Source organism: Bubalus bubalis, chromosome X, assembly GCF_019923935.1.
Source record: "Bubalus bubalis isolate 160015118507 breed Murrah chromosome X, NDDB_SH_1, whole genome shotgun sequence".
Classification (NCBI taxonomy): domain Eukaryota; kingdom Metazoa; phylum Chordata; class Mammalia; order Artiodactyla; family Bovidae; genus Bubalus; species Bubalus bubalis.
In genome coordinates, this window is record NC_059181.1 from 107,717,914 (window position 1) to 108,006,271 (window position 288,358).

At 39.2% G+C, this 288,358-nt stretch overlaps 1 protein-coding gene and 1 pseudogene across 3 annotated transcripts; both read left to right on the forward strand.

Moving 5' to 3' along the window:
• Positions 1-3,302: 3,302 nt before the first annotated feature.
• Positions 3,303-240,887, forward strand: GABRA3 (gamma-aminobutyric acid type A receptor subunit alpha3). 3 transcript variants are annotated; one of them, XM_006059662.4, is made up of 10 exons: positions 3,303-3,514; positions 100,525-100,690; positions 116,163-116,284; positions 146,018-146,085; positions 161,399-161,619; positions 184,671-184,753; positions 197,784-197,927; positions 219,334-219,486; positions 225,011-225,222; positions 238,579-240,887. In XM_006059662.4, the coding sequence occupies exons 2-10, from the start codon at positions 100,539-100,541 to the stop codon at positions 238,912-238,914; spliced, it is 1,491 nt and encodes a 496-aa protein (XP_006059724.1). In that variant the 5' UTR covers positions 3,303-3,514; positions 100,525-100,538; the 3' UTR covers positions 238,915-240,887. The 3 variants fall into 3 exon arrangements, with proteins under 3 accessions (XP_006059724.1, XP_044792717.1, XP_044792716.1); XM_044936782.2 differs by lacking the exon at positions 238,579-240,887 and adding an exon at positions 228,822-229,347; XM_044936781.2 differs by lacking the exon at positions 3,303-3,514 and adding an exon at positions 30,673-30,787.
• LOC123465374 lies at positions 31,328-36,994 on the forward strand (annotated as a pseudogene).
• Positions 240,888-288,358: the final 47,471 nt, after the last annotated feature.

Below are 288,358 nucleotides of genomic sequence, written 5' to 3' on the forward strand. Positions count from 1 at the left end.
GAAAAGGGAAATACCTGGAGTAACAGGTAAGTTTGGCCTTGGACTACAAAATGAATCAGGGCAAAGGATGTGTTTTGTCAAAAAGAACACACTGGTCATAGCAAACATCCTCTTCCAACAACACAAGAGACGACTCTACACATGGATGTCACCAGATGTTCAAAATATCGAAGTAATCAGTAAAACTTCTTGAGATGATGTCATCCTAGATTTAAGGATTTAAGATTTAAAGATTTAAGGATTTAAAACCTGAGATGCTGTCTTTATAAGGGAAAAGGCAGGGAAATTTGGTTACACAGAGGCACAGAGGAGAAGACAATTTGAAGACTGAGGCAGAGATTGGAGTGATGCTTCTATAAGGCAAAGAATTCCAGGAGCCACCAGAAGCTGGAAGAGTCATGGAAAGATTCCCCTCTAGAGTCTTTAGGGCAAGTGTGACCCTGCCAATACCTTAATGTCAGACTTGTGGTCTCCAGAATTGTGAGACAATAAACTTTTGTTGTTTTAAGCCACCAAATTTATGGTAATTTGTTATGGCAACCCCATGAAATAATACAGCAACCTTATGTCAGCTTCTAGTATTTCTTCTTGCCATTTCACTAATCCTCTAAATCCAATGAGCATTTATGCAAACAAATACACACCTGTGCAGGAGGAATTGTACATAGCTATGTGCCCACATATACACTTGCTTTATAGTGGTCTTGGTGTTGTCACTGATTCACTATGACATTGTGTGAGCTATATTTTTTTTTTTTCTGTAGGCAAGTTTCTCTTTCTGCAAAATGAGATGGTTATCTGTTTTTAAATTAATTTATATTGGAGTATAGTTGCTTTACAGTTTTGTGTTAGCTTCTGCTGTACAGCAAAGTAAATCAGCTATGCTGCTGCTGCTGCTAAGTCGCTTCAGTCGTGTCCGACTCTGTGCGACCCCATAGTCGGCAGCCCACCAGGCTCCCCCGTCCCTGGGATTCTCCAGGCAAGAATACTGGAGTGGGTTGCCATTTCCTTCTCCAAAGAATGAAAGTGAAAAGTGAAAGTGAAGTTGCTCAGTCATGTCCAACCCTGAGCGACCCCATGGACTGCAGCCTACCAGGCTCCTCCTTCCATGGGGTTTTCCAGGCAAGAGTACTGGAGTGGGGTGCCATTGCATATACATATATCCCCTGTTTTTGGATTTCTCTCACATTTAGGTCATCACAGAGCATTGAATAGAGTGCCCTGTTCTATATAGTAGGGTCTTGTTAGTTATCTATTTTATACATACTAGTGTATATATGTCAATTCCAATCTCCCAATTTGTCCACCCCCTTTCTCCTTAGTATCCATACATTTGTCCTGTATGTCTATGTCTCTATTTCTGTTTTGCAAATATCATCTACACCATTTTTTCTAGATTCCACATATATGTATTAATATATGATATTTGTTTTTCTCTTTCTTACTTCACTCTGTATGAATTTTTAGGTCTGGCCACATCTCTGCAAATTGCACAGTTCAAAAAATATACACACCCCAGTGTTCATTGCAGCACTATGTGCAACAGCCAGGACGTGGAAGCAACCTAGATGTCCATCAAGAGATGAATGGATAAAGAAGATGTGGTGTGTATACACACACACACACAATGGAATACTACTCAGTCACAAAAAGGAATGAGATGGTTATCTCTATGGGTCCTTACAGTTCAGTGACTGAGCCTGTAGATTCCTCTATATAAACTCAGTAAATGGGTATATGCATGTAGTCAGAGTATAGCACATGTACCTCAATGAACAGAAGTAGAGAGTTTTAGGAATTTTTTGGAGGGAGTGGACCCAATAGGATAGTGGTTCAGATAGAAATAGTACACTATTATTATTATTACAATACACTATTATTAAATTATTATTATTAAATAGTACACTATTATTATTATAGTGGGAAGAATTTTAAATGCCTTCCATGTCCCAGTCTATATATATGTATGTGTGTGTGTGTGTGTGTGTGTATATATATCAGTACACTTAACATACACAATAAAACATATGTTCAATCAGATGCCCTAAAGGACCATTTTGACTCTCTGACTAAATTGGTTAAAAAAATCACATATGAGGGGCTGAACTCTTTGATAGGAGCATTTCATATTTATGTTGCCCCTGAAATGCTCAAAAGGGAATGCTTTGTCAGTGTGATCTGAGGTCCCATTTGTGGACTCACTTTTGGAAAAACTTTTAAATTTGGTAGTCTATATTTCACTCTCCACAGGTCAACTCCTTCATCTGAGATTTTCCTGTCTTAGAGCCTAGATTGTTAGGTGTGAAAGGGTCTTTCAAAATCATGTCCATCCATCACCATTCATTTTGCCATCGAGGATAATGAGGGTCAGACTTGTCAAAGATAATAATCAAGTAATTTTCAGAGGCAGAAGTCAAAGCTAAGTTCCTTTATTTTACTCTCAGTCTAGGTCTTTTCCTACCCCCTGTTGCATTATTACTATAATCTGTCCAGTTTTTTTCCCCCAATGGGAATATTATTCTTTTATACTTTGAGTTAATTAATCTCCCTCCTTCCTTTCTTTCTCCTTGTGCAAACTTACATGTAGGCTTACAAACTTACATACACCAATATTCCCTTTAGAGGTTTTTGAAAGGAAAGCTTTGTGGTTCTGCTGCTTGACTGTTTTGCCTGGAGGTAAGCTCCAGCTGACAGTTCTGTATTGGGTCTACACTTCTACTTGGTTGGAGGTGGGGGTGGCAGATCAATGTGGCTGAACCCTTTCTTAGTGGAGTGGGAATGGCAACCTCTTTGATGTAGTATTATTATTTTTTTTTTTTAGCTCATTATTGTCCTCAGAGATGTAATGTGAACAGACAGATTTGTCCAACCTTTATATGGAGCCTGGGCTAAGGCGCGCCCATAGGGATGAAAGAGAGACAGACCATTTATCTTCCGTCTAGGAGCAGCTAGCTAGTAAGCATCACACATCAAGTATGGTAATCCATACTTCCTTTATCCTCCTATTCGCTCTTATCCTTTATGCTCTCTTTCCTTTCCCTTTGCTTCCTTTGCTCTTCCCCTTCTCTCAGAGCTTCCCTGTTTCTCTGCTGAATAGCTTAAAGAATCAAATACTACTTTAGTCTTTCCTAAAACAACCACAGATGCAAACCTTTGCAGCGCTGTATTCTGAGCCCCAGCACAGCCGCGTGCTCAGCACCAAGCAGTGGTGAATCCAAAACCAGCAAAGGGGGAGGGGAAGTGGGAAGGGAGGTGGGGGGGGAGAGAGAAGAGAAGGGAGCGAGAGAGGGGGAGAGAGAGAGGAAGGAAGGGAGGGTGAGAGAGAGAGAGAGACGGAGAGCGTGAGCGCGCGCAAGCTAGCGAGCAAACCAGAGAGACAGACGGGAGAGGGACCAGGGAGAGACCCAGAAAAACAGAAGAGGAAGCCGAGCTCTGTGAGGGCTCAACCTCCAACTTGTTTCAGTTCGTTCATCCTTCTCTTCTCTCCGCTTCGGGGAAGCGACTGTGGCGCTTGGTAAGAAACATAGCTTTCCCTCCTTCCCCCTCCCCCAAGCTCAGGTCTCCTTAAGCGATAGCATCTCTCCCCCGTACGGAGAGTCTCCTTGGGTTGGCCAGCGAGGCGAGACATGCTCTGCAGCTGTGATGCTATCCTGGGTTTCCCAGTGGGGCTGGTGGAAGCCCAGAGTCGGCATCTGGGCAGGGAGGCACAGGGGTAAAACCTGATTTGAGGAAGAGGGGTTTGCGATGTGGTTGGTGTATGCGCTATTTGCTTCATTGTCAGTGAATTGTTTTGTTCCTTTTAGGAAGCAGGTCAGCATTGACCTTGCAAATTGCTTGAGGGGCCGGCAGCTGCTGCAGAAAGACACCGAGTGGCCCCCAGCCAGAGCAGAAAGCACTGTCATGACCCCCCAGACAGCCCTAAGCACAGGGATGGGGTAATGGCTGGAGCTTCCTTGCTCCTTTAACTCTTTCTCTGCAGCTGCTTCTCCTTGCTGGAAATGAGAAAGGAGAATACACTGTAGTCCCTTTCCCCTCTCCCTATTACCTCCCCCAGATGCAAGTGAGTAGAAAGTTGTAAATAACTGTTTCCTTTGAAAGCAGGTGGAGACCTCCCCCCTTCCCTTAAGAGGCTCTTTGGGCCTGAGTTCCTTCACAAACTTGGGAGGTTTCCCTTGCTTCTCTGTGGAAAGCCCCATTGCCTGCCCACTCCCCATTCCAGGTGTTAAGCTGATAGGCTAGACCCAGGATTCGGATATCCCACCCCATCAACTGGCAGGCTTGGTATTAGGTCCAGCTCTGTCCTTGGGAGGGAAGAAACACCTGATGGTTTGTCTGGAAATGAATTTCCAGTTTGCTGCTCCTCTGGCTGTGGCTGCGGGTGGCTTAGGCAGGAGGACTGGGGGAGGGGTGGCTGTTGGATTTAGAGAGTGCAGGGTGAAGAGCTGATTGGTGTGAATGGTATGATTTATTGAGGGTCAGTAGGTTCTGGGTGTCTGTAGCTATGCAAGGGTTGGCTAAAGCTCTTGTAGTATATCCTCTCTGAATTGGTCGGGGTGAAGATCTGGTTGCTTGATGGGGGCTCTTTGAGTTGGCGACACAGCTGTACCCGTGGTAGTAATTATAACACCTGCAATGCCAATTGCTGACACTGTTGAGTGCTTACAATGTTTCAAATCTTCGGCTGTGACTTTAATATGTATTATTCTTACATTAACCATATGAAGCAAGATACTATCATTTTTCTTAGTGATGGGGAAACTGAGGCACAGAGAGGTTTAGCAATTAAATGCCCTGACTGGGAATTAGAACACAGGCAACCTGGTTCCAGAATGTACGGTCTTGACCACTAAGCACCGCTGCCTCCCTGGGGAGAATTTTCCACCCTCGTCTGTTAGGCAAGTGTAGGTATACTAGAAAGGGTGCTGCCTGGCAATTCTTTTTTGGAAAGTAGTAGAGTCCTTTGTCATTGAAGGCAATGGCAACCCACTCCAGTACTCTTGGTTAGAAAATCCCACTGACGGAGGAGCCTGGTAGGCTGCAGTCCACGGGGTCGCTAAGAGTCGGACATGACTGAGCGACTTCAGTTTCATTTTTCACTTTCATGCAGTGGAGAAGGAAATGGCAACCCACGCCAGTGTTCTTGCCTGGAGAATCCCAGGGAGGGGGGAGCCTGGTGGGCTGCCGTCTGTGGGGTCACACAGAGTCGGACATGACTGAAGTGACTTAGCGGCAGCAGAGTCCTTTGTGTAAACTAACAGGAATTTAGAGTGGGGCATAGTGTCTAGCTATTGTGGAGCCAAGCCTCATCTGGATTTCCTAGAGGGGCTGCCCAAAAGACTTTCCTTGGACAGCCTGCTTTCCTTTGAAAAGAATGCCAGGAAAGACTTCATTTTTCCATTGTCATGGCCTCATCCATCTAACATCCAGCTAAAGACTCCTTTTAGGACCAGCTATCGCTCTTTTCTTCTGAGAGCTTCGAGTCACCTTGTTCTGAAAATTGTAGAGTACTAAAACCTTGGAACTGGAAGGATCCCTAAAGGTTATTAAGCTTTACTTCTCCACCCAGTACTTGAATTTGTCCTAAGCATCCAATTCTTTGACTAATTTCTATTTGAACTCCCTGGAGTGACAGAGAGCTCATTAGGTGGCTCCTTCTATACTGTCAGAAAGTAATCCCTGTTATAAGCCAATGTCTATCTCCCTGTAACGTCTCTTCATTGGTTCTTTGGGACTTTCTAGAACAAATTTGCTTCTTAATAATAGTGCCTTAGATAGTTGAAGACAGCTGTATCTCTCCCCTCAAGCCTTGAATCTGACAGGACCACAAGGAAGGGATCATCATGTGCCTCATTTGGGGGACTAGACTTTTATGAATATGGCCTATTATCCCATTCTCTTGTTTGTCAGCCACAGACTGATCATACTGAGTTTTGTAAAGCAGCCTTAATATTGTATGTTCTCTTCCTTGGAAAAGCTTGCTATCTGGTATCAAGTGGACTGATGGGAACAAAGACAGTCTCTGTTCTTTTCCAAAAACCAGAAATCAGTGCTATTTCTTCTGAAGCCCCAGAATGTCCATATAGCAGGCAGAGAATAAGCATGTGGGAAGATTTGGGAAGAAAGAGTTAACCATAATTATAAAGGAAACATTTGGAATCTTGTGATTCAAGATTCATAGTATATAAAAGATAGAAGAATAAATTGTTATATCAGTGTCTCAGGAACAATGACATCACTGAGGGGATGGTACAGAGGGGGACTGGGTGGAATAGGAGTGAGCATGTGGTGTGTTAGAGTGGAAAACTGACCTGGTTGTTAGGAAAGTTGAGTTCTATTGCTAGCTCTGAAAAAATTGCCAGTTACGTTAGACACATGATTTCCTCTGCATGGATCTCAGCTTCTCTGAGGGGTTTTGAGCTCTGCAATTCTCTGTCTGAAGTAAATTGTAAAGTCTCAGGGTTCTAAGGGACTTCAGAAATCATCTAGGCCAGTTCTTCTCAAACTTGAACGTGCAAAAGAATCCCCTGAGGATCTTGTTAAAATGTTAATTACGATTCCGAGGGTCTGGGGTGGGAACCTGAGTTTTGCATTTTTAACAAGCTGACAGGTAATCCTTAAACTGCTGTTCCAGTGCTTTTCAAACTATCTAGGTGAAGAACCAGTTTTTTAAAATTTCCCAATCCACCACAGATAGTTTCTTTAGTAAAATACATTGAGTATGAATTACTAGAAAAATAAAAGCCATGCAAAATATAAGCCATCATTTTATTGTTAGATTCAACAGACATAAAATTAATTTTTTTCAAGTTGAGTTGCTACATTTTGTAAGTACATATTCTCAATTTCTGCATGTGCGTGCTTCTCAATTTTTATACTTAGGTCATTGCTGTCTGGTAATAATAGTTTGTAGATAAGCAATGATCCTTGGACCACACTTTGAGCAGCACTGTTCTAGGCTACCTGCCCATCTATCTAATTTAAGAGGCTCAGATTGGGCCCAGTTATAGTTTCTAAATAATCCCTGCCAAATGATCTTTCACCCTCAGGTTAGTATCTCCTTTGATGGAAAATTTAATATCCTCTCAAAGTAGCATTAGTTGGGTGTTGTGACTGCAATAACGGGTTTTTAAAAGCTTCTATAAATTCCACTCTTAGATTATATATTTCAAGCTAGTAGGGGGCTGTATCAGTCCAGTTTATTGTAACGTCAGACACTATCATAGTATATGGCATAAAGTAGGTGCTTGTTAAATTAAAGGAACAGACAAGTTGGTGCTAGCGATGACTTTTGGGGCCATATGTTCATTTTAAAAAAGGTAATTTTGTTTTCTTTCCAGCATTTTGAGGGGCAATATTCATCCTATTTTTACAAATTTCTTATGTTGAATTAGAAGGCAAGCTCACCTGTCCCAGATAGCTACCAGGCATCTTAATTTTACTTTGAAGGAATTATAGGAAGATAAGAAAATATTTTTCTACATTCTAGGTCCCAAATTTTTACCTTTAACCCAGTCATTCATCAGTTCAGTCATTCAACAGCTATTTTTTCAGTGATATGGTTAAGCACCGTGCAGATGTTAGAAAGGTAAGCTACACAGACATGGTACTTGCTTATTTGGAGCTTATAGTCTGATGGGGAAGAGGTAATAAATCAGATAATCACACAACTGTGTTATTTCAGTCAGCAACACATGTTTTAAAGGAAAAGTATGTGTGGAGTAGGGCTAGGAAGGTATATAACAGAGGAAATCTGATCTAGTTTGGGGTTTAAGAAAACCTTCCTTGAAGAAGTAATATTAAGGCTGAATAAAGACTTGCGGGTGGGGTGATGGTGATAGAAGGGGTGGAGTAGTTTTCTAGATGAAGGGAAGAGCACGCATGAGGATCCTAGGATGAGAGAAGCATAGTGACTTTGGGAAATTGAGCAAACTCTGGGATGGCTGGAGTGGGACACTGTAAGGATTTTGGCCTTTATTCCAGAAACAAAGGGACTGATTGAAGGCTTTCAAGCAAGGAGGCTGATATGACCTTAACTGAATCTATTCAGTATAAGATTATTACGAGCACATTATGGACCAAAGAAAATGTGGGAGACACAGACTGATTTAGGAATAGTCTCTGCCCTCCAAGATGACACAGTCGAATAGGAAAGAGAAGAAATACACAAACAACTATGATACTATGAGAATGAGAGCCACACTCATAAAAGAAGGAAAGGGCTTGCAGCCAAGGAGATCAAAAACAGCTTCCTGGAAGTAGCATTTGAACTGGGTTTTGAAAATTGGACAAACTGTGGAGAGAGTTTGGGGGATGGGAAAGGTGTTCTAGGCAGAGGCCAGAAAAATGTATTGGGAACAGTGAATTCAGTTGCATTGGAGTATGGTAAGTATGTGATAAATGTTTTGTGAGGTACTTGGAGGGCTTCACTATAAATAATATTGAATGCTAGCTTGGAAACTTAGGACTTTGCTCTTTATGTAGTAGAGAGTCAATTCCCTTATTTTATGGATGAGCAATCTGATCCTTGGAGGTGGAGTGACTTGATTTGAGTGAGGTCACACAGGTGGTACTATTGCTATAGCCCACCAAGAAGTACTGGGCACAGTTGGAAAAAAAATATGGGATTGGAGCTCTGGAAAGAACTTATCTGGAGAGAGGGATTTGAGAGTTATTGATAAAGAAGCAATACTTGAAGTAGAAAAAAAAAAGGATCTAAGAATTTCTTTGGAGAATGCTTATCTTAGGATGTGTGCATGCTAAGTCGCTTCAGTCGTGTTCGACTCTTTGCGACCCTGTGGACTGTAGCCCACCAGGCTCCTCTATCCTTGGGATTCTTCAGGCAAGAATACTGGAGTGGGTTGCCATGCCCTCCTCCAGGGGATCTTCCCAACCTAGAGACTGAACCTATGTTTCTCATGTCTCCTGTATTGGCAGGCGTGCTCTGTACCGCCAGTGCCACTTGGGAAGCCCAAAGTGTTAGCTGCTCTGACCTGTCTGACTCTTTTCGACCCCATGGACTATATAGCCCACCAGGCTTATCTGTCCAAGGAATTGTCAAGGCAAGAAAAACTGGAGTAGGTAGCCATTCCCTTCTGCAGGGGATCTTCCTGACCCCAGGGATTAAAACCAGGTCTCCCACATTGTGAGCAGATTCTTTACCATGTGAGCCATCAGGGAAGGGAAAACAAATATGAGTTTGTATGAAAGCTATGAAGAAGGAGACATCAGACATGTAGAAGGAAAATTAGGGGAGTATAGTATTGTGAATGGAGAAGGCACTGGTAACCCACTCCAGTACTCTTGCCTGGAGAATCCCATGGACGGAGGAGCCTGGTAGGCTGCAGTCCATCAGGTTGCTAAGAGTCGGACATGACTGAGCAACTTCACTTTCACTTTTCACTTTCATGCATTGGAGAAGGAAATGGCAACCCACTCCAGTGTTCTTGCCTGGAGAATCCCAGGGATGGGGGGAGCCTGGTGGCTGCCGTCTATGGGGTCACACAGAGTCAGACATGACTGAAGCGACTTAGCAGCAGCAGCAGTATTGTGAAAGAGCCAAGAGCTTATCCACTGACTGAACAAATATTTTGTGACTACATAAGATTGACTAAGCATGTCCCATATAATAGTGACCAAAATAGACATGGTTGTTGTCACTTTGGGGCTCATGGTTTAGATGTGGAGATAGCCTTTATTCTACAAGCTACTGAACTATATAATTGTATTTTGCCATTAGTGTATAGAGGAAAATGTACTGCTTTAAGAAGGAAGGTGTGGTCAACATGTTAGACTTTTCACAGAAGTTGAATGTACTGAGACACGATACCCTGCTTCTAACAGTCCTCCCCCATTTTGATGCTCACAGTGCTTCCTAACAGTTAAGACTGGGTGATGTGTATCCATTTTGCAGATGTTCAACTGATGATAGTGCTGTAAGGAAAGATTACATGTCGTGTTGCACAGCTGAAACTGTCAATGAGCCAGGACTCTTTCCAGACCTCCCAACTTTCCCCATTCTATAAATTAGAGAAAGAGGCACTTGATTTTAAAAATGATGAATAATTAGATATTAAAGATCTATCTTAAATAGGATTTTGGATAGCCTACTCCTAGGTTCTAGTCCTGGCATAGAGGCTTAGTTTCTTGTGACAAATCACCTGTCTTATTTGAGCTTCTAACGGTAAAATGAAGAGGGTTGGATTAGACCTGGATGATTTATAAAGACTCCCAACTGTAAGGTTCTGTGGTTCATGCTCTATTCTGTACTATATTCTAATGGTCCTGTGCAGGTAGTTCAGGCCCAGTTATTTATTTAAGGAACACAGGATTTTATATGGAATTCTGAAGGTTGCTAACTTTGGTGGAATAATTCACAGGGTCTGAAAGAGATTGCAGCAAGACCCTTTTCTTGTTCCATTTATGAGATTGCTGAAATCATGACTGTCTTGTTAGCTAAGGACAGAACTGATTGTATTCTAAAATCTGTAGTAAATATGGGTGTTGGATGATATTTCTACTATTTCTGGTTTGAAATAAACTAAGAGTACTGAAAAAAATGGTACAGTATACTGTGAAATAGAGGCAAGATGATTAGCTCATGTTCTTAAATGCTCTCTCTTCCTAGGGGGAACATATATGATAAAGGGAAATATTGGTTGGTAATAGAAAAACACCTTTTATATTTCAAACATGGCTTTTAAAATATTGACATTTATACACAGTATGTCTCCTCACCATACACAGAAGGAAGAATAAAAATCTCCAGGAAGTATATTTTGAAGGGTGCTTTTTCTCTTTAGAAAATGATTTCTTAAAAGAAATCAAGTATTACACAGATTTTTTTGAAGGGAAGGGGAGGTGGATGGGAATGGATTATGTAAGTGATCATAGCATAAAATAACTTTTTAAAATAGTACAAGAGAAGCTCATATGACATATATTTTGAGTATCTTCTACTTGAGATACTTCAATTTTCAGTATCATACTTAACACACAGTGTCCAAATCTGGAAATCTGGACTCTGTACTCAAGGCATGGCTGACAAGTGCCATCGTTAAAAACATTTTGCACATTTATTAATCTACCTTGAGGCTATAAAATCTGCCTTTAAACAGATTTTTTCCAGATATAAAAGTAAAACAGCCTCAGAAAATTTGGAAAATGGAGAGAAGCTAATACAAATCACCTCTGAATACCTAGCCCAAAGATAACTTGTTCTACTTCCTTCCAGATGTTTCCATGTTTACATGATTGAGATCATACCTTATATTCTATTTTATATGTGGTTTCTCCATTGGTATCATATTGTGAGCATTTCCCATGTGATTCAGCAGCCTTCAAACAATTCTAACAGCCACTGTACATAATTTTCAGTTGTAAAATTTATACCCAAATTATTTAAGAGATCCTATATTGGTCATTTAAATTATTTTCACTTGTAAGTTATCATAAATAGCCTTGCAATGTATATACCCTTATGCATAAATCTTTGCTTCTTTGAACCTTGCCCCATTCAGGTTTTTATTCAATGTCACCTTGATGAGGTCTTCTGTAACAACTGTAACATAAAAATGAAAACTCTTCTCCCTTAAACTTACTTTTTTCCTTTCTTGCCTTATTTTTTCTCTCTGGTCTGTATTATCACCTAACAGACTAGATATTTTATTTATTTGTTACCTGAATCCTTGTATTAAAAGGTAAGCCTGTCAAGTACAGGGATTTTTTTTTTCTATTTTGTTTGTTTTATGGGTTTTTATGAAGGCATTACTGTGCCTAAGTTCAGTTCAGTTGCTCAGTTGTGTCTGAGTCTTTGTGCCTAAGGATATTATTGTGCCTAAGGATATTACATTTTCAAAGGTTCTTGACATAAGATGGCCAATTTCTGCTAGTAATCCTATGCCAGTGCTGGGTATTGTTATTCTTTTTTTTAAATTGGAGGCTAATTACTTTACAATATTGTGGTGGTTTTTGCCATACATTCACATGTTTAAATTCTTTGCCAATCTGATAGAGGCAAAACAGTATCCTACAATTTTAATATGTTTCTTTTATTATAGTTAGCATGGATACTTTCTTGTGTTTCCTGGTCACTTTTGTTTCCTTCCTGTAAGCATGTATTGATGACCTATATGCATTTTTATTTTGAGAACTTAAGTGTTTTTTATTCACTTGTGGGGACAATGTGTGCATTTAGTAGACATTAGATCTTTCTTCAGGCAATGGCAGCCCACTCCAGTACTCTTGCCTGGAAATCCCATGGACAGAGGAGCCTGGAAGGCTGCAGTCCATGGGGTTGCTGAGGGTCGGACACGACTGAGCGACTTCACTTTCACTTTTCACTTTCATGCACTGGAGAAGGAAATGGCAACCCACTCCAGTGTTCTTGCCTGGAGAATCCCAGGGACAGGGGAGCCTGGTGGGCTGCCATCTATGGGGTCACACAGAGTCGGACACAACTGAAGCGACTTAGCAGCAGCAGTAGCAGCAGATCTTTCTTTTCTGGTATATGTGGAATGTATTTTCCAGATTGTGTTTTAATTTAACTTTAATGTACAAATTAGCTTTTATGTAATTATTTATGCCTCTGTCTCTTTTCATTTGTATTTTTTTTCTGATAAGTTAATATTTAAGAAGTTTTTCCTTATCCAAAATGGGATAAGTGTTTGAATGGATTGTGTTTTCATTTTTATTGCTTATGTTTAATTGTTTAATCCCCCTGGAATTTATTGTGGTGTGTGGTACTTTTCAAAATTGTTTTCCTCTTCAGTGGTTTCACAGTACCAAATATTGAATAAATCATTCTTTCCCACCATTCTGTGATACCATATTATATATTATAGTACAAATTATTATATTTAGTAGGTTCTCTTTGGGTTTCTTTTTCTGTTTTCCATTTCTTCTAGCTTGTCTCTTCTTGATCTAGTTGCAAAGTTTAAATCTTACTGCAGTTGCAGTTTTTATTACCTCAGCTCTTCTACTTAATTTGTATAACTATATAGAGTGTATAGGGGCTTCCCGAGTGGCTCAGTGGGTAAAGAATCCACTTGCAATGCAGGAGATGCAGGTTTGATCCCTGGATTCAAAAGATTCCCTGCAGGAGGACACAGCAACCCACTCCAGTATTCTTGCCTGAAGAATCCCATGGACAGAGGAGCCTGGCGGGCTACAGTCTATAGTGTCATACAGAGTCAGACATGATTGAAGCAGTTTAGCATGCATGCATAGAGAGTATATAATAGCAGTAACATCTATTTTATGTTTTTAATTTTATGAACTGGATCTCTCTATCATTATTTCTAATAATTGATTATGGCTGGCATACAGAGAAAATGTTATTTATAATTTTAACTTTCATTCCTTCCACTTAACTCAAATTTATTATTATAAATTTTTTACATGTTTATTTTCTTCTATTTTTTAACTTTGACGAATTTAAAATATTGACAAGGAGACTCAGAAGTATGTAAAACAATGAGCAAATAACCACATATATGCTTGCTCAGAATGAAAACAAGTGTTATTAGCATTTTGTTATTTCTTGTTCAGATATGTCTTAATGAAATAAAACATTGCAGATAAACTTTATCTTCCCTTTGAGTCTAGGCCCAGCTTCATTTTTTCCCATATCCTTTCAAAATATAACATGCAGAGCCAACCCACATTTGCTTAATTTTTGTTTGGTCACTTTCTACTTATATTCTGGATACTAATTATTTGTCAGTTATATATGTTGCATATATCTGCTTCTAATATGTCACCTTGGCTTTCTGTTTGTTTATAGGGTCCTTTTTAGTATAGAAATTTTAGATTTTCATTATAAATTTACGAATTTTTTCCTTCATGAATTGTTATTTTTGTGTCATATTTAAAAGTATTTTCTTATTCCATCAACATAAAAGACTTTCTCCAAATTTTCTTTAAAATTTAAAACATTTTGCTTTACTTTTTAAGAACATCTGGATTTTATTTTTACATGTGATGTGAAATATAGGTCGATTTTTTTCTATGTCAAATATCATTTGTTAATTTATACACAACTGATTTACAATGTAAAGTCCATCATATAACCTAATTTCCATAGATGCTTGCATCTATTTCTGGCCTGTCTATATGCTCTATTAATCCATTTGTGTACACTTGTGTTGTTTTAATTATGAATGCTTTATATCAATCTTGATTATTTTGTAAGGTCAAGTTATATTTCATTCTCTGCAGTTACCCATACCCACACCATTTTTATTGTTCTTTCTGAGTTGTCTTGATTATTTTGGGCCCTTTATTCCCTTTAACTTAATTTTTAAAATAAGATTGTCAAATTCCAATAAAATCATGCTGATTTTTCTTGCAATTTTATTGAATATGTAGAATGAATTCGAGCAGAATTGGCATATTTTTGATAAAGAGATTTACTACTTATGAATAGTGTATCCCGATATTATTTAAATTCTATTTTTATAATCTTTGATAGAGATTTATAGTTTTATTAACAATACTCTTATGTATAAGATATATTCCTGCTGCTGCTGCTGCTGCTAAGTCGCTTCAGTCGTGTCTGACTCTGTGCGACCCCATAGACAGCAGCCCGCTAGGCTGCCCCGTCCCTGGGATTCTCCAGGCAAGAACACTGGAGTGGGTTGCCATTTCCTTCTCCGATGCATGAAAGTGAAAAGTGAAAGTGAAGTCACTCAGTCGTGTCCGACTCTTAGCAACCCAATGGACTGCAGCCTACCAGGCTCCTCCGTCCATGGGATTTTCCAGGCAAGGGTACTGGAGTAGGATGCCATTGCCTTCTCCGAAGATATATTCCTAGGCATCTTCAATTTTTTACTCAAATTTATTAAGACACACTTCTCATGAAATAAAATGTACCCTTGAGAATACATATTTCAAAATTTCGACAGATGTATATGATCATATAACCATGACCACCACTGCAATAAAGATACAGAAAATTTCCCTCCCCTCAAAAAGGTCACTTGTGCCTGTTTGCAGTCAGTTATCTGGGAAAGAATTTATCTGTCTTTATAGTTTTGCTTCTTCTGTAATATATAAATGGAGTCATATAGTATGTAGCCTTTTGTATTTGGCTTCTTTCATTTAGCACATGTTTTTATGATTCATCTCTGTAATTGTATGTATGAGCAGTTTGTTCTTTACTATTGTTTTATTAAAATGTTTATTTATTTGGCTGTGCCAGGTCTTAGTTGTGGCATGTGGGATCTAGTTCCCTGACCAAGGATCTAACCTGGGCCCCCTGCATTGGGAGCACAGAGTCTTAGCCACTGGACTACCAGGGAAGCCCCTATTTATTATTGTTGAGTAGTGTATTTATTCATTAGTTGATGGACGTTTGGGTGTTTTCCACTTTTTTGCTATTATAAGTATTTCTGTTATAAATTTTCTTATACAGGTTTTTGTTTGCACATATATTTGCATTGAAATTCTCTATGAGGATAATTTCTGGGTTATATAGCAATTGAATACTGTTATAAGAAGCTGTCAAACTGTTCTCCAAAGTAGCTATACCATTTTGTATTCCTACTAGCAGCATATCAGAGTCCTAGTTGCTCAACATCCCCACCTACACTTGGCATTTTCAGTGTTTTTTTAATTATTAAACTTAAGTGTTAGAGAAGTTTTAGATATACAAAAAACTGAAGAGAATGTATGGAGAGTTACTTTATCTGTTCCCCCTCAGTTTCCTCTACTACTGACATTTTGCATTAATGTAGCACATTTGTTAAAACTGATGAACTAATATTGATATAATCATGAAATAAGTCCATAGTTCTGAATTTGGGTTCATTCTTTGTGTCCTACAGTTATATGAGTTTTAACAAGTGTATGCCATGTGTTCATCATCACAGTATACAGAATATTTTACCACCCTACATATACTCTGTGTTCTACCTATCCCTCTCTCTCTCCTGAACCCCTAGCAACCACACTTATCTTTTTACTGTCTCTTTACTGTTGCTTTTTCCAGAATGTCATACAGTTGGAATCTTACAGTATGTAGCCTTTTCAGACTGGCTTCTTTCACTTAGTAATGTGTATTTAAGGATCTTCCATGTATTTTCAAGGTTTTATAGCTCATTTCTTTTTATTGACAAATAATAGTCCATTGGCCAGATGTACCACAGTCTTTTATTCCCATTTACTATAGAAGGACATTGTGGTTGCTTCCAAGTTTTGGCAATTATGAATGAAGCTGCTATAAACATTCATGTGTAGGTTTTTGTGCACATAATGTTTTCAACTCATTTGGGTAAATACTAAGGCACACAATTGCTGGATCACATGGTTAGACTATGTTTAGCTTTGTAGGAAACTGCCAAAGTGTCTTCCAACGTGGCTGCACCATTTTGCATTCCCACCAGCAATGAGTGAGTGTTCTTGTCGCTCCATATTATCATCAGCAATTGTTGTCAGTGTTTTGGAATTTAGTTGCTCTAATAGATTTGTAGTGTCATCTCATTGTTGTTTTACTTTGCAATTCCCTAATGACATATGAGTTGGATGTCTTTTCATATGCTTATTTGCTATTCATATATTATATAGTCTTTGCCCAGGTGTCTTTTCAGATCTTTTGCCTATTTTTAACTGAGTTACTTATTTTCTTATTTTAGAATTTTAAGAGTTCTTAGAATATTTTGGGCACAAATTCTTTCTCATATATATGTCTTTGCAAACATTTTCTCCCAGTCTATCTTGTGTTTCCATTCCCTTAACAGTGCCTTTCTCAAAGCAAGCATTTTTTATTTTAATGAAATCCAATTTATCATTTTTTTTTCTTTCATGGATTGTGCTTTTGGTATGAAATCTAAAAATTCATCACCAAGAACAAGGTCACCTATATTTTCTCCTATTTTATCTTCTAGAAGTTTTATACTTTTGCATTTTACATTTATGTGTGTGATCCATATTGGTATAAAGTCTGGGTCTAGATTCATTTTTGTATTTGTGGATATCCAGTTGCCCAGCAACATTTATTGAAAAGAGTTTTCTTTTTCCAATGAATTGCCTTTGCTCCTTTGTCGAAGATCACTTGACTATATTTGTGGATCTATTTCTGGGCTTTCTATTCTTTTCCATTGATCTATTTGTGTATTCTTTCACCAATACCAAACTCTCTTGATTACAATAACTTTATAGTAATTCTTGCCATGGTGTAGTATCAGTCCTTTAGTTGTATTCCTCTTCTTCAGTATTGCTTGATTATTCTGGGTCTTTTGCCTTTCCATATAAACTTTAGAATTAGTTTATTGAGATCCACAAAAATCTTGGTGGGATTTTGATGGTGCTGTGTGTGCTTAGTCTCTCAGTGTGTCCGACTCTTTGCAACCCATGGACTGTAGCTTGCCAGGCCCCTCCGTCCATGGGGATTCTCCAGGCAAAAATACTGGAATGGGTTGCCATGCCCTACTCCAGGAAATCTTCCCAACCCAGAGATTGAACCCAGGTCTCCCACATTGCAGGAGGATTCTTTACCATCTGAAGGGACATCCAGTAGTTTTGATTGGAATTGTGCCAAATCTGTAGATCAAGTTGGCGAGAACAGAATCTAATAGTATTATATCTTCATATCCATGAATATGAAACATCTCTCCATTAATTTAGATCTTCTTGATTCTTTCATCAAAGTTTTGTAGTTTCCTCTTATAGATCTTACATATTTTTTTTTTAAGTTATGTGTATTTCATCTTTTGGTACTAATTTAAATAGTGCTGTTTTTAATTTCAAATTTCAGTTGTTCATTGCTGGTATATAAGAAAGTAATTGACTTCTGTTTATTAACTTTTTATTTTGGCTCATTTTCTTTTAGCCTAGAGTGAATGTGTAGTGGTAGCTCACTGTGGTTTAATTTGCAGAACTCTGTGACTCATGATGGGCTTCTCAGGTGGTGCTAGTGGTAAAGAACCTGTCTGCCAATGCAGGAGATGTAAGAGACGTGGGTTCAATTCCTATGTTGGGGAGATCCCCTGGAAGAGAGCATGGCAACCCACTCTAGTATTGTTGCCTGGAGAATCCCATGGACAGAGGAGACTGGAGGGCTACAGTCCTTAGGGTTGCAAAGAGTTGGACATGACTGAGCGACAGCACAGCACATGACTATAATACTGAACATGTTCATGTGCTTATTGGCCATCTCTGTATGTTCTTTGGAGAAATGTCCATGAAAATCGGGATGTTTGTACTCCTATTATTGAATTGTGTGTGTATATATATGTGTATGTATGTGTATATATATATATATATATAAAATTCTTTAAAAATATGTTTTGAAAATATTTTCTCCTGTTATGTGACCTTTTAAATTTTTCTATGTAGGCTTTCTATATGACTTTGACTTTTTGTATTCTGAGAAGTCTTCACCTTAACTAGATTCATAATGATCCTTTCATTTGTTTTCTTCCAGAATTTTATCGTTTAAGTTCTTTGATTTATGTCTTTGATACATATTTAAATGACTTTTGTTTTTGGCGCAGGGGTAAAGTTTGTTTTTGTAGTTTTCAGGATATAGGTTTGAATATATTTTATTAACTTTGTTCTAAGTATTATATTTTTATCATATATAAATGATATAACATTTTAAACTTTTTTAGTATTTATTTAACTGTAGTTGATTTACAATATTGTGTTGGTTTCAGATACACAGCTTCAAATTCTTTTCTATTATAGGCTTTATTACAAGATACTGAATATAGTTCCATGTGCTGTATAGTAAATCTTTGGTGTTTATCTGTTTTATACATTGTGGTGTGTATCTGTTAATCCCATATGCCTAATTTATCCCCCTCTCCCCTTTCCCCTTTGGTAGCCCTAAGTTTGTTTTCTATGCCTGTGAGCCTGTTTATGTTTGTAAATAACTTCTTTAGTATCATAGTTTAGATTCTACATGTATTCATGTATCATTCATTTTGATATTTGGCAAAACTAATACAGTTATGTAAAGTTTAAAAATAAAATAAAATTAAAAAAAAAAGATTCTACATGTAAGTGATATACTATGATATTTGTCTTTCTCTATCTGACTTATTTCACTTAGGATGATAATCTCTAGATTCATCCATGTTGCTGCAAATGGCATTATTTCATTCTTTTTTATGGCTGAGTAGCGTTCCAATGTGTATATATATACTACATATTCTTTATCCATTCATTTATTGATGGAAATTTAGGTTGCTTCCATGTCTTGGCTATTGTAAATATTGCTGCTATGAACACTGGGGTGAATTAGAGTTTTCTCTAGATATATGCCAAGGAGTGGGATTGTGGAATCTAATGGTAGCTCTGTTTTTAGTTTTTAGGGACCCTCCATATTGTTTTCCATAGTGGCTGCACCAATTTACATTCCCACCAACAGTGTAGGAAGATCCCTTTTCTCTACACCCTCTGCAGCATTTCTTCTTTGCAGACTTTTGATGATGGCTCCACATTCTCACCCATGTCAGGGGATACCTCATTGTAGTTTTGATTTGCATTTCTCTAATAAGAAGCAATGTGGGACATCTTTTCATATGACTGTTAGCTATCTGTATATCTTCTTTGGAGAAAGGTCTCTTTAGGTTTCCTGCCCAGTTTTTGATTGTTGTTTGTTTTGTTTGTTTGATATTGAGTTGTATGTGCTGTTGTATATTTTGGAAATTAAGCCCTTGTTGGTCTCATCATTTGCAAATATTTTCTCCTAGTCCATAGATCGTCTTTTTGTTTTCTCTATGGTTTATTTTGCTCTGCAAAATAAATTATAAATTTGGTTAGCTCCCATTTGTTTATTTTTGCTTTTATTTCTTTTGCCTTGGGAAACTGACCTAAGAAAATATTGCTATGATTTATGTCCAAGAATGTTTTGCCTATGTCTTCTTCAAGAAGTTTTATGGTGTTATGTCTTATATTTAAATTTTTAAGCCATTTTGAGTTTATTTCTGTGTGTAGTCTGACAGTGTTCTAACTTCATTGATTTACATGTGGCTGTCCAGCTTTCCCAATATCACTTGCTGAAGAGACTGTCTTTTCTCCATTTTATATTCTTGCCTCCTTTGTTGAAGGTTGACCATAGGTATTTGGGCTTATTTCTGGGTTTTCTATTCTGTTCCATTAATCTGTATGTCTATTTTTGCACCAGTACCATGCTATAGTATTATCTAAAGTCTGGGAGGTTTATGCCTCCCACTTTGTTCTTTTTCCTCAGAATTATTTTGACAATTCTGGGTCTTTTGTGTTTCCATATAAATTTTATAATTATTTGTTCTAACTCTGTGAAAAATGTCATGGGTAATTTGATATTTAATATTATCCTTGATAATATTAAATCTATAGATTGCTTTGGGTAGTATGGCCATTTTAACAACATTAGCTCTCCTAAACCAAGATCATCGGATATCTTTTCATGTTTTTTTGTATCATCTTCAATTTCCTTTCTGTGTTTTGTAGTTCTCAGCATATAGGTCTTTCTCATCCTTGGTTAAATTCCTCCCTAGGTATTTTTTTTTGACATGATTTTAAATATGATCATTAGTTTTAACTTTCTCTTTCTGATTTCATTGTTAGTGTAAATAAATGCAACAGATTTACATATATCAATCTTGTTTCCTGCTAACTTACTGAATTAATTTATTAGTTCTAATAGCTTTTGTGTGGAGTGTTTCGGGGTTTCTGGACTTCCCTGGTGGCTCAGACAGTAAAGAATCTGCCTGCAATGCAGGAGACCCAGGTTCAGTCCCTGGGTTGGGAAGATCCCCTGGAGAAGGAAATGGTTACCCACTCCAGTATACTTGCCTGGAGAATTCCATGGACAGAGGAGCCTCGCAGGCTACAATCCATGGGGTCACAAAGAGTCAGTGTATAGGATATCATGTCATCTGCATCCAAAGACAGTTTTACCTCTTCTGTTTCAATTTGGATACTATTTATTTCTTTTTCTTCTTTGATTCTTGTGGCTGACTTCCAATACTATGTTGAAAAGAAGTGATAAGAGTGGGCATCCTTATCTTATTCCAGAATTTAGCAAGTAGGCTTTCAGCTTTTCACTATTATACTGACTGTGGGTTTGTCATAAATGACTTTTATTATGTTGAGATATGTTTCCTGTATACTCATTTTGGTGAGAATTTTAATCATGAATGAATGTTGAATTTTGCCAAATGCTTTTTAAGCATCTATTGAGATAATCATGTGGTTTTTGTCTTTTCTTTTGTTAATGTGTATATCACATAGATTGATTTGGCTATGTTGAACCATTCTTATGACCCTAAAATGAATCCAACTTGATCATGGTATGTGATACTTTTTATGTATTGTTTGATTCAATTTGCTAGTATTTTGCTGACAATTTTTGTATCTATGTTCATCAAAGGTATTAACCTGTAAAATATTTTTTTGGTAGTGTCTGGTTTTGGTGTCAGGGTGATGGTGGCTTCATAGAATGTCTTTGGGAGTGTCCCTTCCTCTTCGATCTTTTGGAAGAGTTTGAGAAGGTTTGGAATGAGTTCTTCTTTGTATGTTTGGTAGAATTCCCCATGAGGCCATCTGATCCTTTTGTTTGCATGGAGTTATGTATTTATTATTTTTGTTTTAACAAATTCTATTTCACCTCCAGTGATAGATCTGTTTATCTGTTTCTTCTTGATTCAATTTTGGCAGGCTGTATGTTTGTGAAACTTGTCCATTTATTCTAGGCTGCCTATTGTGTTGTCATGTAACTGTTCCTAGTAATTTCTTAAGATTTTTTTTTTTGAATTTTTGTGGTATTGGTTTTATTTTCTCCACTTGGATTTCTTAATTTGTTTATTTGTGTCCTCCCTCTTTTCTTCTTGGTGAGCTTAGCCAGAGGTTTGCTGATCTTGTTTAACCTTGCAAGGAACCAGCTCTTGACTCAACTGATTTTTTCCTATTGTTTTAATTTTTAAAAATTTTTATTGGAGCATACTTGCTTTAAAATATTGTGTTAGTTTCTGCTGTACAGCAAAATGAATCAGTTATATGTATCCATATATCCCCTCTTTTGTAGATTTCCTTCCCATTTAGGTCAACACAGAGCACTGAATACAGTTCCCTGTGCTATACAATAGGTTCTCATTAGTTATCTATTTTATATACTGTTGTTCAGTCACTAAGTCATGTCTGACTCCATGAATTGCAGCACACCAGGCTTCTATGTTCTTCAGTGTCTCACAAGTTTGTTTAAAGTCATGTCCATTGAGACAGTGATACCATCCAACCATTTCATCCTCTGTAATCCCCTTCTCCTTTTGCCCTCAATATTTCCCAGCATCAGAGTCTTTTCCAATGAGTTAGCTCTTCTCATCAGGTGGCCAAAGTATTGGAGCTTCAGCTTCAGCATCAGTCCTTCCAATGAATGATCAAGGTTGATTTACTTTAGAATTGACTGGTTTATACATAGTAATGTATACATGTCAATCCCGGTCTTCTAATTCATCCCCCCTCCTTGGTATCCATACATCTCTGCATCTCTGCCTCGGTTTCTGCTTTGAAAGTAAGTTCATCTAGATTCCATATACAAGTGATATTATATTAGTTTTTCTATTTCTGACTTACTTTACTCTGTATGACACTCTCCAGGTCTATCTGTGCCTCAGCAAATAGAACGATTTTGTTCTTTTTAATGGCTGAGTAATATTCCATTGTATGTATGTACTACATCTTCTTTATCCATTCCTCTGTTGATGGGCATTTAGGTTGCTTTTATGTCCTAGATATTGTAACTATGTTGCAATGAATATTGGGGTGTATGAATCTTCTTGAATTATGGTTTTCTCTGGGTGTATGCCCAAGAGGGGGATTGCTGGGTCATATAGTAGTCCTATTTTTTGTTTTTTGAGGAACCTCCATACTGTTCTTCATAGTGGCTCTACCAATTTACATTCCCACCAGTATTATAGGAGGGTTCATTTTCCTCCACATCCTCGCCAACATTTATTGTTTATAGATTTTTTTTGATGATGACCATTCTGATTGGTGTGAGATGATACATCATTGCAGTTTTGATTTCTCTAATAATGTGTGATACTGAGCATCTTTTCATGTGTTTCTTCTTTGGAGAAATGTCTATTTAGGTCTTTCACTCATTTTTTCATTCAGTTTGTTGTGTTTTTTTTGGTATTGAGTTTCATAAGCTGTTTGTATGTTTTGGATATTAATATTGTTTTTTTTTAATTTCTATTCTATTTATTTCCTCTCTGATCTTTATTATTCTCTTCCTTCTGCTGAGCTGAGGTTTTGTTTGTTCTTTTTCTAATTCTTTTAAGTGGTAGATTAGGTTGTTATTTGAAGTTTTTTTCATTTTTTGAGGAAGTCCTATATCACTATGAACTCCCCTCTAAGGACCTCTTTTGCTGCATCCCATAAATTATATATGCTTATGTTTTTAATGTTTCTTGTCTCAAGGTATTTTAAAAAAAATTCCTCCTTGATTTCATCATTGACCTGTTGGGTTTTTAGTAGCATGTTGTTTAGTCTCCATGTAATTGTATATTTTTTTCTCATTTTTCTTTCTGTGGTTGATTTCTAGTTTCAGGCCACTGTGGTCAGAGAAGTTGTTTGAAATAATTTCCATTCTCTTAAATTTGTTAAGGCTTGTTTTGTTTCCTAGTATATATCAGTAGTGTGTTAAAATCTACTATTATTGTGTTCCCATCAATTTCTCCTCTTATGTCTGTTAGTATTTGTTTTATGTATTTGGGTGCTCCTATATTGGGAGAATATATGTTAATGATTATAATATCCTCTTCTTGTATTGATCCTTTTATCATCATATAGTGCATTTCTTTGTCTTTATGGGCTTTGTTTTAAAGTCTGTTTTGTCTGATATGAGTATTGCTATCTCCACTTTCATGTCATTTCCATTTACTTGAAATAATCTTTTTCCATTCCCTCACTTTAAATCTATGCCTGTATTTTTCCCTAAAGTGTTTCTTTTAGGCAACATACTGTAGGTTCATTTTTTTAAAATTATCATCCAGTCTGCCACTGTTTGTCTTTTGATTGGATCATTTAGTCCATTGACATTTAAAGTAATTACTGATATGTATGTATTTATGACTATTTTAAACTTTGTTTTCCAGTTGAATTTGTATTTCTTCTTTGTTCCTTTCTTCTTTTTATTTTTCCTTTTATGGTTTGATGACTTTCTTTTGTATTATACTTCAGTTCTTTCCTTACTGATTTTTGTGAGTCTATTATATGTGTTTGATTTGTGGTTACCCTGGTTATCAAGTATGTTAACCCATAACTATATCTACTTGCTTTAGACTGATAGTCATGTAAGCTTAAACACATTCTCAAAAATATACATTTTCTTATTCTCCTCCCCCACATTTTGTGATTTTGATGTCCTGTTTTAAATCTTTATGTTTATTCTTTTGCTGATAATTGTAATTATAATTGCTTTCACAATTTTTTGATTTTTTAAGCCCATGTGCTGAAACTCCAATACTTTGGCCACCTCATGTGAAGAGTTGACTCATTGGAAAAGACTCTGATGCTGGGAGGGATTGGGGGCAGGAGGAGAAGGGGACAACAGAGGATGAGATGGCTAGATGGCATCACCGACTCGATGGACATGAGTTTGAGTAAACTCTGGGAGTTGGTGATGGACAGGAGGCCTGGCGTGCTGTGATTCATGGAGTTGCAAAGAGTCGGACACGACTGGGTGACTGAACTGAACTGGCTTATTTAAGTAATCTTCAATCCTTTTATATATTTGCCTTTCCTGTTGTGATAGTCCTTTTCCTGTAGAGTCATACTTCTTTTCTATTTTGAAAAGGCCTTTCAATATTTCTTTTAGGATAGGTTTAGTATTGCTGTATTGTTTTAGTTTTTTGCTTGTCTGAGAAATTCTTTCTCCTTCTTTTCTAAATGATAATCATGCTGTGCAGTGTATCCTAGGTTGCAGGTTTTTCCATTTCAGGACTTTGAATATATCCTGCTACTCCCTTCTGGGCTGCAAAGTTTCTGCAGAGGAATCAGCTGGTAACCTTATGTTGTTGTCATTGTTTAGTAACTAAATCATGTCTGACTCTTGCAACCCCATGAACTGTGGCCCACCTGGCTCCTCTGTCCATGGGATTTTCCAGGCAAGAATACTGATGTGGGTTGCCATTTCCTTCTCTAGGGGATCTTCCTGACCCAGGGGTCGAACCTGTGTCTCTGGTGTTGGCAGGTGAATTCTTACCACTGAGCCACCAGGAAAGTACTAACAAACCTTATGGGGATTCCCTTTTAACTGATTGTTTTTCTTTCACTGCCTTTAGAATCCTCTCTTTATCTTGAACTTTGCCACTTTAATTTTGATATATCTCAGGGTTGGTCTGTTTGGGTTCATCTTGTTGGGGACCCTTGTACTTCCTATTCCTGGATATCTATTTCCTTTTTTAGGTTTGGGAAGTTTGCAGCCATAATTTCTTCAAATACATTTTTGATCCCCTCTTTCTTTACCTTCTGGTATCAGTACTAGTCCCTCATCCTGCTTGGCAGCAAGTCAACCCATGTACATTCTTCTAGGCAAATTCCAGGCCCCTGCACCTCCCTATACCTGGCTAACCTACTAGACAGTGAAGGAGGTTCCCAAGGTGAGCTAATCTTTCTTTTGTCATTCTTAGCTTTTTCTTAGGGGTGCAGGTCTCATCTTCATTTTCTTCATTTCCTTTTTTTTTCCTCCTTTAGTCCTGCCCAGTTATGTGAGGTTCTTTCTTGCAGCTTTAGTTGCATGAGATCTTCTGCCCACTTTCAGTTGGTATTCTGTGAGAACTGTTCCAGATTTAGATGTATTTTTGATGTACTTGTGAGGGGAGGTGAACTCCACGTTCTTCTACTCTGCCATCTTGAACTCCTCCCTGACAATTTTTCAACATTTATTGTTAGTATACATAAATACAGTTAATTTTTATATATTGACCTTGTATCGTATGACCTTAAAAGACTCAATTATTCTAGTAGCTTTTTTTTTTTTTTTTAAAAAAGAGTTTTGGGATTTTCTATGTAGATGATTATGTTACCTAGGAATAATGACAGTTTTATTTCCTCTTCTAATTTGTATATTTTTTCTTATTTTGTTTTGTTTTTGCTGTATTTGAACTGGATAGGACCTCTAGTAGAATGTTGAATTGAAATGGTCAGAGCAGAGCTCCTTGCCTTGCTCCTGATTTTATTGGGGGAAATATTCAGCCATTTACCATTCACTGTGAAGTCAGTTTTAGATTTTTCTTACATGCCATTTATAAATTTGAGAGAATTCTTTTCTATCAATAGTTTGCTGATGGATTTTATGATGAATATATGCTGGATTTTTTTCAAATGCCTCTTCTGTATCGATTTAAGTAATCATTTAAAGTTTGTTGATATGGTGAAAAGTGAAAGTGGCAGTCACTCAGTTGTATCCAACTCTTTGCAACCCCATGGACTGTAGCCTGCCAGGCTCCTCTGTCCATGGACTTCTCCAGGCAAGAATACTGGAGTGGGCTGCCATTCCCTTCTCCAGGGGATTTTCCCAACCCAGGGATCGAATCCAGATCTCCTGTATTGCAGGTGGATTCTTTACCATCAGAGCCACCAGGGAAGCTCTTAAAGCTATACCTACTCTTCCATTATTTTTAATCTATTGGCATAATGTTTTCCCCCTACTGCTCTAGTTATATTTTTGTTTTATCTTTTATCTATACTTTTGCCTCCTTGTTCATTCTTAATACTGTTGACTGGTGCCAGTTCTCTTATTGCTGCTGTTGCTGTTTAGTCTCTAAATGTGACCAACTCTTTGTGATTCCATGGACCGTAGCCTACCAGGCTCTTCCGTCCATGGGATTTCCCAGGTAAGAATACTAAAGTGTGTTACCATTTCCTTCTCCAGGGGATATTCCCAACCGAGGAATCGAACCCAAGTCTCCTGCATAGCAAGTAGATTCTTTACTGTCTGGGCCACCAGGGAAGCCCCAAGTGTTAGTTTTCTATTGCTGAATTATAAATTACCAAATACTTAATGGGTCAAAACAACACAAATTTATCTTCTTACAATTCTGGAGATTTTCCTGGGTTAAAATCAAGGTGTTTGCAAGGCTGTGTTCCTTTCTGGAGAGTCTGGGGAGTATTCATTTCCTTGAATTTTCCAGCTTCTGGAGGCCACTACGTTCCTTGGTTCATGGCCCCTTCCTTCTTCTTAAAGTCAGCAATGTCTTGTTTACATCGTATTACTCTGACCCTGACTCTTCTGCCTCCTGCTTCTACTTTTAAGAACCTTTGTGATTATATTGGGCCCACCCAGTTAGTCCAAATACTCTACGTATTTTAAGGACAGCTAATTAGCAACCTTAATTCCATCTGCTACCTTAATCCCACTTTGCCATGTAACCTAACACAGTCACAGGATGCACACATTTTTGTTTTGTTTTCCTTGGAATTATTATAGTTTAAAAATATGCTTATTTTCCATGTTGTCACCACCAATCCAAGTTCACACTGTCAGTTGTCTACATTTCTTCTCAGTAATTCAGACATATATGATGTGAGTATGCTACGTCACTTCAGCTGTGTCCAACTCTTAGTGACCCTATGGATGGTAGCCTGCCAGACTCTTCTGTCCGACCCTATGGATGGTAGCCTGCCAGACTCTTCTGTCCATGGGATTCTCGAGGCAAGAATACTGGAGTGGGTTGCCATGCCCTTCTCTAGGGGATCTTCCCCACCCAGGGATCAAACCCACATCTCTTATGTCTCCTGCATTGGCAGGTGGGTTCTTTACCACTAGCACCACTACTTTCTTTTTATTATCATCTTTAAATTGCTCCTTGACTTTTCTGTCCTACTACAGTCTAACTGGTTTCTCACTTGACTTTGTTTACAACTGTCATCCTGGAATAATTTATTTCCCTCAGAAGGTTATTCTACTCCCTTGTAGCTTCCAAAATCACTGTTAAGAAGTATGAATCCATCCTGATTGCGAACATTTATACTTTGTATCTCTTTCTCATATTCTTTCATCTCTAGTGTTCTGATGATGCTGTGTTTTCTTGTGGATCTATTTTTATCCACTGTGCCGAGAACTCCATTTGCTCTTCCATTCTGAGATTTTTTTTTTTGAATTATTGTATTGGTGAAGTACTTCCTGCCACCCCCCATCTCTATCTCTGTCTCTCCTTCCCTCCTACAATTTAAATGTTGGCTTTCCAAAACTGGTTTTTATAATTTCTTAACATTTTTTTGTCTTCTATCTTCTTGTCTAATAATGTCTATATATCAGAGGATATCTTCAACATTATCAACCAGTCCCTCTGTTGAGTGTTTTATTTCCTCTATCATGATTTTAATTTCTAATGTTTTTAAAAACTATTCATTGAATTTTCTTTTCTTACAGAAACTTGTTCTTTCTTTTTCCTGAATGCAAAATCTTATCTGCTATCTCCAGTGATATTAATGACATAATTTTTGTGCCTTTTATCTTTAGAGTCTTTTCTCTTGAAATTTATTTTAATTTTTAAAAAGCTTTTTATTTTGTATTGAGATATAGTTGATTAACAGTATTGTGACAGTTTCAGGTGGGCAGCAAAGGGTTTCAGCCATACATATATATGTATTCATTCTCTCCCAAATTCCCCTCCCATCAAGCCTGCCACATAACATTTAGCAATTTCTTGTGCTATACAATAGGCTTTTCTTGGTTGAAATTAATATTTAAAAATATTTGTTTTGTTGTTTATATTTTATGTCAGAGGCTTTCTTCATGGGTTTTCTGTTCCTTGATTGTTTCCTTCTATTTAAAAACTGGGAATGCTAAGTGAAGAGGTGGAGTATCTGCTGAGGTTGTTTTGTTGAGAATTATGATGTCAAAATTTTTCAGTCTTTTCTCTTGTACTGAGAAGATTCAACAGAAATTTATATTCTAAATGTCTTCCTTCAGTTCAGTTCAGTTCAGTTGCTCAATCGTGTCTGACTCTTTGCGACCCCATGGACTGCAGCATGCCAGGCTTCCCTGTCCATCACCAACTCACACAACCTACTCAAACTCATGTCCATCACGTCAGTGATGCCATCCAACCATCTCATCCTTTGTCATCCCCTTCTCCTCCTGCCTTCAATCTTTCCCAGCATCAGAGTCTTTTCGAATGAGTCAGTTCTTCGCATCAGGTGGCCAGAGTATTGGAGTTTCAGCTTCAACATCAGTCCTTCCAATGAATATTCAGGACTGATCTCCTTTAGGATTGACTGGCTGGATCTCCTTGCAGTCCAAGGGATTTTCAAGTCTTCTCCAACACCACAGTTCAAAAGCATCAATTCTTCGGTGCTCAACTTTCTTTATAGTCCAACTCTCACATCCACACATGACTACTGGAAAACCCATAGCTTTGACTAGACAGACCTTTGTTGGTAAAGTAATGTCTCTGCTTTTTAATATGCTGTCTAGGTTGGTCATAGCTTTTCTTCCAAGGAGCAAGCATCTTTTAATTTCATGGCTACAGTCACCATCTTCCTTGGAAGATGCAAATCTAATTTCTTATATTCTGGATGGCAAATAAGGTTGAAGGTATCTTGTGAAATGTTTTTTTGTCATATCTCCCTGTATCTTTGTCCTTGTTGGTTTGTGAATTAAAATTAATCCTTTTACTCCCACTGTTAAGGCCTCAGAACAAAGCAAGAGCAAGTGCTTATGTTTGGCTATTTTAATTGGAAGAACTCTTAGTATTTAAAAAATATTATAGTTTTATAAGTTCTTATGTATTTCTGTATAGTTTTTTCTTAATAGTTATTTATTTCCTTTCAAAGTCAGTAGGTGGTAAACTCTTTTAGTTTAGTATGCATGCAAGTGGCTTTCTTATGCCACCACTATTATACAATGGTTTAAATTTGTGTAAGATTTTATTTATTTACTTATTTATTTGCAATCATCATTATTCTATACTCAATACTTTCTACCTCTGGAATCATGCCATTAGTCTTGGCTGGAGTTTCTAAATCTGTTCTCTAGGTCTTTTAACTTCCCTTTTATTGTATCAATTTCTTTTGTCTCTTGGTGTTTCATTGTGAGTCTGTTTCTCAAATTTTTTCTTTGGCCATACCCAATCAAGAGCTTATGCTGTCTTTTGAGCTTTTATTTCAGAGTTTACAGCATTGATTTACAAGATTTCTATTTTTTTAATGTCTACCATTTTTGATTCACAACTTTTTAATAAACTCTTGTTCTTGCTTTTTATAACCTTAATCCTTCAGTTCTTTGTGGATGCTAGGCATTTATTTTCAAGTCCTTTTTCAAATTACATTATTTCTCTGAGACTGTAACCTCATATTTGTTGAATTTGTTTATTTATTTTCAAAATTGCTTTTGTAGTCTCAGAATTTTAACTTGTTACAAGTTTACCATAAATAGGGAAAAACATAGTTATTCTGTCTGCTTTTCTTATCCCTTTTAATTCTTGCTGGATTATGTTTTATTTGTTCAATCCCCAGTTCAGGACCAGTTCTTATGTTGGCAGCTTGAGCTATTGTTCCATGAGGATATCAAAGGTCTAATTTTCAAGCCAGTGGGTGGTGTGATGCAAGTCTTGGTTTGATAGCTATTTCTACTACTTCCTACCACTTTGGCAATACCCTAGTTGCCAAGCTGAGCTGCTACAGTCATCAGAGCATATGAAAAGTCACTCTGCATAGACAGGAAATCCCTGCCTCACCTCATGATTTCCTGTCATGACCTAACTTCACTATACTGCCACACATTCAATACTATTGGTTTATGTTACCCCCATAGGAGTTGAACTCCTGGATGCCTCTGTGTGTTTCCTAGTAGGTGAGTGACTTTATTCTCCTCTGTTGCTAAGTTTCTTTTTATTTTTTTGTTTCAGCTCTATGAACATGTTCCTCTTTTTCTCTTATTTACTATTTTAAGTGATTATGGCTATATTTTTATTTTAAAAGTATGTTTTGTAATTTAGCTGTCATTACTATATTTTATGTTTGGAGCTTAGACAGGATGTTTTTCCCATGTGAACCTACAGTGCTAACTTGACATGATGATCCCTTGGAATTTTTAGATGGCTTGTTGTTCAGTCGCCAAGTCGTGGCCAAGTTTTTGTGACCTCATGGACTGCAGCATTCCAGGTGTCCCTATCTTCCCTTCACTATCTCCTGGAGTTTGCTGAAACTTATTTTCATTTAGATGTATACTAATGTTTTTTGTTTTTCCCAAAAAAGTGACTACTCACTGTTTGAGACCATGGTTATAAAGAGTTTTCACTGATTAGTTTTCCATCCTTAATCTGTAATCATAGATTCTAACATTCATATATCAGTATATGGGTATCACTTTGAGTTGTGAAGCAATGGAGGCATGGATCCACTCAGGTTGGGTGAGGCAAGCAGATATTTTTGACTGTGAAGGCAGGAACATTGGACTTGCCTAAAACTGGGGCCCCAGCTGATAGTAAAGAAATTTCTGTAGGACAGATGGGCAGCAATGGTTACCTCAGCAGGAGAGAATTTTTGTGAAACTAGGTGGAAGAGAGACTAGGAATGTGAAAAAAGTCAGTCACCAGGTTCATGTTGGGAGAATGGCAATCCTTGTCTTGTTCCTGATCTTAGAGGAAATGCCTTCAGTTTTTCACCATTGTATGATGTTTACTGGTTGGTCATATATGGCCTTTATTATGTTGAGGTATGTTGCTTCTTTGCTGGCTTTCTGGAGAGTTCTTATCATAAATGGATGTTGAATTTTATCAAAAGCTTTCTCTGTTTCTATTGAGGGCAGTTGGTAAAAAATCTGCCTGAAATGCAGGAGATCCTGATTCGATTCCTGGGTCAGGAAGATCCCCTGGAGAAGGGATAGGCTACCCACTCCAGTATTCTTGGGCTTCCCTTGTGGCTCAGCTGACAAAGAATCCACCTGCAATGCAGGAGATCTGGGTTGGGAAGATCCCCTGGAGAAGGGAAAGGCTACCTACTCCAGTATTCTAGCCTGGAGAGTTCTGTGGATTGTATAGTCCATGGGGTTGCAAAGAGTCGGACATGACTGAGCAACTTTCACATTGAGGGCAGACTTGCTGCCCCACCCCACACCCACAACTGGCTAGGAGCATATCTAGCAGCTATGGGAGGAGACTGCACTGTAAAAACCCAAAGAACATCAGAAGTGACACATCAATGCTCACCGACTCATAGGCTCCAGCTGACGCCAGTTCCCTGCCCGCCCTGACTGATGTCTAGGTGACATCATTTAGCTGAAACAGACCTGGTGAGGCTGCTGTGGCAGGGGCCATACCCTGGATGCTTCCAGAGCAGCCAAATGAGCAGCCCTGGCAGCAGGGCTAGTGTGGCCATCTCTAGAGTGAAACAAGGCGGGGACCCATTGGAATCTACTGAGCATCATATCCATGTCTGGAGTGAACAAAGGCGGACCCAGAGAATCTGCCCAGTATCACTGGCTGTGCACTGCTGCATCTGGAGTGACCCTAGGGGGGGGTCCATTGGCATCTCCTGGGCATTAGCCCTGGTGTGGTGGAGTGTAAACTACCCTAAAAGTGAACCCAGGTGGTGGATCCATCCACAATCCAGCTGGCCATCACTTGCGCCCAGCAGGTGGTGGCAGTAGGAACCAGCCGGTGGCCTATAGCAGGCCAAAACAATTTCCTGGAAAATGGCATTGTGACCTTTTGGACAGAGATTTGAAGGTGGTGCTGGTGTGGATACTGGGGAATTGCTGGTGTCAAGTCGGGACATTTAACACCAGCAAATGTGGACATTTGACACCACCAGATTTTGGAGCGTCCCACTGCTAATACTCAAAAACCCTTAGCGAAATTTGGAATTCTAAAGAAGGCGGCTGCGCCATACTGCCCGTAGGTTACAGTTTCCAAATAGCTGAAGTGCTCTCTGAGTGGAATGCAGATCCACTAAAAGCTATGAAACTGTACAGTGGTGTCCCTTTGGATGGCTGCCCCAGGATCATTCAGCTTATTGCCTCACAGATTGACATGAAGCACAGATCTGTGCAGAGTGTAAATTAGATGGATAACTAGAAACCATGCTTTGAGAGGTTTCAGTGGCGGTAGTGGCACCAGTATTGCTGAATCCAAGCTCTTACTGTTCACCATTGCACAAGACAATGAATCGAGAGAAGAGCTGTTAGGGGAAGGAAGAGCTGCCTTATTTCAAAAGCCAGCAAACCAGGAAGATGGTTGACTAGTATCCCAAAGAACCATCCTGTGGGGGTTGGGTGCTTTTTTTTTTTTTTTTTTTAATAGATCAAGGAGGGAGAGGTGAGGCAGTAAAGTAGGAAAGATGATGAGCTGTTGTAAATATTTCCTAGTTCCAGCTAGACTTCAGAGAGGATGTGTTCATTTCTTCTTTTCTGTAGTCATTCACTGGTGTGCCTTGTCAGGATATTTCCTGTGAGCTTAAACAAAGGTATTTTAACTTAACACTCAAGCACGGGAGGCAGAAATGTTGGAGATGAGCCATTATGTATACTTTAAGTTATAGGCAATATCCTTTTAGTGATCAACTGGTAGTGAATGCAGTAAAACACAAAGGTTAAAGTAGAAGAAATGGATCCACTTTGGAGTCAGACCTGGGGTAGAGGCAGATGCATTGTTGGGAATTCAAAGCAGCAATTTTCTATAGAGAAGTTGGATGCCCAGCTGGGCACGTAAAATACAAGAATGGACACCAATTAATCAAACCAGCAAATCTGGGTGTGGTCCAGGACCCAGATGTCTTAGTGGTGCTCCCTGGTGGGAGGGGGTGGCAGACTGGGGCGATGTGGCCAATGATGGATTTATTTCTTTTATATTTTAAAATAGGGTTTAAAATTCACATAAAGTCTTCTTTTTCTGTACTTTTCTTTAATTCTGAAACAGACTTGTTTTGTACTGATTTATTTTTGGAGTAAATTTTTCTGGTTGCTGTTGTGGCAAAGGTGGTTTCACCTTTGCCATAACAGAATATGTGCTCAGTTGCTGCAGTCATATCCAACTCTTTTGTGACCCTATGGACTGTAGCCTGCCAGGCTCCTCTGTCTGTGGGATTTCCCAGTCAAGAATACTGGAGTGGGTTGCCATTTCCGCCTCCAGAGGATCTTCCTGACCCAGGGATTGAAGCGTCTCCTGCATTGGCAGGCAGATTCTTTACCACTGCACAAACCTAGGAGGCCAATAATACAATATAAATGTATGTAATGAAATTAACAATACATTAAAGGATCATAAACAATTATCAAGTGGGATTTATACCAGGGTTGCAAAGAGTTCAGAATAACTGAAAATGCCCAACATGGAGTCAGAAATAAATACTTGAATGGCACCCAGCAGAGGGCAATATGGAGAACAAGAAAATAAAAGGGAGAGGAGAGTATTGGCTTCAGATTTAAACTGACGGAGACATGGGAGTGATGCCTGAGCTGGGAGCAGGGCCAGCCCAAATGTTGCTGAGGGCGCAGAGGTGATCGCCCTGGGCATAGATGAAGAGCAGGTGGGTGATGCACCCATGAACATGTGAACCACACACAGTGCCATTAAGTCCAAGAGGAGAACCCCTTTGCTTGACGTGATCGTGCTGCCTGGACTAGTAGCCTGCGAGCCTGAGGGTGAAGAGGCTGATGCAGAATGCCTTGAAACAAATCATGAGGCCTTCATGAAAAGCAGTCCTGCCGAACGAAAATGGATGATTAAGTGATTAAAACTAGAGTTAAAATTAGAAGAAGCAAAACTAATTTTATTGAAAAAGTTATAGCAGAGTAAAATATAAAAGGAAACCAAGAACCAAACAGATATTTCTGCAAAGAACACATGCAGATGGCTAATAAACACATGAAAAGATACTCAACATCACTCATTATCAGAGAAATGCAAATCAAAACCACAATGAGGTACCATCTCACGCCGGCCAGTCAGAATGCCTGCCATCAAAAACTCTACAAACAATAAAGGCTGGAGAGGGTTTGGAGAAAAGGGAACCCTCTTACACTGTTTGTGAGAATGCAGACTGGTATAGCCACTCTGGAGAACAGTGTGGAGATTCCTTAAAATACTGGAAATAGAACTGCCATATTACCCAGCTATCCCACTGCTGGGCATACACACTGAGGAAACCAGAATTGAGAGAGACACGTGTACCCCAATATTCATCACAGCACTGTTTACAATAGTTAGGACATGGAAGCAACCTAGATGTCCATCAGCAGAAAATGGATAAGGAAGTTGTGGTGCATATACACAATGGAATATTACTCAGCTATAAAAAAGAACACATTTGAGTCAGTTCTAATGAGCTGGATGAACCTGGAGCCTATTACACAGAGTGAAGTAAGTCAGAAAGAGAAACACCAATACAGTATACTAACGCATATATATGAAATTTAGAAAGATGGTAACAACGACCCTATATGTAAGACAGCAAAAGAGACACAGACATAAAGAACAGACTTTTGGACTCTGTGGGAGAAGGCGAGGGTGGGATGATTTGAGAGAATAGCATTGAAACATGTATATTATCATATGTGAAATAGATCACGAGTCCAAGTTTGATGCATGAGACAGGGTGCTCAGGGCCATTGCACTGGGACGACCCTGAAGGATGGGATGGAGAGGGAGGTGGGAGGGGGTTTCAGAATAGGGGGACACAAGTGCACCTGTGGCTAATTCATGTTGATGTATGGCAAAACCACCACAATATTGTAAAGTAATTAGACTTCAATTAAAATAAATTAATTAATTAAAATAAAATAAAATGTTTACAAATATGGGGGAAAAAAAGGAGGTTCCACAGAGAGTTCCCTGACTACCCCTCCCCTACTTGTACAGGGGACCCAGATCATTCTTTCTGGCAAGCCACTGCTTCAGACCTCTTTGATTCAGATGCTGTGGTCGTGACAACCCAAGACCCCTGGGTCCACTGTGGGCACAGATGTCCTTGTAGTTAGGACCATAGGGCACCTGCTTGTCAGAAAGGTGACAGCAAATTCACAAGAAACAACATTCCAGGGTGGGCCACAGCGAGTCCTTGCTGGCTCCCCAGGCACCCATGCCCATTCAGGGACAGAGGATCCAGCAGGGCCTCTCTGTGTCTTCAACGTCCCTAACACTAGTCCGCTTGTCAATATCCCACAGCCCTCTTCACCATCCCTATACAACAGCCACCTCTGCTCAGGCCAACTGCACCCTCATCCGTGTACCTCCGTGGTCGCTTCTGCTGATTTTGCAGTCAGCCGGTAGGTGGCAGCCAAGCTTGCATGGGAGTAACCACTGCTTTAAGTCCCTCCTCCCTCCACCCCCCAAACGAACGTCCTGTCCCGCCCAGCGTGGCCAACAACGAATCCATCTAGGTGGTTGGCCTTGAGGAGGTGGTGCCCAACCTGCTGGAGATGCAAGCGGGCAGGTTGAGGTGCTGTCCTGTGTGCCCTGCTTATGTGAACACTCTAAGATGAACTTCTCGTGCCGCTGGTGGGAGGAGAAGGGCGGCGCCATCATGTATGAGGAATCCATGGCGTCCAACCGGAAGGCACTCAACTTGGAGCAGCACCCCAAAACCGCCTTCCATAAAGCCGTCTGTATTGTTTCACCCTGATTCCTTTCTTCAGGGGTCCCCAGCCTCCAGGCTATGGACAGGCACCTATTCCTGGCAAGGTAGGAACCCACACTGCACAGCAGGAGGTAAGCAGCCACGGGAAAGCTAAGCTTTTCCACCTGCATTTACAGCCACACCCTTCTCTCTCCCCTAACTCTCTAATTATAGCCTGAGCTCCGCCTTCTATCAAATCAGTGGGGACATAATAAATATAATATGAAATGTGCTTTCTGCTTGAATAATCCCACCCCCCTCCATGAAAAAATTGTCTTGCATGAAACCAAGCCCTGGTGCCAAAAACGTTGGTGACCACTGCTTTTCAATCCATTTTTCTCAATTTTGAGAAAGAAACTGTCTTGCTCTTCTGGAGTGGGTGTATCTATGCCATGTGTTTGCAAAAAGTATCTCATTGTCATAAGTGGCATTTTAGCTGCATTAATACCCCAACAGAAAATAGTAAATAGTCTTAGAACTCAGTCTCCTCTCTACTGTGGGAGCGATTTCCCTCTCCTTTCTGAATGCCTCTTCAGATATATCAATAAGTGGTATAGTCTCAGAAGTATTTGGGGATCCTGGGCCATAACCATGCTATAATGCTCCTAGTTATTTGCTGAGTGGCAGCTGGAAGCTGAAATTGATGAATATAAAGATAACCTTCCTCTGTTTTTGTGTCCAGTCTCCAGATTTCCCATTTTTAAATACAGGGAGGTTGGCCAAACAGTGTGCATTGCATATTCCTGTTTGTAAATCCTGCATCTTGGGGACAGACTACAAATCTTCCAATCCTTCATCTTTCTGCCTGCAGCCCCAGGGACCTCTACTGAGAGTAGCTCTTTGGATGAGAGGCAGGACACCACAGTCGACAAGGTGCATGTTTTTTAGTCTGAGTTCTGAGTTGGAAGGGGATATGACTTAGTGAACTCTTAGAATACTTGTTGTTCTTCAGTTGCTACATTGTGCTGACTCTTTGTGACCTCATGGACTGCAGCACAGTAGGTTTCCCTTTCCTTCACTATCTCCCAGAGTTTGCTCAAACTCATGTCCATTGAGTCATTGATGCCATCCAACTATCTTATCCTCTGTCTTCTCCTGCCTTCTATATTTCCCAGCATCAGGGTCTTTTCCAATGAGACAGTTCTTCGCATCACATGGCCAAAGTTTTGCAGCTTCAGCTTCAGCATCAGTCCTTCCAAAGACTATTCAGAGTTGATTTCCTTTAGGATTGTCTGGCTTGATCTCCTTGCTATCTAAGTGACTCTCAAGAGTCTCCTCCAGCACCACAGTTTGAAGGCATCAGTTCTTCAGTGTTCAGCCTTCTTTATGGTCCAACTCTTACATCCATACATGACTACTGGAAAAACCATAGCTTTGACTAGAAGGACCTTTGTTAGCAAAGTGATGTCTTTGCTGTCTAGGTTTGTCATAGCTTTCCTTCCAAGGAGCAAACATCTTTTAATTTCATGGCTGCAGTCACCATCTGCAGTGATTTTGGAGCCCAAGAAAATAAAGTCTGTCACTGCTTCCACTTTTTCCCCTTCTATTTACCATGAAATGATGGGACCAGATGCTGTGATCTTAGTTTTTTATGTTGAGCTTCAAGTCAGGTTTTTCACTCTCTTCTTTCACCCTCCTCAAGAGACTCTTTAGTTCCTCTTCACTTTCTGCCATTAGAGTGGTATCATCTGCATATCTGAAGTTGTTGATATTTCTCCTGGCAATCTTGATTCTAGCTCATAATTCATCTAGCCTGGCATTTTGCACGATGTATTCTGCATATAAGTTAAATAAGCAGGGTGACAATATATAGCATTGTACACCTTTCCCAATTTTGAACAAGTCTGTTATTCCATGTCCGGTTTTAACTGTTGCTTCTTAACTCACATACAGGTTTGGCAGGAAACAGGTAAAGTGATCTGGTACTCCCATCTCCTTAAGAATTTTCCACAGTTTTTTTGTGATCTACAGCATCAAAGGCTTTAGCATAGTCAGTGAAACAGAAGTAGATATTTTTCTGGAACTCCCTGGCTTTCTCTGTGATCCCATGAATCTTGACAATTTGATCTCTGGTTCCTCTGCCTTTTCGAAACCCAGCTTGTACATCTGGAAGTTCTCAGTTCACGTATTGCTGAAACCTAGCTTGAAGGATTTTGAGCATAACCTTGCTAGCATGTGAAATGAGTTCAAATGTATGGTAGTTTGAACATTTTTTGGCATTGCTCTTCTTTGGGATTGGAATAAAAACTGACAGCTTCCAAGGTTTAAACAAGGAAAGACATGATAAAATTTGCCTTTTCTAAGGTAATTCTGACAGCAGAGAATGAATTAGCTTTCAAGGAAGTCAAAAGTAGATATGGAGGGAGAATTAGGTGATAGAGAAATATCAGTGGGTCTCACTCCATGGCAGTTTCAGAGGGCATGGAGAAAAGTGAGTAGAGAGATATTTAGAAGATAAAAGAAATCAGTCCTGGGTGTTCACTGGAAAGACTGATGTTGAAGCTGAAATTCCAATACTTTGGCCATCTGATGTGAAGAGCTGACATTTGAAAAGACCCTGATGCTGGGAAAGATTGAGGGCAGGAGGAGAAGGGGACAACAGAGGATGAGATGGTTGGATGGCATCACCGACTCAATGGACATGAGTTTGGGTAAACTCCAGGAGTTGGTGATGGACAGAGAGGCCTGGTGTGCTGCAGTCCATGGGGTCGCAAAGAGTCAGACACGAATGAGCAGCTAAACTGAAGATCAGAGAGAACTGATCAAGAAGTAGGAAAGTATACCTCCCTCAGAGGGTTGTTATGCAGCTTAAATAATTTAATAAAAATACAGTGCTCACAACAGTGCTTGATATAAACCACGTTTATAAGAAGCACATTTTTCTCCCCATATTTTAATATTTCAGGACAAATCTTACCTATCAGTGATGTACTGTTATTTACTTGGTGGCACTTCTGTTTTCTTTGTTGTATGTAAAATATTGGTGTGCCAAAATCAATAGCATCTTAGATTGAATGAAATATAGTAATGTTTGCTGCTAACAATATTGTTTATTATTATTACTAATATTCTGAAAAAAGTCTAGGAGGAGCTAAGCTCAGGCACATAGATATATAACGAATACAAAACTGCCTAAAATAAGGGATATAATGGAGTGACAGAGTGTACAGAGAAAGTACAATCAATGAACATATACTTACCAGTTGGGAAAAACTGACTTTCATTATGGGAGTGCTTCTTGGAAGTGAGATGGAATCCTGTCCATTCCTTTCCTGTCCATTAGCTTTCCACAGGGCTTGGAACAGAGTAAAACTGAATGTAAAAACATTATTTAAAAATTATAAAAAAGAGCTGAGTGTGAAAGTGGGAAGAGTTGACTATGAAAGACTTGACTTCCTTTGGGAGTTAATCAGTTCACCTGTACTTGTGGACACACAGCAACCTAAGCAATTTGATGTTAGAGTGCTTCGTGTAAAGACTGAATATCTCTTAATCCCAGAAGATTAACCCTGTCTTCCCTGCAGCTTCCTTTACACACTAAGCCTACTGTAGTTTCTTAACAAGAATTTAATCCTCACAATCAGTAAAGTAACTGACTATATGACCAATTTCACTTTGATGAAAATATAAGGTCACACCTGCATCTGCATGACTCCAGAATCTTTCTCCTATACCATGCTATATCTTAAAATGCCAGTTCTTTAGTTAAAGGGTAAAATTTGATCTGTTTTTGAACATCCTTAAAGCTTTTCAATTACTCAACCACTATTTTTTGGTTGCTTATATGCCAGGCATTATGTAAGGAGCAGGAGATGAAGGAATGAACTAAATAGAACAAGGATCTTGTTCTTATGGAATTTATAATCTAGTAGGAGAAGATAGAGGAGACATAAAAGAGGTGAGTTCGATCCCTGGGTCAGGAAGAGCCCCTGGAAGAGGGCATGGCAACCCACTCCAGTATTCTTGCCTGGAGAATCCCATGGACAGAAAAGCATGGTGGGCTAGAGTCCATGGGGTCACAAAGAGTTGGACATGACTGAAGTGACAGCACACATGCACAGGAGAAGATAGACTATGCGATGTTAATTGCACAAATAAAGTAATTGAAAATTATGAGAAGTAATAGGAAGGAAACACAAAATTCTTTGATAGAGGAAAACAGAGGACACATAATTAGGTGGGACAACTCAAGATAGCCTTTCTAAGAAGACGGCAAGATAGGGGCATAGAGTAGGAATACAGAGATTTTAATGCAGGCAGATCTCCAACTGGGGAAATAAAATCAGAAACCAGGAGAGCAATTTAAAGGGCATTGCACTACACTGGAGAACCTGGCAATCACCACTTTAGCAAATTGATCAAACTTAACATCACAACATAAAAAATCATGTGTTCCCTGTTGTGATACATTAGAAAGGACACAAAATTGATTATGTGCTGTTCTTGCCAAAACCCCATAAACCCAGTATATTCATGAGAAAACATTAGACAAACTCAAACTGAGAAACATTCTACAAAATAACTGGTCTTTTTTCCTTCAAAAATGTCAATGTCATGAAAAATAAAGACAGTTTAGGAAATATTCCAGATTAAAGGAGAATAAAGAGATATGACAACTAAATGTGAATATGATACTAGATTGGATCCTATACTGGGAAAATAACTGTAAAGGACATTATTGGGACAATTGGTGGAATTTGAATATGGACTCTATATTAGATAATAGTATTTTATCAATGATAAATTTCCTCATTTTGATAATTCTATGTAAGTTGTAATGTGTGTGTATGCACGTACTCGGTCATGTCCGACTCTTTTGACCCCATGGACTCTAGCCCACCAGGCTTCTCTGTCCATGGGATTTTCCAGGCAAGAATACTGGAGTGGGTTGCCATTTCCTACTCCAGGGGATCTTCCTGACCCAGGGATCAAACCCACATCTCCTACATTAGCAGGCAGATTCTTTACCAATAGCGCCACCTGGGAAGCCCAATAAGTAGTAATATAAGAGTATGATACTGCTCTTTATGAAGCATGCAATGAAATATTTATAGAGGTCAGTTCAGTTCAGTTGCTCAGTCATGTCCGACTCTTTGCTGCCCCATGGACTGCAGCATGTCAGGCCTCCCTGTCCATCACCAACTCCCAGAGTTTACCCAAATTCGTGTCCATTGAGTCTGTGATGCCATGCAACCATCTTGTCTTCTGTTGTCCCCTTCTTCTCCCGCCTTCAATCTTTCCCAGCATCAGGGTCTTTTCAAATGAGTCAGTTCTTCTCATCAGGTGGCCAAAGTACTGGAGTTTCAGCTTCAACATCAGTCCTTCCAATTAACACTCAGGACTGATCTCCTTTAAGATGGACTGGTTGGATCTTGCAGTCAAAGGGATGGATTCTCAAGAGTCTTCTCCAACACCACAGTTCAAAAGCATCAGTTCTTCGGCACTCAGCTTTCTTTATAGTCCAACTCTCATATACCATACATGACTACTGGAAAAACCATAGTCTTAACTAGATGGACTTTCGTTGGCAAAGTAATGTCTCTGCTTTTTAATATGCTGTCTAAGTTGACCATAACTGTCCTGTCAAGGAGTAAGTGTCTTTGAATTTCATGGCTGCAGTCACCCTCTACAGTGATTTTGGAGCCTCCCCCCCAAAAAAGTCTGTCACTGTTTCCACTGTTTCCCCATCTGTTTGCCATGAAGTGATGGGACCAGATGCCATAATCTTCGTTTTCTGAATGTTGAGCTTTAAGCCAACTTTTTCACACTCCTCTTTCACTTTCATCAAGAGGCTCTTTAGTTCTTCTTCACTTTCTGCCATAAGGGTGGTATCACCTGCATATCTGAGAGTATTGGTATTTCTCCCAGCAATCTTGATTCCAGTGTGTGCTTCATCCAGCCCAGCGTTTCTCATGATGTACTCTGCATATAAGTTAAATAAGCAGGGTGACAATATACAGGCTTTACCTGGGGCCAACTATGGTGGAGGTAAGGAAGATAATGGCGACCTCCTTCAAAAAGTCCCATGCATATACTGCTACACTCAGTGCCCCCAACTCTGCAGCAGGCCACCACCAACCCACACCTCCGCTGGAGAGAGGTACAGGTTGGCAAATGTTTATAATTGATGACTCTGGATAACCAGTATGTTCTCTTCTTGGAAGTTATTGAAAATTTTAAGTTATTTCAAAGTAAAAAAGTAAAAACAAAGAAAACAGTTAAATAAAAGTGGAGTAAGGAGGTTGTGCCTGAGTAGTTTGTGATAGTTGTTGGGCAACAGCATGGGAGTGGAGCAATGGGAAGGTAGAATTTGACCCATTTGGGGCACCATTTAAAAGTAAAATGGGCAGAAATGGTTGATGGTGTACATATCATAGATAATATAGAAGGAACTGAGTAATTGGTATTGAAAGAGGCAGTAATGGCATAGAGTTCACATTTATAAAGTCATTTATGTGTTTTTCGACCATGGCCAAGTAACTGAACCTGTAAGACTCAGTTTCTAATGTATAAATTGGGGATAATGCTATGTATTCATGGAGATATGACAAGATTAAAATTACATTGGCAAAACATTTGTATGTTAGTATTCATTGAGTCTGGGGATGCTGCAAGGAAAAGCCTTTGACATTTTGCCATTAAGTGTGACATTTGCTGTAAATTTTTGGTTGATTTATCAGATTAAAGAAGTTTCTTTCCATTTCTAGTTTGCTAATGGTTTTAATTAGAAATGGCTATTGCATGAAAAGCATTTGATAAAATTCACCAATTGAAATGATAATATGAATTTTCTCTTTAATGCTATTATTTTGAATTATATTGATTTTTCAAATATTAAAGCTTTCATTCTTGAAAGGAATCCAACATAGTTACAACATATTATTCTTTTCATGTACTGTTGGATTTGGTTAAGTAATGTTTTATTTAAATATTTTACATGTATGTTTGTTAGAGGTATTGGCCTGTAAAGCCTTTTTATGTTCTGGTCAAATTTTGCTGTGAATGAAATTCTGATCTCAGAATACAATTTTATTCTATGGATTTGGCTGTATAAGGATGATATTATATCTTTGTTCAGTGTTTGGTAGAAAGTGATAGTGAAGTCATCAATGCCTTACTTTTTTAAAAATGTATATTTTGAAGTATATTTGATTTATAATGTGTTAGTTTTCAGTATACAGCAAAGTGATTCAGTTACATATCTATGTATCTCTATCTCAGATTCTTTTCCCACATAGGTTATTATAAAATATTGAGTATAGTTTCCTGTGCTATACAGTAGGTCTTTATTAGTTACCCATTTTATATATAGTAGTGTATATATGTCAACCCCAATCTCCCAATTTATCCCTCCCCCCACCTTTCCCCTTTGGTAACCATAGGTTTGTTTTCTGTTTGTGAGTCTATTTTGTAAATAACTTCATTTGAACTTTTTTTTTTTTTGATTCCACATGTAAGTGAAATCATATGTTATTTATCTTTGTCTCTAACTGATTTCATTTACTATGATAATCTCTAGGTCTATCCGTGTGGCTGCAAATGGTATTATTTCATTCTTTTTTATTGCTGAGTAATATCTTCTCACTCTATCCATTCATCTGTTGATGGACACATAGGGTTGCTTCCATGTCTTGGCTACTGTAAATAGTGCTGCAGTGAACATTGGGGTGCATGTATCTTTTCAAATTATGATTTTCTTCAGATATATGCCTAGGAGTGAGATTGCAGGATTGTATGGTAGCTCTATTTTTAGTTTTTTTGTGGAACCTCCATACTGTTCTCCCAGAGAAGGCAATGGCACCCCACTCCAGTACTCTTGCCTGGAAAATCCCATGAATGGAGGAGCCTGGTAGGCTTCAGTCCATGGGGTCACTAAAAGTCGGACATGACTGAGCGACTTCACTTTCACTTTTCACTTTCATACATTGGAGAAGGAAATGGCAACCCACTCCAGTGTTCTTGCCTGGAGAATCCCAGGGACGGGGGAGCCTGTTGGGCTGCTGTCTATGGGGTCGCACAGAGTCGAACACAACTGAAGCGACTTAGCAGCAGCAGCAGCAGCAGCAGCATACTGTTCTCCATAGTAGGCAGCACCAATTTACATTCCCACCAACAGGATAGGAGGGGTCACTTATCCACACTCTATCCATCATTTATAGTTTGTAGACTTTTTGATGATGGCCATTCTGACTGGTGTGAGTTGATACCTCATAGTAGTTTTGATTTGCATTTCTTTATTAATTAGTGATATTGAGCATCTTTTCATGTGCCTTTTGGTTATCTGTATGTCTTTGCAGAAATGTCTATTTAGGTCTTCTGCCCATTTATTATGATTTTTGTTTTTGAGCTTTATGAGCTGCTAGTATATTTTGGAGATTAATCCCCTGTTGGTTGCATCATTGCAAATATTTTCTCCCATTCAGTAGGTTGTTTTCCTTTGCTGTGCAAAAGTTTTTAAGTTTAATTAGGTCCCATTTGTTTATTTTTGTTTTTATTTCCATTACTCTAGGATGTGGATCCAAAAGTATATATTGCAGTGATTTATGTCAAAATGTTCTGCCTATGTTTTCCTGTAAGAGTTTTATAGTATCTGGTCTTACATTTAGGCCTTTAATCCATTTTGAGTTTGTTTTTTGCATAACATTTTGCATTACAGAATGTTCTAATTTCATTCTTTTACATCCTGTCCAATTTTCCCAGCACCACTTATTGAAGAAGCTGTCTTTTCTTTATGGTATATTTTTGCCTCCATTATATAGCTTTTTAAATGTTTTTTTTTAATTGAGATATAATTAACACATAATTTAAAGTGCATGATGCAGTGGTTTTATACATGAATATATTGTGAAATGGTTGCCAATGTAATACTCATTAACATATCCTTCACCTCACAAAATTACCATTTTGTTGTTTTGTTATTATGGTGAGAACATTAAAGCTCTCCTTTAAAGCAACTTTCAAGTGTACAATACAGTATTGTTAACTATAGACACTGTGCTGTACCTTAGATCTCAAAACTTTCTATAACTGAATCTTTACCCTTTGACAAACATCTCCTCAGTTCCCCTTCCTTAAGTTCCAGCCAAACACCATTCTACTATCTGTTTCTCTTAGTGCAATGATTTAGATTACACATATTAATCGTGTGTGTGTGTGTGTGTGTGTGTGTGTGTGTGTGCTCAGTTGTGTCTGACTCTTTTGCAACCCCATAGACTGTAGCCCGCCAGGCTCTTCTGTTCATGGAATTATCTAGGCAAGAATACTGGAGTGGGTTGCCATTTCCTACTCCAAGGGATCTTCCTGACCCAGGGATCAAACCCTTGTCTCCTGCATTTGCAGGTGGATTCTTTACCACTGAGTCAAGCGAAGTCATCCATAAATCATATCATATAGCATTTGTCTTTCTCTGTCTGAGTTATTTTACTTAGCTGATGTCTCTAAGGTCCACTCATGTTGTCACACTCCAGTACTCTTGCCTGGAAAACCCCATGGACGGAGGGGCCTTATAGGCTGCAGTCCATGGGGTCGCTAGGAGTTGGACATGATTGAACGACTTCACTTTCACTTTTCACTTTCATACATTGGAGAAGGAAATGGCAACCCACTCCAGTGTTCTTGCCTGGAGAATCCCTGGGACGGGGGAGCCTGGTGGGCTGCAGTCTATGGGGTTGCACAGAGTCAGACACGACTGAAGCGACTTAGCAGCAGCAGCAGCATGTTGTCACAAATGGCAGAATTTCCTTCATTTTTTTGCTGAATAATATCCCATTTTACGTATAAACCATATATTCTTTATCCATTCATCTGTTGATGGAAACTTAGGTAGTTTCCATGTCTTGACTATTGTGACCAATGCTGCAAATGAACATGGGAGTGCAGGTGTCTCTTCAAGAGTACTTTCATTTCCATTGGATATATGCAGAAATGAGATTGCTGGATCATATGGTAGTTCTATTTTTAAGTTTTTGAGGAACCCTCCATACTATCTTCCATAGTGGCAAAACAATTTACATTCTCACCAACAGTGCACAAAGCTTCACTTTTCTCCACATCCATGCCAACATTTGTCTCTCTTGTCTTTTTTGATATACTAACAGATGTGAGGTGATATCTCCTTGTGGTTTTGTTTTGCATTTCCTTAATGATTAGAGGTGCTGAACATCTCTTCATGTACCTTTTGGCCATTTGTGTTTTTTCATTGGAGAAATGTCTATTGAAGTCCTCTATTTTTTAATTTGATTTTTTTTTTTTTGCTATTGAGTTGTATGGGTTCCTTATATATTTAGGACATTAATTCCATGTCAGATACACAATTTGTAAATATTTTCTGCCATTGTACAATTTGCCTTTTTATTTTGTTGAATATTTCTTTTCATGTGCATAAGCTTTTTAATTTGCTGGAGCCCCACTTTTTCATTTTTGCTTTTGTTGCTTTGTGGTTTTGGTGACATTACAAAAAAAAAAAAAAAAGTCATTGCCAAGACTAATGTCAATAAGGTTTTAACCTTTATTTTTTTTTCTAGGAGTTTATCAGTTTCAAGCCTTATATTTAAATCCTTAATCCATTTTGAGTTAATTTTTGTAAGTGGTATTAAGATAGTGACTCAGTTTTTCTGCTTGTGATCGAACATTGTGGAGAGACTGAGCCTGGTCTTTCCTACTTTGCCATCTTGATGACATCCTTGAAAGGGTTTTAAGTTACAGGATCAATTTCTTTAATATTGTGTACTGTTCTGATTTTTTATTTTGATTTGAATCCATTTTGATAGCTTGAACCTTGCTATAAATTTGTACCATTTAATTATATTTTCAAATTAACAGCATAAAATTTTTGTAGTATCTTAATGATGTTTTCAACATCTGTAGGACCTATAGCTTACATCCTTTTTATTTATTTTTTTTTAATTTATTTATTTTAATTAGAGGCTAATTACTTTACAATATTGTATTGGTTTTGCCATACATCAACATGAATGGATACAGGATGCTTGGAGCTTACATCCTTTTTAAATTTCACATGTTATTTGTGCTTTCTGTTTTTTCTTCATTGGTCCTTCTAGAGGTTTATCCACTTTCTTATTTTTTTCAAAGAAACAATGTTTGGTTTTGTTGATCCCCTTCATTGTATATTGTTTATTGTTTCACTTATTTCTGGCCTTTCTAATTTAATTTTTTCTCCTTTCTTTGGGTTTAATTGGCTTTTCTTGTTTTAGCTTAGTAAGATGATGCTTAGCACAGTGATTTCCAACTTTCCTTCTTTGTTAATGTATGTTTTTAGGGTCACAAATGTTCCTCTAAGCATAACTTTAGCTGTAGTCCACAAATTTTTGTATATTATTTTCAGTATTATTCAGTTTGAAATATTGTCTAATTTTTAATGTGATTTTCCCATAGAACCAGGGTTATTTGAAAGTGTATTTCTTCCCCCACCCCATTTTTAACAGCTTTATTGAAGCTAAATTGGTATATAATAAATTACATATGTACAATTTGGTATGTTTCAGAATACTTATATACCCATGATTAAGATAATAAACAATAATAAATATAATGAACATGTTATATCTCCCAAAGTTTCCTCCTATTATCCCCTTCCTCTCCAAAACCTAAAATTAAGTGTATTTCTTATTTTTCAAATGATAGAGATTTCCTAATTGTCATTTAATTATTTATTTCTTGCTTAATTACACCGTGGTCAGAGAACATACTCTATAGAATTTTCAATTCCTTGAAACTTGTTGAGAGTTGCTTCTCAGTCTATAAAAGAGGTCAGGAAATTATGGTCCACATGCCAAGAATTGCTTATTAGACTATTTTTGTATGATCCTCAATTAAAAAATGTTTTTTATATATTTACAAGGTGGTTTAAAAGAAAAATATGTGATGATGATCTCATGAGGCTCACCAAGCCTAAAGTATTTATTATCAAACCCTTTACAGAAAGTTTGCTGACCTCCGGCCTAAAATACGTTCAGTGTATGCAAATATTCCATGTGTTTATGAAAAGAATATATATTCTGCAGTTGTTGAGTATAGTGTACCACATATGTCAGTTAGGTTCAATTTGTTAATGTTATTCAGATGTGGTGTATCCTTACTGATGTTTTTTTTTTTTTTTCTTCCATTCCATCAGTTACTGAGAAAGATGTATTAAAATATCCCAGTAAGATTTTGTATTTGTCTCTCATTGTGGTTTTGTGTAGCTTTTCTTCATCTGGTATCTTACTTCATATCTTTTGATGTAATACTGTTGCATACAGATTTAGAATTGTTATATCGTTCTGGTGAATAGAATCTTTTATCATTCTGAAGTGTGTCTTTATTGCTGCTTATGACTTTTGCCTTAATGTCTATTTTGTCTGATACTGATTTAGCCACACCAGCTTTCCTTTGATTAATTTTGTTTGGTGTATTTTTTTTAATTGTATTCTTTTTTTGTTGTTGTATTCTTTTTTTTAATCTGTTTTATTTATTTATTTATTTATTTATTTTACAATATTGTATTGGTTTTGCCATGCTACTGCTAAGTCGCTTCAGTCGTGTCTGACTCTGTGTGACCCCATACACGGCAGCCCACCAGGCTCCCCCGTCCCTGGGATTCTCCAGGAAGGAACACTGGAGTGGGTTGCCATTTCCTTCTCCAATGTATGGTTTTGCCATACATTGACATAAATCCACCATGGGTGTACATGTGTTCCCCATCCTGAACCCCCCTCCCACCTCCCTCCCCGTCCCATTCCTCTGGGTCATCCAAGTGCACCAGCTCCGAGCACCTTGTATCATGCATCAAACCTGGACTGGCGATTCGTTTCACATGTGATAATTTACATGTTTCAATGCCATTCTCCCATATTATCCCACCCTTGCCCTCTCCCACAAAGTCCAAAATACTGTTCTATACATCCGTGTCTCTTTTTCTGTCTCAGTGTATCTGTTTTCATTCTTTTATTTTCAACCTTTATGCATCCTTATATTTTATATGTGTATCTTATATGTAACAAAGTTTTTGTATATTCAGTATGATAATATTTGACCTTAATCAGAACATTTAATCAGTTTATATTTAAAATAATTAGTATATTTGATTATAAATACACATTATTATAGAATGTCTTCCATTTGTTCTGATTTTTTTAACAGTTTTCTAGGAAAATGGGTATTGAGTTTATGGGAATATGATGTCTTTGCCAGATAGACAACATGATGCATTGTGGGATCTCATGTGATTTGAGATTGGTAGATGTGAGCCTGATGTAAATATAGGGCTGAAGAAGTAGTTTGGACCTGACCATGCAGTTAATCTGTGCCTTGGTTAATAATTTTAAATTTCCTTAAGATTAATCTGAAGTCATTGAGGTATTTAAAGTGGTGAGAGAGCTACTGACAAAATGAGATTTTGAAATGCTAAATTTGGCTACAGTGTGTAGAATGGATGAGAAGGAGACAAAAGTAGATTGCAGTAAACCAGTTATTATGATCAGATTCAAGGTAGATGCTTAGCAAATATTTCTTGTGTGAAATGGTCAAGAATGAGTTTATGACAGCTTGCACTAGGGTTGTGGTGGAACATGTGAAGAGAAGCAAATGCTTCTGAAAGAGGTTTTTGTTGTTCAGTTGCTCCATTGAGGCCGACTCTTTGTGACCCCATGGACTGCAGCACGCTAGGCTTCCCTGTCCTTCAACTGTCTCCTGGTGTTTGTGCAAACTTATGCCCATTGAGTCAATGATGCCAGGCTTAGAATGTGTTGAAGAGGGAGATGTGAAAGATGACTTCTAGGTTTCTGATTCTGCAGTTGGATGGGTGATGGTACCATTCACTGAGATAAGGAATAATGGAAGAGTATTTGGTCCTGGAAAAATGCTGGGACCCAGAGAAAATGAATTCAGTTACATGGTTCAAAAATAAAATAATGATATACAAAATAAATTTTGCTCCTACCACAGTCTTTAGCAATCCTGTTTTCTTCCCCGAATCTTACAAGAGCTTACAGGCCATGGGGTCACAAGGAGTTGGACACAACTGAGCGACTGAACTGAACTTTTAAATTAATGTATTATTCTTCTATAGTTTTAAAAATGCAAACATCTTATTTTAGAGTGTATTTATCTGATTACTCTTGAGATTGAATATGTTTATATGCTTGCTATCCATTTGTAATATTCTGTTGTTAATTTTTTGTCCATATCCTTTGCACAATTTTGTATTTTGTGACATCTTTTACTTACTACTCAAATAGCTCCTTATGTGTTAGAAATGTTAATATTTTGTTTCCAAATCCAAGTCTGTTATTTATTTCTAACTTTATAGATGAAGTCTTTTTGTTATAGTGAACTTTAGTGTGTACTTAAAACTCTTTCTTTTCATGGCTTATGAGTTTTAGGCATTACTTAGCAAACTCTTCCCCACCTCAAGAGTACATTCATTGATTGTTAATTACATGTAGTAGCATTATATTCCATTGTGCACAATGAATTTTTTTCTAAATGGATTGCAATTAGTTCAGTGCAATTTATTGAATAGTCTATAATTTCCTCATTGGTCGTAAATTGTTCCTTCATCTTACTCTAAATTCCTATATATACATATGGATCTGTTTGGGAGACCCTCTGTTTAATTACAGTGATTCTTTTTTCTATTTTTACCTCAGTACTAAGTTTTAGTTTTTTAAATTTGCTTTTTGAATAAATAACTCTTATGCAAAGATCATAATTGAAAGAGTAAAAAGTGGTATACAGTGAAAAATAAGTCTCCTTCTCATTTTACCCAAACAGCCACCCAGTTTTCCTCCTAGGAGGCAGTTCCTTTTACCAGTGTTTTCGTGCATCAACCTATCAACATGAAAATATTCTAATACTACAATGTTTTATTTTGTTAGATTTATAGTATATTCTGTTCTTTGTTAGATCAAATGACCCTTAAACAGTTTTTTAGGTAGTTGCAAGCAATTTCTTATAAACCTTAAAATAAACTTGACAAGTTTTATTTTAAGAAAATGGTGCTGAGACTTACTGGGATTTCATCAAATTATGAATAAACTTGAGAAAATTGGTATCTTTCAGTTAACTAGCTCTCCTCAGCCAGAAACATTCTATGTTGCCATTTATTCAGATCTCTTCAGTAATTTTGTTTGAAGTACATATAAGATAAAATAAAATCATAAGTGCATTGCTGAATGAGTATTTTTCAAAGGTACAAACCTGTGTAACCACCATCTGGATCAGGAAATTAAAAAAAATAATAACATCTTGAATCATGCCTTTATGCCTTTTCTAAGTCACTGTCCACACTCCCCTCCCCAAAGACAACTAATATCTTGATTTTTTAAGCTACAGATTAGTTGCACCTGTTTGTGAACTTTATTCAAAGTTCAAAGTAAGTGGGATAATACAGTATAATATATATACTCCCTTGTATATGGCTTGTAGCACTCAATATAATGTTTTTGAGATTCATTTATGTTGTTATACTAGCTATAGTTCATTAATTTTCAGTGCTGTTTAGTAATCCATTCTATAAACCACAATTTATATTTCCATTCTACTGTTGATGATGGAAATTTTATGGTGTCTAATTTTATAGTATGAAAAATGTTTGGTAATATATTCATTTACAATTTGTTGTTGAACATATGTCTTCATTTCTATTGTTTGTATAACTAGGAATGGGATTGCTGGGTCATAGAGTATGCCTACATTCAACTTATTAGAAACTGCCCAGGAATTCTACAAAATGTTTGCAACAATTTAAATGTCTACCAGCAGTGTATAGGGGTTCCTGTGACTCTCCATTCTTTCCATCACTTAGTATTGTTAAGCTTTTAATATTTAGCCATCATAATATGCACATTTTAGAGACTTTTGGTAGTTTTAATTTGCATTTCTTAATACCTTATGAGCTTGATCATGGTTTCATATGCTGTTTGTACCTTTTGTATGTCTTAAATTTTTTTGAAAAACCTTTTTCAAATAATTTGTAAATTTGTCTAGTTTTAATCAATTTTATGTTATATTTTAATGAATTGTCCGTTCTTCTAAATTTTCACAATTATTGACATAAAGTATTTAAAAAATAACATCCTCTCATATTTTTGGTTTCTTTTGTATCTTTATTGATATACACATTTTCATTCCTAACATTTGGTATTTGTTTTCTCTTCTTCGTTATTCATCAGTCTTGCTAGCAGTCTTTGTTTTCATTTTATCTTTTTTTAAATTGAGGTATAATCGACACACAACATTATATGAGTTTAAGGTGTACAACATAATGATTCAACATTTGTGTATATTGCAAAACGATCACTACAATAAGTCTAGTTAACATTCATCAACACATAGTTACAGGTTTTTTGTTATTATGATGAGATCTTTTAAGATTTATTCTCTTAGCAGCATTCAAACATACAATACAGCATTACTAACTATAGTCACCATGCTGTACATTACACCCTTGTGACTTACTTGTTTTATAACCAGAAGTTTGTAACTTTTGACTACCTTCAACCATTTTGCCTACCCCCAACCTCTGCTACTAGAAGTCCCCAATCTGTTCTGTGTATCTGTGAGCTTGTTTGCTTGTTTTTTTAGATTCTATGTATAAGTAAAATCATATAGTATTTTTCTTTCCATGATTATTTCACTTAGCATAATGCCCTCAAGGTCTATCCTTGTGGTTGCATATGGCAACATTTCCTTCTTTTTATGGCTGAATAATGTTCCACTGAAGAAAAGCTATGACAAACCTAAACAGCATATTAAAAAGCAGAGACATTACTTTGCCAACAAAGATCTGTCTAGTCTAAGCTATGGTTTTTCCAGTAGTCATGTATGGATGTGAGATTTGGACTATAAAGAAAGCTGAGTGCTGAAGAATTGATGCTTTTGAACTGTGGTGTTGGAGAAGACTCTTGCGAGTCCCTTGGACTGCAAGGAGATACAACCAGTCCATCCTAAAGGAAATCAGTCCTGAATATTCATTGGAAGGACTGATGCTACAGCTGAAGCTCCAATAATTTGGCTACCTGATGTGAAGAACTGACTCATTGGAAAAGACCCTGATGCTGGGAATGATTGAAGGCAGGAGGAGAAGGGGATGAAAGAGGATGAGATGGTTGAATGGCATCACCAACTTGATGGACATGAGTTTGAGTAAGCTCTGGGAGTTGGTGATGGAGAGGGAAGCCTGGCATGCTGTAGTCCAAAGAGTGCTTTGAGACTCTTTGGGGTCTCAAAGAGTCAGCCACATGATTGAGCGACTGAGCTGAATATTCCATTGTATCTATATATATTACATTTCTTTGTATTAAAAACTTTTTTCAAATTTATTTATTTTAATTCAAGGCTAATTACTTTACAATATTGTAGTGATTTTGCCATACATTGGCATGAATCATCCATGGGTGTACATGTGTTCCGCATCGTGAGCCCCCTCCCACCTCCCTCCCCATCCCATCCCTCTGGGTCATCCCAGTGCACCAGCCCTGAGCACCGTGTCTCATGGATCGAACCTGGACTGGCAAGCTGTTTCACATATGATAATATACATGTTTCAGTGCTATTCTCTCAAATCATCCCACCCTTGCCTTCTCCCACAGAGTCCAAAAGACTGTTCTATATACATCTGTGTCTCTTTTGCTGTCTCGCATATAGGGTTAAAAATTTTATTATCTTTTTTTTTCAGACCATGCAGCAATGTCTTTTATTATGTACAGGTTTTTAAAATTATTTTTGAGTATCTCCCTACACAGGCAAAAAAAAATATTGTGTAGAATATTTGAACTTGTAAACCTTATCACTGCATAGAGAAGGCAAAATTATCCCTACAGCACGCTTAACCAGGAGGCCAGTTCATCTGCTGACCTCCAAGAACATGGAGATGAACATGATAGACAGACTGTCCCCCATCTGAACCTTCATTCACCACCATTTGAGAGCCCTTCTTCAGGCCCAGATCAGCAGCACATTTCTTGCCATCAAATGCCCAAGAAGACTTTTATCGTCATCATCTACTGCAGAAATCTGGGATATATCTTTCTTGGGTATCACCAGAAACTGTGTTGGTGCTTGAGGGAATATGTAATGGAAAGCAAGACACTGTAGCCAGCCAGGGAAAAGGTCGGGGGGCTTACTATTATCTTTTAATTGAAGTATAGTTGATAGTTCAGTTCAGCCGCTCAGTCGTCTCCAACTCTTTGCGACCCCATGGACTGCAGCACGCCAGGCGTCCCTGTCCATCACCAACTCCTGGAGCTTGCTCAAACTCATGTCCATTGAGTTGCTGATGCCATCCAACCATCTCATCCTCTGTCGTCCCCTTCTCCTCCTGCCTTCAATCTTGCCCAGCATCAGGGACTTTTCCAATGAGTCAGTTCTTTGCATGAGGTGGCCCAAGTATTGGAGTTTCAGTATCAGTCCTTCCAGTGAATATTCAGGACTGATTTCATTTAGGATGGACTGGTTGTATCTCCTTGCAGTCCAAGGGACTCTCAAGAGTCTTCTCCAACACCACAGTTCAAAAGCATCAATTCCTCAGCGCTCAGATTTCTTTATGGTCCAACTCACATCCATACATGATGACTGAAAAAAAGCCATAGCTTTGACTAGACAGAACTTTGTTGGCAAAGTAATGTCTCTGCTTTTTAATATGTTATTTAGGTTGGTCATAGCTTTTCTTCCAAGGAGCAAGCATCTTTTAATTTCATGGCTGCAGTCACCATCTGCAGTGATTTTGGAGCCCCCCAAAATAAAGTCTCTCACTGTTTCTATCGTTTCCTCATCTCTTTGCCATGAAGTGATGGGACCGAATGCCATGATCTTAGTTTTTGAATGTTGAGTTTTAAGCCAGCTTTTTCACTCTCTTCTTTGACTCTTATCAAGAGACTCTTTGGTTTCTCTTTGCTTTATACCATAAAGCTGGTATCATATGCATATCTGAGGTTATTGATATTTCTCCTGGAAATCTTGATTCCAGCTTGAGCTTCATCCAGCCCAGCATTTCGCATGATGTTCTCTGCATATAAGTTAAATAAACAGGGTGACAATATACAGCCTTGACATACTCCTTTCCTGATTTGGAACCAGTCTGTTGTTCCAAGTCTGGTTCTAACTGTTGCTTCTTGAACTGCACAGATTTCTCATATAATGCTATATAAGTTAGAGTTGTCCAATACAGTGATTCATAATTTTAAAGGTTATACTCCATTTACAGAACTTCTCTGGTGGCTCAGACGGTAAAACGTCTGCCTACAAGTGGGAGACCCGGGTTCAATCCCTGGATCAGGAAGATCCCCTGGAGAAGGAAATGGCAACCCACTGTAGCACTCTTGCCTGGAAAATCCCATGGATGGAGGAGTCTCGTAGGCTACAGTCCATGGGGTTGCAGAGAATCGGACATGACTGAGCGACTTCACTTTCACTATACTCTATTTATAGTTATTATGAATATTGGCTGTATTCCCTTTGTTGTACAATATTGAAAGGTTGTTGCTGAACCACAGAAGATGCTGGGATTTTTGGCCTCCAGAGGAGAAGAATTCAATCTGGGACCAGAGATGAGGCTTGATTGCTCAGAGCTTTTGTGTAATAGAGTTTTATTAAAGTATAAAAGGGATAGAGAAAGCTTCTGACATAGACATCAAAAGGGGGCAGAAAGAGTACGTCCTCACTAGTGTTAGCAATGGAGTTATATACTTTTTAATTGCTTACTACAGTGAATCAAAAGAATATCTGAAGGTTGTAAAGACTTTATTAGACCCACTCCCATAATTTACATTTTAAGATAACAGGATTAGCCAGAAAGTTTTTTTTTTTTCCAGAAACCGTCCTCAAGCAGGATACATTATTATTATGTAATCCTAAGGAATGTAGAAGGAAAAAAAGTTTGTCCTTTCTTCCTCCTTGAGAATTCCAGACCCCTGTCTCCTTGGGGACCCCCAGACTTCTTATCAACCTGCCTAGGAATTGACTCTCTCAATATATCTTTGTATCTTAGGTTAAATAATTTAAGTTAGTTAATCGTTTATTTACACTCTTACATATATCTTTATTGATTCCTGATGGCCTAAAATATCAGTTATAGTTATTACTTCCTAAAATCCAGTTATTACTTTTTTAAGTTCTAGAATATCTGTTCATTGTGTGATATTTTCCACTGTATCTATTTTCTTAGGTTAATCATATTATTTTATAGTCTGTGCTGGCATGTCCAGTATGTGGATTGCATCTGGGACTTTTTTTAGTTTGTGTTTTCTTTGGGAATTTTAGTTTATCTCATTCGTGATAATTTTTTGTTTGCATGCTGGGCATATTAAGTGAAAATGGAAAAGGCTTTGATTGATGCTATCTTTTAAAAAACTTTTTATTTTAAATAACAATCAACTCATGGGAAGATGCAAAAATAGTATATAGAGCCCTGTGAACCCTTTATATAGCTTCCACAAGTAGGAATTCTGGTATGATTACAGTATAATATTAACTAGACCACAGACCTCATGAACATTATTGTACTGCAATCATATAAGCATATTTTTGTGTGTGTGCATGTGTGTATGTATTTGTGTAGTTTTATGCAATTTAATCCCATGTGTAAATTTGTATAACTACCACCACCACAATCAAGATACAGAATTGTTCAGTCACCACAAACTCCTTCATGTTGCCTGTTTCTTATAGCACCCACTATTTCTGACCCCTTTCTCATTCCCTAGAAACCACTCCTCTCTCTATCTTTATAGTTTTGTCAGTTTGAAAATATAAAAATGTGTTTGTATACCATGTAACCTTTTGGGGATTGGCTTCTTGAAAATTAATGGACTTTATTTTTTAGTGAAGTTTTACATTTACAGGAAAATTGAGCAGAAAGTACAAGGAGTTTCTTTGTACCCTTTCCCCATCCCCTACTGATTTCCCCTATCATTGCCAGGTTAGTGTGGTACATTTCTTGCAATTGATAAATGAATATTGATACATTATTTTTAAAAATTTTATTATTTATATTTTGGACTGTGTTTGGGTCTTTGTTGCTGTGTGGGCTTTTTTCTAATTATTGCAAGTGGGGGTTACTCTCTCGTGGTACACAGGCTTCTCATTGTGGTAGCGTCTCTTGTTGTGGAGCACAGACTCTAGGTCAGTGGGCTTCAGTAGTTGCAGCACGTGGGCTCAGTAGTTGCGGTTCCTGGGCTCTAGAGCACAGGCTTACTATCTGTGGCACACGGGCTTAGTTGCTCCACAGCATGTGAGATCTTCCCAGATCAGGGGTCGAACAACCCGTTTCCTGCATTGGCAGGCAGATTCTTTATCACTTAGCTACCAGGGAACTCTTGATACATACTATTATTAACTAAAGCCCATAGTTTGCATTTGGGAGTTCTATGAGTTTTGACAAATGTATAATGTCATGTACTCACCATTAAAGTATCATGCAGAGTAGTTTCACTTCACTAAAAACTCTCTGCATTTCACTTATTCATCTCTCCCTTTCTCCTCCCTAAATCATTGGCAACCACTGATCTTTTTGGTCTTTGTATTTTTGCCTTTTCAAGAATATCATGTAATTGGAATCATACAGTATGTAGCTTTTTCAGACTGGCTTATTTTACTTTGCAGTATGCGTTTACAATTCGTCCATGGCTTGATAACTCATTTCTTTTCACTGAATAATGTTACATTGTATGGATGTACCATTATTTGTTTATCCACTCACTTGTTGATAGAAATCTTGGTTGCTTTCAATTTTTAGCAATTATGAGTAAAGTTGCTGTCAATATTCATGTGTGTGTTTTTGTGTCTACATACATTTCAACTCATATGGATGAATACTATGGAACACAAGTGTTGGATCATATGGTAAGACTATGTTTAGCTTTGTATGTGCCTATCAGACCATCTTCCAAGTGGCTGTACCGTTTTGCATTCTCATCAGAATGAGTGCTAGTTCCTTTTGCTCCACATCATTTTCAGTATTTGGTGTTGTCAACAGTTTGAATTTTAGCCGTGCTAACAGATGGTAGTGGTATTTTATTATCTTAATCTTCAACTTTCTAATGATAATATGATATTGAGAATCTTTTCATGTACTTATTTATCATCTATATATATTTTTTTGGTGAAAGACTGGCATTTTTACTACATATGATACATGTGAGATCCACCCAAGTCATTACATGATCAATAGTGTGCCTTTCTATTGCTGAGTAGTATTCTGTAGTATGGATGTACCAGAATTTGTTTAGCAGTTCACCAATTGAAAGACTTTTGTGTTGTCTCTAGTTTGGGGCTATTATGTAAAAAGATGCTGTGAACTACAAAATGCAAGTTTTTGTGTGTGCATAAAAATTTAGGAGATGTGATTGATATTTTTGTGGTATGTACATGTTTACTTTTTAAAGAAACTCCCCAACAGTTTTCCAAAACTACCCAACAGTTTTCCATAGTGCTTAAACTATTTTATGTTTCAACTAGAATTGTTTTTTTAATTTTGTTTTCTGTACTTTTTGGTGGTGTATGAAGTTTCTAGCATTGCAACTATTTTAAAAATCATGAATGGATGTTGGATTTTGTAAAATTCTTTTTCTGTGTCAATTGATATGATCATATGCTTTTGCTTCTTTAGCATGTCATTATGGTGGATTAAATTGACTGATATTCAAATGAACCAACTTTGTATAACCGGAATAAATCTTATTCTGTATTCATGAATGGTATCAACCTGTAGTTTTCTTCCTTCCTCCCTCCCTACCTTCCTCATTTGTTAGTTCATTTGTACTACCTTTGTCCTTTGTTTGATTTTGTAATTAGGACAATTCTGCTCTCATGAAATGAGCTTGTTACTTTTCCTCCTCTTCTAATTCTAGAAGAGAATTTGTCAAAATTGTGCCATATCTTCTTTAAATATTTGGTAAATTCTCTAGTGAAGCCATCTGGCTAAGATTTCTTTTTTCAAGGTTTTTTTGATGAAAAATCAACTGATGATCTTATTAAGGATCCTTTACATGAGATGAATCACTTCTCTTTTGATGCTTTCAAGATTCTCTTTTTCTCTTTCAGCAATTTGATTACAATGTGTTTTGGGGTGGATTGCTTTGAAATTAACCAACTTGGCTTTTGTCGAGGTTCCTGGATGTGTAGATTAATGTCTTTCTTTGTATTTGGGAAGATTTGGGCCATTATTTCTTTAAATGTTCTTTCTGCTCCTTGCTGTCTCTCCTTTTTCTCTGGGACATCTATTATGCAAATGTACCACAGGTCTCTTAGACTCATTTATCTATTTATTGCCATCTTTAAGTGTACGCTTCAGTGGCATTTAGTAAATTCACATTATTGTGCAACCATCACACTATCTAGGTCCAATATATCATGTCATCTCAGTAGGAAAGCCCATACCTAGGGCTTCTAATCTCCCTTTTCCCAGGCTCGTAACATCTGCTAATCTACTTTCTGTGCCTATGAATTTACCTATTCCTGATATTTCATATCAGTGAAACCATACAGAATGTGGCATTTGTGTTGGTTTCTTTTCATTTAGCATGACGTTTTTAAGATTCACCCATACTGTAGCATGTATCACTATTTTATTTTTATATATGGCAATTTCCTTGTATGACAAAGCTTCATTTTATTTCATTCATCTGTTTATAGATATTTGGTTTGTTTTCCTCTTTTGTCTATTGTGAATACTGCTGCTGTGACAATTCATGTAATTTTTAATTTAAACCTGGTTTTGAATTCTTCCAGTTTCCCAAGACTGTAATTGCTGAGTTTATACTAATTTTTTGCTTATTGTTTTCTACAGCAGCTGAATCTTTATGCATTCCCACCAACAGTATATGAGAGTTCCAATTTCCTCATATCCATACAAGCAATTGTTATTTTCTTTCTTTTTTTTTATTTATAGACATCTTAGTGGGTGGGTAAGAGATGTTTTCTTATGGTTTTGATTTGCATTTCCCTAATGACTATTTTTGTGTGTTGTTTGGTCATTTGTATATCTTCTTTGGAGAAATGGCTATTCAATTCCTTTGCTCATTTAAAAAAAATGGTAGAAAGCAGGAAACTTTATGTGATTTTTTTTTTTTACAGCATAAAGCTGTTCAATGAAATATAGTTTGCATTCCATAAAATACACCCTTTGACCATCTTTTAATTGGATGGCTTTTCTTTGTTATTGAGTTGTAAGACAGCTTTTTATATTTTGAGGATACTAGATTATTATCAGATGTATTATTAGCAGATATTTTCTCTCATTTGTAGACTGTCTCTTTATTCTCTTGACTGTGTCATTTGATGAATAAATGGTTTTAATTTTGATGGAGTCCATTTTTATCTATTTTCCTTTTGTTTCCTATGCTTTTTGTGTTTCAAAGAAACCATCACCTAATCTATGTTTGTGAAGAGTTACCACTATTTTTTCTTCTAAGGCTTTTATAGTTTTCAGTCAGTTCAGTTGCTCAGTTGTGTCTGACTCTTTGTGACCACATGGACTGCAGCATGTCAGGCCTCCCTGTCCATTACCAACTCCCGGAGTATAATCAAACTCATGTCCATTGAGTAGATGGTGCCATCCAACATCTCATCCTCTGTCATACCCTTCTCTTCCCGACTTCAATCTTTCCCAGCATCAGGGTTCTTCAAATGAATCAGTTGTTCACATCAGGCGGCCAAAGTATTGGAGTTTCAGCTTTAGCATCAGTCCTTCCAATGAATATTCAGGACTGATTTCCTTTAGGATGGACTGGTTGGATCTCCTTACAGCCCAAGGGACTCTGATGAGTCTTCTCCAACACCACAGTTCAAAAACATCAATTCTTTTGCACTCAGCTATGGTCCAACTCTCACATCCATACATGACTACTGGAAAAACAATAGCCTTGACTAGGCGGACCTTTGTTGGCAAAGTAATGTCTCTGCTTTTGAATATGCTGTCTAGGTTGATCATAACTTTTCTTCCAAGGAGTAAGCATCATTGAATTTCATGGCTGCAGTCACCATCTCCAGTGATTTTGGAGCCCCAAAAAATAAAGTCAGCCACTGTTTCCACTGTTTCCCCATCTATTTGCCATGAAGTGATGGGACCAGATGCCATGATCTTAGTTTTCTAAATGTTGAGCTTTAAGCCAACTTTTTCACTTTCCTCTTTCACTTTCATCAAGAGGCTCTTTAGTTGTTCTTCACTTTCTGCCGTAAGAGTGGTGTCATCTGCATATCTGAGGTTATTGATATTTTGTCTGGCAATCTTGATTCCAGCCCAGCGATTCTCATGATGTACTCTGCAGATAAGTTAAATAAGCAGGGTGACATTATGCAGCCTTGACGTACTCCTTCCCCTAATTGGAACCAGTCTGTTGTTTCATGTCCGGTTCTAAATGTTGCTTCCTTACCTGCATACAGATTTCTCAAGAAGCAGGTCAGGTGGTCTGGTATTCCCATCTCTTTCAGAATTTTCCAAAGTTTGTGGTGATCCACATAGTCAAGGGCTTTGGTATAGTCAATGAAGCAGAAATAGATGTTTTTCTGGAACTATCTTGCTTTTTCAATAATCCAACAGATGTTGGCAATTTGATCTCTGGTTCCTCTGCCTTTTCTAAAACCAGCTTGAACATCTGGAAGTTCACAGTTCGTGTACTGTTGAAGTCTGGCTGGGAGAATTTTGATCATTACTTTACTAGCATGTGAGATGAGTGCAACTGTGTGGTAGTTTGAGCATTCTTTGGCATTGCCTTTCTTTGGGATTGGAATGAAAACTGACCTTTTCCAGTCCTGTGGCCACTGCTTAGTTTTCCAAATTTTCTGGCATATTGAGTGCAGCACTTTCACAGCATCATCTTTTCGGATTTGAAATAGCTCAACTGGAATTCTATCCCCTCCACTAGCTTTTTCATAGTGATGCTTCCTAAGGCCCACTTGACTTCACATTCCAGATGTCTGGCTCTAGGTGAGTGATTATACCATTGTGATTATTTGCATTGTGAAGATCTTTTTTTGTATAGTTCTGTGTATTCTTGTCACCTCTTCTTAATATCTTCTGCTTCTGTTAGGTCCATACCATTTCTGTCCTTTATTGAGCCCATCTTTGCATGAAATATTCCCTTGGTATCTCTAATTTTCTTGAAGAGATCTCTAGTCTTTCCCATTTTATTGTTTTCCTCTATTTCTTTGCACTGACTGTCAAGGCTGTATATTTTCATCCTGTTTATTTAACTTATATGCAGAGTACATCATGAGAAATGCTGGGCTTGAAGAAGCAGAAGCTGGAATCAAGTTTGCCAGGAGAAATATCAATAACCTCAGATATGCAGATGACCTGACCCTTATGGCAGAAAGTGAAGAGGAACTAAAAAGCCTCTTGATGAAAGTGAAAGAGGAGAGTGAAGAAGTTGGCTTAAAGCTCAACATTTAGAAAACTAAGATCATGGCATCCAGTCCCATCACTTCATGGCAAATAGATGGGGAAACAGTGACAAACTTTATTTTTTGGGGCTCCAAAATCACTGCAGATGGTGACTGCAGCCATGAAATTAAAAGACGCTTACTCCTTGGAAGAAAAGTTATGACCAATCTAGATAGCATATTCAAAAGCAGAGGCATTACTTTGCCAACAAAGGTCTGTCTAGTCAAGGCTATGGTTTTTCCAGTGGTCATGTATGGATGTGAGAGTTGGACTGTGAAGAAAGCTGAGCACGGAAGAATTGATGCTTTTGAGCTGTGGTGTTGGAGAAGACTCTTGAGAGTCCCTTGGACTGCAAGGAGATCAAACCAGTCCATTCTAAAGGAGATCAGTCCTGGGTGTTCTTTGGAAGGACTGATGCTAAAGCTGAAACTCCAATACTTTGGCCACCTCATGCGAAAAGCTGACTCATTGGAAAAGACTCTAATGCTGGGAGGGATTGGGGGCAGGAGGAGAAGGGGACGACAGAGGATGAGATGGCTGGATGGCATCACCGACTCGATGGACATGAGTTTCGGTGAACTCCGGGAGTTGGTGATGGACAGAGAGGCCTGGCGTGCTGTGATTCATGGGGTCACAAAGAGTTGGACATGACTGAGCAACTGAACTGAACTGAACTGATCACTGAGGAAGGCTTTATTATCTCTCCTTGTTATTCTTTGGAACTCTGCATTCAGATTGGTATATCTTTCCTTTTCTCCTTTTCCTTTCACTTCTCTTCTTTTCACAGCAATTTGTAAGGCATCCTCAGACAGCCATTTTGCTTTTTTGCATCTTTTTCTTGGGAATGATCTTGATCCCTCTCTCCTGTACAATGTCATGAACCTCCGTCCATAGTTCATCAGGCACTCTGTCTATCAGATCTAATCCCTTGAATCTATGTGTCACTTCCACTGTATAATCATAAGGGATTTGATTTAGGTCATACCTGAATGGGCTAGTGGTTTTCCCTACTTTCTTCAATTTATGTCTGAATTTGGCAATAAGGAGTTCATGATCTGAGCCACAGTCAGTCACCGGTCTTGTTTTTGCTGACTCTATAGAGCTTCTCCATCTTTTGCTTCAAAGAATATAATCAATCTGATATCAGTATTGACCATTTAGTGATATCCATGTGCAGAGTTTTCTCTTGTGTTTTTGGAAGAGGGTGTTTTCTATGAACAGTGCAGTCGGTCTCTTGGTAAAACTCTATTAGCCTTTGCCCTGCTTCACTCTGTACTCCAAGGCCAAATTTGCCTGTTACTCCAGGTGTTTCTTGACTTCCTACTTTTGCATTCCAGTCTCCTCTATTGAAAAGGACATCTTTTTGGGGTGTTAGTTTAGAAGGTCTTGTAGGTCTTCATAGAACTGTTCAGCTTCTTCAGCATTACTGGTCGGTGCATAGACTTGGATACCTATGATAGCAATAGGTATCACCATTCAGTGATATTGAATGGTTTGCCTTGGAAATGAATAGAGATCATCCTGTCATTTTTGAGATTACATCCAAGTACTGCATTTCGGACTCTTGTTGACTATGACGGCTACTCCATTTCTTCTAAGGGATTCTTGCCCACAGTAGTAGATATAATGGTCATCTGAGTTAAATTCACCCATTTCAGTCCATTTTAGTTTGCTGTTTCCTAAAATAGTGCCGAGGTCCAGCCCCAGCTGATCCAGGGTATTCGCTCCAAGGAAATAGTTTATGGTTTTAGTTCTTTTATTTAGGTCTTTAATCCACTTTGGATTAATTTTTGTATATGATGAGTGGAAAGGATGCAACTTCCTTCTTTTCTATGTGGATATCCAGTTATTCTGGCATGACTGTGTTCAGTTTTCTTCAATTTTCTCTCTTTTCTCTTCAGACTAGAAAAATTTATTTGAACTATCTTCGAGTTTGATGACTCACTTTTTTTGCTGCTCAAATCTCGTGTTGAACCTCTCTAGTGAATTTTTCAGTACAGTTGTTATATTTTTCAACTTAAGAATTCATATTTTCTATTTATTGATACTTCTCTATTTGGTGACACATGGTTTTCCTGATTTTCTTTGGTGTTTTGAGCAGTTGATTTGAAGTCTCTGTCTAGTAAGTCCAATGTATAGGCCTTGTCAGGGACAGTTTCTATTAATTTCATGTTTTCCTGTGACCAAGTCATACTTTCTTGTATCTTTATATTCCTTGTAGTCTTTTTTTTTTTTTTTTGGTAAAGTGAACATTTTAAATATTATAATTTGTTAACTCTGAAGATCAAATTCTTGCCCCCTCCCCAGGATTTGTTTTTCTTGCTTTTTGCAGGGTTATGGTGTTTTGTTTCGTGGCTCTTATAAACAGTTTTCAAAAGACTGTATTCTTTTTCCTTATGGTCACTGAAACTTCTGTTTTCTTAGCTAGTCAGCTAGTAATTTCACAGAAATTTACTTAAAGAGTAACTGAAAACTGAGTAACTGAGCACTGAAAAATTAATGTTCTGGCTCTCCTGATTTTCCTGGATTTGGAGTTCAGACTCCTCACTCAGCTACTGCTGATGCCCTGACCCTAGCAAAGCGGATCATTGTATCAGACTGGATGGGAGTTCCAACTTTTTATTTGGTTTCCCCTGGCCAGCCAGTACTGCTGGTGGTGGAGTGTTTGTAGAGCTTGGCTAGGGTAGGGCAGGTATTGTCAGTAAGTTTTCTGTATTGTTAAGCTGTCCCTTTTCTAGTTCCCTGTCTAGAGAGAGCAGGTTTATGGGGTGGGGTGTTTTTTGTCTACTTCTATTGGTTGTTCTTGGTTGCAGGCTTTCCTGGTGCCTAGTTTGGAATAATTGGGAGGTAAAAAGAAAATGCAGGAACTCACTGCCATGTTGGTCTATAAGTCCCAAAGTCCATAGGCAGTCTGCCTTTTTCTTTACAACTTTCAGTGCCCTCCAGTGATTTTCTGTTGTACTAATGTTTAGTGTTTTAATTGTAATGACTTGGGAGAAACTAATCTATTTTTGTCTGGTCACAGAAATTCTGTTATATTTTTTTAGAGAGTATTTACTGTAGTATTTACTTTCTGGTAGACTATTAAAGTCAGAGAAGGCAATGGCACCCCACTCTAGTACTCTTGCCTGGAAAATCCCATGGATGGAGGAGCCTGGAAGGCTGCAGTCCATGGGGTCGCTGAGGGTCAGACATGACTGAGTGACTTCACTTTCACTTTTCACTTTCCTGCATTGGAGAAGGAAATGGCAACCCACTCCAGTGTTCTTGCCTGGAGAATCCTAGGGACAGGGGAGCCTGGTGGGCTGCCGTCTATGGGGTCGCACAGAGTCAGACATGACTGAAGTGACTTAGCAGTAGCAGCAGACTATTAAAGTGGAAGCAGATCACTTTAATCTGATCAGAGATTGAGATACTTCAAGAATAAGGTTTTTTGTTGTTATGGCTGGTCGTTTGTTTGCTTATTCATTTTGCTAAGGCTTTTTATGTTTGTGACTCACCCTTATTCTTTGTGTAGTTCTTCAGAATTCTAGTTGAAATTTGGGGGTTTTATCAGGAACTCTTCACCTTCTTAGACCTCAAACTCCAAGAAACTACTTAAAACTCTGCTTTGCTTGTCATCATTTTAGCATCCCTTTTCTGCTTGTATTCTCCAGTTCAGCCATTTAGAAATCAGTAATTACTTCCTCCAGGGGATCTTTCCAACCCAGGGATCAAACTCAGGTCTCCCGCATTGTAGGCGGATTCTTTAGAGTCTGAATTACCTCCATAGAAAAATTTGGCTCCAAATATCAGATCCAATTTCTCTGTTCTCCCTTTTCCTAAATCTTGTTTTTTAAATCTGAGTTACTTAAATCCGTTAACTTTGATTTTTGTCTCACCATCTCCATAAGACTGTGGAAAAGTTTCGTTCAGCTTCTTTATCTATCTCTTAGTAGCTACTTTCTGCCTAATTTTTAAATGTCTCTTAATTTTTTAGTTTCTCTCTTAACTATCAGTTAGCTAATTCCTACAGGGGCTAAGAAGTGTACTGTATCAGGTTCACCTCAGTGAGTTTTCCTTCATTCCAAGATCTTTGCCCCTTAAATTCTGTTTGCCTTGTTAGTGCTCAGATGGAATAACATGCACATATTTTACCCTAATTTTCTAGATTTTCTTGATGGGTGAGTTGATCTGTTGTATAAAGCTGTTTCTCACAGTCAAGAAATTCTTAGTAAATTTTTATACTTTTCCTGAAATAGATTTAAAAATATATTTTGTTATATGTATTTCTCAATTTTTATACTTTGCTGCCAGTATGAATGGTCCTTTTATCCAATTACATTTTCTAACTGGTTATTGCTGGTATTTATAAAAGATGTTGACTAAGTGTATTTGGATCTACTATTGGTCCATCTTATAGTAAACTTTTTATTTATTGCATTGCAAACTGATAGATTTTTCTCTTCTTCTCTGTTATTTATTCATCTTTTCCTTAGCTTAATTCATTGCTATGATTTTATAATAACATACTAAATAGTAATAATGTGAACAATCAATTTTATCTCCTTCCTCACTTTATTGAGAATTAATTTAATGTTTCATTATCAAGTATGGAGGTTTCTGTAGACATCATGTGAATATCTTTTGCTGAATTGGGATTTTTCTAAAAATATTCCTGCTTAAGACAAATTATTTCTTTTAACAGGTGTTAAGTATTAAGTCTTATAAATGTTATCCCATTTCTTCTTGAAATCTTTTTCAAATTTTCACTAAAATGCATCCTTCTTCTCCAATTTTATAGTTTGTTCTTTCTAAATAATAATTAATTTCTCATTCTTCAATTTGACAACAGCATAGTAGTTATAATGCTGTTTCAGTTATTTAGTTCTTCCTTAAAGTAAATGTTAGCTATTTTTTGTCTATCCCTTTGAGAACTTTTTGTCTTTCAAAAATATCTGTATTCCCATTCTTGGTACAGTATGTGTCCCATGCTACATAGTCAATTATTTTCATAGAATTAATAATCTCAATACTTTTGTCATATTTAACTGTCCATGTTCTTATTTTCCTTTGCTGTTACCTAAGAATTGGTCAGTTTGGGAGTTTCTGGTCCTAAGCAATGTTTAGACCTAGGGAAAGAAAAATAAACATGGTCCCAGTGCTGCTTATGCTCCTACTTTGTTCTCAGTTGATATTTCTCTGAATTGAATATTGGATCCAGAACTTTAATCATCATCTAGCTCAGCCCATTCATATTACAAATAAGGGAACTGAGGTCCAGTATAAGAAGTCAATTGCCCCAAAATCAGAGCTAATATGAAATTTATTCTATGAATTTATCTGTGTAGAAAAAAGAGATGACATCATACAGACATTATTTTACCTTTGCTCTGTGGTAATTGCTATGAATTCCCTACGGTCAGTCCTCTTCTTGACATGTAGAAAATGTGCAATGGGTAGATAAAGATCAACATGGGCTTAGGGCATCAGGACATTCTGCAGGAGAGAAAAAAGAGCTTTACTTTCACCAGCTTCTGGAATAGCAGATTCTGCCTTGGTTCACTATTTATATGGATATAGACAGTATTCCTTAGGGGGATACTGTACTATTTGTTTCTGGATTTGAACATATGAGAGTACCTTGGCCAGACTTTGTTTTTATTACCTGTAGTTGCTTTCTAGCTTTATGTATCATATTGGATTTATATCTGAGTTTCTTGCACTTTGAAATAAAGCTGAATTGTAGAACTTTGGGGAGGGGCTTGCAAGTGAGCTGAAGAAGCAGGAAGCAGAGAGGATTAATGGATTTTGCTGAAACCAGAACACTCTGGATTTAAGAACTACATGGTTTTTGCACTTTAGACAGCTGTATCAGATTTCTAAATCCCTAAGTGCTGGTTTATACATGGCCTTATCCAAATCTCTCTGTCCTGTAGTCTCCATTGCTCTATTTGAGTGGTTCCCAAGCAGACCCATTGTGAAATTATATTTCTTGTAAATACTCAGTATTCATTTCCAGAGCACGGGCCAACCCTGTGCTACATCAGAGGCATCAAATAACAGCTGGGCCAAAAAGTACTTCTCTCTAACCCAATAGTATAACTAAATTCTCACCATTATAGTAACTCCTTCAGGAAGTATTCACATTTTAAGTAAGCTGTGGAAATAACACTTAACCAGGAATCAGAAGTTTTGGATTTAGTCCCTCTCTGACACTTATTAGTTATTGGTTTGTGACCAATAAGTAGTAAAAACCTCTTTGTGTTTTAGATTCTTATTCATTATGTAGGTTGAAAAATTCTACCCTGCTTACCTGAAAGGATAGGGATAAAGTTAAAAGCTGATAATGAATGCATCATAAGTATACAGATAGAATTTACTATTCATTTGCAGTTATTTATTCATTGCCCATTATATGCTGTATGCAGTAATAAATGAAGTCTCTCATTTTATATATACCTTATATTAATAGTAGACTAGGAAATTGGCTTCTTGGAAGAATAATATAATATGACCAAAGTTTAGTTCACTCAAAACCAGCATTCAAACTTTTCTTGTATCTTCTGAGACTTGTAGAAGTTTCCCCTTTGCAGGATGCCTATATATTGGTGTATTATGGCTGTCTTCACAAGTGTCTTGGAGATAGTTTCCTACACCATGTTTCTTCACTTCTTTTTTATGTTCTTTACTGTGGTCATCTGATCCCCTTCCATGTTTGTTTGCTTGTGCACAGTGGTATTCTGAGCATACAGCATAATTGTATACTTTTATGCTTAGGGCCACCTACTCCTGCAACCATGGCCACTTGCTCGTGTACCATGACTGTCTAAACATGTCTTCATATATTTTGGCCACCTGATTATGAATTTCTGGTTTATTTAAAATATTTGTTATCATCCTTTACTTTTACCTAAGGACTATCTGCTCCAATACCATGCTTGTTTGCTTCAGCATTTTGGCTCTCTCTATGGAATTGTGGGCTTAGGTTCATATATGGTGATCGTTTCATTTTAATTTTCTGATTCTACACCTTTACTCTGGCCCGTCATTGCCTTCTGTTTTTTTTTCTTTTTTTTTAACCCATGATTACTGTTAACACACCTTATCTTTGACAAAGGAGGAAAGAATATACAATGGAGAAAAGAAAATCTCTTTAACCAGTGGTGCTGGGAAAACTGGTCAACCACTGGTAAAAGAAAAACTAGAACACTTTCTAACACCATACACAAAAATAAAGTCAACATGGATTAAAGATCTAAATGTAAGACCAGAAACTATAAAACTCCTAGAGGAAAACATAGGCAAAACACTCTCCAACATAAATCACAGCAGGATCCTCTATGACCCACCTCCCAGAGTAATGGACATAAAATAAAAAATAAACAAATGGGACCTAATTAAACTTAAAAGCTTTTGCACGATGAAGGAAACTATAAGCAAGGTGAAAAGACAGCCTTCAGAATGGGAGAAAATAATAGCAAACGAAGCAACTGACAAAGTATTAATCTCAAAAATATGCAAGCAACTCCTGTAGCTCAATTCCAGAAAAATAAACGACCCAATCAAAAAATGAGCCAAAAAACTAAACAGACATTTTTCCAAAGAAGACATACAGATGGCTAACAAACACATGAAAAGATGCTCAACATCACTCATTATCAGAGAAATGCAAATCAAAACCACAATGAGGTACCATCTCACGCCAGTCAGAACGGCTGCTATCAAAAAGTCTACAAACAATAAATGCTGGAGAGGGTGCAGACAGAAAGGAACCCTCTTACACTGTTGGCAGGAATGCAAACTAGTACAGTCACTATGGAGAACAGTGTGGAGATTCCTTAAAAAACTTGAAACAGAACTGACATACGACCCAGCAATCCCACTGCTGGGCATATACACCGAGGAAACCAGAAGGGAAAGAGACACGTGTACCCCAGTGTTCATCGCAGCACTGTTCATAATAGCCAGGACATGGAAGCAACCTAGATGTCCATCAGCAGACGAATGGATAAGAAAGCTGTGGCACATATACACAATGGAGTATTACTCACCCATTAGAAGGAATGCATTTGAATCAGTTCTAATGAGGTGGATGAAACTGGAGCCTATTATACAGAGTGAAGTAAGCCAGAAAGAAAAACACCAATACAGTGTACTAACGCATATATATGGAATTTAGAAAGATGGTAAGTATGACCCTATATGCAAGACAGCAAAAGAGACACAGATATAAAGAACAGTCTTTTGGACTCTGTGGGAGAAGGCGAGGGTGGGATGATTTGAGAGGGTAGCATTGAAACGTGTATTATCATATGTGAAGTGGATTGCCAGGTTCGATGCATGAGACGGTGCTCAGGGCTGGTGCACTGGGATGACCCAGAAGGATGGGATGGGGAGGGAGGTGGGAGGGGGGTTCTGGATGGGGAACACATGTGCACCCGTGACTGATTCATGTCGATGTTTGGCAAAAATCACTACCATATTGTAAAGCCTCCAATTAAAATAAATAAATTTAGAGGAAAAAAAAAAGCAGTGACTTTAATGTTCCTGAAGCATGGATATCAAGGCAAATAAATGGCATGTTTGATTGTATAACATTGTCAGCTGCTAATACATTATAGTCATTTGAGCATTCATTATAGCTACCTACTCCTGCACCATAGGCACATTCTTCTGTAACATGGTGATCAGAGCACACGTTGAGGTTTATGTGTCATGGCAATTCGAACTTAATCATTGTATGAGTTTCTATACTATGACTTGAGCAGATACTGTGATCCTCTTGGCATAAATCATAGGAAATGATCCTATGTTTAAGTTATATCTATGGTTTTCTTCCCCTGCAGTATGCCCACTCTGAGTCTCTATACTTTAGACATCCAAGCAAGCATTGTAGCCTTCTGTTCCTGAATCATTAGTATCTGCTCCTATTTAGTAGGAACTTATCCACACACATCTGACCCATGATCATGATGTCATTATCATAATTTTTAAGCATATGTCAGTTATGTTTGCCCATGCATCATGGTTATTTGAGCATTTACCATGGTCATCTCTTGATATCATGATTCTTTGAGTAGAGCCAGGGCCTATAACTTTCATGTTATCAGTTCAGTTCAGTTCAGTTGCTCAGTTGTGTCCGACTCTTTGTTACCCCATGGACGCCAAGCACGCCAGACTTCCCTCTCCTTCACCACCTCCCAGAGCTTGCTCAAACTCATGTCCATTGAGTCGATGATGCCATCCAACCATCTCATCCTCTGTTGTCCCCTTCTCCTCCCGCCTTCAATCTTTCCCAGCATCAGGGTCTTTTCCTATGAGTCAGTTCTTTGCATCAGGTGGCCAAAGTACTGGAGTTTCAGCTTCAGCATCAGTCCTTCCAATGAATTTCATGTTATATACAAGTTGCATTGTTTATAGTTTAAATTGGCATTCACTATTACACTGTATACTTACATAGGAGTGGTAGGTCACTGTCATGTGATTAATTATTCAACAATCTTTATTTTCTTGACATTATACATTATAGTTATATGTCAATGAAGTCTTCTCATATACAATGTTAACTACAGTCACAAGATACATACTTGTAAATGACTACCCTCTACTTCTGATAAGTGAGTGTTAGCACCCTATGCTCTGGCTATCTACTCATGGATCATGGCTGACTGATAATATTTGAATGTTTTATAAGTGTATTTTATTCAAGTGGTAAAACTACAGAGATGTTTATATACCATGCAGTTATTTAAGCATGCACTGTGACATTTCTTTTTGCAATAATGCTGCTTGTATTAGTTTTATAGGGCTACTGTAAGAAAGGATGGCAAACTCAGTAGCTTAAAACCCAAAGAAATTTATTTTCTCACAGTTTTGGAAGCTAGGAGTCCAAAATCAAGGTGTTGGAAGGGCTGTACTGCCTTTGAAGGCTCTATAAAAAGATCCACCCTTGCCTCTTCCAGTTTCTGGTAATTCCAAGTGTTCCTTGGCTTGTGAGGTCATCAGACCAATCCCTGTCTCCATCATCCAATGGCATTCTTTCCCTTTTCTTTCTGTGTCTAAATTTCCCCCTTCTAATAAAGACACCAGGGGGCGCTAGTGGTAGAGAACCTCCTGCCAACGCTGGAGACCTGAGACTCGGGTTCCATCCCTTTGTCGGGAAGAGCCCCTGGAGAGGGAATGGCAACCCACTCCAGTATTCTTGCCTGGAGAATTCCATGGACAGAGGCTGAAACCCATGCAATCGCAAAGAGTTGGACTCAACTTAGCGTCATTAGATTTAGGGTCCACTCTAATCCACTATGACCTAATCTTAACATGATTATAGCTTCAAAGCTCTTATTTCCAAATAAGGTCACACGTGCAGGCACCAGAAGTTAGAACTACAATGTCTCTTTTTTTTTGGGGGGGTGTACATAATTAAACCCATTACAGTATCTACACTTGAAGATGTTTGCTTTAAAAAAAAAAAACAAAAAACCTTTTCAATAATATTTATCATTAACTTAAAATACCCTAAAATTTTTAGACATAATGAAGCATTGAATGGAATTTTTTAAAGTACTGAAATTGATAGATTGCTGTGATCTTCCTGCTATAAGATATGATGTACCTACTAAAGTGAGAAAACAATATTTTAGAAAATATGGTGATTAAGAGAATGAAATTCTAATCACTATCAACTAATATTCAGCTGTTTCAACATTTGCTTTTGTACTATGGCTTTTTAATTAGGCATTAGGTCCATCTGGGTAAACACCATAGTTTGATAATCTTTTCATATACTACTGCTGTTTGGGCTAGATCTGTAATTGTCTACCTTCTATGTCATAATTATCACTTTGGGCAGCATTGTTACAAACTCAGGGGCTTCCCTGGTGGCTCAGTGGTGAAGATTCTGCCTGCAATGCAAGAGACTGGGTTTGATCCGTGGGTCAAGAAGATTCCCTGGAAAAGGAAATGGCAGCCCACTCCAGTATACTTCCCTGGAGAACCCCATGGACAGAGGAACCTGGCAGGCCACAGTCCATGTAGTTATTAACTCATGTATTAGTCACATCTGTCTCATATTTCAGCATTGCTCTTTACTCCTATACCATGTCCAACTACTCTTGTGTTTTGGATATTTTCTTGGGATATGTCCTATATCATCATTCATGCCTCATATTTTGGAACTATCAGAATATGCATTATGATCAAATACTCATACATAAGATGTGGCTGTTCATGTACAATAGGCATCTGAGCATATGGCCTGCAGTCTCATTTTGCAGCATTGTCATCTTATCCTTGACTATAAGAACTTGCTTCTATATTGTGATAGATATTGGATATATTGAGCTTGATCTGTAATTGTCTACCTTCTATGTCATAATTGTCACTTTGGGCAGCATTGTTACTAACTCAGGGGTTTCCCTGGTGGCTCAGTGGTAAAGAATCTGCCTGCAATTCAAGAGACTGGGTTTTGGATATATATTGGATATTGGATTGAGATATGCATCTGAATGAATTGGTCGATATTTACTTGCTCCTGTCCAACTGTTTGTATATTGTATGTGTGTATATGTATATGTGTGTGTATGTGTGTGTGTGTATATATATATATAGATATAGATATAGATATATGAGATGGATATTGCTCATCCATTATGAGTTTGTAAAAAAGAAGCATCATGATGACTTTTATAACATGGATATTAGCTCTTGGATTGTGGTCATTAGCTCCTGCATAACAGTTGTTTATTCCATATGTGCTGTCTGCTCCTATACTTTGTCTGCTAAGTGTATCACAGCTGTTAGTTCATATAATGACATAGTTTAAGTGTACAGTGGTATAAAACATGAATTCTGGCTAGTTATTCACCATGATTATTTAAAATTAGGCATTATGTCCATCTGAGTCTCCTTTTGTACCATTGTCATCTTCTCCCAGACTAAGATCATTCATTGCTTGCATTGTGACTTTTTTTATTATACACTGTATCTATTTGAGTAGGAATCATAGCATAGTTTATTTCTATATCATATGCATTTATACTTGTATCATACTTGACATCTTATGTCCTATAGGTATGTATGTATGCCTCATGTACTAAAGGCATGTAGGTGTGATTTGCTCTCAGACCAATGCCATACATTCTGATAATTAAAAACAACCATCTGAGTAGTTTTTCACTCTTTTGTCCTTTCCTGGTGTATCATATCAGTCCCCTCTTTCATATATGAATGGATTCATCCTTCATGATAGCCTAAACATGCTTAATGGATTTCTGTCCACCTAATGTTTGAAATTGCACTATGAATTTCCACTTAAATACTATGCTTGTGTGATAATGCACTATCATTTTCTACTCTTGTACTAAGAATACTTTGTACCATGTGTATTAGCTTGTGCAACTTGGTTTGCTATTGCAATGAATTCTCTCTCCTTTGTCATCATTGTCTACTCCTATAATGTGGGTATGAGCTCACGTTGCAGGATCTTCTGTGTGTGCATCGTGGTCAAATGCTCAGACTCCTTGGTGGCTGCTTATGCACCACGGATGTTTGAGCATGTGCTATGGTGTCTACTTTTGCAACATTGCCATCTGCTTCTGGAATAAAGCCATTCATTATTCTGTTTGTAATGTATCATGTCTGTCAGAAGAATCATGGAATACTGTCGTTCATTGTACTGTTTAAGAGAATGGATAGTGGAGCCAAAAGGACTGGATTTGAATCTTGAATTATCTACTTACAAGATATGAGATCTTGGGCTTACCAGTTTGCATCTCCATGTTTCATTTTCTGCAAGATTATAAAAAGAACTCCTCATAAGATTTTTGAGAATTATATGAGCTGTTATACATAAACATTTCAAACACTGCCTATCATGTAGTAAGATATATGTAGTGATGATAATGATGATGGTAATACTGTGTCCTTTGATTCTGTATGGTGATGCCAGCTCAAAATATGGGGTTCTCTAAGTTTGAATTATGGTAAACTGCTCATATGTTTGTGATAGTGTTTAAGAAACCATTATATGAGCATATGCCATGGGGCTTCCCTTTGAATCATTGCCGTCTGCACTGTCCTATTAGCTTTTGTATTACTGTTTCTTTTCTTCCATCATCACTATCTCCTCTAATATACTAGTTCCTCTGCCCCTATATTGTTGTCATCAACTCATTTTCTTGGAATGTCTGGGTGTACATCACAGTAAAATGCTCAAACATCATTGGTAGTTGTTCATGTACCATGATCTTCTTATATGTGCCATGTTATACCCTCTAGTACTATTCCCATATACTGCTGGCCTAAAAAATGTCTTTATGCCTTATGTTTCCTTTATTCATATGCTCAGTCCATTTGAGCATATTCCATGGCATGATTTTTGCTCCTGTGTCACATCCACATGTCTTTGTTTTATAGGTTTTTGCTCATGCACCATGGTTGTCTGAGCATGCAGCATGCTTGTCTGCTCATACCCCATGGTTCCTGAGCAGGAACCGTCACTGCTTACTGTTCTAGTAAGGGAAAGAGTGTCTTGTGTATTATGTATGTCAATTTGCATTTTATGGTAATTTGCTCCTATTTCGTGGTTCTCTATTCTTTGATCACTCCTGCCATTTCCTGTACCATGTCTGTATATTTCAAAATGATAGCTTGTAATCTCATACCATTGGTTTGAGTGTGCATCATAGTCAAATGCTCAACCACCTAGTGTGGCTGCTCATACACCTGATGGTTTAAGCTTGTACTGTGATTTCACATGTTTCATCATTGCTATTTGTTCCTAAACTAAAGGAATTTGTTGTATCTTTTAAATTACCAACCATATCCATTTCAGGAAGTATAGTGGCATCTCTGCCTGCTTCTGTATCTTCATTTTCAATCCATGTCATGAAGTTATGTAGGTAAGTATAGTAATCAAAAGCTCTCATACTAATTGTGGCTATTAATGCAACATGCTTCTCTAAATACTTGATGTCTAGTTTTTTTTTTTTTTACCTACTTGATATTTGCTGCTGCTGCTAAGTCACTTCAGTCGTGTCTGACTCTGTGCGACCCCATACATGGCAGCCCACCAGGCTCCCCCGTCCCTGGGATTCTCCAGGCAAGAACACTGGAGTGGGTTGCCATTTCCTTCTCCAATGCATGAAAAGTGAAAAATGGAAGTGAAGTCGCTCAGTCGTGTCTGACTCTTAGCGACCCCATGGACTGCAGCCCACCAGGCTCCTCCGTCCATGGGATTTTCCAGTACTGGAGTGGGGTGCCACATGCACAAAGCTATTCACTCCTATATCATGAATTTTTTGTAAGGCACAATATCTATCTAAATACCAGATATCATGAGCATTACAACATGGTTTTCTTCTCAGTAAACAAGTTTGTGTACCACATCCTGTCTCATAGCTCCTGTGTCTTGACTGCTATGACATATTGTAGTGATTTTGTTTACTTGTGTACATCATGATCAACTGATCAAACACAACTGATGACTTTCATAAACTATTGTTATCTGAGCATGTTCCATGGTTTCTATCTTGCCATCTGCTTCTGAAACAATCATTCATAATTGAGATGTTTTGGTCATGTACCATATCCATCTGTGATGTTTGCACACATAATTATTTTCTATTGTACCTTGTCTCTTGGCTCTAAATTGGTGTTGGCTCATTCTCCATAATAGTATGAATGTGCACAATGCATTTTACTACTATTTTACTGTGTTTGAAATTTTACTCCAATCTTCTGTTCATTTTTTATGTGTGTGAAAATGTATATCATCATCTGCTTTTTAATAATGGAAATTTCTGTACCATAAATATCATTTTGTACACCATGATTATTTGTTACTTCAATGTGTTTGCTTCCTCCTTCGTCTTTAGTATCTACTCCTATACACTGGATGTCAGCTCATGTTGCAGGACCTTCTGAGTGTGCATCGTAGTCAAATGCTCAGACTCCTGTGGTGGCTGCTCATGCACCACGGATGTTTGAGCATGTGCTACGGTGTCTACTTTTGCTACATTGCCGTCTCCTTCTGGACCAAAGCCATTTGTTCCTGCACTCTGTGTTTTTAATCTGTACCACGTTCATCTGAGGAAGCATGGCACCATCAGTGTATATGCAAAGTGCTGACTCTGAAGTTAAAATGCTTGTATTTAATTCCACTCCTGCTGTTTAGGTTTGGTGTCCTTGAGCAAGTCATTTCACCCCTTTGTGTCTGTCTGTTTTCTCAACTGCAAAGTAATAATAATAATACCTACTTTGTAGGATTGTTGTGAGGATCAAAGTGTTAAATGTAATATGCTTAGATTAGTGCCTGTCATGTGGTAAGGGAAAAATATATACTGATAATAACTACTGTGTCTCTTTGTTCTTTATGGTGATTGTCAGCTTGTATTCTGAGATTGTCTAGTCATGCCTCTCAGTCCCATGCTAAATTACTGGTGGTGGCTGTCCTTTTAACGTGGTCATCTGATGTTATGCCTTGATTTCTCCTTTTACAATAGTGGTTCCACTCTTATAACAAAGCCATTCATTGCTTTGTTTTGTTCTTCATTACACATCCATCACCTCTCCCCTAGCAAGAATAGCATAATAGTTGACTACTGTTTCTACCTGTACTTGTATTATGATTGATAACTCACATTTCAAGATATATTGGTGTGTATGTATCATGTTCAAGTACTGTAACACCTATACTTTTTTTGTATTGTGATCATCTGAGTATAAATCATGGTATGTCCCATCATTACCATCTGCTCCTGGACCAAGTAATTCATTTACATATTCTGGCTTCTTGATCATATATTCTGACTACCTATGCAATATCCACCATGTGATTGTTTTCTTTGTACCATCTGTCTTCTCTTACATATAGGCTTTGTCTCATTTTTCCATGGCAGTCTGGACATGCATAAGAAATTTATGTTCATATATAGTGTTTGAGGTTATACTATAGATTTATACTCATACACTGATTCTGTGAAAATTAAGTAATTGTCTACTTGTGAATTGAGAATATAATCCTCTGTATCATGAATAAGCTTATTAATTGTGACAGTATTGAGTTTGCTTATATCTCCATCATCTGGGATATCAGCTCATTTCTCAGAATCATTGAAGTATGCCTTGTGGTCAGATGTTCTGACTACCATGGTAGCTGTTCATGTACCAGATTTTTGATAATGGACTGTGTATCTACTTATGGAATAGGAGGTGGTATCTGTATCAGCAATATAGCCATTAATTCCTTTGCTCTGTGTGTGTGTCCTTTTGATCTCCTACCATGTCCATCAGAAGTAGCATAGCAATACTTATGTATAATGAGGTTAGACTGTTTGATGGACAAGTCACTTCCTATCTTTCTGCCTTAGTTTACTCAGTCCTAAAATAATGATTGTTATGAGAGTAAATTAACTATATGTAAATATAATATGCTTGTTATGTGAGTAAAATAGTTATTATAGGTAAAGTTCTTAGCTGCTGGCACACAAGAAGTACTAAGTATACTAGTACCATTTTCCTTTGTTTTCTATCATGAGTGGTAGGCTATGTTCTGAGATTATCTTGGTTTACATTACAGTCAAATGCTTAAGCACTGGTGGTATCTTTAAAACCCAAAAATGTACTCTGAACATTGGCTGTGATGTCATTTATTGGGTCATTGCTATCTGCTCCTGGACCACTCTATGTCATTATTTTATAATTTCATAAATATTGTTTAGTTAAGTATTGTTCTGTATGATTTTGCCACTTATCATTTCTGTTCCTATAACATACTTATATTGCATCACCATGTTATCTGATATGCTCACATACCATGGTTTTCTGCATATGACATAATCACATTTACTGGTGTAATGAGGTTGTATTTTCCCATGTTATAGAAATAAGTTTATGTAACTAATTTATTTCTTTTTATGGTTTCCCATTGTTACTGTCAGTTTCTCGATCATATCCTTTTGCTTTCAGCATGTATTTTAAACTTATTTGATTGTGCATTAAAAACTCCCATGAGCAAATGTACTCCAATCTCTTGCAACTACCTGCTGGTCTCCACTGACATGGACACTTAACATACACTCCAGCTGTGGCCACAGTATCACTCTCTAGCCTCAGTTCAGTTCAGTTCAGTTGCTCAATCATGTCCGACTCTTTGAGACCCCATGAATCACAGCTCGCCAAGCCTCCCTGTCCATCACCATCTCCCGGAGTTCACTCAAACTCACGTCCATCGAGTCGGTGATGCCATCCATCCATCTCATCCTCTGTCATCCCCTTTTCCTCCTGCCCCCAATCCCTCCCAGCATCAGAGTCTTTTCCAATGAGTCAACTCTTCGCATGAGGTGGCCAAAGTACTGGAGTTTCAGCTTTAGCATCATTCCTTCCAAAGAAATCCCAGGGCTGATCTCATTTAGAATGGACTGGTTGGACCTCCTTGCAGTCCAAGGGACTCTCAAGAGTCTTCTCCAACACCACAGTTCAAAAGCATCAATTCTTCGGCACTCAGCTTTCTTCACAGTCCAACTCTCACATCCATACATGACCACAGGAAAAACCATAGCCTTGACTAGACGGACCTTTGTTGGCAAAGTAATGTCTCTGCTTTTGAATATGCTATCTAGGTTGGTCATAACTTTCCTTCCAAGGAGTAAGCGTCTTTTAATTTCATGGCTGCAGTCACCATCTGCAGTGATTTTGGAGCCCCCAAAAATAAAGTCTGACACTGTTTCCACTGTTTCCCTATCTATTTGCCATGAAGTGATGGGACTGGATGCCATGATCTTAGTTTTCTGAATGTTGAGCTTTAAGCCAACTTTTTCACTCTCCACTTTCACTTTCATCAAGAGGCTTTTTAGTTCCTCTTCACTTTCTGCCATAAGGGTGGTGTCATCTGCATATCTGAGGTTATTGATATTTCTCCCGGCAATCTTGATTCCAACTGTGCTTCTTCCAGCCCAGGATTTAAGCCGGTTTTAGAAAAGGCAGAGGAACCAGAGATCAAATTGCCAACATCTGCTGGATCATCGAAAAGCAAGAGAGTTCCAGAAAAACATCTATTTCTAATTATTGACCATGCCAAAGCCTTTGATTGTGTGGATCACAATAAACTGTGGAAAATTCTGAAAGAGATGGGAATACCAGACCACCTGACCTGCCTCTTGAGAAATCAGTATGCAGGTCAGGAAGCAACAGTTAGAACTGGACATGGAACAACAGACTGGTTCCAAATAGGAAAAGGAATATGTCAAGGCTGTATATTGTCACTCTCTGGCCTAAATGTGCCCAAATCAGCCGCCACTTTTGTTCCCTCTTGCCTGGTTGGGGAACAGATGCCTGAGGGTGGCCCACAGGCAGACGTGGAGCCAAAACCAAAGCTGAGCCCCAGGGGCAGTGTGGCTAAAGAAGAGGAATGAAAACCACTCTGTGTAGCTGCACAAGCCATGGATTAAATATCCACACTTGGCCTGGTAAATCTTGGCGTCTGTGGGATATCTGAATACAAAATGAGTGTTCCCACAACAGAGACTGGTCTAGATTTAGCAGCAGTGGATTGTGGGGACAAGTACATGCAGGAGTTGGGCCAGGACAGACTCTAAGCTGCCCCACAGTGCCCACAGTGGATCCAAAGATGTACCTAGAGGAATTGGAGAGCCTCCTGGGGAGATATGGTATGGCTAAGGCTCACTGAGGGAGCCAGGACACTGATAGTGGAGGCCCCAGGAACATATCCTTATTACTAGTATTCTATTTCTGTTTGTTTCATTTTGTTCAGTTGTTGTTATCATTTTTATTTTAATTTTTTAATATTTTAATTTTTATTTTACTTTTTTTGTTTTCTTGTTTGTGTTCTTTGTTTTTTTTCAAATCATTTGTATGCATTTGTTTCATATTTTCTTCACTTTTTTTAGAATGCTTTTTGATTTGCTTTTTTCCCCTCATTCATGACTGTTAGTTTAGTCTTTATTGATTGTTTTTATTTTTGAGTTCTTTTTTCTCTTGTTTTTGGTTTTCTTATTTCTTTGTCTGTTTGTGTTTGGTTTTCTTTCTATCATTTTCTTGGTTTGGTTCTTGGATTTTTGTTTCTCTGTTTTCTTTTCCTTCTTTTTTCTTTTTTCTCTGGCCATGCTTATGGGCTTGTGGGCTCTTGGTTTTCAGGCCAGGGGTTGGGCCTGTGCCTCTGTGGTGGGAATACTGAGTCCAGGACCCTCTACCAGAGAATTTCCAGGCCCAGGGAGTATTAATCAGCATGTACTCCCCTGGAGTTATCCATTTCAACACTAAGACTTGGCTCCACCCAACTGCCTGCAGGCTCCAGAGCTGGACACCTCACACCAAACAAGCAGCAAGATAGGAACACAACCCCACCCATTTGCACACAGGCTACCTAAAGTCATACTCAGCTCATAAACCCCACAAAACACACCACCTGATATAGCCTGGTGCATCAAAGGGAAAAGACTCAGTTTGACCCACCAGAGCACAGGCAGTAGTCTCTCCTACCAGAAGCCTCTGCAAGTCAGTGGATCAACTTCACCCACTGGGAGCAGAGACCAGAAACAAGAGGAAATACAACCCTACAGCCTGGGGAAAGGAAACCATAAACACAGTATATTAGACAAAATGAGATGACAGAGAAATATGTTGCAGATGAAGAGGCAAGGTAAAAACCCACAAGACCAAATAAATGAAGAGGAAATAGGCAATCTACCAGAAAAAGAATTAAGAGTAATGGTAGTAAAGATGATCCAAGATCTCAGAAATAGAATGTAGGCACACATTGAGAGGATACAAGAAATATTTAACAAGGACCTAGGAAAACTAAAGAACAAATGAACACCGATGAACAGTATAGTAACTGAAATGAAAAATACACTGGAGGGAATCAAAAGGAGAATAAATGAGGCAGAAGAATGGATAATGAGCTGGAGGATAGAATGGTGGAAATAACTGTTGAAGAACAGAATAAAGATAAAAGAATGTGTGGGAGAGGGAGAGGGTGGGATGATTTGGGAGAATGGCATTGAAACATGTATAATATCATATATGAAACGAGTCGCCAGTCCAGGTTCGATGCATGATACTGGATGCTTGGGGCTGGTGCACTGGGACGACCCAGAGGGATGGTACGGGGAGGGAGGAGGGTTCAGGATGGGGAACACGTGTATACCTGTGGCGGATGCATGTTGATATATGGCAAAACCAATACAATATTGTAAAGTTAAAAAATAAAATTAAATTAAATTAAAAAAAAAAGATAAAAGAATGAAAAGAAAGGAGCACAGTCTCAGAGACCTCTGGGACAACATTATATGCACCTCGGTCCATAAGGCAAAAGCTGACAGCCATAAAAGGAGAAATAAACAGTAACACAATAATACTGGAGGACTTTAGCACCCCACTTACACCAATAGATAGATCATCCAGACAGAAAATTAATAAGGAAACACAAGCCTTAAATGACACATTAGACCAGATAGACTTAATTGATTTTTATAGAGCATTCCATTTGAAACCAGCAGAATACATTTTCATCTCAAGTGTACATGGAACATTCTCTAGGATAGATTACATCTTGGGTCACAAATCAAGCCTCAGCAAATTTAAGAAAATTGAAATTGTATCAAACATCTTTTTCAACCACAACGTTTTGAGGTTAGATATCAATTACAGGAAAAAAAAACTGTAAAAAAAACCACAAACTCATGGAGGCTAAACATTATGCTACTAAATAAGCAAGAGATACTGAAGAAATCATAGAAGAAATAAAAAATACCTAGAAACAAAGGACAGTGAAAACACGACCCAAAACCTATTGTTGTACAATTGTTCAGTCATGTCCCACTCTGTGACCCTATGGTCTGCAGGACGCCAGGCCTCCCTCTCCTTCACTGTCTCCCAAAGCTTGCTCAAACTCATGTCCATCGGAGTCGATGATGCCATCCAATCATCTTATCCTCTGTCACCCCCTTCTCCTCCTGACCTCAATCTTTCCCAACATTAGGATCTTTTCCAGTGCATCAGTTCTTCACATCAGGTGGCCAAAGTCTTAGAGGTTCAGCTTGAGCATCAGTCCTTCCAATGAATTTTCAGGGTTGATTTCCTTTAGGATTGACTGGTTTGATCTCCTTTCTGTCTAAGGGACTCTCAAGGGTCTTCTCCAACACCACAGTTTAAAAGCATCAGTTCTGCAGCACTCAACCTTCTTTATGGTCCAACTTTCACATCCATACATCACTACTGGAAAACCCATAGCTTTGACTATATGGACCTTTGTCAGCAACGTGATGTCCCTGCTTGTCCCTATAATGTTATCTAGGTTCATCATAGCTTTTCTTCCAAAGAGCAAGTGTCTTTTAATTTCATGGCTGCAGTCACCGTCTACAGTGATTTTGAAGCTCTAGAAAATAATGTCTGTCACTTTTTCCATTTTTTCCCCTTCTGTTTGCATGAAGTGATGAGACTGGATGCCATGATCTTTGTTTTTTGAATGTAGAGCCAGCCTTTTTACTCTCCTCTTTCACCTTCATCAAGAGACTCTTTAGTTCCTCTTCACTTTCTGCCATTAGGGTGATGTCATCTGCATATCTGAGGTTGTTGATATTTCTCCTGGCAATCTTGATTCCAGTGTGTGCTTCATCCAGCCATCATTTCACATGTTATAGTCTGCAAAGAAGTTAAATAAGCAAGGTGACCGTATACAGCCTTGATGTACTCCTTTCCCAATTTTGAACCAGTCCATTGTTCCATGTTTGGTTCTGTTTCTTCTTAACCTACATGCAGGTTTCTCAGGACACAGGTAAGGGAGTCTGGTATTCTCATCTCTTTAATAATTTTCCACAGTTTGTTATGATCCATACAGTCAAAGGCTTTAGCATAGTCAATGAAGCAGAAATAGGTGTTTTTCTGCAATTCCCTTGCTTTCTCTATGATCCAACGAATGTTAGTGTTTTGATTTCTGGTTCATTTGCATATATGTCTGATAATTCAAAATCTGAAGTATGTGAGGTTTGCTTTCTGTTCTCATTGTTTCTTTTTTACAATTCCTAGACTCTGTGTTCTTGGTTTTCTTTGTATGTATACTTATCAGTTCCTCTGAAAGATATTATTTGTGGTCATTTCACAAAACCAAATAGAAAGATATTATTTTCCAGAGATATTTGTGTTTGTTTTTGTAATTCTATTTTTTTTCCTCTAACTTTTCATTGGGCTATTGTTTTTATTTTATTTTCTTGAGATACTTTTCATTCTGTTTTGCTTAATTAAAGGTGTTGAAGAATATTGGTTTATGAATTTATCTATCTGTTCAGCTCTGGGCACATCCCTCTCAAGATAAAGTTTTATTCTATAATTTTACCTGTTTATTTTCCTTGAGATGGTGTTTGAAAAGAAGTAGTATTATGTGTTATGTAGAGAATAAATGTCAGTTTATGTTTATCAGTTGTATTAATTATGGTGTTTGAATTTGTTTTCATCTTTTTCAGCTTAATCTGTTGCAAACTGGTGTGTTAATTTACCTCAACAAGCCAATATCTTTTTTTTAATATATTTTATTTTATTTTTTAACTTTACAATATTTCTTGTTTTATGTATTCTGTAGTAGTGTTATTGAAAGTAGAAAGTATTAGGAATTGTTGCTTCTAGTAAGGATGGGAAAGAATACCATCTATATGCTTCAAAGAACAGTACAATACAAAATATGTCACCATATACATTTTTGGCTAATTCAGCCTTTAGGTTTCTAAGTTGTAGTATTGATGTGACATTGGCTTGTCTTTCCCAACAGCTTTTGGGTCTGTGTATTCTATTTTAAAGGATGGAACATGTGTTGTGTAATTTATCTTAATTCATTCTTAAAAGCAATATATATAATTAAATTTCCTTTAGACATTGAATTTTGTCTCTTTTCCATTAATTTTGACAATTATACTCCCCTTCCCTCACTGTTTTTTGTTGCTATCTACCTCTTTTAATGAGAAATTGAGAAGAGGTATTTTGAACCGTGTTATTAGTCCAGAGCCAGGGAACCCCAAATTTTAGAGGTATCCATTTAGAAGCCCCGGAGAAGGCAATGGCACCCCACTCTTGCCATTTTCTAGTACTCTTGCCTGGAAAATACCATGGACAGAGGAGCCTGGAAGGCTGAAGTCCATGGGGTCACTGAGGGTTGGACATGACTGAGCAACTTCACTTTCACTTTTCACTTTCATGCATTGGAGAAGGAAATGGCAACCCACTCCAGTGTTCTTGCCTGGAGAATCCCAGGGATGGGGGAGCCTGGTGGGCTGCCGTCTATAGGGTTGCACAGAGTCAGACACGACTGAAGTGACTTAGCATATAGAAGCCTGCAAAGGAGATGGATTAGAAATGGACACAGGTCTATAATAACTAGGATGGTAACATGGAATCCAAAGAATTTTAGAGGAGGAAGTTGTGGTCATTGCTATCAAAAAGAAAAAAAAAAAAGGAGACAAGGAAAAAAAAGAGAAAGAAAAGTTCAATCTAATGTATGCTAAGTATGGGTTATATTTTTAATACCACCATTACTGATGATCACTGACGTAGTAGTACATAGTTTCAGTGAAATGATCAGGGAAGAAGGTAGAATGTATTGTAGTTGATAAAAGAATGAATAGAAGGTGAGTTATGTGGGGTTAACAAATTACTTGAGCAATAAGCTTGATTGATGAAGAAAGGAAAGAAGGTAACTAGAAAGGAGCATATGAATAGAATCTTTTTTTTCAGATGGCAGAAGCTTGATTATGTTTATAGTCTAAGAGAAAGGAGTCATTAGAGAGGGGAAATCTAATATAGTCAAGTATGAGTAGGAAAACTGATGGAGGGGAAAGGAGCTGATGAGACCGGGAGCTTATATTACTGGATTATCCTTAAGGTGAACAGGTTAACCTTGTTTTATGAAATAAATAGAAGAGAAAGTAAGGGTAAATATAAAAGTGAATATATTAAAAACATTTATTTGGTTGCATCAAGTCTTAGTTATGGCACACAGAATCTTCATTGTGTCATGAAGGATCTTTTGTTACAGTGCAGGGACTTTCTAGTTGTGGTGCTCAGGCTTAGTTGCTTTGCAGCTTGTGGGATCTTAGTTTCCCAATGAGGGATCAAACTCATGTCCCTTGTATTGCAAGGTGAATTCTTAACCATTGGACCCCCAGAGATATTTCTTAAAGTAAATATTTTTGTAGGTTGGGTCAGGGTTAATGTTTCAAGTTAGGTTCCACAGAAGCAGACTCAGATTAGGATTCATATGAAAGTGGCTTATTAGGAAGTAGTCTCAGGAAAAACCAATGCAGAAGTGGAGAGTGGGGCAAGGAAGGTAAGGAGGCCAAGCAAGGATAATATGTCAAGCAAAGTATAATGGAGACAGTGTGGCTCACACCTCAGCGTTGTCCCCACCAGGGAGCTGCAGTATTTGTACCTCTGTACCTGTTAATCCTGGTTAAGGGCTACCCAGGTGTGGGGACTCAAATTCTCAGACACTTCTGATTCTCTGTTAGCACAGACAAAAGTGGGTTTCAGCAGCCCGGAGACAGCCATCAGACAAAGGAATGAAGATTCTGATGTTTGGAGAGAAGGCACAGCTGAGTCAATACAGAAGAAACCGATTAAGGAATACAAGGGTATATGAGTGGAAGCACTGTTAGAATGTGCTATGGATATTTTGTCTCTCCTGAGCATCTTGACTTTTTATTAAGAACCATTGTAAATTTCCTTGAATAGGCAAATTGAGATGAATGACAAAAGTTTAGAACAAATAGTTGAGAGAAATAGTGGAGAGTGCTCTTGCTGTTGTTCAGTCGCTAAGTCATAGGCACTCTTTGCGACCTCAGTGGAGAGTGTTGATTTATGACAAATCAAAAAATAGAATGGTTCTGGCATTGTTGTGGGGCTGTTTTGCATGACTGGAATTTTCTTCAGCAGCATTCTTTAGCCTAGGATAAAACAGATTTTTTGCTTGATTGATCCAAGAAAGTATTTCTGGGCAAATATTGTGGAAGGTCATGTATGCAAGGTTCTGGTGAAAGAGTAATTCAAGTGATTTACTCTTGGGTTCAGCCTTGAAATGAAAGGAAGTAGCACTTAAGCAAGTCCAAGGAAATAGGAGACAATAGAAGGATCAACTGAAAGAAACACTAATTTCAAAGAGCAAGTGGAATAGAAGTAATAGTTTAAAAACTAGAATAACAAAAACAGAAATTAAAGATACTGTGGTTTAAGCTTTTTCGTGCAATTATGGAGCAGTTACATAAAAGATACAGAAAATGTGGCTATGATATAGATTGCTAAAGTGGAATACATAGATATATTATCAACACCAACAATGAAATACTGAAGATGATGGAAGGACATAAAAAGTGTGAGTTGAGCACTGGTTTTGAGTGAATGTGAAGAGGCCTTAAGGAGGTCAATGTAAGAATAATGAGGGCAGAGAGTGATACAGATAAATGGTGAAAATCTCAAATGAAGAGTGTATGCACACAGGAGAGGAGTAGTTTCAAAGTGGCATTAAAGAGATGAGATAATTCTGATCCTGTCTCTCAGTTGCATAATGTGTGGGAATATGCACATGCTACACTTCAGAGGAAAGTTAATGAAGTAGTGTCTTTGACGTAAACCCAATTTATTTCAGGCAGAGAGAAGGAGACTTTTCTGTTAAGAGGCTGAGGACACAGGAACATTTGTTTCCCATAAAATGAAGGGTTGAAAGGCATGAGGGAAAGGTTTTAGAAGGGAATGTTAGTCTTGAGAATATATCTCTGAGAGCGAAAGGATCCCTGAGTAGTGTGGGCATGAACACCAGAAAGCATTCACTCTTTTTTTTTTCCAACAAATATTTTACTGAGTAGCTACCATATGCCAGGTACTGTTCTATGGCTCAGAAATAAAGTCCCCATTCTAATGAAACTTACATCTAGTGGGAGAAACAGAAAGTAAACAAGTAAATATTGTATATAATGTAATTTTAGGTAGTGCTATATAAGAAAAATGCTACTTAGGGGATAGAAAGAGATGAGGAAGGAGTATGCAGTTTTACATAAGAGTGATCAGGGAAAGTTTCTCTGAAGCAATGACACAGAACTAGAATCCTAAGGAAAGTAAAAGGGTGAACCAAAATGGTATTTGGAAGAAGAGCATTTATGACAGAGAGAAGAGCAAAGCCCTCTCAGGCAGGAGCATGCGGTATGTTTTCAGGGAACAGTAGGAAGATCAGTTTAACCTGATATGAGTGCTGGAGAGGGAAAGTAGAAAGAGGTGAGATTCAGGAGTAGCCAGTGGTCAAATCAAGTAGATACTTATAGGTCATGACAAGTACTTTGGATTCAATGAAAATCCACTGGAAAAACTTGAGAATGGAGTGATATAATATAACTTAAAGTTTTTGAAAACTCACTCTAACTGTTGTGCGGATAATGGAGTGTAGAGTACGGGAGAGGAAGGAGAGAAAGTTAGGCGGCCATTCATTGCCATCATGGTGATGCGAGATGATGGTTTAGATAAACTTGTGGGCATTGGAGGTACTGAGAAGTGGTTAGAGTCTGAATCTGTTTTGAAATCAATAGGTTAAGCGGAAAGTTTGTATGGAAGAGATAAATCAAGGTGTAGATATGGACTGGGTTTGGGTGGATTTGATATGAGTTATGTGAGGAAGAAGAATTCTTGGTTTAGTGTTTTCACTTCATTGATTCCCTTTTAGTCTGTTTTGTTCACTACTGTAGTCCCAGCACCTAGAACAATGCCTGGTAAGTAGATGAGGCTTCATAAATTCTGAATGAATGAATGAATAATAAGAGTGGTTTAGTTGGAGTGATAGGTGAAAGTACTTGATTGGTATAAGGGGAATAAAAAAATGAGAATTGAAGAGGTTGAGATAGTGATATCAAAAATTGTTGAAATGAGTTACATAAATGGAAGCAGAGAAATTAGGAAAGAGTTGGAGGCATATGTCAGGACAAGTGAGGGCTTTCTTTTTTTTTTTTATCATGGATGATAGTTACATCATTTTATATGCTGCAGGGAATGAGCCAGAAGATAGGGAAAAGCTAACAAGTGTGGGAGAGAGAAGAAAATCACTGAAGTAAAATCCTTGAGCAGGAGAAAGGGAATAGGATCCATGGCACATGCAGAAGGAATAGCATTAGATAAGACTAGACACCTCTGGTAACAAGGAAAGGATAGAGTATATGGCAGAGCTTTGGGTAGCTTTAATAATTGATATTATGAAGATAAAATCTTCTGATTGTTTCATTTTTACTGGAAAATATGAAGCAAAGCCATCTGTTGAGAATCTGGGAAAAGAGTTACTGGAGAATTAAGGAGAGAAGAGAAAGTAAAAAATGGTTGTTTCAGAGAGTGGGAGAATGAATTGGTTTGGCAAATGTTAAAGGATCACGGAACATTTGAAGTATGTTGAGAAAATTTAAAGACAGACCAGTCAGGCATAATTATGGATTTTTCTCCAGCTATATTTATCTGCTCAGTTGCAAAGAGATGAATTTAACCAGGGCTTATGTTTTTTTCAGGCAGTCACAACAGAGTTAGAGAGAGGCAAGTGCATGGAGAGTTCATTGCAGACAATGATTATAATGATTTTAATTATGGTGTGTGTGTGTGTGTGTGTGTGTGTGTGTGTGTGTGCTTACTTCTGTCTGACTGTTTGTGATCCCATAGACTATAGGCTGCCAGGCTTCTCTGTCCATGGGATTTTCCAGGCAAGAATGCTGGAGTGGGTTGCCATTTCCTCCTCCTGGGGATCTTCTCGACCCAGTGATTGAACACATGTCTCCTGAGCCTTCAGCATTGGCAGGCGGATTCTTTACCACTGAGCCACCATGTAATTCAAGGAGAGTAAGAAAGAAAGAAAGGGCACCAAGGTGATGATGGGCAATTTAAAGGTGGCAAGATCAAGTGATCAGAGATAGGAGGATAGAAGAGTTGACAGTATGAAAGTACTACATGAAAAATGTTGGAAACATATGATCAGATAGTTATTTGAAATCATAGATTTGTAATGAGAGGGTTTACATATGACCATGGGAATGAGTGGCTGGATTAGGGTGGAGCTGAGACTCATTGGAGGGCAAGAGATCAAGGAATCTATTTGTAGGTTCCAGTGACCAAGGATTACTCTGTCAAATATAATGCTAAATTGTGTACATGAATTATGCCATTTAATTCTCATAAAACTCCCATATGCCAGTATTATCATTCAGTTCAGTTTAGTCACATCTGACTCTTTGCAACCCCATGGACTGCAGCATGCCAGGCTTCCCTGTGCATCACCAACTCCCAGAGTTGCTCAAACTCATGTCCATTGAGTCAGTGATGCCATCCAACCAGCTCATCCTGTGTTGTCCCCTTCTTCTCCTGCCTTCAGTCTTTCCCAGCATCAAGGTCTTTTCAAATGAGTCAGTTCTTCACATCAGGTGGATAAAGCATTGGAGTTTCAGCTTTAGCATCATTCCTTCCAATGAATATTCAGGACTGATTTCCTTTAGGATGGATTGGTTTGATCTCCTTACAGTCCAAGGGACTCTCAAGAGTCTTCTGCAACACAATAGTTCAAAAGCATCAATTCTTTGGTGCTTAGATTTCTTTATAGTCCAGCTCTCACATCCATACATGACTACTGGCAAAACCACATCTTTTATTAGATGGACATTTGTTGGCAGAGTAATGAATCTGCTTTTTAATATGCTGTCTAGGTTAGAGATAGCTTTCCTTCCAAGGAGCAAGCATCTTTTAATTTCATGGCTGCAGTCACCATCTGAAGTGATTTTGAAGCCCCCCAAAATAAAGTCTCTGACTCTTTCCATTCTTTCCCCATCTATTTGCCATGAAGTGATGGGACTGGATGCTGAATGTTGAATTTTAAGTCTACTTTTTCACTCTTCTCTTTCACTTTCATCAAGAGGCCCCTTAGTTCTTTTTCTCTTTCTGCCATAAGGGTGGTGTCATCTGTGTATCTGAGGTTATTTATATTTCTCCTGGCAATCTTAATTCCAGCTTGTGCTTCATCCAGCCTGCAATTTTGCATGATGTACTCTGCATATAAGTTAAATAAGCAGTATGACAGTATACAGCCTTGACATACTCCTTTCCCGATTTGGAACCAGTCCATTGTTCCATGTCCAGTTCTAACTGTTGCTTCTTGACCTGCATACAGGTTTCTCAGGAGGCAGATAAGGTGGTCTGGTACTCCCATCTCTTTAAGAATTTTCCAGAGTCTGTTGTGATCCACACAGTCAAAGGCTTTAGCATAGTCAATGAAGCAGAAGTAGATGTTTTTCTGGAACTCTTGCTTTTTCAAAGATCGAACAGATGTTGGCAATTTGATCTCTGGTTCCTTTGCCTTTTCTAAGTCCAGCTTGAACATCTGGAAGTTCTTGGTTCACATACTGTTGAAATCTTGATTGGAGATTTTTGAGCACTACTTTGCTAGCGTGTGAGATGAGTGTAATTGTGCGGTAGTTTGAACAGTTTTTGGTTTGGTATTGCCTTTCTTTGGGATTGGAATGAAAACTGACCTTTTCCAGTCATGTGGCCACTGCTGAGTTTTTCAAATTTGCTGGCATATTGAGTGCAGCACTTTTACAGCATCAACTTTTAGGATTTGAAATAGCTCAACTGGAATTCCAACACCTCCACTAGCTTTGCTTATTGTGATGCTTCCTAAGGCCCACTTGACTTCATAATCCAGGATGTCTGGCTCTAGGTAAGTGATCACACCATCTTGGTTATCTGGGTCATCAAGATCTTTTTTGTGTAGTTCTTCTGTGTATTATTGCCACCTCCTCTACTTCAGTTATGTCCATACCATTTCTGTCCTTTATTGTGCCCATCTTTGCATGAAAATTATCATTTTTAACATTTTATAGATGAGAAATAATGTCAGATTTCTATGTGGTATGTCCAGGATTGGAACTAGGATGTTTCCTACTCCAGAACCTTTAATCCTGACAGTGTCTTGAGACAGAGTAGAGTTAGATGGCACCAAATGAAACTCCAGTGACAAATTGAGGGAAGAAAATGACAGACTTGGCTTTGTAGTATGTGGGTAGCAGCACTTGGGATACCTCTGTTCAGGTAAAGTTCTGGCAGATAGTGCCTGCTAGCATCCAAGCAGAGGAGTTGGTAGGCAGACTGTTAGTATCTAATAGATTCCAAGGACTGAGGTAAAGGAATTTGGGGAATTCTAATAGAAGAATGTATTGTATCAGTGTCTTGTACATACTAGGTGCTCAAATGTTTGTGATTAAATGAATTTATATTTGGACAGGATATAGCAGCAGAGTCACCCTGGTAGCAGGTTTTTAGCCAGGCATTTTATGTATGTTCTATGATTTAATTTTTAGAATTCTGATAGGATGAATATTATTATTACCAGTTTATGTTAAATAAGGAGGTCTTTAAAGCCTAACATGAGTGTATTTGGTAGTTCCAAGTCATCTCTTAATTTAGTGGGTTCCAAAGCCCAACTTATACCCTATCCTTTATACTCTCTTACATGATATGACTTTTTCAAAATAGCATTCATTAACTATTTATTAAGTATGCATTATTTCCAGGCAGTTTTCTATGCATTGAACATATATCTATAAATAAACCAAGCAAAATTCCTTGTTGCCATTGAGCTCATATTCTACTGGGGAAACAGCTGATAACAAAAAATATAAAATACATGCTAGAAGTGAACAATGCAAATAAATAAAAGAAAATAATAGAATGGGAAAGACTAGAGATCTCATCAAGAAAATTAGAGATACCAAGGAAGTATTTCATGCAAATATTTGCACAATTAAGGGCAGAAAAAATATGGACCTAACATAAGCAGAAAATATTAAGAAGAGGAGGCAACAATGTACAGAAGAAATATACAAAAAAGATCTTGGTGACCTTGATGGTCATAGATAACCATGATGGTGTGATCACTTCATGCCAAGAGAAGGGGAAACAATGGAAACAGTGACAGACTTTATTTTGGGGGGCTCCAAAATCACTGCAGATGGTTACTGCAGCCATTAAATTAAAAAACACTTTCTGTTTGGAAGAAAAGCTATGACAAACCTAGATCGTGTCTTAAAAAGCAGAGATACAACTTTACCTTCAAAGGTCCATCTAGTCAAAGCTGTGGTTTTTCCAGTAGTCATGTATGGATGTGAGAGTTGGGTCATAAAGAAGGCTGAGTGTTGAAGAATTGATGCTTTTGAACTCTGGTGCTGCAGAAGACTCTTGAGAGTCCCTTGGACTGCACAGAGATCAAACTAGTAAATCCTAAATGTAATTAACCCTGAATATTCATTGAAACTACTGATGATGAATCTGAAGCTCCAGTATTTGACCATCTGATGTGAAGAGCCAACTCATTGGAAAAGACCCTGATTCTTGGAAAGACAGAAGGCAGGAAGAAGAGGGGATGACAAAGGATGAGGTGATTGGATGGCATCACCGACTCATGGATATAAGTTTGAGCAAACTCCAGGTGATAGTGACGGACAGGGAAGCCTGGTGTGCTGCAGTCCATGGGGTTGCAAAGCGTTGGACATGACTGAGTGACTGAATAACAGCAGCAACAACAGTGCAAGAAGTGCAAAGGAGAAAAATTAAAGCTGGAAACTGCATAAGGAATATCTGGGGTGTATTCAGTTCAGTTCAGTTGCTCAGTTGTGTCCGACTCTCTGTGACCCCATGAATCACAGCACACCAGGCCTCCCTGTCCATCACCAACTCCCGGAGTTCACTGAGACTCACGTCCATCGAGTCAGTGATGCCATCTAGCCATCTCGTCCTCTGTCGTCCCCTTCTCCTCCTGCCCCCAATCCATCCCAGCATCAGAGTCTTTTCCAATGAGTCAACTCTTCGCATGAGGTGGCCAAAGTATTGGAGTTTCAGCTTTAGCATCATTCCTTCCAAAGAAATCCCAGGGTTGATCTCCTTCAGAATGGACTGGTTGGATCTCCTTGCAGTCCAAGGGACTCTCAAGAGTCTTCTCCAACACCACAGTTCAAAAGCATCAATTCTTCGGCACTCAGCTTTCTTCACAGTCCAACACTCACATCCATACATGACCACAGGAAAAACCATAGCCTTGACTAGATGAACCTTTGTTGGCAAAGTAATGTCTCTGCTTTTGAATATGCTATCTAGGTTGGTCATAACTTTCCTTCCAAGGAGTAAGTGTCTTTTAATTTCATGGCTGCAGTCACCATCTGCAGTGATTTTGGAGCCCCCCAAAATAAAGTCTGACACTACTTCCACTGTTTCCCCATCTATTTCCCATGAAGTGATGGGACTGGATGCCATGATCTTCGTTTTCTGAATGTTGAGCTTTAAGCCAACTTTTTCACTCTCCACTTTCACTTTATTCAAGAGGCTTTTTAGATAGAGTGCCTGATGAACTATGGAATGAGGTTCGTGACATTGTACAGGAGACAGGGATTAAGACCATCCCCATGGAAAAGAAATGCAAAAAAGCAAAATGGCTGTCTGGGGAGGCCTTACAAATAGCTGTGAAAAGAAGAGAAGCAAAAAGCAAAGGAGAAATGGAAAGATATAAGCATCTGAATGCAGAGTTCCAAAGAATAGCAAGAAGAGATAAGAAAGCCTTCCTCAGCGATCAATACAAAGAAATAGAGGAAAACAACAGAATGGGAAAAACTAGAGATCTCAAGAAAATTAGAGATACCAAGGGAACATTTCATGCAAAGATGGGCTCAATAAAGGACAGAAATGGCATGGACCTAACAGAAGCAGAAGATATTAAGAAGAGGTGGCAAGAATACACAGAAGAACTGTACAAAAAAGATCTTCACGACCCAGATAATCACAATGGTGTGATCACTGACCTAGAGCCAGACATCCTGGAATGTGAAGTCAAGTGGGCCTTAGAAAGCATCACTGGGGTGTGTAGAAGGATTTAATTTTTATTTTATTTTATTTTATTTTTAAACCTGAAACACTGTATTAGTTTTGCCAAACATCAAAACGAATCTGCCACAGGTATACATGTGCTTAGGGAGGGCCTCAGTGAGAGACATGATGTTTGAATAAATATCTGAAGTGAGGAAATGAACAAACTATCTGGAAACTGGATGGAAGAATACTCCAGGTACAGGCAGTATCATCTTCAAAGGCTCTAGAACTGAAGTATGCCAGGCATATCCAATGAGCTGCATGGAGGCCATATGGCTGAAATGGAGTGTGTAAGATAGGAGGGTAGCAGAGATTAGCTAGTTACTTGGGGATAAGATCATGTAGGTTCTTTTAGCTCATAATAAGGATTTTGAAATGGGAATCAATTGGAGGATTTTGAACAGATGAGAGGCATGATCTGACTTAACACTTTATCATTTCACTGTCTGCTATTTAAAGAACAGACCACAGGGGACCAAGAGCAGAGGCAGCAAGACCAGTTAAGAAGCTTTTACAATGATCTCAGCAAGAGATGATGAGCCAGAGTCATAGCAGCAGAGGTGATGACCAGTGGTTTTGTTCTGAATATGTTCCCTTTTGAGTGGAATGCCCATGAGACTTGTTTATGGATTGAGTGTGGGTGTGAGAGCAAAAGTGGAATCAAGAATAACATCAGAGTGTTAACTCTGAACAACTGGAAAGTGGAGTTACCATTATATGTGATGAAAAAGATGACAGGTGATCCAGGTCTGTGTGTGTGTGTGTGTGTGTGTGTGTGTGTGTAAGTAGATATCTGAACCTCAGATATGAACGTGTTAGGTTTAAGATGCTTCTCGGACATCAAAGTGCAGATATGGGTTACAGGAGAGTTGTAGGATGGAGATATTAATTTGTAAGTTATGAGCTAATGGAGATTTCCTCTTGTTAGTTCCTTGTAACTTCCTTTATCTCTGGAGAAGAGTAAATTGGTTGAATAACCATTTGCTAAATTTTGGCTGTGCAGTGCCATGTTATGGTGGCTTGGGCATGTGTCTTAATTGTGTGTTCCTGTTCCATGGATAATACATTCTATCACCAAGATTATCTGAGCCTGTACAAGGGCTGTTGCTTTTTGTATTATAGCCAATCTGCACCTACCAAAGGGATCTGCCATTGTGGCCATGGTTATCTGAATACACCCAATGGTTTTAAGTTCATATGTCATTGGTGTTTAATTTGCTGTACTTATATGAGCATACACCATGGTTGTCTAGTTTTGCAATGTGGACTGGCTTCTTTATACTAATTTGAAACAACTATTATTATGTTTTACATTCTACTCAACACTGGAGAAGGAAATGGCGACCCACTCAAGTATTCTTGCTGGGAAAATCCCATGGGCTTGCAAAGAGTTAGACATGACTGAAGCAACTGAGCATGAGCTTGCAACATACTTGTTTGAATATTCATGTCACTATATGATGTTCTTTTTCTATAATTTTCAGTGTATTTACCATGAATATGTGAATTATATTTGTTTGTTAACATGTTATAAATAATAATTTATTCACTGTGGTCATCATTACTTGAAAGATATCTATTCTTCATTGTGACCTCTTGCATCTATATCTTAACCTCTCTTACCCAGTGAAAAAAAGTACAGCATGTCTACCTACTCTTGGACCATGGCTTCTGTTCCTACCTCGTGGCAGTCTAGCATGACCATCTCCTCCTAAACCATGTCACTTAATTCCTGTATCATGGTTGCCATGATGCACACATTGTGTGTGCACATATCACAGTTAAGGACTAATATACCAAATGCTTCTTCACATTCATCATGGTTGTTTAAGTATATACCATAGGTGTCTCTAGCTTCATAGATGTTTTATTATGTTTGAAGGGTCTTTCTTTAAGTGTTATGGTTTTCAGTTTATGCACTGTGGTCACTTGAAAATTCAGCAAGGTTGGCAGAAGAATTTTAAACATCTGGCCTTCTGCTGTCCTTATCTGCATTTGTTTGATGATCATCTGAGGTTGATCATTTACATGGATTTACATCATTTACATGTACATGATCATGTACATGGATTTATGTTAATGGCTAATGTGCCATATTTCTCTGTACACGTATCAGAGTTGGGTCCTGTTTTACAGATATGTGCTATCTTGCTAAAGCTACCTGTTCCATGTTGTTTTTAATTAAAAAATTAATTCTGGTTAAAAACACATAAACAATCAACTATTTTAATGGTACAGTTTAATGTTACTAAGTATGTTCACATTTTTGTACAGTACTCTAGTGGCATTCTTTTGATCACATGCAATGTCTTAATGAAATATGTACCAAGGACGTCTTCTCTTGGTCAGTGTTTACTAGGCTTATTATGGTTTTCTGACATATACCCTGGCCAAATGGTTTTATATCATAAATGTTCACATGAATTATAATAATTTGTTTGCTAACAAGTGTCATGGTAGTTGGAGGGCACACATTATGTCCAACTTCTTTTATATGTTATGAATGTCTTCTCATGCATAATGGTTATTTAAACATGTATTAATATCTTAGTCATGAGTTCATATAACATTTTTGTCTTCTTATGCATCATAGTTTTCTCCTTCCAAATCATGAGCATTTGCTTCTGTGTCATTGGCATCTATGCTTAGTGTGAAGGTTTGCGGCTTGTTTGCCATGATCATTTGATCACAAACCATAGTTATATACTAGAATAGCATAGATGAGCACACACTACTGGTATCTTTGCTCATGCAGCATGGCCACCTTCTCCTAAATCCAGGATTGTTACTCAGATACTCATGTTTTTTGAGTATGCATCATAGTTCTGTCCTGTATTCCATGGATGATTTCTACAATTTGGACTTCATATCCTGTACCAACTCTCTTTTTTCCTGTAGAGTATTTATCAATCATGATTATCTGAGCATTAATCTTTCTCATGTGATTTTCAAACTTTGGGTCCTATGAAAGTTTGAACATATGTCAAAGTTATTGCCCATACTACAGGTGTTACTCTTGCCTTACAGTTGTCTCTTTATGCACCGTATTTTCTTCCTCATATGCTATGATTTTCTTAACTGTACTGTTTTTATTGATTATTGTAAAATAGCCATCAACTCTTATACAGCTCATGAATCATGATCATCACAGCACTTATTAGGTTGAGCATTAGAAATTGATGTTTTATGAAAGAAAAATTGTCAAATATTGGCACATTTATATGATGCAACTTAATACTCTGACTATTTCTATCTATGCTGTGGACATTTTCCCATGTCAGAAATCTGTCTTCTTGCATATCATAGTATTCTATGCCTGTACCAGATTTAAGAAGACAATCTAAAGCAGAACCTGAGTGACTGAGTGAAAGTTGCTCAGTCATGTCTCACTCTTTGTGATCCCATGGACTGTAGCCTGCAAGGCTCCTCTGCCCATGGAATTCTCCAGGCCAGAATACTGGAGTGGGTACCTGATCCCTTCTCCAGGGGATCTTCCCAACCTAGGGATCGAACTCAGGTCTCCCGCATTGCAGGCAGATTCTTTACCAGCTGAGCCACCAGGGAAGCCCCAATATAGAACCTAGTGGCTGCTTTGGGACAAGGAGGGTGAGGATCAATTTAGAAAGACTTTTTTCCTTCATCTTCTCATCAATCAGAATAGTTCTTCAGCATGTATCTGTTTTACATATTAGTCTCTTGTATAAGCTTTCCTTGGGAAAAATGTTCCATATCCTTCTATGCCTTCTGAAAATTAAACCACCTCTATGACTGAAAAAGAGTATGGTGCTGGGTCAGAATTAGGTCTTCTTCAGGTGGTCAATGTCACAGATTCTAAGGGGCCATAAGGATACAAGCAAGTGGCTCTTTACACTGTTTTCTTAACCCCATGTCCTGGGTAAACCTCCACCAAGCCAGGGTTCGTAAAACAGCCTTGCATATAGACAACTCTAAATCACATAATCAGTATAATCTGCTGACCATGGAGGGACCTCTGTACCAGGAGACTAGGCTTGGATTTCTTCTTTATGTTGTGGCCCTATTTTGGGCTGGCTTTGCCCTCAAATATTTCTTTATGGGAAAACATTGTGTCTCATCATTCAGCAGTTTCTCAATCTGATTCAGAGGAAACAGTCCCTCTACTCCAGGCCTTTTTATATTTTGAAAAACCATCTAACCATATCAAGATGAGAATCAATCCCAAAAATTCTATAAAGAGATTCCTAATATCCTAAGATTTTCTACAATATTGCATAATTACTCATGAAAAGACATTTGTGATAGTAAGAAATCAAACAGGATTGGGGGGAAATAAAGTGAAGATGAGAGATTATTTTAGGATCTTGGATTATAAGAGGTAACTGAGGCTGAGAGAAGTTCTGTGACTCACGTAGTCAGAGGAAGACAGGGAAAAAGATGAAATTGTAATCTAAGACTTCTGGTTACTGATTTAGAGTCTTCGCACTATGCCTTCTATTGGATGGGCTCTGGTATAATCAAAAGAAGGGTATGCCAGAAGTGAATTTTGGTGGCATTGGAGAAGGAGAACTGTCACAGTAAGCATTTAGTAACTGTATATTATGAAAATTAAATGGTTCTGAGTTGAAATAAAATCTTATTTTTTCATCTCTTCTTTCTCCTTCCCTTTGTCTTCTCTTCCTTTCCTCTTCCTCTGAATATGGAACTCACAGGTCTCTCCAAGTTGATGCCCAAGAAGATGATAATCACACAAATGAGTCAGTTCTACATGGCTGGCCTTGGGCTTCTCTTCCTGATTAATATTCTCCCTGGAACAACTGGCCAAGTGGAATCAAGACGACAAGAACCTGGGGACTTTGTGAAGCAGGATATTGGCGGGTAAGTACCTAAACTCCTAGAACAAAAGAAGACTGTGATAAATTATTGACTTGGGTCAAAGTATTATTTTTTTAATTGAAGTATGGTTGAGTTACAATATTGTGTTAGGTATAGAGCAAAGTGATTCAGTTATATGAATATTCTTTTTTCAGATTATTTTCTATTATAGATTGTTACAAGATATTGAATATTGTTCCCTGTGATATACCAATAAATTCTTGTCACTGTGTATCTGTTAATCCCATAGCCTTTTGTGCCTCCCCCATCCCTTTCCCCTTTGGTAAGCTTGAGTTTGTTTTCTGTCTGTGTGAGTTTGTTTCTCTTGTGTATCAGTTCAGTTCAGTCGCGACTGCGTCCGACTCTTTGCAACCACATGAATCGCAGCACGCCAGGCCTCCCTGTCCATCACCAACCCCTGGAGTTCACCCAAACTCATGTCCATCGAGTTGGTGATGCCATCCAGCCATCTCATCCTCTGTTATCCCCTTCTCCTCCTGCCCCAATCCCTCCCAGCATCAGGGTGTTTTCCAATGAGTCAACTCTTTGCATGAGGTGGTTGAAGTATTGGAGTTTCAGCTTTAGCATCAGTCCTTCCAATGAACACCCAGGACTGATCTCCTTTAGGATGGACTGGTTGGATCTCCTTCCAGTCCAAGGGACTCTCAAGAGTCTTCTCCACAGTTCAAAAACCACAGTTTGAACCACAGTTCAAAAGCATCAATTCTTCGGTGCTCAGCTTTCTTCACAGTCCAACTCTCACATCCATATAGAGAGTCATTTTATTTTTCGGATTCCACTTATAAGTGATACATAATATTTGTCTTTCTCTGACTTATTTTACTTAGTATGATATTCTCTAGATCCATTCACATTGCTGCAAGTGACAATATTTTATTCTTTTTATGGCTTAATAATATTCCATTGTATATACATACCACCTCTTTTTAAAATTTAATTCTTTATTGGAGTATAATTGCTTTACAGTGTTGTGTTGGTTTCTGCATACAACAACATGAATCAGTCATAAGTGTATGTATGTGTGTATGTGTATATATATATCTCCTTACCCTTTTCAATCTCCCTCCCAGTCCCCCCACATCCCACCCCTCTAGGTTATCATAGAGCACTGAACTGAGCTTGCTGTGCTATACAGCAGGTTCCCACTAGCTATCTATTTTATGCATGGTAGTGTATTATATATGTCAATCCCAATCTCCCAATTCATCCCACCCTCCCCTTCACCCCTTTTGTCCACAAGTCCATTCTCTATGTCTGTGTCTCTATTTCTGCTTTTCAAATAGGTTCATCTGTGTCATTTTTCCAGATTCCATATATATGCATTAATATGCAATATTTGTTTTTCACTTTCTGACTTACTGCAGTTTGCATAACAGACTCTAGGTTCATTCACCTCAGTTTAAGTGACATTCATTGCTTTTATGGCTGAGTAGTATTCAATTATCTTAGTGTACTCTAAGTCTTTCAATCTTCTATCAGCATTTTCAACGATGATCTCTGGGGCTGAGGGCTATAGAACTAGACTAATATGTCCTTAGAAACTTGGCCCGCAAGGCCCTTTTTACTCTTTATTCCAGTGTGGAAGAAAAAAAAAAGACTAATTCTATCTTATTAACTTCTCATGTATCTGATTTCATTGGGCATGATAGATATTCTAAATAAGATGAAAGTTCTAAATAAATGAAGCTTACCTCGTCAAATGTTAAAGGCTTTTTAATTTTAACTGCGAGTAAAGTTCTCTAAAAGATATATTACAAGTTATCTAATAATACTAAAGAAGGATTTTGAACAGAATAGTCCTTCTTCATGGTGACTTTCTGATCATCATAAAGAGTGTTCATTATGTTTATTCTATATCTGCTTTTTTCTTTTTGTGTCTCCATCCTCAGTGTTAGCTGTCACCTCTCCTGTTTATATTGGTTTGCTTATATCCTGTTGGTGCTTTGAAAGTCAGATAATCGAGCCTTTTGAAAACTATATTAAAGAGAAGGCCAAGATATCCTGCTTGGAAAAGCAGAGACAAGTGCTTATATTTAATACAGAGATAGTAAAAACTTTTTGGGGGACTTTACTTTCTTCCATGTCCAATACAATTCATGCTTTTGAGGAGATAAAACTACTAAAAGTCTGGCTCTGAATATTAGTGTTGGCATTATATTCGTATTCGCTGTAAATATAGAAACCAATAGAACATTAAAATGTATATGCTGGTAGCTCTAATACTCAACAGCTGCTGCTTTTTGTTTGCTTGTTTTCATACCTTATTAATGATGTTTCTGTGTGTTGAATAAAATCCATTTGTTGCATTATTTTATCCACCTTTAGTGGATTATTCAATTAAATCACATGGTTGGCTACCCAAGCAGCTTCAACAAACAACAGTGGTTTATTAACCAATACTTTGTTTAAATCATGTTCTAAATGCAATAGCTCTCTGTAGGCTTAAGCAAGGAAACAGGTTGCACACCTGGAGAATTTGGTTTAGTAACTTATATGCAGAGTACATCATGAGAAACGCTGGGCTGGAGGAAGCACAAGCTGGAATCAAGATTGCCAGGAGAAATATCAATAACCTCAGATATGCGGATGACACTACCCTTATGGCAGAAAGTGAAGAAGAACTAAAGAGCCTCTTGATGAAAGTGAAAGAGGAGAGGGAAAAAGTTGACTTAAAGCTCAACATTCAGAAAACTAAGATCATGGCATCCAGTCCCATCACTTCATGGCAAATAAATGGGGAAACAGTGGACACAGCGGCTGACTTTATTTTTCTGGGCTCCAAAATCATGGTGATTGCAGCCATGAAATTAAAAGACTCTTGCTCCTTGGAAGGAAAGTTATGACCAACCTAGACAGCATATTAAAAAGCAGAGACATTACTTTGCTAACAAAGGTCCGTCTAGTCAAGGCTGTGGTTTTTCCATTGGTCATGTATGGATGTGAAAGTTGGATTATAAAGAAGGCTGAGCACCGAAGAATTGATGCTTTTGAACTGTGGTGTTGGAGAAGACTCTTGAGAGTCCCTTGGACTGCAAGGAGATCCAACCAGTCCATCCTAAAGGAGATCAGTCCTGAGTATTCATTGGAGGGACTGATGTTGAAGCTGAAACTGCAATACTTTGGCCACCTGATGCGAAGAGCTGATTCATTGGAAAAGCCCCTGATACTGGGAAAGATTGAGGGAAGGAGGAGAAGGGGACGACAGAGGATGAGATGGTTGGATGGCATCACTGACTCGATGGACATGGGTTTGGGTGGACTCCGGAAGTTGGTGATGGACAGGGAGGCCTGGCGTGCTGCTGTTAATGGGGTCACAAAGAGTTGGACACGACTGAGTGACTGAACTGAATTGACTGAACTTGGGGATAGTGCCTAAAAATCTGCATTTCTATCAAGTGCCTACCTGATTCTGATATAAGGAATGTTTGGACAATACTCTGGGTACACAGTCCTTGTTTTCCAAGAGCTTACAGTGTATTTAAGAATATGGGCTTCAGAAATTTTAGAATAACAGACATGGGAAAACCCGTTGAGAGCATCTTATCTGATCCCTTATTTTGTGCATGACAAAATTGGCTTCCAACAAAGGACATTTACTTTTCTAAGACTTTACAGAAAATTAATCATAGAGATAGGTTAAAATGCCAGTCTATGGTTCCTAGTCCCATAATTTTTAAAGAAAAGCTGCAAGGAACAATTTCAGCTTCCTGTAATATATTTCTTATACTCTTGTTCCCTGGCTCAGTATTTTGACCATTAACAACTGAGAACTGTATGTGTGAAAAGTGTTACGTTGGACCGTTATGAAAATATCCTTCAGTTCAGTTCAGTCGCTCAGTCGTGTCCGACTTTTTGCGACCCCATGAATCGCAGCACGCCAGGCCTCCCTGTCCATCACCAACTCCTGGAGTTCACTCAGACTCACGTCCATCGAGTCAGTGATGCCATCCAGCCATCTCATCCTCTGTCGTCCCCTTCTTCTCTGCCCCCAATCCCTCCCAGCATCAGAGTCTTTTCCAATGAGTCAACTCTTCACATGAGGTGGCCAAAGTACTGGAGTTTAAGCTTCAGCATCATTCCTTCCAAAGAAATCCCAGGGCTGATCTCCTTCAGAATGGACTGGTTGGATCTCCTTGCAGTCCAAGGGACTACCAAGGATCTTCTCCAACACCACAGTTCAAAAGCATCAATTCTTCGGCGCTCAGCTTTCTTCACTACTCTGGGTCAAGATTGTTGAATATAAGCAATTTAATGATGGGTCAAGGTAAGTAGCAAGTAAATGCCAAATGGATCTTTTATCCCAGTCTGTATATCACGATTGCAGGGAGAAATATCAATAACCTCAGATATGCAGATGACACCACTCTAATGACAGAAAGCAAAGAGGAATTAAAAAGCCTATTGATGAAAAAAAAAAAAAGCCTATTGATGAAGGTGAAAGAGGAGAGTGAAAAAGTGGACTTAAAACTCAACAGTCCAAAAATGAAGATCATGGCATCCGGTCCCATCACATCATGGCAAATAGATGGGGAAACAATGGAAGCAGTGACAGACTTTGTTTTTTTGGGCTCCAAAATCACTGTGGACGGTGACTGCTGCCATGAAATTAAAAGGCCCTTGCTCCTTGGAAGAAAAGCAATGACAAACCCAGACAGTATACTAAAAGCAGAGACATTACTCTGCCAACAAAGGTCCGAATAGTCAAAGCTATGGTTTTTCCAGTAGTCATGTATGCATGTGAGAGCTGGACAATAAAAAAGGTTGAGCACCAAAGAATTGATGCCTTTGAACTGTGGTGCTGGAGAAGATTCTTGAGAGTCCCTTGGACAGCAAAGAGATCAAACCAGTTAATCCTTAAGGAAATCAACCCTGAATATTCATTCATTGGAAAGGCTGATGCTGAAGCTCCAATACTTTGGCCACCTGATGCGAAGAACTGACTCATTGGAAAAGACCCTGATGCTGGGAAAGATTGAAGGCAGGAGGAGAAGGGGGCAACAGAGGATAAGATGGTTGGATGGCATCACCGACTCAGTGGACATGAGTTTGAGCAAGCTCTAGGAGATAGTGAAGGACAGGGAAGCCTGGTGCGCTGCAGACCTTAGGATCACAAAGAGTCAGACATGACTGAACAACAACTATCCTTGTATGACTGTAATTTGTTGAAACCTGAGATGTGTATCAGTCAGGATCCCAAAGAAAACAGATAGAGAATTTCAATTAAGACTATTTGAGGAGAATATGTTTGCAAAGGGACTAATTGTGAAGGTATGATCTGGGTATAGGTACACTCCAAGGAATAGAGCAAGAACCTAAGGCCAGCAGCAGATATGTCATATAAAACTTTTTAAGAGTGCAGAGATCTTTAGTGGAGGAGCTTTCACAGAGAGAGAGAGCTAAGAGATTGCATACCCACACTTTCCCTTCTTCTTCCCTCTGATCTTCTGCCTACTTGAAGTCAGAGGCTGTGGCAGCCCTGCTGATATAGTTCATATAGGTTATCCTTATAAGAAAGTGAACAGGTTGAACACGAGTATATAATATATCTAGAAGAAGGAATGATAGACATTGGGCACAAGGCCTTACATTTACATGAACCCAAATCACCACTTTTTCTGCATCAAGATTCCATAGTAGTGGCAGTGGTGAGCAGATATTGTGAATTTAAGAGGAAATGGTTGAATTAATTATCTCCTTGTCATATTCATAGCCTGACTTGGTGCCACTGTTCCAAAGGTTCTTCTAAGTGTCTGCTTTCATCATGAAATCTATTTTCTCAGTTCTCTTAATCTCACCATAAACTGGCACCTGTGGCTACACATGTATTGGGTTGGCCAAAAAGTTTGTTTGGGTTTTTCCATATCATCTTACAAAAAAACCCAAATGAACTTTTTGGCCAACCCAATAAATACTAAGTTACTAAGAGAAACATTAAGGATTTGGTTTTTATTTTACTTTAACTCAGTGAATAATGTGAACAGGTAGGACACATGTTGAGTGGGTATGTGTCAAGCTAATTTTGATTGAAGTGCAAGTATGTAAAGTCCAGTCTCTTCTGTGTGTATATAATCTCTATTATGGCATCAATACATTAATACTCTTACCATTCAATCTCCAAATCTTAAAATTTAGGAACCAGATGTGGGACCTGAGAAGCCATAAGTCCTAAGCTCTTATCCTGACCAAGAATCATTCTTGCATTATGCTTTATGATTGACCTACCAGTTTGAATCCCTCCAGTAGTAAACTGCATTACTACCATGGGCATATAGCTCTAGGGATGGGAAAGTGCTTCCTATATCGAACAGAAGTCCACCTTCCTCTAATGCCTACCTGTTTTAGGCTTCTGTGACCCTTCCTATTTCATACTTCCTTCCTCTCAGAGCTACTCCATGCTTTCTTGTCTACAAGATAACTCTCATCACTTTCAATTTGTCTTCTCACATGATACAGTTTTCCAGACAGTGCTTAAAACTTGGTATTCTCCTTTGCTCTCTACATTTTTTTGAAACTTAGTTCAATACTTTATTTTTAGTTTTCATATTCTATCATGTTCCTTTAGAGCTTATACTTAAATAACTCTTACTATGTGCCAAGCACTATTCTAAGTGCTTTACATATGTTAATTCATATAATCCTTAAAACAGATCTGCTAACTAGGTGCTGCTATTATTCCTGTTTCAGAGATAAAATATGGAGACACTGAGAGGTCAAGTAACTTGCCAAAGCTCACACAGTTTAAAAGCGGCAGAGCCAGAACCGAAACCCAGTCTAGCTTCAGAGTACATGCTATTAATTGCTACAATGTATTGGTTTTCATGTGTTTGGTCACCTTTAAGTAAAAATTAGGAACATGTCCATATATTTTGTGTACATGAACGTTTACTTATGTATAGTAATCCCTCAACCTCTGAATATTTAATATCTCAGCCACATGACTACCTGGCCAGTGCTACAATTGGGCAAGTATAATTTTCTTATAGGACCTAGAGAAATAAGAAGTATCATTTTCCATTTTGAAGTAGAAATACAGAATTTGTAACACAGGGCAGAGCTGGACATTTGAAGCCAGGGTCAAGAATACTTGGTAAGTGATGCTCTGACTTCTTATTGTATCAGGTCAGGAGGCAACGGTGTCTCAGTATTACTGGTGGTAAAATGAATCTCTTGGTTAAGATGATGACTGTCAGGACTCTCCACTGCAAGGATACTAGCCACCAGGATTGATTGAGAGATTTGAGCTCATGACTACCTCATTGCTTTGGTCATGGCCATGGATGTGGGATGGAGAGTAAATAATAATAGTGTAGAAGAGAATATTCCTAGTACTGTAGTTTGCCTTCATTTGTATCATAATTCTTTTCTCCACATAGGCAGTGTTATAAATGGTTCTCAGGCTGGCCTATGAAAGTCTGCTTAATGAGAAATGTTGCTGAAATAGTGCTCGTGCATTGGCAATTACAATCATTCAGACAAATTACAAGAAATAAGGACTTGTGTAGCCTTGCCTGAAAGACTAATTGCCTTTTATGGCATTATTTCAAAGGAAGACTGGACCTTTATTTCTTTGCAAATTTAGAATACAACCCATTTTATGTTGAGGTATGTCTGCTTACGTTCACATATGAAATCATATCTCTAAGGTATAGTACCTTGGTATTTAATCATTCAGAACATACAGTAGTCAGATCTTCTTGTGTGTTTCTGTGAAGCTGTCGCTTTTAGTTACTAAGAAGGTAGAAAGGACTTGGTTTTTATTTTACTTTAATTCAGCAAACAGTGTGAATAGGCAGAGCACATAGTGAATGTGTGTGCCTTAAAATAATACTTCTTTAGTTTCAGAACAAATCTATACGTGCCATTTAAGAAAAGGACAGCTGTCTGAGATGGATTGTGCGTATTCTAGCCAAAAATACGTTTATTCTTTTTTCTTAAGTGGCTTCTGTAAAAACATTAGAATGTGTATTACTGAGTTCCAAGTATAAAGCTGGCATCCCTAGTGCTGAATTTTTAGCTTGACCCTTTCACTTATCAGAATGACTGGACCTGGACAATAAAAACATGAGGGGTATGGGAAAATGGTAAATAATCTGATATGGCTATGGTTTCTGGTCAGAAAAAGTACTAGAATTTGCAGCTGTAAAAGTATATGGGGAATGGAATGCAGAGTCACAGAAAACCACATGATCTGAACAGGAATTTTTAAAACATACTTTTTTTAAAAAATTGAGATATAATTTACACATATTGATAGCATTGTACTTAAGGTGTAAAATGTTATAGTTTGATACATTTATATATATTGCAATATTATATAGTAGAGTTAGCTAATGTCTCTATCATGTCACATAGTTTCTTAGTAACTTTGAAGTTTACAATATAGTATTGTTGACTATAGTCACTGTGTTGTATCTCACACCCCCAGAACTTATCTACAACTTGTAAGTTTGTAGCCTTAAACGAAATCTCCCCAATTCCTTACCACCCCAATCTCTGGTAACTACCATTCTAGTGTCTATTTGCACAAGTTCAGGGTTTTTTTGGTTCCATATAGAAATGATTTCACACAGTGCAAAAGGTGGCTTAAAACTCAACATTCAGAAAACTAAGATCATGGCACCCGGTCCCATGACTTCATGGTAAATAGATGGGGAAACAGTGGAGACAGTGACAGACTTTATTTCTGGGGGCTCCAAAATCACTGCAGATGGTGACTGCAGCAATGAGATTAAAAGACGCTTGCTCCTTGGAAGAAAAGTTATGACCAACCTAGACAGCACATTAAAAAGCAGAGACATTACTTTGCCAACAAAGGTCTGTGTAGTCAAAGCTATGGTTTTTCCAGTAGTCATGTGTGGATGTGAGAGTTGGACTATAAAGAAAGCTGAGCACTGAAGAATTGATGCTTTGTGGTGTTGGAGAAGACTCTTGAGAGTCCCTTGGACAGAAAGGAGATCCAACCAGTCAATCCTAAAGGAAATCAGTCCTGAATATTCATTGGAAGGACTGGTGCTGAAGCTAAAACTCCAATACTTTGGCCACCTGATGTGAAGAACTGACTCACTGGAAAAGTCCCTGATGCTGGGAAAGATTGAAGGCAGGAGGAAAAGGGGATGACAGAGTATGAGATGGTTGGATGGCATCACTGACTCAACGGACATGAGTTTGAGCAAGTTCTGGGAAATGGTGAAGGACCGGGAAGTGTGGCATGCTGCAGTCCATGGGGTCGCAAAGAGTTGGACATGGTTGAGGGGCTGAACTGAACTGACCTGGGACAGTTAATCCTCATTGTCCACTGAGTTGGACAATAATAGCTCTAGCAATTTACATTCTCACCAACAGCGCATGAGAGTTCCTGTTTCTTCACATCCTTGCCAACATTTGTTATCTCTTGTCTTTTTGATAAAAAGTCATTCTAAAAGGCGAGTTGATATTTCATTGTGGTTTTGATTTGCTTTTATCTGATGATTAGTGATGATGAACAACAACAACAATACTTGTTAGCAATTTGTTTGTGTCCTCTTTGGAAAAATGCCTACTCAGTTTCTTTGACCATTTTTTAATTGGACTATTTTTCCTTTTGCTATTGAGTTGTATGAGTTCCTTATATATTATAGAATCCAATATATATATTATATTTCTTTATATATTATGAATATATCTTGTTAATATTACTTTCTGCATAGTAACTTTGAATTTTCTTTATTTTTAAAATCTGTTCTCCCCCAGGAAATATACAGTATTAGAAAAAGATGCCAACCTTTTAATGAAGTAAATTTCTTCTATCTTTGGGTTGTTTTATGAACTGCATCAGCGACTCCACATCTGTGACTCTTTTGCTTCCCCTGGACATAAGCACATTAAGGTGCTTCCTCAATGTGGTTGAACTGATACTATTTACTTATCCTGAACTTAATCGCTCAGTGAGTTTAACTTTTCCCATAGCATAAAAGTGCATGTCTTTCAAAGGTGTCCGGAGAAGGCAATAGCAACCCACTCCAGTACTCTTGCCTGGAAAATCCCATAGATGGAGGAGCCTGGTGGGCTGCAGTCCATGGGGTCATGAAGAGGTGGACATGACTAAGCGACTTCCCTTTCACTTTTCACTTTCATGCATTGGAGAAGGAAATGGCAGCCCACTCCAGTGTTCTTGCCTGGAGAATCCCAGGGACGGAGGAGCCTGGTAGCCTGCCGTCTATGGGGTCACACAGAGTCAGACACGACTGAAGTGACTTAACAGCAGCAGCATTACATTTTCAGGAGTCTGGCGAAAAAGGAATGATCATCCTCAATGTATGTTGAGTTTTACCATTTACAAAGTAATTTTATGTTTATTATCTTCTTTACTTATTTCTTCCAACAGCATTATAAGTTGAGGACCTATCCCTATTTTACATGCAAGGAAATAGTTCACATGGTCAGTTAGTGGGAGTCAGGACTAAAACAGTTCATCTGACCCTAGTTCTTTGGATTTACCACTTTTCCATTTTTCAGTTCAGTTCAATTCAGTCGCTTAGTTGTGTCCGACTCTTTGGGACTCGATAAATGACTAAACTTGCCTAACCTATAGATAGTGTCTTAGTAACATCATTTTCATTTTTAATGATGCATTATTAATATATTTTGTCCAGTCAGTAATGATAGATATAAGGCAAAGCAAGCATGGTTATTGCATCAGTCTCATCAACTTAATAAGCATATGGCTTTAAACAATCCCTTTCTTTTGGTGTCTCAGGCCATCCATCTGTAAAGTGAAGGGAAATACTTACATGATCTCTAAAGTCCTCCATAATCCTGACATACCATAATGCTTTGTTGTTCCTCCAGACTATTTTGAATGGACCCAAACTATAGAATCTTCAGCTTGTTGCAGTCCAGTTATTTAAAAAGAGAGAGTTCTAACTTGGGTTCTAAATTAAACCAGCTTCCAGCTGCCCATGCAATAATTAGAGTACACTGGGAGAAAATTTTATTAGTAATCAAGTCAAGTAATCAAAATCATAGAGCAATCTATTGAAAATTATTTTGGAATGACATTAAGCATTGATTTTTGACTTAAAAATTTAAAAGTTATTAGTGGCTAATGCTGCTAACATATCAAAACAGAGTCAGCAGGGGGTAGAAATGCATCGTCAAGGAACTTATTATTTCAGTAAAAGAGGTAGCACAGTATATGGGCCTTATATTCAAGAATTCTGGACCGAAATTAAAAATGTTCAGGGGCTTTACAATTCCCATAAATAGACCCACCTGGAGTAGGTAATCTCTGAAGCCCTTTATAGCTTGTCTATGACTCTCTGATGTTTCTGCTTTTTACCCGCTTCCAGTAATCCAAAAAATGGCTTTTCATTCATTTCATAGACCTGTTTCCCAGAAATCAAATTAGGCTAACCAGGGTCAAGATTCCCCGCAGTGAGAGTTAAGGGAAAATGCGAAAGAGGTTTTCACAAAATCAATTAAGCTCCCACAGCCTCTCTCCCCACAGTCCATGCAAGATGGATTCAGAATATTGAAGATTAAGCCAAATGTAAGCTGAGACCTGACAGGGTGTCTGTATTTATCTCCTCAACATATTGATGTCAGTTTGTTAGCGTTGCACTATAGTTTCCTTCTTTTTTCCGCTTCCAAATAAGGTGTGTGTATCATTTCTGGTACTCTTTTCACTAAAACAGCCAATCATCTCTAGTCTCACTGGTTTCCAGTGCCTCTTGGCGAAAGCTTTCCTTATGGCTTTGGCGGATGAGGGTGCCTATATTTTGTCATTATTTGCATTTCCATACTGTATTTGAGTCCATGGGGTTGCAAAGAGTTGGACACAACTGAGTGACTTCACTTCACTTCAGTGTATTTGAGTGCATAAACTACTATCTTAAAGAAGACAAAACAAATTTTGAGCACTTTTAGATATTAAATATTAAATCTGCATACTTTAATACATTATTTAATATTAATACAACATATCTGTGAAGTTATTTTAGTTTTCAAAATGAGAAAGCTGTTAGAGAGGTGTTATGTAACTTGCTTATGGTCACTCAGCTAATAAATTCAAATTCATGTCTCCAGTCTAGTTAAACCTAATTCCCCTTTTCATTCCATGTGTATCTACTTTTATCATTTGATTCTCTCAGCAAACCGGTAAGCAAGGGAGAGATTACTTGCCTTATTTTACCTTTTTTTTCTGCTCTGTTTTTTTCTATAGGCACATAGTTGATGCTCGTTAAAGATACATTGAATGATTACGTAAATTGAGTTAGGTTTATGAATTAAGGAAATTGGTGTTCAAAATGGCTTTTGACAGTTTACCAGCTAGCGAGTGGCAGTGTAGAGTGAAAACTATTCAGTTTAGATGTTCCTACTATTCCGTGGGCTTCCCTAGTGGCTCAGATGGTAAACAATATGCCTGCAATGCAGGAGAACCAGGTTTGACCCCTGGGTTGGGAAGATCCCCTGGAGTAGGAAATGGCAACCCACTCTAATATTCTTGCCTGGAGAATTCCATGGACAGAGGAGCCTGGGGGGCTACAGTCCATGGGATCGCAAAAAAGTCAGACACAACTGAGCAAGTAACACATGCATACATACTATTCTGTAGATTTTTCTCTTTAAGGAAGATATATTGACTGCCTCTCAAGATTCCTCTCAACTGTTATGCTATGTCTTTTATTGCTCTGATTAACTAGATGCTGCTGCTAAGTCACTTCAGTCGTGTCCAACTCTGTGCGACCCCAAAGATGGCAGCCCACCAGGCTCCGCCGTCCCTGGGATTCTCCAGGCAAGAACACTGGAGTGGGTTGCCATTTCCTTCTCCAATGCATGAAAGTGAAAAGTGAAAGGGAAGTCGCTCAGTCGTGTCCAACCCTTAGCGACCCCATGGACTGAGGCCTACCAGGCTCCTCCATCCATGGGATTTTCCAGGCAAGAGTACTGGAGTGGGGTGCCATTGCCTTCTCTGAACTAGATGCTAGGAATAATTATTATATATCTATTAATGGCAACCTTCTGGATCCAAAGTAAGAATGGGTAAAACCAAGACCTACAGTGATACAGGCTTTAATGGACTACTCCAAATCACGAATACAGCTGGCACTTGTACATAGGATTTCTGACTTCTAGTTTATTACTTGATTCTACATCATGCTTCTTGACCCTGGGCAACAGCCATTTCCTTCACTATATCTTTCTTTCCACTAAACTACCCATGTCCTTTCTTTATTTCTAGTCTTGCCAAACCACGCCAAGCTTCTCATAAAAGCATGAAAGCATTTGTCACAGCTTTAGCCAGATTTTTTTTTAATTTTTAAATTGATTTATTTTAATTGAAGGCTAATTTGCTGTTGTTGTTCAGGATCTCAGTCTTGTCTGACTGCTTGTGACCCCATGGACTGTAGCACTCCAGGTTTCCCTGTCCTTTACCATCTCCCAGAGCTTGCTGAAACTCATATCCACTGAGTTGATGATGCCATCAGCCTGATCAATTGTACAGTGGTAAAGAGTCCACCTGCCAGTGCAGGAGACATGGGTTCCATCCCTTGGTCGGGAAGATCCTCTGGAGAAGGGAATGGCAACCCACTCTAGTATTCTTGCCTGGAGAATTCCATGGACAGAGGAGCCTGGCGGGCTATAGGCCACAGGGTCACAAAGAGTCAGACATGACTGAACATAGAACACCAGCACAAAGAACCTACTGCTTGGAAAGGCTTGCAAAAGGCATCCACACTGGATAAGCAGGAGATAGCTGAGGGTCTCCAGAAAATCAGAAATTTTTGATTATAGTTCTGTTTGACCCTCAGTAGCAATATGACTGTGGGAAAATTTGGTATCTTCTCTGAGCTTATTTCCCCATGTATAAAATGAGGGAGTTTAGGGAATCTCTTAAGAGTTCTGGTGGCTTTAACATTTAATGGAATGCTTTTGCTTTGTTGCTCTATCTCCACCGGGTGAGATATAGGTAGATTATATGCAATTCAAGGGTTTTTCTGGCTTTGTTGTTCTGTGAACATATTCTAGATTAGAAAGAGGGGTAATTTAAAATTTTCCTTTTTTGTTTTGGGGCCCTCTTGTTCCTCAAACAAAATTTGATAAATCAACTTTATGCCAGGTATTATTCCCAGACATCTGTCTAAGATTTCTACTGGTTTTTCTCTACTGCTGGGTTCAGTTCAGTCGCTCAGTCGTGTCCAGCTCTTTGTGACCCCATGAACCACATCACTCCAGGCCTCCCTGTCCATCACCAACTCTCAGAGTTTACTCAGACTCATGTTCATCGAGTCAGTGATGCCATCCAGCCATCTCATCCTCTGTCGTCCCCTTCTCCTCCTGCCCCCAATCCCTCCCAGCATCAGGGTCTTTTCCAATGAGTCAACTCTTCGTATGAGGTGGCCAAAGTATTGGAGTTTCAGCTTTAGCATCAGTCCTTCCAATGAACACCCAGGACTGATCTCCTTTAGAATGGACTGGTTGGATCTCCTTGCAGTCCAAGGGACTCTCAAGAGTCTTCTCCAACACCACAGTTCAAAAACATCAATTCTTTGGTGCTCAGCTTTCTTCACAGTCCAACTCTCACATCCATACATGACCACTGGAAAAACCATAGCCTGGACTAGATGGACCTTTGTTATCAAAGTAATGTCTTTGCTTTTTCATATGCTATCTAGGTTGGTCATAACTTTCCTTCCAAGGAGTAAGCATCTTTTAATTTCATGGCTGCAATCACCATCTGTGGTGATTTTGGAGCCCCCAAAAATAAAGTCTCTGACTGTTTCCACTTTTTCCCCATCTATTTCCCATGAAGTGATGGGACCAGATGCCATGATGTTAGTTTTATGAATGTTGAGCTTTAAGCCAACTTTTTCACTCTCCTCTTTCATTTTCATCAAGAGGCTTTTTAGTTCTTCTTCACTTTCTGCCATAAGGGTGGTGTCATCTGCCTTCTGTCATCTGTCACCTGCCTGGTCATATCTGAGGTTATTGATATTTCTCCCTGCAATCGTGATTCCAGCTTGTGCTTCTTCCAGCCCAGCGTTTCTCATGATGGATTCTGCATAGAAGTTAAATAAGCAGGGTGACAATATACAGCCTTGACGTACTCCTTTTCCTATTTGGAACCAGTCTGTTGTTCCATGTCCAGTTCTAACTGTTTCTTCCTGACCTGCATATAATTTCTCAAGAGGCAGGTCAGGTGGTCTGGTATTCCCATCTCTTTCAGAATTTTCCACAGTTTATTGTGATCCACACAGTCAAAGGCTTTGGCATAGTCAATAAAGCAGAAATAGATAGGGATGGACCATATGTTTGCTAAAGCTCATGCCAAAGTACTTGCTGGTTTGGGAGGTACAAAGCCATTTAACTGGCCCAATCTACTGATTGACATTTTCTCAAATTAAAGTGTTTAGACATGTAAATATTTGCTATTAATAACTATTATTTTGTGTCTTGTTTTCTTTCACTGCCTCAGACTCTCTCCAAAGCATGCTCCAGATATTCCTGATGACAGCACCGACAACATCACTATCTTCACCAGAATCTTGGATCGTCTTCTGGATGGCTATGACAATCGGCTGCGACCTGGGCTTGGAGGTCAGTTATTGTTTTAAGATCTTCTTGGGTATTTTCTTCTAAGAAGAGTCTAAAGGTACCTTTAATAGTGTTTTGATTAATGAGGTTAGTATCAAGTTGAGTTTCTTCCCTCTGAGTACTGGAAATGTGTCCTAATCCTTCATTTCAGTGGTTAGTCTCTCTGGTGTGGTTTTGGAAGGTTCTGAATTTCACTTAGGTAAATGCATATAGGGTGTTAAACCACATTTGGCCACACCCATTTCTGGTAATAAAATAGCAATCCCTGCCTGGATGGCAGATGTATCTCAGGAACAGCTGGGAAACATGTCTTTGTTCTAAAAACCCTGATCACACATCAGCCTGATATTCTGAAGAGGAGAAATCTGATGGCTAGATGGGATCTCATAAGGAAGTAAACATATTACAATACTTCATGGGCCATATTGAAAGGGCAAGTATTCAGATGTATATATATTTAAATTTTTCCTGAATCATTTGAAAATTAGATGCAGATATTATAACCCTTTATCCATAAATACTTTAGTGTGTACTTTCTCAGAACATAGAAGTTATTTTATAAAATTATAATGAAATTATAAATTCAAAAAATATAACCTGACATAATACTATTTTCTGATCTGTAGTCCATATTCAACTTTTGCCAAATCATCTACATTTATTATATGACAGTATTATAAGAAATCTCTTTCCTTCTCTTTAGTTAATTAGGCAACTATCAGCATGAACAGATGGATTCTTTTTTTAGTCAATGAATTGTAATCCATTAATATTATTATTTGTTATTATCTATTTTGATTAGAATTATTGCTCCTAATTTCCCATATTTGCTTAGTGAGAGCCTCTTCAAGCTGACTTTTGATGTATTTTCATTTTTGAGCACTTTTTGGCTCTATCACATCAGATCAGATCAGTCGCTCAGTCGTGTCTGACTCTTTGCGACCCCATGAATCGCAGCACGCCAGGCCTCCCTGTCCATCACCAACTCCCAGAGTTCACTGAGACTCACGTCCATCGAGTCAGTGATGCCATCCAGCCATCTCATCCTCTGTCGTCCCCTTCTCCTCCTGCCCCCAATCCCTCCCAGCATCAGAGTCTTTTCCAATGAGTCAACTCTTCGCATGAGGTGGCCAAAGTACTGGAGTTTCAGCTTTAGCATCACTCCTTCCAAAGAAATCCCAGGGCTGATCTCCTTCAGAATGGACTGGTTGGATCTCCTTGCAGTCCAAGGGACTCTCAAGAGTCTTCTCCAACACCACAGTTCAAAAGCATCAATTCTTCGGCGCTCAGCCTTCTTCACAGTCCAACTCTCACATCCATACATGACACAGGAAAAACCATAGTCTTGACTAGATGAACCTTTGTTGGCAAAGTAATATCTCTGCTTTTGAATATGCTATCTAAGTTGGTCATAACTTTCCTTCCAAGGAGTAAGCGTCTTTTAATTTCATGGCCGCAGTCACCATCTGTAGTGATTTTGGAGCCCAGAAAAATAAAGTCTGACACTGTTTCCACTGTTTCCCCATCTATTTCCCCATGAAGTGATGGGACCGGATGCCATGATCTTCATTTTCTGAATGTTGAGCTTTAAGCCAATTTTTTCACTCTCCACTTTCACTTTCATCAAGAGGCTTTTTAGTTCCTCTTCACTTTCTGCCATAAGGGTGGTGTCATCTGCCTATCTGAGGTTATTGATATTTCTCCCGGCAATCTTGATTCCAGCTTGTGTTTCTTCCAGTCCAGCTTTCTCATGATGGATTCTGCATAGAAGTTAAATAAGCAGGGTGACAATATACAGCCTTGACGAACTCCTTTTCCTATTTGGAACCAGTCTGTTGTTCCATGTCCATTTCTAACTGTTGCTTCCTGACCTGCATACAGATTTCTCAAGAGGCAGGTCAGGTGGTCTGGTATTCCCATCTCTTTCAGAATTTTCCACAGTTTATTGTGATCCACACAGTCAAAGGTTCTATAGCATAACCATATTCCATACTTAACTTGTACTCTCCCTTATTCAGCCTTACAGTCAATCATTTTTTCCAAGAAGAAATGGGATCTTTCTGTGTGGGAAATTATATTTAAAATCTAACTTCTATGTGCCAAGTATTTTCATTGCTATTGTGTTTCTTTGTTTCTAACATCTTTCAGCAGACAGAATTGAGAAAATAGAAAATAATATATATGTATATATACATACACACACATATATATACACACACCCATATATATGCATATTTATACATATAAAGGTAGGAGCTTCCCTTTTAGCTCAGTCAGTAAAGAATCTGCCTGCAATGCAGGAGACCCATGTTCGATTCCTGGGTTGGGAAGATCCCCTGAAGGGCGAAATGGCAACCCGCTCCAATATTGTTGCCTGGAGAATCCATGGACAGAGGAGCCTGGCAGTCTACAGTGCATGGTGTCACAAGTCAGACACGACTTAGTGACTAAACCACCACATATAGACACAATGTAGACATATATATGTATGTGCATGTGTAATGGGTTTATACTGATACCACTAATTCCAGTCTAAGTATTACTCATTGACTTACTAATTTGCTTAATTATACAATATACATAAAATAGTGTTGAAATCACTATACCTATACCACTGTAATAAATACACTTATTAAGTAAAGTTAAAGATAAATTTTCATGGTCTTTTTTTGGGTGTTGTTTGTTTTAGATGAAGGCTATATGGCTCTTGCTTTGGTATAAATAATAGATCGGAGCAGGGCAGTATTGGAGGAAGAAAAGGCTAGTCACAAATTGATTTGTTATCCAGAAGGAAGGTTGTGATTGTGGGGATGTAAGAATTTGGTGACTGATTAAATTATGGGATTAGGGAAAAAAGGAGGAGAAAATGATAGCAGACAAAATTCCCCTGTGAAGCTGTCAGGTTTTAGAATTTTTTCTGGAAGTTTTTGATTACTAATTCAACTTCAGTACTAGTGATCAGTCTATTCAGATTGTCAATTTCTTCCTGATTCAGTCTTGTAAGATTGTATGTTCCTAGAAATTTATGCTTTTCCTATGAGATGTCTAATTACTTGGTATATGACTGTTTCATAGTATTCTGTTATGATTTTTGTGTCTTTGAGATGTAATGTGCAATTTCTACCCTTTCATTTCTAGCTTTGTTCAATTGAGTCCTTTCTCTATTTTTCTTAATGAGCCTAATTAAAGGCATATCAATTTTATTTTTTTAAAATAACAGCTCTGTGTACGAGACAGCAAAAGAGACACTGATGTATAGAACAGTCTTATGGACTCTGTGGGAGAGGGAGAGGGTGGGAAGATTTGGGAGAATGGCATTGAAACATGTAAAATATCATGTATGAAAAGAGTTGCCAGTCCAGGTTCGATGCACGATACTGGATGCTTGGGGCTGGTGCACTGGGACGACCCAGAGGGATGGAATGGGGAGGGAGGAGGAGGAGGGTTCAGGATGGGGAACACATGTATACCTGTGGCGGATTCATTTTGATATTTGGCAAATCTAATACAGTTATGTAAAGTTTAAAAATAAAATAAATAAAAAAAAAATAAAATAAAATAACAGCTCTTGGTTTCATTGATCTTTTCTTTTTGGTCTCCCTTTAATTTATTTCCATTCTGATCTTTATTATTTCTTTCCTTTTGCTGACTTTGGCTTTATTCTTCCTTTTATAATTACTTTCTGTGGTAGGTTGCATTGTTTATTTGATATTTTTCTTCTTTCTTGAGGTAGGCCTGTATTGCTATAAGTTTCCCTCTTAGAACTGCTTTTGGTATGTTCCATGGATTTTGGAGTGATTTGTTTTTATTTTTACTTTTATCAAAGTATTTTCTCATTTCCTCTTTGATTTCTCTATTGACTGATCAGTTTTTTAGTAGCATGTTGTTTAGTGTCTACATGTTTGTGTTTTCCACATTTTTTTTTCTGTATTTGATTTCTAGTTTCATACCATTGTGGCCAGAAAAAAATACTTGATATAGTTTCTATCCTCTTACATTTGTTGAGACTTATTTTGTGGCATGTTATCTGTCCTGGTAATGTTCCCATTAATTGAAATAATATTCTGCTATTTTTAGATGGAAAGTCCTATATATATCTAAGTCCAGCTGGATTAATATGTCATTTAAGGTAACTGTTTCCTTATTGATTTTCTGTCTGTATGATCAGTCCATTGATGTAAATAGGGCGTTACTGTTATTGTATTATTGTCAATTTCTCCCTTTATATCTCTTAATATTTGGTTTATATATTTCAGTTCAGTTCAGTTCAGTCACTCAGTTGTGTCTGACTCTTTGCGACCCCATGAATTGCAGCACGCCAGGCCTCCCTGTCCATCACCAATTCTGCTTCTATATTAGGTGAATATATGTTAGCAAATATTACATTCTCTTTTTTAGTGACATCTTTATCATTATATTTTGCCCTTATTTGTGTTTTGTTATAGACTTTATTTTAAATCTACTTTGTCTAATATTAGTATTGTTACCCTAGATTTCTTTTTGTCTCCATTTGTATGCAATATAATTCTGTGTTCTCTTACTTTAAGTCTCTATTTGTCTTCTCTTATAGGGCAGCAAATAGATGGGTCTTGCCTTTATGTCCAGTTGGCCACTCTATGTCTTTGATTGGAGCGTTTAGTCCATTGACATTTAAAGTGTATATGTATATATGTACTTATTGCTATTTTGTTACTTATGTTCTGGTTGTTTCTGTAGTCCTTCTCTGTTCTTCTTATTTTAGTGTATTTTCTTGCAGTTTGTTGATTTTCTTTAGTGATTTGTTTATGTCCCTTTCTTTCTAGTTTTTGAGAATCTATAGGTTTTTAATTTGTGGTTACAGTGGAGTTTATATATGTTGACTTATATCTACATATTTTAAATTGATAATCATTTAAGTTCAAACACATTCTGAAAATCTATATTTTTTACTTCCTGCCGTATTATATGCTTTTGATGTTATATTTTACATCTTCATATTTTTCACTTAACTGTTTTTTTGTAATTATACTCAAGTTTACAACTTTTGGCTTTTAATCTTCATACTAGCTTATTTAAATGGTTGATCAATAACCTTTACTATGTATTTGCCTTTAGTGTTGTGATTTTCTGTCCTGTAAATTCTTACTTCTTGTAGCTTTACCTTTCCCACTTAAAGAATACCTTTTAACATTTCTTTTAATGTCAGTTTTTCTTTTAGAAGTTTAAATACATCATACCACTGCCTTCTGGTCTATAAAATTTCGGCAGAAAAATCAGCTGATAGCCTTATGGAGATTCAGTTGTATGTGACTCTTTGTTTTCCTCTTGCTGCCTTTAAAATTCTGTTTTTATATTCAACTTTTGCCATTTTGATTATGATATGTCTTTTGTGTGTGTTGGGTCCTTATTGTTTGGGACTCTGTGCATCCTTTACCTGGATATTTGTTTCGTCTTCAGGTTAAAGAAATTTTCAGTCATAATTTCACTAAATACATTTTTTCTTCTGGGAACCCTATAATGTACATGTTAGTATGCTTGATGTTGTCCCAGAGATGCCTTAAGCAATCCTCATTATTTTTTTTTTCTTTTTGCTGTTCTGGTTAGGTGATTTCCAATATTCTACCTACAAGGTCAATTATGCTTTCTTCTGCATCAGCTAATCTGCTGTTAATTCCTTCTAGTGTGTTTTTTCCTTTCAGTTATTGTATTTTTCAGCTCTGATTGGTTCTTTTTTATATTTTCTGGTCTTTGTTGAAATTCTCACTCAAGTTCAGTTAGCATTCTTATTACTATTGGTTTGAATTGGATCAGATAAATTATTTATCTCTGTTTCATTAGGGTTTTTTCAGGGGTTTTATTTTATTCTTTCATTTGAAACATACTCCACTATCTTATTTTGTTTAACTTTCTCTGTTTGTCTCTATGAAATTAGGTAAAATAGTTTCCAATCCTGGTCTTGAGTATGTATCCTTGTGTGGGAACATCCTTTGTAGTCTGTGTATGATCAGTGGCTTTGGTGTGAAAGGTGGGCATGTGGTGGCCACAGGTTGCATCTTCTCTTGGTGTGCTCTATCAGCTACAGTCTCTGTGGAAGGTAAGGCTGGATTTGGAGTGCCTGGAGCCAGAGCTGGATTTGAACTGGGGATCGTCCTAGGCTCAATAGTGGGAGTGGGGCTAGGACTCAAGAGGCTGGAGCATGAACTCTGAGAGAGTTGGGCTTCTCCCAAATGTGATAGTCTCTGTCTTTATTGAGGGTATGGCCAGGATATGAGGACTTAAGCCTGCACTTCTGAATTCATTCCACTTGTTCCGCAGTGTGTGCACCTTGGTTAGAGGCTTGGTTGAGCTAGGAAGTGTTGTAGCTCCACTACTGAGCTGCCTCCACTTCTTTCCAAGTGTGTTCATACATGTGTGTGTAGGGAGTGGTGGTCTCTGCCAAGGCCAGAGGCAGTCAAGAACTGAACTGTCTCTGTTCCCTCACTGGTGCCCACATGTGTACACACACATGCACATACACACACACACACCTGGCAATGGATGTCTACCTTACCCAGAGGCAGGATTGAGGCCTCAGCTGGCTCTGTTTCCTCTAGGCACGCATGTTCATAGGCAGTGACCATCTCTGCCTTAGCGAGGAGCAGTGCTGAAACAGGATGGGTTGGAGCAGGAGCCTGGTTCAGTTTGGGGTGTGTGCTGGGGCAGTCCTGGCTGGTCAACCAGAGAACAATTCAGTTTTCAGCTGATATGTCTGTGCTAGAACTGGGAGCAAGCAAGTTGGTTGCATGTGCTCCTCACAAGTGGAGTCTTGGGTTTCCTACAGTCCTCTAATAAGCCACGTTGTTCACCAAACCAGCTAAGTGGGCTCTTTTTCCATGTTAGTCCTCAGGGTTGAGGTGCCTAATATGTGGCTTGAACCACTTGCTCTCCAGGGAGAATCCTCAAGCCTGTGATTCCCCCCTGCTCTTTGGGGTCACCCATTGAGGGTGCAGGACCCAACCAACTTGCTTCTTTTCCCTATGTACCAGACTTGAGTATAGTTCTTTCTTTACAGCCTTGCTTGTAGAAGAGCCATTCTTCTAGTCTTGAACTCATTCTATGTGAGAGTTGCTCTATATGTAGTTATAGTTTTGATACATATCTGAGGGGAGCTGAGTTCGGGGTCTTCCTACTCCACCATCTTGATCCCCTAGAAAATCCATTTTTAAACTCAACTTTACAATAATAGCTCTTGTAATAGCTTGTGTTTCTATAAATAAGTATCTTTTATAGTCTTTTAATGGATCTGAGACCTACCTGTTACCACAGATTAGCTACTAGTATAGCACCTTCCTGCTCTACCTCTTCTCTCGACCATTTTTTTCCTGGGATCCTATTAGTATGGAGAAGTAGATAGCTACCAACCAGTGTAAAGAAGGCATGGGGCTTGATAGTTGGAATATATCCAAGGTCAGGACTGCAGAGATTTAATTCATTGTCTGACTTTTGCACCAGTTTATTACATAACATCCAAAAAGTGCCTTGTCTTATAGCACAGCATTTTTCAAACTTACCACTTGAAAAAAAAAAACTAATTAAAATAATACATAAATCATTTAAAGTTCACTTTTAAATAACCAGAACAATGTTTCCATTGTCATGGTGGTTATTTAGTACCTCCGGACAGTCACCACTGTCTCTGAAAACATGACAGGATGGAATAACTACAGGAGGTATTTAGGGAAGAACTTGGAGTATCGAGATATTCTTCTTTATGCCCCTCTAATGAGGGTATATAGACTTAGTTAGCATTAATTAAATAGTCAAGCCCTGGAGAGATTTCCCAATGGGATTTTTTGTCAGACCTTTCTTGCTTTTCTCTCACTGGAATCCTTTGGCTTTAGCTACAAATAGTCAGCAATGTGGAAGCCTTCACACGGAAATAGTGCTAGCTACAGACTGGGCGATAACGTGGTCCTATGCTTTGTCTCTTTTGTTTTTCCGCTTCCCTAGCAAGTTACTTGAAGGCAGAAACCATGTCCTGTTAATTGCTCCCTTCCCCTGGAGTGCTCAGCACAGAGCTTTGCCCATAGAAGAGGTATAGGAAAACCGTGATGGGATATAATTGACAGGTTCTCCTTGTGATGCCTTACACCTTGATTTTTGTCTCTGCTTTCTTTTCTGCTGATTCATATCTTTTGGTTTGGCACAAAGTTATTATACAAATAATTATTTTCTTCTGTGGCATCAACTTCTTATTCTGCCTCATTTGCCAAGAGTTGTAAACCAGCTTCTAGTACCTGACCCCTTGTTGCTTTCTGTCTTGAACACTTCATCATTTCACTGTGTGAACTGTGGAGGAAGACCTGATTTTCACTAGTTCCTATTCACTGTGCTCAACTTTCTTTAAGAGCTCTGTATACAATTGTGATCTCTCACTGCTTTTGTCTGATCTCGTTTGTCCTAGTGTCTTTCATTTGAATATCATCTTTTGATTTCATAACTCTTTTGCCTTCTTTCTCTTCTTTTAGTCATTAATCTCTTTGTTCCCTGCCTTGAGTGCTTAGCACTCATAATAGAGGCCTAAGTCTTAGTCTAGCAGAAATACCATCAGCAGTTTAGGAGCCCAGCAATGGCTTTATTCATATTATGTCCTTAGTCTAGCATGCACTCATAACTCTACCATTTAGGGTCTTGTTCTTTCTTCACAATCTAAATACCCTTTCCAGCGTGCAGTCTTCAGGCCTAGGCTAGGAGACCTAAATTTACAATTTTATTTTGGCTCATTCTAGATGAGTGACATTAGAAAAGTCACTTGACCTCTCTAAACCATCACGTCATACCTTTGGCTACAAAATAAAGGTAACCAGCACACATTATAGGAAACTTGACTCCTTCTAAATCCAATCCAGTAACAAATTCTGCCATCAAAACACCCCAAAATTTAACCAGTTCCCATCACCTCTATAGCTACCAGCTTGGTGTGAACCACCCTTATCTCTCACCTGAATTATTATATTGGCTTCCTTTTGTTTGTATGGCACCTGCTCAATGAGGCCTTTTTGGCAATTGTATTTAAAATTTTACATCCAAATTTCAGCTTTATTTTCCCTATAGCATCTATTGCATTACCATAGTTTACAAGTATTTTATCTGCTTCCCCCACCCTCGAATATAAGTTTTAGGAGTGTGGGGATTTTTTGACCCTGATTTGTTGCTAAATTGCCAGTTTCTGCTTAGTCCATAGTAAGTCCTCAGTATTTGCTTAATGAATGAATATTTGCCTTCCAGGTTTATTGTGAGAATCAAGTGAAATAAGATATACAAAAGTATTTTTATAAAATCTAACACCATAAATATATTATCATTTTTATTGTTTCCGTCAGTTGGAATTGACCACTGCTTATCTAAACCTCATGTCTTTAGTAGGATCTCTGTAGCATTTACTTCTTTGCCTTTGGCAAGGGGTTAGTTAGTTAGGTGCTTGTATCATGATTTTTTTTTTTTTTTTTGCATGGTATAATATTTTTGTGATTTACTCCTGTTTGTCTGTCTGGAAAAAGCAAGGGCCCAGTGTCTCAAACTCAGGCTGGAATTCTTGGTGTTAAAGCTAGGTGGTGAATGATTAACTTGCAGGCTGAAGAATGTGCAGATGAGAAATATCTGAAAGAAAATACTCAGAAGTGAAATTGGAAGTGAGAGCCCAAGTAGACAATCCAACTGGTGTAGAGACTATGCCAAGAGTAATAAACCAGTTACCAGGCAACAGGATGGAAATCATAAGAGGAGTGCAAGAAAAGTTGATTTGCTGGGTGAGAAAAGAAAGAAAAGTAGAATATACAACTTGGAGAGTTTTCTGAGGCATTGTTGCAAAACTACATAGATATATTACCTTTGGCCTTGCCTATGAGAGCTAGTCACAGTTTTGAGCTGGTTTAGACACCACCTTTCTGTAACCCTTGCCATAGGTGGAATAAGACCACTGTTTCACCGGGGACACTAAGTGGAAGGCTTGAACAGCCTTTGAAACATTCTGAAGGTAGGAGACATACCACTGTGATGGCTTTTTTGGATCTAATCTCCTGAACCAGGTATCAGAGTGGGCCAAGGTATTGTGTGTTCAACAACTCTTTAAAAAAAAAAAAATACTCCACTTTTCTGGATTATCCCAACTGATTCCCAAGAAAGAGATAGAATCTACAGAAAATAATGAAGTGTGGAAATGTCTATAAGCCAGCTGTAGAGTCAGAAGGCAACTAGATTGATGATTACTATAATCTTGAAAGACACAGGAGGAGTTAATGGTCATCTGGCTTTGAGTACTGAGCTGAAATTCAGGCTGGTAATTCATATCTGTTGAAAGGAGGATCAAGTGTCATCTTGTTTCCTCTCAAAGTCCAGTATTGGTCAATACACTTTGGTCAATATGCTCTTCATCCTAATCCCTAGTCCAGGAGACGTAATGAAGTTTCTTTTGGGAAACCTTGTTTGTTCAGAGAATGATCACCTACCAGAATGCCCCACTCATGGTAGTCGTTGAGAGGAAAGTTACTGTTTTTATGGAAAGGGGTATTTTGCCTGGAAGAGTGCAGCAATGTAACTTGATCTGTGGCAATACCACTGGGACATATAAAAAGTGTTGAAATTTTCAAAGACCCAGCTAATATACTCAAAACTCAGAGGGGAGTGTGGACAGAAATCAGGTAATTTGGTTGTCCATGGAGGTAGAAGAGAACTTTGGCAAACAGGCTAAGAGTAAGCAGCAATGGGTGATGTCTTAACCCATTGGAATAAAAAATTAAATCCAATAATTCTCACAGGATATTGAGGGTTAGATAAGGTTGCAATAATCTCTCAGGTCACATCGGTGCCATAGATAGTGATATAACATAAGGTGATTTTTCTGATTTGGGGACACCAAAAGTCCCTCCCTGAGAGCCCTACTAGTTGTTATAAATGAGATTTGACTTGATAGAATGACATTGTGAGTGAAATGCCTAGATATAGGCTTCCTCTTTTAGAATTTACATTGTTTAGCAGTTTTGCATACTGTGTTTCCAGGTACTGTCTCTTATATAAACCTGAATATTCAGGTGATTCCACTGTGCATTGCTATGCATCGTCTGCACGCTAGACTACTTTAAATAGACATGAAGGGTTAAAACCAAATTTTCTATGACTGCATAACAATCTGTCGCATCATCTTCAACATTCCAGGAGAGGCTGTCATGGAGATTGTTAGTGGAGAAAACTGAAAATTAAACCATCCATCAACAGTATTGATCAAACCCAAGAATTGCTGAGTGTATTTAATTGAATGTGGATGGAAAGCTCTCAGTTCAGAATTACTGACACCTTGTTCAACATCATGCAGAAACTGTGAAAGATAAAATGTGACTCAGAAATTCCATCTCAGCACTAACAGATATGTGTTCTGGTTGGCCCAGAGAAAATGCTGACATGAGTAGTTAAAAATAATTTAAATCAGGTATCCAAGGGAATTTGAGTTTGGAATGACAGACAGGAAGCTGTTCAAATATATTGTTGTATCTAGAAGCACTTAGTATGGCATTTATCAAGACTAGAAAACAGCTGGGGTGTTACACAGATTGTTATCAGCATACTCCTCTTGGTGAAGATCTACTGGGAAGACTGTCTTCCAATATCACTTTTCCTCATGCATAAGATGGCAAGTGCATTGAGGTCCAATTTGGTTAAGGACAGTTAGTTTACTGTGAGGTTTCTATAGGAAATGAGATTCCTGCAGTGTTGGCAGAAGTGGAGTTACCTGTGTATTAAGCATGGAGCCACCTACCAGGGAGGTACAAGGATATTGAACCCTGAGTCATAGATTGGGATATAGATCATTGGGGAGACTCTTGGTTTTGAGAGTGAAGAAGTATATTTGCTTGGCAGAAAGTTGAACTTAGGATGCCAGAATTACTGCTAAGTCTTATTTATGATGAGAATGGCAAAGTGAAAGGTAAGAAAAGTCAGGAAGCAGGTTTTCTGCCTTCAAATATTTTAACACCTCTTTTTAATGTTATATTGGTCTAGAATCCTTTGCAGTAGGATAATAGGCAGAGCTGGCCTAGCATGGGAACTTTAACAGCAGAAGCTCAAAGTGAAGTAGAGCCAAATATGTCTTCCAGTCCTGCAGCCAGAAAAGGCCAGGACCAATAATAAATATAGGCATCAAATGACAAATAATAGCAGTCTCCCAGCATTATTATTGTTTTATTTTGTCATTTCCTCATCCTCTAATGGGGATGGCTATCATCAGTGTCTACTAGGAGGTAGCCTTAGATCAGCTGGGGATCAGGGACAAGGTTTAGTCAAGGAAGTTGGTGTCCCTGAGTCTCCCATTGATTTTGTTGCTGTGTTCAATCACTAAGTTGTGTCCAACTCTGAAACCCCATAGGCTGCAGCATGCCAGGCTTCCCTGTCCTTCACTATCTCCAGGAATTTACTCATATTCATGTACTTTGAGTCAGTGGCCTCCTTGTCCTCCTTTGAGTCAGTGGCCCACTTCTCCTGCCCTCAATCTTTCCCAGCCTCAAGGTCTTTTTCAGTGAGTCAGTTCTTTGCATCAGGTGGCCAAAGTATTAGAGCTTCAGGTTCAGCATCAGTCCTTCCAATGAATATTCAGGACTGATTTCCTTTAGGATGGACCGGTTTGATCTCCTTGCAGTCCAAGGGACTCTCAAGAGTCTTCTCCAACACCACAGTTGAAAAGCATCAATTATTCGGTGCTCAGCTTTCTTTATAATCCAACTCTCATATCTGTACATGACTACTGGAAAAACCATAGCTTTGACTATATGGATCTTTGTCAGCAAAGTGATGTCTCTTTTTTTTATATGCTGTCTAGGTTTGTCATAGCTTTTCTTCCAAGGAGCCAGCATCTTTTAATTTTATGGCTGCAGCACCGTCTGCAGTAATTTTAGAGCCCAAGAAAATAAAATAAATAAAACCTGTCATTGTTTCCATTGTTTCCCCATCTATTTGCCATGAAGTGATGGAACCAGATGCCATGATCTTAGTTTTTTGAATGTTGAGTTTTAAGTCAGCTATTTCACTCTCCTCTTTCACCTTCATCAAGAGGCTCTTTAGTTCTTCTTTGCTTTCTGCCATAAGGGTGTTGTCATCTGCATATCTGAGGTTATTGATATTTCTCTTGGCAATCATGATTCCAGCTTGTGCTTCATCCAGCCTGGCATTTTGCATGATGTACTCTGCATATAAGTTAAATAAGCAGGATGCAATATACAGCCTTGCCTGTTGATTTTACCTAACTCAAAACTCCGTACTCAAGATCCTTTACTATGGGTGCCCTTTTACAACTTCCAAGTATTTTTTCACATCTAGCATCTGTTATTTAATTCTCACAATGGAATTGTGAAGGCAGATACAGATACTGATATCCCCATTTCACAGTGTAGAAACTAAGACTAGAATGATTAAGGTAACTTAGTCAACAAACAGTAGAGCCGGGGCCCAGTCTCAACGGTACTGGTTCTAAGTACGGGGCTGTTTGTTTCTCATCACTGCTGTGTTTGAGAGAAAGAGTGTAACAGGGTAAAAATGAACAGCACACCCTCACAGACCCAGTCTGAATCTGTGAATGTCAGGGTTTGGTGGGAGATAGTATGTTTAGTAGAATAGAAACTTACATTACCATATGTAAAATTGATAGCCAATGGGAATTTGTTGTTGTCTCAGGGAACTCAAACAGGGGCTCTGTATCAACCTAGAAGGGTGAGATGGGGAGGGAGATGGGAGGGAGATTCAGGAGGGAGGGGGCATATGTATACCTATGGCTGATTCATGTTGAAGTTTGACAGAAAACAACAAAATTCTGTAAAGCAATTATTCTTCAATGAAAAAATAAATTAATGAAAAAAAAAGTACTGAAAAAAGCTATAACAACTTCAAAGCTAAATATCAACTTAGAGGATGGTTCCTCATAAGAAAAATTAAAAAGAACAGATGATGGCTAATACTGATGGAAAAGGAAATATATGGAAGATTTCTGGTTTAACACCAAGATTAAGGAAGGACAGCTTGGCAGACTGTGTGTTTGGAAGATAAAATTCTTAGTGGGGTCAAAAGGATAGGAAAACTGTAACAAAGACATGGGAGGAAAAACTACTTACTTTGAGTTGCGAAGTGAAGGTATCTGACTCCAGGCAGAAAGCCTGGGTTCTGCTCCGCTTGGCCAGGACCATCACATTAATTTATTCCACAACAAAGGAAATATGACCACATCTCACTTGGAAAGTGTTAATCTACAGTGATTGCAAAGGAGTCCCTATAGGAGATTTCTGAGGGAAATAAATAATTTTATTTGCTGAAAGATGCCTATTACAATGCCATTAAGTGTACATAGGATCACATTTCAAACCCCAAGTGGACATACTTGTACATGTCTCTTTGTGCACATGGGTAGGAATTTCTCTTGAATATAGATCTGTCAGTGGAATAATTGGATTATAAGATATACACCTCTCAGTGCCAGCAAATATTGCCAAATAGCTCTCCTAAATGGTTGTACCAATTTTTACTACCCCCCTCCTCCCCGCAACACTGTATGAAACTTTTCTTTGTTTCAGTTCTTAACCTATACTCGGTACTCTCATGCTTTAAAAATTTTGCTGATAGCTGTAAAGTGGTATCTCTCTTTAATTTGCATTTCCCTCATTATCTGGTGATGTTGGATATCTTACATTCATTGGTTTTTCAGTTTCCTTCTTTCATGAATTATGTTTCCTATTTAAGTTAGTACACTTGTAATTGATGCTTATATGTGGTATGAGGTAGAGATGTACTTTTTGTGTATGGATAACTTGTAGTTTGGTACATTTTTCATTAGTAAATGTTTTTCTCACTGATATATAATGCCTGTCCTCCCATACATCAACTTTTCATGTATTCATAGGACAGTTTCCAGACATACTGTTCTGTTTCATTAGTTTTGATGTGTAGACTCAAAAATGGGGGTCTTTATGCTTTTTTAACTTTTGTTTAATTTTAATCAAATTTTATATTTTTAAAACTTAATATGCAACTTATATTCAGTATAAGTCACTCTTTGTGATATACTATCATGTAACTAATATCATGTAGCTCAGATACAAAATAGTTCCATCAACTGGAAGAATCCCCTTATAGCTCTTCTGACAGGTTACTAATGGTATCATATTGTGGTTGTAAATTGCATTTCCTGATTGCATATTTTCATGTGCTGATTTGCCACCAGTATATTTTCTTGGTTGAAATATCTGTTTAGATGCTTTGCAAAAATTTTTGGCTTGTTTTATCCCTTATTTCTGAATTTTGAAAGTTTTTTATGTATTCTGTGTACAAATCCTTTGTTAGAAATGTGAAATGAAAATATTTCTTCAGTTTTTGACTTGCCCTTTTATTCTTTAAGTAGCATCTTTGAAAAAGAGAAGTTTTAAATTTTGATAAGTCTAACACAATAATTTGTTCTTTTATAGTTTTTGACTTTTATGTCCTATCTAAAAAAAGATTTTGCATGACCCAAGTTCCTGGACATTTTCTATGTTTTTTCCTAGAAATTTTATAGTCTTAGGTTTTATAAGTAGGTCTAAGATTTATTTTGAGTTAAACTTTGTGTAAGGTGTGATGTAAGGATTTGAGGTCATGTTCAATGCAAAGAAATATAGGAAAACAACAGAATGGGAAAGACTAGAGATCTCTTAAAGAAAATTAGAGATACCAAGGGAACATTTCATGCAAAGATGGGCTTGATAAAGGACAGAAATGGTATGGACCTAACAGAAGCAGAACATATTAAGAAGAGGTGGCAAGAATACAAAGAAGAACTGTACAAAAAAGATCTTCATGACCCAGATAATCACAATGGTGTGATCACTCACCTAGAACCAGACATCCTGGAATATGAAGTCAAGTGGGCCTTAAGGAAGCATCACTATGAACAAAGCTAGTGGAGGTGATGGAATTCCAGTTGAACTATTTCAAATCCTGAAAGATGATGCTGTGAAAGTGCTGCAATCAATATGCCAGCACATTTGGAAAACTCAGCAGTGGCCACAGGACTGGAAAAGGTCAGTTTTCATTCCAATCCCAAAGAAAGGCAATGCCAAAGAATGCTCAAACTATCACACAATTGCACTCATCTCACATGCTAGTAAAGTAATGCTCAAAATTCTCCAAGCCAGGCTTCAGCAATATGTGAACCATGAACTTCCACATGTTCAAGATGGTTTTTGAAAAGGCAGAGGAGCCAGAGTTCAAATTGCCAACATCCGCTGGATCATCAAAAAAGCAAGAGAGTTCCAGAAAAACATCTTTATTGACTGCGTTTGACTGTGTGGATCACAATAAACTGTGGAAAATTCTGAAAGAGATGGGAATACCAGACCACCTGCCCTGCCTCTTGAGAAACCTATATGCAGGTCAGGAAGCAACAGTTAGAACTGGACATGGAACAACAGACTGGTTCCAAATAGGAAAAGGATTATGTCAAGACTGTATACTGTCACCCTGCTTATTTAACTTCTATGCAGAGTCCATCATGAGAAACGCTGGACTGGAAGAAGCACAAGCTGGAATCAAGATTGCCGGGAGAAATATCAATGACCTCAGATATGCAGATGACACCACCCTTATGGCAGAAAGTGAATAGGAACTAAAAAGCCTCTTGATGAAAGTGAAAGTGGAGAGTGAAAAAGTTGGCTTAAAGCTCAACATTCAGAAAACGAAGATCATGGCATCTGGTCCCATCACTTCATGGGAAATAGATGGGAAAACAGTGGAAACAGTGTCAGACTTTATTTTTCTGGGCTCCAAAATCACTGCAGATGGTGATTGCAGCCATGAAATTAAAAGACACTCCTTGGAAGGAAAGTTATTACTAACCTAGATAGCAGAGACATTACTTTGCCAACAAAGGTCTGTCTAGTCAGGGCTATGGTTTTTCCAGTGGTCATGTATGGATGTGAGAGTTGGACTGTGAAGAAAGCTGAGAGCCAAAGAATTGATGCTTTTGAACTGTGGTGTTGGAGATGACTCTTGAGAGTCCCTAGGACTGCAAGGAGATTAAACCAGTCTATCCTAAAGAAGATCAGTCCTGGGTGTTCATTGGAAGGACTGATGGTGAAGCTGAAACTCCAATACTTCGGCCACCTCATACGAAGAGCTGACTCATTAGAAAAGACCCTGAGGCTGGGAGGGATTGGGGGCAGAAAGAGAAGGGGACGACAGAGGATGAGATGGCTGGATGGTATCACCGACTTGATGCACATGAATTTGGATGAACTCTGGGAGTTGGTGATGGACAGGGAGGCCTGGAAGGCTGCGATTCATGGGGTTGCAAAGAGTTGGACAGGACTGAGTGACTGAACTGAACTGAACTGATCTGAGCCGATTTTTCTCGCACAACTTATTGAAAAGGCTGTATTTTCTACACTGCATTATAAACACTGTTGAGATTCAATTGACCGTATATGTCTGGCCATATTTTTTAACACAGTACTCTGTTCCATTGATTGATGTGTACTCTTTGACTGTTTTGATCAATGTATGTTTATAGTAACTCTTGAGACACTCAAATCCTATAATGGAGTCCTCCAAATTAAGAACACATTAAAAAAATTAGTTTTGGCAATTTTATTTAGCTCTGTTGCCTTTCCATATAAATTTTAGAATCAACTCATGAATTTCTTAAAAAATACCGTTAGATTTTATTTAGGACTGTATTTAATTTATAGGTTTGTGTAGGGAGAATTGACTCTGCCTTATCATCCACTTCTCATTTCTAGTGAGGTCTGAAATTTAGCCAGATGTGAAAGTTTAGGTTCTTCTCAAGCCTGAGTGTGTGTTAAGCCCTGGGCCTATGTGGGAACTTATCAATCCCTTGGTATATGCTGGAACTTTATAAAAATCTTTATTCACCCAAGTATCTCCTTTTCTAAACTTTTTCTTCTCAGACTTTTCAGTCTGTTGTTTGTCTCATCTGTTTACTCCTAGCTTCAGGCTGCTGCTGTCAATATTTGTGTCTTCAAATGCTTTTGGCTATGCCTCTCAGGAAGCCTCCACAGCTCTGGGAGTGCTCCCAGTTGGGTGAAACAAAGGTAAGCCATTGCACCCCTCTTTGAGGGAGCTGCCATTCAGGTCAAAACCCTTAAACACAATTTTTTGCGAATAAGATTTGTATTACTCCTTCAGGCAATGGAAACCTGTAACAGGTGTGTGGGCTGACATCTTTATGGCTGCAATAGCAGTTTTCTTCATCACATATTCCCTTGGTGGTTATAAGTTTTTTACTAGATTGTAGAGTTCTGTAAAAGTTGATTCTTACAGTTTTCCCAAGCTTATTAATTGTTTTTATGGAGAGACAAAACCCTGAAGTTCCTAACTCTGCCCGTCTTGGTGATATTACTCTTCTATTTTTCCTGATACTCATAGATTTTTTTGTCTTTTCTTTTTGGTTTTTGTAAAGTCTGGCTAGAGTTTTGTATATTTTTCAATTTTTTTCAAGGAACCAGTTTTTAATTTCACTGATTTTCTCAATCGTTTTTCTATTTTTGATTCGACTTGTTTCATTTTTAGTGTTTCTGTTTTTTATATATTTCTAGTTCTTGAGATGGAATCTTAGGTTTTGGATTTTTAGAGTCTTCTTTTTCCTGGAGATTCAGTGCTGTCAATTTCCCTTTTATGTATTTCTCTGTGAGCATCCCACAGGTTTGATGTGTTGTATTTTTATTTTTATTGAGTTCACTATATTTTGCAACATCACTTGTGACTTCTTTCTTGATCCATGGGTTATTCAGAAGATTGTTCTTTAATTTCCAAATGTTACCAGATATTTTTCTGTATTAATTACTATTTTTATTCTTTGATGGTCACTGATCATAGTCTATATGACTTCAATTCTTCTAAATTTGTTAAAGCTTGTTTTATGGGATATCTTGGTGAATGTTCCAATGTCCTTGAAAAAGATTGGGTATTCTTCTTTTGCAGGTAGAGTGTTCCATAAGTATCACTTAGGTGACATTAGTCGAAAATATTGTTTAGGTCTTCCATGTATTCACTGGTTTTGTCTGTACACATTCTATCATTTGCTGAAAGAGGGATGTTACAGTGTCCAACAATAATATAGGATTTGTATATTTCCTATTTGAATTCCATCAGTTTTTGTGTTTAGATTCATCATTTTATTATTTGTCCCCTCTGTTTTTCTGCTAATATATTTTCCTTTTTCTGATTTTTTGAAGTATTTGACTATCTTTATTTTATTGATTGCCTTTTTAGAAATATTTCTTTGTGAGATTCATTGGTTGCTATAGGGATTGCCATCTTCACGGCTGAGATTTGACACTCTTCTTAGAATTAATATTGTTCCACTTATAGTAAATTGTGTAGCCTTGTAACAGTATACATCCATTTCCCATCTAAATGACCTTTATGTTATGGATGTCTTAACTATTATATCAACAGCCCATTAAAAGCCACATGAGACAATGTTTGCATTTTTTTCCTTCAGCAGTCATAACTATTTTAAAGAGCTTAAAAATGAAAAATGTTTTTATATATATCCAGAACTTCCATTTATGTTGTTCTTACTTTATTCCTGATGATCTAATTTCCGCCTGGCATTATTTCCCTTAAATCTGAAGAATTTATGTAGAATTCCTATAGAACAAGTCTGCTGGTAGCAAATTCCCTTGTCTTTTTAAATCTGAGAATGTCTCCTGAAGCTTATTTTTACTGCATATAGAATTCTAAGGTTAACAGCTGTTTTCCATAAGCATATTAAAGATTCTGTTTCACTACTGTCTGTGAATTGATGATATATCTTCAGTCTTTCAAGTAATTATTCCCCTTCACAGACTGTGTTCTTTTCTAATAGCTTCCGTCAAGATTTTTCTTCATCTTTGGTATTTAGCAGTTTGATTATGATATGTCTAAGCAAGCTTTCCTTATTTTCCATTCTTTTCTGTTTGGAGTCTGTATAATAGTTTGTTTCTGTAAACTTGTGTGTTCTACCAAACTTGAAAAGTTTCTGAGCACTATTTCTTCAAGTATATTTTTTCTTTACTAGTTTGTTTCCCCACTCCCTCTTGAATTCAAGTGCTCTATGTGTTGGAGAGTATCACATTGTTCAGAGTACCCCTGAGGTTCTTTCCATATTTTTTTCAGACATTTTTGTTGCTGTTCTTCACATTGGATAATTTCTATCACTCAAATTCGCTAACTTTTTCCTTTGTCATCTCTGTTCTGCTATTGAGACCATACAGTGAATGTTTTTATTTTGGTGACTGCATTTTTTCACTTCTCAATTTTCAAATTGGTTATTTTTGTATTTCCTAATTTTTCTGTGAGAACTTCATCTTTCTGTTTATTTAAAATGTATTTTCATTAACCTCATGGAACTTAGTTACAATTGGAGTTAAAAATCTTTGACATTTTCAACATCTGAATTGTGTTATATTTCACCTTTGTTGTCTTTTCCCTTCAGAATTGGCAACATTTTTCTAGTTCTTTCTAAGTAAAATAATGCTGAATTCTATTCTAGACATTTTGACTCATATTATGTGGAGCCTCAGCCTTGTCATAATGCTTTGGAGAATGTTGATGTTTTGTTTGTTTGTTTTAGCAGAGAATCAACTTGGTTAAGCAGCAAGGTCTGCCTTGCTTTCTCTGGGTGGTGATACCCAGATCTTTACGTTTTCAAGATCTTTGCTATACTGCACTTGGTGTATCTCACACATGTTATCACTTAGGGGATAGTCCCAAGACTTGGGCTGTGGATTACATATTACTTCATAATTCAGTTATCAAAACCTTTGCTATATGGCTTTGAGTCTGTGCTATACTTGTGTAACTCAGGACTAGTGTGAAATTTTGTGTGAAATCATAGTGTACTTGTCAAAGCCTTTGCACATGCTGCCTTGGGTCTGTCCTAGGGGTATGTTGTTGTTGTTTAGTTGCTAAGTCCTGTCCAACTGTTTGCAACTCCATGGACTGCAGCATGCTAGGCTTCCCTGTCCTTTACCATCTCCCAGAGTTTGCTTAAATTCATACCCATTGAGTCAGTGATTCTATCCAACCATCTCATCCTCTGTTGCCCCCTTCTCCTGCCGTCAACCTTTTCCAGCATCAGGGTGGGAATTTTTCCAATGAGTTCACTCTTCCCGTCAGGTGGCCAAAATATTGGAACTTTAGCTTCAGCATCAGGCCTTCCAATGAATATTCAGGATTCGCTTCCTTTGTTCTTACCGGTAAACCTATGTTTTTTGAGGGAAGAATTATTGGATCTTCTTGTTTAACCCTCTGTACTTTGGGATTCCCCATACTCTCTGGTCTGCAGTTGCCTTTTCCCCTGATTCTCTGGTAGGACAGATGTTTTTTGTCAGGAGTTTTGGGTGTTTGTGCCACTATCCCACCATGTAGCTTTGCCTTTGAGGCAGAACTACAAGAGAAAAGAAGAAGAGAAAAAAACACAGGAAACATATTTCCCTGTGGGTTGCTTCTCCAAGTTTTGGTTTCCTTCCATAAACCACCTGTTCTTTTTCACTTTTCAGAGTGCTTAAATAGTTGCTTTTGTATTTTATCCAGAAATTTTATTTATAATCAGTGGGAAAGAAAAGCTGTAATGCTGTTACTCCACTATGCCAAAAACCAGTTTAACTTTGTTTGAATTGGTGTTTTTCACCCTCTTTTTCTTACTGTCTTGTGCTTGTATAGTATTGTACTTCCAGTTTCTCCTTTTGTACAAAGAAATATTTTAATTTCTTCACTCCACCTCTTCTTTTCAGACCAGAACTCTGGCTTCAATATTGTGTACATCTTTGATTTATTTCTGTTACATGACATTTTGATCTTTTATCTGAAACAATTATATCTTTTATGTTTTATGTCTCATTATTGTGTGTTTATTACCTGTGCCATCTTATCTGGAAGTTCCAAACAATAACAATGACAGTATAAGTCCCTCTGGTAGCCTCTTTTAATCGATTATGGCCAATGATTTTAGTGTTGGAATCGTAACAAAATCAATTCCATTTTTTACAGATAAAGAAACTAAGGTATAGTTAACTTGAGGTTGGACCAGGATTAACCCAAGTTTCCAGATTCCATTTACCATTTATTAATTTTATGCATAAGGTCAAAATCAGTAGGCCCTGGAAAAATATCAGAGTGTCCTTGTAACATTTTAGAATATTTCAGCTGTCTTAAAAATTATATTGCTTTTCCCCTGGTTTTCCACTTGTTCTGGCTTAAGGATGTGCCTCTAGAGTGGAGAACACATCATGTAGTCATTCTCCAACTTATTTCTTGGTCATTTTTTGGGCACTGCTTCTGCTTCCCTCTCTAAATTTCTCATAACTTTGCCCCAAGGAAATCCTACTGGCTCTTGGGAGTGGCCTGTATTTTCAGCAAAGGGTTATGAACCACTGAAGAGGCTGCTGTCTGATGGTTTTATTTGTTCCATACATGTTACAGAAGAGAGGACCAGTGGCAAAAGCAAGAAATAAGCACCAATGTAGTAAAGAAAGGGGTAGGAAAAAAATAATTAATATCCAGGGTTTGGCCCATGTAAAGAAAATACTCAAATGGTATTTTGACTTTTCTCAAAACTGGTTACAGTGCTCAGTGCTTCTAGTGGCATTAATATGGGTCTTATGGAAGGACATTCCTGCAGTATCTTTGCCCTCCAACCTTCCTAGTGATAGGGTTCTTGTTGTTCAGTCTCTCAGTCATGTCCGACACATTGCAACCCCATGGACTGCAGCATACCAGGCTTCCTTGTCCTTCAGTGTCTCCCAGAGTTTGCTCAAATTCATGTCCATTGAGTCAGTGATGCTATCTAACCATCTCATCCTCTGCCACTCTCTTCTCTTTTTGCCTTCAGTCTTTCCCAGCATCAGGGTGTTTTCCAGTGAGTCAACTCTCTGCCTCAGGTGGCCAAAGTATTGGAGCTTGAGCTTCAGCTTCAGCATCAATCTTTCCAATGAATATTCACGGTTGATTTCCTTTAGGATTGACTAGTTTGATATTTTTGCAGTCCAAGTGACTCTCAAGAGTCTTCCCTGTCACCACAACTTGAAAGCATCAATTCCTGGCACTTGGTCTTTATGGTTCAGCTCTCACATACATACATGACTCCTGGAAAAACCATAGCTTTGACTAGACAGACCTTTGTTGGCAAAGTGATGTCTCTGCTTTTTAATACACTATCTAGGTTTGTCATGGTTTTCTTTTCAAGGAGCAAGCGTCTTTTAATTTCATGGCTACAGTCACCGTTTGCAATGATTTTGGAGCCCAAGAAAATAAATAAATCTGTCAGTGTTTCCACTTTTTCCCCTTCTATTTGCCATAAAATGATGGGGCTGGATGCCATGAAGGCAATACTTGGATTTGTAGCTCCAGAGAAAATAAGAACAGTTGTGTGTTCTATATTACCTTTGTGAGTATCAAGATTCTAGCAATAGTAGAGTTAATGAGAACCCACAGTTGTTAAGTTGGTAGTGATTGTGGTCTCTTTTAAATCTTGTAGTATTTCTTACTGATGTTTTGTTATAAACATATGTTGCATGCAGCTAGCTATTAAGAGTTGCTGTACATTCCAAGTGTCAGACACTAGATGGAGTAGCATAAACGTAGTGCTAGACCTCTAGCCTACCAAATGTCAAAAGTTATGAGCTGTGCCCAAACACTCTGCAAAAGGGTTATTACTCAACTGCAGAGTTTAGATTAGAGCTTAGGATCTCTAACACAGACTTTTGTTATATCTGCTTCCCTAAACCATCTGTTTGTGATTCCTCTGAAGAGCTTATCAGTGATTAATGCTGTTGGGAGAGGGGTGTGTCACTGAGTACTTACAGTATCTCTGTCCCCAAGGATTATCAAAGAGAAATGAGAAGGCCATTAACAGAACAGAGCACTCCAACTCTCAGATCTCTGAGAGCCTGTCCATGTCACTGTAGCCCACTCCCTAAATCCATGTTGCTAGCAGACCTGCTAGTCACATGGGAACTCATTTCTAGTAGGTTAGTCTCTCCTCACAATGAAAAGCATGCACAAGATGAAGCAATTATTCTCTAAAATTTCCAGTGATACGGAAGTAAGAATACAGAAAAGTCAGGGCTTTGTTCTTTTAGTCAAAGTTCCAGTCCTTAAAACCTCACTATTCTCAGAAAGACTGTTACTGGAAAGAATTGAAAAGTCCATCATAGCCTATAATGAAATAAAGGGGGTATGGTTGGCTTTTGTTCATATTGTTCATTTTATAATCCTGTCTCTAATAGAATTGTGACAGTTTTATCATAAAACATTTCAGAGTGCCAGTTAAAAAAAAAAAAAGTAGACCCAAGGCAGAGGAAAGTGAATGGGAAAAGTGAGGGTGCTTAAAATCATGACATGGAAAAGAATAAAAAGATCAGACTTAGGGGTAGCATGATCAATTTTTTTTCAATCTCTGAAAGTCTTTAAGTCTCAAAAGAACCGGAAGCAGACTTTGTTGAATGGATCCAAAGAGCAGTACTAAGACAAATGTTTATATGTGTGCTGGAGTGGAGAAGCTAGAGTTGGGGAACCTACTCTGGTTTGTGCTCAAAGAAGAAAATCCACAGCTTAATGGGGATCTCTTTTAATTCAAACAAGGAAATACAGTTTATTGTGAGATGACAGTGGGTAAAGAATCACCTGCAATGCAGGAGACTCAGGAGACGTGGGTTCAATCTCTGGGTCAGGAAGATACCCTGGAGGAAATGTCAAGCCACTCCAGTATTCTTGCCTGGGAAATCACATAGACAGAGGAGTCTACTGGCTTACATTCCATGGGGTCTCAAAGAGGCAGGCACAACTGAGCGACTAAGCACACAGCACATACATGAGCCTCATAGTTAACATAAACATAGTGGTCACTTGCTATTTGGCTTATCTTTACTCTTTCAGATCAAAAGCAAGTTGGAATGACATTAGGAACTGGTTGATAAGTTCCCCACCAATGGGAGTCCTGCTGAGGGCTAAAGGCATGTGTGTTTATATAAATATAAATTTCAAGTTTATATTTTACTTCCAATTTATTTTATTGGAATTTTACTTGCAATACCACAGTAAATTTGCAAAAGGAAAAGAATTCTGTTCACCTTTAGTTTCAGAAGGTAATATTTGAAGGAAATTAGATCTTCAAAGTAATTTAAAAAGAGCCAAGGAACAGAAAATATTTGTTTAAAAATAAGAAAGAATTCCACTCATCTCCCAATTAAATAATTTCTTACATTTGAAAAATGAGAAGGCTGTCAACAGGGGCTAGACTATGAATTATAGCCCTCACCAATTTTAGTCTAATTCACTGGTCTTTTCATTTAATTAAATGAAATAGCAAACTTCTAATTATTCCTTCACACAGAGGAGCTGGAGTGGTGGGTGGATACTCTCTTCTTTGTCTGAAATTGAGGACCTTAGACTTCTGGGTGAGTTCTGTGTCCACCTGGCCTTATGGGTGGCTCATGTGGCCTCGCCTCTGGAATAGTATTAAGCTGCAGCAACAGCTAACATATAGTGAGCACTGGATTTGTTCTAAATACTGGCCTCAATACTGTCTCCTTAAATCCTCAGAGCAATTCTGAAATATGTGGTATCATTATCCTAATTTTCCAGATGAAGAAACTGGCATAAAAAAGTTAAGTGACATAAGGCACACAAAGAGTAAATGACAGAACCTAAATTCAGATGCAGTTAGTGATGCTTTTAATCACTGTACAATACTTCTGCAGGGTACTTCTGTGTGTTGGCACATATACTGCTCCAAAGCACCTAGATTTCCTAGTCAAAAGATGAGATTTAGTAATTGGGGCTTTGTGGTCCCTGTATGGGACACTGGAGAAATGTCAAATATCCATGTGTTTACCTGCTCTTAGAGTAGAGGGCTAGAGATCTAAGGATGGTAACATAAATTCAGAGCCCTCCGTCACTTGTGCTGCCATGATACAAGTGACAATCCCTATCTTCATACCCTACTCCTTGAGAGATTTCTGGCTTCTTTGGTGACAAGAGCATTACTTCTCTTTTTCTTTTAGCATTTTTCTCTTGCTTTGTCTTTCTTTAGTTCTGTTAGCTCTTGCCATCTCTTGCTGTCTGACTGTTTTAATTTCCCTTCTCACTCTTGTCATTCATCCTTTCTAATTCTGCTTTTCCCTCTAATCAGATTCTAATTACCTTCCTCCCTCCCCTCTCTTTTTCTTTCTTTCTTTCTCCCCACTTCTTTACCTCCCCTTCATTTAGTATCAATTCCCCTAATTCTCTTATCCACCAGATTCTTTCAAAATGGGACAGAAATAGAGTAAGAATGAATTTGTGTCCACTGTAATAGACCAAACTTCCTAAGTCTTTCCTTGCTTCCAAGTCAGAGAAAGTTCTGAAGCTTGGCTGAGACCTAATTCATTGGGAAAGCAGCCTCTTCTTAGCAATCAATGGGTGGAAAGGAGGTTACCAGTAACGGGGGGAATTGATGTTAGGTTGATGCTCATCATTTGCCAGGGAAAGCAGTAGAGGGGTGCACCCCTCACTGCCACTGTGATGAATCATCATAGTGGAGATAGTTCTGATCTTAAGATTAGATCAGTCACTAACTGGGGCCAGAAGTGAGTAGGCATTTACTTATCAGCCTCTATGACTAAGAGAGAAGGTCAGTCATGGGAGTGGGCTGTAGGTGAAGCAGAGACTGGTCCAGCAGGTGGATGTACAGAGAACAAGAGAACAGCCATCTTGGGTGGCCTGATCATACTGACCTACCTTCTTCAGGCAGCAGAATAAACTTGCCTTTTGCTACCACTGGACACTTTTAGTCACATGCTTTTTGCACTGTCAGAGTTCCTAGTCAGAGCAGAGAGAAAATTCAAATGTGTTTGGTAACAAACCTCCTGTACAAGAGAAAAGCCAAAAGGAAAAAAAAAAAAATCTTAAGGCATTCAGAAAGTCAGGGTCAGATCCAGAATGTAAGCAAGCCTTCCTATCCCAGCCCAAGACTCTTCTTTTCTACCTACAGTGACTCCACTGTCCTCTTGGAACTAAAGCAGTGTCCTGACTTTATCACTACTAATTGTCTTCTCCTTTTTCTTTTATAAGATTCCCTGGTGGCTCAGATGGTAAAGCATCTGCCTGCAATGCGGGAGACCCAGTTTCAATCCCTGGGTCGGGAAGATCCCCTGGAGAAGGAAATGGCAACCCACTCCAGTACTCATGCCTGGAAAATTCCATGGATGGAGAAGCCTGGCGGGCTACAGTCCATGGGGTCGCAAAGAGTTGGACATGACTGAGCAACTTCACTTTCTTTTCTTTTATAGTATGGGTGCCTGTTTTTAATCTGCGTAACTATCTTGTGTGCTAAGTTGCTTCAGATGTGTCCAACTCTTTGTGACCCTATGGACTGTAGCTCACCAGGCTCCTCTGTCCATGGGATTTCCCAGGCAAGAATACTGGAGTCCGTTGCCATGCCCTGCTCCAGGGGATCTCCCCAACCCAGGGATCAAACCAGCATCTTATATCTCCTGCATTGACAGGCAGGTTCTTTACCACTGAGCCACCTGGGAAGCCCACTTTTACAATTAAATTGGTTTAGAAAGTTGTTCTGTGTCTAACTATGTCCTGCCTAGAATATTGGATTCAACTATAATTGTGATCTCTTCCATTAATTAATTGTGTTTTATGTACTTTGGGGTAGGGCAGTGTTTCTACAGCCAGTGAATGTGGCAGTGTATCTGAAGGGACAAATCTTCAGGGGGTATGTTCTGAATTCTGAAGTATTGTCTCTTGTCCTTGAAGCACAGAAATAGGGGGAAGACTGTGCTCTAGATGAAAGTCCAAATACTTAAAATACAACTCTAGTTTGAGACATGTTATTTGCTGAATAAGCTTGGAAGTAAATTGTGTGTTTTGGTGAATTGACTATATCTTTGATGATTATTAAATGATACTCATAGTCTCTTTTGAAAATGGAATGTTTGTGGATGTGTGCAGTGTCCTTGAGTATAATATGTGCCTGTATAGGGGAACAATGTATTAAGCCTAAGGGATGGCTCTGGAAAATGGGACGTCAACAAGATATAAAGTACATCTGGGCTAGGACCCAGGACTGGATGGATATAGTAAACATGCTATAAATGGAGTTGCTTTGTCCATTACCTTTCCATGAGGTAGAAGAAATAGTGTAATATACAGCACAGGGACTATAACCAATATTTTATAATAACTTTAAATGGAATATAATCTATAAAATATTGAGTTGCAATATTGTACCCTTAAGATGAACATAATATTCTAAATCAACTATAGTTCAATTAGAAAAGGAAATATAAATTTTAAAATTAAGAAAATAGTGCCATTGACTGCAGTAACCAACCTGATTATCAAGTCCTATGTGGGCTTTATGTGTATTAGCTGTGCTACTGACATGCGCTCTGGGGTCAGGTATGCTGGGCTGGAGGGAACTTCAGGTGGCTCAGACAGTAAAGAACCTGCCTCCAATGCGGGAGATGCAGGTTCGATCCTTGGGTCGGGAAGGTCCCCTGGAAAAGGAAATGGCAACCCACTGCAGTATCCTTGCCTGGAGAATCCCATGGACAGAGGAGCTTGGTGGGCTACAGTCCATGGGGTTGCAAAGAGTCGAACACAACTGAGTGACTAACACTTTCACTTTCATGCTGGACTGGAGTGAGCCTTGCTTGAGTTAACTGTAATGATGAGGTGTTTGGTAGGGTCTCATTGACTTTGCAAAGCTGAAGAAGGCTATCCTGTGCTCTGTTTGAGGTATGTTGGAGTGGGTTGGCTGCAATGCAGTAAATGGGGCTGACAGAAGGAGGAAAAGGGAAACTTAGCAGTGCAGTCATTTCACTTCTCTGAGTATCATTTTGCAACTTGGCAAATATATATATGTGATAAGATGCATCCATTAATACCAAAAATGTTCAGTGAGCACTTTCTGAGTTAACAGGCTCCTTTTCTATCTACTGAGTACAAATGGGTAACAAAACAGGAACACTGCCCTTTAGGAGCTCTTGCGTTTTGTGGGAAGGCAGACAAGTAAACAGATAGTTACAATGGAAACATGCAAAGTGTATATCAGGGGCTATCGTCATCTCCAAATCTCAGTCACTTAACCCCACAGAAGTTTACTTCTCATTGATGCAAAATCTGTTGTAGGTCCAGGCAACTTTCCAGGGCACTTATCCTCCAAGTTCTGGATCAACATTCCAGACCATTTCAGTCTTATAGTAGCTCCATGATTACTATAGTAGTTTCCATGATTACCATGGCAGGGAGTGTCTTGCATTGGAAATTATTTGTTCCAAAGGAAGGGACACATATTTCTTCTTCCTATAACCAAAACCAGTCACATGTCCCCTCCCTACTTTAAGTGGGCTAGGAAGTGGCAGTACAATCATCCTATGTCCTGAACATCTGTAATGTACCACAGGTAAGGATAATCCCAGTGTGACATCCCAGCTTGTGTGAATGTTGGAGATCTCGAAAGGCTCTGGAGTTTGGGAATTCTGCTGTTACTCTCAATGGTATCTAAATGGATGGACTTTGTTCCTATACTGAGCACATTCTCTGTGAAGAAATAGTACAAATGAGAGTTTTTTGAGGGGTTTTCCTATGATTTTACCAAATATTCTTTCTTAGAAGTAGTAAGTTCGCTTTCTTTTGGAGAACAGCACTGGACTCTATGTGAGCTAAGGCAACAGGCTTTCCTAACACCCTGCTTTTCTACTTTCTTTCAACCAGATGCAGTGACTGAAGTGAAGACTGACATCTATGTGACCAGTTTTGGCCCTGTGTCAGACACTGACATGGTAAGTATGGTTTCTGCAAAGGTAAAAGTGAAAGATTATGCAACAGGTCAAAGTAAACAAATTGGGGTTTTCCTGTGGCAGGGCCTTGGAACTATATTCTGAGAAGTCTTGTCTCATGAATTCCTTACCCTCACCATCCTACATTTAACTAAATGCATCTTTTGCCCTGCTCTCCCCGCCTATTCACGTATCAAGCATATAACCCTCCATTAGGAGTACCATTCCCTTCTTTCTACAACATGTCTTTCAAAATTCAGCTTGGCTCCCTATTCTCAATTAAACTTTCTCTGACCCTCACCCTTTATATTTGGTCCACCACACACAAATTAGCACAAATAGGTCATATGAGAAGGGCAGGTGGTGGAGGACTCTCAGTCTAGCAACTGGTGGTATCATTTGAGAAGTCCACTCCTTGCAAACAAGCACTCACTGGGGAAGTGGACAGACCACAGCAATGCAAACCATTTGGGGGAAGAGTCAAACCTACTTCTAGACACTGGTTCTTCTATAGATGTGAGTAGGTGTAAGGAGGAGGAGAGCTTCAGAGCAGATTCAAGGAATAGGGCAGGGCACAGCAGAACTGGGCTTCCCAGGTGACTCAGTGGTAAAGAATCTGCCTTCCAATGGGAATGCAGGTTTGATCCCTGGGTTGGGAAAATCCCCATGGAGAAGGAAATGGCAATCCACTCCAGTCTTCTTGCCTGGAGAATCCCATGGACAGAGGAGCCTGGTGGACTGCAGTCCTTGGGGTTGCAAAGAGTTGGACATGACTGAGTGACTAAACAATGACTCTAGCAGAACTAGCAAGGGGATGATTCATGAGCCATCTACGAGGACTTCCCCTGCTCCTACCTTTCTCCCTTGCTGCCAAAGTAAAGAATGCAGTGGAGAGTTCAGACATGAGACCTTGTCATAATGGAGGACCTGATAAATACCTACTTCAGATTCTAAATATTAGATTTTTGAAAGATTATCATGATGCAAGACAAAGAAGCTATTATCTTCTCAGAATGTCTGAAGTTATTAGATGGTCCATAAAGTTTTGTTGAATGCGTGACTTTGGGTTGAAAAAAAAGTCTTAAAATTAGAAAAAAAATATGTTCAAAAATATGAAATGTCCCTGCTCACTATATAGATATTTTTCTTTATCTTCAGTGGGACTACTACTTAGCAGGGTCAAAGCTTGTTTAGATCTTTTGGGTAAACACAAATGGTTGTGTAGCGTCATGATAGATTTTCCTACAGGTAATGCAGAGCCATTATTTTAGAATGATTCATCTGGCAGTCTGTATAGGATGAACTACAAGGGGGAAAAGACTGGGAGCTGAGAAGTGGTTTAGGCATGTCTTTACTGGGGTCTTCCTTCAATCAGGCAAGGTGTAGGAGTCAACTGGAGAAACAAGCTAGTTCTCAGGAGAGGAAGTCATAAGTGGTTGTGAGGCCAGCCAGGGGGATAACCAAATTCTCCAGGCAGGTGCAGCTCTCTTTTTTATTGCTGGGAATTAGTGATTGATTAATATTTTCATAAGAAAGGAACTGTAGCTACTGTTTGAACACACACACACACATACTCACTTTCCCTTATGAATCTACATCCATAAATACATTGAGGCAAAATAAGAAAGTATATGCAGAATAAAAAAAAAAAAAAAAAAAACAGCTTACACACTACCCCAGGCACTCCACAGACACACACATACAAACAGATACCCCAATTCTGAGATACTACAGAAATATTCACATAGCCCCTGCCCAAACCAGCTTGTCTCCCTGCTCTTTTCCCACCCAAGAAGGCACACATGGGTATGCACAGGCTCTGGAGACACTTCAAACAATCCAGACGTTTTATCTTCTGAAGTTTCTTCTTCCACTTGTCTGTCCCCCGCACTGACCCATGATTAAGCAGAAATAACAGAATGGTCCTTTCCTGATAGAACAACCTTTGGTCAAATACATTTCAGGTTATTTTTAGCTGAACTTCCATCCTATCACAAGGCAGAATAGCTATGATCAATCTGGCTGGGAAACAAATTTCTGGTGTTTTAAAAATTTTCTTCCCGTACCACTTAATAGACTGGCAATTGTGGCAGGATCAGGGATGACTTCGGAAGAAACATCATATAGTCGTGTGACTTTAGTAATTAACTGAATCAAGAAAGCAAGCTCCCCTGAGCCCACATACTACTTGGAAAAGTAAATGAAAATTAGGGCTAGCTAGCTGGGTTCTTGACTTTCTTCCACTCAAACAGGGAGCTTTGGTGCCTAATTGTCTAAGGAAATAGAGACAGTCTTTTGTTCACAAAGCGGGAAAGTTGTGGTGGCAGTTTGAGCACTGAACCAGCACCAGCCATAGCCCTTTGTAGCCATTGCGCTCCTTGGTTAAACACTGACTCCCACAGACATTGATCCTGAGTTTGACAGCTCAATGAAGAGTCATGTCTGTTTTGTCAATCTCACTACCACCAATGCCTAACTTGGTGTTCGTCAGTTGGCAGACTCTCAACTATTTGTTAAATTTATGAATGAATGAGATGAAACAAATTAAATTTGAGGGGAAAATAATGACTGTGTTCCTCCACTTGGATGAAAGTTCTTCAAAGGCAGAACACATGTCAAAAACACTTATTTTTTATTTTATTTTATTTTGAAGTAAAGACTTCCCCAGAATTTTATTTTTAAATAGAGGAAAACAAACCTAACCCCAACATATAAATACTATTAAAAGACAATCATTTATGTTTATATCTAATTTCTTTTTTTAAAATTTATTTATGTTAATTGGAGGCTAATTACTTTACAATATTGTAGTGGTTTTTGCCATACATTGACATGAATCAGCCATGGGTGTACATGTTTTCCCCATCCTGAACCCCTCTCCCACCTCCCTCCTCATCCCGTCCCTCAGGGTCATCCCAGCACACCAGCCCTGAGCACCCTGTCTCATGCATTGAACCTGGACTGGCGATCTGTTTCACATATGATAATATACATGTTTCAATGCTATTCTCTCAAATCATCCCACCCTCGCCTTCTCCCACAGAGTTCAAAAGTCTGTTCTTTACATCTGTGTCTCTTTTGCTGTTTCACATATAGGGTCATTGTTACCATCTTTCTAAATTCCATATATATGCATTAATATACTTTACAAGCATTATGAATAAAAACATGTGTTGACCATTTGTAGCAAATGGAGCTGTATGATCACACAATACATAGTTTTTCAGCAGTAATATTAATCCTGTGTTGATAGTCTCCCAGAAAAGAAACAGAACAAAGGATATAATGTCAATTTGAATGAACTGAAGTCATGTGACTATGATTTTCTATTTTTAGGATATTTTAGACCATTTTCTCAGTCAATATATGGAAAGATGGCAGAGGTGGCAATGACAGGGAGGTTTAATGAAAAATGCAGTTTCATTTCCACTTGTCTCACAAGTTGAATCTGTCTATTCCTTACCAGTGAGCAGTGGTTCTTGACCAATGGTAGTTTTCCCTGGTCAAGATCCTCTGAATTAGAATGAAGAAAAAGTGGGATGCTGGTTTAACAATGGTAGGGTATTCAAATGGTCAGTGATTGGAAAGGAAAGTAGAAAGTTAACAGCAAATTTTAAAAATTTATTTATTTTTAATTGAAGGATAATTGCTTTACAGTATTGTGTTGGTTTCTGTCATACATCAACATGAATCAGCCATAGTTAGACATATGTCCCCTCCATCTTGGACCTCCCTCCCACCATCCACCCCATTCCAACAGCTAATATTTTTAAAGAGAGTAGCTATTAAATGTTCTCAACACACATACATGCATGCACACACATAAACAGTGACTACATGTAGTGATAGGTGTGTTAATTTGATTGTGGTAATCATTTCACAATGTATATATTAAATCATCATGTCATGGATCTTTAAAAATCACATCATATAACCAAAATATGCAATTTTTATTTGTCAATCATGCCTTAATAATCTGGGAGAAACTTCCTAGGCTATATAGTGGACAGCCAGGTAATGATGAAAGTAGACAATACACTAACAGAACTAACCACCTAGCTTAACCAAAATAAACTAATTTATTTAAAAAATGGAGGCATGGGAAATGAGGACCCATAAGATATATTATAATCTTAATTCTTTTTAACAGATTCAGGTGATATACATTTTAGTTGGACTTCTGCTTATGAAAGTCATGCAGTTATCAAAGTATCGAAAGACTGCATGGGAAAAAATGGTGTTAAATAAAAAGAAAGTCCACATAGGGACTTTTTTCCCGTGGTAGTGGACTTGAAATTATTGGACCTGTTTCTTCCCCAACACTGGAATAAAGTGGCTGTGTCCACTTCAAGTCCTCCCTTACTGGTGTCCTCATGCATAGAGTGAAGGGGAGCATTTTGAAAGCCTCATAAGCTGTCAGTTTCCTCTTATTCTATAGTATACCATATTCCCAGATGCAACATTAGAAAGGAGTTCATGTCTGTAGTGTTTTGCCTAGGAGTCCATGATCATGAATCTCCTGGACTACTCTTTTGTAGACAGGCAGAACACATAAACAATACTAGTAAGACTATTTCAGAAGCTAAATACAACTGAAAGAGGCATGTGGATTGTGGTTTTCTTAAACAGAGAATAGAGAGGAGGCAAAGAGCAAAGGGAGGACTGGATGGTCCCGAGACCCTGCTAAAGTTGATCCAGCCACACACGCCCTTTCTGGAAGCCTGCATTGATACACAGCACAGTGTTAGAGAGTTGAAGACATTCAAGCTTCAACACCAAGCCAGAAATTCTTCCCCTTGAGCTTTGTGTCATCTCTGAGCAGTGTAGGAAATGTATTAAGTACCTTTCCCAGGAGGCAGACTTAGGCTTATTATCTGGAAGATTTGATTTAAATGCCTCACAAAACAACAGAATTCATTTGTCAATTTGGAGGCAATCATCCTTGGAGAGTATACAAAGGCTCAATTTGCAAGGAAGGAATTGATTGCATTTCTAGAAGGTCAGGTCAAAATTGAATTACTTTTAGCCAAAGGTCATGCGATACTTATAGAGCAAATAATTACTATGTGATTTTCCCCAATAGTTTTGACTGTGTAGAGAATAACACATTAAAAAACTGGGTAACCATCACCCAGATTTTTTAAGCCTGGTGTGCTGTAATTCATGGAGTCGCAAAGAGTCGGGCACAACTGAATAACAACTTTTTTAAATCTTGAACCTTTTCCTATATTTCTTTTCATATTAGAAATATAATCTTTAAAGATATAAATAAATCCCCTGTGTATCCTCCTGATCCTATTTCTCTCCTTCCCTTCCTCCTCAGAGATAATAATAACCATGAATTTGCTTTTTTTTGCCATTCCAATGCATACTCTAGACCTATAACTGAGGATGTATTTGTTGTTCAGTCACTAAATTGTGTCCAACTCTTTGCAACCCCATGGACTACAGCATACCAGGGTCCTCTATCCTCCGCTATCTCCTGGAGTCTGCTCAAATTCCTGTCCATTGAGTTAGTGATGCTATCTAACCATCTCATCTTCTGCCGCCCCCTTCTCTTTCCCAGCATCAGGGTCTTTTCCAAAGAGTTGGCTCTTTGTATCAGGTGGCCAAAGTATTGGAGCTTCAGCATTAGTTCTTCCAATGAATATTCAGGGTTGATTTACTTTAGGATTGACTGGTTTGATCTCCTTGCTGTCCAAAGGACTCTCAAGAGTCTTTTCCAGCACTGCAGTTTGAAAGCACCAATTCTTCAGTGCTCAGCCTGCTTTATGGTCCAACTCTATATATATCATATGAAATAGCAATATTATAATGAATAAAATAATAGTGGTTTTCATGTTTTCAAACTATAATAATTAAAATGTGTCATAGCTTATCATTTTACAACGTATCTTTTACTGTACTGAAAGTTATTTTTGATGCTCTTAACCTAGTTCATTTAACTGCTATAGACTTTTAAAGCATATGAATATTTATTAATATTAATATATTCAATTCTCATGTCAATGTGCATTTAAACTGTTTCCAGCTTTTTTCTATTAAAAACAATTGTTTTTTGCTATTAAAAACAAATGTTCTTGTACACATCTTTTTGTGAACACGTTTGAGTTTCTGTAGGGTGTGTACCTACAGATAACATTTCTGATTTGCAGGGTTTGCAAACATTTCACATTTTTCAGATAGGGCCAAATAATTCTTGTGATGAGGTTGTACCAATTTCTTATCCTATTAGAAGTGTATGAGCTCCATTTCTCTGCACTTTTGATAATGATTCATATTGTTGCACTTTGTTTTTGCCATTCTGATGTATATGAAATGACATCTAATTGATATTATTTGCATATTTCTGATGAACTTTGAAGTTAAGCATCTTTTTATGTGTTTAGTAGCCAATGTATACCACTAAAGACAAGATACTTGTTACCACCTGAATTAGCAAAAGTAGAAACTCCATGTAGATCCTGTTTTCTCATGCTGTAACTTCTGAATTGAAGTTTCTTGTGGCATTTGTGTGCTTGGTGATAACTAGGGCATTTAGTCTGATTCTAACTACAAGAAAAGCTGGGAATTTTGAGTTTTGGCTCAATTTAGGAAGGCAGAACTTATAATATGGGAATTTCTATAAAATATCCTAGAAAGGCCAAACAAATGACTATGGGCAAAAATGAATATGGCAGATATGCACTCTGTTCTAGTTCTAATTTTCTAAAAAGTATGTGTTTAATTGAAAAATTTTCAACTTCTGTTTTGTCCCCTATTAGGATGATTGTTTGATTTTTTTTCTTTTAATCTGTTAACATGTCTAATTAAATTAACAGGTTTTTCTACTTATTAGGACATCTTTACATTCTCTGGAAGAATAAAACTTGATAATGATATTTAAAATATTTTATTTCTTTATTTATTTGACTGTGCTGGGTCTTTGTTGGGAGGGAGGTCAGAGAGGGAGGGGATATATATATATATATATATATATATATATATATATCTGATTTACTTTGTTGTACAGCAGAAACTAATACAACAGCAGAAAAATTCATGCAATATCAATTAGATGTCATTTCATATGAAGTATTGAATACAAGATTTCATTTTGTAAGTGTTTTCACTGTTTTTCAGTTCTAAGTATTTTCTAATATCATTTATGATTTCTTCTTTTGTTTTTTGGAAAATTTTTAGTGTTTTCTAATTTTCAAATGTAAAACTTTGTTATTAATTTCTAATTTAATGCCTCATATTAAAAGAAGATGGTGTATAGGATATGTAATCTTTTTTGTTTCTTTGATTTGCTTTATTACAGCATATGATCATCTATTTTTGGTGAAAAAGATATGTTAACTAATTGTTAAGTAGATAAGTATATGTGTATTCCTTAGTTCATGGTTATCAAAAGGATTCTTTACATGCTTTCATCATACAAATTATTGGCCTGATTGGTCTTCCATTTATTGAAAATCTATGGGTTTGTCATTTTCTCCTTGTAATTAAGTTTTTGCCTTACATATTTTGAATCCATGTTACCCATACATAAATTTTTTTTTTACCTGATACACATTTTTAGTATAATAGTTTGTCCTGAAGAAAAGTGTTTATCTTACCGTCCATGCTATTTGTATTTTATAGTTCTGTGACTTTATCTTGATCAAAATTTGCCCATATATGTTTCCATCACTTCATTTTCAACCTGTGTTTTTATGCGCCCTTAAGTTGTGACTCTTCTATATATAATACACAATAAATAACTACATTATTTGTTTATCATTAGATTATATTGCTTATTTCTATTGTCTTATATATTCTTTCCCCTCATGTTCTTATATGCTTTATTTTTTCTTTCCTTTCTGTGGGATTGAAGCATTTTTCTACATTCCCATTTGTTTTTCTCTTTTGTAAGTTTCACATTCTGTTTCTAGTATATCCTTGGTGATTACCTTGTTAATATATATACTTGACCTTAAATTTAATATCTCCACTCTTCTCCAAATAATACAAGAATATGTCAATCCACGTCTCTTTGCTTCCTCCCTCCATTTGGTTGCTGTCATTATTTATTCTACTTTGTTTTCATAGCCCTTATCATCATTTGTAGAGAGCCATTATTTGTTTAATTTACCCATAAGCTTGTCAGCACTTTTGGTCACCATTCCTTCTTGTGTCTTCCTGCTGGTTTCATTTTCAACCACATGAAAAATTATTTTAGCAGTTCCTTTCCTAAGGATTCATTCAATCATTTTTTAATTCAAAAATATTTATAGATTAGCTACTATAGATCAGGTAGGGTTTTAGGTGCTAGGGATATAGCAGTGAACTAAATAAAGTCTCTGTTCTTGTGCAGCATCCAGGCTAGTGGAATGAAAGAAAGAGCAAGCAAATGAAAGTACATTTTTTTCAGAGCTATCTGACAAAATAATGCATGAAAAAACATAATGCATAGTAAGGGGAAGAGGGATTACTCTTTATGATAGGATGGTCAAAGAATACTTCTCTGATATGGAGATTTCTGAAAGAGGCCTGAATTCTGTGAGTGACCCAGCCATGAGAAAAAATGTATTTTATTTACCTAAACTCATCTTTATTTTGAAACCACTCTTACATATTAATCTAGTTGGCTATACAATTCTTTTGACTTCTATTGTTGCTTTCAAGAAGTCTGCTATCAAATTGTCACCTCTTTATAGATAATATGCCTATTCTATTTTGTTGTTTTTAAGATCTCCTCTTTGGTATTTTTCAAATTCATTGTGTATTGGCTTGGATATATTTTATTATACTAAGCTCACAACTGATTAAGGTTTTTTTATTAATAAATTTATTCATTTTAATTGGAGGCTAACTACTTTACAATACTGTAGCGATTTTGCCATACATTGTCAGGAATCAGCCACGGGTGTACATGTGTTCCCCATCCTGAACCCCCCCCACCCACCTCCTTCCCCATCCCATCCCTCTGGGTCATCCCAGGGCACCAGCCCCGAGCACCCTGTCCCATGCATCGAACCTGGACTGGTGATCCATTTCACATATGATAATATACATGTTTCAAAGCTATTCTCCCAAATCTTCCCACCCTCACCCTCTCCCACAGAGTCCAAAAGACTGTTCTATACATGTGTGTCTCTTTTGCTGTCTTGCATACAGGGTTATCATTACCATCATTCTAAATTCCATATATATGCGTTAGTATACTGTATTGGTGTTTTTCTTTCTGGCTTACTTCACTCTGTATAATAGGCTCCAGGTTCATCCCCCTCATTAGAACTGATTCAAATGTATTCTTTTTAATGGCTGAGTAATACTCCATTATGTATATGTACCACAGCTTTCTTATCCATTCATCTGCTGATGGACATCTAGGTTGCTTCCATGTTCTGGCTATTATAAACAGTGCTGTGATGAACATTGGGGTACACGTGTCTCTTTCCCTTCTGGTGTCCTCAGTGTGTATGCCCAGCAGTGGGATTGCTGGGTCATATGACAGTTCTATTTCCAGTTTTTTAAGGAATCTCCACACTGTTCTCCATAGTGGCTGTACTAGTTTGCATTCCCACCAACAGTGTAAGAGGGTTCCCTTTTCTCCACACCCTCCCCAGCATTTATTGCTTTGTAGACTTTTTGATAGCAGCCATTCTGACTGGCGTGAAATGGTACCTCATTGTGATTTTGATTTGCATTTCTCTGATAATGAGTGATGTTGAGCATCTTTTCATGCATTTGTTAGCCATCTGTATGTCTTCTTTGGAGAAGTGTCTGTTTAATTCTTAGGTCCATTTTTTGATTGGGTCGTTTATTTTTCTGGAATTGAGCTGCAGGAGTTGCTTGTATATTTTTGAAATTAATTTTTTGTCAGTTGCTTCATTTGCTATTATTTTCTCCCATATATAGTTTCCTTCTTTGTGCAAAAGCTTTTAAGTTTAATTAGGTCCCATTTGTTTATTTTTGCTTTTATTTCCATTACTCTGTGAGCTGGGTCATAGAGGATCCTGCTGTGATTTATGTCGCAGAGTGTTTTGCCTACATTTTCCACTAGGAGTTTTATAGATTCTGGCCTTACATTTAGATCTTTAATCCATGTTGAGTTTATTTTTGTGTATGGTGTTAGAAAGTGTTCTAGTTTCATTCTTTTACAAGTGGTTGACCAGTTTTCCCAGCACCACTTGTTAAAGAGATTATCTTTTCTCTGTTGTATATTCTTGCCTCCTTTGTCAAAGATAAGGTATCCAAAGGTGCATAGATTTATCTCTGGGCTTTCTATTATGTTCCATTGATCTGTATTTCTGTCTTTGTGCCAGTACCATACTGTCTTGAAGAGTGTAGCTCTGTAATACAGCCGGAAGTCAGGCAGATTGATTCCTCCAGTTCCATTCTTCTTTCTCAACATTGCTTTGGCTATTTGAGGTTTTCTGTATTTTCATACAAATTGTGAAATTATTTGTTCTAGTTCTGTGAAATGGAGAAGGCAATGGCAACCCACTCCAGTACTCTTGCCTGGAGAATCCCATGGATGGAGGAGCCTGGTAGGCTACAGTCCATGGGGTCACAAAGAGTCGGACACGACTGAGCAACTTCACTTTCTTTCTTTCTTTGTTCTGTGAGCAACCCTAGCAGTGCCTCAGGTTAGGGCTTTTCGCAGGATAGTTCTCTCTCTCTTTCTTCTCTCTCTCTCTCTGGCTATCCCGCAGTTTGGGTTGCTATCTCAGGTTAGTTCCTTCATATTGCCCTCAGGGCATTCCAGCTGGTCCTTACCCTAAGCAGTGCAGCCGGCACCTCCCTGATCAGCCCCTACTTGCTGGTGGCGGCTGTGAGCACTGGGAGTTGCCGTTAGGCACGTGGTCTGTTGGTTTTTAATTATTTATGTATTTATTTTTCCTCCTGGTTATGTTGCCCTCTGAGATTCTAAGATTCCCCACAGACCCGCCAGTGAGAGTGTTTCCTGGTGTTTGGAAACTTCTCTTTTAAGACTCCCTTCCTGGGATACATCTCCTCCCTACCTCTTTTGTCTCTCTTTTTATCTTTTATATTTTGTCCTACCTCCTTTCAAAGACAGTGGGCTGCATTTCTGGGTGCCTGATGTCCTCTGCCAGCATTAAGAAGTTGTTTTGTGGAATTTTCTCAGTGTTCAAATGTTCTTTCGATGAATTTGTGGGGAGAAAGTGGTCTCCCTGTCCTATTCCTCCACCATCTTAAGACTGCCCCCTGATTAAGGTTCCTGAAACTAAGATACTTATACTAATATTTCAACAATTCTGAGAAACTTTCATCCATTAGTATTTTATTGTTCCTCATTTTCTCTATTCTCTAACTTTCAGTATAGTTCAGTTCAGTCACTCAATCGCATCTGACTCTTTGCGACCCCATGGACTGCAGCACGCCAGGCTTCCCTATCCATCACCAACTCCCAGAGTTTATCCAAACTCATGTCCATAATTTTAGAACTTTGTTAGAAATATACACTGAAAAAGTTTTCTTCACATGTATTTTCTAGTTCACTAATCTCTGTTCAATAATATCTAATCTTCTATATAACATATCCATTGACTTTTTATTTTTGTTTCACAGAACATTTACTTCAAATAGATGGCTACTCCATTTCTTCTGAGGGATTCCTGCCTGCAGTAGTAGATATAATGGTCATCTGAGTTAAATTCACCCATTCCAGTCCATTTCAGTTTGCTGATTCCTAGTATGTCAACATTCACTCTTGCCATATCTTGTTTGACCACTTCCAATTTGCCTTAATTCATGGACCTGACATTCCAGGTTCCTATGCAATATTGCTTTTTATAGCATTGGACCTTGCTTCTATCACCAGTCACATCCACAGCTGGGTATTGTTTTTGCTTTGGCTCCATCCCTTCATTCTTTCTGGAGTTATTTCTCCACTGATCTCCAGTAGCATATTGCACCTACTGACCTGGGGAGTTTCTCTTTCAGTATCCTATCATTTTGCCTTTTCATACTGTTCATGGGGTTCTCAAGGCAAGAATACTGAAGTGGTTTGCCATTTCCTTCTCCAGTGGACCACATTTTGTCAGATCTCTCCACCATGACCCGCCCATCTTGGGTTGCCCCACGGACATGGCTCAGTTTCATTGAGTTAGACAAGGCTGTTGTCCTAGTGTGATTAGATTGACTAGTTTTCTGTGAGTATGGTTTCAGTGTGTCTGCCCTCTGATGCCCTCTTGCAACACCTACCGTCTTACTTCGGTTTCTCTTACCTTGGGCGTGGGGTATCTCTTCACGGCTGCTCCAGCAAAGTGCAGCCAATGCTCCTTACCTTGGACGAGGGGTATCTCCTCACCGCCGCCCTTCCTGACCTTCAGCGTGGGATAGCTGATTCTTTACCAGCTGAGTCGCCAAAAAAGCCCAAGAATACTGGAGTGGGTAGCCTATTCCTTCTCCAGTGGATCTTTCTGACCCAGGAATTGAACCAGGTCTCCTGCATTGCAGGCAGATTCTTTACCCACTGAGCTATCAGGGAAGCCCTCATATGTGAGGTTCTTGAGGGGTGAGCTATATATCGTATTGGCTGACTCTTGCTTATGACCATTTCCTTAGGTGTTTTATTGTTGTGAATTACATACATTTTTTCAGCAAGCATTTATTTATGGCTATGCCCCTCTAGAGTATTTGCTTTTGTAAGTCAGTCTAGCGGTATCCCCATCCTGAGACCTATTTTTATGTTAATTTCTCAACTTGTAAGACCCAAACCAGGTGTACATTTAAATATTTAGCTCAGATTAAATTTGAAGTTGCTAAATCTCAGTAGAAATGCTTCCCCTTACCCCTTCTCTATTTCATAATTCATGCTTGGATAAGTTTCCTTTCTTCATTTTCATGCTGTGGATTGGTTTTGTCTGGTTCATTTTATTTAATTCACCCTTATGCTGAGGGGCTTCCCTTGTGCCTTAGCTGGTAGAGAATCCGCCTGCAATGCAAGAGACCTGGGTTTAATCCCTGGGTTGGGAAGATCCCCTGGGGAAGGGAAAGGCTACCCACTCCAGTATTCTGGCCTAGAAAATTGCAAGGACTATACTGTCCATGGGGTTGCAAAGAGTCAGACATGACTGAGCGACTTTCACTTCACTTCACTATGCTGAGGTCAGAGCCCTTCAGGGTGTTGGTTTTGTGTGGGAATCTAATTCCAGTTTTAAACCTAGCATAGTCCTGGCTTACACCTGTCATTCTGATATAATTATTGATAAAGCCTCCTCTCATTCTCAAAAATGGTCCAGTTTAGATAATAGATTATATAATATCTTAATCCTTAAGCAGGGGTGTTCTTAGTGTTCTGCTGCTGCTAAGTTGCTTCAGTCGTGTCCTGACTCTGTGCAACCCCATAGACGGCAGCCCACCAGGCTCCTCTGTCCCTGGGATTCTTCAGGCAAGAATACTGGAGTGGTTTGCCATTTTCTTCTCCAATGCATGCATGCATGCTAAGTCACTTCAGTCATGTCCGATTCTGTGCGACCCCATAGACGGCAGCCCACCAGGCTCCACTGTCCACAGGATTCTCTAGGCAAGAACACTGGAGTGGGTTGCTATTTCCTTCTCCTCTTAGCGTTCTAGAGAAGGAGAAAAGCCAGACTGGCTAATTTATGGAGGTACAAATGGTTGGAGAAGAGCTTAGAGAAAATAAGGGCCAGTTTATGAAGTACTTTCTAGGTAAGGAAAAGGTATTGGTATTTATTCCAAATATAATTAGAAGCCACTGAGGGGGCTTCCCTAGTGGCTCAGTGTTAAAGAATCCTGATATAATGCAGGAGACGCAGGTTTGATCCCTAGGTTGAGAAGATCCCCTGGAGAAGGAAATGGCAAGCCACTTCAGTATTCTTGCCTGGAAAATACCATGGACAGAAGAACCTGGCAGGCTACAGTCCAAGAAGTCACGAAAGAGTTGAATACGACTTAGTGACTCAACAACAACAACATATTTTAAGCAGCTGCTGACTGCCTTGTTTTACCTGACTACCTAGATGTGTCTCCTATCCCTTGTGTAGTTTAGTAGCCAGTCAAAGATTTGGGCAGAGTTTGTACTCAGAATTTCAGACTTACCCTTTGAATGGTTTTGGTTTTTTCTCAAGGCTTCCCCCTGAATTTTCAGTTCTTTGGTCAACTTTGAGCTCTTTCTTCTGAGGTATATTAAGCCAATAATTTTTCTGATTTCTGCCAAATACACAAACATCACCCACCACAGATTTGTCATCTTTCATTTACTGGAGGATTCCCTTATTGTTTCTGTCTGCCTTTTTCCCAGAGCCCCAGTTTTTTCATTTGTATGTAGTGGTCAGCCAGGGTTTGGGGCAAAGTATATACTGGGGTTTGAGTTCCCATCCCCTCAGTGACTCTCTTGCTTCCAGGATTCCTACCCCCTAAGATTCCAGATGCTTATCCACTTTGAGCCATTAAGGCTGTGATATTGGACATAGAAATTCTAGGTTTGGGAGATCACCTTTAGAAAAGAAAGCCACAAACCCAATTTTAACCTGTTGCTGTTGCTATCTTTCAAGAGTAAACTTTCTTCAAGTTTCTGTCTGCTTTCAGTCATTTCCCATTGGTTTCAAATTGTCTATCTATCTATATGTTTTGGTTCAAATTTTATGATTAATAACTACAAGAAGATATATCCAAATGATTTAGTCTGCTGTTACCAACATCAGTAATGTTTATTGTTCTTTGAATTTGTATTTAGATGAATGGCAATTTTGAAAATTTTCTCCATGTTTATTAACAATTTCTATCTGTTTCATGAATTTTTCTGTTCATGTCATTTACCCATTTTTCTATTTGTGTGTTTGTTTTTCCTTATCTGTAAAGGTGCTTGACTTATTGAAGATAAGATATTAACTCATTAGATACACTGTTAGTTTGAGAATCAAATGAAATGTGTTTTAAAATTTAAGGTTTTGGTTGTATGGCAGTTGTTATATTGGCTTTTGATGTTCATATGGGATCATTTAGTAGAAGAGACAAGGTTAGGAGTTTGCATTTATTAGAGATGCCACTGCATAGAGAAGGAAGCTCTTGCCTTTTCATAAGGCAAAGTCTTGTGTTCAGATTGTATGATGTGCAGGGCAGCATTGGCAGTGATCTTCCTAAGTGAAATCTTCTTGGACATATTATTTATGTACTTATTGATTACCATGACATTATTTCTCAATCATAGTCATTTGCCCTACTTGCCAGTAACTGCTGTCAATAGATTGCTGCTTCTCTGCATCAGAGGAAATACTGCAAAGTAGTTAATATTTGCTAAGGGCACTGTGGATCCTCACCAGAACTCTGCTGAAATGTTGTTCTCTCTTTTTGTCCTTAGGAGTACACCATTGATGTATTTTTTCGACAGACATGGCATGATGAAAGACTGAAATTTGATGGACCCATGAAGATCCTTCCACTGAATAATCTCCTGGCTAGTAAGATCTGGACCCCTGACACCTTCTTCCACAATGGCAAGAAATCAGTGGCCCATAACATGACCACACCTAACAAGCTGCTCAGACTGGTGGACAATGGAACCCTCCTCTACACAATGAGGTCAGAGAGTGCCCAGCTCATCTAAAGTATCATGGGGGTAGGACCAGGGTTGAAAGCAAACTTACAAATTAGAAATGCACATAGAGGCATACATTTCCTAACATAGCTACAGGCATGTGCACTTACAGACCTAATATTATATATACACATATAAATACAGAGTTGGCTAACAAGCACATGAAAAACTGCTCATCATCACTCACTAATTATCAGAGAAATGCAAATCAAAACCACAATGAGGTATCATCTCATACTGATCAGAATGGCTATCAAACACATGTATACCTGTGGCGGATTCATTTTGATATTTGGCAAAACTAATACAGTTATGTAAAGTTTAAAAATAAAATAAAATTTAAAAAAAAAGCCTATAAATTAATAAGTTCTGGAAAAGGTGTGGAGGAAAGAGAACCCTCCTACACTGTTGGTGGGTATGTATATAGGACAGCTACTATGGAGAGCTGTATGGAGGTTCCTTAAAAAACTGAACATAGAGCTACCATATGACCCAGCAATCCCACTCCTGGGCACATACCTGGACAAAACTATAATTTGAAAAGATACACGCACCCCTATGTTTATAGCAGCACTATTTACAATAGCCAAAACATGGAAACAACACAAGTGTCCATTAATAGATGATTGCTTTAAGAAGATGTGATACACACACACACACAGTGGAATATTACTCAGCCATAAAAATATAATGAAATACTGCCATTTGCAACAGCATGGATGGACCTAGAAAATATACTAAGTGAAGTAAGTCAGACAAAGATAAATATTATATACTATCACTTATATGTGGAATCTAAAAAATAATACAAATGAATCCTATACAAAACAGAAATAGACTCACAGACATAGAAAACAAACATGTTTACCAAAAAGGTTGAAATGGAGGTGAAAGGGATAAATAAGGAGTTTGTGTATGAGATTAACAGATACACACTACTATATATAAAGTAGATTAAAAAAAAACAAGGACTAATTGTTACCACATGGGAAACTATACTCAATACTTATAATAATGGAAAGTAATCTGAAATATATATATATATAACTGATCACTGTGCTGTACACCTGAAACTAACACAGTATTGCAAATCAACTCTATTTCAATAAAAAATAGAGAATTGTCCATATGAACATTTTCAGACACACAGAGATATACTTTCACAATGTATAAATGTTTATGTGTACTCAGAGACATGTAATACACAGGTGTATACATAGTCAAAGTGAAAGTGAAGTGAAAATGAAAGTTTTTCAGTCATGTCCAACTCTTTGCGACCCCATGGACTATAGCCCACCAGGCTCCTCAGTCCATGGAATTCTCCAGGCAAGATACTAGAGTGGGTTGTCATTCCCTTCTTCAGGGGATCTTTCCGACCCAAGGATTGAACCAGGGTCTACTGCACTGCAGGCAGATTCTTTACCATCTGAGCCACCAGGGAATCCCTATACAAAGTCAAGGGTACTTAAATACAGACTCACAACCACATACACAGGCATGAACACGGTGACAGAATAGCATCTAGGTTTAACTGCAGCAATAGTCTATCTGTATGGTGCAGAATGATGAGAATCAAGTGAGATGTTAGCTATTTTCTGAAACATACAATGTAATATATATAAATGCAAAATTATAGCAACATATATGTCATGCCACGTTGCATGGGAATGCTGAGAAATAAATGAATTTCCAAACAACTTGAGAATATATCTTTTTATAATATATATATTTCCACATATATATATGTGGAAATATATATATTTCATACTTTTCTACTCCTAAAGTATAAAAACTATAACAATTTTTATGTTTTTCATGACTCATTATTATCATTAGAGTTTTTAGGTAAGGAAATTTTGCTTTTAAAATGAATAACTTTATTTTTTTAATATAAATTTATTTATTTTAATTGGAGGTTAATTACTTTACAATATTCTATTGGTTTTGCCATACATCAACATGAATCCGCCACGGGTATACACGTGTTCCCCATCCTGAACCCCTCTCCCTCCTCCCTCCCCGTACCAAAACGAATAACTTTAAATGCCTTTCCAGTTCAGTCAGATTCTTTGCCCCAACACTGAAAAACTTTCTTGGTTCTTGTTTTTTGATTTTTCTAGTTGCTCTGCTGTCATTTGTCACTTCCTAGGGCTCTCTCCTACATTAACGAGTATCAATTTTAAGTAACTTAGTGAACATTTATTGAATGGGAAAAATATGATCTTTCAGTGCAGGCTCTGTGGTATTTTAAGTTTATGCATTTGTTATTATACACAATGAATCTCAAATAATACAAGCCTGATAAACATGTGATGAATATATGAAGTGTGCTTGCCTATATGGTATATGCTATTCTTTCTTTACTTTAAATTTACTATTTATTTTTTCTGAGAGACAAGAAGATGGACAAGGAAAAATAGATAGTAAGTGAATTGTTAAGAGAAAAGTTGAATTAATGAAGAAGAGCTGAGAGAGTAGAGGAGAGAATCATGGAGAAAAGGGAAGTGGATAGAAGTGGAAAGAATAATGTGGAGATGAGGTCAATAAAATTAACATATATATTTATTTTATTGGTGTACTCCAAGATCTTTTCTACACATACACATAAATCATTCAAGAACAAATGGGTAAAGAAAAGAGAGACTATGAGAGGAGCAAAATAGAATAGAAAAATTGGTTTAAAAAAAAGGAGAAGATAAAATTTAAAAGCTAGATATTAGAATATCCTAAAAGTAAAAGGAAAATTTGGAGAAAAGTGTGAAGTAAATGAGAAGAAAGAAAAGAAGACATAGAGAAGTAGAGCAAGAGACAGTGGAGGGAGCAAAATTTTTGATGGAAGATTAGTAGTATTCATTAATTCATTTATTTATTCACCAAACATATTTTGACCTCCTAATACATACATGGCCCTGGACTAGGTTCTGGGTATGCAAACATTGATGATAAGATTTTAAGACAGTAGGGAGATGCCTAGTAGATAATCACAAAAAAATTAAATGATAAACTTATGAGTAATTATGAAAGAAAAGGTCATCTAACTCATTTTTTTGGATCAACTTGAACAAAGAGTTGCTGGATGAGGTTAACACCCAAGTTCCTGATTATTAGTATTGACATTCAGTTTTGTTTTATTGCAAATGTAGTCAAGAAAATTGTAGGTGGAAAGTGGAGGAAAGGGAGGAGGGACATCCAGGCAGAGAAAACCAATTGAGCAGTTGGAGGAAATTCAATAATATATTATAAGCAAGAAAATGAGGTGGTCAGGTTTTTTAATGCTATATATGGTACCCTAGTTACTAAGCAAAGGATGCATTTTAAGGGAACAAGAGTGGAAATAGGGAAACTGGTTAGGAGACAGCTTAAACAGTTTAGATGAGGAGTGGTGAAACTCCAACTCAGAACAATGGATTAAAATGGAGAAAGGGAGGTACACTGAGGAAATAGTAACAACTACCAATGTCAGAATGAGAGCAAAGAGGAGGAGCCAAGGCAGAAGGGAGCCAAGGCAGAAGGTACCCAAGGAAAATGGTGAATGATGGTGTTACAAACTGGGGTACATGACATGAGATTTAGGAAAAGTTTAGATAGAATAAATCTGTGAGGTTAATTTTGGGCAAGATAAGCTTAAGACGATTGTAAATTATCCAGAGGCAGAAGTCTAATCAGTTCAGTTCAGTTCAGTTACTCAGTCGTGTCTGACTCTTTGTGACCCCATGAATCGCAGCACACCAGGCCTCCCTGTCCATCACCAACTCCTGGAGTTCACTCAGACTCATGTCCATCGAGTCAGTGATGCCATCCAGCCATCTCATCCTCTGTCATCCCCTTCTCCTCCTGCCCCCAATCCCTCCGAGCATCAGAGTCTTTTCCAATGAGTCAACTCTTTGCATGAGGTGGCCAAAGTACTGGAGTTTCAGCTTTAGCATCATTCCTTCCAAAGAAATCCCAGGGCTGATCTCCTTCAGAATGGACTGGTTGGATCTCCTTGCAGAAGTCTAATAGCAGTTGAATATTCAAGTCATAAGACCAGAAGAGAGACACAAGCAAGAGAGGTAAATTTTCGTATTGTCAATATGATGGTACAACCATGTACGTGCGTGTGATCACTTCAGGAAAGTATATTCAGTGAGAGGAAAATCATGCCAAGCATTCAATCATGTACCATTACTATCATTAAAGCAGAAGGGAAGAAAGAAGAACCTATGAAGGAGAACAAGAAGAAAAAGAAAGGAAGGTGTTAATAGAACTACTAGTGTGTAGTATCTTGAAAGTTAAGTGTGGTAGTCAATACTGCTACTTCCACTATTTCCAGTTCACTTCCCTCTGGATATGTGTTAGTATTTCACTTTCATAGAACCTTGGACAAATGACTGGCTTTGGCTAACCAAATGTGAGTGGAAATAACATGTGTGATTTCTGAGGAAGGATTGGAAACTTTATTTAAGGTGTACGTTTTAAAATTTTCATCTCTGTTCAAAAGTTTTGTGGTTAGTGGAAACTATTATAACTGCTTCCATATCAGTACACTTTGGAAACACTGTGATCACTCAGGAACTAGAATATTGTACTTTTTAATTCATTAAATTAAGTATCATTGACATTGTACGGGAGGCAGGGATCAAGACCATCCCCATGGAAAAGAAATGGAAAAAAGAAAAATGGCTGTCTGGGGAGGCCTTACAAATAGCTGTGAAAAGAAGAGAAGCCAAAAGCAAAGGAGAATAGGAAAGATATAAGCATCTGAATGCAGAGTTCCAAAGAATAGCAAGGAGAGATAAGAAAGCCTACCTCAGCGATCAATGCAAAGAAATAGAGGAAAACAACAGAATGGGAAAGACTAGAGATCTCTTCAAGAAAATTAGAGATACCAAGAGAACATTTCATGCAAAGATGGGCTCGATAAAGGACAGAAATGGTATGGACCTAACAGAAGCAGAAGATATTAAGAAGAGGTGGCAAGAATACACAGAAGAACTGTACAAAAAAGATCTTCACGACCCAGATAATCACGATGGTGTGATCACTCACCTAGAGCCAGACATCCTGGAATGTGAAGTCAAGTGGGCCTTAGAAAGCATCACTATGAACAAAGCTAGTGGAGGTGATGGAATTCCAGTTGAGCTATTTCAAATCCTTAAAGATGATGCTGTGAAAGTGCTGCACTCAATAAGCCAGCACATTTGGAAAACTCAGCAGTGGCCACAGCACTGAAAGAGGTCAGTTTTCATCCCAATGGCAAAGAAAGGCAATGCCAAAGAATGCTCAAACTACTGCACAATTGCACTCATCTCACACGGTAGTAAAGTAATGCTCAAAATTCTCCAAGCCAGTCTTCAGCAATACATGAACTATGAAATTCCAGATGTTCAAGCTGGTTTTAGAAAAGGCAGAGGGACCAGACATCAAATTGCCAGCATCCCCTGGATCATGGAAAAAGCAAGAGAGTTCCAGAAAAACATCTATTTCTGCTTTTTGACTATGCCAAAGCCTTTGACTCTGTGGATCACAATAAACTGTGGAAAATTCTGAAAGAGATGGGAATACCAGACCACCTGACCTGCCTCTTGAGAAACCTATATGCAGGTCAGGAAGCAACAGTTAGAACTGGACATGGAACAACAGACTGATTCCAAATAGGAAAAGAAGTGTGTCAGGGCTGTATATTGTCACCCTGCTTATTTAACTTCTATGCAGAGTACATCATGAGAAACGCTGGGCTGGAAGATTCCACAAGCTGGGATCAAGATTGCCTGGAGAAATATCAATAACCTCAGATATGCAGATGACACCACCCTTATGGCAGAAAGTGAATAGGAACTAAAAAGCCTCTTGATGAAAGTGAAAGTGGAGAGTGAAAAAGTTGGCTTAAAGCTCAACATTCAGAAAACGAAGATCATGGCATCTGGTCCCATCACTTCATGGGAAATAGATGGGGAAACATTGGAAACCATGTCAGACTTTATTTTGGGGGGCTCCAAAATCACTGGAGATGGTGATTGCAGCCCTGAAATTAAAAGACGCTTACTCCTTGGAAGGAAAGTTATGACTGACCTAGATAGCATATTCAAAAGCAGAGACATTACTTTGCCAATAAAGGTCCATCTAGTCAAGGCCATGGTTCACCCAGTGGTCACATATGGATGTGAGAGTTGGACTGTGAAGAAAGCTGAGTGCCGAAGAATTGATACTTTTGAACTGTGGTGTTGGAGAAGACTCTTGAGAGTCCCTTGTACTGCAAGAAGATCCAACCAGTCCATTCTAAAGGAGATCAGTCCTGGGTGTTTTTTGGAAGGAATGATGCTAAACTGAAACTCCAATACTTTGGCCACCTCATCGAAGGGTTAACTCATTGGAAAAGACTCTGATGCTGGGAGGGATTGGGGGCAGGAGGAAAAGGGGACGACAGAGGATGAGATGGCTGGATGGCATCACCGACTCAATGGACAAGAGTTTGAATTAACTCCAGGAGTTGGTGATGGACAGGGAGACCTGGTGTGCTGCAATTCATATGGTCACAAAGAGTCGGACACGACTGAGTGACTGAACTGAACTGAACTGAAATATCATTTTGTTCAATTAATTTGCAGCACTGGTGTTAAAGTTCATTTATCTTTTTAAAAAGTATAGTTGATTTATAATGTGTTAGTTTCAGGTGTGCAGCAAAGTGATTCATATATATATATATATATATATATATATATGTATAGATAGATAGATAGATTCAAATTCTTTGATACTATAGGCTGTTACAGGATATTGAATATCATTCCCTGTGCTGTTCAGTAGGTCTTTTTCTTTATCTATTTGAAAGTTTGGAAACTTTTAAGAGCCAGTACATGAGTTTCTATGTTCCTCTCCCCTGGCCATGGTGAGTAGCATTATGCCAGGTGATCTTGGATCTATTATTCTGTGTCCCTTATTAAAGATAACAGAAGAGAACATCCCTCCCCACAACCTGAGATAGATAAATAGTATGAATGAGAAATAAGACTTTGTTGTTTTAGGACACTGATATTTCATGATTAGTACTACATATTGATAAAATCCATTTTGACTAATAAATCAAAGGAGTAAAGAGTTTCAAAAAGATGAAGTGATCAATAATAATAACACAATAATAGCATAATAACTGCAATAGTTGCCATCAATATAGTGCGTACAATATGCCAGTGACTGTTATACTCATTGTACTTACTGTTATTCCAACATTACAAATAAGGAATCTGAGACACAGAGCTATTAAGAACATTTTCCAGTATCACCTAGGTAGTAAATGGTTGATTCGTCATACTTTGGCAGTTTGGTTGCAAGTTTATGCTCTTAACTATTACTTATACATCTATACAATATTGTTGGCTATTACAAAGATATCTAGTAATATAGAGAATTGAAAGTATGTATTAGGTTTGGTAACATGGAAGACATTGGTGTTCTTCACATACAGTGTTTCAGTGGAATGATTAGTGCAATGATGAGTTTTTAGGACTTGGCATAGAGGTAGTAAACATAGAAAATACTTTCTGGGAATGTGCTTGAAAATGAAAGGGATGCATATATAATTAATATATGCAGGAGTAAAGGAAATAGTTATTTTTTGAATGTAGAGACTGGCACATATTTGTGAGATAGCTGAAAGTGGCTACTAGAAAGTCAAAGATTGAAGATACAGTGGAAATACGGTTTTTCTGACATCAGGTTTCCAGAGAAAATTGTCAGGAGATGGTATCCAAACTTTAGTGAACATTTTCCTTGTAAAGAAGGAGGGATACCTCTTCTCGCACTTCATGAAAAGACATGAAATTAGACATAAATGTTGAAAAGGAGGTGGGGAGGACTGGACAGAGTAGAAATATGAGTAGTTATAATTTATGAAGGAGAATTTGAAGAGATAGAGAAAAGTGGAGAAATAGAAGAGAGATACACTTGTAATAAAGTGCATGAAAGAGTTTGAAGAGGAAATGGAGTGAAGTAGGTGTAAATAGAAGAGAGAATGTATGGAATGAGGTGGTTGGAGAGATTTAAAGATGATGAGATATGGATGGATAAAAGGCAGTAAGAAAATGGAAGAGAAGTTAGAGGGAAGAGTGATAGGCAAAAGGGAAATGAAAAGATACAGAGATTGAGACCAACAGAGGAGAAAGAAAACAGAAAGAATGAGGAGAACAGGATAGGGGAAAAGCTAAGTAACAAAAGGAAATTAGAGAATAAGTTTAAGTTTTGGAGGAGGAATAGAAAAGAGAAGAAAGGAGAAGGGAGGATGAGAATATGAAATATGAAGCAGGAATGGTGCTGATTAAGGAGGGCAGAAGGAGAAGCAGACCAAGAGATTACTCACCTGAAAATAGAGTTGGATGAATAGAAAAAGATGGCCATTAGATCTTTAATTTTAATCTGAATTGGACAAAAAAGTGGAGTTTAATAAGACAGGAGTCTATGCAGAATGGCCTTGTGCTTGTTTTGAAGGACAGAACAGAGGAGGTACAGATATTCAGAAGCATGATGAAGTTAGTGGTTCCCTTACACAGTAAATACTTCATGATGGACCCAAGAACGTGGGTACAGAGGGAAACCTAGGCTCAAAACTTAAAATGAAAGCTTGACACTATTTATCACCCCATAATTTATTCATCTAGTGACTATTAGAGCCTCGCTTGGAGAATTTTGAGCATTACTTTGCTAGTGTGTGAGATGAGTGCAATTGTGCAGTAGTTTGAGCATTCTTTGGCATTGCCTTTCTTTGGGATTGAAATGAAAATTGACCTTTTCCAGTCCTGTGGCCACTGCTGAATTTTCCAAATTTGCTAGCATATTAAGTGCACAATTGCACTCATCTCACATGCTAACAAAGTATGCTCAACATTCTCCAAGCCAGGCTTCAACAGTTCATGAACGATGAACTTCCAGATGTTCAAGCTGGATTTAGAAAAGGCAGAGGAACCAGAGATCAAATTGCCAACATCCACTGGATCATCAAAAAAGCAACAGAGTTCCAGAAAAAGCATCTACTTCTGCTTTATTGACTCTGCCAAAGCCTTTGACTGTGTGGATCACAACAAACTGTGGAAAATTCTGAAAGAGATGGGAATACCAGACCACTTGACCTGCCTCCTGAGAAATCTGTATGCAGGTCAAGAAGCAACAGTGAGAACTAGACATGGAACAACAGACTGGTTCCAAATTGGGAAAGGAGTACATCAAGGCTGTATATTGTTACACTGCTTATTTAACTTATATGCAGAGTACATCATGAGAAATGCTGGACTGGACTGGATAAAGCACAAGCTGGAATCAAGATTTCCAGGAGAAATATCTATAACCTCAGATATGCAGAGGACATAACCCTTATGGCAGAAAGCGAAGAAGAGCTAAAGAGCCTCTTGAAAGTGAAAGAGGAGAGTGAAAAAGTTGGCTTAAAACAACATTTAGAAAACTAAGATCATGGCATCTGAACCCATTACTTCATTGCAAATAGATGGGGAAACAATGCAAACAGTATGAGACTTTATTTTCTTGGGCTCCAAATTCACTGCAGATGTTGACTTCAGCCATGAAATTAAAAGACACTTGCTCCTTGGAAGAAAGGTTATGACCAACCTAGACAGCATCAAAGGTCCATCTAGTCAAAGCTATGGTTTTACCAGTAGTCATGTATGGATGTGTGAGTTGGACTATAAAGAAAGCCGAACACTGAAGAATTGATGCTTTTGAACTGTGGTGTTGGAGAAGACTCTTGAGAGTCCCTTGGACAACAAGGACCAGTCCATCCTAAAGGAAATCAGTCCTGAATATTCATTGGAAGGACTGATGCTGAAGCTGAAACTCCAGACTGATGCAAAGAACTGATTCATTGGAAAAGACCCTGATGCTGGGAAAGATTGAAAGCCGTAGGAGAAGGGGACGATAGAGGATGAGATGGTTGGATGGCATCACCAACTCAATGGACATGAGTTTGTGTAAACTCTGGGATTTGGTGTTGGACAGGGAGGCCTGGCGTGCTGCAGTCCATGGGGTTGCAGAGTCGGACATGACCAAGTGACTGAACTATACTGAACTAAGTGCAGCACTTTCATAGCATCATCTTGTTGACACATGAAAAGCACAAGTTGGATTAAGTCTAAAGAACACTCAATTTCTCAGGAAGTTTCATTCTACAGCATTCCTATCGTTATTTTGACCCTTAAAAACGGTATCTGGGTTCCATAGGAAAATTAAAGGACAACTTTTTAGAAATATCTGACCAAAGTTTGCAGGGCTATTTTTTAGGACAATTTAGAATCAAGCCTTCCCTTGCTTCATCTTGTGATCTCAGGACAACCATAAAAATACAGGCCAAAGCTCATTACCTGCTTTTTCAATTTTGGAACAATACAAAAGAGATGATCAGAGTCCAACTCAAGATAATGTAAACATTTATGAGATATTTTCCATTTTTTTTCAGACATGGATATATAGGAAACTTTTTTTCTATTAATGACATCTTACTGATTAATGAAGATATGGGTAAATATGTTCATTGTTATATTCATTGTCTTTATATATAAATGTATAATATATAATACAATAAAAAAGTTTCACTGATTATTTGAATAGGAGTAAAAAGTACTATTTGAATTTAGCTAGATTTTATCTCATTCAGTTGAATCATTCAACATGTTTATACAAGTACTATTATATACTTTGGGATATGTGCTGAACTACAGAGATAAGATACAACTCATGCTCTTAATGACTATTCGATCTAGTAGTTAAAGAAGACATATGCACAGATAGCTGCACAATAATATAAAAGTCCTTAAATAGAGGCAGGTACAAAATATGATGGGATTACAGGATAAAAAGCATCTAAAATCATATGGAGACATCAAGGAAAGTTGTACAAAGAAGATAATGCTTATCCTATATCTTGAATTTTGAAGGAAGTATAGGTAACTGTTAAACAGATGAGGGGCAGATTAATATACTGAAGGATATTCCAGGAAGGGAAATAGCATATGCAAGTATTTATGAATTGACATTGTGTGTCAGAAAATTCATGTCTCTTATTAGAACTTTCATTTGTTGATTCTTTCCAAAATATTTCTTAAGGGCTTAACAAGACCCAAACAGTGTTTGGGACACTAGGGATTAAAAAAAAAAAAGTGTTAAAAAGTAAAAGTGTTAGTTGCCCAGTACTGTCTGATTCTTTACGAACCCATGGACTGTAGCCCACCAGGCTCCTCTGTCCATGAGGTTTCCCAGGCAAAAATAGTGGAGAGTGTTGCCATTTCCTTCTCCAGGAGATCTTCCAGACCCAGGGATCGAACCTGGGTCCCCTGCATTGCAGGCAGATTCTTTACCATCTGAGCAACCAGGAAAGCCACTAAGGATAAAGTGGTAGGCAAAAAATAGATGTGGTTTCTGTTGTCATATTGTTGTAAGGAAAAGCCAATTTTGACTCCATGTTGGAACTGTTTGTTTGACTTACTATTCATTGCTTTTGTTATTATAATCATACATGATGACCTGCCTCAGAGAACCCTGCCCTTCTGCCTGAATATTAATTCAAAGTGCCTATGTTAAGGGAGACATCTTGACCCTGTCCATCTGTGGATGGCTGCAAGAAAACAGAAATTAACACATCCCCTCCCTAAGGCTGCCATTTTAGGAAATATTTGCAAGATTAATGGCCTTTTTACTTTGTTTCCTCACCTCCCTCCATCTGTGATGTATAAAAGAACCTGGCATCCAGACCCCAGTAAGATGGTTATTCTGAGACATGAGTCTGCCATCTTGGTCAGCCAGCTCTCTGAATAAAGTCATATTCCTTGCTTCAGCACCTCATCTTCAATTGTTTGGCCTGTGCTGCAGCAAGCAGAGTGAGCTTGGACTTGGTAACAGTATAGGTACATTCTAGTAGATCCCTTGGAGTAGGGAATGTCTACCCAGTCCACTATTCTTGCCTGGAGAATTCCATGGACAGAGGAGCCTGCCAGGCTACAGTCCATGGGGTTGCAAAGAGCTGGACATGACTGAGCAACTAACACTTTCACTTTAGTGGGGAAAACAAACTGTTAATGCAAGTTCATGTGCCCAATGCAAAGTGAGACCAAACAAACTGAAACATTGGAGTTTGGAGCAGAGAAAGGTTTATTGCAATCCGTGTGGTGCTGAGTTCAAGTTCACTCTGCTTGCCACACATCAGGCCAATAAGTCAGGAGATGATTTAAGGAATAATGACTTTATTTGAAAAGTCAGCAGACCCAGAAGATGGAAGACTAATGTCTCAAAATAACCATCTTATTGGGGTCTGGATGCCATTTTTTAAAAATAGAACACAGAGCAGGAAGAGGTGAAGAAGTAAAGTAAGACAACCATTAATCTTAGAAATATCTCCTGAAATCGAAGCCTCAGGGAGTTGTTGTTTAGTTGCTAAGTCGTGTCTGACACTTTGTGACCCCATGAACTGCAGCATGCCAAGTTTCCCTGTCCTTTACTATCTCCCAGAGTTTGCTCAAACTCATGTCCATTGAGTTGGTGATGCCATTCCAACCATCTCATCTTCTGTCACCTCCTTCTCCTCCTGCCCTCAGTCTTCCCCAACATCAGGGTCTTTTCCAGTGAGTCAGCTCTTCACATCAGGTAGCCAAAGTATTGGAGCTTCACCTTCAGCATCAATCCTTCAGGTGAATATTCAGGGTTGATTTCCTTTAGGATTGACTGGTTTCATCTCCTTGCTGTCCAAGAGACTTTCAAGACTCTTCTCCAGCATCACAGTTCGAAAGCATCAATTCTTTGGTGCTCAGCATTCTTTATGGCCCAACTCTCACATCCGTACATGACTACTGGAAAAATCTGTTAGTCTGGTTTTTCTGGAACTACTGGAAAAACCATTGACTCTATGTACCTTTGTTAGCAAAGTGATGTCTCTGGTTTTTAATATACTGTCTAGGTTTGTCATAAGTTTTTTTTTTTTCCAAGAAGCAAGCATCTTTTAATTTCATCTTTTAATTTCAATATAAAAATAATTTAATTTCATGGCTGTAGTCACTGTCTGCAGTAATTTTGGAATGCCAAAAAATAAAATCTGCTACTGTTTCCACTTTTTCCCCATCTATTTGCAATGAAGTGATGGGACCAGATGTCATGATCTTGGTTTTTTGAATGTTGAGTTTTAAGTCAGCTTCTTCACTCTCCTCTTTCACTTTCATCAAGAGGCTCTTTAGGTCCTCTTGGCTTTCTGCTATTAGAGTGGTATCACCTACGTATCTGAGGTTATTGATATTTCTCCCAGCAGTCTTAATTCCAGCTTGTGCTTCATCCAGCCCAGCATTTTGCATGATGTACTCTGTGTATAAATTAAGTACGCAGGGTGACAATATACAGCCTTGATGTACTCCTTTCCCAGTTTTGAACCAGTCTGTTGTCCCATGTCTCGTTCTAATTGTTGCTTCTTGACCTGCATATAGGTGTCTCAGGAGTCAGATAAGGTGATCTGATGTTCTCATCTCTTTAAGAATTTTCCACAGTTTGTTGTGATCCACACAGTCAAAGGCTTTAGTGTAGTTAATGAAGCAAAAGTAGATGTTTTCCTGGAATTCCCTTGCTTTCTGTATGATCCAAGGGATGTTGGCAATTTGATTTCTGATTCTTCTGCCTTTTCTAAATTCAGCTTGTCCATATGGAAGTTACTGGTTCATGCACTGTTGAAGCCTTGAGGAGGGGATTTGCACATTTCTGTTTTCTTGCCATCATCCACAGGTGGACAGAATCAGTATGTGTCTCTGAACATAGGCCCTTTGGTTTAACATTCAGGCAAAGCAGCAAGGGTCCTTGAGGTAGGCCATTATGTATAGACAGTATCCTTTTAGTGAACAAAAGCAACTGGATGCAAAGTTTAAAATAAAGGAAACAGATCCAACTTGTAGTCAGATTTTGTTCTTCCCTGTAATACTTGCAAGGAGACAGGTTGCTCAAGCCCTCAAAACCCTGGAACTCCCCAAAGGTTTTTGACAAAACATTTTTAAAATCCAGATGAGGGAGGGAGGTGGTGTCACAAGGGTAACTTCATCAATCCTTCGCTCCAGGAGGCCAGGGGCTGTGTCCTTATGGTCATCAAGTAGTTAACTTCTTCGATTTGGTGGGAGGTTTCTCCCATCTGTGAAACAGCTCAGGAAGTTTGCATCAAATACTGTTATCTAGGTACTTCAGAAAGGAGCTAAAGCAGAGGATTTGGGGGAGGGCCTGTCCCTTGGGAAGAACCCATAGGGTCCTGTTTGGTTACATTATCAAGAAGAAAGTGGTATTTTTTGACCATTTAAGAGAGGCTTATTGTCATATTCAGACCTGCATACCATCCTTTATTCTTTGATTGTATGATTGGGTCAGTTTTGCTCATGTACTTGGGATGTTTCAATGACATTTTTGAAAAGTAAATTGTGCATAATACCTGGACATTCCCCAGCAACACACAGAAATGTTAATAATAAAGCTCTTCTCTTCTTGCTTTAGATGCAAATAACTTGCATCTGAGTCTAATAGCAGGAATCATGGAAGGCATTTGGGTCACATTGTTAATTCTATAGGACTTAATGTAATGAAATCAACCAAGCATTGATAGCTTTGTTTCACACAACCCTTTTTTGTAATGGCTTTTGCTGTAGGGGATTCCACCTATAGTTTCTTATTCTTCTTTTTTTTTTTCCAAATTACAAATTTTATTTATTTATTTATTTATTTTTTGGAGGCTAATTCCTTTACAATATTGTATTGGTTTTGCCATAACTGACTCACAGAACCTCACTTAGTGTGTCTCACTCAAATCAACAGAAGTAAGAGCACAGAAGAGATATAGTGGCTCATTTTGAACTCTGAGAAAGATTACAATGAGGTGGGAAGCAAGTAACATTACGAGTATTCTGTTAATCACAAATTATGCTGTGTATTCCATGTGGTGATATCAAACCCTACCCTCCAAGAGTTCGCATCTTAGCAGGAAAGATAGGACACATAATTTACTATACTATAGGGCATAATCAAAGTTTCAAAAAAGCCAACAATGAAGTGCTCTAAGCTAAAAATGATAGGTTTCCATACAACCTGGATGTGGTGACCCAACAACGAAAGAACAAATAACCAAGGAGGGTCTTGGAATGCAGGAATGGAAAAACCATACCCTTATCTTCCTTCCCTCATCCATGTTGTAACTATTAGTGGAACAGTATAACCTGTCTCCCCTCCTGCCCCATAGGGAGGAGGTATTTACCTTACTCTTCCCCACCCAGTATACATGCCTCATTCAATAAGCAAATGACCCATAAGACCCCTATCCAAACTCCTTGTACCCTGGGTATAAAAGTGGACTAAGGACCCCCATTCAACACTGGTTCTCTCTTGAGCTGGCCCGCTGTTCTAACAGCATTTTCCACTCTAATAAGCTTTATTTCTCTCTCATTCTGTCTCATGTCTGGAAATTCTTTTAAAACCCGTGCCAGGACCATGACACTGGAGGCATGGGCCCAGATGTGGAAAAGCATCATAAGGAAACTAGCATTTGAGCTGGAGAGAGGGAGGGAAGAATGTACTCCCAAGAGGTCTTCTCACATTTATTTCATTTTTGCCAGATGCAAAAGGAAATTAGGACCTTGAAATAACAAAAATTACCTTTATTCTCAAAGGCAAGAAGCTGAACCCCAGGCAGACTGAGTCTGTTTAAAAGATCATTTTAACACAGATCAGAAGGGTCCCTCTAGTTCCAAAGAACCCAACTATTTTAGATGCTACTGTTTTTAAACACAAATTAGCGTGTCCAATGCCCAGTGAGGCCAAACAAGGGGAAACATTGGGGTTTAGAGCAGAGAAAGGTTTATTGCAGAGCCATGCAAGGTTTTGAGGTGGATCATGCATAAAAATCACAAATTCCCCAATGGAGACAGGGGACACAGAAAGGATGTGTACCTAGGAGGACTCCACAGGGTCCTGTTTGGTTTTACTACCCCTAGAAAAATGAAGACTGTCTGTTGTAGTGAAGAACTTTAGAGTAGGAATTAGGCGCTCTAAGTGTGAGTCCTAACTCTGGCCCAGATCAGCAGTTTAACCATCAACAAGGCATTTCTGTTCTCTGGACCTCAGTTTATTCTTGTGGGAAAAGGGACTGAAAATACCTGCTCTACTTATCTTGCAGAAATATTTATTAAACCAAGAAATATTTATTGACTACATGCTATGTGCCGATCACTATACTATGGATGGGATTACAATAATATATAGAGACCCTTCTCGCAAGTTTCTCATAGTTCTGTTTAGAAGATAGACACATAAACAGACTGATAATCCTGTGTGGTATTAAAAAATGATTAAAGAAAAGAATTTAGATGATACGAACAATTTCACTTCATGAGGTGAACAGTCTCCTTTTGAAGAACCTCAGAATGGAGAGGAAGACAGGAAGCTTTTATAAAATAAAGAATAAACGAAGAAGAGAAAAATAGGAAATATTAGAAAATATCTGATTAGGTAGAGCCATATAATCTACCTTGCTTAGGGTATGAGATGGCCCAGAGTTGGCTTGGCCATTGAAAATAGTTGACTGGATATACTGTGTTTCTCTGTCAAGTAGAGAATTTATAGGAACACTAAGGTCATCTAAGTTTTTGTTTTCTGATGTAGCACTCAGGCAGCAGTGGCTCCATCTTGAGCCTAGAAAGTTATTTCAACAACATTAAGCACTAAGCTGTTTGTACAAACTGCTCTGGGATTTCTGTGAACTGCCTATAGGGCACATACAAAGTATCACAGAAAAGGTAATATTTGAGCATGAACTTGAAGGAAATTTGTTTCACATATGAAGAGGAAAGGGTGTTTCTGGCAGGACAAAAAAAGAACCCAACAATTTGTACAAAGACTCAAAAGCATTAAAGCTTTGTTTGGCAAAATTGTAAGTATTTACAGATGGCTGAAGAGTGGGAAAAACTTATGAACATCAGAAAATGAGGATAGAACAACGCATGTGAGGTAATTGTTAAAACCTATATGTGTTCCATATAATGGCTAAATGCAGTGGTAAAGAGGTATAAATTTATATACAATATTATATAGGTTTCAGGTGTACAAATAATTCACAATTTTTAAAGGTTATACTTTAAAGAGTTATACTATAAGAATAATTATTATAAAATATTGGCTGTATTCCATGTATTGTACAATATATTCTTGTAGTTTATTTATTTGAAGATAGTACTTTGTACCTCTTAATCCCTTACTCCTGTCTTTACCTTTCTCCTTTCATCTACCCACCAATAATCACTAGTTTGTTCTCTGTATCTTACACTATCCAGCCCATTCCCCATAGTTTCCTCTTTGAACTCATCATCTGTTAATCTTCCCCCTTGGCCTCTCCACTACAGCCACAGTGGCCTAGTTGCTATTTTTTTTTTAATATATTGGGCACCTTTCTACCTCTGGGCCTTTGCATTTGCCACTTCCTCTACTTTGAATATTCTTTCTCCAGCTGTTCATAAGGCTCACTCACACAACCTTCAGGATCATTGCCTAAATGTCACCTACTCAGTGAGATATTCCCTGAATACCCTATTGAAAATTGGAATCCCTTGTCAATACTTTCTACTCACATCTTATTTTTCTTCCTGAAGCATATTGCCTTTTATTACATGATATAGTTTACTTATTTTACTTGTTTGTTTGGTGTTTTCCCTCTACTCAAATGTAAGCTCTAAGAGGGAAACAACCTTGGTGTGTTTGCTGATATACTTATATTGCTTAGAATAATACCTGGCATATAATAGGTGATCAAAAATTATTTGTTGAGTATAACAAGTAGCAAACTTTTAGTCAGCTCCATCCCAGACTTGGGTGACTTGAGAAATGTTCTTCCCTTCTGCTTAATCATATGTAAAATATATGAGGCCTTCCTTGGTGGCTCAGATGATAAAGAATCTGCCTACAATGCAGGAGACCTGGGTTTGATCCCTGGGTCAGGAAGATCCCCTGGAGAAGGGAATGGCTACCCACTCCAGTATCTTGCCTGGAGAATTCCATGGACAGAAGAACCTGGTGGGCTACAGTCCATGGGGTTGCAAAGAGTTGAACACTACTGAGCAATTAACACTTTCACACTTTCACTTTCAAAATATATGAGGGAATAAAATTGGATGCTTTCTGTAAGGGTCTTTCAGATATGAAATTCTAGGAAAGAGGCTAGATGACCACTCAAGAGGATAGGCTGAGATATTGTGCTATTAAGGAATCATATTAAGATGCTATTTTCCTAGAAGCCTAGGAATACCTGAACCCTACCTTACTCTATCTATATCTTCTCTCTGCAAGCTCCCTGTAGAAGTACATGCTTTTAGGAAAGCAAAAATCATTCATTAGTTAATTGATTCAGTGGATATGTATTGAACACCTACAGTGTGCTAGGTAGTGTGCTATGCTGCTGGCACACATCAAAGAGAATCCAAGACAAAAATCCATAGCTTTACAATAAGGAGGAAAAAATGATGAGAAGAAATAAATTATACGGCATGTTATAAGTTAGGTACTATGGGAAACTGTGGGAGTTGGTGACGGACAGGGAGGCCTGGTGTGCTGTAGTCCATGGTGTCGCAGAATCAGACACAACTGAGCAACTGAACTGAACTATGGGAAAAGAAAAGGCATGGTAAAGTTTACTAAGTGTAGTGTGGATAGTAAACTGAGTGGAGGTCAGGGTAGGCTTCATTCAGAAGATAATAATTAAGCAATGACTTGAAAGAGGCACGAGAGCATAACAAGTGCACAGGCTATGACACAAGAGAGACATGCATGTTGGAAGACTAGCAAGGAAGCCAGGGTGACTGGAACAGAGACAACAAGGGAAGGCACAGTAGGAGATAAGCCATAGAGGAACAGAAGATAAGATCATGTAAGAGCCTGTAAGCCATGGCAAGGAGTTCAGCTTTTACTCTGCATAGAATGAGGAAATACTTGATGGCTATTGTGTAGAAAATATAGTATACAGAGAAAGGGTAAAAGTAGAGATACAAGTTAGGAGGCCATGGAAGTAATAAAACTTTAACTTATTACTGTGGTGGAGTAAAAACCAACTGTTGAGAAACAAAGATTAGGGTGACAAGGGAGCCAGGGTGCTACAAAACAGTAGAATGAGGACAATACCTGAAGAGGGTGTGGGTATGTATATGCATGTGTGAAGGGCTTAAACACATCTTCCCATCTGTATTCACATCTGTATCTTTCATCCCCAAAGAAAATGATTTCCTATATTGCCTTTTACTTCCTATTTTCTTTCTGCATAGGAATCAAAACAGATCAAAACTTGGTTGGGACTCAGTTCCTGTAATCTGATTGTCACATTTTGAGGGGTCTTGGACCGTTTTTGAAAAGCCAACTGAAGACTAATTGTTGTTCACTCGCTAAGTTGTGTCAAATTCTTTGCAACCCTGTGGGCTGCAGCACGCCAGGCTTCCCTGCCCTTCATTGTCTCCTGGAGTTTGCTCAAACTCATGTCCATTGAGTCAGTGATGCCATCCAACCATCTCATCCTCTGTCACCCCCTTCTCCTCCTGCCCTCAATCTTTCTCAGCATCAGGGTCTTTTCTAATGAGTCAGCTCTTCACATCAGGTGGCCAAAGTATTGGAGCTTCAGCTTCAGCATCAGTCCTTCCAATGAATATTCAGGGTTGATTTCCTTTAGGATTGACTGGTTTGATCTTTTTGCTGTCCAAGGGACTCTCAAGAGTCTTCCCCAGGACCAGTTTGAAAACATCAATTATTTGACGCTCAGCCTTCTTTGTGGTCCAACTCTCACATCTATACATGACTATTGAAAAAGCCATAGTTTTGACTATACAGACTTTTGTTAGCAAAGTAATGTCTCTGCTTTCTAATACATTGTCTCGTATATCTCATTCATCTTGTGTAACTTAAATTTAGTACCCTTTCACTAATACCTCCCAGCTCACGGCAACCACCATTATATTCTCTGCTTCTGCGAATTTGACTATTTTAGATTCTACATATGAGTAAAATCTTACAGTATTTGTCTTTGTCCACCTTATTTCACTTAGCATGATGTCCTACAAGTTCATCAGTGTTGTTGCAAATGGTAGGATTTCTTCTTTCTAAGGCTGGATAATATTCCATTGTGTGTAGGTACGTTTTCTTATCCACTTATCTGTTAATGGACATTTAGTTTGCTTCCATGTCTTGGCTATTGTGAATAATTTTGCAATAAAACATGGGAGTACAGATATCTCTTTGATATCTTGATTTCAATTCCTTTGGACAGAGAACCAGAAGTGGGATTACTGGATCACATGGTAGTTCTATTTTTAATTTTTGAAGAGCCTCTCTACTGTTTTCCATAGGGGCTGTACCAATTTACATTCCCACCAACAGTGTAGGAGGATTCTCTTTTTTCCACATCCTCACCAACACTTGTTATCTCTTATCTTTTTTGATGACAGCTGTTCTAACAAATGTGAGGTGATACCGCATGTGGTTTTAATCTGCATATCCCTGATGAGTAGAGATGTTGAGCATCTTTTCAAGTCCCTGTTAACCATTTTGTATGTCTTCTTTGGACTAATATCTATTCGGGCGAATTAAAAATACTGTGTTAAATTCTTAAAATTTACTAAGTGGGCAGATCTTATGTTAAGTGTTTTGTCACAAAATAATAATTTAATTTAATAACATAATAATAGTGCTTCCCTCGTGGCTCAGCTTGTAAAGAATCTGCCTTCAGTGTGGGAGACCTGGGTTGGGAAGATCCCCTGGAGAAGGGAAAGGCTATCCACTCCAGTATTCTGCCCTGGAAAATTCCATGGACTGTATAGTTCATGGGGTCGCAAAGAGTCAGACATGACTGAGTGACTTTCACTTTCAACATAATAATAAAAGAGGGTAGAAGCAAAGTTTTGAAGAGGATGGATATTTTGTGGCATAGATTGTGGTGATGAGTATATTAGCCTGAGTTTAGTCTGGGTGCTTTCTGCTGCATAAAAAGGTTGAAGGGGTCTTAAAAGTGGTAACAAGGAGGAGAGAAGGCATTAGGGTGCATTTAAGTACCAGTGAAAAGACCACAGCATAATCTGGCTTTTGAAGTACCCTACTCCCACCAACACCTGCTTTATCATTACTTATCTGTGCTTAGGTAAAATGGGTATAAAGTGGATGGGAATGAAAATAGGAAAGCTATTATAATTCAGTTCTTCTCCTAAACAGAAATCAGTACCTTTTGCATCTTGGCTTTGATAATCTATTTGTTGTGGTTATATTTGCCATGTCCTCAGGACAACAGGATAGACATAAAGTAATTTCCCCTTGGCATTACTCATAATAGGCAGTATCTTGGAAATACTAATAATAAGTGGATAAAAGGAACAGTTTTCTTTATTAAGCCCTCATGAAATCTTTTATGTATCCAACAGGAGCAGGCTTCTCAATGAAAGATATTTCTCTTGTATCAGGTTCTCTGAGTCCTGAAACTCCCTACTTATGCCTTAAGAATAAAGAGTAGATTGGTGGAATATTGCAGGCTGACTTGAGAATTGAGCTTTTGTCCAAGACACATGGGAAATTTTATAAATATCCAAGGGATTAGTTAGAGCTGCAAGGATACTTGCCATCTAGTTTAACCTCTTACTATTTAGATAAGGAAATGGAAAATAAGAGGTGGGTAAATATTTGCTAAAGGGCACACACTTGGTTTCTGCCTTCCAGCCTAGAGTTCTTGCTAATAAACACCTGAGCATGTTTGCTTTCGTCAGCCTGTTTTGAGCAGTATCCACTATTGCTACTGTGATCATTTATGAGGTGGTACACATTTATCAAGTTTAACAGTTAACCAGGATAAGAGATTATTGCCAGTTGGCCACCTAAAACTCTTAAGAGGATGGCAGGGATTGAATCCAGTATAACCAGGGGGTATACAGGTTAGCTAGAAAAAGCTCATCAGAGTTAGCTGTCAAATAATTATGAATTTTTGCGATTCCCATTTCCACATAGCAGGTTACTTCCTAGGACAAAGAAAGTTGAGGCTCAAAATATATGAAGGAAAAAGACAGGAAATTTTAGAACTGATTATTTAGACAGAGTAATGCCAGAGAATGAGTATGTGGGTATGGCAAGTCTTACCCAATCTAGATTTCGATTGAGGAATCTGTGAACAGTCTCTCCTACATGTTGTCCCTATTAAGAGCACATGAGTTCTTCATACTTGACCTCTAAGGTGTTTGATGTCCTCCATAAACTTTGTAATTTTTTTTTTCTTGCCAGCTGCTGTGTGTGTACATGAATGTGCAAATGTGTGTATGTGTTCTGCAAGAATCACCTTCAGCAGAGCCATCTTTTGTTCTTATTATCAGGTTAAAGGTATCCTTTCTACACATCCCTCCTCTCCAGTGCAGTCTCTAAATTTTTTAATTCACACGATAGCCTGCTGAGGAGAATTATTTCAGAATAAACTGCTGGGCTTCCAAGGTGGTGCAGTGGTAAAGAATCTGCCTGCCAATGTGGGAGACGCAAGAGATGTGAATTCGATCCCTGGGTGGGGAGATCCCTGGAGAAGGAAATGGCAACCCATTCCACTATTCTTGCCTGAAAAATTCCATGGACAGAGGAACCTGGTAGGCTACAGTCCATGGAGTTTTAAAGAGTCAGACACAACTGAGTGACAGCACACACTCACACAGGCAATTAAACTGTGATCAGGACTGAATGACTCAGAACCTGGTGTTTCCATGCTTCTTTGGTGGGCAGGTAGCTAAGGGAGCTCAGCTAGGGCAGATAAATGATATTTGTTTTCCTAAAGGTGGTAAAGTGGATTCATATCTGATCTAAAAATCTGGATACTGCTTTGAGAGGCTCTCTAGTCCAGTTACTCCATCCCTTGTGTTCATAAAATCTTAGATCTCAGTGAACCTATACAAACAAATTTTTGGTTTTTTTAGCAGCACTCCACTGCTGGTGAATGGAAACCGAGCTCCATGTTTAATACCATTCATTTTAGCTTAATTTCATGTTCTGTTCTTCCTTTCAGGTTAACAATTCATGCCGAGTGTCCCATGCATTTGGAAGATTTTCCTATGGATGTGCATGCCTGCCCACTGAAGTTTGGAAGCTGTATGTATTTTCTTACTTTCTGTTTTCTGATCTCCCCCCTACCCCCCGCCAAAAAAAAATGACATAGTTCCTATTCTGTCCCTTAGTAATTTCAAAAGCTGAGAGCTTTAATTTGGGCTAGTATGTAAGTGGGGAAGGGGAGTGGGATGGAGTAGTACTAACTGATCAGGAGATTTAACCTTTAATAGAGTTTTCATTTTAGGAAGCAAACATTATTTCACCATTTTAGACTAATTTTTTTGTCATTAGCTTGTAACATTAACATCTGTTTCCTAAATTATCCATAAGACAAGCCAAGACAGAGCTGATATAAAGCACAATAATAGCTTCCTAAAGACAAGATCCTTCTAACAGAAGGTGTTTATATTTTTTAAATGCCTATTCTATGTGCATCTTCGTATAGTTCTATCTAATTCTCTATAGCAAATGATAAACAGTAAGAGATGGGAAATTTTCTCCTTTTAAGAGAGTATTGCCCTTGCCAATAGCTGTAAATCTGGCAGGGAAATAAGTACATACATAGCCCATTTTCAGATAATTAGAAAAATCAAAATTGAGTAGAATTTGAGTGAGTTTCTGACTAAGAATTTCAGAGTAAGTTTAACTTGGGTGTCATCAGAGCAACAGTGGCAGACTTTATTTTTTGGGCTCCAAAATCACTGCAGATGGTGACTGCAGCCATGAAATTAAAAGACGCTTACTCCTTGGAAGGAAAGTTATAACCAACCCAGACAGCATATTAAAAAGCAGAGACATTACTTTGCCAACAAAGGTCTGTCTAGTCAAGGCTATGGTTTTTCCAGTGGTCATGTGTGGATGTGAGAGTTGGACTATAAGGAAAGCTGAGTGCTGAAGAATTGATGCTTTCTTACTATGGTGTTGGAGAAGACTCTTGAGAGTCCCTTGGACTGCAAGGAGATCCAACCAGTCCATCCTAAAGGAGATTAGTCCTGAGTATTCATTGGAGGGACTGATGTTCAAGCTGAAACTCCAATACTTTGGCCACCTGATGCGAAGAACTGACTCATTTGAAAAGACCTTGATGCTGGGCAAGATTGAAGGCAGGAAGAGAAGGGGACGAAAGAGGATGAGATGGTTGGATGGCATCACTGACTCAATGAACATGAGTTTGGGTAAACTCCAGGAGTTGATGATGGACAGGGAGGCCTGGTGTGCTGCAGTCCATGGGGTCGCAAAGAGTCAGACATGATTGAGTGACTGAACTGAACTACACTTGGAGCAATATATCATGGTCTGTGTTTATCATCTCTAAATTATATTTATCTCTGTATTTTAATGTAGAAAGTGCATTTGAAAAGACCCAAATAATTACGTGTGACATATTTTTTTCAATCATTGTCAAAATTTACAAATTATCTCCTGTAGGCCAGGCTCTATTATAGGAGCTTGGAATGCATCCATGAATAAAACAAAGACCCTGCCCTTGTGGAGCTTATATAGAGGAGAGAGTGATGGCAAAAGAGAAAATAAACACTAGATTAAAAATTAAAGTATAAAGTATGTTGTAAAATGAGACACACCATAAGAAGACATAAAAGTACTGCAGAATAAGGTGGAGTCAATCATGTCTAGGTGGAAGATAGGCATTGCCATTGAAATTTAAAATAAAGTAATCATTGTAGTCTTCTTTGAAAAGTGACATTTGGGCAGAAAGTTTGAGGAGGCAAAAGATTTAACAAGACAGATATTTTTGGAAATAATACTGTAGTTATAGGGAACAGCCAGGGACAAGACCCTGAGTCAGAAATGTATCTGACTTGTTAAAGAACATCAAAGTGCCAGATGTGAGATCAAAGAGGGGGTCAGGTCATCTGCAGTCTTGATGGACAGTAAAGCACTTTGAATTTTATTCTGAGGGAAAGTGGAGTTATTGGAATATTTAGATATATTATCTGATTTTTGTTTTTTCAAGAATCATTATGGATACTCTGTTAAAAATAAGTATGAGAAAGATAGAAGCAGGGAGTCCAGTTAATAGGTTATTGTAATATTTCAGTTGAGAGATGATGATGGCTCAGATCAGAGTGATAGTGGCATAAGTGATAAGATTCTGATTCTGGACACATTGTGAAGGACAATCCCAAAGCATCCTCCAATGAATTAGATATAGACTATCACAAGAAGAGAACTCAAGGATGACTTATAGATTTCTGTCCTAATGGATTTACTATCAAGTTAGGTAAGTATTACTTCCATTCTATGTAGGATAGAGTTGTTCATGAGTGAACAAGCTCCCCTCATGAACAATTAGGAAACCTAGAACTGTTGAGCAATAAGGATTGAAAAGACTAAAGTTCTGGAGATAGGGTACAACCTCCTTTATTCTTGGTGTGTGTGTTGCTCAGTTGTGTCTGACTCTTTGCAACCCTATAGACTGTAGCTTGCCAGGCTCCTCCTTCCATGGGATTCTCCAGGCAAGAATCCTGGAGTGTGTTACCATTCCCTTCTCCAGGGGATCTTCCCACCCAAGGGATTGAACCCAGGTCATCTGCATTGCAGGCAGATTCTTTACCATCTGAGCCACCAGGGAAGCCCCTTCATTCTTGGTGGTACTTTCCAATTGTGGCCGTGGATTGCAGCTTGGAATTCAAGTTTTGCCCTGATCATAGGGCTGCTGCTGGATGATATATATAAAAAAGTAATAGAAAATGAACTTATGGTTGCCGGGGTTGCCAGGAAGAAGGGACAGTTAGGGGGGTTGGGATAGACATTTACACACTACATTTAAAATAGATAATCAACAAGAACTTACTGTATAGCACAGGGAACTCTGCTCAATGTTACTTAGCAGCCTGGATGGGAGGGGAGTTTGTAGGAGAATGGATACATGTATATGTATGGCTCAGCCCCTTTGCTGTTTACCTGAAACTATCACAACATTGTTAATTGGCTATGCATGCTAATTAACTTCCGTCATGTCCAACTCTTTGTGACCCTGTGGACTATAGCCAGCGAGGTTCCTCTGTCCATGAGATTTTCTGGGCAAGAAGACTAAAAATGACTCACCATTAGCAGTATCAGTTCAGTTCAGTTCAGTTCAGTCGCTCAGTCATGTCCAACTCTTTGCAACCCTATGAATTGCAGCACGCCAGGCCTCCCTGTCCATTACCAACTCCCGGAGTTCACTCAGACTCACGTCCATCAAGTCAGTGATGCCATCCAGCCATCTCATCCTCTGTTGTCCCCTTCTCCTCCTGCCCCCAATCCCTCCCAGCATCAGAGTCTTTTCCAATGAGTCAACTCTTAGCATGAGGTGGCCAAAGTACTGGAGTTTCAGCTTTAGCATCGTTCCTTCCAAAGAAATCCCAGGGCTGATCTCCTTCGGAATGGACTGGTTGGATCTCCTTGCAGTCCAAGGGACTCTCAAGAGTCTTCTCCAACACCACAGTTCAAAAGCATCAATTCTTCAGCACTCAGCTTTCTTCACAGTCCAACTCTCACATCCATATATGACCACTGGAAAAACGATAGCCTTGACTAGATGGACCTTTGTTGGCAAAGTAATGTCTCTGCTTTTGATAGGTTGGTCATAACTTTTCTTCCAAGGAGTAATGGCTATAAACATACACTTATGATAAGCAAAATCAAGTGATCAGATCAACATATATTCCTGTCCTGATACTTCGAATTTCAACACTTTTGATTCAGTGTGCTAGCATTTCCTGTTCTTGCTTTGACTTGACATTAGTAGATTTCTTTATTCCAGTAATGATTCTATGTCTATTGTTAAGCTTTAATTTTTATAGGAGAATTATGTTTCCATTTTGCTTATTTCTCAACTATTTTTCTCATTATTTGATTTTCAATAAAATATATACATTTCCGAATAAATGCCAGGAAGGAAATTACACATAGAAACAATAGTCAGGATAGTGGTTACACTTGATGGGGTTTATGCTTGATAAGGGACACAACTAGTGCTTCTGGGTGCTGAATATATGGAATGTAAGTCTAGTTTCAGGAAAGATATCTAGTATGTATTAGTCTCTCAGTTATGCCCAACTCTTTAGGACCCCATGGAATGTAGCCCACCAGGCTCCTCTGTCCATGGTTTCTCCAGGCATGAATATTGGAGTGGGTAGCCAATCCCTCCTCCAGGGGATCTTCCATACTTAGGGATTGTTCGTGGGTCTTCTGCATTGTAGGCAGATTCTTTACCATCTGAGCCAGCAGACTGTATATTTAATTGAAGTTTCATCCATTTAGATGGTATTTAAAGCCATAAGGCTGGAGGAGTTGACTGCATGTAGATAAGAGTGTCAAAGACTGTTTCCTGAATCACTATAACATTTAGAGGCTAAAGAGAAGAGAATAACTCAGTAAATGTGAAGGATAGGACAGGTGTAGTAAGAGGGAACTTAAGGGAGCATACTGTCCTAGAAGCAAATTAAGTATATTAAGAAGGAGAGAGTGGTTTAAATTCTTAAGTGGGCAGTTAATATTGACTTTGAAAACTAATAAGGAAGCAATTCTGGAATGGTAAAGTGAGAACTTCTGAAAATCCACTCTTCAATAAAAGCAACAAGAACATTTTCAAAAGTTGTCAAAATAAACTTCCTCCAAATTCTAAGCAAAGGCTCACAACAGTCTGAGGAGTGTTGTTAGTCAAGAGAAATGGCTGATTCTCAATAAGGCGAGAGAACCATGTTCTGATCCTCTTCACCCCCATTCTGAAGAAGCCTTGAAGATTTCATAATGATAAAAAGGATCAATTCATCAGGAAGATATAACAATTATAAAGATGATTGAACCTAGAAACCCAAAATGCACAGAGCAAAACTGACAAGAATAGAAAAGGGAAATAGAATATTCAATAATAAAAAAAACTAAATATTTTAATATTCCACTTCCATAGAGCAACTAGACAGAACATCAACATAGAAATAGAAGACTTGAACATGATACAAACCAATTAGATTTAATTAGCATTTATATTGGAGAAGGCAATGACACCCCACTCCGGTACTGTTGCACGGAAAATCTCATGGATGGAGGAGCCTGGTAGGCTGCAGTCCATGGTGTCGCTAAGAGTCAGACACGAATGAGCGACTTCACTTTCACTTTCCACTTTCATGCACTGGATAAGGGAATGGCAACCCACTCCAGTGTTCTTGCCTGGAGAATCCCATGGACGGAGAAACCTGGTAGGCTGCCGTCCATGGGGTCACACAGAGTCAGACACGACTGAAGCGACTTAGCAGCAGCAGCAGCAGCATTTATATTGCACTCTACCAAATAATATCAGAACACCCATTATTCTGAAGTGCACATGGAATATTTTCTGTGGTAAACTGTATGTTAGGCCTTAAAACAAGATGCAGTCAGTTTAAAAGTACTGTAACCATATGAAGTATGTTATCTAACCTCACTTGAATGAAATTAAAAATCAACTATGGAAGGGAATTTGGAAAATTCACAAATATGCTGAAATTAAACAGCATATTCCTAAACAAAAAAAATGTGTCAAAGAAAAAATCATAAGGGGAATTAGAAAATATTTTGAAATTAATGAAAATTATGTACAATGTAAATACAGCTTAAAGCAGTGTTTAGAGGAAAATTTATAACTGTAAAGACTGTATCAAAAAGAAGAAAGATCTAAAATCAATAACCTGAACTTCCACCTTAAGAAACTAGAAAGAGAAGAGCAAACTAAATTCAAAACAAGCAGATAGAAGAAAATAATAAACATTAGAGTGAAATTAAATGAAACAGAAAATAGAAAAACATTAAACAGAATCAAATAATGTAAAAGTGGTTTTTTGAAAAAATCAAAAAACTGATAAACCTTTAGCTAGACTGATGAAAGAGAGAATACAAAACACAGATGCACAAAACAAGAGAATAATCAAATCATGAAATAAGGACATCACTACTGATCTTACAGAAATAAACAGGATTATAAAATAACACAAGCTGCAAATTACATGTCAACAAATGAGAGAGCCTAGATGAAATGGAAAAATTACTACTAATACACAAACTACTAGAAGTGACTTAGAAAAAAGTAGACATTTTTACTGGACCTATAACAAAAGACTTAATTAGTAATTTTATAACTTCCCACAAGCAAAAACCCAGACCCAGATGGTTTCACCATTGAATTTTATCAAACATTTAAAGAAGAATGAATATTAAGTCTTCCCAAAGTCTTGTATAATATAGATGAGGAAGAACATTCAGTCAGGTCAGTATTACCATGATACCAAAACCAAAGATCACAAGAAAAGAAAACTACAGCCAAATATTCTTTATGAATTCTTTATGACTATAGACATAAAAGTCTTCAACAAAATAAATAAAATAAAAAACAAATAAAAAAGCCTATAAATTAATTACCCACTATCTTCAAGTGAGATCTATTCCAGGGATATAAAGTAGCCTTTATATCCAAAAATCAATCAATGTAATACACCATATCAATAAAGTAAAGGACAAGAAGCCACATGATCATTTCAATAGCTGCATAAACACATATACCTCATGCCAGAAGTCCGAATTTGTCCTGATTTGCCAGTAACTCTCTGACAGAGGAGCCTGGTGGGCTACAATCCACAGGGTTGCAAAGAGTCAGCCACAACTGAAGCAACTTGGCACACATGCATACTTGCCTATAACTTACCCTGTAACTTTGGATATTTTAAAATCTTTTTTAATCAGTTTTAAGTATTTGAATTAGTTATAAACCTATGGAGTGTTTATTTCCACTTGGTTTCATAGTATGCCAACCTTAGGCTGTAGTTGTTATGTTCATCAGAACTCTTGTATTCTTACTGAATATGCCCAAACCAAGCTGGTTATTTTTTCTCTGAAACCTTCTGTGTTTTGTGTCTTGGTTTAGAGCTTGTGATCAGGTTGTTGTTAACCTCTTCAACTTCATCTCATATCTCTTTCCCCTATCCATTGGCTTTCTTCCAGTTCCTAGAACACTGTAACACTGCAGAATATTTCCCACTCGGAAGAGTTTACACTTTCTGTTTTTTGTTTGTTTGGCACATGAAATATTCTCCATCAAACTCTGGCTTTTGCTCATCTTCCATTTTTCTGCTAAAAAGCCACCCCCTCAAAGGGATCTGCTCTGATCACTGTATCTAATTAAACTCCTCCCCACCTCATAAACTCTGTTTTATTTTTTATAGCACTTATCACTGTACGATATTATCTTCTTTATTTACTTACATATTTTCTTTCTGTACTAGACTTATAAGTTCAATGAAAGGTTGGGGCCTCAAATGTCTTATGACTTCTGTACATTAACCATCTATTATAATGTCTCAGTATATGAGTGACTGAATCAAACAAGCAAGCAAGCAAGCAGTTTCTGACAGTATGAGTTCAAAGGGAATTCTTGCTCATTTGTGCTATTGTGGCAGGACTGATTTTTACTTCTCATATTCCTGGAGCCTGGCACATACCAAGGCTCAAGTAACAGAAGGAGGCATTTGGCAAAGCAACCAAAGGCAAGCAGATGCTTGTGGTATCATAGCCAATACAATATATGTTAAGGGGGCCATTCTAGGAGTGCTGTAGTTCTTATTGTCTGATAAGTCTCCTTTCTGCAGCATCCATTCCCCACACCTCTCTAAGTCTGCTCCTCCATGGGGGGAAAAAAAGATCGAAATTGAGGAGAAGGACTCAACTGGGAGGGAAATTGAGGGTTTAGAGAGACCCATGGGACAGGCAGGGAGAAGAGAAGAAAGAGAAGGCCTGAAGGGAAAGACTTCTGTTCCCCGATGGGCGAATGAATTCCGTCATGAGTCAAGTACTTGCAAAAGCTACAAACTCATGGTTATCTAGAATCCTTCCTCAGACTTCCTCCTTTCCTTTCTTGAAAGTGTAAGTCACTCAGTCATGTCTGACTCTTTGTGACCCCATGGACTATACAGTCCATGGAATTCTCCAGGCCAGAATACTGGAGTGGTTAGCCTTTCCTTTCTCCAGGGCATCTTCCCAACCCAGGGATCAAACCCAGGTCTCCCGCATTATAGTCTGATTCTTTACCAGCTGAGCCACAAGGGAAGCCCAAGAATACTGGAGTGGGTAGCCTATCCCTTCTCCAGGGGATCTTCCCAACCCAGGAATCCAATTGGGGTCTCCTGCATTGCAGGCGGATTCTTTACCAACTGAGCTATCAGGGAAGCCAAGCCATAGTTATATCCTGCCACTGAGATCTCCTCCCCGTTCCACTCAATTCATCCCACTAATACTATATATTTTGTCCTAAATGCCATTCACACAAAACATTGTGATGACCTTTGTAACTACTGTTTTGGCATTAGTTTCATTCTTTTCAACCAGTCATCCATACTGCTGGTTGAACAATCTTTCTAGAGCATACGTCTGGCCATGTCATCTCTATTTCAGTCATGCCCACAGACCTTATAGCCTATGGACTAAAACCCTTATTTCATTTTTTAAAAACTTAAAGTATAGTTAATTTAAAATATTATATTACTTTCAGATGTATACCATAGTGATTCAATATTTTAATAAATTATATTCTATTTAAAGTTATTATAAATTATTGGCTGTACTCCTTGTGCTGCACAGTATTTTCTTGTAATTTATGTATAGTGGTTTGTGCCTCTTAATCCCCTACCCCTATCTTGCTTTCTTTGTCTGACTTATTTCACTGAACATAAAAGCCTCAAAGTCTATCCATGTTGTTGCAAATATCAAAATTTCTTTCTTTTTATGGCTAATATCCCATTTTAGGCTTCCCTGGTGGCTCAGTGGTAAAGAATCTGCCTGCCAATGCAGGAGATGTGGGTTTGGTCCCTGGGTCAGGAAGATCCCCTGGAGAAGGAAATGGCAACCCACTCCAATATTCTTGCCTTGAAAATCCCATGGACAGAGGGAGCCTGGCGGGCTACCGTCCATGTTGGTCACAAAGAGTTGGACATGACTTAGTGACTAAACAACAGTATCCATTTTACACACACACACACACACACACACACACACACTATATCATATACATTCATCTGTTGAACATTTAAGTTGGCTTCTGTATCTTGCCTATTGCAAATACTGCTGCTATGAACACTGGGGTACAGATATCTTTTCAAATTAGTGTTTTCATTTTCTGCAAATATATTCCCAGGAGTGGAATTGCTGGGTCATATGGTAGTTCTGTTTTTAGTTTTTTGAGAAACCTCCATACTGTTTTCCACAGTGGCTACATCAATCTACATTCCCACTAACAGTGTACTAGTGTATAAGTGTTCCCTTTTCTCAACATCCTTACCAAGTCTATCCATCCTTTCCAAATTTATTATTTGGGATCTTTTTGACGACAGCCATTATAACTCATGTGAAGTGATATTTTATTGTGGTTTTGATTTGCATTTCTCTGACGATTAGTAATATTGGGCATCTTTTCAGGTGACTAATTATTGAACATTTATATGTCTTTGGGGAAATGTCTATTCAGGTCTTCTCTATATTTTTAAATCAAGTCTCTTAGTTGGTTTCCTTTGCTGTGCAAAATTTTTTGTTTAATTAGGTCCTACGTGTTTATTTATCTTTTTGTTTCCTTTGCTTAAAGGGACAATCCAAAAATATATTGCTATCTCTTATGTCAAAGACTGCTCTACGTATGTTTTCTTCTAGGAGTTTTATGATTTCCAGTCTTACATTTAGGTCTTTAGTCCATTTTGAGTTTATTTTTGTATATAGTGTGAAGGAGTGTTCTGATTTAATGTTCTGACATGTAGCTGCCAGTTTTCACAGCACCACTTATTGAAGAGGCTATCTTTTTTCCACTGTATATTCTTGCCTCCTTTGTCATATATTAATTTGCCATAGGTGCATGAGTTTATTTTTGTGCTTTCTATACTGCTCCATTGATCTATATTTCTATTTTTGTGTGGTATCATACTGTTTTGATTACTGGAGCTTTGTAATACAATCTGAAGTCAGAGAGCATGATGCCTCAAGCTTTGTGTTTTTTTTCTCAAGATTGCTTTAGCTCTTCAGGATCTTTTGTGCTTCCACACAAATTTTAGGACTATTTGTTCTAGTTCTGTGAAAAATGGCATGGGTATTTTGTTAGGGATTGTGTTAAATCTGTGAATTTCTTTGAACAATGTGGACATTTTAACAATATTAACTTTTCTAGTCCATAAATATTGGCTACATTTCTATTTGTATGATCTTCCATTTCCTTCATTAATGATTTATAGTTTTCAGAATAAGATCCTTCACTTCCTTGGTTAAATTTATTCCTTCATATTTTATTCTTTTTGATATAAATGGGATTGTTTATTTGCCTTTCTATGATAGTTTCTTAGTGGTGTATAGAACAGCAACAGATTTCTGTATATTAATCTTGAATCCTACAACTTTGCTGAATTAATTTATTAGTTCTAATACTTTTCTGGTGGTGACTAGCATTTTCTATATATAGTATTATGTCATTTGTAAATAGTGACCATTTTATCTCTTTCCTTCTAATGTGGATGCCATTTTTTTTCTTCTCTGATTGCTGTGAATAGGACTTCCAATATTATGTTAAATAAAGATGGTGAGATTGGGCATCCTTGTCTTATTCCCTGATTTTAGAGGAAAAGCTTTCAGCTTTTTACCATTGGCTATAACATTAGTTGTGGGTTTGTCCTAGATGGCTTTTATTATTTTGAGGTATGTTGCCTCTATGCTCACTTTCTGGAGAGTTTTTATTATGAATAGGTGTTGAATTTTGTAAAATTTTTCTGCATCTATTGATATGATCATCTGGCTTTTGTCTTCTTTTTGTTAATGAGGTGTACCACATTGATTGATTTGTGGATACTGAACCATGATTGCATCCTAGAATAATTTGCACTTGACCATGGTATATAGTTCTTTTTTGCATATTGCTAGATTTGGTTTGATAATATTTTATTGAAGATTTTTATATCTATAAAAATCAGAGATATTGGCCTATAATTTTCTGTTTTGTAGTGTCTTTGTCTAATTGGATATCATGGTAATAATGGCCTTGTAGAATGAATTTGGGGATGTTTTCTACTCTTCAATGTTTTGGAATAGTTGAGAAGGATAGGTATTAATTCTTCTTTATATATTTGGTAGAATTTCCCTGTGAGACTGTCTAGTCCTGGACTTTTGTTTTTTGAGAGTTTTTTGATTACTGATTTAATTTCCTACTTGTGACCAGTCTGTTCAGAGTATCTGTTTCTTCCTGACTCAGTTTTGGAAGAGTTTATGTTTCTAGGAATTTATGTATTTCATCTAGGTTGTCCAATTTGTTGGCATATAACTGCTCATACTATTCTCTTATGATTTTCTGTGTTTCTGTGATAGTCATTGTAATTTCCCCTCTTTCATTTTTTAATTTGTTTATTTGGGTCTCCCTCTCTTTTAATGAGTGTGGCTTAAAGTCTTAGCAATTTCATTTATCTTTTCAAAAAAGTCAGCTCTTGCCTTCATTGATCTTTTCCATTGTTGTGGGGGTTTTTTTGGTCTCTACTTAACTTATTTCTCCTCTAATCTTTATAATTTCCTTCCTTCTGCTGACTCTTGGTTTTCTTTGCCCTTTTTCTAATTCCTTTAGATGGTAGGTTAGGTTGTGTATTTGAGAGTTTTCTTGATTCCTGATACAGGCTTTTTTTTGCCATAAATGTCCCTCTTAGTATTTGCTGCATCCCATGGATTTTTGAATCAGTTCAGTTCAGTTTAGTTGCTCAGTCATGTCCGACTCTTTGTAACCTCATGGACTGCAGCACAACAGGCCTCCCTGTCCATCACCAACTCCTGGAGTTTACTCAAACTCATGTCCATTGAGTCAGTGATGCCATCCAACCATCTCATCCTCTGTCATCCCTTTCTCCTCCTGCCTTCAATCTTCCCCAGCATCAGGGTCTTTTCAAATGAGTCAGCTCTTCACATCAGGTGGCCAAACTATTGGAGTTTCAGCTTCAACATCAGTCCTTCCAATGTACATTCAGGACTGATTTCCTTTAGGATGGACCTCCTTGCAGTCCAAGGGACTCTCAAGAGTCTTCTCCAACACCACAATTCAAAAGCATCAATTCTTCAGTGCTCAGGTTTCCTTAGAGTCCAACTCTCACATCCATACATGATACTGGAAAAACCATAGCTTTGACTAGACAGACCTTTGTTGGCAAAGTAATGTTTCTGCTTTTTAATATGCTGTCTAGGTTGGTCATAACTTTTATTCCAAGGAGTAAGTGTCTTTTAATTTCATGGCTGCAGTCACCATCGGCAGTGATTCTGGAGCCCCCCAAAATAAAGTCTGCCACTGTTTCCACTGTTTCTCCATCTATTTGCCATGAAGTGATGTGACTGGATGCCATGATCTTTGTTTTCTGAATGTTGAGCTTTAAGCCAGCTTCTTCACACTCCTCTTTCACTTTCATCAAGAGACTCTTTAATCCTTCACTTTGGGCCATAAGGGTGGTGTCTGCATATCTGAGGTTACTGACATTTCTTCTGGAAATCTTGATTCCAGCTTGTGCTTCATCCACCTTGTCGTTTTGCATGATGTACTCTGCATATAAGTTAAATAAGCAGGGTGATAATATGCAACCTAGATGTACTCCTTTCCTAATGTTGAACCAGTTCATTGTTCCATGTCTGGATCTAACTGTTGCTTCTTGACCTGTATACAGGTTTCTCAGGATGCAGGTAAGGTGGTCTGTTTATTCCCATCTTTTTAAGAATTTCCCACAGTTTTTTGTGATCCACACAGTCAAAGGCTTTAGTATACTCAATGAAGCAGAAGTAGATATTTTTCTGGAATTCCCTTGCTTTCTCTGCAATCCAGTGGATGTTGGCAATAGTGTCCAGAGTAAACTATTAATAATTATTCAACAAGTACTTAATACAAGCATGGATAAATGTAATTCATTTCAAGACAGACCACATATTAAAAAGTCTTTGGGGATGAGAGTTGTATTTCAATCTCATATGAGTTTACTATCAAAGATAATCATTTTCTTTTCCCTTCCGTTTTCCTTGTTGACTTTTTTTTTTTTTTTTGCCTTAGATGCCTATACAACAGCTGAAGTCATTTATTCTTGGACTCTTGGGAAGAACAAATCTGTGGAAGTGGCACAAGATGGCTCTCGACTGAATCAATATGACCTGCTGGGCCATGTTGTTGGGACAGAAATAATCCGGTCTAGTACAGGTATTTATTTATTTAACAAGTATTTTGTAACCTGTAGCACATATCCATCACTGTTTTAAATGCTTATAATAACTTATGATAAGAAAACATTCTTGTGATGTAGGTAGCATTAGGTTAAGGAAACTGAGGCATGCAGATATTTAGTAATTTGTTCTGTCACAGTTATTTAATGTCAGAGCCAAGAGCTGAACTCAGGCAGACTGGCTTCCAAGACCATGCTTTTAACTGTGATGCCCTGCTGTCTCCTGGTGAGTTGGAAGATCAAGGTCTTTAAGGCTAGCCTGTGATAGAGGAGAAAGCAAAGGGAAGCCACAATGTTGGGAGAGCTAAACTTTGACCTAAAGGTTTCATGAAAATATTGCTTAACTCCGCCAATACAGAGGTGGCAAGAACACAGCCAGGAGGTCCAGGAATGAGCCATGGACTTATTTTCTTAAGTGAATCTCCCATTTCAGAAACAAGTGTGTCTGGCAAACATTGCCAGGGCCTCTCAATGGCTCTTCCTAGGATATTGATAAATGGAACTTAGAGACTTGTTCTGTAGCCTTCAGTTCAATTCAGTTCAGTTCAGTCGCTCAGTCGTGTCCAACTGTTTGCAACCCCATGAATTGGAGCACGCCAGGTCTCCCTGTCCATCACCAACTACCGGAGTTCACTCAGACTCACGTCCATCGAGTCAGTGATGCCATCCAGCCATCTCATCCTCTGTCGTCCCCTTCTCCTCCTGCCCCCAATCCCTCCCAGCATCAGAGTCTTTTCCAATGAGTCAACTCTTCGCATGAGGTGGCCAAAGTACTGGAGTTTCAGCTTTAGCATCATTCCTTCCAAAGAAATCCCAGGGCTGATCTCCTTCAGAATGGACTGGTTGGATCTCCTTGCAGTCCAAGGGACTCTCAAGAGTTTTCTCCAACACCACAGTTCAAGAGCATCAATTCTTTGGTGCTCAGCCTTCTTCACAGTCCAACTCTCACATCCATACATGACCACTGGAAAAACCATAGCCTTGACTAGACAGATCTTTGTTGGCAAAGTAATGTCTCTGCTTTTGAATATGCTATCTAGGTTGGTCATAACTTTTCTTGCAAGGAGTAAGCGTCTTTTAATTTCATGGCTGCAGTCACCATCTGTAGTGATTTTGGAGCCCAGAAAAATAAAGTCTGACACTGTTTCCACTGTTTCCCCATCTATTTCCCATGAAGTGATGGGACCAGATGCCATGATCTTTGTTTTCTGAATGTTGAGCTTTAAGCCAACTTTTTCACTCTCCACTTTCACTTTCATCAAGAGGCTTTTTAGTTCCTCTTCACTTTCTGCCATAAGGGTGGTGTCATCTGCATATCTGAGGTTATTGATATTTCTCCCGGCAATCTTGATTCCAGCTTGTGCTTCTTCCAGCCCAGCATTTCTCATGATGTACTCTGCATAGAAATTAAATAAGCAGGGTGACAATATATATCCTTGACGTACTCCTTTTCCTATCTGGAACCAGTCTGTTGTTCCATGTCCAGTTCTAACTGTTGCTTCCTGACCTGCATACAGATTTCTCAAGAGGCAGGTCAGGTGGTCTGGTATTCCCATCTCTTTCAGAATTTTCCACAGTTTCCTGTGATCCACACAGTCAAAGGCTTTGGTATAGTCAATAAAGCAGAAATAGATGTTTTTCTGGAACTCTCTTGCTTTTTCGATGATCCACTGGATATTGGCAATTTGATATCTGGTTCCTCTGCCTTTTCTAAAACCAGCTTGAACATCTGGAAGTTCACGGTTCACGTATTGCTGAAGCCTGGCTTGGAGAATTTTGAGCATTACTTTACTAGCATGTGAGATGAGTACAATTGTGCGATAGTTTGAGCATTCTTTGACATTGCCTTTCTTTGGGATTTGAATGAAAACTGACCTTTTCCAGTCCTGTGGCCACTGTTGAGTTTTCCAAATTTGCTGGCATATTGAGTACAGTACTTTCACAGAATCACCTTTCAGGATTTGAAATAGCTCAACTGGAATTCCATCACCTCCACTAGCTTTGTTTGTAGTGATGCTTTCTAAGGCTTAAATCATGTCTATTTAGAAACTTACCAGTTGTAGGAGCCTTAGGAAGGAGACACCCTGAATCCCAACTAACTTTAGGGTATTTGGCAAAATGGAGTATATCTTAGGAGCCCACATGTCTTACAGTACTTTTTACATGAAAGGGTGGGAACTTTCAACACTTGTCTCCATGGAAGTTACAAAGTAGGATACTCTTGTCCTTTTTTTCATTAGCTGGACACCGCTGTTCCATCTCCTTGTGGTGTTACAGCATGTCTGTGTTTTGTTCTCCCTCCATCCTCGGACCAGGGGAGGGAACCTAAAAAAAGCAGTATTTGAAAAGAATTAAAGGACAACAGGGGACTTCCCAGGTGGCTCAGTGGGTAAAGAATCCTCCTGCAACGCAGGAGGCACAGGAGACACTGGTTCAATTCCTGGGTCAGGAAGATCCCCTGGAAGAGGGCATATCAACCCACTCTAGTATTCTTGCTTGGAGAATGCTATGGAAAGAGGAGCTTGGTGGGCTACAATCCATAGGGTCGCAAAGAATTGGACAAAACTGAAGTGAGTGAGCATGCACGTATGCAAAAGACAACAGGATCTAGAGATTCAGAATTTGGTGTGGGAAAAGGCTATTCTTGAGAATGGTAACACTGAGGTTCAAAAGACCAGAGGTTTGTGAGAACATGACCTTTTGGAGAAGGTCACTTGTTCTGTGAAGGTGGGAGGGGAGTCTCCGCCTGGCTAGTCTAGCTCTCCTGAAGCAGAGGGAGGGAGGAGGACCTTCACTGCCTGCATGTGCAAAGTGTACTTTCATTGTCCTACTGTGATGCTTTCATTTTTGGACAGAAGTTACCTCCTGCTCTAGGGTGCTCCTGCTGCTGCAACCAACCTCCTCTCTGAGATCAGTCGCCCCACTTCTTCCCACCACAGCCTGTGGGCAGAGAGTACCCAGGCTCCTGATGAAGGCTCTGTGCATCCCAGCACAACAAGGCAAGCCCCTAAAGACCAAGGGCATCCCAGGCACCCCAGAGGTCCACCCAGCAGAATGGAGAGAGTTCCTGGGGCTACAGCATCTGTTCATTCTCCTGACTTCTCCATCCCTCCTTGGTACTGCTCACCTGATATCACCTTTTGAGACCCATCATTAGCCATTTCAGCAGTCCCATCTTATTTCATTAAACCACTATTTGTTTAGCCTTTATCACATAGGCAATGCACGTTCATAATAGAAAAATTAGAAATATCAGAGAAGCAAAAAATGTAAATTAAAATATTCTTAAATTCCATCTAGAAAAAACTTTTTAGAGGAATTTAGTGCATTAACTGATCATTATACAGCTTGGTGTGTAACCTTTAAGAAGGTTCTGTTTGCATTTTTAATCATAAATATATCTTTATATTAATGGGACCATAATATTGATACTGTCTTACAAGCTGTTTTTTATGTAATTTTATATTGTAGGCTTGTTTTCTTGTCACTAAGTACACAATTCAAGTAAAATGTACACACAAGCTAGTAATATTTTTTTTCAGATATAATTGACATATTAGTTTCAAATGTACAGCATAATGATTCAATATTTGTCTGTGCTGTGAAATGATCACCACAGCAAGTCTAGTTAATATCCATCACCATACATAGTTACAGAATTTTTTCTTACGCTGAGAACTTTTAAGATATACTCTCAATAACTTTTACATATGCAGTAGAGTATTTATAGTAGTAGTAATTATAGTCTCCATGATGAACATAACACCCTAAAGACTTACTTATTTTATAACTGGAAGTTTGTACCTTCTGAATCCCTTCACCCATTTCGCCTAACACCTACCCTTGGGTTCTGGCAACCACTAATCTAATCTTTGTATCCGTGAGCTTGATTTTTTTGTTTTGTTTTTTGGGTTCCACATATAAGTGAGATACAATATTTGTCTTTCTCTGTCTGACTTGTTTCACTTAGCATAATGTACCCAAGGTCATTGCATGTTGTCTCAAATGGCAAAAATTTCCTTCTTTTTGTGGCTGAATAATATTCCATTGTATCTCTATATATCACATCTTCTTTATCCATTCATCCATGGATGGAAACTTAGGTTGCTTCCGTGTCTTGGCTATTGTAAATAATGCTGCAGTGAAGATGGGGGAGTATATATCTTTTTAAGTTAGCGTTCTTATTTTCTTCAGATCAGTAAGTGAAATTGCTGGATCATATGGTAGTTCCATTTTCAATTTTTTGAGGAAACTCAGTACTGTTTTCCATAGTGGCTGCACCAATCTACATTCCCACCAAGAGTGCATGAGGGTTACCATTTCCACACATCCTCACCAACATTTGTATTTTGTTGTTAGCTGTAAGTAGTTAGTAATAATATTTTAATAATCACAATAGACATATATTATTGATTACCTGTTTTAGTTACTCTAAAAAGAAAATTAAAATGCCATCCTCTGAGGCCATAGCCAGCATTCTTGACAATGACAAATGTTGCTATCAGTGGGAAATGTAGCATTTCATTATGAAATTCAATGATATCGTCATCTTAATGGCTTCATACTTGTGGATCATAATTCATTTAACAAATTATTTATAATTATTTTCTATTTTAATGTTATAAAAAACACTGCAAAGACCTTCTTTTTCCACATAGAATTTTCAGTTCAGTTCAGTCACTCAGTCATGTCAGACTCTTTGTGACCGCATGGACTGCAGCACACCAGGCCTCCGTGTCCATCACCAACTCCCGGAGTCTACCCAAACCCATGTCCATTGAGTCGGTGATGCCATCCAACCATCTCATCCTCTGTCATCCCCTTCTCCTCCTGCCTTCAATCTTTCCCAGCATCAGGGTCTTTTCAGATGAGTCAGCTCTTCGCATCATGTGGCCAAAGTATTGGAGTTTCAGCTTCAGCATCAGTCCTTCCAATGAACACCCAGGGCTGATCTCCTTTAGGATGGACTGGTTGGATCTCCTTGCAGTCCAAGGGACTCTCAAGAGTCTTCTCCAACACCACAGTTCAAAAGCATCAATTCTTCGGCGCTCAGTTTTCTTTATAGTCCAACTCTCACATCCATACATGACCACAGGAAAAACCATAGCCTTGACTGGATGGACCTTTATTGGCAGAGTAATGTCTCTGCTTTTTAATATGCTATCTAGGTTGGTTGTAACTTTCCTTCCAAGGAGCAGGCATCTTTTAATTTCATGGCTGCAATCACCATCTGCAGTGATTTTGCAGCCCAGAAAAATAAATCAGCCACTGTTTCCACTGTTTTGCCATCTATTTGCCATGAAGGTATGGGACCAGATGCCATGATCTTCGTTTTCTGAATGTTGAGCTTTAAGCCAACTTTTTCACTCTCCTCTTTCACTTTCATCAAGAGGCTCTTTAGTTCTTCATTTTCTGCCATATGGGTGGTGTCATCTGGATACCTGAGGTTATTGATATTTCTCCTGGCAATCTTGATTCCAGCTTGTGCTTTTTCCAGCCCAGCGTTTCTCATGATGTACTCTGCATAGAAGTTAAATAAGCAGGGTGACAATATACAGCCTTGATGTACTCTTTTTCCTATTTGGAACCTGTCTGTTGTTCCATGTCCAGTTCTAACTGTTGTTTTCTGACCTGCATACAGGTTTCTCAAGAAGCAGGTCATCTATTTCTGCTTTACTGACTATGCCAAAGCCTTTGACTGTGTGGATCACAATAAACTATGGAAAATTCTGAAAGAGATGGGAATATCATACCACCTGACCTGCCACAGAATTTTGTTCCTATGTAATTACCTGCCTAGGATCAAAACAGAATATTGAGATTGCTATTTCAGAAAGTAGACACATTAAAAATTTTTAATACATATTGAAAAATTGCCATTCTAAAAGGTTAAACAATTCATGCTCTCATTATCAGTGTATGAGCATGCCAGTTTCCCTTCACTCTTGGCAATGCAGATTTTATGGATTGAATTATGTGTCCCCAAAAGGTATTACCCCCAGTACCTCTGAATATGACCTTATTTGCAAATAGGGTTATTTCAGATACTAGATTATAGTCACAAATTAGTTTTGAAAACATGATATAGAGTACATCAGTGAAGAGGTGATTTAATATGTTAAAATTCATTTGTAAAATCCAATAATATGCAGGTGTAAGAAGGAATGAGGAAGTTCTATGGGAATATCTACAAGATATATCATTGAGTGTAAAAAGCAAATACAAAACTATAAAAGACTATAGGATATATATTAGTATGTGGGCTTCCCTGATGGCTCAGAGGTTAAAGCGTCTGCCTCCAATGCTGGAGACCTGGGTTCGATCCCTGGGTCGGGAAGAATCCCCTGGAGAAGGAAATGGTAACCCACTGCAGTATTCTTGCCTGGAGAATCCCATGGACAGAGAAGCCTGGTAGGCTACAGTCCATGGGGTCGCAAAGAGTTGGACATGACTGAGCAACTTCACTTTCACTTTACACTGGATTTTCATTGCTTTGTATGGGCTTTCTCTAGGTGTGGAGAGCAGGGGCTGCTCTTTGTTGTGTTATATGGGCTTCTCCTTGTGGTGGCTTCTCTTATTATCATCACAGTCTCTAGGTGTGCAGGCTTCAGTAGTTGCAGCACATGGGCTCAGTAGTTGAAGCCCACAGGCTCAGTAGTTGTGGCTCACAGGCTCTAGAGCACCGACTCAGTAGTGGCACATGGCTTAGTTGCTCCATGGCATGTGGAATGTTCCTGGACCAGAGAGAGAAACCATGTCCCCTGATTTGCCAGGCGGGTTCTTATCCACAGTACCACCATGAAAGTCCAACATGCAGTAATTCTAAGTCGAGGACCCTTCTTTGTTCCAAAGTCAAGCATGAATTAAATAAATAACTTAAATTTCTCAAACTCTCTGGCCAGTTCTTCACACTGCTCCCTACTTCCGCCCTGATTTCATTTTCCCTTGTTTGCAACTTTTACATTAATTTTCTAAGAGGAACATTTGAATGTATGATCTTAGTTTTGCATCTTTCCTAGAAATTTGAAATTTGTTTTTATTACTATTATTGTGTATATTATTTATTTAAACATGGTAAGTGAAGATAAATTAGAAAATAAGAGCAGTGCAGCAGGTGTTTTGACCAATTCATAGACACCATTTTGTGGTTGGGGCACCAAAACACCACAATTGCTTAGCCAGAGAGATAGTTAAGCCCTGAGGTCACCATTTTGGCATGGGAGGCCACTGACACCAAAGGGCATGTCCAGTTTGTGGACAGGGGCGCCAAAACCCCACTACTGCATAGCTACAGAGGCGATCAACTGCTGAGGTCGCCATTTTGTTGCAGTGTGGCAACAGACACCAGGGGACGTGGCCTTTTTTCCTGGCTGGTTGCTGCTGATAGAGGGATCTGCTGGAGTTTCGCTGTTGGCAGTGAGCTTCACTGTTGGGTGGAGCCTCTGTGTGTACTAGTCTGTTTGCCAGAGCTAGGGGTAGCGCTCAGAGGTTGGGTTCTCTCAGAGGCTGCTCTCAAAGGTTGGGTTCCCTTGCAGGTGAGATTAGACTGCTGACTGTACTTTTGACGAGGAGATGTTACTGGCAGGGGTCCTAGTACCACCTCCAAGGTTTGCGCACTGTTGGCTGTAAGTTATACTACATCCCCTTGTGCAAGCTGACCTGAAATGATCTGGTCTTGCAGTTCCCAGAGCCTTCCCATGACACATGGCAGAAGTGGGCCTCTAGGGAATGACCAGGAAAGCTCTGTATCTGCCTTGGGTTCTCATTTCCCCACTGGAGAAACCATAGATTCAAAGGTACCCTCTTAGGTGCTGCAACTGAGCTGGCCTGGGGGAGGGAAGAAAGCAAAAACTGATACCACTTCTGTTATCCTTCTAATGTGGCTTTTCTTGCTTTTCATGCCAGGGATTGGTGGGAGGGAGTGCTGCTTCAGCTTTATTTCTTGGATCTGGGCTTTTCACAGATGTGTTATTTTCCGTGGTTAGCTGCTAAACCATATTTTTATGACAGGGTTCTAAAGCCGGGACTGTCATATTCCACCACCTTACTGATCTTAAGTCACCCTCTTTGCTTCTTTGGAAGAGAGACAATTTCTCTGAAAGAAATTGAAAGAAAGAATAGAAAATGAGAATATATTTTAAAAAATATATTCAGTTATATAAAATAATGGCTAATTTGGTAAGTTTTTGAAAAGCCCACTTGCTTTCATTTCAGCTCTACACAGTATAACTTATATAAAATCTATAATATGTATTATTTATGAATGTTAAGTATTTTACATGATCAAATGTAGGATTAACAGACAGGAAGGAATTTAGAGATATGAGACTAACATGCAGAAGGAGGAAATTCCCCAAGCTAGTCAAAATCCAACTGTTGTTAAAAATAAATCTTCAGTGCTTCCCCAGCTGAGAGAAAGAGTGAACAGAGTACAGGGAAAGAAAGCAATAGAAATGTATACAGATAGGAGAGAGGGAGAGAATAAGGAGAGAGTGGGAGGGGGTAGGGAACAAAGAAATAAAAAGGTTGAAAAAGAGGCAGAGAGAAAGAAAAGAAACTCCAATGTTATACTGAAGAAATTCTATAATTTGGTATGAAAATTCTTTGCTAAATTAAAAATAAGCATACTTATATTTTTCATGATCACATAAATGAGCTAGAAAGTGAACACACACACAGTATGGATTGTGTATTGAGCTTTGGCTGACCAGATGGTTCTTTCTGGGCTTAGGTACAAGGGAGTGGGTGAGGTAGGAAAGTGGGAAATTACCTCATTTGGGAGACATGCTGAAATTAAATGGGGGTGGAGAGACAGAGAGGTGAAAAATAAGAAGCCTAACAAGAAAGGTAGAAATAATCAGATTGCATAGACATTTGGAGGCTCTTTGGAGACATTTGGATTTTACTCTTTGAGAGATGGGAAACTTGGAGAGTCTTAAGCAAAAGAGAGACTGAGTCTGACTTACATTTTAATAGATTCATTTTGGCTGCAACTCTGAGAATACATTTAAGGGGACAAGTACATAAGCAAGTCAAGTTAGAAAGCTATTACAGACTCGAAGAAAGAGATGATGGTAGCTTAGTTCAGAATGGTAACAGCAGAAGTGGTGGGAAGTGGTCAAATTATAAATATTAATATATTTTGAAGAAAGAACTATCAATGTATCTGAATCTGTGTCTACATTTGTGCATGCACACATAGAAACATGCATGAGGGAGGAAGAGGGAGCAATCGATGATGTTAAAGATTTTGAAGCATTTTGATCCATGCTTCTGAGAGTTACCATTTACTGAAATAGGAAATCTGTTGGAGGAGATGTTTTGGAGGGCATAGGAAATGGAGAGAATAAGAGTAAGATTTGGACATATTAGGTCAAGATACCTATTAGGTCCCCAAATGGTGATGTCTAATGGGTAATGAAATATATAGGTGTAGAGCATTATCAGTTCAGTCGCTGAGTCATGTCTGACTCTTTGTGACCCCATGGACTGCAGCACACAGGCTTCCCTGTCCATCACCAACTCCCGGAGCTCGCTCAAACTCATGTCCATTGAGTCAATGATGCCATCCAACCATCTCATCCTCTGTCGTCTCCTTCTCCTCCTGCCTTCAATTTTTCCCAGCATCAGGGTCTTTTCCAGTGAGTCAGTTCTTTGCAGCAGGTGGCCAAAGTATTGGAGTTTCAGCTTCAGCATCCGTCCTTCCAATGAACATTCAGGAATGATTTCCTTTAGAGTGGACTGGTTGGATCTCCTTGCAGTCCAAGGGACTCTCAAGAGTTTTCTCCAACACCACAATTCAAAGCATCAATTCTTCAGTGCTCAGTTTTCTTTATAGTCCAACTCTCACATCCATACATGACCACTGGAAAAACCATAGCTTTGACTAGACAGACCTTTGCTGGCAAAGTAATGTCTTTGCTCTTTAATATGCTGTCTAGGTTGGTTATAACTTTTCTTCCAAGGAGCAAGCCTCTTTTAATTTCATGGCTACAGTCACCATCTGCAGTGATTTTGGAGCCCCCCAAAATAAAGCCTGTCTTCCCTCTGTTCAAATTTGGGCCCCTTTTATACAGAAGATGGGGAGGAGCTCACTGTGGCACCAACCCATGGCTCAGCAGGACCACTAATGTTGGCCGGTTGACAGTTGCTCACTAACAGTGGCTTGCTTGGGGGAGGGACCCACTGCAGTGCTGACCAAGAGCTGAGTGGGGCTGCTGTAGCCTGCACCTGCCCAGCCCATATTACATTTCCCCACTGTCAGTGTCCATTCCACAGTCTGTAGGAAAAGGGGTGATGATATTTCTGGCTATCTCTCACTGAAAAGGGGAGACGCGGGAGTGATTGTGAAATGGAATTGATCAGCGTCAGGTTGGGAATATTTCTTAAAATTTTTGGTAAGCAATACAATTCTCTTTATCCTCAACTATTTGAACCTGATGACATTCCTTCTACAATCAGATTTTAATCTCAACACATAAACTTTCTGAAGAGCAACCTTAACCCTTCTAAGGGTTCATAAACCCATTGCTCTCTGGCTTCTCAGGAGTTGAGTCATTTTCTAATGACAGTGGGGCTACTTTAAGCAGTGTGATATATCCATGGCTTTACTTCAGCTAACTTGACAGACAAATGTATGGTGAATAATACCATGTGTGGTCTCATCCACCTTGCAGTCAGCTGGTGCTGTGGCCGCTGTTCTCTCCATGTTTTAAGGAGGATTCCATCTCCGAGTGGGAAAGGATGTAAGGCTATTTCCATTTCCATTGGATAGGCAGACCTGCTGGAAGCAAACACATGAACAGTTACAACTGTGAGATCTTTCACAGCATTTATAGATTCTCACACCTGGGCAGAAACCTGGAATGGCAAACTATAGAAGATTTCAAAATGGCTTAAATTAAGCCTGTTTCTGGGAGCCACTCTGATCGGTAGCATGGCAGCTGGAAAGGCCTTGTTGTTTTTCAGTTGCTAACCTGTGTCCTACTATTTGCTACCGCAATGGACTGTAACTCACCAAGCTTTCCTGCCCTCCCAAGTTTGCTCAAACTCATGTCCTTTGAGTCAGTGATGCCATCCAACCATCTCATCCTTTCTCTCTTCCTTCTCCTCCTGCCCTCAATCTTGCCCAGCTTCAGGGTCTTTTCCAAAAATTCAGCTCTTTGCATCAGGTGGAAAAAGTACAGAGTTTCAGCTTCAGCATCAGTCATTCCAATGAATAGTCAGGGTTGATTTCCTTTAAGATTGACTGGTTGGATGTCCTTGCAGTCCAAGGGACTCTCAAAAGTCTTCTCCAACACCACAGTTCAAAAGCATCAATTCTTTGGCACTCAGCCTTCTTTATGGTCCAGCTCTCACAGCCATACATGACTACTGGAAAAACCATAGCTTTGACTCTATGGATCTTTGTCAGTAAAATGATTTCTCTGCTTTTTAATATGTTGTCAAGGTTTGTCATAGCTTTTCTTCCAAGGAGCAAGTGTCTTAATTTCATTGCTGCAGTTCACTGTCTGCAGTGATTTTGAAGCCCAAGAAAAGAAAATCTGCTACTGTTTCCACTTTTTCCCCATCTATTTGCCATGAAGTGATGGAATTGAATGTCATGATCTTTGTTTTTGGGATGTTGAGTTTTAAACCAGTTTTTTCACTCTCCTCTTTCACTTTCATCAAGAGGCTCTTTAGTTCTTCTTTGCTTTCTGCCATAAGGGTGCTGTCATCTGCATATCTGAGGTTATTGATGTTTCTCCCGGCAGTCCTGATTCCAGCTTGTGCTTCGCCCAGCCAGCATTTCGCATAATGTAATCTGCATATAAGTTAAATAAGCAGAGTGATAATATACAGCCTTGTCATATTCCTTTCCCAATTTTGAACCAGTCTGTTGTTCCATCTCTGGTCCTAACTGTTGCTTCCTGACCTGTATACAGGTTTCTCAGGAGGCAGGTAAGGTGGTCTTCAATTCCCATCTCTTAATTTTCCACAGTTTGTTGTGATCCACACAGTCCAGCATAGTCAATGAAGCAGAAGTAAATGTTTTCCTGGAATTCTCTTCCTTTTTGTATGATTCAGGGGGTGTTGGCAATTTGATCTCTGGTTCCTCTGTCTTTTCTAAGTCCAGCTTATACATCTGGAAGTTCTCAGTTCACATACTGTTGAAGTCTAGTTTGAAGGATTTTGAGCATTACTTTGCTAGCGTGTGCTGCTACTGCTGCTAAGTCGCTTCAGTCATGTCCGACTATGTGTGACCCCATAGACGGCAGCCCACTAGGCTCCTCTGTCCCTGGGATTCTCCAGGCAAGAATACTGGAGTGGGTTGCCATTTCCTTCTCCAAGCTAGCGTGTAAGATGAGTGCAATTGTATGGTAGTTTGAACATTCATTGGCATTGCCTTTCGTTGGGATTGGAATGAAAACTGACATTTTCCGGTCCTATGTCCCCTGATGAGTTTTCCAAATTTGCTGACATATTGGGTGTGTCACTTTAACAGCATCATCTTTTAGGGTTTTGAATAGCTCAGGTGGAATTCGATCACCTGCACTAGCTTTGCTCATAGTGATGCTTCCTAATGCTCGTAATAATGCTTCCTAAGGCCCATGTGAGTTCACACTACAGGATATCTGGCTCTAAGTGAGTGACCACACCATCATAGTTATCTGGGTCATTAAGATCTTTTTTATACAGTTCTTCTGTATATTCTTGCCACCTCTTCTTAATCTCTTCTGCTTCTGTAGATCCTTACCATTTCTATCCATTATTGTGCCCATCTTTGCATGAAATGTTCCCTTGGTATCTCTAATTTTCTTGAAGAGCTCTCTAGTCTTTCCCATTCTATTGTTTCCCTCTATTTCTTTGCATTATTCACTTAAGAAGGCTTTCTTATCTCTTGTTGCTATTCTCTGGAACTCTGCATTCAGTTGGTTGTATCTTTCCCTTTCTCCTTTGCCACTTGCTTCTCGTCTTTTCTAAGCTATTTGTAAGGCCTCCTGAGATAACCATTTTGCCTTGCATTTCTTTTTTGGGGGGATGGTGTTGGTCACCTCCTCCTGTATAAGTGAGTTAATGTCTTGACATATTTTATCAATGCTCCTTTTTAATGTATGATTCAGTTTCTCAGTTTCTCATGTTGTTTCTGATCCCCAGGATGAATGTAACTTCAATCAGTTCAGTGTTTTAGACACTTGTTGGGTTATGCTAGAGACAAAAGCAGGCCTGTTATCACTTTGGAGGATATTAAGTAGTCCAAAGCAGGGAATAATTTCCTTAAGGAGGACTTTAACCACTTCAGAGGCTTTTTCTGTCTGGGTAGGATAGGCTTCCACCCATCCTTAAATGGTGTCCACACATACCAGCAGGTTCTGAAGTTTCCTACAATTTGAGGCATTTGAATAAAATCTATTTGCTAGACCTCAGTGGGGCAAGTTCCTTTGTTCTGGGTCCCCATCTGAGGCTGTCTGAAAGAGGTTTTGGGGTTAATTTTAGCACAAATCATACAATTCTGAGTGACTTGCTAGATGGTCCTTTGTAGGTGAGGTTCCATTATGTTTCCAAATCCACTGTAACTTGGCATCTGTCCCATAGTGGGTGCTGTCATGAATGTGTTGCTGCAGCACAGTGTCTAGGAGAGTGACAGGGATCAAAACAATTCTTCCTTGTGCATTACATTTCCAATCAGGTGAGTTATGGTCAAGAGTGAAACCCACTCATTGGCCCTCTCCTTGTCCTTTTCTGAATATGCTGGGTGGTATTTTGACAAGTCAGTCTGTGGAAGGGGTGACCTTATCATGGCTTGCTTTCTTTGCAGCTTGGTCAGCTAACCAATTCCCCTTTGTTATATGAGTCTCACCCTTATGGTGGCCTGGGCAGTGCTTTATGGCCACTTGTGAAGGCTTATGGACTGCTACTAATAGTAACAGACTTTCAGGAGCATGTTTTAGGTCTTTATTGTTCAAAGTGAGGAGCCCCCTTTATTTCCAGATTGCCCCGTGAGCATGCACTACAGAAGATGAATAGCAAGAGTCTGTGTATATATTTACTTGTTTCTCTTTAGTAAGGAGCAGGGCCCTTGTTAGGGTCTTGATTTCTGCCTTCTGAGCTGAGCTCCCTGGGGGCAGGGCTTCTGTTTCCATAGTCTCTGTGAGGGTTACCACTGCATACCCAGTGCATCGCCTACCTTTGTCCACAAAGCTGCTTGTGTTGGTGAACAGTTCAACATCCAGCTTAGTCAAGGGTTGGGCCATTAAGTCCAGTCTGCTGGAGTACACTAGCTCAATGATGTGTAGGCAGTCATGTTCGGGGATTGGGCAGCATCAATCCGCAGCAATATGGCTGGCTTTAGGGCTGAAGTGACTTGAATTCTCACATTAGGATTGTCCAGTAGAATGGCTTGGTACTTTCCCATTTTCCCAGAAGTCAGCCAATAACCTCCTTTCTATTCCAGCAAAGTGAGGACATGATGAGGAACATACACAGTGGTGGGTTGCCCCAGGGTAAAGTTCTCAGCTTCTTGAAGTATGTCACAACTAGCTGCCACAGCTTGAAGGCAAGGAGGCCACCTCTTGACAGTCTGTTCTAGTTGTTTTGAGAAGTAAGCAACCAGCCTGGGGATATTCCCCAGGGTTTGGATTAGCACCCCAAGGCTTATGCCTTTTCTCTCATGTACATACAGTTTGAAAGGTTTCTTTAGATCCAGTAGTCCCAAAGCCAGAGCTGAAACTTTGCTCTTATTGTCGCAAAAGCTGTTTGGCACTCTCGTCCCAGTAAGGTACTGAAGATCATGTCCCTTCAGTGCCCCATAAAGGGGATTCCCTATGACCCCATAGTTTGGGATCCAAATCCAACAGAGCCCTGCCATTCCCAGAAAACCTCTATGTTGTCTATGAGTCTTGGGTGTTCTCAAGCCTGCAATTGCCCATCTTCTATCAGGCAAGACCTCGCAGTCCTTTGAAAATGTCAAGACCTAGATACTTGACTTTGTTGCTTACATATTTGGACTTTTTTCTGGGAAACCTTATATCCACAACTGGCTAAATAGTTCAGGGTTCTGATGGTATTTTGTAGACACTTGTCATAAGTAGGATTTGCTATGAGCAAGTCATCCACATATTGGAGTATGAGTCCTTCATCCAATATTAAGTTTCTAAGGTCCCTTGCCAACATTTCCTCAAACAAGGTAAAAGAATTCTTAAATCCTTGAGGCAGAACTGCACAAAAATACTGTCGGATTATTTGTGTTTCGGGGTCCTGCCATTCAAAAGCAAAAAGCTGCTATGATTCTTCTGCAATAGGAATGCAGAAAAATTCATCCTTTAAGTCCCAAACTGAGAACCAACTGTGTTCTCCCAGAATAGTTGAGCAGAGTGTATGGATTGGGTACCACACTGTGTAAATCTTGAACTATTTCACTAATAGCTCTCAAGTCTTGGAAAAAGTGATACCCTTTGAGTTGGACTTTTTGACTGGGATGATAGGGGTATTATACAGGAACCTGCAAGGTTTAATCACTCCTGTTTTCAAAAACTTTTCAAGAATTGGCTGAATTCCCTTTTGAGCCTCTTGTCTCAGAGAGTATTGTGTTAGATTAGGTGTCCCAGCATCACTTCTTAATGTTGGCCATGCATTTTGGGGCCTTCTCTGGGGTGCCATTAGCCCACACTTCTTGTCTTACCTTTCCATAGACTTCGGAGGTAAAAGCTCAGTCTCCTTTTCTGGGCCATCCGTGACTGCCATCTGCAGGCTTATGGTGTGTTCTAGTGGGACCCTGACGTCAAGCTGTCCTGATAAGTTACTTGAGCATTTAATTTACAAAGGAGATCTTAGCCCAAAAGAGGGATTGGACACTCTGGCATATTCAGGAAGCTGTGTTTCAGGGTGCGTGCATGTGTTCTAAGTTGCTTCGGTCATGTCCAACTCGTTGTGACCCTATGGACTGTAGCCCACCAGGCTCCTCTATGCATGGGATTCTCCAGGCAAGAATGCTACAGTGGATTGCCATGCCCTCCTCCAGGGAATCTTTCCAACCCAGGGACTGAACCTGGGTCTCTTATGTCTCCTGCATTGACAGGCAGGTTCTTTGTACTTGCACCAATTGGGAAGCCCGTGTTTCAGGGTAAGGTCCCCTAACTGGCATTCTAGAGGTTGTAAGAAAGAATAATTTTGCACTTCTCCAGAAACACACATGATCGGGATGGACTGAGATGTTTTCTATGCTACTTTGATGTTTACCACAGAGTATGTTCCATTCGCAGATCTATCAGAAAGTCAATCAATTTGTCTCCCGTTGTCAAAGTTACCTGGGGCTCCTGTGGGGAAATTAGAATTGGATGCCTCGGGTCCAAGGGAGACCCCAGGCCTCTTCATTCTTCATTAGAGTGTTCCTCTCTTTCTACCAGAGGAGAGGCACCTGTCTTTCTTTTATTGTTTTCCTTCTTATTCCTTAGCCTAGGGCAATCTGTTTTCAAAAGCCCTTCCTACTTGCAGTAAGTACATTGTTCCTTCCCCAGTGGTGGCTTATCTCTCTCTTCAGGATACTTGCCTTCCGGAAATCTAGTGCTGCTGCCAGGAAAGTGGCATTCCATCTTGATCATCTTAGTTCTCTCTTTGTTCCATGTTATTCAACTCTTTAAAAGCAATATTTACCGATTGATAAGAGTTCATTCCAGATGCACGATCTAACGTTTGTAATTTTCTTCTTGTATCTGAAGCATTTTGCCCAATGAAGGCCATATTTACCATTCTCATATTTTTGGACACCTCAGGGTCTGCATCAATGTAGCACCTATAAGCTTGAAAAATTGTTTCTAGAAACTCTGATGGATTTGTTGCAGGAAGGGGGACCCCTTCCAGGGCCTGAAATTGGGCTCTTGTCTAACACTCGGAAAAGAATTGTCTGAGGAGACACGTGCTGACAAAGCAAGAGATTTTATTGGGAAGGGCACCCAGGTGGAGAGCAGTAGGGTAAGGGAACCCAGGAGAAAAGCTCTGCCGCGTGGCTTGCAGTCTTGGGTCTTACGGTGATAGGATTAGTTTCAGGGTGGTATTTGGCCAATCATTCTAATCCAGAGTCTTTCCTAGTGGTGTAGCATCGCTCAGCCAAGATGGATGCTAGTGAGAGGGATTCTGGGAAGTGGATGGACACCCTATGTCTCCTTTTGACCTTTCCCGAACTCTTCCGGTTGGTGGTGGCTTATTAGTTCTGTATTCCTTATCAGGATCTCCTGTCATAAAGCACCTCATGCAAATGGTTACTATGGTGCCTGGCCAGGGTGGGCGGTTTCAGTCAGTGTGCTTCCCCTAACAGATCCTTATAGGGTTTTTGGTGTATCTCCTGAATTTATTTTAAGGTCTTTTGCTTAGGTACTCCCTTTCAAAGAGCTGCTAAGATACACTTCCTAGAATGCTTTAGGTGTGTCATTTCTCCATTGTTAGGATCCCAGTCAGGTTCAGCAATAGGAACTGCCAGACTTGCTTCTGAAGTTCCATCTGGATCTGCTAGATGAAGCTGCTATGCTTGGGGTCCTCTCAGTATGTAGGGTTATGGTTTTTTCCAACTAAACAAATCTGAAGTTGAGAATGGCTTGTGCATCCATGGAAACCCAGCTCTTTGGCCATCTGCATTAAGGCCTCCTATAGGATATGTGCACAAAGAAGATTGCCCTACTCCAGAAGTGGCTCCCAGTCCAGATTGGGTGTCCTGTCAGGTCTTAGATGGTGATAACAAACCAGGCTCCTGTGACCTGGAGATTAACATAGAAACTTCTAATTGATTCTCATAAGTAGGGGAGACAGGAGACAGTGCATATGTTAGTGCATCCTGCTCGGCCAATGAGGGAGCTGGGTTGGTTGGAGGGGGTTTTAAGTTTTGAAATAGCATGTCCTCACTCTTGCTTTCTCCCTCTCCCTCTCAGAGAACAGGTTTTCCCTTCAGACCACTGTACCATAAGGCAGTAGCCATTTGACTGCTTTTCCTCTTAATGCAATAGCATAGATGCTTCTTCATATAGAATCTCATCATTTTCACCTGCTCTTTCACAAAACAATTCTAATTGCAAGATTGTATAATTAAGTGAGCCATTCAAAGGCCATAGCTCTCCTGATCCTAACATATTGGGACCACACACTATGACAATAGAATATCATCTGTTCGTTAGTCATAGGCTCACAACTATTTTTTGCCCATTTACTTAAGGTACATCCCAAAGGGCTTTTCTTAGGGACAGATGGAGTATTTCCCATATTTATAAGTTCAAGAACAACAAAACACAAAAAGGACAAGCAAATTCCAATGCCAGAGGCACATTAGGGTCCATCGTGAATGAGGGCAGAACAGGAACAAACAAATGCAAAACAAAAGCAAGTGAACACAAAACAAAACGGAAAGAAATGGTTCAAAAATCAGATAGAGTTCAACAATTCGTGTGTGCATGCATGCTGAGTCACTCAGTTGTGTCCAACTCTTTGCAACCCCATAGACTGTTGCCTACCAGTCTCCTCTGTCCATGGGATTTTCCAGGCAAGAATACTGGAGTGGGGTGCCACTTCCTTCTCCAGGGGATCTTCCTGACCCAGGGATCAAATTTTCATCTCCTACATTGGCAGTCAGATTCTTTACTTCTGTGCCACCTGGGAAGCCCTTGAACAACTGCCCTCTCAAAAAGGGTACCATAAACAAATGGGCTTTTCCTTTAAGGAACAAAACACAAATTGAGAAGGGAAGATGTTTCCAGTTGTACATACCTGAGCAACTCACCCTACCATATCAAGCCTGTCGGTTCCCAAATGTTGATTCCTTGCTCCAACGGCCAAGCTCTGAGGCACCCAGTGCCGCTCTAGGGAATTTTGAAGAGAAGATCCTCAGGACAAATGGTCCTGGCAGCTGCTAGGGCCTTACGCTAAAATTCCCCAAGCAGGGCTGGTTGGTCACAAGTAGCAAGGCTCCTGGGTGGTTTCACCAAAAATTTGTTACTGAGCCTAAGATTGTTCTGCTCACTGCACAACAGGCCAATCAATCTGGAGACGAGTTGTTGGAGCAAGGAATTGTTAATAGAAAAGCTAGCAGACCAAGAAGATGGCAGAGTAGCGTCTCAAAAAAACCATTTTCCATCAGTCCAAATTTGGGCTCCTTATATATAGAAGAGGGGAGGGGAGAGGGACCCACTGTGGTGCATACCAATGGCTGAGTGGGGCTGCTATAGCTCGTGTCTGCCTCACCCCTATTACAATCTCTACCTCTGTCATCACATATTTCCCTTTGTGTCTCTCTTTTTATAAGAGAGCATCAGTCATAGTAGATCACGTCCCATCCTACTCCGGTATGAACTTATTTTAACTAGCTATATCAGCAGCATGCCTCTTTCTAAAGAAAGTCACATTTTGAGGCATTCAGGTTTATGACTTCATATATTTCTAGGAGACACAATTCAACCCACAACCATAACAAGTAGGAAGCCCAGGCAGAAAATACACACTGGGGAGTTATCAAAGTTTAAGGTATTATTTAAAGATACAGACCTGGATAAGAATGCCAAGGGAGTGAGACAAGCTCGTTTGTGTGCTCTGTGCCTTCGCCCAGGCAGTTGCCAAGCAAGGCCTGGCAGAGTAGTGTGCTGTGGAAACATGAGGTGTGCACACATACATTGCACCTTCTTGCCTTGGGCAAGTCTGAGTTGTTGCAGATCACCAAGACAGGTAGAGGCAGACTCACTGACAGGTAGACCAGCAGATCAGTGGATATGGCGCTGCTTTTGACCATGAATTGAGGAGACCCTCTGCTGGCATGAAAGGCCAGTTGAAAATGCTTCAGCTAGAACATCATGACCTTGTAATAGAAGTGGTCATGCTCTAGCAGGGTTTATTGGGTCGGATGCATGTAGACTCCACTACAGGTGCGGTAGGGGCACCTCCAACAGTGAGGGGAGACCAGGAAGCAAGGCCATTTGCCCTCTTGAGGTCAGGGAGGGAATGAGGAAATGGCCCCAGAGGCAATGTTACAGCTGCCTGATCTGCCTGCTCCTATCAAACCCTCCGCTAGGTGGGACAGTACATGCCTGGACAGATGGGCCAGCTGGGGCTACCCTACTAGGATCTAGGATGTGATACCTCCCCCAGATTTTCCCTCTGCCTTAATATAAGTGTCTGGATTTGGGGCCGGAGATGCTAGCCTCTGCTCACTCACACACCAGGCACCTGCTATTGGATGGTGCAGACCCCTCAGTTCAGCTGTCATCCAGGCCCCTACAGTGCCCTTCTAGGATGTAACAGGAGCAGGACAGGCACACAGCCATTAGCATGAGACCTTTACCAGGGTGTTTAGAGAGGCTGCTCAGCCAGTAGTCAGCTTGCAGGTGTCCTTGTGGCAGAGAATGCAGTGAGAGGCGGATCTTGGCCTTCTTTCCAGGCCCTCCAGGCACTTCAGCCTCAGGCCAGTGGGTGAGCTGGGGGCACCCTGGGGACAGGCAGAGGGCTGTGTCCCACAGAGCTCCAAGTCATCACTACAGATACCCATTTTCCAAGCCCAGGCCTCAAAGCAGCCGTAAACCTCTTCCCCTGTCTGCAGCCTAATGGCAGCAGTGTCTTCATAGGTTGCAGTCCATGGAGTTCTCAGATTCCCTTCAGTTTAAATAAAAAGTTTGAGGGCCAGTTCAGTCCTGTGCATTTTGGCTCCCTTGGTGTTGATGGCTGGGCAGGGTCTGAAGACTTGGTCCTGAGGGCGCCTCCAGCTGAGATCTGCCTCTTTAGCTGGGCCAGGGCACTAGCAAGAGGATGCAGACTGGGGGCTGGATGAATGCTTCTGGGCACAGTAACCGATCCATGCAGTGACCCCTTCCTCTTAGCCAGGCCTGGAGCTTGAAGGGTGAAGGTTGACCTTGGGACCTTGCCTGTTTTTGTTAAGAACAGAGAATAACATTTGTTTTGGTGAAGGTTTACAGGAACATGGTGACCTGACTGTGACTTCACCTCAAGAACAAAGGATCTGACAACAAGAAGTTTGTAACAACAAACCATGGCCATCCCTCACCTTTCCTATAAAAGGGCTTTGCTGAACGCTTTCTGGGAGTTCAAGGTTTTTAGGGCATAAGCCACTCATCTCCTTGCATGGCCCTGCAAGAAACCTTACTCTGCGCCAAGCTCCGACATTTTAGTATTGTTTGGCCTCACTGTGTGTTGGTCACATGGATTTGTGTTTGGTAACATTTTCACCAAAAAAAAACAAAAATAAAAACCCACCTCTGTACTTCTTCATGATTATTAAAGAGATCTGGTTACATGGACCTGAGAGATACTGGAATGTCTTATTCTGAGTATAAGGTTAAGGAGCTTTGTGAACTGAATTGGGGCCCACCTTGATCCAACAATGTTTGACTGCAATAATGTCTAATTTTTACTCTCTAGGAGAATATGTCGTCATGACAACCCACTTCCACCTCAAGCGAAAAATTGGCTACTTTGTGATCCAGACCTACTTGCCATGTATCATGACTGTCATCCTGTCACAAGTGTCTTTCTGGCTCAACAGAGAGTCTGTCCCTGCCCGCACGGTCTTTGGTGAGTGTTGTTTTATGAAGAATAGGGTCAGGGGACATTTGCAAAGTGTTATGATGAACAGTCAGAGTAGGGGTAAGGATGGTAGAAGAATCATTACTGTAGTGAATGGGAGAAACACCTGAGCCTAGCATTAGTAACTAAGTCATCATACCTTGGTATGTTCAGCAACTGAATTATTAAAAGTGGGAATAATATACAAGCAACTCCTACAGCTCAACTCCAGAAAAATAAATGACCCAATCAAAAAATGGGCCAAAGAACTAAATAGACATTTCTCCAAAGAAGACATACAGATGGCTAACAAACACATGAAAAGATGCTCAACATCACTCATTATCAGAGAAATGCAAATCAAAACCACTATGAGGTACCATTTCACACCAGTCAGAATGGCTGCGATCCAAAAGTCTACAAGTAATAAATGCTGGAGAGGGTGTGGAGAAAAGGGAACCCTCTTACACTGTTGGTGGGAATGCAAACTAGTACAGCCACTATGGAGAACAGTGTGGAGATTCCTTAAAAAACTGGAAATAGAACTGCCTTATGATCCAGCAATCCCACTGCTGGGCATACACACTGAGAAAACCAGAAGGGAAAGAGACACGAGTACCCCAATGTTCATCGCAGCACTGTTTATAATAGCCAGGACATGGAAGCAACCTAGATGTCCATCAGCAGATGAATGGATAAGAAAGCTGTGGTACATATACACAATGGAGTATTATTCAGCCATTAAAAAGAATACATTTGAATCAGTTCTAATGAGGTGGATGAAACTGGAGCCTATTATACAGAGTGAAGTAAGCCAGAAAGAAAAACACCAATACAGTATACTAACGCATATATATGGAATTTAGAAAGATGGTAACAATAACCCTGTATACGAGACAGCAAAAGAGACACTGATGTATAGAACAGTCTTATGGACTCTGTGGGAGAGGGAGAGGGTGGGAAGATTTGGGAGAATGGCATTGAAACATGTAAAATATCATGTATGAAATGAGTTGCCAGTCCAGGTTCGATGCACGATACTGGATGCTTGGGGCTGGTGCACTGGGACGACCCAGAGGGATGGAATGGGGAGGGAGGAGGGAGGAGGGTTCAGGATGGGGAACACATGTATACCTGTGGTGGATTCATTTTGATATTTGGCAAATCAAATACAGTTATGTTAAGTTTAAAAATAAAATAAAATTAAAAAAAAATAAATAAAAATAAAAGTGGGAATAAGAAGAGTATTGGAACATTAAGGTTTACTGAAATGCTTCCTATCTCAGTCTGGTTTGCTTCCAGAGCTGGAGAGGGATGGAACTTTCAGTGACATGGAGAGGAAATTAGTGGGCAGAGCTGGAGAAAGGGAAGGGGAGAAACTAAGCTGAAGACAGAGAAGTAGATTGGGGCTTTTTAACGACCCAGCTTTTTATATGACCATCTGACTTTGCTGCTTCCTCTCTAGCCTTTTTGAAAGTATGAATTGTCTGATATTCAGTAAGAGCTACAAACTTTGAAGGTTTTTACAAGAATACCTATAATTAGAGAAATTTTTTTCACTATGAATTGACTGTTGTCTAGGAAGAGATTTGTATAACTTTAGCACTTTTCCATGAGAGACTTAAAGCACATAAACTGTTTTCTGTACGTTTTTCTCATTGTAAGATTTTTTTTTAGGAGATAAACATTAATTGACTCTTAATCCACTAAATTGTCTCCACATACTTTGATATACTGAGTATTCCCAAAGAAGGCCAATATTTCCTACAGAGATCTTGAAGCTATACTGTGTAATTAATGAATAAATGATGTTTCAGAAAGAAGAAGCATTTTAGGTCAGGTAGAAGAGGAGACAGTAGTGGAGAAAGAAAGAGAAATAATCTGTAAAGTAAGAAAAAAATGAGAAATGGTGTGATATCATGGAAATCAAAAGAGGCGAGTGTTCAAGAAGCAGGAAATAATCAACTGGGGTGAATTCTGTGTGTTTAAGTAAAATGCAGATAAAAACTGTATTTGGGATCATGATATGCTTGGTTGCTAGTGATTTGAAAAGAACAGCTCTAATGAAGTTGGGGGGTGCATAATCTATATAGGAGTAGATTAAATTTGCCCAATTTTTGGAAATGTTGCAAACTAGATGCCTTGAAAAAAATCTTCCTGTACAAAATCCTTTAAAAAAAACAGATAAAACATAGAAAACATTCTTTTTTAATATCTGAGCTCATAAATCAAGCACTCAGTGGCCCAAATGGAAGAAGGAACTGAAAACTGGAATGTTAATAACATGAGCTGGTACTGTTGTAGCAGGAAAATGGATCAATGGATGGACTACTTATCTTGGTAGATAAGAGTTTGAGTTTTAAGGTTACACAAGAAAGGCTTTTAGCTTGAGTGAAATTAAGGGTTAGAACTAGGATTGTGGTAGGCTTAATAATGGTCCCTAGTGATACCTATATTCTAATCTCTGGAATTTGTGAATGTTACATTATATGACAAAAGGACTTTACAGATTTGTTCTAAGTTAAGAATTTTGAGATGGGGAGATTATCTTGCATTATCTCAAGCAACTTTAGTTGGGTGGGACAGACATACATTATCAAAGAAGCATACTAGACTTTTAGAAGTACTCAGAGGAAGGAAGAGGGCAGGCACAGAAAAGCTTTGTAGAAGAGTCTTGAAAGAGAAGCCCTGGGTGGCAGGCCTGGATCTTTTAAAATGCCAAACCTCTTTTTCCATCCATGAAGTACACCAGATGCTTGATTGAGGGCCCTACCAGCTCTGACTAGCTAAGAACTCTTCACAAGATGACAGTTTTAATTAAGCCTTGGAGGCTAGAGTTCTAAACATCTCCACTGAGATATGGTACCTAAACACTTGTGTTGCAGTATGGTTCTCTTGATCCATGCTTTGGCACTGTTAACAATATACTGGTGTGGACAATTGCATTTGCTGATAACTATAAATTAGATAACTTGTTTGTTCCATGAATCACTTGCTCTGTGTGATGAGAGGATTACTGAGCCTTAGATCCATTCTCAGAGCTTACCAGGCTACAAATTCAGATTTTGTTATGAGGTCCTAGCTGTATAGCTTGTTCCTGACAGAGCTTAAATCGTCTTGTCACTAATCAGCCTTGACAATTCTCTGCTCAGTTTGTGTAAAGGTGCTCCTTTAGGGTCTCTTTGTTGAAACTCTATTAAGTTTTTGCCAGTCTGAATTTTGATTTATATAGTTAATGTGTAAGTAAGGTACTCAAAGAATCAAGATATGAAAGGAGGCTCCAGAGACTGCAGCACACGTGGCTGACTCTCTGGGTAGAGTTAATAGTTAATAGCCATCATCTGCTTGCTTTTTGATATAACATATCTCACCCCATTAGGACTACGTTCCATACCCTACTTGACCCAGGCTCATAAGGGTCACACTCTCCATCTTCTTGAGGAATCCAACACTTAGAAAGAGGTTCTGACTATTCCTTCTTACTAAATTCTGGATGGATTTGGGTACACAACTGCATCATCAAAATTCTGGAGGAGACTGTAGGGAATATTTATATAGATGGGAAGAACGAAGGCAAGGAGATATTAAGGAAATTGCCCAAGATACAAAACAGTAAGTAGTAGAACTCAGGACTTCCTACTTCTAGTGTAGGTATTCAAGACTGGGGCATCCCAGGTGGCTCAGCGGTGAAGAATCTGCCTGCCAATGCAGAAGACATGGGTTCCATCCCTGGGTCAGGAAGATCCCCTGTAGAAGGGAATGGCTACCCACTCTAGTATTCTTGCCTGGGAAATCCCATGGACAGAGGACCCTGGTGGGCTGCAGTCCATGGGTTTGCAAAAGAGTCAGACACAACTTCACAACTAAAAAAAAATAACATTTAAGACTGGAACTCTTACTAACAATGACAAAATTAGTGTTATATTATTATTAAAATGTGACAATAATTCAGTTCAGTTCAGTCACTCAATCGTGTCTGACTTTTTGTGATCCCATGAACTGAAGCACACCAGGCTTCCCTATCCATCACCAACTCCTGGAGCCTACCCACACTCATGTCCATTGAGTTGGTGATGCCATCCAACCATCTAACCCTCTGTCGTCCCCTTCTCTTCCTGCCCTCAATCTTTCCCAGCATCAGGGTTTTTTCAAATGAGTCAGTTCTTCACATCAGGTGGCCAAAGTATTGGAGTTTCAGCTTCAGTATCAGTCCTTCCAATGAACACCCAGGACTGATCTTTAGGATGGACTTGTTGGATCTCCTTGCAGTCCAAGGGACTCTCAAGAATCTTCTGCAACACCACAGTTCAAAAGCATCAATTCTTCGGCACTCAGCTTTCCTCATAGTCCAACTCTCACATCCACACATGACTACTGGAAAAACCATAGCCTTGACTAGACGGACCTTTGTTGGCAAAGTAATGTCTCTGCTTTTAAATATGCTGTCTAGGTTGGTCATAACTTTCCTTCCAAGGAGTAAGCGTCTTTTAATTTCATGGCTGCAGTCACCATCTGCAGTGATTTTGGAGCCTCCCAAAAATAGTCAGCCACTGTTTCCACTGTTTCCCCATCTATTTGCCATGAAGTGGTTAACAATATGTTAATATGTTAACCACAACACTATATAGTTCATATGCATATCTAAACTATGAACAGATTAGAAAAAAATTTTTAATATAATTTAAAAATGAGTAAAATAAAGTCTTAAATTTAGGTTAATAAACACCACCAAGAAAAAGAATCAATTGATTTAAAACCAAGCTCTGGTTTGGCAAAAACTCATAAGAAATAGATGTGAGAATAGTTTTGGCTGCTCATGAATTCAATAGGACCTAGACTGTGATGTAGCTAAAGGACAATTTTTCTACAATAGTTTGTTGTGTTATTAGGGGAATAGTGTCCACAATAAATTAAATGAAACTCCAGCTAATATCAGACCATGTCCTGAGTCTTAGCCTAAGTTCTGGTCTGTTGAGAAGGCATCTTACCAGAATGGAGAAGGAGGAGAAACAAAAGAAGGAGCTTGTCATGTTCTAGAGATGAACAGACTCACAAGGAATCATGGCCACTCTCTCCAACTTTCTGAAGTCCTGTCCCAGAAAGAAAAAATCAGGGTTTCTTTCTTACGTCTACAGACAGTACCTCTGAGATCAATCAGTGGATTAGGAGTTAGAGGAAGGCAAGTTTCAGCATAAGGTAGACTTTTCTAATTAGAAAGCTCTATTACACTGAAATAGGTTACCTACAACCTAGTCTTCAATGGAAATGTTTAAGCTGAGGTTAAAGGGCAACTCTTAAATGCCATACTGGAGATTCCTATTCCTGTCATAATTGGGATGGGGTGGTTACTACGTAGTAACCATGTAGAACCATTCCATTTTGACATTATCTGATTTTTTTTTTTTTTTTTTTACTTTAAAAGAGGGCATTTTGGGTGGGTTTAGCTCCTCCTTTCAAGGAGGAAGATGGTGATATCATCAGGTACACTCAATGTCTTTTAGTGGCAACTAGTTCTTATTTTCTCTCTCCCTAGGTGTCACCACTGTTCTCACCATGACCACCTTGAGTATCAGTGCCAGAAACTCCTTACCTAAAGTGGCATATGCGACGGCCATGGATTGGTTCATAGCCGTGTGTTATGCCTTTGTATTTTCTGCGCTGATTGAGTTTGCGACCGTGAACTACTTCACAAAGCGGAGTTGGGCTTGGGAAGGCAAGAAGGTGCCAGAGGCCCTGGAGATGAAGGTAAGATACAGGAAAGGTGGGGGCTGGGAAGCATTCCCTGAGAGAACTGTATTGGAACCAGGAGTGGGCAGCCTGCAGCCTGTGGGAACTGGCCAGGGCTGTGTGCTATTCACTGGGGTCACCAATCCAATTCTCAACTGGAGTGCTTCTTGGCAGTGTGGAGTGTTTGCTGGGGGCAAAGAAAAGAGGGTTGGTATCATGGAGGGCTGATGCCTTGTGGTGAGGGATCAAACCTAAGTGTGATACTGCTGAACCCAAGGGGAATATGTTGTACTTACAAAGTGACCCAGAAGAGTGGTCTTTATCTTCCACCCAGAGAACAGTCTCTAGGACCACTTTTGCCCCTCATTTTGGCAGTATGTTCCCATTACCATCAAACAAAAATGATCATCATTCCTTCTATGTCTTTGCTTATTTTTACTCTCTACCTGGAATGTTCTTTTCTTATTTTCCTGCCTGATAAAGACCTGCTCAGTCTTTAAGAACCAGATTAAATGCTATTTTTCTCCATAGAAGCTTTCCAGAATCATGAGATAGCTTCAGCTTTTCTGGGGGTGGGTAAGGTTGCTCATGATATGAAAAGCATTTATTTGCATTAGAGCTATTTGTCTGCTTCCTCACTAGACTGAACTTATTGAGGGCAGGGACTTGCCTGCATTTGTCTAACTAGCTAGCATCTGTGTACAGCATCTGACTCATTGTAAAAGCTGAATAAATGTTAATTGGATTAATGGATGAGAAGAAAGAAAAAAATCCCAGTAAACCACCTGGAATTGGTAGGAATAGAAAAACATAAATACAGTAAAATCAGGTTTGGTATCCTTGACTGCTTTAAAAGAGTTGAGATCTCTAGCTGTAGATGAAGACTAACCCACAATGCTAAAAAGAATGGGCAGATGTGGCCCCAGAATCATGGAGAAGAGAAAACATAATGAAGATTTTTCAAACTGGAGGAATAGAATCCATAGAATATAGACTGGTGAGTTGGAAAATTTTTAGAATAGATCTTAACTATTTATTTAGATAAAATGTATTACCTCTTTGCTATAAATCATGAAGAAATAAGTATATTTCTTCTTCCTCCATCTACTCTACCATAGGAATTTCTTGGTTGGTTTTATTATTATTCTTAGTCTAGTTGTTAACATTTGTATCCTTAAAATATATTTTCCCATCTAATGCTTGATTCATCAGTTATAAACCAGATCTGTTGATCCCTCACCCACTGCAAGATATAAGGAAATTATTATACTTATCCTGCTTCTCACCTTTGTTTTCTACCAGTTCCTGTCATTGCTCAACTTTTGTTATACAACTGTTTCCACATTGTCAAGTTTTATAGTATTTACATGCTTTTATGCAGTCATAATATCTGTATTTTACTACTCACAGTTCTATATTTAAAAAGATTCTCTTCTCAAAATAGTCCTCTTATCCATTTTTATGTTCATCGCTTAGTTACCTCAAGGCTATCCTCTGGAAGTTTCTTTAGGAAGTGTTCATGGGAACCATATTTCCTACTATCTTATGTCAGTAATGCCTAACATTACTGACAATCTTACATGTATAAAATTATCTGTCAGTTGTGTTTATACTTGAATTATATTTGGGCTGTTGTACAATTTGTGGGTTGCATTCTCTTTCTCTAACGTCCACATAGACATTGGTTGCTATTTTCGGTTCTAGAACTGAATATTGTTATGAGGAAATTTAAAACTACCCTGAGAAGCTTTCACATAATGAGGAGATGATTTTATGGCTTAGAAACCCATATGCATGTGTCTTTTATTTACAAGGATAGATCTTGATCTATCTGTATGAATTTTTCCTAGGACAGCATGTTGCCCTTAACTCTATAGATTCACAACTGTCCTTGTTTCAGGAAAGCTTTCCTGAAACACATCTTTGCTCTGTTATCTTCCTAAAAGCACAGATTATACATATAATATAACTTTATAATCCTTATTTACCATTATTCTCTGGTAATTTCCAACTGTTCTTATCCATTTTATTTTTCTCAAGCCTGTCCTCTGTGTCTCTGAACATTTTCACCGTGTCTGTTCTCCTTCATTTCTATAGTAGTAGTATTTTTCCTTATATTAATTTTACGATTTCTGCTGACTTAGCTTTTAATGTATTCTGTTTGTTTTGTGTGTTGTTATGCAGTTCTTTATTGGTTCTTTCCCCTCATTGTAACGTATTTTGCATCAGTAACATATTCTTTTTCAACTGTTACTTGAAGTTGTATTAGAGGAGTTCTTTACTAACACTGCTATGTGTGAAAGTATCATTTTGGGGAGGGACTGAGACAATGAATAGGATAGTTGTAAGTGGTTGAGAATAAGTAGTTGAAAGTTAAGTTTGACCATCATCTGTTATCTATATAAATTCTTATAAATAACCCACAAGAAAGACCTCTATGTATGGTGTAGTGTGTGCATGCTTGTGTACATATGTGTAATATTGTACCCTTTAATGTTTCCAGTCTCTACCTCCTCACTACTATGTGGTAATCAAACAGTATTCCAGGATGTTCTCACTACCAGCCTGAAAACCATTTGTTTCAAAACAGAGGTCATTTGTTTTTCACTCAGGTCCTGCCATCCATATTTTAGGACTCTGTTCTTGGCCTGAAATCTAGAATATTAGGCATCCTCAATGTCTTCTTCACCCTGATCCAATTTTTACTGCATTTGGGAGTCCTTACGTTTTGGGGTGAGGGTTAAAAATACTTCCAATTTTCATCAAAGATGGAGTTTTGGTTTCATATATCATTTTCCTTATTTTGGTTGGTTCCAGAGAAGAAAAGGAAGCAAAGATGTCCTTATTCTGACATATTAAACTGAAAGACCCTTATTAAACAGATGTTTTAAGAGCAGTTTGCACTAACTACTGACATATAGCCTGATTTAACTAAGAAGAAATAGTGCCAAACTAACCTTAAGAAAATTCATGGAAAGTTTACTAGACTGGTAAAACAGGAAATTTACAGACTTTATCAAGACATCTAACTTTTTAAAATTATGTCTTCATGAAGAAGAAATAGCAGTTGAAAAAATATTACAATTATGCTGATGTAATTGGTTGACCAGTTGAAGTCAAATATAATCTGATTGATGGCTGGACATCAACCTGAATGGATATTGCTGTAATAAGCCACAAGGCTTTATCTTTCACCCTCCACAGATTCTTTACCATCTGAGCTACCAGGGAAGCCCTCTTAAATTCTGTCATCTGTGACTTAAATAAAGATACATAATATAAGAGATTCAAATTTGTAAGCTGGCATTAATAAAAAAGAGTATCTTTTGAAGTAAAGTCCAAGAGAATTTCTGAAGTTTGAAAGAATAGGCTGAAACCAAAAGGTTAACATTTCTAAATACAACAAATTTTTACACATATATTCCAAAAAAGTTCAGGGATAAAAAAGGTTAACAAAGATTTGCATGTTATAAATAAGATGCTATGATATAGGGAAAGAACACATTTAATGTAAGCCATCCATGTGGTGTAACTCTTGAAAAGCCAAATTTGATTTGAATCTGAGTTAGGAGTTACCTAGAACAAATGAGATGATAAACCCCTTTTATTCTGTACAGGTTGTACCATGTTTAAAATATGCTGTTCCAGTTTGGCTACTACAATGGAGAAAGGACAGATGCATTAAGGCAATGATGATTGCTAATTTCAGATATCTGAAAGGCAGTCATAAATATCTTATGAAATATGTGGTAGACTTGTTTTTTGTGATTGGAAAGAGATGCAGTGGTGGCTTGAAGGTAGAAAGAGCACTTGAACAGTGTAGCTGTCAAAAATGATAACTGTTTCTCCAATTCCAAGGAGTGCTGAAAATGAAAAAAAAAAAAGAAGAACAAAAAGAATCATCTAAAAGTCTTCTGCAGAGATGGTGATCTTAGTATTCCTTCTTAGTTCTGTCAATCGATTTAAGTTATTGAAAGGATGTTGATGAGAGTTGAAAAAAACTATGAAATGTATAAAAATGGATTTCTAATATGCGGGTACTATGTTTTGTGCACGCTGCTACAGTATGAAGGAACTAACAGAACCACTGACCCACAGAAAAAAACGAAGTGCATTAAAAGTAAAAAACAGTACAATTTAACTATAACTTATTTTGCTTCCTTTAGAGAGACATATTAATCCTTATTTGCCTCATAAAACTAGAATAGGTGAGCACAAAACTGTTTAAAACTAATATAAATGATCCAAAAGTCTATTTCTGATCTGTACTGTGGTCAAGGATTAGACAGAATGTGAGGGGAAAGATAAAGGAAAGGAAAAGAAGGGATAGGTAGGAACAAATACCTCATTTTCAAATGAAGACAAATGACTACCTTATAATAGCACTCAATGAACTGTGGGCTTCTGAGGAACAGCTACACATTTTATCACCACTTCCTTTAAAAATCCCACTAAAATGAGGGTAAAGAAATAAAACAGGTATAAACCCACAAGTACCAGGAGCACTGAAGAGGACTTTCAGTCAGACAAGAGATTGTAATGCATTTTTTTAAGAAAAATGAATGTGGAAAGACAGAATAAGAACTGATTTATCAAGTTGGAGAGAGATACAACCCTGGAGAAACTCAGCATTCAAGGTGCTTCATACAACAGACAATAAATCATGGGGGTGCAATTAAGGGGACTGAATAAAGGCCTGTGTACAGAGTAGTCAAGACCCCAGAGCCTGCCAGCATTTAAAATGTCAACAGCCAGAGGTATAGTTTCCTAAAGACCAGCAGAAGTTTCTTTTCTAAAGAAGCTGAATGTCTCCATAGAAAAGACCTTAATACAGTGACATTCTGGAGTATCCCATAAAATGACCTCCCTCCAGATAGCATAGTTTACCAGTCAACAAGCCCAGCTCAGGCACACTAAACATACAGACATCTTTTATGTTGCCAAATAATACTATGATATGAAGCATTATCAAAGTGAAATTTGTAATAGAGAAAAGTAAAGATTCAAAAAAAAACTCATCTTGGCAGGAACAGAAATAATTTAGGGAATTAAAGAGAACCTAAGAAAAACAAAAGTAAATCTTATCTTATATTTGTAAATATATCATATACATAAAATAAGGAGGATGCTAATATAAAAGGAAATCAGAGAATAAGGAAGAGCTTCTGAAATGAAAAATAACCACCAAGTGGTAATGAAGCCAATCCAATAAGGAAGGGCAACAACCTCCATGAACACAGAAGACAAGCCACACAAGGGGTTCCATCCCCAAAACAAAGGCTGTGCCAAAAACCAAGAGGCTGCTTTGGGGACAAAGACCCCAGTGAAGGCAGTACTCTGCAAACAACTCAGAGGCCAGGCCTTTCTGGGGAAATGTCTCCAGGGTTTCACAGTGTAACGAGAAATAGAAGTTTCCACAGATGCTGCGGTTCTCTCTGTCCCAGCTGTGGGGTTGGTGGCCTGAGCTAGGAGAGGAAAAAAAAGCAGTTTTCACTCAGTTTCAGTTCCCTGCTCGAGGTGCTGACCCAAATCCCTGCCACAAGAGGGTCAGTCTGAATATACAAAGCCTATTTGGTTGTGTGATCCTCTCAATAATTTGTGAAAAAAAGTGAAATTGTTAGTCACTCAGTCGTGTCTGACTCTTTGCAACCCATGGACTGTAGCCCATCAGGCTCCTCTGTCCATGGGATTTCCCAGGCAAGGATGCTGGAGTGGATTTACCATTTCCTTCTCCAGGGGATCTTCCCAACCCAGGGATCAAGCCTGGGTCTCCTGCATTGCAGGCAGATTCTTTACTGTCTGAAACACCAGGGAAACCCCAATAATCAGCTCTAGCTTGTTTCATAACTTTCATGGCTTTGCTTGATCTGTTAGCACTTTTTCTCAAGACATTGCAGCATTTCTGCCAGGCAGTATTTACGCATTTGTTAACGAAAATCAAGATATGACTAAAGATCAGAAGCTCAGTAGCAACCTATGTTGTAGCAGTGATGTCAGTCCATTGTCTTCAGAGAGTTAATGTTGAAAACAAAATTCTTACTGATCAGACAAACATGGTCTGCTGAAGACACATGCACTTTTGTAGAGTTTAACATTTTGTGTTTTTCTGAAGAAAATATACATATATACATATGTTGCTTTATTTGAAACAAAATACAATGCATTTGAAAAAATAACTGCCAAAATGAAAGTTTCAATAGACATGGGAAAATAAACTGAAAAAAAAATCTTTCTACAAGTAAGGTAAAAAGGAAATATTTGACGAATGAAAAGAAGAGGTTAAGGGACTTAGGGATGAATCCAGGAAATTCATCCAACTCAGAACCTGCAGAATGAGTGAACAGAGAAATGGGAACAAAGGAAATTAGCAAAGAACTAATATAAGACATGTTTACAAAAGGAAAGATATAAGCCTCCAGATTGAAAGTGTTCTCATAGGCCCACATAAAGTCACATCATCTTGAGATTTTAGAAAACCAGGGATAAATGGTAGACTAAAGAGATTCTAGAAAGGCAATAAGTGTTATTTACAAAGAAATGATTAGCAGAATGGCATCAGACTTCCATTGGATGCTGGAAGACAGTGGAGCTGTAAATCTAGATCTGAAGGACAAATGATTTTCAACCTTGAATCCTATGCCTAGTCAAAGTATCACTTAAATGGAAAGGTAGTTATTTTCAGACCTGCTAGAACTCAGAAATGTCACTTCTCATGGATTCCACCTTAGGAGAATACAGGAGAATATGTTCTATTAAAACGAAAGTAGAACGAAAAAGAGAAAGACACTGGACCAGAGAAGAGGGTATCCTACAGAGGAGATAGATGAAGGGAATTCCTAAGATGAAAGCTATGTAGCAAGCAAACCTGGAGAAGAACCCAGTGCAATTTGTAGCAAGAGGCTAGAGGTATTTATCCAGTCCTTTATAATGATGTTACCATTGATTATTGATTGCACTAGAAAGATTGCTATAATTGTATGGAAGATGGAGGAAGGGTTGCATAAGTGAGGTAAATCAGCATGAAAATATGAATGGTTATGTATAAAACTGATAGCAGTATAAGCATATTACTTAGAAATATATAAATATTAGAAAGTTTAGAAAATTAAAATAAAGATAGAAAGTTAAAAATAATTATGTTGTAGGACAAGGTTGGGGTACAGGCATTATAAGTTTTTACATTTATTTCTTTTTAACTATGTGCATTATTACCTAGATTATATTTTTTGAAAATTAAAAGTAAGAGCAAATTAAAATGAAGAAATAAAACTATATTTTTAAAAAAGACAATTATTATTCTTAGAAGTTCTTTTAAAATATAAATTCTTACCTAAATTTTGGAAACACAGTGATTCTTATGCTTTTTTCTTATTTTCAAATAAGAAATTTGAATGCTCTAGAATAACGTTTTATTTTACATTAGAAAATACTCAACTTCCATCCATAATTTGGAAAAGTTTAGTTTTTTATCATTAATGGCTTTTTAAAATTTCTAGCATTCCTGTAAAAACAGCCATAAATCAAGTCACCACTTGGTATGTTCTCTCTGGGGTGAATGATATTCACTCTGGGTTAATTTGTATTCATAAAGTGGTAGCCTTCTCACCCTTTTCTACAGTAGATATAAATGCCCTGACAACAAACATACTCTATCACTGATGAGTTGATTGAAACAGAAACAAACAGGGGGATCAGTCAAGATGGCAGAGAAGAAAGACCCAGCAATCACCTCCTCTCAAAAGCACACCAAAATCACAACTATTTGCAGAACAACCATCCATGGAAAAGATCAAAATTTACCAGAAAAGACCTTCTACAACTAAAGATATGAAGAAGGAACCAAACAAGACAGGTGGAGTTGTGATATAGGCAAGTCTTATACCCTGGGTGGGCAATCCACAAACGAGAGGAATATTACCATTACAGAGGGGAGGAGTGAGGGGTCTGAGCCCCAAGGTGGGCTCCATAACCTGTGGGTCATATGCCAGGAAAATGAACCCCCAGAGCATTTGGCTTTGAAGACCAGTAATGCATACAATTGAGAGTCCCAGAGAGCTGGGGGAAAATAGAGACTTCACTTACATGCTCTGGGATTCAGGGCAAAAGCAGTAATAGGAGGCTGGGTCAGACCCACCTGCTGATCTTGGAGAGTCTCCTGGAAAAACCAGGGGCAACTACAGCTCCCCCTGGGGACATAGACACTGGTGGCAGCCATTCTGGAGAACTCATTCTACCATGTAGACACTGGTGCTGGCAAACTCCATTTTGGAATCCTCCCTCTAACTTATTAACCTTAGGACCCAGCCCCGCCCTGGGCCAACAAGTCTGTAGGTGCCAGTTCTAGGACACCTCATACCAAGCAAATAACTGGGCATGGACACAGGTCTACCCACCAACAGATAAACACAGAGTCGGACACGACTGAGCGACTTCACTTTCACTTTTCACTTTCATGCATTGGAGAAGGAAATGGCAACCCACTCCAGTGTTCTTGCCTGGAGAATCCCAGGGACAGGGTAGCCTGGTGGGCTGCCGTCTCAGGGGTCTCACAGAATCAGACACGACTGAAGCGACTTAGCAGCAGCAGCAGCAGCAGATAATATTTGAGTCTCATCCACTCTTTCCTTTCTCATCCACTGGCCCCAGGTCCATCCCCACATATGGTCTGGATATCCCCTACCCTCTCTTGCACCTGCATTTTCTCCCCATTACTTCTCTTGCACCTGCATTTTCTCCCCATTCTATTGGCTTACTGACCTCTTACTAATCCAGCATGTTCCCTTCCTCTTTTGAAGTCACTTGACTCAGCATTTGTGCCTTTCTGTGTTTTTTTCGTGTTCTCCCTTATATTTTAGTTTTCTCTTATTTTAATTAATCTTCATTAGACAGCCTAAAATTTATCATCTTAACTGTTTTTAATAAGCATGTTCACAGTATTGTACAAGCAACTTTCAGAACTTTTTCATCCTGCAAAACTGAAACTCTATCCCCATGAAACCAGAAATTCCAATCCTCCTCTCCACTCACCCCCTGGCAACCTCCATTCTACTTTCTGTCTCTAGCAATCTGACTTCTCTAAGTACTGAATACAACTGGAATCATATTTGTCTTTGTGACTGGCTTATTTTATTTAGCATAACATCCTCAAGGTTCATTCATGCTATAGCATGCATCAGAATTTCCTTTAAGGCTGAATAATATCCCATTGTATGGATAGACCACGTTTTCTTCATCCATTCTTCTCTCTATGCATACTTGGGTGGCTTTCATCTTTTGGCTAGTGAGAATTATGCTGCTATGAACATGGGTGTGCTCATATCTCTTTAAGACCTTGCTTTCATTTGAGGTGGGCAATATACTCCAAAGTAGAATTGCTGGGTCATATTTTAATTTTTTGAGGATCTGATGTACCATTTTTCATAGCAGCTGCACCATTTTACATTCCCGACAGCACATAAGGGGTCAAATTTCTCCATATCCTTGTCTACACTTGTTATTTCCTTTTTTTATTGTTACTGTTATTGTTCTTATTTTTAATAGTAGGCACCCTAATGGGTATGAGGTGGTATCTCATTTTGACTTTCATTTCTATTATGATTGGTGATATTAAGCATCTTTTCACATCCTTATTGGCCATTTCTATATCTTCTTTTGAAAAATGTCTATTTTAAAACCCATTTTAAAAATTGAGTTGTTTGGGTGTAAAAATTGGGTCTTTGTCTGATTTGTCTTTGAATCTAACATAGTATACACTCCATTACTTTACCCACTTCTGAAAACTGGGGTTCAGGAAAGTTGGATGGATGTTAGGTTAACACAGTCATAGGACTTAATCTGCGTATACTTTGAGGTCCTGGAGGTCTCAAGTACATTCAGGGCTTCAACTAACCCTCTAATTAGCACTTCTGAAAACAATTAACATGAACGTGATCTGAGAAAAACTCTCAAGTTGGACATGCATTAGTCCATAAAAGTTTTCACTACCTCATCCCCAGTCCACATGAGGTAGCTTTCTAGAAGGAAAAGTGTCCTGCCCTGAGGTCAAAATGCTTGGAGGAATTTGGAAAAGTGAGTTTCAGTTTGGTGGTATGGGAATTACTCCAGGATGAACTATAGAGATATTCTATATATCTCTGTATAGGAGAAGTCATACTAGATAGGAGAGGTCACACTTCTCAAGAGTTGGAGAAGACTCTTGAAAGTCCCTTGGACTGCAAGGAAATCCAACCAGTCAATCCTAAAGGATATCAGTCCTGAATATTCATGGGGAGGACTGATGCTGAAGCTGAAGCTCCAATACTTTGGTCACCTGATTTGAAGACCTGACTTGTTGGAAAAGACCCTGGTGCTGGGAAAGATTGAAGGCAGGAGGAGAGGGGATGATATAGGAATAGATGGTTGGATGGCATCACCGACTCGATGGACATGAGTTTCAGCAAGCTCCAGGATTTGGTGATGGACAGGGAAGCCTGACGTGCTGCAGTCCATGAGGTCGCAGAGAATCAGACACAACTGAGCAACTGAACTGAACTGATAGGAGAGGTCAAGACTCAGCAGGAATAAATTAGAAATCACATGAAGAATCTTCAGTTGGGGGGTCAGGTTTCATTCTGTAAACATCTATAATGCAGCTAAGAGCCCAGCATTGGCTCGAGAGGTAGGCACAGAATCATAGCTTGGTCAGAGTTAAGTGACTCTAGTTTGTGTCTATCAAATTCCAGGGTGTAGAGAAGTATTAGAAAACTAGATGCAGAAATGTGAATTATTAACCATTAATCTCTGCTTCCTGTTTCTGTCTTCTCAGCACTACAACTTTTGCTTTGATTTCCCTTCTTTGACAATTTAGGTAAAAATTATAGTGGCTGATTAAAAAGTTCCATGATGGAAAGGGCGAGGGAAATTAAAAGGTAATTTTCTTTTATTACTTAAAAAATCTGTGATTAAATCAACTGCTGCTTCTCTACGTATAGAACACAAAGTGCCTACAGAGCTAAAGAAAGTGTTTGCTGTTCAGAATGATTATTTCAAAGACTTGGTCATAACCAGCTTATAAGATGACTAAATGAAATAATATATGTGAGTGTGAAAGCTTCTAGCAAAGTCAGGGTAGTGGGTTTTTTTCTTTCTTTTATTTTATTTTATTTTTTGTCTAACCATGAGGAAAAAAAGAGATTAGTAAGCAAATGAATAAGTAAGTAGGCAAACAAGTGAAGTGCTCCTTTATTTAATAGCAGAGGCATTTAGCAGCAGGCCTCTATTCACACAATGAATTTGCTAATTATAAGTGAGTCCCATGTAGTATTTAAAGCATTTACAAGGTTGTTAGACTCCCTTAGAGTTCTGTCCCCCTTCCACTTGTAGCAATGTAACTACAATCCTCAAAGAGAAAGAATGGTTTTGCTTTTTAAGTGTCCTATTAGTCAGACTGTTCATTTACTTAAACCAGCACCCACTTCTTTGTCCCTCTTACCCTCCCTGATGAAAACCCTGAAGCCAGCACAGACAGGCCTTTATCATGTACACTCTCATCTACCTACAGCAGACTCCTTGTCATTCCTCAAAGTAGCAGTGCCCTTGACCTGTGCATTGCCTTGGCTACATCTTCATCTGGTGAGCTCCTGCTCATCTTTCATGACCCAGCTCACCATCCTCATTGCCTTCTCTGAGCCACCTTTTCCAGCACCTGAAGGTACTTTGCCCCTCCCTCTACTGAATTCCCCTCACCCTTTTGTTCATATCTCTTAGAATTCTGATCACATTATATGGCAATGGTGTGTTCACAGGGCTCTCCCCCTGCACCCCGCCCCCCACCATTGGACTGCAAACTCCTACAAAACAAGGAGTGAAACGGACAACTTTTAACCTTCCCATCTATCCTGAAACATCTAGCGTAGTTCTTGGCCCAGTAGATATTCAGTAGCTGTTGGGCAAAAGTTATTATTAGGACCAGGAAGATCAATGGCAGTGTGGTCTAAAGAAAAATGAGTCAGAAAATGGGGGGGGACTCGGAAGTAAAGAAGAAAGGAAATAGATTAGGAGAAAGGGGGTCAGTAGGAGAGGGCGGGAGTAGAGAAATCCAGGAAGGAAACACGTGCAAAGAAGTAAAACAGATGCTGGGAAGCAAAGTCACGTTGAGAAAGAAAAATTCGAGGTATGTGAAATCAGGGCAACACATTGGTCATCACTTTCCATCAAATACTCTTGGGCATTTTCAAAGCTCATCTGTCCCCACTTTTCCCTTAAAACAAAGAGGGATGAAAGGAAGAAAAGGCCAGAGTGGGAAATGAGGCAGCAAACACTATGAGCTCAGCACTCAGACTATGCCCTCAGCCACTGCCTTTGGCCTCTCCTGTTCCTCAGCCTCTCTCTTCTGACCCAGGCCTGAGCTTTGTCACCTTTTCTCTTTTCTACATGGGAGGTCCATGTATATACAAGTCGTATATGTGAGAACAAATGGACACATTTGTGTATGCTTATTTATCATTGAGGTTTTTTTTTTTTTTTTTTATAATCTGGAAAAGCAAAGATCAGAGTCATAGCAAGCCCCCAGGATCCCTGCCTGTGCTGTCAGAGGGAAGCAGATGGAAGTTCCCTAGAGAGGCTGTTGCAGAGTCAGACACAACTGAGTGACTGAGATGAACTGAACTAGAGAGGCTGTAGCTCCTGCCTGCATGAAGGGTTATAATGATGCATGTTAACATGCTGTAGAATGTATGTCTTTAAGACAAAATGACTTTCAGACTCACCAAGCTCTCTTCCTCACAGGAGATGTGCCACTTGATGGTTGAAGCCTTTTGGAGTTATGTCTCGGGTAACCAAACAGTGTCTCATACCTATAGAACAGTACAGTGCAGCCCTGGTTAAAAGTTGGGAGCCCAGATGGCTAGTGTGGGCTCTGCCACAGTCTGAAGCTGAGTTTTCTCATCTGTCAAATGGGAGTAATCTCACACACTTACGTCGTACGGTTACTGTGAGGATCAAGTCACATGATTGCATAGGATCCTACACATGACCAAGATTTCAGTTTTCCAGTTATTTCTACCACCATTCTTTCATCTGATCCTCTCAACAACCCTGCCAAATATTTTGATCCTCATTTTACAGATGAAGAAACTAAAGCTCTAAGGGGAGAAGTCACTTGGCCAAAGGCACAATAGCTAGTAATCCAGGATGATGCAGATTTTGTTTTCAAAGTCATCTTCAATTTATTCCTTTGTACAAAGCTGGCTACTCAGTGCTATTGGCTTCATGGCCCCTCTTTCCTAACTTCCCTCATGTCTCCTCCTCCCCACAGCCTTTGAAGGTGTTCTATATAGTGAATTAATTAGCTTTCCTTTTGTCCCCCCATTCTCCCCTACTTTTTCTGGCCCTTAGAAGAAAACACCAGCAGTCCCGACCAAGAAAACCAGCACCACTTTCAACATCGTGGGAACCACCTATCCCATCAACCTGGCCAAGGACACTGAATTCTCTGCCATCTCCAAGGGCGCTGCTCCGAGCACCTCCTCCACCCCGACAATCATTGCTTCACCCAAGACCACCTATGTGCAGGATATCCCGACTGAGACCAAGACCTACAACAGTGTCAGCAAGGTTGACAAGATTTCCCGCATCATCTTTCCTGTGCTCTTTGCCATTTTCAATCTGGTCTATTGGGCTACATATGTCAACCGGGAGTCAGCTATCAAGGGCATGATCCGCAAACAGTAGATAGTGGTGGCGCTGCAACCAGAGCACTATATACCCTAGGAAGCATCCAGGCACCCAAACCCCAGGGCTCCCCTTCATGTGTTTCAGGATTCTTCTTTTATAACCCTCTTACCATGCCATGACTCTCAGTTACTATTTAGGAATCTCAGTGAAGAAACTGAATAACAGAAAAAATTACTTGTCCCTCTAACATTGCTGAGTATGTCCCGATTGGAGCCAAACACTGCCATTTGTCCAGTTGCTTATCTTAATCTGCCAGTCTCCCTCAGCTGAGGGCATGGCATGTAATTTACTGCACTCTGCCCACTACAGGAACAACAGGAGACTCTACAGCCTGCAGTGAGAGCCTTGGCTATTGGATAGGTCCAGACTGAGGTGGATTGTTGACTTGTCCAGATCAGATGATTCTGACTCACTAGGGAGCTAGCCTGGGTCCCCAGTGGTCCTGCCTGCCCCCTCTCCTGCCCACAACAGGGCCCACTAGGCATAAGTACTGATAGCAAAGGCAGGAGCCAGTGCTAACCTCTGAAGATGGCCTGAAACCCCTTTATTGGCTTAGAGGTTAGTGTGGACAATTGAGGCTTACTGCTGTCTACCATGTATTGCCAAAACAGATGGAACCAGTTAGGTCAGCCTGGCACCAAGATGACGAATACCTGCCAGGTCTAGACCCTCAGGAAAATAGTACCTTCTTTGGTATATCTCTCCTCCAGAAAGCCCTTTTCTCTTAAGCCCTTTGAACCTGTTGTAGCCAGCTGGACATGGCTTAGCTTGGACTCATTACTGCCTACAAACTCTTTAGTAAAAGGATCAGGTATTTGTTTTAATTTATACTAAGAAGGGACATATGCAACAAAATGAGATCAAATGTCTAGTTTTTTTTAAAAGATTAGAAAGATATGAAAGTCATCTTCTAGCCAAGGCAACTCATCAAATACTGGATGGAGTGAGAAATTTGGGCTTGGTGGTAGTTGAGGCTTGAAGACTGGCTTGGAAAAGAGGGCTACTGGCAGGTGAAAGTCAAGTTCTTCTTTCCATACCCTCCACACTCCAGACCCTAGCCCAAGATCTTTTCTCCTACTTGTCAGGGACCTCTGGTCCTCTCTTGATGCCAATATTAAGAGGGATGAATTGGAGTCTACTTTACTTTTGAGTCAATTAAATCATTAACCTTATTATCAGTTTGATAATATATTATTTAAAGGATTCGATCTCATTTGTTCTTAGCATGAATAAAAGGGACAGTTATAATTGTAAATTTTGTATAAAGTAGACAAACTCAGTTTCAGATGTTTGAATGACTCACCAAGGCTCCTTACAAGTGTCTGTAATAGAGAACTATCATGGACCCCTTTCCAAAGGCCAACAGGAAGATAGGACTGAGAGTTCAGGTCCATCTAGACCTCAGAATCAGCACCATCTCAACAGGCATGCTGGGTCCTCAATGCAGTTTGGTTGGACACCAAAAAGATTTTTAGAAAGTCACAATGTGTTATCCAAGGAGACCACTTCTTGTCGCCATGGTTCAAGAGAATGAGATGAAGATGGCAGCCCCAGCCACTAGTCCAAAGTATCCGGGAGCCCCTTAGTAATGCCACAGAGGGCACCAAAAGGAGATTCTCCCTGCCCACCCCCTGATCAGTGCTCCTAAGGGGTCTATCATTAGCTGCTGGTTGCCTTTTCACCCATCCTTCCCCCATCTCCTGCTTCCTTGCCATTGCTGGGATAATGCATGCCAGTCCCATTATTCCTAAGACTGTGTCTGTAGGTAAATTCATGACTATAAGAGTGTAGTGTCGTGGCTATGTGGGGATGGGGGGTGGGGGGGTGGGGCTGTTAATGATTGTCTTGTTCATGATTGTCTTAAGGAATTTAGAATGGAAGCCTGACCTTTACCTCTCTGTAGAAATTGTGTTTCCAAATGCTTTGGTGCAATGTTTAGTGGCTGTTTATTAAACTCTTTCTGAATTGTACTCAGGCTAAATAACTTTTTTTTGGACACTCTTTGACTAACACAAGCTGTAGTCTGTTTTGGGCTTTCACTCCTATTCTCGTGCCACCCTTACTTAACACCATTGGAATATGCTGGGAAAAAGGTATCCCAAGAACAAGAGATCTATTACAGCAATCCAAAATGGAACCCATGTGAAAAGACTGCTTTGATTGACTCAGGGGTCTCATTACCCAATATGACAGAGAAGGAAACACTTGTATTGCTTCCTCCACTAAATTCACCCACTCCCAGGAAATAAGAGAAAGGTCTTTTCTTTGTAATTGAAAAGGCTTTTTCCCCCCTTTTCCATTGATTATTATTTTCCTTAGGCAATAGTTCTCCACAGGTAATAGTTACTAGGCAGAGAGAGAATAAGTGTCTAATTGGTTAGTCTATGTGTTGGGAAATAGATGATGACCTTTATCTGTTACAGAGTTAAGAAAAATCTGGGAAATTATCTTATGAGATGTGCTTGAGGAAATCACTGGGCTTCTAAGGGATGGGGAAAATTTCCTTAGGAGAGCATTTTGAGTCATATAAAAGGTTTTCTTGGGTGAAATAAGACCAGAGACTTGAACAATTTAACCCTCAGTGCATGTTCTAGCCATGTGATCATCTGATTGATGCCGTCATACTACAGCAATTTCATAATCCTTGACCAATTCAATCATACCCCCCAAACAACCATGAGATACAGGCTCCTTAGCAAAGTTGCCTGCTACCCATATTTAAATGTTTCCTTGAGAAACTTCTAGGACCAGTTTTCCTCTGAAAACTATTTCTTGAGTTTTATGGGAAAGCTGAAGCTGTTCTCATCAGTAATTCTGTTGCTGAGGTTCCCTAGAGTTTGAAACCTTACCCCAAACTGGGACCAATATTGTGAACTTAAGAATCTTATGGTAATAAGAGCTTCAGAGACATACCCCTAGCAGTTCTAGAGGCTACTACAAGAATGTCTAACAAAGTGTAGGCACTTAATACGTATTTTTGAATTGTTGTTGTTCAGTCTCTCAGTCATGTCCGACTCTTTGCAACCTCATGGACTGCAGCACACCAGGCTTCCCTGTCCTACACTATCTCCCAGAGTTTGCTCAGATCCATGTCCATTGAGTCAGTGATGCTATCCAACCTTTTCATCCTCTGTTACCCGCTTCTCCTCTTGCCCTCAGTCTTCAGAAGAGCCTGGTGGGCTACAGTCCATGGAGTCACAAGAGTTGGACATGACTGAGCAACTAAAACCTTATTTATGATTAAATAAATGCTAACCTAGATGAAAGGTATGTGGGGTGGGGTGGAGGTTCTTCAGGGTGATGTTGGAAAGGAGACTAAACCATGATCAGTGGAGACTGATGGAAGCAAACAAATGGAATATGCAGCCCTCTAAAGCAGCATCCAAGTGTTAATAAATGTACACTATCACTTAAAATAGCTTTTTCCCCCTACTGAATAATTGTATGCTCCTATGGACTTTTAAATCTGAGGTGTTCGTGTAATGACCTTTTAGTTCCTCATGCTAAAGTATGGTGGGCAGGAGAGCAAGGCATGACTGGGCACCAGGATGCATCTGTGTTATGATACCCTTCAGAGGGCTTCTCACACTGAGCTTGGGAAGGAGGCCCTCTGAAAGTCTGACTCCTTCCTAGAGGTCTAGCAGGAGATGGGATGAATGAGAAGGGAAATGGAAGAGGAAGAAAGCATTGGGGAAAATTCTGTCAATGGGGTCTAGAATTGCAGCAAGAATCTCTCTTCAGTCTCAATAGCATCTAATTACACAGGCTCCCTTTTCCCTGGAAACATCATTCATGTGACCGTCCGCTGCACTGAGGCTAAAGGCACCTGCCCTTGTTGACCATGAAAGCTACTGTCTGGAACCTCCTGCCTTTTCCATCACAGAGCGCCTGGGCCTTGTCTACCTTGCTTCTGCCTAAGCTCCAACAATTTGATGTTATGAGAAAAACACTGAGACAAATGAACACCTGAATTTCAGTCAGGGCTCAATTCCATATCAATTGCTACATGAAATCATGCAAGTCCCTCCCCTGAGCTGAGAGTTTCCCTATTAGTAAACTGGGGTTCTGATGAGAGCCAAGTCAACGTAAGCGTACACTTTCTAGCAGCTTCCCTGGTGGTCCACTCTGCCCTGAGTGTCACCACATCCTGGGCACACCCTTCCCCCCACCCCCACCCAGCCCACCTGGGGAACAGAAACACCACCCTTTGATTGCCTATCATGCAACTCTAGATGGATTGGCAGCTTCAAAAGAATTTGATTAAACACCAAACACGGAAGCTAAGAGGCTAAACGTTGGAATGCAGGGGCCAAACTCTCAGGTCTAATAGTGACCTCCTTACCACTACCACTGCTACCCTCATCCTTGGGCTGAGCTTCATGTGGTGGAGTCCTGCATCATGATGCACAGTGCTATTAATGGTCCAGCATTAGTCCCAGCATGGGAAAAGTTGGGTCCTACCTTGACAAAATTAAGCAGGTGCTGCTACCAGGCAAGGAGCCCCTAGGGATGCCAAGAGTACAGATTGGGAACATGAAACACCCCATCTTCGTTTTTTTCCTCCAGAAGTTCAGCTTAGTGGAGAACAGAAACTCTTAGATGGGAAGTCCCTAAACTTCAACAGAACTCATAGGATCTGCACACACCATCTCTTCCTTCCCTTGAGACAGGCAAAAGGTGGCCTTCCTCTGTCTCAGGCCAGTCCCTCTTTTATTCTTCATGTCAGCTCCTCTTTTCTAAAGGAATTCTATGCTGTTATCTTCTTTCAATGAAGCTGTTCTTGCTGAGTCACCACTGCCCTGGTTACTAAAACTTAAAGGCATGTTTTAGTTATCTTACTTGACCTGTCAGCAGCACTTGACACCGTTGAGCATGACTTCTAATAGCCTTGCATTTTCCTTCCTGCTACCTCTCCATTTCTGTTTTTCCTGTTCAACTTCTCCCATCCCTTCCTACACTGTTTTTTCTCTTGTCTCCTCACTCTACACACTCTCCCTGAATGATCTTATCTGTCCTGATAGCTTCAGTTACCACATATTTCAAGTATCTTTTGTTGTGTAACAAACCAGCCCCAAATGTAATAGCACAAACAACAATCATTTAGTATTCCCATGGGCCAGGAATGTTGACGGGGCAACTAACACATGACTTATCTCTATTCTGTGATGCCTGGGACATCAGATGGGAATACTCAAATGAGTGGGGGGTGACCCAACTGACTACAACATATGAGGATGGAGGATCTACTTTCAAGCTCCATGTGGCAGGGGATTTGGTGGTGAGATGAAGGCATATTAGTTACCCAGTTCTTGTCCTATTCAAGAGGGAAAAGAGTCCTAAACTGAGAAGAGGAGGGCATTCTGTGTGCCCTTCCATGGGGTGGGGTCCTTCACTCACATGTCTAGCAGCTGGGCTGTGATGGTTGAAGGACGGTTCAACTAGTACTATTGACTAGAGCATCTATATATAGCCTTTCCTTATGTCTTCCAACAGCATGGCAACTAGGTCCAGAAAGGGAGCATCTCCAGAAGGGGCCTGCAGAGTACAAGTGTTCTAAGAGAACCAGGTAGGAAGCCACATGGCTTCTGCCATCCTCATATGAGGGGTAGCTGCATTCTGTTGGTTACAACAGAGTCACTAAGGCCAGGTCCGATTCAAGAGTTTGGGCACAGACCTCATCTCTTAATGGGAGGAGTGTCAAACAATTTGCAGACATGCTTGAAAACCACCACATCTACTTCATGATGATGACTGCCAAGTCAATATCTCTAACCTAGTTCTTTCACATCAAATTTAACCTGTTAAAAGCAGTACTCTTTAATTCCTCAACCCACATAATTTTTCCCCTGGACATTCCTTTATCAATAAGTAGAAGCATCATTCACCTAGATGCTCAAGTCAAAAATTTAGCAGGAGTTACTTACACCTCTCTCTCATCCCCATATCTAGCACATCTGACAATCTTTTGTACTCAGCCTCTAGTTTAAATCCCATGTTGTACCCCCTTGTCTGCTCTTCCAAACTAGAACTCCAGTCTAACCTTCCATCATGATCTCTCACCTAGATAACTATATAGCTAGCATTTTAAGGGAGGTGGGAGGGGGGCTCAGGATTGGGAACACATATACACCTGTGGCGGATTCATGTTGATGTATGGCAAAACCAATACAATATTGTAAAGTAATTAGCCTCCAATTAAAATAAAAAAAGAAAAGAAATTAAAAAAAAGTAAATTGGTTCACATCACTTGCCTGTTTAATACATTTCAATGGCACCCTGCTGTGTCTAAAATAAAATCCAAACTCTAACCCAGGCCTTAAAAGTCCTATTTAGCCTCCTGTTACCATAATGCCTAACTCACTCACAATGCATCAGCCATATCAACTGAACATCAAGTACTAATATGTCTCAGGACCTTTGTGCAGGGTGTTTCCTAAGTCTAGAATGTTTCTTCCCTTCCTGCCTTGACCTGGCTAACTGCTACTTATCCTTCAGTTCTCACTGGAAAGGTCATGTCTCTCATGCCTTGTTCTCCATGTTAAAAAAGCTGTGTGCTTGCTTCCACTCTACTCTGTTGCTCTCACTATCCCCATATTCACTACATTTCATTGTACTCTCCTACTACCCTAAGCTCTGTGAGGAAGAGCTGCCCATTTACACCACAGTGTAGGGTCAACACCATAGTGTAAACTCAGGAAAATACTTACTGAATCAAATAACTTCTGAGCTGGACTTTAAAGGATGATTCAGAATTTGCCCAGCAAAAAGGAGAAGGGCATTTAACCTGAATGTACAAAACCCAGAAGTGACAGAGACCATAATGGGGTATATGGCCAAAATTTATTTGTCCTAACTTTCCAGGCATTCTATCCAGTAGGATGGATGGTGAGTATGGTGGTTCTGGACTTAAGAGGCAGTTGTGAGGGGCCATAACCTATCATCTACCTGAGAACCTGGTTGCATGCCACCATCTTGTGACTTGCGATCCCAGAAAGTTGGCTTCTATAGACAAAGATAATAGCAGCACATGTGAGCTGATTTGGGAATACCCACTTGTTGGCCCCTAGGCTTGATGGCTCCATTCTAGGCCAACTTCTTAAAGACCCAGAGTCTTAGGATTTCCCATCCACGTAGCCGCATTCCAGCCTTCCTACACAACAGGCACATTTATTCACAGTATTTCAAAACCTACAGACCCTTTCTTAGATCATTAAAGGGTCACATGAAGTTAACATAAGTTCATGAAGAATAAAATTAACACTGCTAGGTCCTGTTGTAGGCCACTTAGCTATATTGAAGTCTCAGGATAACCATGGTGTGGCCTTCATGGGGGTTTAGGACTCTGTATTCTAGCAGATGGAGCTTTAATGCCTGCAGGTGTTATGTTTGGCAAGAGCTCTATGATCTTTGTACACTTTAAGCTGGGTTCCCTTCCTGAAATACATGTCTAACCTTGCATCATACCAGTCCCTTCCCTGCCTCTTAATGAGAGGAGAACAAAGGAAGTTCAATGAATGTCTATTGACAGAGAGCTAGTGAACAACTAGTAGCAATAGTATAATTCATAGAAATCCAAGGTCTTATTAATCACTACCTTCTCTGCATACTAATGTGAGGGACAGATGCTACTGACCCTGAAACTGTCTAATCTCCCCAAGCCACATCCATACTGAGCCAGTCTCCTATGGTGACCTGTAGCCAATTTTTCCAGGTTTCTATGGCACCAGCAGGTCCCCTCAAGGTTAAAGTCAATAGGAAATGGTGCTCAGAATGGTGCAATAATTGGTGGTAATTCAGCTGGTAATCTATTCTAGGCACTTTGGTTTTTGGTTTTCTCTATGCTATAGTCCTGTTGAATGGGTTATGATGATAAATTCAGCATGGCCTGAATTTTGGGTAGATGGCCATCTCCTCTTATAAGTATTAATATGTGGCCAAGAGAGTGGCTTTTATTGGGACTGGTCCCCACCCAAATGCATGAGAAGAATAAGATACCAAAATGCTTGCAGGGAAAGCTGCTAGTGGTTAGAGCAAATGTGAATGGTAAATAGATATAGCAACTCAGAAGCAAGAACACTGAGTTCTAATCTGGCTTATATCACTGTCTCTTGGGGATGGTCTTGCTCCCTGTCTCCTGAACGATGTCACGAACTTCCATCCATAGTTCATCAGGCACTCTATCAGATCTAGTCCCTTAAATCTATTTTGCTTCCATGGTAGAATCGTTAGGGATTTGATTTAGGTCATACTTGAATGGTCGAGTGGTTTTCCCCACTCTTCAATTTAAGTCTGAATTTGGCAATAAGGAGTTCATGATCTGAGCCACAGTCAGCTCCCAGTCTTGTTTTTGCTGACTGTATAGAGCTTCTCCATCTTTGGCTGCAAAGAATATAATCAGTCTGATTTCAGTGTTGACCATCTGGTGATGTCCATGTGTAGAGTCTTCTCTTGTGTTGTTGGAAGAGGGTGTTTGCTATGATCACTGCGTTCTCCTGGCAAAACTCTATTAGGCTTTGTCTTGCTTCACTGTGTACTCCAAGGCCAAATTTGCCTGTTACTCCAGGTTTTTCTTGACTTCATACTTCCAGTCCCCTATAATGAAAAGGACATCTTTTTTGGGTGTTAGTTCTAGAAGGTCTTGTAGGTCTTCATAGAACTGTTCAACTTCAGCTTCTTCAGCGTTACAGGTTGGGGCATAGACTTGGATTACCATGATATTGAATGGTTTGCCTTGGAAATGAACAGAGATCATTCTGTCGTTTTTGAGATTGCGTCCAAGTAATGCATTTCAGACTCTCTTGTTGACTATGATGGCTACTGCATTTCTTCTAAGGGATTCTTGCCTACAGTGGTAGATAATGGTCATCTGAGTTAAATTCACCCATTCCAGTCCATTTTAATTCCCCGATTCCTAAAATGTCAACGTTCACTCTTGTCATCTGCTGTTTGAGCACTTCCAATTTGCCTTGATTCATGGACCTAACATTACAGCTTCCTATGTAATATTGCTCTTTATAGCATTGGACCTTGCTTCCATCACCAGTCACATCCACAACAGGATGTTGTTTTTGTTTTGGTGCTGTCTCTTTATTCTTTCTGGAGTTATTTCTCCACTGATCTCCAGTAGCATATTGGGCACCTACCGACCTGGGGAGTTCCTCTTTCAGTATCCTATCATTTTGCCTTTTCATACTGTTCATGGGTTTCTCAAGGCAAGAACACTGAAGTGGTTTGCCATTCCCTTCTCCAGTGGACCACATTTTGTCAGCACTCTCCACATGACCCACCCATCTTGGGTGGCCCTACAGGCCATGGCTCATAGTTTCATTGAGTTAGAGAAGGCTGTGGTCCATGTGATTAGATTGGTTAGTTTTCTGTGATTGTGGTTTTCAGTCTGTCTACCCTCTGATGGAGAATGGTAAGAGGCTTATGGAAGTTTCCAGGTGGGAGACAGGGTGGGAGACACTGACTGAGGGAGAAACTGGGTCTTAGTCTGATGGGTGGGGCCATGCTCAGTAGATGCTTAATCCGATTTTCTGTTGATGGGTGGAGCTGTATTCCCTCCCTACTAGTTCAGTTCAGTTCAGTTGCTCAGTTGTGTCCCACTCATTGTGACCCTATGAATTGCAGCATGCCAGGCCTCCCTGTCCATCACCAACTCCCAGAGTCTACTCAAACTCTTGTCCATAGAGTCGGTGATGCCATCCAGCCATCTCATCCTCTGTTGTCCCCTTCTCCTCCTGCCCCCATCCATCCCAGCATAGGGTCTTTTCCAATGAGTCAACTCTTCCCATGAGGAGGCCCAAGTATTGGAGTTTCAGCTTCAACATCAGTCCTTCCAATGAACACCAAGGACTGATTTCCTTTAGGATGGACTGGTTGGACCTCCTTGCAGTCCAAGTGACTCTCAAGAGTCTTCTCCAACACCACAGTTCAAAACCATCAACTCTTCGGCACTCAGCTTTCTTCACAGTCCAACACTCACATCCATACGTGATCACTGGAAAAACCGTAGCCTTGACTAGATGAACCTTTGTTGACAAAGTAATGTCTCTGCTTTTTAATATGCTATCTAGGTTAGTCATAACTTTCCTTCCAAGGAGTAAGCGTCTTTTAATTTCATGGCCGCAGTCACCATCTGCAGTTATTTTGGAGCCCCAAAAAATAAAGTCTGACACGGTTTCCACTGTTTCCCCATCTATTTCCCATGAAGTGATAGGACCAGATGCCATGATCTTAGTTTTCTGAATGTTGAGCTTTAAGCCAACTTTTTCACTCTCCTCTTTCCCTTTCATCAAGAGGCTCTTCAATTCCTCTTCACTTTTTGCCATAAGGGTGGTGTTATCTGCATATCTGAGGTTATTGATATTTCTCCCAGCAATCTTGATTCCAGCTTGTGCTTCTTCCAGCCCAGCGTTTCTCATGTTGTACTCTGCATAGAAGTTAAATAAGCAGGGGGTCAATATACAGCCTTGATGTACTCCTTTTCCTATTTGGAACCAGTCTGTTGCTCCATGTCCAGTTCTAACTGTTGCTTCCTGACCTGCATATAGGTTTCTCAAGAGGCAGGTCAGGTGGTCTGGTATTCCCATCTCTTTCAGAATTTTCCAGTTTATTGTGATCCACACAGTCAAAGGCCTTGGCAGTCAATAAAGCAGAAATAGATGTTTTTTTCTGGAATTCTCTTGCTTTTTTGATGATCCAGCAGATGTTGGCAATTTGATCTCTGGTTCCTCTGCCTTCTCTAAAACCAGCTTGAACATCTGGAAGTTCACGGTTCACGTATTGCTGAAGCCTGGCTTGGAGAATGTTGAGCATTATTTTACTAGAGTGTGAGATGAGTGCAGTTGTGTGGTAGTTTGAGCATTTTGGCAATTGTGTGGTAGTTTGAGCATTTTGAGTACTTTGGCATTGCCTTTCTTTGGGATTGGAATGAAAACTGACCTTTTCCAGTCCTGTGGCCACTGCTGAGTTTTCCAAATGTGCTGGCATATTGAGTGCAGCACTTTCACAGCATCATCTTTTAGGATTTGAAATAGCTCAACTGGAATTCCATCACCTCCACTAGCTTTGTTCATAGTGATGCTTTCTAAGGCCCACTTGACTTCACATTCCAGGATGTCTGGCTCTAGGTCAGTGATCACACCATCGTGATTATCTGGGTCATGAAGATCTTTTTTGTATAGTTCTTCTGTGTATTATTGCCACCTCTTCTTAATATCTTCTGCTTCTGTTAGGTCCATACCATTTCTGTCCTTTATCGAGCCCATCTTTGCATGAAATGTTCCCCTGGTATCTCTAATTTTCTTGAAGAGATCTCTAGTCTTGCCCATTCTGTTGTTTTCCTCTGTTTCTTTGCATTGATCACTGAGGAAGTCTTTCTTATCTCTACTTGCTATTCTTTGGAACTCTGCATTCAAATGGGAATATCTTTCCTATTCTCCTTTGCTTTTTGCTTCTCTCCTCTTCACAGCTATTTGTAAGGCCTCACAGCCATTTTGGTTTTTTGCATTTCTTTTCCATGGGGATGGCCTTGAGAACCCCATGAATCCCTGCTATATACCTCAGGCCAAACTATGGTGGAGGCAAAGAGTTGGACAGGACTGAGCGACTGAACTGAATTGAACTGAATGAGGATAATGGTGACCTCCCTCAAAAGATCCCCTGCATATTCTGCTACACTCAGTAGCCCCAACCCTGCAGCAGGCCACCATTGACCCACGCCTCCACCAGAGACTCCTGGACACCCACAGGCAAGTCCGGGACAGTCTCCTGTGGGTGATTGCTCCTTTTGTCTGGGTCCTGGTGCACAGGGTTCTGTTGTGCCCTCTGAGAGTCTATTTCCCAGTCCTGTGTAAGTTCTGGCAGCTCTATGGTAGGGTTAATGGTGACCTCCTCCAAGAGGGCTTATGCCATACCCAAGTCTGCTGCACCCAGAGCCTCTGTCCCTGCAGCAGACCACCACTGACCTGTACCTCCACAGGAGATGCTCAAACACAGTTCTGTCTCAGAGCTGCGCAAGGAGATCCAACCAGTCAATCCTAAAGGAAATCAGTCCTGAATATTCATTGGAAGGGCTGATGTTGAAGCTGAAACTCTAATACTTCGGCCACCTGATGCAAAGAGCTGACTCATTAGAAAAGACCCTGATGCTGGGAAAGAGTGAAGGTGGGAGGAGAAGGGGACAACAGAGGATGAGATGGTTGGATGGCATCACTGACTCAATGGACATGAGTTTGAGTAAACTCTGGGAGTTGGTGATGGACAAGGAGGCCTGGCGTGCTGCAGTCCATGGGGTTTCAAAGAGTTGGACACGACTGAGCGACTGAACTGACTGAATTGATACCACTGTCTCAGCTGTCTTACCTTGGGTAAGTCACTTAACCTCTGTAATATAAATATAACAAGAAAACTTTTCCACGAAACACTGGATTAAATAAGCTACTGCCCATGGAAGATCATTGGAATCCTTTATTGCTACTCACATGTAGGGAATAAACCTAATCCAAACACTGTTACTGAGAGTGAAGTCACCAAGGTGGTGACAAAGAATTCATTCCTGTCTTCTCCCCATGTCATGAGAAGAGCATCTAAAAACTGTTTATGGAGAAGACACCCACTGAGAGAACCCTAGAACATAGCAGTAAGGGTGACCGCAACCCCAGTATCGCAGAGGCCAAGACAGACTACATTAGAAAGGGAAAAGGAGTGACAGCATTCCCCTCCCCTAGGCCAATGCAGCACCATGCAGAGAGGTCTCTCTTGAGCCTATAGTTTTCTTTAGTGAGAAGAGAGAGCCCAGCGATTACATCCAGCATGCCCCAGTACTGTAAGTCACTTTGTGGGAGCCCCTACTCTAGTTTTTCCTCATAGAGATTATGGTGGAATCTGTGGGGCCCAACCACTTGAAATATGATTGTGAAAGAGAAGTGAGGAGAGACAACAACCAGTACATGGATCTTGGCAAACCATGTTCCTACCTGCAGAGATCAAGTAAGTAGTCCCAACCAGTGGCTTTGCTCACCTGGAGAACAAAGTCGGTGATGTAGTCTGAACAGGGAACTCAGTGGGGGTGCAGCTCTCCTAGATTTGGGTCCTGAAATAAGGAGTTTTGTCAGCCCTGGAGCTAGGTCTTCCCACACTCAGGCAGGAGAGCTGAGTCATAGCTGCACCCACTGTGGAGTATGGTTCACATCCCCATCTGACAGGAAAGGGTGATGAGAATACCTGGAAACTGTAACACAGCAGCGCTCTAGCTGAAAGGAGGATGGGCAGAACTCAATTCACCCCAGAGCAAAGCCAGTGGCCCTGCTCTGTGACAATCTAGGGAGGTGGGATGGGGTGGGACGGAGGTTCAAGAGGGAGAGGACATATGTATGCCTATGGCTGATTCATGTTGATGTATGGCAGAAACCGATAGAATGTTGTAAATAAATTATCTTCCAATCAAAAATAAATAAATAAATAATGACTCTTAGTACACATGCACACAGAAAAGGCCAGTGGCCCTGTTCAGACAAGGAACTTGTGGCATGAGTTTGCTGGAGTCAAGACTGCAGAAAGCCTTAGTGGCCTTGGAGATGCTTCACCCACTGTACCCGGTATGAAGGGAAACTAATTTTAGTTCCACTTATTACTGAATACAGCCTTTAGCTGCCTGATCAGGGAACCTAATCAGAGCACATGGGGAGCTCTGATACATGGTCCATCTAGCAACCCTGCGTGTAGTGGCACTTGAACTGAAAGCACAGTCTGTGACTTTCCCTATCTGCAGACAAAAATCAGTGGCCTTGATGACCAGGATATTCAGTCCCCATTATTGCTTGAGTTGGGTCCCCAAACAGTGACCCAGACAGACCCTGGGTCCTATCCTGCTGATGAGCCAGGGCAGGAAAGATAATTCACAGCCTTACCTACTACCAAGTAGCAGCATAAAAAAAGACACATAGGTCATTAGAACTGAATCAAGAGCCCAGGAATAAGCCCAAGCATATACAGTCAAGAGGAGCCAAGAACACTCAGTGGAGAAGATATAGTCTCTTCAATAAACAGTGCCAGGAAAACTGGATATTCACATGTAAAAGAATGAAACTAGACCTCTTTCTCACACCACTAGCAAAAATTAACTCAAAATGGTTTAAAGACTTTAATATGAGACCTGAATCCATGAACACCTAGGAGAAAACAGAAATACAGCTCCTCAACACAGGTCTTGGCAATGATTTTTTTGGATACTACACCTAACACATAAGGAACAAAACCAAAAATAAGTAAGTTGAACTACCATACACTAAGCCACTTTATACAGCAATAAATAAATAAACGAAATAAAAAACCTACTAAATGGAAAAAATATTTTCAAACCACATATCTGGTAAGTGGTTAACATCAAAAATATATAAAGAATCATACAACATAACAAAAAAGCAATAATCCAATTAAAAACTGTGCAAAAGACCTGAGAAGATATTTTTCCAAAGAAGATACATCAATAGTCATCAGGTACATGAAAAGATACTCAACATCACAAGATAATGCAAATCAAAACCCCAATAAGATTGTTAGAATTACCATCATCAAAAATTCAAGAGATCCTAACAAATACTGGTGAGGATATGGAGAAAACGTAACCCTTTGCACTTCTGATGGGATTGTAAACTGGTACAAACACTATAAAACAATGTGGAGGGATTAGTCTCCAAAAGAGTCAGACACGACTGAGCAACTGAACTGAACTGAGTCTCCAGAATATATAAGCAGCTTATACAGCTCAGTATTGGAAAAACGAACAGCCAAATCAAAAAATGGGCAGAAGACCTAAACAGACATTTCTCCAAAGAACATATATGGATGCACAATAAACACATGAAAAGATGCTCAGCATCACTCATTATTAGAGAAATGCAAATCAAAACTACAGTAAGTATCACCTCACACCAGCCAGAATGGCCATCATCAAAAAATCTATAAACAATAAGTGCTGGAGAGGATGTGGAGAAAAGGGAACCCTCCTATGCTGTTGGTGGGAATATAAATTGATACAGCCATTATGGAGAAAGGTATGGAGATTCCTTAAAAAACTAGGAATAAACCTGCCATATGACCCAGCAATCCTATTACTGGGCAATACTGGGCATATACCCTGAGAAAACCACAATTCTAAAAGACACACATACCCCAATATTCATTCCAGCAATATTTACAATAGCCAGGTCATGGAAGCAACCTAGATGTCCATCAACAGATAAACAGATAAAGAAGATGTGGTACACTATTCATTCATAAAGAAGAATGAATTTCAGTCAATCCTAACGAGGTGGATGAAACTAGAGCCTGTCATACAGAGTGAAGTACGTCAGAAAGAGAAAAACAAATATTGCATATGAATGTATATATATGGAATCTAGAAAAACGGTATTGATGTACCTATTTGCAGGGAAGGAACGGAGATGCAGATGTAGAAAACGGACTTGTGGACACAGTGAGGGAAGGAGAGAGTGGGATGAATGAAGAAAATAGCATCAGCATATATACACTATCATGCATAAAACAGCTGATGAGAAGTTGCTCTGTAACACAGGAAGCCCAGCCTGGTGCTTTGTGATGACCTAAAGGGACGGGATGGGGGAGCAGGAGGGGTTATAGGTATAATTATGGCTAATGTGCATTGTTGTATAGCAGAAACCAATACAACATTGTAAAGCAATTTGTCTCCAATTAAAAAAATAAACTAAAAAACTGTATGGAAGATCCTCAAAAATTTAAAAATAAAACTATTATATGATTCAGCAATTCCACTTCTGAGAATATAGACCCCCTAAAATGAAAACACTAACTCAAAAAGATACATACACCACCACGTTCATAGCAGAATTATTTATAATAGCCAACACAAAGAAACAACCTAAGTGCTCACTGATTGATGAATGGATGAAGATGTGATACACACACTTACATACACATACACACAATAAGATATTATTAACACATTAAAAAAAAAGAAATCCTGTCATTTGCAACAGCAAAGATGAACTTTGAGGGCATTATGCTAAGTGAAATATGTCAGACAGAGAGAGACAAATATTGTATGATTTCATTTATATGAGGACAAACAAACACATTCCTAACAGTAGAGATCAGAATTGTAGTTTAACAGAGCTGGAGCATGAAGGGAGGTAAAATTGGAGGAAGGTAGGTGGCGCTAGTGGTAAAGAATCTGCCTGCAAACATCAGAGATACAAGAGAAGCGGGTTTGATTCCTGGGTCGGGAAAATCCCCTGGAGGAGGAAATGTCAAACCACTCCCGTATTCTGGCCTAGAGAATCGCATGGACAGAGGAGCCTCGTGGGCTACAGTACATAGGGTCACAAAGAGTCAGACACAACTGAAGCGACTTAGCAGTAGCTGTCAAAAGGTACAAACTTCCAGTTATGAGATAAATAATTACTAAGGGTGTAACGTACAACATGACAACTGAATTAACACTGCCATATGCTATACATGATACTCCAGTATTCTTGGGCTTCCCTTGTGGCTCAGGTGGTAAAGAATCCACCTGCACTGTGGGAGACCTGGATTTGATCCCTGGGTTGGGAAGATCCCCTGGAGAAGGGAAAGGCTACCCACTCCAGTATTCTGTCCTGAAAATTCCATGGACTATATAGTCTATGAGGTTGCAAAGAGTTGGACATGACTGAGTGACTTTTACTTTCACTTTCATAATCAGTTAAGTCGCTCAGTTGTGTCTGACTTTTTGCAACCGCATGAACCACAGCACGCCAGGACGCCCTGTCCATCACCAACTCCCGGAGTCTACCCAAACTCATCCCCATTGAGTCTGTGATGCCATCCAACCATCTCATCCACTGTCGTCCGCTTCTCCTCCTGCCCTAATCTTTACCAGCATCAGGGTCCTTTCAAATGAGTCAGCATTTCGCATCATGTGGCCAAAATATTGGAGTTTCAGCTTCAACATCAGTCCTTCCAATGAACACCAAGGACTGATCTCCTTTAGGATGGACTGGTTGGATCTCCTTGCAGTCTAAGTGACTCTCAAGAGTCTTCTCTAACACCATAGTTTAAAAGCATCAATTCTTCAGCACTCAGCTTTCTTTATAGTCCAACTCTCACATCCATACATAACTACTGGAAAAACCATAGCCTTGACTAGATGGACCTTTCTTGACAAAGTAATATCTCTGCTTTTTAATATGCTATCTAGGTTGGTCATAACTTTCCTTCGAAGGAGTAAGCGTCTTTTAATTTCATGGCTGTAATCACCATCTGCAGTGATTTTGGAGCCCCAAAAAATAAAGTCTGACACTGTTTCCACTGTTTCCCCATCTATTTCCCATGAAGTGATGGGACCAGATGCCATGATCTTAGTTTTCTGAATGTTGAGCTTTAAGCCAACTTTTTCACTCTCCTCTTTCCCTTTCATCAAGAGGCTCTTCAGTTCCTCTTTGCTTTCTTCCATAAGGGTGGTGTTATCTGCATATCTGAGGTTATTGATATTTCTCCTGCCAATCTTCATTCCTGCTTGTGCTTCTTCCAGCCCCACATTTCTTATGATGTACTTTGCATATAAGTTAAATAAGCAGGGGGACAATATACAGCCTTGGTGTACTCCTTTTCCTATTTGGAACCAGTCTGTTGTTCCATGTCCAGTTCTAACTGTTGCTCCCTGACCTGTATTCAGGCTTCTCAAGAGGCAGGTCAGGTGGTCTGGTATTCCCATTTCTTTCAAAATTTTCCACAGTTTCTTGTGATCCACACAGTCAAAGGCTTTGCCATAGTCAATAAAGCAGAAATAGATGTTTTTCTGGAACTCTCTTGCTTTTTCGATGATCCAGCGGATGTTGGCAATTTGATCCCTGGTTCCTCTGTCTTTTGTATATCCAGCTTGAACATCTGGAATTTCAAGGTTCATGTATTGCTGAAGCCTGGCTTGGAGAATTTTGAGCATTACTTTACTAGCGTGTGAGATGAGTGCAATTGTGTGGTAGTTTGAGCCTTCTTTGGCATTGCCTTTCTTTGGGATTGGAATGAAAACTGACCTTTTCCAGTCCTGTGGCCACTGCTGAGTTTTCCAAATGTGATGTCATATTGAATGCAGCACCTTCACAGCATCATCTTCCAGGATTTGAAATAGCTCAACTGGAATTCCATCACCTCCACTAGCTTTGTTTGTAGTGATGCTTTCTAAAGCCCACTTGACTTCACATTCCAGGATGTCTGGCTCTAGGTGAGTGATCACACCATCATGATTATCTAGGTTGTGAAGATCTTTTTTGTACAGTTCTTCTGTGTATTCTTGCCACCTCTTCTTAATCTCTTCTGCTTCTGTTAGGTCCATACAATTTATGTCCTTTATTGAGCCCATCTTTGCATGAAATATTCCCTTGGTATCTCTAATTTTCTTGAAGAGATCTCTAGTCTTTCCCATTCTGTTGTTTTCCTCTATTTCTTTGCATTGACCGCTGAGGAAGGCTTTCACATCTCTCCTTGCTATTCTTTGGAACTCTACATTCAAATGGGTATATCTTTCCTTTTCTCCTTTGCTTTTCACTTCTCTTCTTTTCACAGCTACTTGTAAGGCCTCCTGAGGCAGCCATTTTGCTTTTTTGCATTTCTTTTTCTTGTGGATGGTCTTGATCCCTGTCTTCTATACAATGTCATGAACCTCCGTCCATAGTTCATCAGGCAATCTGTCTATCAGATCTATTTCTCACTTCCAGTGTATAATTATAAGAGATTTGATTTAGGTCGTACCTGAATGGTCTAGTTGTTTTCCTCACTTTCTTCAATTTAAATCTGAATTGGCAATAAGGAGTTCATGATCTGAGCCACAGTGAGCCCTTGGTCTTGCTTTTGCTGACCGTATAGAGTTTCTCTGTCTTTGGCTGCAAAGAATATCATCAATGTGATTTCAGTGTTGGGCATCCAGTGATGCTCATGTGTAGAATTTTCTCTTGCATTGTTGGAAGAGGGTATTTGCTATGACCAGTGTGTTCTCTTGGCAAAACTCTATTCACCTTTGCCCTGCTTCATTCTGTACTCCAAGGCCAAATTTGCCTGTTATTCCAGGTGTTTCTTGACTTCCTACTTTTGCATTCCAGTCCCCTATAATGAAAAGGACATCTTTTTGGGGTGCTAGTTCTAAAAGGTCTTGTAGGTCTTCATAGAACTGTTCAACTTCAGCTTCTTCAGCATTACTGGTCAGGGCGTAGACTTGAATTACCGTGATGTTGAATGGTTTGCCTTGGAAACGAACAGAGATCATTCTGTTGTTTTTGAGACTGCATCCAAGTACTGCATTTTGGAGTCTTTTGTTGACTATGATGGCTACTCCATTTCTTCTTTGGGATTCCTGCTCACAGTAGTAGATAAAATGATCATCTGAGTTAAATTCACTCATTCCACTCCATTTTAGTTCGCTGATTCCTAGAATGTCGACGTTCACTCCTTCCGTCTCCTGTTTGACCACTTCCAATTTGCCTTGATTCATGGACCTAACATTCCAGGTTCCTAGGCAATATTGTTTTTACAGCATCAGACCTTGCTTCTATCACCAGTCACATCCACAGATGGATGTTGTTTTTGCTTTGGCTCCATCCCTTCATTCTTTCTGGAGTTATTTCTCCTCTGATCTCCAGTAGCATATTGGGCACCTACCAACCTGGGGAGCTCATCTTCCAGTGTCCTATCTTTTTGCCTTTTCATACTGTTCATGGGGTCCTCAAGGAAAGAATACTGAAGTGATTTGCCATTCCCTTCTCCAGTGGACCACATTCTGTCAGACCTCTCCACCATTACTAAGAGAGCAAATCCTGAATTCTCATCAGAAGGGACATTTTTTTTTCCTTTGTGTTTTCTTTTATTGTAGCTATATGAGATGACAAATACTAACTAAGCTTATTGTAGTGATCACTTCTCAATATATATATATGTCAAAACATTATGCTGTACACCTTAAACTTATACAGTGATGTACATCGAGTATATATTGATAAAACCAGAAAAAAAAAAAAACACTGTTACTGACTTAGGATAAACCCTCCCATTTCTAGGTCTCAAATATTCCCCTATATAATGAGGATCTTAAACTATGTGATATTTTAGGGAGCTCCTGCACCTGATAATCCAGAATTCTAGCCAAACTAATTATTGGAGTTGAAGTCAAATGTGTCTGTGTGCAAATCGAGAGTCTAAAATAGCTTTTATTATTTACATGAAGAAATGTGCTCTGTGCATTTGGGGTGTGAATAGCAGCAAAGTAGGCATTGTGGGGAGGGAAATTCAATGCTCCTGATGCCCCAGATTCCTGGTGCCTGCTAGGATCAATTTTTACTACCATACTCATATTTATCCCTTGAGCTGTAATCAGATCGGAATAAAATGTAAGGTATTATCACATTTCTCAATGCAATTATATGCTTTCCAAGATAGATGGGTAATTTATGGCTTTAAATTTTGATTTTTTTTAATTTTCATCTTGGTTGTTTTCTGGGAACAAAATATCTTCCTTGGGGAAAAGTCTGCTTCTAAAGGAGGAGGGATACTGGTGTTTCAACGGAAAAAATATGTATTCAATACCTGACATGTCATAGGCATTTGAGTTTCCTTCTTTTCACCTCCTTCTCATCTCTCCATATTCATAGACACTGGCTCAGTGTATGAAAGACAGTACAAGCCTCAAGAAATGGCCATGGGATAAATGAGTGAATTTTCCACAAAATTCTAACCCAGCATAATTTGGCAGAGGATGAAAGATTTACAGAGGATTATGAGGCCAAATTATGTAAGTGAATGGGCTGTAAATGACAGTGATAATAACAAGACTAATACTGAGAGTTTCTGAGGCACCAGTCACTATGCCAAATGAGATGGCAGGTCGGGAAAAATTAGAGTAGTGAAACTGTGAGTAGAGAAGAGGGGGTGATCTAAGAGAGATTTAGAAGCTGAGATTATTAATACATGAGAACTGACTGGATATTGGGCCTCGTGAAGAGGAGGCATCAAAGATGACAACCAGGCATCTGACATGAGTGACAAGAGGATATAGGTAACATTTCTGGACATGGGAAAGACTGGACGAGCAGGCTTGATTGGAAGATGATGAGTTTAGCACTAGACATATGACGATGTAGGTGTCCATGGAACATGATTGGTGGTGCGTCCTGGAGGCAACTGGACATCAAGGTTCTGGAGCTCCATGTTGAGGCCTGGACTCAAGACAGCAATCAGGGATCAAGGCTTTGTTGATGTAGTGAAGGTGGTAATTGAAAGTTTAGGACCTCCTGCAGCCCCCATCTCTGCCCCACACCCCCAGACATGGGACATGAGAACAGTAACACATTACCAGCAGGAGCCATCATGGGAGACTGCAAATGGGCAACTAGACAAGTACAGGAAAGACCAGGAAGAAGTGGTGCTATGCACAGAAGCAGAGGGCGTGTTTCTAGAAGGGTGGAGGGGTGGTGTCATCTGCTGCTGCTGATTTCAGAAAGGACAAGGACTAATGAAATCTCTTTTGGATTTATGGACAAAGAAGTCTTTGGTGACATTTGTAACGGCACTTTGTGTGGGGTTATAGGAGAAGTGGACAAATTGCAATGGACTGATAAGTAAGGAAGGAGGGAAGAAAGATAATACATGTGAAGAACATTTTGTTTACGAAAATGGAGACAGATGGAGCTGGAGGGGATTTGGGGTTGATAAAGGTTGTAATAAGTTATTTTTCATGTGGGAAAAACTTAAATCAGCTTTTAGGTCAAGGAAAAGGAAACAATGGACAAAGTGAGGAGAAGAAAGGAGAGAAAGAGGGAAGGAGGGAGGACAGGAAGAAAAATGAGACCCAAGGATTGGGGGTGGGTGGCACTGGGCACAGTAATGCTCAGAGGAAAAGAGGCAAGTATGGCTGTCATTCAGGAACATGAGAGTTTGGGGCTTCAGAATCCCTCCTGAGGTAGGCAGAATAATGGGCCCCCAGAGATATCTACACCCTCTTCAACTAGAACTTGTGGACATATTGTCTTAGATGGTAAAGGGAATTACGTTTTCTAGTCTGCTTCCCTTCAAATAGGGAGATGACCCTGAATTATCTGGGTGAGCCCAGTGTGATCACAAGCATCCTTATAAGTAGAAAAGGGAGGCCAAAGAGAAAACCAGAGATATGGTAGCTTGAGAAGGGCTCAGTCCAGCATTGCAGGCTTGGATATGGAGGAAGGGGCCCAGGAGCCAAGGGATTCAGAAAGACTGTAGAAGGTGAAAAAGGCAAGGAAACAGATTCTTCCCTAGAGCCTCAGAAGGAGCATAGCCTGGTAAGACTCATTTTGATCTAACATCAAAGTGTAATGATAACCCTGTAAGCAAGACAGCAAAAGAGACACAGATGTATAGAACAGTCTTTTGGACTCTGTGGGAGAGGGAGAGGGTGGGATGGTTTGGAAGAATGGCATTGAAACATGCATAATATCATATATGAAACGAATCACCAGTCCAAGCTTGATGCACGATACTGGATGCTTGGGGCTGGTGCACTGGGATGACCCAAAGGGATGGTATGAGGAGGGAGGTGGGAGGGGGATCAGGATGGGGAACACGTATATACCTGTGGTGGATTCATGTTGATGTATGGCAAAACCAATACAATATTGTAAAGTAATTAACCTCCAATTAAAATAAATATATATTAAAAAAATGTGTGTTAAGTCCCTAAGTTTATGTTCATTTGTTATAGTAGCCACAGGGAACCAATACATCTCCATTCACCTTTATTTCCTTCCAGGGTTCTCAGTTCAGTTCAGTGCAGTTAGTCATGTCCGACTCTTTGCAACCCCATGGACTGTAGCACGCCAGGCCTCCCTGTCCATCATCAACCCCTGGAGCCCGCTCAAACTCATGTCCATTGAGTTGGTGATACCATCCAACCATCTCATCCTGTTTTCCCCTTCTCCTCCCGCCTTCAATCTTTTCCAGCATCAGGGTCTTTTCCAATGAGTCAGTTTTTCCCATCGGATGGCCAAAGTATTGGAGTTTCAGCTTTAGCATCAGTCCTTCCAATGAATATTCAAGACTGATTTCCTTTAGGATGGACTGGTTGGATCTCCTTGCAGTCCAAGGGACTCTCAAGAGTCTTCTCCAACACCACAGTTCGAAAGCATCAATTCTTCGGTGTTCAGCTTTCTTTATAGTCCAACTCTCACATCCATACATGACTACTGGAAAAACCATAGCTTTGACTAGTTGAAAGACACTGGGGAATAATCAAGGATCACCAGCTGAATATGAGTGTAGGTTTATTAATTTGGGCAAACATTTAAGCTCCTAGAATACAGGCTCCTGTTCAAATTCTATTGGAAAAATCTGACTGAGGGTAGCAAGAAATCCATCCCACAAATATTTATTACACACAAAGTACTATACTATGTGCTAGGAATACAACAGACAAGAAACTAAACAAGGCTAAACATTAGTGGCACACAGGGAGGTCTCTAGTAACATGCAACAGGAATGAGGTAACTGTAGCACAAGTCTTCAGTCCTTAGTTTTGCTTCTTTGGAAAAGTCCTGTCCTAGTTCAGTGATTTTGCCAGCTGTATTTTTGTCCCCAGAGGTGACCAAACAACACCTTAGGTCAGAATAGAAAAGGATTGGGTTGCCTGGGCCTTTCTCCAAGAAGTGCTTAGGGAAGAACATGTGTGGATAGGGAGAAGCTGTACAAGATGTAGTTTTTTTTGTTTTGTTTTGTTTTGTTTTTTTAAACTTTACATAACTGTATTAGTTTTGCCAAATATCAAAATGAATCCACCACAGGTATACATGTGTTCCCCATCCTGAACCCTCCTCCCTCCTCCCTCCCCATTCCATCCCTCTGGGTCATCCCAGTGCACCAGCCCCAGGCATCCAGTATCGTGCATCGAACCTGGACTGGCAACTCGTTTCATACATGATATTTTTGACAAGTGTCGGCAAACGAACGAGGGGCCAAAAGCATTTGGAATCTAGGTAAAGGCCATGGAGGTGGCTATGGGCCTAGACGGCAGTGATGCTAGGGAGGCAGTGCCACTCTGGGAGAAAGTGTAGGTACTGATGGTCTGAATATCTGAAGGTGGGCCTAGTCCCCGGGGATGCTGTAGCCCTGTCCTCGCTTCCCCATCCCCCACACTATGATGCTATAGTGTTTTGTCAGGGCTGGTGACTTGGCTGTCTCCCACAGAACTGTGAACTCTTTGAGGAGAGGGGCTGTTTCTGTCCTTACTTCCCAGGTGCATGCATGTGCCAAGCAGAGAAATCACTGTTTCTCTGCTTCTGGGAGGGGTGGGGCAAAGAGACACACAGAGACGACTAGACACAGTGTAAGAGACAGACAACCCTGAAAGCGAGGCAAGGAGGGAGAAAGGAAGAGGGGAAAGAGGCATCCTCTTTACTTTTTTCTCTGTTGCTGCCAGCCCACCAAACCTCCTCCTCCAGTATTCACCTTTTCATTCTCTCCACCCACCTCCTTGAAAGATTGACAACTAAATGAAACTCATTTCAGAGATGACTTCAGCAAACAGTCAGGGAGAGGAATCCCTGGGGGATTGGGAATGGGGGATGTGGGAGCATGGACAGCTGCATTTAAGGTTCTGTGAGCCTTTGAGCCAGCTCCTGCTCTCTGGCTTCTGGAAAGGATGCTAACATCTTAGAGACTCAATTAGGGCCTCAGATGCCAACTTTACAAGAGACCCAGAGAGCAAGTAGAGACAATCCCAGGTGGCAGTGTCTCAGCAGAGACTCCCTGAAATCTTGGTACAGGGAGAACCCTGAGTTTGTCACATTTTATCAACCAAGAAAATGAAACACATCTTTCTTTCCACATCGGAGAAAGGGATTCCCAGGGATGAGAGAACTGGTTCTGGTTCTTTCCCAGGGCTTTGTCATAAGTAGCAGCCTTCATCTGTGCCTTGCCTCATCAGCTGAGTTCCCAGGAAAACATTACATTGAAGCTAATAACTGTTGCATTTTATGACATCTGCTCAATTTATTACAGTTATTCACATCTGAACATTTTTGATAGTACAGCCTTCCCCAATATAAACAGAATTTTTTTCACAGAATGAATACTTAAATTGTTTCTTCTAGGGTGTGTAAATCAGCAAATGAGATCAAGCCTACAACATTAATGATTCTTTTCTCATCAGCCTCTGTGGATCTCACAAGCAGAAGTTGCACTTTTTTCCTGAGGTTTCAAGTTAAGAAGAGAGTATTCAGAACCAGGGATAAAGGATGTAGTGTGAAATCCAAGAAGAAGAGTGGGGCAGTCTTGTCGAAGAGCTTTGTGGGAACATCTTCACCTTGTAATGATACCCCCAATCACTGGTATGTTAGGAATTCGGTGCTCCCTCCCAGGCTGCCCCCTGAAGCCATCTTTCAAGTGGACTTCATCTACTTGTCAATCATCTGAGGGAATGGCGGAAATTGGAATGGAGAAGAAGGTTTGGGAGGCTGGCAGCAGCAAAGCAAAAGATCAAGGAGGACAGGATGATCTGTTCTTCCCTCTCCCCTTTCAAGGCTGTCTAGATTTGTCTCTTTTCTTCTTGTTGCAAGGATGCAACAAGATGAAACTTCAGCTGAGTTTCTCAAATTGTGATTCATTGTCCCGTGTGCCCCTCCTTCTTGACTCTGAGATTAACAGGGGAAAGGATATTCTACATATAGGAAACATGTGCAAGGTCCCAGAGGCTCAAGAGAGCTATTGGGGAGCTGTTAGTAGTCAAGTGTGGCTCTAAAGGAGAGTACTGGGGGGTGGGAAGGGCAAAGAACAGAGTATAGGGGCACATGATAGAGATGTGTGTACAGAGATAAGTAGAAATCAATTGTGCAGAGTTGTATAGGCCAGCATGAGAACTTTGAACTTTATCTGAAGATCAAGGGGAGTCCACTGAAGGACATTAAGTAGGAGAATAGCAGGGTCTGGTGAGATTTAGTAAGATCTTTTTTAACTGCTGCTGGTAGAAGTGAATGGCGAGGAATAAGACTGGTAGCAGGGAGGCCATTTAGAAGGTCATTAAAATAATTCAAGCAATATATCATGTCCTGGACAAAGGTAATGAAAATGGGAAGTCCAGTTTCTCTAACACCACAGCCAAAGACAAATTAGGATAAAACTTTATGAAACAGATTTCATAGGATTTGGTTTGTGATTAAATATGGGGATGTGGAAGAGGAAGGGGTATATCTTGATAGGTTTCTAGCTTGGATGTCTAAATGGATGGCTGTGCCATTTGTTAATTATGGTTATGGTTTGGTCTTGAGAATGAGGGCTGTGATGAATTTAGTTTGGGGAAATCTAATTAGAGATATTCAAGAAGTTGGATATTATAGATCTCAGGTTAGCATAAAGACCTGAACCAGAAATGTATATTTGGGAATGATCACATACAGATTATAACTGAATTTAGCAACAAAGAAATCCTTGGTAATTTTAGAAATATCACCTTTAATAAAGTTGCCCGTAAGTTTTCAGTGGGGTGGAAGAAAGTACACAGGATCCTATCTGATGAGTTTTTATTTATTTATTTATTTATTTATTTATTTTATTTTTAAAATTTACAATATTGTATTGGTTTTGCCAAATATCAAAATGAATCCGCCACAGGTATACATGTGTTCCCCATCCTGAACCCTCCTCCCTCCTCCCTCCCCATACCATCCCTCTGGGTCGTCCCAGTGCACCAGCCCCGAGCATCCAGTATCGTGCATCAAACCTGGACTGGTGACTCGTTTCATACATGATAGTATACATGTTTCAATGCCATTCTCCCAAATCTTCCCACCCTCTCCCTCTCCCACAGAGTCCATAAGACTGTTCTATACATCAGTGTCTCTTTTGCTGTCTCGTACACAGGGTTATTGTTACCATCTTTCTAAATTCCATATATACATGTGTGTGTGTTAGTATACTGTATTGGTGTTTTTCTTTCTGGCTTACTTCACTCTGTATAATAGGCTCCAGGTTCATCCATCTCATTAGAATGGATTCAAATGAATTCTTTTTAATGGCTGAGTAATACTCCATTGTGTATATGTACCACAGCTTTCTTATCCATTAATCTGCTGATGGACATCTAGGTTGCTTCCATGTCCTGGCTATTATAAACAGTGCTGCGATGAACATTGGAGTACACATGTCTCTTTCCCTTCTGGTTTCCTCAGTGTGTATGCCCAGCAGTGGGATTGCTGGATCATAAGGCAGTTCTATTTCCAGTTTTTTAAGGAATCTCCACACTGTTCTCCATAGTGGCTGTACTAGTTTGCATTCCCACCAACAGTGTAAGAGGGTTCCCTTTTATCCACACCCTCTCCAGCATTTATTGCTTGTAGACTTTTGGATCGCAGCCATTCTGACTGGCATGAAATGGTACCTCATAGTGGTTTTGATTTGCATTTCTCTGATAATGAGTGATGTTGAGCATCTTTTCATGTGTTTGTTAGCCATCTGTATGTCTTCTTTGGAGAAATGTCTATTTAGTTCTTTGGCCCATTTTTTGATTGGGTCATTTATTTTTCTGGAATTGAGGTGTAGGAGTTGATGAATTTTTAGAAACCACGAATTTTCACTGAAGCCAATCTACCTACTGGTGAGATTTTTCTCTAGCAGTCAGTTTTCATCAGACTACGTGAGTGAGGACAATGGAAGAATAGCTTGTATAAATTGGACTTGAGAATGACAGAGAAAAGGAGCTGAAAATGTTGACAAGAGAGCAGGAAGTCAAAGGAACTGAAGTTCTAAAAGAGTGTGAAAACCAAGTATTTTCATAATAGATGAGTAAGTAAGCGATAACAGCAGCAGTTGCAGTTAGAGAATTGAATGTTTAAATTTAAGATATCACAGTGGATTAATTGTAAGTATAATCAGTGGAGCAGACAGATGAAGTCCAATGAAGGAAGAAGCCATTTCTGGTGAGAAAGACAAGGGTGTTGGATGGATCTTCATAGGGATATTGTAGTTACCCCAAAGAATACCAGATCTCAGAATAGAGAGGAAGAATGTGGGCCTGGAGATATAATCTTCAGTGAAGAGAAGATTAAAGACATCAATGTTGAAATGAGGAAAATAATTCAAGCCATTATTATATTTTCTTTTCCTAGCCCTGGGCCTGACACAGAGTAACATCATGGGTGAACAAATGAATGAACTAATAATCTAAGGGATTCTGAGTCTTAGAAAAACATGGGGCCCAGTCAAGGTGATTTTTGTTGCAGACACATTTTTAGGCTCAATAGGGTGAAGACAGAGACTTCCCTAAATTCCCAAAGTCATCCTAAAAGAAGTAGATGGAGTCTCTAGAGATTCATTCCACATTAGCCTTGGAACTAGTCACTACTGCTCTGAATCCTACTCAAGAGATTTTTCTGCAAGCCTGCCATGGGAACATTGACGAGCCTAAGTCTATGGAGGCTGGACTCTGGAAAAAGATGGTGACATCTACTGTTCCACCCTGGACGCTTCTACTCTCTATGTGCACGCACTATTTGGCCTGGCTAGAGCTCAGAGCTTTGGAGTGTTTGCTTTTTGAGGACCCCTTAGAGAACCCTCTGAGGATGGAGCTGTCCCTCCACAGATCTCGTTACACAAGAATGTGGGGCCTCCTGGTCTGAGCAGACTTTTAACACACCCTAAATCTTTGCTGCTGCATACATGGGCACTCCAAATTTGGAACATAAAGACTGCATTTCCTAGTAGGAGAGCCTTCTATTCACTGACTTCCTATTATTCTGATGTCACTTTGTATAAGGGTTATAGATATAAATAATTGCAACAGAATTTTCAAGAGCAAACGTTATTGCTATAGATTAAAAACACAAAACAAAAATAATTCTATTAGTGGGTTGAAATGATAATATTAGGCTATGTAATTTTTTTTGTAATTTATGCTGGGAGGGATTGGGGACAGGAGGAAAAGGGGACAACAGAGGACGAGATGGCTGGATGGCATCACCAACTTGATGGATGTGAGTTTGAGTGAACTCCGGGAGATGGTGATGGACAGGGAGGCCTGGCGTGCTGCGATTCATGGGGTCGCAAAGAGTCAGACACAACTGAGCGACTGAACTGAACTGAACTGAATTTTTTTTTCTCCTATGGCAATGGCACCCCACTCCAGTACTCTTGCCTGGAAAATCCCATGGATGGAGGAGCCTGATAGGCTACAGTCCATGGGGTCGCTAAGAGTTGGGCACGACTGAGCAACTTCACTTTCACTTTTCACTTTCATGCATTGGAGAAGGAAATGGCAACCCACTCCAGTGTTCTTGCCTAGAGAATCCCAGGGACAGGGGAGCCTGGTGGGCTGCCATCTATGGGGTCGCACAAAGTCGGATACAACTGAAGCAACTTAGCAGCAGCAGCATGGTAACTACAGAATGAAAAATAACAAATACAATATTAAAGGTGGACATGAGGACTGGGCAGAGCAAAACTTAGTCATCATTGTGAAAAGCTCACTTCCCACTCTAACAGTCTTTGCCCCCACACAACTGAAAGCAAATGTCTGAAGTCAGTGTACCTTACACTGCAATGTGCCTGCAACTACCCTGAGGATCTAGGGGAAAATGCAGATTTTAAATCAGAGAGTCTGGGCCAGACCTGAGATGCTGCCTTTCCAACAAGTTCCCAAGTGCTTCTGCTGCTGCTGGTCCCTGGCTGCAGCTGGACTAGCAGAGACCGAGCAAGTCTCAGGCCCAACCCTAAATGGGTCAGGCCAGGTCAGCTGCCTGGCTCCTGGTGGGAAATGCCCAGGTGGGAGTGCCATTCCTGGGTGCCAGGTAAACTATGGTTACAATAATGATCACAGTTGAGGCTCAGAGCGGGGATTCCAGGGCTGATCTATAGCACCTAGATGTCTTCCCTTGTGGAGTTCTGGACTACAGAGGTAGGTGCCTGAGTCGTGCCAGAGGAGACAGAAACCACAGCTCCATTACTGGTAATATCTGAATGAGAGACCTCGGCTAAGATGAGCAGTCACCCTGGCGGGCTGGCTCCTCATCCCAGTTCTGCATATGCGCCCACCCTGGCTGGTCAGGCCCCTGCCTTCTCCTGAGGGTCAGGCCCCTTTCTGCTGGGCAGAGAGCAGATTACAAAAGCTGCACTGAGTCCTAAATCTGGGCTGCCCCCGAAACACAGCCCAGGGAGGAGAGAAGGAAATTATTTTCCATGCTTATCTTCCTCCCCCACTGCACACATTCTCATACCCACACACTAACTAAGCAGCAAGCTTTCTCAGGGTAGGGATTTAATCTGCATTGTTCAGCATAGTAGTTACTGCTAGAATATTGCCCAATGCCTAGTAAATGCTCAAAAATACTTGGTGAATGAATGAACTTTAAGACAACTCTATGAGGTAGATATTATTTTATCCCCATCTTTCCAATGAGGAAACAGAGGCACAGAGTGGTCAAACAATATGCACAAATAACCTGCCTTCTTTCAGTCAATGAAACATTAAAACACATTGCCCTTTTCTCATAGGTTTCCAAATGCCACCACCTGGAAATGTCCATTCAATCAATAATGCCCAGCATGCATTTTCCCTTCCTCCTTTCTAACAGAACCCTACATTTTCTTTATGAGACTATTACTTCCACATTGATTATATTGGGCATTGGGTGAACCTGACCCTTTTTAGCATCTGAGAATTGATTGGTTTGAGATAATCCATCCTCTTTGCCCATAACTAGTTCAGAAATAGGAATGAGAAATGAAAAATTGACTAACAGGTTCCAAGAGAGTTTTAGTTCATTCTTTTGGCATAATTCCCACCGGTAATGCTCTCCCCGGTTCTGAAAGCAAGAGAGAAAGCAAGTAACACCATTTGATGGTGTAATCTGTCACATCACCCAAGAGGAATAGCAATAGGATGAAGCCTATGGACAGTAGAGTGGAAAGAACTTGAGCTCCTGATGACATTAATAAGCTACTGAATCAAGCAAATTTTGGAAGCTAGAATTCAAATGGGAAAAAATTAATGGTGGATCTTAACAGAACTGAATAAACAAAAGCTCTGTGTAGGTGTGAAAGAGACCTCTGAACTCAGGAAGACCTAATGATAAGAGGCAGCTATAGGTGAGAGTGGAAGAAAATCCATAAAGAGAATATTTAAAGTGAGTAAGAGTCAGGAAGCAGCTTTCAGTGATAATTTTTCAAAGCAACTGATTGTGTTATTTTCTTCAGTTAGAGTGTGAGTCTGTTCTGGGAGAGTTCCACAGGTATCTTCAAGGTGTTCAAGTGACACTGTTGTTGTTCAGTCACTCAGTTGTGTCTGACTGTTTGCAAACCCATGTACTGCAGCACGCCAGTCTTCCTTGTCTTTCAACATCTCCTACAGCTTGCTCAAACCCATGTCCATTGAGTCCAATGCCATCTAACCAGCTCATCCTCTGTCATCCCCTTCTCCTCCTGCCTTCAATCTTTCCCAGCATCAAGGTCTTTTCTAATGAGTCAGCTCTTTGCATCAGGTGGCCAAAGTATTGGAGTCTCAGCTTCAGCATGAGTCCTTCCAATGAATATTCAGGATTGACTTCCTTTAGGATTGATTGGGGCTTCCCTGGTAGCTCACTGGTTAAGAATCTGCCTACAGTGCAGGAGACCTGGGTTTGATCCCTGGGTTGGGAAGGTCCCCTGGAGAAGGGAAAGGCTACCACTCCAGCATTCTGCCCTGGAGAATTCCATGGACTGTATAGTCCATGGGGTCGCAAAGAGTTGGAAATGACTGAGCGACTTTCACACACACACACACACAGGATTGATTGGTTTGGTCTCCTTGCAGTCCAAGGGACTCTTAAGAGCCTGCTCCAATACCACAGTTCAGAAGTATCAATTTTTTGGTGCTCAGCCTTTTTTATGGCCCAACTCTCACATCCATACATGACTACTGGAAAACCATAGCTTTGACTATATGGACCTTTGTTGGCAAAGTAATGCCTCTGCTTTTTAATATGCTGTCTTGGTTTGCTATAGTTTTTCTTCCAAGAAGCAAGGGTCTTTTGCTGCTGCTGCTAAGTCACTTCAGTTGTGTCTGACTCTGTGCGACCCCATAGACGGCAGCCCACCAGGCCCCGCCATCCCTGGGATTGTCCAGGCAAGAACACTGGAGTGGGTTGCCATTTCCTCCTCCAATGCATGAAAGTGAAAAGTGAAAGTGAAGTTGCTCAGTCGTGTCCGACTCCTAGCGACCCCATGGACTGCAGCCCACCAGGCTCCCCCGTCCATGGGATTTTCCAGGCAAGAGTACTGGAGTGGGGTGCCATTGCCTTCTCAAGAGCTCCCTTAATGCTTTTTCCCAGAATCCTGAGTCAATGCACAGGGAATAGGAAATTTTACTTAAGATCTGTTAATACACACATCTATTAATTTTGATCAGTCAGTGTATATTGTAATCACTTGGATAGCTTTAAATACTGACAATAAACAGAGATTATCTTTGGAAGAGTATTAACTGGGAGAGGCAAGGAGTTTTTCTGGAGTGCTAGAAATGGCTTCTATCAGGGGTCAGAAATGCTCATTCATTTACATATTATCCTTCATTGCTTTTGTACTACAAGAGTTCAGTAGTTGCGACAGACAGTGACTGGACCATAAAGTCAAAAACATTTGGCCCTTTACAGAAAAACTTTTCCAACCTTTGGTCTATGTCTTTATCTGACTCACAATGTGTTGTATATATATATGTATATGACTCAGGTAAAGATCTATTGAGCAGTACAATTACAATTTTTGTACTATATGTGTGTAAATCAAATCTCTAAAAAAGAAATAAAAAGAGAAAAATTCAAGTGCTAGGGCACTGATGCCAAAATCTTGGTTCTCTGTGCACCAATGCCAAACAGCAATATGGAGACAGAGTTATGGAGAAGAAGGGAAGAGAGGGTTTGTAACCTTGCCAGGCAAAGGGGGAACACAGTAGGCTAGTGCCTCAAGAGCTGTATCCCACTTCCTGGTAAGCAGGGAAAGGTTATATAGTCAGGCAGGAGTAAGTGTTAAGGATCAAGGCAGTAATAGCCATATTCTTTCTTCTGCAAATTTTCAAAAGGGCAGGGTTTTTGACAAGATTAGGGTTTGTGCAGGGTCTTAGGTGGTCTGTTCTCCTAATATTGATGAGCCTCTCTGGTCTCTTTAATCTTGCCTCAGATGGCTTTGTAGCTGCTCCTCGCTTGATTAGCAATTGTTCTGCCCTTTGGAACTCAGGAAGGTCATGGGGATTGGAATCCTGCCTATAAGAAGTGAGGGACAAAAAGGCCTCCATACTCACAGGGCCCTGCTTGGCATCAATATGGCTTCTAGATAGTCTTATTTAATTGGTCTATGGTATGGTATCAGGCTTTTTTAAAGCTCCCAAGGCAACTCTATTGAGTAAACAAGATTGAGAATATGGTTATATCCTTGTTTATATGAACAGATAAACAAAGATCACCAAATACATAAGGATGAGCAACTTCGCCTTTCAACCACATAAATGAAAGACACCAAATGCACACACTAGAGATCTCTTCAAGAAAATTAGAGATACCAAGGGAACATTTCATGCAAAGCTAGGCACAAAAAAGGACAGAAATGGTATAGACCTAACAGAAGCAGAAGATATTAAGAAGAGGTGGCAAGATACACAGAACTGAACAAAAAAGACCTTCATGACCCAGATAACTACAATGGTGTGATCACTGACCTAGAGCCAGACATCCTGGAATGTGAAGTCAAGTGGGCCTTAGGAAGCATCACTATGAACAAAGCTAGTGGAGGTGATGGAATTCCAGTTGAGCTATTTCAAATCCTAAAAGATGATGCTGTGAAAGTGCTACACTCAATATGCCAGCCAATTTGGAAAACTCAGCAGTGGCCACAGGACTGGAAAAGGTCAGTTTTTATTCCAATCCCAAAGAAAGGCAACATCAAAGAATGTTCAAACTACCACACAATTGCACTCATTTCACATGCTAGCAAAGTAATGCTCAAAATTCTCCAAACCAGGATTCAACAGTATGTGAACTGTGAACTTCCAGATGTTCAAGCTGGATATAGAAAAGGCAGCAGAACCAGAGATCAAATTGCCAACATCCACTGGATCATCAGAAAAGCAAGAGAGTTCCAGAAAAACATCTACTTCTGCTTTATTGACTACACTAAAGCCTTTGACTCTGTAGATCACCACAAACTGTGGAAAATTCTTAAAGAGATGGGAATACCAGACCACCTTTTCTGACTCCTGAGAAATCTGTATGCAGGTCAAGAAGCAAGAGTTTAAACTGGACATGGAACAACAGATTGGTTCCAAATCGGGAAAAGACTACATCACAGCTGTATATTGTCACCCTGCTTATTTAACTTATATGCAGAATACATCATATAAAATGCTGTGCTGGACGAAGCACAAGCTGGAGTTAAGATTGATGGGAGAAATATTAATAACCTAGATAAGCAGATGACACCACCCTTATGACAGAAAGCGAAGAAGAACTAAAGAGCCTCTTGATGAAAGTGAAAGAGGAGAGTGAAAAGTTGGCTTAAAACTCAACATTCGGAAAACTAAGATCATGGCATCCGGTCCTATCACTTCATGTCAAATAGATGGGGAAACAGTGGCTGACTTTATTTTCTTGGGCTGCAAAATCACTGCAGATGGTGACTGCAGCCATGAACTTAAAAGACGCTTTCTCCTTGGAAGAAAAGCTATGACTAACCTAGACAGCATATTAAAAATCAGAGGCATTACTTTGCTGACAAAGGGCCATCTAGTCAAAGCTATGTTTTTTCCAGTAGTCATGTATGGATGTGAGAGTTGGACCATAAAGAAAGCTGAGTGCCAAAGAATTGATGCTTTTGAACTGTGGTGTTGGAGAAGACGCTTGAGAGTCCCTTGGACTGCAAGGAAATCCAACCAGTCCATCCTAAAGGAGATCAGTCCTGGGTGTTCATTGGAAGGACTGATGTTGAAGCTGAAACTCCAATACTTTGGCCACTTCATGTGAAGAACTGACAAACCATCTTATCTTCTGTTGTCCTCTTCTCCTTCTGCCTCCAATCTTTCCCAGAATCAGGGTCTTTTCCAATGAGTCAGCTGTTTTCATCAGGTGGCCAAACTATCGGAGCTTCAGCTTCAGCATCAGTCCTTCTAATGAATATTCAGGGTTCATTGCCTTTAGGATTGACTCGTTGTATCTCCTTGTAGTCCAAGGGACTCTCAAGAGTTTTCTCCAACACCACAGTTCAGAAGCAGCAATTCTTTGGTGCTCAGCTTTCTTTATCGTCCAACTCTCACATCCATACATGATTACTGGAAAAACCACAGCTTTGACTAGTAGCAAACTTTGGCAAAGTAATGTCTCTGCTTTTTAATATGCTGTCTAGGCTTGTAGTAGCTTTTCTTCCAAGGAACAAGAGTCTTTTAATTTTGGCTGCAGTCATGAATGATTAAATAGCAGAAAGATAATACATGTGTCATAAAATTGTGAATTGGAAGATTAATTGATGAAATCCTCCTCAGATTGGGTGCAAAAGAAAAGGATAGGAAGATTATTGGAGAGAAGTTAGGAGACTTAGAGGACAGATCTAAAAGAGTAAAGTTAAAGTCTCTCAGTCATGTCCGACTCTTTGCGACCCCATGGACTATAGTCCATGGGATTCTCCAGGCCAGAATGCTGGACTGGGTAGCCTTTCCCTTCTTCAGGGGATCTTCCCAACCCAGGGATTGAACTCAGGTCTTAAGAATTGCAGGCAGATTCTATACCAGCTGAGCCACAAAAGTCTATATAATAGGAGTCCCAGAAGTAAGTAACACAGAGAATGAAATAATAGTGAAACAAATAATAGTGAACTAAAATGTCTCTGTATTAGTGAAAAGTGAAGAACTTGAGTCTTAAGATTGAAAGTGTTTGCCTAATTAGTGCTGATCTGAAAGAAATAGATCTGTTTGAGAAGGGAAATGGGAAAGGTAGAGTTAACAAAATTGGAATGTTATATTGGTATTTCATGAGAGAAACAGAGGTGAGCTATAATGTGTCTTTATTCCAGTGACCAAGACAAGTTGGGAACACAATTGGAGTTCAACTTGAGTGTCCAAGCAAAACTTAATTATACAGGTATGATTACCAGGTGTCCCAGTTTTAGGCTCCTATATGTAAATTATATTGCAGTAAGAAGAGCCATGTATAAGTAAAATAACCAGTAATCGGGGAAGGAATCATGAGCTATCTAGCTTCCACTTAAAGGAAGGCCAGGGGAAGAGGTTTGGAGAGAACTGTGCAGTGGAGAGAGGATAAGATCACATGAATATATTCTTGGACTAATAAAAGGATTTACTAGGCCTGTCTGGCCTCTAGAGAAAATAGCTTATGTTTCTGCACAATTAGGGCTTGCTGAGCAAATCTTACTGAAACTTGGGACCTGGGATAAAAGGGCAAGCCTGGGAAGGTAATTTACAACTATATAGTAAGAGGACTCCAGACAGATTTATGACTAGAAGTATGTGCTGCATTTCATTCCTCGATTGTAAAGCTGGAGACAATGGTCTTTATCTTTCCCCTAGAAAGATTTATTTGCATTCCAAAAGGTTAGAGTAAGACCACCAGATCCTTCCGAAGGAGCAAAGATTTTCCTCTTTCCTTTCAACAGGGACAGCCACTCCCCTTCTAAATAAATGCCCAGAATCACTTCTTCCGCATTTCTTTTTGGCAATATAAATTTTGTTTGTGTAGGGTGACTCACATCTTGTTGTCCAGAATATGAGAAATTCAGGCATGGGGAACTACAGAATTGTTATTTTCTTGAAAGGAAATAATGATTAATCTGTGCTGCTCCAGAAATCTCATATGTTCTTTCAGGATAATATTAATAAATAAGAATATTAAAAACAGCCTGCAAACTCTGGACTTTTTTTTAACCTCTCATTAATGTGGTTAGAGTAGGTATAAGTAGATCAAATGTTTGTGCATCCATATTATGTCATGTTTTCTATCAGCTGATTTACTACACAGGAAGAAATCCCAGAGATAGAAGATGGGAGATATCATGCTCCTCATACTGTCTATGGATTGCCTTGGATAAAAAACAAACAAACAAAAAGCCAAAAAAAAAAAAAAAAAACAAAACTGTGGCACCTTGCTGCCTTGATTGCTTAACATGTTCCTAACCGCCATTAAGGAGAATCATGCTTACCCAAAGAGTCAGAATGGACAGAATAGCCAAACTGAAGAGCAAAGCACAGCCAAAAAGGTGAGGAGTATTAAAGAAAAGACAAAAAAAAAAAATTGCATTAGTCAGACTAGGCTCTGTTATGCTGTGGGAGTAAACTATCTCAAATCACAGAGCTCAACTCAACAAAGGTTTATTTCCTTTTCAACTTTGTGTCCACTGTAGGTCAACAAAGGGATCCTGTTTATTATCATCAGGAACCCAGGCTGACTTCATCACAATACCTACTTTCATGAGCACAAAACAGGGTAAAAGAATGTAGGAAATTGCACATTGACAATTTAAACTTGTCTTTGGGCAAAACATATAACTTTGCTTCACATTTCTCAGGTAAAGCAAATCACGATGGCCTTATCTAACTTTAAGGGCTGGGAAAGAGTGATCCTACTATGTGTTCAAGAAGAGAATGGAAACATTGGGTAGATGGCACTAATCACCATCCCAGCCTTCCTTTCTTGTCACTGAATATTTTGTCTACTTTTTTTTTCTTCAGGCAGAACACATGTACCCCCTCCTCTTGGGAGGAATCAAGAAGACTCATTCAATCACTTTTTCACTCCCCAAATCTAGGACCTCTAAATGGTGTTTGGAAGTTTCTTTATATATTCTGGAAGTGTCACCTCTTAGTCCAGAAGACTAGGAACTAAAAAAAAAAAGTAATTTGCCCCCTCATATCCAGTATTGGCTTCCCAGGTCGCTCAGTGGTAAAGAATCTGCCTGCCAATGCAGGAGACACAGGTTCGATCCCTGGGTCAGGAAGATCCCCTGGAGGAAGTCATGTCAACCCATTCCAGTATTCTTGCCTAGAGAATGCCACGGACATGGCGGGCTACAGTCCACAGGGTCACAAGAGTTGGACACAACTGAGTGACTGAGAGATGCACTCACACATGCATACAATATTCCCGGAAAGACAGTCACAAAAACAATCCCTTCTAGAAAGATCAGGAATCACAATACTGCCACTGGTTAATAGCAATGCTTAAATTCTACTAGACATAGGCAGAAAGAGTGCTCCACCCAGGGAGTGAGAATGTTCCTTGGTAAGTCTTGATTCTGCTCCCTGGGAAGGGGTATGCCGGGTCAGTTTTTCACTATGGACCTTGATTTTGCCCTCAGAGGGTGTCTTTCTTTTGTCATCCTCCTTAACCACATCTGGATTGAGTATCAGAAAATATTTACTCCTTGGGGGCTGAAAAACTCATAGCCTTCTTCCTCTTTATAGTAGATATTGGAGCCCAAGGATCATTTTAAGTTTTAAACAGTCACAGTAATTTTGTTCAGGCTTCTTAGCTATTTAGTTTGATTCAGCTCCAAATGTCAATAACCATACCCACAATTCATTACTAAACACATTTTACATATATACTATATTTGCTTTCTCAGGCTCATGTTTCTTGCAACTTAACTGTGAGTATCTTGAGCTTATCAGACTTTTATGGGAGAACTGGACTGTAAGTTTATTTCCCCTCAACTATTCTTTTCAAAAGAAAATATTTACTATGGCAACAGTTCTAATTTGTCTGTCCTTTGAAACACCGCAGTCCATTCAGAGATTTTTACAGTGGTCAAATGACCATCCCCTTGATTTAGTCCCATTATAAGGGCTGCAAGGAGATCCAACCAGTCCATCCTAAAGGAAATCAGTCCTGAATATTCATTGGAAGTACTGATGCTGAAGCTGAAACTCCAATACTTTGGCCACCTGATGCGAAGAACTGACTCATTTGAAAAGACCCTGATGCTGGGAAAGATTGAAGGCAGGAGGAGAAGGGGACAATAGAGGATGAGATCGTTGGATGGTATCACCGACTCAATGAAGATTGAGTTTGGATAAACTCCAGAAGTTGGTGACAGGGAGGCCTGGCGTGCTGCAGTCCATGGGGTTGCAAAGAGCCAGACACGACTGAGTGACTGAACTGAACTGAATTGAAGGCTGTTTTAAGAAGCCATTGTCAACAAAATACCTCCTTGCCTTTATCTTTTACTCACTGAGGCTAAGAAGCAATTGTCTCTTCCAATTTTACAAGTCCTCACATTTCTGGACTCTATATTTCCTTTTATCACCGTCTGCAAACCAGCCAATTCTTTTCTGACTTCAGAACTTTTTAAATAACTTTTCAAATGTGGACAAGAGTGACTAACACATAGTGTCAACATTCTCTATTCCAATCTCTTCTCCTAGAGCTAAACATTCATTAGTTACATTATCTGCCTTACAAATTAATGCAGGCAAAAGTTTCAGTAAATATTTCACCACTACAAAACATGGATCACCATTCTTCCAACCCTTGATAACAGTTTATTTGGTATCTATCATCTGGTAACTCAACCAATGCTATTAATATTATATTATTATTATTAATTTTATGGGCTTTTTTGTTATGGCAATAACCTCCTGTTTCAGTCTGGATAGGCTAGTTTATGCTCTAATAATAAACAATCTAAAATATCAGTGGCTTGAAACAACAACACATTTTTTTTCATACTGCCTATTCAATGTTGGGCAGCAGGAGGGCTTTGCTCATTGTAGTTACTCACTCAGAGACTAGACTTACAGAAGCTTAGATCAATGTGGGTTTCCACATTCACTGTTACAGAGGAAAGAAAATGTTACAAATTATGTACTGTTATTAAAGCTTTCATGGAAGTGATAGGTCATGTCTTCTCAAATCTTACTAGCTAATACATGTCACAAAGCCACAAGTAACTTTAAGGGGTGTGGGAAATACAACATGCCAGGAAGAAGAACTGGAAATATTTGGAAAACAGCACTAATGACTTATCACAAGAAATCTAGACACATCCCAGATCGTTTTTCAAATTCTGTAGATAAAGAGAAGCACTGTAGTTTTCTACAGAGAAAGAAGAAGTTACCTATAAAAAATGTGAACCTGACTTATATCAGACCTCCCATTAGCAATGAAGGATGTTTACATTATCAACAAACTATGAGAGCAAAATAAAGACTTTCTCAGCCACGCAAAGACTCAGGAAACTAACAAAACATGCCATACCACTGAAATAGTTATTCTGAGCCATACTCTGGCAAAAGGAAAACAGAATCCAAGCAAAAAGAAAGCAACTATAAGAAACAGTGGTGAACAAAAAGTAAAACTTTAAGTTTACAGTAAATAGCTCTTGAAAATAAGGCTACAAAATTAACAAAATTTTAAATGTAATGGCCTATAAAATTGCACTGACATATTGTTGAAAACAATGATTTGAAATAAAAATTCAGTTGAATAGTGTGGTAGGGGCAGAAAATAAGCAAAAGCTTACTAAAAGTCTTGTTTGGGAGAGAAGCTAAATTTTGATTAATATTCTTTGTTGACAGGAGGTTGAAAGTTTAAAATGTATTTGCTAGAAGTTTGAAAGTAACAACTTGCAGAATTAAAACAAAATCAGAGCTTACAAAACAGTAAATTATGGTAGAGCAGAGAAATACAATGCTATCCATCTAACAAAAGTGAGAGAATAAGAAAATGGAGAAAGAAATCACAAGGAAATCAAGATAAACATAAAAATTAAAGCCTTGTGACCGAAACTACATCATGGGAGTTCTGCTTATTCTACTGGCAATGGGAAGAGCTCCATGGATGCACTCCCAGTGAAATCTGTTTTCATTATTTTTTAAACAATCATATAGAAATCATATAAAATATCAAGCTCGTTTTAGAAAAGGCAGAGGAACCAGAGATCAAATTGCCAACATCCGTTGGATCATTGAAAAAGCAAGAGAGTTCCAGAAAAACATCAATTTCTGCTTTATTGACTGTGCCAAAGCCTTTGGCTGTGTGGACCACAAGAAACTGTGGAAAATTCTGAAAGAGATGGGAATACCAGACCACCTGACCTGCCTCTTGAGAAACCTATATGCAGGTCAGGAAGCAACAGTTAGAACTGGACATGGAACAACAGACTGGTTCCAAATAGGAAAAGGAGTACGTCAAGGCTGTATATTGTCCCCCTGCTTATTTAACTTCTGTGCAGAGTGCATCATGAGAAACGCTGGGCTGGAAGAAGCACATGCTGGAATCAAGATTGCCAGGAGAAATATCAGTAACCTCAGATATGCAGATGACACCACCCTTATGGCAGAAAGTAAAGAGGAACTAAAAAGCCTCTTGATGAAAGTAAAAGAAGAGCGTGAAAAAGTTGGCTTAAAGCTCAACATTCAGAAAACTAAGATCATGGCATCTGGCCCCATCACTTCATGGGAAATAGATGGGGAAACAGTGGAAAGAGTGTCAGACTTTATTTTTCTGGGCTCCAACATCACTGCAGATGGTGATTGCAGCCATGAAATTAAAAGATGCTTACTCCTTGGAAGGAAATTTATGACCAACCTAGATAGCATATTAAAAAGCAGAGATATTCCTTTGCCAACAAAGGTCCACCTATTCAAGGCTATGTTTTTGCAGTGGTCATGTATAGATGTGAGAGTTGGACTGTGAAGAAAGCTGAACGCCGAAGAATTGATGCTTTTGAACTGTGGTGCCGGAAAAGACTCTTGAGAGTCCCTTGGACTGCAAGGAGATCCAACCACTCCATCCTAAAGGAGACCAGTCCTGGGTGTTCATTGGAAGGACTGAAGTTGAAGCTGAAACTCTAATACACTGGCCACCTCATGCGAAGAGTTGACTCATTGGAAAAGACTCTGATGCTGGGAGGGATTGGGGGCAGGAGAAAAAGGGGACAACAGAGGATGAGATGGATGGATGGCATCACCGACTCGATGCACATGAGTTTGGGTGAACTCCAGGAGTAGGTGATGGACAGGGAGGCCTGGTGTGCTGCAATCCATGGGGTCAGAAAGAGTCGGACACAACTGAGTGACTGAACTGAACTGAAATGATAAAATATCTGGAAATTGTCCTAAGGGAATATGCAAATTAAGAAGCACTTATTCAAAAAAGTTTACTGACAGTTGGTAAGAACAGTGAGAGTCTATGGTATCTGAACCATGACCCACTTACTTCCTCCTCCATCCCAGCACAGTGTTAAAGAAACTCCACCCCAGGTGGATACAGCCAAGAATATAGAGTTCCTTCTGTCTCCAGCTCCCAGCCAAGGGCTTTGGGTATCTTCCTGGGAAGTATGGGAATCAGCATTTCTCATCCTGTCCCAAGCTACTTGTTCCAAAGACTAAGTTTCAGGAGAGTAATGCTGAAAAGTGGAGAATCCCTTCTTTCATTTAACCCCTCACTTATGGGACAGAGTCCCTTCCTTAGGAACAGTGCACTGAGAATACTGGAACCCTGATTTTCCTCACCCTGGCAGAGTTAACATGCCAGGAGTAGCAAGCCATAAAAGACTTGAGGCAACTGACCACTTTCCCTCCATGCCAAGGATCCCACTACTAAAGCAGGAGTATTATTTAGAAAAAAATTCCACTCACCCTGCTTCCAGCTCCAGAGCCATGGCTCAGAGATTTTGACCAGGAAGATACAATCCATAAAAACAAAGATCTCTGAAAACTACCTAAAGGAACTGACTTTATTTTGATATGGACCAGGGTTCTTGGCTTTCTCCAATCAATATAAATTGACTAGAGGACAGAAAAGAAATTCAAGCAAGGCTTTATTGGGGCTCCGGCTGAAGCAGGGGGAGCAAAAACAAGTAACAAATTCCCTTGCTTGCTCACTGAAACAGAGCAAGCTTGTTCCTTATATGTGGTGAGGGTAGGGGTGTGTCCAGGGGTCAAACTGGAGGGCTGACACTTGGTAACAGTGAGAGTCTATGGTATTTTAACCATGACTCACTTCCTTCCTCTTTCATCCCAGCACAGTGTTAAAGAAACTCCACTCCAGGTGGATACAGGGGTGGTTTAGGTGGTTTGCCCTCACCTTTCTGGTATTGAGTGCAGGGGGCATGTGTAGTACCCTGCTTTTGCTCCTGACACTCTGTTTTTGCTTCAGGCTATTCAGAAATGGTAGTTGGGTTTTTTTGTCTTTTTGTATCTTGTGGTCCAGAATTTTCCCCAACTGTGCATGGACACAGTTGTTTTAATTCCCATAAATTTCTTTGCATTTTGTAGCTTGAGGAGTGGTATATCCAGGTGTAAGCTTTGCAGAAAGCTTTGCAGCAACACAGTAAAGGGTCCCAGGTCTCAGGCCTGTCTCAATAATACTATAGAAGCCTTTTTTCTGTCCCTTCCCTCTACATCAACATGTCTCCTTTATAACAACAGTAGGTTATAGCTGAAAGAACTGCAAGACAAGAATCTATTTAAGATGCAGTTCCTAGGGAAACCCAAGAACAACAGAAGAGGGAAAGAAAGGGTGTAGGTGAATTTTAAACCCCTGACACCAAAAGGTCCAATACTAGCCAGACTGACATAAAACCTCACACTATAAAGGCCAATTTACTTCAGTTCTATTGTCTAATATAACATGTCTGGCTTTTCAACAACAACAAAAAATCACATGGCATGCTAAAGGGCAAGAAAAAATACAGTCTGAAGAGACAAAGCAAGCCTCAGAAACAGACTCAGATATGACAAAGATGTTGAAAGTATCAGACAAGGAATTTAAAATAATTATGACTTATATGACAAGGGCTATAATTGAAATAGGAGACAATATTCAAGACAGATAGGTAAGCGGATGTAAGCTGTGATATGGGAACTCTAAGAAAGAGTCAAAAGGAAATGCTAGAAAAAACAAACTAACGTAAACTAAGAAGGCTTTTGGCGAACTCATCAGCAAACTAGACATAGCTGAGAAAAGAATCAGCAAGTTTAAAAATGTCAACAGAAATTCCCTAAATTGAAATTTTATTGAAATTCTAAATAAAAAAACTAAAATGGAAAAAAAAAGAATGCAAACCCAAAATGAAACAGAATATCTAAGAACTGTGGGACAATTTCAGAAGGTGTAATATTTAAGTAACTAGAATATCAGAAGGAGAAGAAACAATTTAATTTGTAAATTAAACAATATACATCTATATATCTCTGGGTCAGGGAATAAGCTCCAATATAAATGTTTTAATATTTTAAATAAGATTCAAATGGTAATAATCAAAAATTGTGGAATATAGAAAAAACAGTGCTTAGGGATAAATTTATACGACTAACTGTATTAGAAAAATAAGTTCTAAAATCAAAACCTAAGATTACAACTTAAGTCTAGAGAAAGAAGAGCAAATTAAGTTGAAGGCAAGCAGAAGAAAAGAAATAAGAATTTCTGCAAAAATCAATGAAATTAAAAACAGGAAAACAATATAGAAAATCAGTGAAACCAAAAGTAGTCATTTGAAAAGATCAACAAATTGATAATCTTCTAGAAAGGCTACAAAACAAAAATTAGATGACACAGATGACCAATATAAGGAAATGAAGGAGTATTATGACAGCTCTATGTCCACAAATTTAATACATTAGCTAAAATTATCTTCAGTGACATAATCTATAAAAATTCACACAAGGATAAAAAGGTAATCTGAATATATCTATATCTACTAAGTAAACTAAATCAGTAATTAATATTCCTCAAAAGAGAAATCATTAGGCCCAGATGGTTTCACTGGCGAATTCTACCAAACATCTAAAAAGAATTAACAACAATCCTCAAAGGGTCTTCCAAAAAATAAAGCAGAAGGAATACTCATAACTTATTCCATGAGACCATTACCCTAACACCAAAACCAGTAAAAGATATTACAAGAAAGGAAAACTACAGACCCATAACTCTCATGAACATAGATCTAATGATCTTCAATAAAATATAAGCAAATCAAATTCAACATGTATAAAAATAACTACATACCATGACCAAGTGAGATTTATTCCAGGTACACAAGTCTGGCTTAACATTAAAAGACCAATTAATGAAATTTATGACATCAACAAGCAAAAGAAAAAAATATCATATTATCATATCAATTAATACAAAGAAAGCATTTGATAAAATCCAACACAGATGCATGATAAAAAAAGAAAAGGTCTCAGTAAACTAGGAATATAAGGAAGTTTCCTCAATGCTTGCCACCTATGATCAGGAAAAAGGCAAGGATATCTCCTCTGAGGCCTCCTATTCAACACTGTACTGGAAGTTCTAGCTAGTAAAATAAGAAAAGAAAAGAATAAGACGTATAACTGGGGAAGGAAAAATTTTGTCTCCCTTTTTTCACTGAAGAAATGTTTGTCTACATACAATAAAAAGAATGAGGGCTCTTTGGAGAAATGACTGATTCTAGAAATAAGGCAGTAAATATACAAAATGAGCCTGGGGTATCTTGTAGTGTCAGTAAGTTCTGAAGAACATGTTAAGGGACACCACATTTGCATTCAACAAAAGCCATACTTTTGGAAACTAAACAAAACACAAATTCTGGTTTTTTTTTCCCCCAAAAATTTAATTGCAAGGAAAAAGAGGTAGCAGGGGAAGAAATTACAGATTTAAAAAAGACTTGAGACATAAAGAACAATTGTAGTGATTAGATCCTATTTGGACACTGATTCAAAGAAACTAATTTTTTTAAAGTATGTCTGCCATGCAAACATGAAAAATACCTGGCATTTGAAGATTACTTATTTCAATTTTTTGAAAAGAATTAGATTTACACATAAAAGAATCTATATTTTAGGAAGACATGAAATATTTGACATGTACATGAAACTGGGCAAACTTTAGGAGATGGTGAGGGACAGGGAAGCCTGGCATGCTGCAGTCCATGGGGTTGCAAACAGTTGGACACGACTGGGTTACTGAACAACATGAAATATTTAGAAATAAAATAGTATGATGTTTTGAATATGCTTCAAATTATTCCAGTAGCAAGAAATGGGAGAAGGTGAAGGTAAAACTGGAACCAGATTGTGTTGAAGTGTGTTGATGCTGAGTGTCAGGTATACTGGGTTCATTACATTATATAACAAAGAGAAATGGATTCTTTTTATTGTGTGTATGTTTGATAATTTCTTTAATTAAAAAATTATTATAAATATCATGCCATTAAGTTTGAAATCCTAAGTGAAATTGACCACCTAAAAGTTTAATCAAACAATACAAACTGAAACTGTATTCAAAACTCAAGCCACTATCACATGTTCCAAAACAAGGCAGTTTGGGAAGCCAGTTTTACCAAATAGTCAGGGAGAAACAAATTATCACCTTATGTAAACTCCTCCAAAGCATACAAAAACAGTCAATTATTCAACTCATTTTGCCAGGTTATTGCTCCTCAATTCAAAAACCAGATGAGAACATCCCATGAAAAGAACACTTTAAGCCATGCTCACTCACAGAGCAGCAAATAGTCTAAATAGTTTAATAGCATATTCAACATAGCAGTGAATTAAACGAACAAATGGGCTGTGTCTGAGGAATAAAAATATGACTTAACATTAGAAAATACTTTCAATTATAATTCCCTGTACAAATTAGAGGAGAAAAAAAACACTTGATCACATCAATGGGTATATTAAAAAGCCTTTGAAAGAAATTCAACACAAGTTTATGATTAAAAAAGAGTAAGTTAACATTAGAATAGAACTTCAATTTCCTAAAGTCTATTGCAAACACACTTATATGTAAAATATTAGAATTTCCATTAAAGCCAGGGCCAGACAACACAAAAATGAATGCTCTCTCCTCTACTGTTCAAAATTGCGCTGGGACACATAAAGCAGTGAATATTGAAATAAATAAGAGGTATGAATATTGAAAAGAAAGATAATATTTGGTGACAATATTGTTATCTGTAAAGCATGTGGAGTATTTGAATAATTGAGAGATTTCAGGAAAATATATATGGAAAATCATTATAGCAAAATAAAGAACCTTGCCATCTAAAAGCAATAACTAATTAGAACATGAAATAGGAAATACCTCATTCACAATGGCAAGAAAGTCAAGAAAATTACCTAAAAAGAATCTTAAAAGACATGTACAAGACATTAATGGAGGCAAATATAAAAGCTTTCTGATAGATCCAGCTAAAAGTCCCAAATAAATAAAGCAGTAAAACATATTCATTAATGAGGAACAGCATTATTACAAAGATATGAATTCTCCTTAAATTATTTATAGGTTTAGTGCCTTACCTGTAAATGCCAAGATGACCATCAGGTTCAGACCACTGACTTCCACTCCCCAAATCAACTCTCAATAACTATAGAAAGGAGGTGGGGGTGGGGGAATCAACAACAAAAGCTAAACAACAAAACACGAGAAATCCCTAGGGAAGACTGATGACTGTGGGGAGCTGGTTCTTGTGTTTGGCAGGGTGGGCGCAGTGGGGAAGTTGCAGAAGGGCTGTAGGCCACAGAGATGCAGATGGCAGGATGGGTAAGGAGAAGAAGATTTTAAATTTCTGACCTATTTCATTGCACAAACCAGAGGCAGGCCCTCTAACCACAGATACCATTAGCTCTGGGATAGTAACAGTACAGCTGGAAAGATGAGATGACTGAGGTTGTAGGACCCCAAAGCCTGTGCTAATGACCACCTGAAACCATTTTAGTCTGTTACAATCAAAAACAGAGACTAGCCTTGAAAAACTCCCTGAGCAGACAAAACCAATTTAGTCATACAAACAAAGCTTAATTTAGGTTTTATTGCAAGGCTAACTTGATCTGGGTCATTTCTTGCTTATGCCTCTGGAAATCATCAGCAAAACTTCAGTTGTTTCCCCAAATTGATATGAGGTAATCACTAACCAATTCCCTATCATTTAAGAAATTCAAATATTATAACCAACCACTGTGAGAATAGTCACTGCCTTCCCACAGTATAAGCAGCTTTATAACGATATACCCGTGAGCCTCATTCCATGTTTGGTTTGAATGCTCTGTGTTCAGAAACTGTCATTTTGGCATGGGCAAAATAAACTATTATTAATTATTACTTTAGTGGTTCATTGTTTCTACTCCTGTTACTTCTGAACTTTTGACAAGAGACTGAGGACTGGCCTTTCCAAAATATTTTTTTTTTAATTTAAGTTTATTTATTTTAATTAGAGGCTAATTACTTTACAATATTGTATTGGTTTTGCCATACATCAACATGAATCCGCCACGGGTATACACGTGTTCCCAAACAGAAGATAAAGAATGGACTGGAGATATTATAGAATAGGAGCTATTAAAGCGATCCACACACAATAAGTGTAAGTATTCTCTCATGAAATTTTATATGTATTCTAAACATACACTTGGCAGAGATGTATAATATGTTTTTTGAATATACTAGGAATGAGGGTTAAGAAAATGAAAATCAGTGCCCTGAACTATGAAATGTTAGATAATTTCAAATGAGCAGGACCTCCCCAAATGCTGCTGCTCAGCCTCTTCTGTGCAGAAAATAAATCTTTTAGAACAAAATGTTTCTGAAGTCTGTCTGGCTGGTCAAGAGATTCCATTGAAAAGGTTGCTTTTTCTCTGACTCTCCCCCATGCTCATGGGCACTGCAGCTCCCTATCTAGAAACTAGTTCGTGTTGCAGAATCATTCTCTGCAAGGGACACAGCTGGACTAATGCTTGGAGCTGACAGTGAGGAGCCTCTCCCAGCCAGGATTTCATCAAGGACCCAGGACCTCAGAAGTGAGGACTGAGCCGGGGGCATCCTCCCAGAAGGTCCAGATAATCCAGCTCTACTCCTGATAACAGCTGTGGGAGATCCCTGGCAGAGCTGTCAGACTGTAAGCCTCCCTCAATATGCCCTGGGGGTCATCAGAGAGGTGAGAGCCTTGGCTGGAAGGGGACAGGCTCAGGTCACAAGAGGAAAGAGTCTCAGGCCCTGTCACAAGTCAAGGTGAGGATATTGAAGGAGCAATGAAGAAATCTCCCAGACTGGAAGAGAGGGGTCCCAGCTTTACCCTGTCCCTGCAGTCAGCCCCCATAGGTGCCAAGTCAGAGAGACATGGAAGCTTCTGACTTCCTTCTGGGGAAGTAGAAAATGAACGTCTCAGGGAAGTGAGGCTTGGATAGAGGGATATGTCTTCAGATCAGCAAAGAAAGGAGTTCCAGAACCTGCCAGGAGTCAAGACAAGGACCCTGAGGAAAGACTGGAGGCACCTTGAACCTCAGAACAGAGGTCAGCTCCACCCTGCCCCTGCTATCAGTGTATGAAGGCCCCAACAAGCTGTAGCCTGATACGGTGGCCTCTGTCTTCTGCTGGGTGAAATGGTCTAAAGGAGGGAAAGACATCGAGCTGGCAGGGCTGGACTCAGGTAAGCAGAGGAGAGGACCCAGGAACTGTCAATATTC

Coding starts and splice junctions, on each gene's coding strand:
- GABRA3 (XM_006059662.4), top strand. CDS start 100,539: ATGCCCAAGAAGATGATAATCACACAAATGAGTCAGTTCTACATGGCT. Junction 161,620..184,670: donor ACCCTCCTCTACACAATGAG/GTCAGAGAGTGC, acceptor TCTTCCTTTCAG/GTTAACAATTCATGCCGAGT. Junction 219,487..225,010: donor CCCTGCCCGCACGGTCTTTG/GTGAGTGTTGTT, acceptor CTCTCTCCCTAG/GTGTCACCACTGTTCTCACC.